Source organism: Oncorhynchus mykiss, chromosome 8, assembly GCF_013265735.2.
Source record: "Oncorhynchus mykiss isolate Arlee chromosome 8, USDA_OmykA_1.1, whole genome shotgun sequence".
NCBI classification, from domain to species: domain Eukaryota; kingdom Metazoa; phylum Chordata; class Actinopteri; order Salmoniformes; family Salmonidae; genus Oncorhynchus; species Oncorhynchus mykiss.
Window position 1 is genome coordinate 12569780 of NC_048572.1, and position 278037 is coordinate 12847816.

A 278037-nucleotide genomic window follows, 5' to 3' on the forward strand; every position below is an offset into this window, starting at 1 on the left:
AGAACTACTTCATGTCATTCAACGCTATTGTCCTTCTCATTGTCTGGCTGAAAGTACTGCAATGCATTGAGGACAGGAATGTGATTCTCTAGTCAAGAAAAATATTACTTGTGCCAAGGCAGCCAATATCAGAGCCTTAAAGGAAGAGATGCAGGCTCTTTGAGATGGATAGGAGTCTCTCCTGTCTGAGGCAATACTGATTGCTGCGCAAATGGATGTTGCAACTCAATTTAGCAAGGAACACAGCCGCCAGAGGAAAAGGAAGAGATTCCACGATGAGACCTCTCAAGAGGAGACAGCTCAGGACAGTGCAGCAACGGTGTTTCAGAACACAGTGTTTTTTACTGCTATGGACAACATCATTAGTGACTTGGACACTAGGCTCCACACCACTGCAACAATTGTAGAATCATTTTCTGCTGTTCTGAAAGTTGGGCAGATTAGTGAGGAAGTTGAAGTTGAAGTTTCATATGCTGCCACTTCCTCCCCTAACTTGTACCCTCTTGGTCTCCTGAATGCAATTTGTAAGATGCAGCTGCAAAGCATTTATGGAGAAGTGTGCATTGCTTTACGTATATTTTGCACACTGCCTGTGAATGTAGCTGGTGGCAAGAGCGCTTTCAGTAAGCTAAAACTGATAAAAAACTATTTGAGGTCCACTATGTCCCAGGACAGGCTTTGTAGTCTTGCCATGCTGTCCACTGAAAGTCAGTTTGCTAGAAAGCTGGACTTCAAAGACTTGATCAGTGACTTTGCGAGCAAGAAGGCGCTGCACCAGGCTGAGCAAGGGCCAGTGTGTCACACCCTGATCTGTTTCACCTGTCTTTGTTATTGTCTCTACCCCCCTCCAGGTGTCGCCCATCTTCCCCATTATACCCTGAGTATTTAGGCCCGTGTTCTCTGTTTGTCTGTTGCCAGTTCATCTTATTTGTCAAGCCAACCAGCCTTTTTTGTGTCAGCCTCTGCTTTTCCCCAGTCTCTCTTTTCTCGTCCTCTTGTTTTTTTTAACCTTGCCTGTCCTGACCCTGTACCCACCCGCCTGACCACCATGTCTGCCCCTGACCCTCAGCCTGCCTGCCGTCCAGTACCTTTGCCCCATCTCTAGATTACCGACCTCTGCCTGACCTGACCCTGAGCCTGCCATCCTGTACCTTTGCCTCTGTTGCTGTAATAAACATTGTTACTTTGACACGGTCTGCATCTGGGTCTTACCTTGATACCTGATCCAGTGAGAACTGTTAAATGGCATGGCTATGGATATTGGATCACTACACACATGATGCCCACAGGCTGAGAACAAGACTGAGAACAGACTAAGAACAAGATATATCTCAAAGTAATGGCTGGATTGCCATACAATTTGATGTGCACAATCAAGACCCTAAGTGGAAGAAACCTATTGATTTGATGACCACGTGACCTTTCCTCTAGCGCCACCATCAGGCCGTTTCATTTCCATTTTGTTTTCCATTTTCCATTTCCACTTTTCCAGCTGCTGATTTTCTAGTTGGTATGTATACTAAGTTCAACAATCTGCTGCTTATTGTCTAGTTGGTATGTATACTTAGTTCAACAATCTGTTGCTTATTTTCTAGTTGGTAGGTATACTAAGTTCAACAATCTGCTGCTTATTTTCTAGTTGGTATGTATACTAAGTTCAACAATCAGCTGCTGATTTTCTAGTTGGTATGTATACTAAGTTCAACAATCTGCTGCTGATTTTCTAGTTGGTATGTATACTAAGTTCAACAATCAGCTGCTTATTTTCTAGTTGGTAGGTATACTTAGTTCAACAATCTGCTGCTTATTTTCTAGTTGGTATGTATACTTAGTTCAACAATCAGCAGCTTATTTTCTAGTTGGTATGTATACTTAGTTCAACAATCTGCTGCTTATTTTCTAGTTGGTAGGTATACTAAGTTCAACAATCAGCAGCTTATTTTCTAGTTGGTAGGTATACTAAGTTCAACAATCTGCTGCTTATTTTCTAGTTGGTATGTATACTAAGTTCAACAATCAGCTGCTTATTTTCTAGTTGATATGTATACTTAGTTCAACAATCTGCTGCTTATTTTCTAGTTGGTATGTATACTAAGTTCAACAATCTGCTGCTTATTTTCTAGTTGGTATGTATACTTAGTTCAACAATCTGCTGCTTATTTTCTAGTTGGTATGTATACTAAGTTCAACAATCTGCTGCTTATTTTCTAGTTGGTAGGTATACTAAGTTCAACAATCTGCTGCTTATTTTCTAGTTGGTATGTATACTAAGTTCAACAATCTGCTGCTTATTTTCTAGTTGGTATGTATACTAAGTTCAACAATCTGCTGCTTATTTTCTAGTTGGTATGTATACTTAGTTCAACAATCTGCTGCTTATTTTCTAGTTGGTATGTATACTAAGTTCAACAATCTGCTGCTTATTTTCTAGTTGGTATGTATACTAAGTTCAACAATCTGCTGCTTATTTTCTAGTTGGTATGTATACTTAGTTCAACAATCTGCTGCTTATTGTCTAGTTGGTAGGTATACTTAGTTCAACAATCTGCTGCTTATTTTCTAGTTGGTATGTATACTAAGTTCAACAATCTGCTGCTTATTGTCTAGTTGGTAGGTATACTTAGTTCAACAATCTGCTGCTTATTTTCTAGTTGGTATGTATACTAAGTTCAACAATCTGCTGCTGATTTTCTAGTTGGTATGTATACTTAGTTCAACAATCTGCTGCTTATTTTCTAGTTGGTATGTATACTAAGTTCAACAATCTGCTGCTTATTTTCTAGTTGGTAGGTATACTAAGTTCAACAATCTGCTGCTTATTTTCTAGTTGGTAGGTATACTTAGTTCAACAATCTGCTGCTTATTGTCTAGTTGGTAGGTATACTTAGTTCAACAATCAGCTGCTTATTTTCTAGTTGGTATGTATACTTAGTTCAACAATCTGCTGCTGATTTTCTAGTTGGTATGTATACTAAGTTCAACAATCTGCTGCTTATTGTCTAGTTGGTAGGTATACTTAGTTCAACAATCTGCTGCTGATTTTCTAGTTGGTAGGTATACTTAGTTCAACAATCTGCTGCTTATTTTCTAGTTGGTAGGTATACTTAGTTCAACAATCTGCTGCTTATTTTCTAGTTGGTAGGTATACTTAGTTCAACAATCTGCTGCTTATTTTCTAGTTGGTAGGTATACTTAGTTCAACAATCTGCTGCTGATTTTCTAGTTGGTATGTATACTAAGTTCAACAATCTGCTGCTTATTGTCTAGTTGGTAGGTATACTTAGTTCAACAATCTGCTGCTGATTTTCTAGTTGGTAGGTATACTTAGTTCAACAATCTGCTGCTTATTTTCTAGTTGGTAGGTATACTTAGTTCAACAATCTGCTGCTTATTTTCTAGTTGGTATGTATACTTAGTTCAACAATCTGCTGCTTATTTTCTAGTTGGTAGGTATACTTAGTTCAACAATCTGCTGCTTATTTTCTAGTTGGTATGTATACTAAGTTCAACAATCTGCTGCTTATTTTCTAGTTGGTATGTATACTAAGTTCAACAATCTGCTGCTTATTTTCTAGTTGGTATGTATACTTAGTTCAACAATCTGCTGCTTATTTTCTAGTTGGTATGTATACTTAGTTCAACAATCTGCTGCTTATTTTCTAGTTGGTATGTATACTAAGTTCAACAATCTGCTGCTTATTTTCTAGTTGGTATGTATACTTAGTTCAACAATCTGCTGCTTATTTTCTAGTTGGTATGTATACTTAGTTCAACAATCTGCTGCTTATTTTCTAGTTGGTATGTATACTAAGTTCAACAATCAGCAGCTTATTTTCTAGTTGGTATGTATACTTAGTTCAACAATCTGCTGCTTATTGTCTAGTTGGTATGTATACTAAGTTCAACAATCAGCAGCTTATTTTCTAGTTGGTATGTATACTTAGTTCAACAATCTGCTGCTTATTTTCTAGTTGGTATGTATACTTAGTTCAACAATCTGCTGCTTATTGTCTAGTTGGTAGGTATACTTAGTTCAACAATCAGCAGCTTATTTTCTAGTTGGTATGTATACTAAGTTCAACAATCTGCTGCTTATTTTCTAGTTGGTATGTATACTAAGTTCAAAAATCTGCTCCTGATTTTATTATTTGATTTGTTATATCATTCTATAGATGATAATGTTAATTTATTTTAATTGAAGGTTAATATATATATATATTTAATTTATATTTATTTTAAGGTATTCATGAATGTTAAGAGAATTTTCAATTCAAGAATTTTCCATTTAAAATGACATTTAGATTGTAGAAGATGGCCTTTAGCACATTTCTTATAGAGGGGATCAGTCTTGTATCAAATAGTGAATTCCACTGCATGCAGAATGTTGCATGTATGTCTGCACAGTGTTATATTTTCACAGCTCACTGTCGGTAAATATCGTACAGTAAATATTGGACTACAAGAGAGTTGCAAGCCTGCAAAGATAGAGTTATCCTAGCTACTGCTTTGAATGGTCGATTGGGTTCTGGAAGTGTGTAGATACAGCAATTGCGCAGGGTTTGAGTGGCCTGTGGTGGTGGAGCCCAATGTGATATCTTTTCTTGGGGCCCAATATGATATATTTTCTTGGGGCCCAAAATCTGGCACCGCCCTATGGTATTCCTGGTCACAGCCGGTGGTGACAGTCTGGGATCGAACCCAGGTCTGTAGTGACGCCTTAGACTGCTGTGCCACCTGGGGGGCGGGTTACTTCTACCTCCAACATTGTGACCTTCCATTATAGAGCTTTGCTTAGGGTGTGGATTGAGGTCTACACAATCATATCATATCAGTTTTGTTCTTTGCGCCAATGGAAAACTATGAGCAAACCAACCGTTGTATTGAATACATGGAATTGGATTATGATGATTATGATGAATGAATCACAATGTGCTTATTTTTTACTTATTTATGACCATATTAAAGGGGCTGAGTTACTAGCCTCTGCGCTCTTCCATACTGTCTTTGGGAGGGCACATTACATCATGCCAGGTCTTTTTCACTATGCTCAACTCCATAATGTAGGTTGAGTCTCTGATGTTATTTTCCTTCCTGGGCTTTACTCGACCTTGTCTCAAGGTAGCACTAGTGGTCTGTTGACATCCCTTAAGGGGTGTGGGGGCTGTGCTTTGGCAGAGTGGGTGGGGTTAACTCCTACCTGGTTGGCTCTGTCCAGGGGTGACTTTGGATGGGGCTACAGTGTCTCCCGACCCCCGTCTCTGTCCCCAGTATCTATGCTGCAATTGCTTGTATGTGCCGCGGGGGCTAGGGTCAGTCTGTCCTATCTGGTGTACTGTGTGATCTTAGGCATGCTTCCACTAATTCCTCTCTATCTCTCTCTCTATGTCTCCCCTCCCGGAGGACCAGAGCCCTAGGACAACCTGCCTCAGGACATCCTGGCTGTGCCTGTCTCCAGTCCACCTGGTCATGCTGCTGTATCCCATTCTGCTGCTCTGATGTAGCCATCATGGTTATTATTTCACACTGCTCGAACCTTTGAACATCTTGAAAAACTATCTGGCCTTAATTGGACACACGTACTCTTAAACCTCTACGCGGTACAGCCAGAAGAGGACTGGCCACCCCACTGAGCCTGGTTCCTCTCTAGGTTTCTACCTAGGTTCTTGCGTTTTAGGGAGTTTTTCCTAGCTACTGTACTTGCTTGCTTGCTCTTTTGGGCTTTTAGGCTGGGTATATGTAAAGCACTTTGACAACTGCTGATGTAAAAACGGCTTTACAAAATACATTTGATTTATAAAAATGTGGATCTTGTGCAACATCTTGGGTTCATACTTGCGAACATTAAAACATTTTTACAGTCAAGCTTTTTCTTGACTCAAAATGCGCATCAGCTAATTAAAATCGTTGACGTAGTAAACAATTCATGTTAGCTGTTCCCATTACAGAACCTGGCACATTTAGCTTTATGCTAATCTGACTAGGTGGCAGTGATTATTTCCGGTATCTGTCACGTCTACCCCCCCCCCCCCCACCCCATTTGGCTATTTGTTAGACAACTCGTCTATAATTAGATACATGTAGCTTCTCTTTTGTCATTATAAACTCAGCAAAAAAAGAAACGTCCTCTCACTGTCAACTGCGTTTATTTTCAGCAAACTTAACGTGTAAATATTTGTATGAACATAAGATTCAACAACTGAGACATAAACTGAACAAGTTCCACAGACATGTGACTAACAGAAATTTAATAATGTGTCCCTGAACAAAGGGGGGTTCAAAATCAAAAGTAACAGTCAGTCTCTGGTGTGGCCACCAGCTGCATTCGGTACTGCAGTGCATCTCCTCCTCATTGACTGCACCAGATTTGCCAGTTCTTGCTGTGAGATGTTACCCCACTCTTCCACCAAGGCACCTGCAAGTTCCTGGACATTTCAGGGGGGAAATGACCCTAGTCCTCATCCTCCGATCCAGCAGGTCACAGACGTGCTCAATGGGATTGAGATCCAGGCTCTTCACAGGCCATGGCAGAGCACTGACATTCCTGTCTTGCAGGAAATCACGAACAGAACGAGCAGTATGGCTGGAGGCATTGTCATGCTGGAGGGTCATGTCAGGATGAGCCTGCAGGAAGAGTACCACATGAGGAGGAGGATGTCTTCCCTGTAACGCACAGCGTTGAGATTGCCTGCAATGACAACAAGCTCAGTCCGATGATGCTGTGACACACCGCCCCAGACCATGACCTGACCCTCCACATCCAAATCGATCCCGCTCCAGAGTACAGGCCTCGGTGTAACGCTCATTCCTTCAACGATAAACACGAATCTGACCATCACCCCTGGTGAGACAAAACCGCGACTCGTCAGTGAAAAGCACTTTTTGCCAGTCCTGTCTGGTCCAGCGACGGTGGGTTTGTCCCCATAGGCAATGTTGTTTCCGGTGATGTCTGTTGAGGACAACAGGCCTACAAAAGGCCTACAAGCCCTCAGTCCAGCCTCTCTCAGCCTATTGCGGACAGTCTGATCAATGATGGAGGGATTGTGCGTTCCTATATTGCAAGGTAAATCAATGTTAAAGTTTACATACTGTAGCTGGCCATATATGGATGCTACATTTTACTTTATGGGTTGGTTATGTAGGCTTCTTCTAACCCATCGCTTTCTACTACATATAATAATATGATTAAATTATATATTTACATTAAAAACCAAAGTCTATCAGAATTCCAGTACTTCCAAAAAATGTTATACCCCTTGATCTCCAAGAATAAGACTTGGAAATATGGAAGTACAGATTAGCCAAATTGTTTTACCTGAGCATGACCCCAAAACTAAGGACTTATTAGCCAGCGCTATTCTGTTGTTTAGGATGTTGTTGTCATGGAGGACTGATTGGGCTCATTGATTCGAGTTGATAAATAAATGCTGCGTTCGTGGAATGGCATGCTTTGAGCACTACTGAAAAGTGATATTTACATGTGAACAATGAATACCATATGCTGCATTTTCTATAGGCCTATTGTTAACCTTTTTGTTGGTGACACTTTGATGTCTTGATAGTATGCAGCTGTTTAAAGGGCAATTCCACAGATGAAACAATAACAAAACGGTCGCCCCTCCTGTGTTTTGGTAAAAAGCAGAGGGTTGGGCCTGGACAAATGTAACCACTCTCAGATTAATAGACAGAAAAATAGATGCAAGGATGACCATCCATGATATCAACATTATTGTTTTAACCAGGTTATGAGGCTATACAGTGTTTGTTTACAATGTTTACAAACATTGGAGTAAACACGCTTATATTTTGGGTTCTAAAGGGGTAGGACAGTTGAACTAAACTCATAAGGCATTTATAAGTTATATTCTTCAAGAATCAATGGATATATATGTGTGTATATATATATATATTTATTATTTATAAATTCAAAAGTCCAAAAATGGATGTAGCAACTACAGATTACCTCTAAGTCTATCAGAAGTGTGTGAGTTTGAGCATGTGTCCATTAGGACAATTAGATTGAGCAATAAAAGCCCCACTTATATTCCATAGGCTGGGATCCACACTGTGCAGCTGTTATTCCATAGGCTGGGATCCACACTGTGCAGCTGTTATTCCATAGGCTGGGATCCGCACTGTGCAGCTGTTATTCCATAGGCTGGGATCCACACTGTGCAGCTGTTATTCCATAGGCTGGGATCCACACTGTGCAGCTGTTATTCCATAGGCTGGGATCCGCACTGTGCAGCTGTTATTCCATAGGCTGGGATCCGCACTGTGCAGCTGTTATTCCATAGGCTGGGATCTGCACTGTGCAGCTGTTATTCCATAGGCTGGGATCCGCACTGTGCAGCTGTTATTCCATAGGCTGGGATCCGCAATGTGCAGCTGTTATTCCATAGGCTGGGATCCGCACTGTGCAGCTGTTATTCCATAGGCTGGGATCCGCACTGTGCAGCTGTTATTCCATAGGCTGGGATCCGCACTGTGCAGCTGTTATTCCATAGGCTGGGATCCGCACTGTGCAGCTGTTTTAAGAGCACCTTTTTCACTGGCTATCCACTGGTTTCAAAAACAATGATTAATAGTCAGTTTAAACTTTTTGAAGTTAACCATCATTGGGTTCAAATACACATTTAGATTTAGACAGCCATCCACAACATCCACAATCCGACTCCCTCAGGTGGAACAAACTTAAACTTGCACCTTTTTTCAATGATGATTTGAATGTCATTGAGAAAACAGAGAAGTGTCAAAGATATTTCTTCGCAAACATCCTTTCTGAATTTAAAATGAATCCTCCCGAGTGGCGCAGCGGTCTAAGGCACTACATCTCAGTGTTAGAGGCTTCACTCCCACTTCACACAGACCCTGGTTCGATTTCAGGCTGTATCACAACCGGCCGTGATTGGGAGTCCCATAGAGGGCAGCGCACAATTGGCCTAGCGTTGTTAGGGTTTGGCCGGGGTAGACCGTCGTTTAAAGTATCTGTAATCTGATTACAATATTTTTGCTGGTAACGTAACGGATTACAGTTACGGTTTTTGTAATCCCTTACATCCCTTTGTAATCCCTTACATCCCTTTGTAATCCCTTACATCCCTTTGTAATCCCTTACATCCCTTTGTAATCCCTTACATCCCTTTGTAATCCCTTACATCCCTTTGTAATCCCTTACATCCCTTTGTAATCCCTTTGTAATCCCTTTGTAATCCCTTTGTAATCCCTTACATGTAACGGATTACAGTTACCATTTTTTGTAATCTCTTACATGTATTCCTGTATGTTGCCGTAGTAGACTAAATAAACCCTTTCTCAACAGAATAATGTAATAGATCGATATAATGAATGCTTTACTCTAGATGGTATCAAACTGAGCATTGCATTCTCTCAAGATGCAGAAAGAAAGAAATCATATTTCTCCACTCTTGTTCTCAAGCCCAAATTTGGCCTACATTCGTTGTATCGTTTTACTGCATGAATTGCTTAATTCTGCAGGAGTTATTATTAAGGCTATGTGAGAGGTTATAGATCTACAGTCAGTGTCCAGATTTCAGTTTCCATTTAACACATCTTAACAGTAGTCTACAGTTCTCTTGACATGCCATAGGCCTATTTGAAGTCCCGTCTTGTGACTGTTGAATTTTCATGGCTCCAAACAATCATCACACACAACGTCGTCTTTTACCACTTCACCAAATCTTTTCCAAACATGACTTTTCTGGCCCTCCCTTATTTTCAACTCTCCTTTTGCAGCTTTTGTCTTCTTGAATTAAACTTCGATAATGTCCTTTTTGCCTCCATGGATTGACGTTAACAGTTTCAAAATCATTATTTGGCGATTGGCTGTGTAGGCTATTTGGCACGCAAACAGTTAAGCCCTAAAGTTTAGGTTTATGCACTAATGCCTTAAATAATGAAAGAAAAACCTCCATGTAGCCTGTAGATATAAATTGCAAAATAATTATACATTTATGGATTTTTTAAGGTATTTTTTCTCTTTATTCAACCCGCCTTTATTGTGTTAGTGTGTTGCAAAGGGAAGTGCAACCAAGAGAGGCATTTTGAGACTGAGAATGTTTTTTTTATGTTATATTTTTCTAGTATTCACAGCAATACACTGACCACAGCTCAAGTCAGCGTCTCGTCCAGTTTCGCCCGAAAGAAACACAATTGAACAACTTTATGGACCCCTTGGTTTTTCTGGGTCTTTGTTATTGATAGGCCTGGGGAGCGATGTTGAACAAGGCACTTAACCCCAATTGCTCCAGGGGCGCCAGACAATTGTGACCCTGACCGTGACCCCACTCCCTGCGGGTGTCTCAGGGGGAGTTGGGATATGAAGAAACACATTTCCATGACCCACTGACACTTGTACCAGTGTGTAACAGGACAAATATAAGCACCCCCCCCCCCCCCCCCCCCCCCTAAAAAAATATTTGTACTATTATTATTGAGTATGTAGTTGTGCAACAGTGTGGAGGGTAGTGTGAGTTCACTCTCCAGTCGGGATGGAATTTCCACTTTGTCACACACACAAAACACAAGATTTATCACAAGCTACACAAAACAAAAGATGTGTCAAAGGTCATCTTGATGGAAGCTGTCAGTTTACCTGTTCAAGAAATTACAATTTTGGTTAATGCTGAAATTGCTCAAATACACACAAATGATTGTTGTTCACAGTTAATGAATGTGGTCCCAGGATTCTAGAGGAGCCATCGGCTTTTGGCCTCGCCACTGGCTTGGCATGGCCTGGCCACTGGCATGTGCTTATTTGACCACTCTAGACCTGGCACACTGTAGAACCTCCAGTTGTTTACTCTCTGACCTGGTAATCTGCCCTTTGGGGCATTTTGAGTTACTTTCACCCAACCTTTTATAACCTCCTGTCCATGGATGAAATGATAAGCTATATTTTATTTGAGAAATAAGTATGAATAGGCCATGGATTAGCTGAAGGAGTTAAGCCACCAGATTGGCCAAAAGCACATTTAACCTGGGGAGCTTTGGTCTCAGCTATTGGGTTGTACAGGCTTATTGGGCTATATATCAAGATTTAGCAGTGGAAAATATTAGGAAAGCATTACCAAGATTAGTCACACTACAGCCTATGGCTTTAGAGGCATGAATTCATAGTCTGAAAGTTAATTCCATTACGGCATACACAAACTACACAGGTCTGACATGGGGTTGATTTGTTAATTCCATTACGGCATACACAAACTACACAGGTCTGACATGGGGTTTGGGTGTGTTCCAGTATTCTGTTGTCTCTCACCTGTAAAGGCCACGGTGGGGTGGTCCTCTAATCCCTCCTCCTCTTCCCCCAACAGCATCTTGTTAGAGAAAGCCGTGTTAAAGAGGACCACTGTAACAGTCGTTACCTGACCAGTCACAGCATTAGAGAAAGCCGTGTTAAAGAGGACCACTGTAACAGTCGTTACCTGACCAGTCACAGCATTAGAGAAAGCCGTGTTAAAGAGGACCACTGTAACAGTCGTTACCTGACCAGTCACAGCATTAGAGAAAGCCGTGTTAAAGAGGACCACTGTAACAGTTGTTACCTGACCAGTCACAGCATTAGAGAAAGCTGTGTTAAAGAGGACCACTGTAACAGTCGTTACCTGACCAGTCACAGCATTAGAGAAAGCCGTGTTAAAGAGGACCACTGTAACAGTCGTTACCTGACCAGTCACAGCATTAGAGAAAGCCGTGTTAAAGAGGACCACTGTAACAGTCGTTACCTGACCAGTCACAGCATTAGAGAAAGCCGTGTTAAAGAGGACCACTGTAACAGTCGTTACCTGACCAGTCACAGCATTAGAGAAAGCTGTGTTAAAGAGGACCACTGTAACAGTCGTTACCTGACCAGTCACAGCATTAGAGAAAGCTGTGTTAAAGAGGACCACTGTGACAGTCGTTACCTGACCAGTCACAGCATTAGAGAAAGCTGTGTTTAAGAGGACCACTGTAACAGTTGTTACCTGACCAGTCACAGCATTAGAGAAAGCTGTGTTAAAGAGGACCACTGTAACAGTCGTTACCTGACCAGTCACAGCATTAGAGAAAGCCGTGTTAAAGAGGACCACTGTAACAGTCGTTACCTGACCAGTCACAGCATTAGAGAAAGCTGTGTTAAAGAGGACCACTGTAACAGTCGTTACCTGACCAGTCACAGCATTAGAGAAAGCTGTGTTAAAGAGGACCACTGTAACAGTCGTTACCTGACCAGTCACAGCATTAGAGAAAGCCGTGTTAAAGAGGACCACTGTAACAGTCGTTACCTGACCAGTCACAGCATTAGAGAAAGCCGTGTTAGACCAACGGTTCTCCAACCTCTCCTCTGGGACCCCAAGCTCTTCCATGTATTTCAACTATTCCTGAATTAGCACACCTGATTCAACTAATGCCCAAGTTCCTCTTTAGTTTCATCAGATGTGCTAGTTCAGTAAAAAATAAATACAAATGTTAAATGGCTAGGGGTGCTGGAAGAGAGGTTTGGGAAACACTGTGTTAGATAGAGGGGGCAGTACATAGGAAAGAGAGAGAGATAGTTATTAATCACCTTTCTGTTTTCTGAGGAGGAGTGGACTACTGCAGAAAGACCCACCCTGGCTGCAGGCAGGAACAGGAAGAACACACACAGGAACAGGAAGTGAAGGAGAGAAAATAAGTTAGTGAGAGAGGGGATGCATCCCCCCCAAATGGCACCCTATTTCCTATATAGTGCTATACCTTTGACCAGAGCCCTGTTTAGATCTGTGTTGTGTTGAGAGAGCTCCATATAAATTGTGAAAAATTTAGCAAGAGGTTGTTTGATAATGTGTTGTTTATTCTGTATCTCCTGTTTCTCTCCTGCACATCCCCGTGACAAGGAGTGTGTGTGCTTGCACGTGTGTGTTCTAGAATGGCTTTGACCTTGCTTTCCTCAGATAAAAGAGCCACTGAATGTCCCCCCAAGGCTCTTTGAACAAGGGAGGAGAGGGAGAGCGAGAAGGAGAGATTATAAATTACACTCCCTATGATAAATATACTTTTTTAACAGCGCAATACACATAGTATTTTGTTGATTAATTGATTGATACGATAAATACTTTTTCAAGTGTATGTTAGAATGTATCTACTGTAGTAATATGATTGTAAAAGGGAAGATGCTTGTCTCATCGCATCACTCCAACATTATTGCTTTGGTCAAAGGTTTTATCAGTTCTTGGGCCCTTATCCTTTTAATCTTTGCACCATTAAAAAGAAAAACAACGACGGCCCAATGAAATAACATGTTGTCCATTTATAGGCCTCAGGGAAAACGAGGTGAACATTTCACACAGAAATCAACACAAACTTACACATATGATGTTCAGTCAAAAGATGATCAGTCCGTTTAAGTTTAGCTTCCCTGGTTTTGTACATCCTTGGTTTGTCCTATTGTCCTGTAGGCCTGAATCCAGGCTGCCTCTCGATTGGGAGCAGTGAGATAGAGAATGTGGCACCTCTGCCTGCGCCCTCCATCCAGCCTGCTGCTCTATTCATCTTGGGCTTAGCGGGTCTATCGGAGTGCCCAGTGATGTCATGAGGGAGGGGGGGGGGGGGGGTTGAGGAGTATGGAATGTGGTCCATAATAAGCCAGCCAAGCGGTGTCTGCCATCTGAGTAGAATACACCAAGCGGTGTCTGCCATCTGAGTAGAATACACCACGCGGTGTCTGCCATCTGAGTAGAATACACCACGCGGTGTCTGCCATCTGAGTAGAATACACCACGCGGTGTCTGCCATCTGAGTAGAATACACCACGCGGTGTCTGCCATCTGAGTAGAATACACCACGCGGTGTCTGCCATCTGAGTAGAATACACCACGCGGTGTCTGCCATCTGAGTAGAATACACCACGCGGTGTCTGCCATCTGAGTAGAATACACCACGCGGTGTCTGCCATCTGAGTAGAATACACCACGCGGTGTCTGCCATCTGAGTAGAATACACCACGCGGTGTCTGCCATCTGAGTAGAATACACCACGCGGTGTCTGCCATCTGAGTAGAATACACCACGCGGTGTCTGCCATCTGAGTAGAATACACCACGCGGTGTCTGCCATCTGAGTAGAATACACCACGCGGTGTCTGCCATCTGAGTAGAATACACCACGCGGTGTCTGCCATCTGAGTAGAATACACCACGCGGTGTCTGCCATCTGAGTAGAATACACCACGCGGTGTCTGCCATCTGAGTAGAATACACCACGCGGTGTCTGCCATCTGAGTAGAATACACCACGCGGTGTCTGCCATCTGAGTAGAATACACCACGCGGTGTCTGCCATCTGAGTAGAATACACCACGCGGTGTCTGCCATCTGAGTAGAATACACCACGCGGTGTCTGCCATCTGAGTAGAATACACCACGCGGTGTCTGCCATCTGAGTAGAATACACCACGCGGTGTCTGCCATCTGAGTAGAATACACCACGCGGTGTCTGCCATCTGAGTAGAATACACCACGCGGTGTCTGCCATCTGAGTAGAATACACCACGCGGTGTCTGCCATCTGAGTAGAATACACCACGCGGTGTCTGCCATCTGAGTAGAATACACCACGCGGTGTCTGCCATCTGAGTAGAATACACCACGCGGTGTCTGCCATCTGAGTAGAATACACCACGCGGTGTCTGCCATCTGAGTAGAATACACCACGCGGTGTCTGCCATCTGAGTAGAATACACCACGCGGTGTCTGCCATCTGAGTAGAATACACCAAGCGGTGTCTGCCATCTGAGTAGAATACACCACGCGGTCGGCTGCTGTGGAATGGTGTGTTTTTCAGTCTTGTAATATTCCATGTTGTACTTTTGGCTATGTAGATTGTACAGTAAGTTACTCAATTACATGTGTGATGCTCAGTGCACTGCTAAGCGGAGTAGCATGATGTACTACAGTAATCCACAATGCTCTGTACATTGCATCCAGTTTCACTAAAGGCCTTTACACTATGGAGCACAGTACAATAAGTAACCAATCTCCTGTACAATAAGTAACCCAATACTTCCGTTTATCTTGAAAGATTAGCGAGACTGTGAAAATGTAAATCGTCAAGGTTACCAAATAGAATTCAATGAACTGAATTTATCAGTCTTTCCCAAACATTCCTCTGCACATCCTGTCATTTGTTTTGCAATCGCTGTCAATCAATGCATCTTTATTGTTAATGATATAGCTCCTCATAATCCTGAAGCCTTTATGATGACCGGAACAAGGTCGTCTGATAGGAGCATGCAGATACTGGAACGTCCCCAGCTAAACATTTCCTTTGTTTTTCATTGTTACATACAGTGGGGCAAAAAACTAAACTAAAACTGACTAAATACTTTTTTGCCCCACTGTACATGTCGACAATCGTTCAGATTTGATCATTTGTGAACTTTTGCATCTTACTGAAAGTGTTAGGTTTAACAACAGGTTGTGTTGAGGAGTAATAAACTACATGTAGTTCAGCTTGGTGGTAGTTGAACTAAATTCAAATCTTGGTGTTTTTTTCAGCACATTACTTTTTGACATGTGTTGTAGCTAACTAATAAAACTACACACTACTTTTTTGCTAAATGAAATATCAAATATGGGTGAAGTGGGGAATATTTGGTTTTCTTTTCCGACATCTGTCCTGCCCAATCCTCACTGAAACATTGTTTTTGTGTTTAATAAGCTAAATTGTATTTGTCACATGCACCAAATACAACAGGTGTAGACAGTGACACGCTTACTTACAAACCCTTAACCAACAATGCAGTTTTAGAAAATACAAAAAAAAGTAAGAGATAAGTCAAACGAATAATTAAAGAGCAGCAGTAAATAACAATAGCGGGGCTATATACAGGGGGTACCAGTACAGAGTCAATGTGCGGAGGCGCCGGTGTCGAGGTAATTGAGGTAATATGTGCATGTAGGTAGAGTTATTAAAGTAACTATGCATGGATAATAACAGAGAGTAGCAGGAGAGTAGTAGAGGGTGGGGGGAGGGCAATGCAAGTAGACTGGGTAGCCATTTGATTATCTGTTCAGGAGTCTTATGACTTGGGGGTAGAAGCTGTTTAGAAGCCTCTTCGACCTAGACTTGGCGCTCTGGTACCGCTTGCCGTGTGGTAGTAGAGACAACAGTCTATGACTAGGGTGGCTGGAGTCTTTGACAATTATTAGGGCCTTCCTCTGACACCGCCTGGTATAGAGATCCTGGATGGCAGGAAGCTTGGCCCCGGTGATGTACTGGGCCATAAGCACTACTCTCTGTAGTGCCTTGCGGTCAGAGGCCGAGAAGTTGCCATACTAGGCAGTGATGCAACCCATCAAGATACTCTCAAAGTTGCAGCTGTAAAACCTTTTGAGGATCTGAGGACCCATGTCAAATAGGTTTTGTCATGCTCTCTTCAAGACTGTCTTGGTGTGCTTGGACCATGTTAGTTTGTTGGTGATGTGGACACCAATGAACTTGAAGCTCTCAACCTGCTCCACTACAGCCCGTCAATGAGGATGAAGGTGTGCTCGGTCCTCCTTTTCCTGTAGTCCACAATTATCTCCTTTGTCTTGATCATGTTGAGGGAGAGATCGTCTCATCGTTCTCGGTCATCAGGCCTACCACTGTTGTATCATCAGCAAACTTAATGATGGTGTTGGAGTCGTGCCTGGCCGTGCAGTCATGAGTGAACAGGGAGTACAGGAGGGGACTGAGCATGCACCCCTGAGGGGCCCCCGTGTTAAGGATCAGCATGGCGGATGTGTTGTCACCTACCCTGACCACCTGAGGGCAGAATGTCAGGAAGTCCAGGATCCAGTTGCAGAGGGCGGTGTTTAGTCCCAAGGTCCTTAGCTTAGTGATGAGCTTTGAGGGCACTATGGTGTTGAACGCTGAGCTGTAGTCAATGAATAGCATTCTCACATAGGTGTTCCTTTTGTCCAGGTGTGAAAAGGCAGTGTGGAGTGCAATAGTGATTGCATCTGTTGGTGCGGTATGCAAATTGGAGTGGGTCTAGGGTTTCTGGGATGATGGTGTTGATGTGAGCCATGACCAGCCTTTCAAAGCATTTCATGGCTACAGAAGTGAGTGCTACAGGTCGGCAGTCATTTAGGCAGTTTACCATAGTGTTCTTGGGCACAGGGACTATGGTGGTCTGCTTGATACATGTTGGTATTACAGACTCAGACAGGGAGAGGCTGAGGTTTAGAGAGGTTCAGTGTTACTTGCCTCGAAGCGAGCATAGACGTTATTTAGCTCATCTGGTAGGCTCGTGTCACTAGACAGCTCTCAGCTGTGCTTCCCTTTGTAGTCCGTAATAGTTTGCAAGCCCTGCCACATCCAATGAGCATCAGAGCCGGTGTAGTACTATTCGATCTTAGTCCTGTATTGACGCTTTGGAGGGCATAGGAAGATTTCTTATAAGCTTCCGGGTTAGTGTCCCGCTCCTTGAAAGCAGCAGCTCTACCTTTTAGCTCAGTGCGAATGTTGCCTGTAATCCATGGCTTCTGGTTGGGGTATGTACGTACAGTCACTGTGGGGACGACGTCCTCGAGGCACTTATTGATAAAGCCAGTGACTGAGGTGGTGTACTCTTCAATGACATCAGAAGAATCCCAGAACATATTCCAATCTGTGCTAGCAAAACAATCCTGTGGTTTAGCATCTGCTTCATCTGACCACTTTTTTATAGACCGAGTCATTGGTGCTTCCTGCTTTCATTTTTGCCTGTAAGCAGGAATCAGGAGGATAGAATTATGGTCAGAGTTGCCAAATGGAGGGTGAGGGAGAGCTTTGAACCTGTCTCTGTGTGGAGTAAAGGTGGTCTAGAATTTGTTTTCCCTCTGGTTGGACATTTAACATGCTGATAGAAATCAGGTAAAACTGATTTTAAGTTTCCCTGCATTAAAGGCCCTTGCCACTATGAGCACCGCCTCTGGATGAGCATTTTCCTATTTGCTTATGGTGGTATACAGCTCATTGAGTGCAATTTTAGTACCAGCATTGGTCTGTGGTGGTATGTAGACAGCTATGAAAAATACAGCTGAAAACTCTCTAGGTAGATAGTGTGGTCTATAGCTTATCATGAGATACTCTACCTCAGGCGAGCAAAACCTAGAGACCTCCTTAGATATTGTGCACCGGCTGTTGTTTACATTTAAGCATAGGCCCCCGTCCCATTTCTTACCAGAGGCTGCTGTTCTATAGAGTGTATAACCCGTCAGCTGTATGTTCTTACTGTCATTGTTCAGCCACGACTCGGTGAAACATAAGATATTACAGTTTTTAATGTCCCGTTGGTATTTTAAATATACTTTCAGTTCATCCCATTTATTTTCCAGCAACGTTAGCTAGCATGCCGAAAGGCAAAGGCAGATTAGCCACTTGTCACCTGATCCTCATAAGGCACCCTGATCTTTTTCAGCAAAATCTCTGTTTCCTTCTCCAGCGAACGCTGGGGATTTGGGCCTGGTCGGGTGTCTGTATTATATCCCTCCCGTCCGACTCATTGAAGAAAAACTCTTTCTCTAATCTGAGGTGAGTAATTGCAGTTCTGATGTCCAAAATATATTTTCGGTCATAAGAGACGGTAGCAGCAACATTATGTACAAAACAAGTTGAGAACAACGCGAAAAAACAAACAAAATAGCATGTTTGGTTAAGAGCCAATAAGACGGCAAGAATCCCCCCAGCGCCATCATCAGATACTCCAGAGTGACATGTTGCAATTTGTGTCTATGACATTTCAGATTTACATAGGATAATTTTTCAAAGTAGTTTGGATGTAGTGAACTACTTTTTCATAATAACTTTAGTGAAGTAAACTATATGTTTCTTTAGGATAGCTTTAGTGTGGCTTAAGTTCTTCCAGTGTGAAGTAATTGGTAGTTTGGTAAACTATGTTTTCAGAAGTAGCTTCCCCAACACTGCCAACAGGTGTTGGCTCTACTTTTGATCATGCTAGTTGAAGGGCCAGAACTCAAGTCAACTGAAGATATAACAGTACACACACAGTTATTATAACAACAACATCAACATGTGTATAAGTAATTGATAACCGTGCTTGTCTTTCACATGGGCCAATTGATCTAGAGCCATGAGATGTTAGTTTAAGGTGTTGTGCTAAATGCTTTATCTATTGATTACACAATAAAGAGGGCGAGTATTACACCTGGGTCATGTTGATGTCGTTGGCAGTTGGTTTATCAGTGAGGCGTTCATTATTGCAGGTTGAACCCACTCAACTCAACTATGATCAAAGTCTGAGAAAATGCTGAGTGAGGCATGAGGCATACAGTATACTCAGCCCTGGGGGAACATTAACCCATTCCTTCCTTTACTTTTCTCCCCCTCGTTTCTTCTCTCCTTCCTTCTTTCACTCCCTTCCTTCAAAATGGTGTCTGTTCTATGAAGCAGTAGAAGAGACCTGCCTTGAGTAAAATACAATTATTTGCATTGAATGAACAGTGTGGGTCTGTCACAAAAAAGTATAGCTTGCACACTATTTCCAGGTGCATAGAGAACATTACATGTTTTGTGGAGAATCTAAGATCTCCCGTGTTGGAGTTTATTCCATTTTATTGTAACTACCCAAAACATTTGATCTCAAAAAGTGAGACAAAACATCAAACGTGAGTGACAGAAAAAATGTATTTCAGCAGAGAGAGTTTTGAGCTAAGAGTGTCAACCTGGTATTGTGTCACTGTTGGCCACCATGTGAGCCTTCGTTCCTGGGTGAGCATCACCATCATTTTACATGTAACATTACAACATTCCCTAATCTCCCAGGGATGGGACAGGTCTTTTCTCAGTAGGACTGTGTCCCAAATGGCACCCTATTCCATATATAGTGCTCAACTAGGGGCCCTGTTCAAAAGTAGTGCACTACATAGGGAATAGAGTGCCATTTGGGACAGATCCTATACACAGTTGTCATGTGATTCGACTTCGAGGAAGGGGCTGTGTTGTGGGGGGAGGGGTGGGGCATTATGGTATAATCCATTTTGGCAGTTATTTTCTCTTTCTAATCCTTTGGTGTTGACCCTCCTATAGGGCTCCCGAGTGGTGCAATGGTCTAAGGCACTGTATCTCAGTGCTAGACGCATCAATACAGACCCTGGTTCAATTGCAGGCTGTATCACAAATGGCCATGATTGGGAGTCCCATAGGGCGGCACACAATTGGCCCAGGGGTGTCTGGGCTAGGCTGTCATTGTAAATAAGAATTTGTTCTTAACTGACTAGTTCAATAAAACTATGTAGTTGAGTGGTTAGTTCCCTACTATGCCTATCTCTCAGTCTATATCCCCCTTGCCTAGATCATTCCCATTACAGAGTATTCTTATGAGCTTGTCAATATAACTGACATTCTCAATGGTTCATCCTCATTCCCCTTCAAACTGGCTGAATCATCACTCCAAGTCAGACTGGCTGCAGACAATCATTTCTCCCAAATCCTGATTCACCCCGATCCTACACCGTGGACATTATTATTACAAATGTAGAGAGTATTTCATTACTAATAGTTTGATTTTGGTTACTTAATCTATTTATAGGAAATGATGGGTGTTTGTACTGGTAGGGCCACATTCAGGGTTGTCTGTGTGATCTGATGTCTTGAAAAAACTTCTGATTCAGAACCAACTTTCAATGACCTCAACTTGGTAGTTTCGGTACCCTTATTATTTTGTTTTTCTGTGGAGAAAGCAGACGTGAAACTGGCCTGTCAGCAGTGTATTATGTAACTATTTAACTATCTCTTGCCCTTAAAGTCGCAGTGTGCCAAGCCCATTGAACCAAACTGTAGAGGTCATCTGTACTCTGTGGGGGAGGGTTAGGGGTTAGGGGACAGCGATGGCAGCTAGCTCTCTGGAACAACAGTGGAGACTCAGGGCCTCACAGCTGCACTGACTGACCACTGGGTTCTGCCTCACAGGGCTTCACTGACTGAACACTTGGTTCTGCCTCACTGACTGACAACTGGGTTCTGCCTCACAGGGCCTCACAGCTGCACTGACTGACAACTGGGTTCTGCCTCACAGGGCCTCACAGCTGTACTGACTGACCACTGGGTTCTGCCTCACTGACTGACAACTGGGTTCTGCCTCACAGGGCCTCACAGCTGCACTGACTGACCACTGGGTTCTGCCTCACTGACTGACAACTGGGTTCTGCCTCACAGGGCCTCACAGCTGCACTGACTGACCACTGGGTTCTGCCTCACAGGGCCTCACAGCTGCACTGACTGACCAGTGGGTTCTGCCTCACAGGGCCTCACTGACTGACCACTGGGTTCTGCCTCACAGGGCCTCACTGACTGACCACTGGGTTCTGCCTCACAGACTGACCACTGGGTTCTGCCTCACAGAGCCTCACTGACTGACCACTGGGTTCTGCCTCACTGACTGACCACTGGTTTATGCCTCACAGGGCCTCACTGCAGCACTGGGTTGCTCCACCCAGCGGTCTATGGGGGAAGCATGGTAGGACTGGTCATTATGTCCGTGGAGGACCAGACCATCTGTCTCACTGGCCTTGTTCACTGGAGTCCAGCCAGGTTGTGTGATGAGTGGGTGGGGTGAGGGTTGTTTGAAAAGGGGGTTTGGGGGTGGTTGAGGGGGGGGGACACAGGGCTGAATTGAATGCTCTCTAAAAAAGGCTAGAGCAGGTGGACCAAAGCTCACAGGTTAAAATGATTCCTCCTAGCCAGCACATTTGTAAGCACAGGCTACATCATCAATGTATGCAACAAAAGCTAAACGAATAGGTAGTCAACAGAAAACTATATCTATTAAAAATCAGATCAGGGAAACATCCTCAGAAAGGTGTCTGGTCAGATTAAACCAGCAAGTCATCAGCACTAGGGTTCCCGAGTGGCGCAGTGGTCTAAGGCACTGCATCTCAGTGCTAGAGACGTCACTACAGGCCCTTGTTCGATTCCAGGCTGTATCACATCCGGTTGTGATTGGGAGTCCCATAGCGCACAATTGGCCCAGCATCGTCTGGGGCAGGCTGTCCTTGTGAATAAGAATTTGTTCTTAACTGACTTGCATAGTTAAAGAAAAAAAGATATACTCAAATGGATTGTAAGCTTTCAGCTATGGTTGATGGCCAGAGGGAACATACTATTGCTATAATTCTGTCTATAGAACATACATCCCAATTCAAGTTAATGTTCTGACAATGGCTTCTGTCAAATTGCCACCTGATCAGCTTTATTCTTTCTAGAGACTATTTCAATACATACAAAATCCCATTCTAAATGGTGTTACAGAGGAAAATACTTTAAACCCAGACAATAGAGACCTACCACATGCCGACCCCCACCTCCCTGAACCATTTGGCCACATCTTCCAATCACTATGGGTAGCAGCCTGGGACTCAAATGTAAATAAAGTGAAACAATGGTGAGTGCAGTGTTCAGTCTGGCCTGGTAAAGGCCAGGTAAATACAGGCAGAGAGGCAGCAGGACGCTGGAATGCTGTATAGACTACTAGAGGCTTTGTGTGGAATGCTCCCCCAGGGCTACTTACACAAGGCCACCTGCCTCAGGGCTGTTCACTGGGCTACAGAGCTAGGCCAGGGGCTAATATGGCATACTGCCCTGCCTGGAGATGGACGCTAATTCTCACTAACGAATGACATTTGTTCCCACTGTAGATTCCCTTTCAAACGTACTGTAGATTCACTTCCAATGTAGATTTATTGTGGAAGACAGCATTTGAAATGGCTGAGAAGCAGTATGGTTACATGTATTTTCTAAGGCCTTCAAGTGGCTTTAATAGTCTTACTTCTAGACCAGTCTGATGGATCAGTATCATTGCAGATATTAACTGAGTGTGTGACTTAAGTGTAGACTTAATGTCCAAAGAAACAGTATGTAAATAGACAGACACAAAACAGCTTAACTGTACCAAACAAGCATGTTTAATTTTCACAATGACACATTGACAGGTACTGTAATATATCAAAAACACATATCTAAAATCCAAAAAACGACAACTCAATTTGCACAGAGAGAACGAGTCTCAAAGACACTGAATGATAGTAACCAGACATTTTCAAAACAAAGGAAGGTGTCAAAATGCATTTCCCAATACAATACTTCTATACTGCATACACATTAACTTTGAGTGGATATCTGAAATGCATCCTTGAATCATCATATAAAAACGATATCTTTGTGATGTTGATAATAAATGATACTGGATGAGGAATGATCAGATTTCCTTCTATTAAAAAAAAAAAGGCCACTAAGATTACTGTCAAAATCGGCACATGAAGCCTAACAAACTCATTCACTACAAAGAAAGGAGAAGCTTAGGCCCAAGTGACATTTCGATAAAGTTATTCTTGCTATCTGAGAAAACGAGGAAGTAGGCTACTGTTTTGAAGCTCTGTGATTCAAAGAACACTTCAGTTTGGTCATGCAACGTCACAGCAGAAGGACTAGAAACTAAAAACCTTCAGGATGGATTTTGACTAGGTCCCTTCCTCAACATATTCATGAGGAATATTAGTATGAATTTCAACAACCCATCTGAATGTCCTCCAGCATAGATTTAAAACAATATAGTTGTTGACATTTTGTAGTACACATTTATTTCAGTGATAGACGCACAGGCTTGCAAGGCCGATTTGATGTTTGTCGAAGTTTGCCAATACAAGCTAGGCTAACCTACAGTACTTATTCCAACTGTACTCAGTGCCATTTAAAATCAGTTTGAAATAAAGGTGAGTTTTTTTTTAACACAGCATCTGCATTCAACTCACAACAGCCATTAAAACAGAGTCAAGGCCAGAAAAGTCATAATTAAAAGCAAAATGCACAATTTCAAAAAAAAAAAAGTCTACAGCATAGATGGTTTGTCAAATATTCAAGTGGCAGAACAATTACAAAAAATGTAATCCATCATCCAAACTAAATATTATGAAAGCATTGACAGAGAGAAATAGATCATTACTAAACTTAAATACATAAATATTTTTGTTGTAATATAATCATTTTCCATTGGGCGCCCAAGGCTAATAAAATAGAGATGTTCAAAGCCTATCCAACAGAAATGTAATAATACATAAATGAAAGGTTCAGAGATCGATTTTAAAAACCTGCGGAGTAGACAGGTGTGCGTTGCCTTGCATATGTAGTATTTGCTCTTTGTCCTTGTTGGAGTCTCCCCTTGTCCCTTCTGCCCTGCATTGAGAAGCTTTGGCACAGAGACACCATGGAGGGACAGGACCACACACACATCACAACATGGTGCTAATGAGGGGTAGGCCACACATGCAGCAGGCCAGACCAGGCTGAACCCCAGCCTGGGTGAGAGGTGAAGTCACAAGTATCATCAATGTGCTGCTCTCTGTGACACTCAGAGAGTGGGTCAGGGGTGAGGGGGTCAGGGGTGAGGAGGTAAAGGTGGCTAGGGGTAGGTTGTGGAGGTGGGGTAAAGTGGTGGGAGGGTTAGGGGCTCAGAACAGAGGGTGTCATCAAACCAGACCGCGGCGGAGCCATTTTTCAACCCGTCTCCAGCAACCGAGAGCGCTGTACAAACGACAACCCGTCGGCAAGTTTAGCCCGCACTTGAAAAGAAAACTCCTCTGACTGTCTGGTCTCTCACAGAGAAGACTCCACCTCTCGGGTGATGGCGACCTCGGGCTCCGGCTGAGGAACCACCTGGACAACTGCAGTGGCCGCCTGCTCCAGGATTGCTGCTCCCTGTGGGGTCTCGTTGATTACATCTATGGCCGAGGCCGCCAGCGCATTCCCCTCACCACTCAGGATCTTCTCCGAGCCTACCGGACCAGCACCAGCCACGCCCAGCTTGTCAGCAGCGCCACAACACAGCTTAGGTGCGCACTGTGTCCGGCAGGAGAGCTCGCAGAGGGAGGCACTTGACTCGGAGTTGATGGTAACAAACTCAGGCTGGATGGTGGTGGCGTGGATGCCCTCGTCATGGAAGAAGTCCTTGATGCGCTTGGCCACGTCCATGTAGGACGTGGGGTCGTGACACTTTATGTGCGCCGTGGCGATGATGCGTGAGCCCGCCAGCTGCCAGATGTGCAGTTCGTGGATGGCCAGCACACCGTCCAGCAAGAGCAGCCGCTCGTTGAGGCGATGCATGTCGATCTGCTTGGGCACCGTCTGCAGGAGGATCAGTGCAGACTCCTTGAGCAGTGGGTAGGTGGTGTAGAGCAAGATACCCACCATGATGATGCACAGCGTGGGGTCCAGGTACAGCACCCAGCACGGTCCCACCACGGTCCGTTGAAAGCTAGAACTGTTGCCGTCGGTGGAGTGGCTGTCGATGCATGGGTTGAAGCAGGTCTCGCCGGGCGGGCACGGCCGCCATACGAAGGTGAAGATGAGGGCGTTGACCACCACGATGACAGAGCCCAGGGCGTCGCCCAGCACGTGTAGGAAGACGCCGCGCATGTTGAGCGAGGCCTCGTCGTGGCTGTAGTCCAGCTCCTCGTAGGGAGCGCTGCCGTTCATCTGCATCTCACTGTCGTTACAAACGATCTCTGAAGGAAGAAGACAGAGACGAGGGGTTAAAGAAGTACAAGGGAGGTAAAAGCACAGCCCTGTCACAAATTCATCCTTCCTTCCTTCCTAGCTTCCTTGAGATAAGCATCGACCTATAAGTGATTAGATAGGTGAAAGCAGAGTGACCACTATCCCCAATGACAGGCAATTCAGATAGGTAGGAAGGATGCATTTTTACAGAGCCCACATATTTGAGGACAGGAGGAGGAATGTCAGAGAAAATGGTGGGGACTCTTCCAAGGGATGGAGAAAAGAAAATTGAGTTTTTTTTTTCAAAGACGAGGAATGACTAATACATAAATCGTGAATGACTCACGTGTCCAGCTGCAATTTATCAGCTGACTAGTCCAACTACTGACCCAAACAGAGCATAATGATTGATGACTGTGTCTGGGTTTTTGGAGGACATGGTTGAGGTACCGTAAGTTACGGCTGCCACAGGTGATAAACACCTTCATAGGAAGCTAAGTCGTGTTAGACGTGAAACCCATTTACTTTGACGTGGGAAAGAAAATAGGCCATAATACATCACCTGAGGCAGGCCTCCAGTTCTAGACATGAACTACAACCAGTGTGGTGGTGGAAGCCAGTAAATTAACCAACCCCAACCGACTCCTCTGCTTAACACCTCGAGGATCTTCAAATTGTCTGCAGACAAGTGAGACGGCCTAGCACTACGCTACAGCTCATACACAATGCCCAATGGCACCAGAACCAGTGCTAGACTAATAGCCTCTGGCTTGGCACACAGCGACTTAGGGGAAATTCATCGGGCTTATAGTCTGGGTGTCGGTCACTGCCGTCGATGATGTATGGCTGGGTGGCAGCGACCAGTGCACGGAGAAGGGAGAGATGGGCTCAATTTATTGAAACTGGCAGAGCCTGACAGGTCCAGGGTAGGAGGCAAATGACAGTCTCCTGGTTCTACCCTTTTCTGTATCAACAGGAAGCAAGGCACAGGGCAGCACTCAGTTCCCAAACCTTAGTATCAGCAAGAAGATGGTCAAACAGTGTTTTACCTGAAACTGGAGGATCACCAAGTCTAAATCATGATATCCTGTTAATATGATAAAACAATAGGGGACATGAATCCCTGAAGGCATGTGACAGTGACTTAAAATTATAAACAGAAAGAAAAATGGCTTATAAACACATGGGTTTTGTGAAGCCAACTTCCTGTTATGGGTGTAGCAGCACCAGTAGTGACAATAGAGATCACGTGTCTTCATAAAAAGGTCACGATTTGAATGTGTAACAGTTCAAATATTCAGAAAATTTACCCAATGCAATTGGAGTAACCGAATCAGGATGGTGGAACTCCCACCAGTTTGGTTTTGTAACAGGTCATGACTCGTCTGCCACCATGTAAAACACGTCGTACTCATTCCACGGAGGGCCAAGTGTCTGCGGGTGTTTGCTCCATCTCTTGTACTTGATTGATGAATTAAGGTCACTAATTAGTAAGGAACTCCCCTCAGCTGGTCGTATAGGTCTTACTTGAAAGGAAAAAACAAAAAGCTGCAGACACTCGGGCCCTCCGTGGAATGAGTTAGACACCCTGACCCCTGATGCAAGACATCTGCAGGCTGAGTGGGGGCTAGATTCTTCCGATAACAAAGATCAACTCAAAACAAACTTATGTTACAGTGAGGGTGAATGGTTAAGGAACCATTAGGTCTTTCACTGATGAGCTCAGAGGCAGAACCTCAGAGGTCATAATTATCCAGTTATTGCCTGATAACACAACATAAAACATTGTTTCCTAAAGTGATGAAAATAATGAATGAGTTACAAGGTCTGTCTTGCACTCTCATTAACTCTGCTAAAGGTACTTCAAAATGGGTGTGCAGAATGGACACAGCCATGGACCACGTTGTTCTGTATCAAGTCACTGCTGATACCAGTTGCTGAAGTTTATGAATATAACAGCCCTGTCCCGGTTCCTGTTCAAAACGTAAAGCGACTGGCTGGATTTCATCATGACGCTGCCAATACGGCTTTGACTGGTCTGGTAAAAATGCTGCCAATACGGCTTTGACTGGTCTGGTAAAAATGCTCCTACAGCTTACAGGGCAACAGATGATACTGATGATGCCCAAGCCAGGAGACACACATCAGCCCAGTTACACCTTTGAGATTGTAGTGGATATTGATCCATCTACAATACTACAGAAGAAACCCAGCCAAGACCATGTGAGACTGGTATCTTGATCAACAGGGCAGTTGTGTTGAATGTCTCTCCTCAAAGGCAGAAATATCAACGGGTTTTAAGGTCATTTCCATGTAAAAGGACCCATGAGGACCAACATGTGAAGTCCATATAAGCATGTCAAATTGGGTGTCAAATGAAAGCTAAGAGTCTATTTTTGAGAAATTACAACAAACATATATACAGTACCAGTCAAAAGTTTGGGCACTCTTACTCATTCAAGGGTTTTTCTTTATTTTTAGTATTCTTTACATTTTAGAATAATAGTGAAAAAATCTAAACTATGAAATAACACATATGGAATCATGTAGTAAGAAAAAAAGCATTAAACAAATCTAAGTAGCCACCCTTTGGCTTGATGACAGTGTTGCACACTCTTGGCATTCTCTCAACCAGCTTCATGAGGTAGTCACCTGGAATGCATTTCAATTAACAGGTGTGCCTGGGAAAGAAATTCCACATATTAACTTTTATATTCTTAATGCGTTTGAGCCAATCAGTTGTGCTGTGACAAGGTAGGGGTGGTATACAGAAGACAGCCCTATTTGGTAAAAGACCAAGTCCATATTATGACAAGAACAGCTCAAATAAGCAATGAGAAACAGTCCATCATTACTTTAAGACAGGAAGGTCAGTCCGGAACATTTCAAGAACTTTTCAAGTTTAACCAAGTGCAGTTGCAAAAATCAAGCGCTATGATGAAACTGGCTCTCATGAGGACCGCCACAGGAAAGGAAGACCCAAAGTTAGCTTTGCTGCAGAGGATATTTTCATGAGCGTTAACTGCACCTAAGATTGCAGCCCAAATAAATGCTTCACAGAGTTCCAAGTAACAGACACATCAACATTAACTGTTCAGAGGAGACTGCTTGAAAATCAGGCCTTCATGGCCGAATTGCTGCAAAGAAACCACTACTAAAGGACACCAATAATAAGAGACTTGCTTGGGCCAAGAAACACGAGCAATGGACATTAGACCAGTGGAAATCGGTCTTTTGTCTGATGAGTCCAAATTTTAGATTCTTGGTTTCAACCTTGGTCTTTGTTAGACGCAGAGTAGGTGCACAGATGAGCTCCACATGTGTGGCTCCCACCGTGAAGCATGGAGGAGGTGTGATGGTGACACTGATTTATTTAGAATTCAAGGCACACTCAACCAGCATGGCTACCACAGCATTCTGCAGTGATACGCCATCCCATCTGGTTTGAGCTTAGTGGGACTATCATTTGTTTTTCAACAGGACAATGACCCAAAACACACCTCCAGGCTGTGTAAGGGCAATTTGACCAAAAAGGACAGTGATGGAGTGCTGCATCAAATGGCCTGGCCTCCACAATCACCTGACCTCAACCCAATTGAGATGGTTTGGGATGAGTTGGACCGCAGAGTGAAGGAAAAGCAGCCAACAAGTGCTCAGCATATGTGGGAACTCCTTCAAGACTGTTGGAAAACCATTCCTCATGATGCTGGTTGAGAGAATGCCAAGAGTGTGCAAAGTTGTCGTCAAGGCAAAGCATGGCTACTTTGAATAAAATATGTTTTGACTTGTTTAACACTCCTGGTGATTCCATGTGTTATTGCATAGTTTGTCTTCACTATTATTCTACAATGTAGAAAATAGTAAAAATAAAGAAAAAACCTTGAATAAGTAGGTGTCCAAACTTTTGACTGGTACTGTATATACACGCACATATTTTTTTTGACAATAATTTTCCATCCTAAAAAGTATGAATAGGCTTTGATAAAAAAAGTATTAGAAACACAACAAAAACAAATGTTGAAGTAAACACCCCTGCCAACTAATAAACACATATTTAGTTTAGGATCATTTTCAGCCTTTTGTAAGTTTAAGAAACCTGACCTCGTGCCTTGAAATTCCATTGCCAAAAACCCACATATCTTCAAGATATTTTCTAATTTCTCTCACTCATGGAGGGAGGATAATGACATTTCACAGAAGTAACAAGGTAGACCTATCAATTAGTTAAATTATGAAGTGATTAAAACTAATTTGTTACCAAAATCGGTAACAGACTTCCTGAAATTGTATTGGCTACAATGGGAAATCATAGTAGTCACAAACCACAATTGGGTCGACTGTACTGTTCTCCTTTCCTCTGGCATACTGTTAGGCTTATGTTCAGATGAAATTTGGTCAGTCCGCCCTGGCCTTGATTTCAACGCCCATAGACGTCTGGACTGACCTTCATTTGGCCCAAACATGGCCGTCCATGATTGGTACAGTACATTCAATACATCAAAGACTGTAGTACAGTAAAGAAAAGTAGAGTAAAGTTCAGTACAGTACACAATAATTTACTGTACTATTCTCTACTGTTATGTGCGGAGCTTTAATGTCAACTCTTGTGAAACATAGACGTCTATGGTTGGCTCAGATTTGGTCCGGTCCAACCAAATTTGATCTTGTTTGATGACAGAGCTCAATAAAATAATAGCCAGTGTGTAGAATAATACCTAAATATAAAAACATTTGTGTACCCATTTAGTTTATACATTTGTGTACCCATTTATGATACGTCACCATGATGACAATGACATTCATATAAACAATTATGCATTTCTGTGTAGTACAGCTCAGGGACCCATGATAATATTCCATTACCGCAATTCTGTTACCGGATGTAAATCCACTTCTTCTTTTTTTTTTACCTAAGGTGTCATGTCATAGCTGACACCCCATTCATTCTGCAAACAAAGTTGAATCTGAATTTGGAGCCAATTTGCAATATCATTACATTTTGATGACAGAATATCTCAGAGACAGCCACATGTGCATTCATTTTAAAATCAAACAATACATTTGACAATGTTTTTAAGATTCTACTAGATAAGATACATTTTATTTGAATGGTAAATCTCTTGATTAACTTGGTAAATTAAGATGGCATAGGCCTACTTACAATACAGGTGAATGCATATTCAAACTTCCATTTGGGACTTATATTAGCCTACTGATCAACAACATTTGCATAGAAGCATCACTCCAGCATGTCACACCTGTATGGAAGGACATCATATAGGCACTGCCTTTAGTTTGAGAATATAAAAGGACATATATTAAATGAAAATCGGTCCACGTAAATCATGTTTTGGGATCAGGGATGATTATGAAACTATTATTTGTTGTCAATTTCCATGATCTGGATTTTATTTTAGACGTCAGGACGCATCTCTAAACAACTCCACATGAGCCCTATTATTGGTAAATTAACTAAACTATTTGCAACAGGAGTTCGATTTAGGACACTGTCAACTCATCCATTTCTCTCAATACTTCACCTATCTGTTGGAAAATGAGCTAGCACGCTGCCGATTTTCCCTGCTGGACATTCCTCGGCATTGTGCAGTACTCCTGGCTCAGACAGTGATTGGCAGCTTGCATAGCAGCATTTTTGCAATGGTCGAGAAGTGCGAACAGACTACAAAAGGTTCATATCGACCAGATATCGGCTCGACCGATTATCCGTGGTTCTCAAAAAAAAAATCTATGGTTTTTGTTTTGCATATACTTAATTGAGTCTCAGGTACAATTCCATCCTTAACAAGAACACCACAGAGATAGCTTAGTTTGGACTAAAGATCGCTACATCTACGTTATTTAGTCGGCAAAATCCCAGAAGTTTCAGTTATTTGAATAAATTCCCTGTCTGTGTGAGATTATGTGAGTGTGTGCTCCGTCTGCCCCCACTCCCCAATAAAATATCTTATTTGAAATCGATGAAACCACATAGCTAGCCAAGTACAGTGGTTACAGTATGTTGACAGTATAGCTAGCTACTGTAATTGACAAATTATTGGCATAACTTACCATGTCTACGTCTCTCGGTGTTCACGCCATTAGGGGGGCTGTTGTGGCTTCCTACCAGGTTGTTGGTCTCCTCTCCTGATGATCCATTCGGTCTTTCTGACTTGCATAGTTTACCCCGCTTGTTTTTCTTATTTCCATGAGAATGGCCTCCTCCTCCGTGGGAGTGCCCGTGTCCACCACCTGCGTGTCCGTGGAACAAGCACAGCCCGAGGAGGTTGACCAGGAGCCCGGCGGCCCCCACACCGATAACTACATGGGGTTTCTCGATTTCATGTGGGTTGGTGAATCGCTCGACGGCCTCCAATATTATGGTAAAACAGAGAGCTGTGAGGAACACTGCGTTGACCAGAGCCCCCATCACCTCAGCCCGGATCCATCCGAAGGTGTTTTTATTTGTCGATTGTGTTTTCTGAGCGAAGCGCACGGCCACCAAAGCCACAAGCAGCGCTATGACATCCGATAGCATATGAAAGGAGTCCGAAAGCATTGCTAAAGATGCAGTGATCCGACTGACGACAACCTCCACGATAAAAAAGCCAAAAGTCAATGAAAGCATGCATATTAGCCGCACACGATTAGGTTCACAAGCCATTTCTCTCCGCTGATCACTTGTTAACGTTAACTGAGTTAGCTAGCTAGCTAGCTTACGATATGCACGTACGATGTTACGGTATACTAGCTGTAACGTTAGCTACAACATGCGAGCCAATCGATAGGCATATGATGCGATTCCACCACGTCTTGTAAATATTTATACGGTCGCTAACAATTCGTCATTGTCGTACGATTACCCCCGACTCCAATTCCAGATACAGCTAAGACCGATGTTGGTTCCTCAAAAGAAGACAATTGGGAACATTCAAAGACAAGGGCATATTCCAGAAACGTTGACCGTAGACTCCGATTTGCAGACGGCTGAAACTTTGCACCCGAGCCGGTAAAGTTTCCACACGGAATAAGGGCGACTGAGGGGCACGCCCTGGTCTTTTGCTATTGGTTGTTAGGGATAAAGTAGAATTTGGTTGGACAATTTATACAACCATTTCACGTGGACGGAGCCCGTCGTTGCTATGTAGCCACGTTGAGTAATGCAAACATTTAGACGTTGCGGACTCCTCCAACATTCTGACTCATCATTTTTAGGATGGTGTGTAGCATCGGCACACGGCCCCTTGTCTTATTTCTGTGGTTAACAAAATGTTATCCATCCGAAATACATTAGGTTAGACTACGTTTCAATCACCCAACTGAAAAGATGACTAGTCCTACTAGACTATAGGTTTAAATAAAAATCGACGTATTATTTCGCAATCTGTTCAAACACTTTTGAGAGGTTAAATGTCCTGGCAATACTTCAATAGAATAAACAACTTTGAATGCATCTAGGACTGGGCCCTCACATTCACATGATTCACGTTGGTGGAAGCGCTTAACCTGCAGATTTCTCCAAAGCCACTATCTTTCAACCTTTCCAACATGAAGAGAAAATATAAGGATAAACGACGACATCATGTGGGAGATACTGATAACTACAACCCTTTAGATGCACAGTGGCCTACGTACATCACCGGGCTGTACATTTAGTTTCCCAGTCCATTGTTTGATGTGAAACAAGCCAGTCAATCACCAGATAAACTCTTTACGAGGTGTGCATGGAGATCAATGCATGCAACAGAAACCTTCCATGTAGAAAAATAGATAATGTAGATATACATTCTGCGACAGTAATCACTCTGATTACATCGGCATTAAATGTTTACAAGAGGCCATTCACTACATGTTATGTTCCCACATAATTTACATGACCAAATTTTAATGCAAACTTATTATGTAAAAATTTAAATTAAGTTTAGAAACATACATACCAAGACTTGAACTTCATGCAACTAAAATAATGTACATGATGCCAATTTGAGATGAAAAACAGGAGACAAATCAAGGGTAAAGGAACAATAAAAGCAAGGACAAAGGTCAATCAGTTGACAGTTCAACAGAAAGTAATGCCACGTTCCTGTCTTGTCAGAAACTCAGAAATGTTCGACTTGCTCGTTGTAGAAAAATTATACTGAGTTTAACCACTTGGAAAGTATCAGAATCAAACAATAAGAAGCTCTAGGCAAATAACTTATGTTAATTTTAAATCGGAAATTCTGAATTTCCGACATTATGTGAACGCAGCATGGAACTTTGCACCCGAGCTGCTTAAGTTTCCACTTTCCACACATAACTAGAGGAAAGCCCTGGTATTTTGCTATTGGTTGTTAAGAGATAAAGTACAATTTGGTTGGTCAATTTTTACAACCGTTTCACGTGGGCGGAGCCACGTTGCGTAATGCAAACGTTTCAACGTCATCGTTTGAAATGCGCGGCGAACTCATCCAAAATTCTGACTCATATTTTTAGGATAGTGTGTAGCATCTCCACACGGACCCCTTGTCTTATTTCTGTGTGGTAACAAAATAGTATAAATCCAAAATACATTAGGTTAGACTGCATGTCAAGCACTATTACAAACTGAAAAGACTTGGCCTACTAGACTATCATTATAAATAAAAATTGTGTATTTTTTCACCCTCTGTTCAAACATCTTCGAGGGTTAAAATGTCCTACTTCAATAAACTGAACTTTGAATACATCTAGGGCTGGGCCATCACATTCACGATTCACTTTGGAGGTGCTTTGAAGAGAAAAGGACATTCACATCATGTGGGAGATACTAATAACTACAAATCTTTAAATGTACAGTACATTAACAGGCTGCAAGTGCTTCCCTTTACATTGTTTCAAGTGAAGCTAGTCAATCACCAGATGAACTCTTTACTTGGTGTGAATGGAGCTCAACACATGCAACAGAAACCTTTCATTTAGAAGAGATAATGTAGGTCTACATTCTGCAACAGTAATCATTGATTACGTCTGCCTTTAAGGTTCACAAGAGGATACTCACTACTTATGCTCCCACATCATTTTCATGGCCAAACTTCTATGCAAACTGCTTATGTTTAGAAAACAAAAACATGTAAATGAAGTTTAGAAACACATTTACCAAGAACTGAACTTCATCATGCAACCAAAATAAAGTACATGATGCCACTTTGAAATGAATAGGAGAACATTCAAGGGCAAAGGAACAATAAAGCATTAAGGACAAAGGTCAATCAGTTGACAGTTATACAGAAAGTGGACCTGCCTGAAACAGACATTTGTTGAAGGTCAACAGTGCCTGTTTTTTTGCCAAACCATCCCAATATCATATTTCCAAACATTGACATATTTCCAGAACAGAAGTGTATGCGGGAGTGTACACCTATTTATACATCTTCAGATAATGTACTAACATTGCCCTTAAAATATGTTTTAATGCCACCATACAGTATGTACATAGTAGTTATAAATCACATATTCACAAATCAGAACCTGAGTGCAATTCTGTGCATCAACAACACATTTTAAATGTCAAGGTTGAAAAAACACAAACACCACTAAAAATATATCTGGCACCCAATATTTTGGCAATTTCACCATAGTATAAACCAATCACCATAATACAAATAAATTAAAGCTACATAATTTCCCAATGGACCGCTAGGTTTCAATAGCTCTGAAACTAATGTTAGTCAGGAAAACTAAAGCAGAGACCTGCTACTTCTGGGTCACACCTCAGACAACCATATATTCATCCATCCACATGACACTGATAGTCAGGCCCTAAGCAGCAGACTTTCTGTGGGCTAGCGGATGCCTAGGATCTGCCAGCTCTTGAGTTGATAGAGCCTCTCCACCTCCCCCAGGGCCTGGGCCCGCATGTTGGCTGCCTGCAGCCTCTTCTTCAGCCCAAGCTCCTGGCTCTTCACACTCTGCTTCTGATCTGGCCTCTGGTTCTCTTTGCTTTCTCCGGCAAAATGGACCTTCTTTCCAGGTGAAACGTTCTCCTCTCCCTCATCTAAAGGGCCAAGACGGCAAAGAGTTATACAATTTTATTGAACTCTACAAAAAACAGCTCAGATAAAGACCCTCCTTTGTAGAATGCCTCTGGGATTTTTCAGACTACCCAGAAATGTTAAAATTCACAACTTAACAATCAAATATGCTTCCCCCTTGTATTTAATTTAAAAACATGGTTACCCCATGGCTACTGTATATTATATTGAACTTCAATTACAAAGCAAAACAAGAATCCCTCATTTACCTCCTGGTTCCCACCCCATGTTGGTTGCAGGTTTTATTGCAGTGAAAAAAAAAATATATATATATACACATTCACAAGGTTAAAATTAATAAATACACTAAAATACAGTAAAATGCTAAAATTTCCCCAATTACAGAAGTGAACACAATGCAATGCTCAGTTCTTCTCAATGTTCAGGGGGTCCAGAGGCCTTCGCTTGACTCCCATACCCATTTCATTGGAATAGAGCAGTGGCAGGGCCTTCTGCTGTTTCACCAAGTTGTAGCTCTTCAACAAACTCTCCGCTCTAAAACCAAAAGCAAACATTGTTGGGAGTCAAAATGGATTATTCCCGCTTGCAGTTTTATAGCAAGCAATGAGATTATAACACCAAAGCAGGAAGCAAAAGTAGCATTAACACAGCTTGGAGGAGGATTAAAGCCTTAGGATTTAGTCTGACAAACAGCAGTTTGCTGCATTTCAAGTAAATTAAGTGATTCAAGAGAGCACCGTTTTACCTGGCAAGCTTCTCATTTGATAGTCTCTCACGAACACAAAGCTCCTGCTCCCGCTCTGTAGGAGGAACACATTCACCAGATTTAAATTAAACATACCTCAGGTTACAAACAAGTCAGTCTGTGTATACTCGGTAGCATAGCCAGTGACACATTGACCTCCTTTACAACCAATCATTTCAACAAGACTGACCCCAAAAACATGCACGTTCCAACATTATAGGGTCTCACTGTGACTAGGACATTATAGGGACCAGGGTTGGGGGTTGAATACATTGTCAATTCAGGACATTAATTGAAATGGACATTCACTTCCTGAATTGGCTGAGCTAAAACCAGAATTGAGCCCGACCCTGATAAGGGCAAATGAGACTCACGCTCCAGCCTCTCCTCTCGCTCCTTCAGGGCCTTCTCCCTGTGCCGCAGCACCTGCTCCTTCAGCCTCAGCGCCGCAATAGTAGGGGTGGTTGAAGACTCTGCAGGCTTTGGTTTCTCTGGATCAGCCGACCTCCTCCGGTGTCTTGCCTGCGCCCGCCTAAGTTCATCGGCGACCAGGTCCGCCAACAGGCTGCTCTGGAGAATGGACTCAACTGAGGGCCTCAGGTAGTCCTGGCAACAAGGCACAACAGTCAAATCGACAAAGCAAACTGGCAGTTTGAGTACAAGGGAGTGAGGGATTCAAATCTCTTGACGTTGAAATCGTATATCGAGCAAAATTACATGCTTGGTGATGCAGACAAACAATCATCTCAAGGATTGAGGAGTTGCTCACAAGATGCCCTGAACTTCATATGGAGATCAGTGCTGTGAAACATGTTCCAAACCTTTAAATGGAGCATTCTGGACAGGAGTGTATTCAGCTCCTCTGAATACCGGTAGGGGATTCTCCTAAACTTTCCCTCTCGGATCTTCTCTGCCAGCTCTTTTTGGTTATAAGCTGTGAAAGGAGGCCTACATGGAAGAAATGCATGCGTCAGACTTTAATCTCATCTAATGCATTGACTGGGGGATATTGAGTAAGAATATAGATGACAGGCAAGGTTACTCACGATAAGGCACAGAGTTCATACAACAAGCACCCCAAGGACCAGATATCTGATTTCTCATTGTAGGACATGCGATTTATTTGTTCCTGTAAAATATGAAAAAGTGTCCACACATTGAAAAACTGATTAGAGAAGCTGAGTATTTCTCTAAAATCACAATGAAAAGAAAATCGATACTTTTAAACCATAAATCATAGTTCGAGTCGGTATTGACAATTTCCCCACCGTGGGGGAAAACACAGGGGAGTACAGACCGCCAGCAAAAAAGGCCTCTATTTACACTTTGCTTAGGAGTGCATTTCACACTACTTTTGGATTCTAAATTGGATTGTAAGGCTCGTATGAATGTCCTGCGTAATATAATGTTTGTCATTGTAGCCAATCAACTGCATAATACTTAAAAACACTCCAAATCAGTTAAAATTCCCTTTGGCTAACTTTGCCACAACCTATATCATTGACCATTAGTATTCTAGCTCAGTGGTTCCCAACCTTTCTCGGATACTATACCATCAAATAAATTTCTCTCTGCCCAGAGTAACCCTGAAGTACCCCCTCATGTGAATTTTATCAGTAGGCCTCTGATCTCATGAATCTTCTCGTCAACCCCTTGTGGATAGGCCAAGTACCCCCAGGCGTCCTAGTAACCCGGGTTGGGAAGCACTGTTCTAGTTAACTACTGCATCAAAAATAGGTATTCTAAGATCACAATCAAATGAAATCTCACCGAATGTTCAAGCAATAATCAAAACATTGGAAGAGATTGAGAACCCATCTCCCAAAGACCGCAGTAAATCTAGGCTGTTGAAAGGGCGCAGATGGCGAACTGCAGTTATCCCCCACGGTGGCCGTTGTTCACAGGGCTACTTGTTCATGACATGAATAGCGACTTGGAGTATAGGATTCACAATTATATGATTGCCTTTGCTACGGACTCACAGGAGACATGTAGTATGGGGTCCCGACGAAAGTCTTAGCGAAACTGGTGTCATGGTTCAGGATACGTGCGAGACCAAAGTCACCAAGCTTGACATTCTGCTTGACATCCAGGAAGATATTGGCGGGCTTAAGATCTCTGTGCAGCACTGTGGCCCCACCATTGCTCCGGCGATGGCAGTCCTTCAGGGCAAGAGTGAGCTGTGCCATGACTCGCATGATGAATTCCTCCTCCAAGTAACGCCTAGACACCAGGAACACAACATACAAGTTTCATTAGTCACATGTAAGGGATACACATGGACGATGTCTAACGAAATGCTTTCTTGCAGGTTTCTTCTCAACAATGCAACAATAAATAATACAAATGCGAACATAAAGTAAATGGCTCAATAGAATAAACATTTTAGCATAAGTATAATACAGGAACACACAATTTATAGTCCAAAATACACACGTGTATGGGGGGGTATAAACTGGGCAATATAATAAGTGTCTGGTAGCAGCAGTTGTGATGTGTATGTAGCATGAATGTGTGTGTGTGTGTGTGTGTGTGTGTGTGTACAGTGCATTCGGAAAGAATTCAGACCTTGACTTCCACATTGTTATGTTACAGCCTTATTTTAAAATGAAATTGTTTTTATCCCCCCTCATCAATCTACACAATACCCCATAATGACAACGCAAACAGGTTGACATTTTTGCAAATGTATAAATAAATGAAAGAACACATTTACATAAGTATTCTGACCCTTTACTCAGTCTTTGTTGAAGTACCTTTGGCAGCGATTACAGCCACGAGTCTTCTTGGGTATGATGCTACAAGCTTGGCACGCCGAAATTTGGGGAGTTTCTCCCATTCTTCTCTGCAGATCCTTTCAAGCACTGTTAGGTTGGATGGAGAGCGTTGCTGCACTGCTCTTTGTCAGGGTTCAAGTCTGGGCCACTCAACGACATTCAGGAGACTTGTCCCGAAGCCATTATTGCATTGTCTTGGCTGTGTGCTTATGGTTGTTGTTCTGTTGGAAGGTGAACCTTTGACCCAGTTCGAGGCCCTGAGCGCTCTGGAGCAAGTTATCAAGGATCTCTGTACTTCGCTCCGTTCATCTTTCCCTCAATCCTGACTAGCCTCCCATCCCCTGCCGCTGAAAAAAATCCCCACATCATGATGCTGCCACTACCATAGGGATGGTGCCAGGTTCTCTCCAGACATGACACTTGGCATCCAGGCCAAAGGGTTTAATCTTGGTTTCATCAGACCAGAGAATCTTGTTTCTCATTGTCTGAGTCCAATGGCAAACTCCAAGCAGGCTGTCATGTGCCTTTTACTGAAGAGTGACTTCTGTCTGGCCACTCAACCATAACCATCCTACAGGGTGGCAGGTAGCCTAGTGGTTAGAGCGTTGGGCCAGTAACTGAAAGGTTGCTAGGTCGAATTCCGAGCTGACAAGGTAAGAATCTGTCGTTCTGCCCCTGAACAAGGCAGTTAACCCGCTGTTCCTAGGCCATCATTGTAAATAAGAATTTGTTCTTTAACCGACTTGCCTAGTTAAATAAAATAAATTCAAAACTCACAAAGGGTCGCAGTTCACCACCTGGTGTTAGAGTGGGATGGCCATCAGAGAGGTGTATACATGACACATGATGGACAAGGGAACCAAGGTCAGCACAAAACACACACACACACCTTTCTTTGATGCATCTGGTGATGAGGCTGGAGAGGTCACCGCCTTCACAGTGCTCCATAACGATGTACAGTGTGGTGTTGGTCCGGTCAATGATACGGTCATAATATCTCACAATGTTTGGATGCTTCAGTTCACGCAGGAGATTGACTTCGGACACCAGCATCTGCTTCTCGCTCTCAGCCATTGTGCCGTAGTCCAACTCCTTCCAAACTAGAATCTATGACGAAACCCAGACAACAGAACTAAACATGTATTGATTGGCCAAAGCTTGTTGATGTTGGGAAACATTTTAAAGATAAACATACATAGTGTAGGGTACTTGCTAGCTACCTGTTTGTTTTACGTCAAATCCTGGTTTAGCTAAATGGTTCATATGTATAGTTAGCTATATAAACACGAGCCATATCATAAAACCACACAGATCCTCACAGTTGTAGGCAAACATGGCAAATGCTTTAGTATTGCTGCAGTGGGGAGTCCTGGTGTTGTTCCCCGCTTAATGTCCAATGAGGTAAGTTCTAAAATAAAATATGTCTGTCCACTTAGGGGACACCTTTTGTCTCGTCTCAATAGCAGCTCCCAGAGGCAGACGTTACGCACTGGCTCTGGTTACCTTGACAGGTGCAATGAGAGCATGGAACGCAAACATAGCTAGCTAACGTTGGTCGAACAACGCCTTACTAAACGGCGGAAACACTTACCTTGGCATCAGATTTCCTCCGTATTTTCTGACATTTTCCGTAAGACCCTGACCCTATGGTATACAACACCTCATAATCCTCAACACGAGATGGCATTTTGTCGTGGCGAACGTTAACGTTACTAGTATATAACTAGTTAGCTAAATGCAGAATGCAATGCAAGGTAGCTAACGCAGCTATCTATCGAAAGCAATAACTACTATTCTGGACGTTTTCTTTCTTAAAATATCGTTAGCAAACGTAAATGCTGACTATATCTCTCCGATAACGTATTGATAAAATTGCTTGCTAACTACTCGTCAAAACAACGTGTTTTATGTCTATAACACAAGCGACGAAAAGGAAGCAGGGATTCCTTGCGGTGGTTTCAAATTGGTGCCTGAATTCTTCAATGTGATTGGTCCGTCTACTACATATAGAATACTCTGATTGGCTGTAATGAAGACACAAGCTGCTGGTTGCTAGGCATCTGAAACCCGCGAGATTTGGCGCGGTTGTTTAAAGGGGAATAATTATTTTGCCGACGGGAACCGTTCTGATGATACCTCAGTGACGGAAACGTTCTATCAAAGACAGTACGATTGCGTGGGAAATAGATTTGCATACCGCATTTGTCCAAATTAAAATGTAGTAATGTAATAAGTACACAGAACCCCACATGTCATGTAGGAGACGCGCTTACCCAGAGCGATTTACAGGAGAAATTACGGGGTAAGTGCCTTGCTCAAGGGCACATGGCAGATTTTTTCGCCTGGTCGGCTCGTGGATTCGAATCAGTGACCTTTCAGTTAGCGACCTTTCAGTTACTGGCCCAACCGCACTTAAACGCGAGGCTACCTGCCACTACGTGTGTATCTCACCACAAGGTGGCAGAAAAAGCTAACTCTACTTTTATCCTGCCCCATGAAACTGAAAACTGAAGGTGGCCACTGTCCATGCAAGTTAGAATAGAATAGCTTCGAGTGATTGTCTAGTACTTCCACACATCTATCTGATAACTTATCAAAGTACATTAGGTCCATCTATGCCAGTTAGAATATAATAAAACAAAATATAATAAAAGAGAATAGAATATCCAGTGTAAATAAAAAAACATTATTTTCGTGAACTCTACAATTCCGCTCAGATTCTAGTGGATATCAAGATACAGACAGCCCTGAGCACTCTTGGGTGTTTTAAAAAAAAAGTTTTTTTTACATATGCCTCATTGACTTTATAATAATTTTCTGCTGCTTAGCTTGTCATTGTGAGAACATGTGGCAGCCAGGCTGAGTTCTCTGTCTGTCCCACAGTCCCAGAGCAATGATGAATATGATTATCAGTCTGCATCATAAATCACTGTTAGACATTGTTAGCAGTTGACATCACATAGCAAGTGCCACATTTTGTGATCAACTGATCTACCCTCATCACAGAGAAAGTGATACCCTACAACACAACACTGCTCATTGATTTACTGCCTCCATTGACAGGGCGGTTGTTTGGCGATTGTTCTAAGGTTGAGTGGGCCAGCTAGGCTAGATGATAGGCACCCATGAAATCTGCAGAGCGTATTGATTACTGTGAGGTACGTTGAAACTCGAAACAGAGACCTCACACTCCATCCGGGGATATCAATACCCCTTTACCTGGGTCATATTCATTCATGCAACACCATCGCAAAACATTTTACAACAGAAAACAAAAAATTTGCATTTCTCATTGGACACGTGCAGGTATTCCTTCCGTTTCAGTCCACTTTCTTCTGTTTAGTGCCTAATGAGCATGACCCTGAACTTGTTAGTGTGAAATGATCTCATCGTTGTCATCATATCACCAAGCATCTTCCCTGTTGTGATGCACTCTGTGAAAGACAGGGGCCCATGTAGACAGGCTAGTTTGCTACAACAATATCTAATTCCAATTATACCTGTGCACTTATTAATTGCGCCAAAAAGGTCATTGCCACTAGGGCTGTTTCCATGGCGCCCTCTCATGCACACAGGGGAGGCTATCGGGAATCAAGATCCAGCAAACACGGTATCAATCCTCAGCAGCGGTGTCATGTAATTAACAAGGCCACCTGCAGAGTCCCTCTAGGGGCATACCGTGGTGACAGGCACTTTGAATTACCCCCGTGTCACTCGTCTCTCTCTCCTGCCGTCACACTGCGTCGTACACACACACACGTCAGGAGGACATGGCAGGGCTCACGGTGCAATGTAAAAGAGTCTGTCTGTCACCACAAAGGTCATTTCCTACAGAGGGGCTGTTATGGTACCAGCATCCCTCTTTCTGTAAGCAAGTCAGGAAAGTTGGGGTGCTTAATGTGAGGCTGACAACCAAAACAACAAAGACTGCCGGGGGCGACTAGGGCCCCTTGGGGGGCCACGCTAGGTGTTACCCATCTCTCTGAGGGCCAAGAGCTAGGAGGGAGAGACAGTGGAACACGTTTGAATGGCACACGATCACAACAGGGGTGTCAGTCAGTTTTCATGTCTATATCCTTTGGTCTTTTTATATACCGTGTGTGTCAATGTGTATATGCTTGTGTACTGCGTATGTGTGTTTATGTATCTGCGTGTGTGTGTGTACCGGACATGCCCCTATCCGAGGAGTTGGTGGGTCTTTGGTGTCACTGGGCATGGAAGGTGGCGGAGCTGGTGGCTGCAGCCATGTTGCTGTACTGTGACATTCATCTGCCTGCTTCCCCTCAGACTGTCCTCCATCGTAGGTCATCCTGGCCTTCCCCCCGCAGATCACCCTGGCCTTTCCCCCCGCAGATCACCCTGTCCTCCTCCCCGCAGATCACCCTGGCCCCCCCCCCCCCCCCCGCAGATCACCCTGGCCTTCCCCCCGCAGATCAGCCTGGCCTTCCCCCCGCAGATCACCCTGGCCTTCCCCCCGCAGATCACCCTGGCCTTCCCCCCCGCAGATCACCCTGTCCTCCTCCCCGCAGATCACCCTGCCCCCCCCCCCCCCCCCGCAGATCACCCTGGCCTTCCCCTGTCACTTTGCCAACTTTTAGTGTTTGCTGACTCAAGGGGAGCAGCCACGAACCACAACATTTATCAACCAGACCAGAGCAGCCGAGCATGAAGACATGGTACCCTGTGGAGCTATGCTTGTGATGCATTTAGTGTAACTGTCACTGCAGGCATTCTGGGAGCGATGCTATAGCCTAGCTTACCTGCGGCTGGGCATGGTGTAGTCTGTGTGCAGTCAAGAACATACCGGTACGTGTTTGTTTCTACACTGATGTGTTCACATTGGCTCCGGGGTGAAGTTTCCCTCAAGGGACAGATCTAGGATAAGCTTCCTCTCCCCTAATCCTAACCATCAGTGGGGGAAATGCAAAACTGAACCTAGATCAGCATCTAGGGCGGGGATCGGCAACTTTGATGAGGGAGGGGGCCACAAAAAAAAACATTATTCATCACGAGGGACCACAGTGGCTCATGGTTCTGCGTACCCACATCATATATATACATATACACAAGGGCGGCCGGCTGCCAGTTGCCCATCCCTGGTCTAGCGGCAACTTCATCCTACACCTTTCACATGTGTAAAACAGAAAATTACTAGGCCTTCAGAGATGAATATGTATGGGGTTGTTGTAAATGTAGATTATTAATATTAATTCTGTAGTCTCTGGCTTACGCTGGCCATGAAAATGCGCAGCTCTGACACGTTGTGAAGAAAGGAGATCCCTGGTCTGACTTTGGTCCTCCCTCAGTCGTTTGGTACGGAGATGACGCTCTGGTGTGAATCCCAGATTAGTCGTTTTGCAGGTCAGCAGGGTCCTTATAGTCTCTCCTGTGCATCTTTAATCCCATTTTCCAGCTCACTTCCCAGTGCCTAGGCCCTGGCTACCCATTGGCTGCCTGCAGCCATGTGGCTCTCGCAGAGACCCGGCCCCCCTCCTCCTCCCTTCCCCCATCACTCCAGCTGCTATGGCGATGACAAGCCAGGCCGCCCTTGCTCTAGTTCCTCGCTTATCATCCTATACATGATGTAACATTTTACTACATCTGCCAGTCAGGCGGCTTAGTTTAACAAGTGACCACAAGGCCTCTCATTCATGACCTCGCCCCATAGTGGTTTATGCCTACCTGGCAACAAATAAATGCAACAATCTTAGTAATTCAGTCCTGTGCCAAATGATAAGCCTAGAAGGATAAAGAAAAGTCTACAGTGACAGATACTCTGTGTAGATAGAGCAAGTGTCTGTTCAGAAGGGTGCGAAACGTGACATTTTCAGATAGAGATGTATTTTGTAGAACAGGCACGATATTCTGTCATGCAGAATTGGACATAAAATTGTAATTAATAAAGCTGACACTATCTGCATTGTTCTATAATGTGAATACACACCAGGAAGAAAGGTGGTGGCATTCACTCACTTCCTCTAATATGGGCTGTGTTCAGAATGGCACAGCATAGCAAAACGTTTTGGAATGGGAAATGAAAATCTATGAACAAATGTAGTTGTGCCTCCTCGGTTTGAAGGGTTTTCTTCCTAAGGACGACCCGTTTCAGAGCTGAAAGAGGATCTGTAATGTAAACCGTTGGGTCCCTGTGGCCAAATGACAGGTGCCACGGTTAAACAAAGAGCAGAGACCAAAAGCAAGGACAGGCTTTAGTTACCTGGAGACCGCCCTGCGGCAACGGCATCACTATCAGTGCCTATATCAATAGAAAATGAGGAAATAAGCCTGACAATAAACCTGACAGATGCAATCAGAGCACCATAAATCACTATTTATTGTGCTGGGTTTAGGTGTGGGAGACAGGGGTTTGCTTACTCATACCACTCCAAGACATAGAAAAAAATACAAATACATTGTGAAAGAGTTTGATTCACAAATGTTACGCTCTCCTGTTGTGTTATTTTTTAGTTCTTTCCTCACCTTGAGACATGGCTGAGCTGCAATTGTTTTTTTTCTTCTTCAAATTAAGGAGTGGGCCTTCATTAAAAATGCCTTATGCACCGCAGTCTAAGTTCAATCAGGTCTCAATAGCTCACAAGTATGTCACTCTCATAGAATGTGTGATATACTGTAATTCACCCTCTCTACACATTCTCAGTATATTAGTGAGATAATGGCTCCTAATAAAATGTATATAAATATATTTTTTTATTTATTTACATAAAACTCCAGAAGTTAGTGTGCCATCTGAAAAGGGGTGCGTCAGACACTTCAAAAACCAACATCAAATACTGAGTATGAGGCAGAGAGAATGAGGCAGAGAGAATGAGGCAAAGAGAATGAGGCAGAGAGAATATGAGGCAGAGAGAATATGAGGCAGAGAGAATATGAGGCAGAGAGAATATGAGGCAAAGAGAATGAGGCAAAGAGAATGAGGCAGAGAGAATGAGGCAGAGCGAATGAGGCAGAGAGAATATGAGGCAGAGAAAATATGAGGCAGAGAGAATATGAGACAGAGAGAATATGAGGCAGAGGAAAAAACAGACAAGCTATCAGGATCTTTATGACCATCACTTTTATTCCAGCACAAGTTCTTTGTGTTGTAAAATGGCTGTGTAGCTAGGAAGAAAGGGAGGAGTACAAAATGGAAAATTACAGAGTTTCTACTATCGTTTGTTAAAATTCTTAACGTTGTCATTGTTTTTCTTTCCTAAAACCATATCTAGAAAATATGATTTTCCCCTGCCTTTCTTTGGAGACAGTTAAAAAAAAGAAGAAAAAAAGATGAAGCCTTATTTTGTGTCACTCTCTCACATTGAAAAGCAATCTCACGGGACCGGCACAAAGATGACCGCTAAAAATGTACGTCCCAATTCTCAAATTGACTCCTGATCTCCCGAACCAGCCAGCCTTCTGCCTTTCATACACAGCCTGTTACTGGACAGTATTATCCACAGTTTAAGAGGTAAGTCATGACTAAAATGCATTCCGTTTGCATTCCTTAGACATCATGATTGTAGCTGTTCATCTAAAGCATAATACCTCTTAGGTGTGTTTATATAGATTTTTTGATAGAAAACCCGCCCCATGGTATTATTAAAACAACTTTTGGGAGAGAATTGGTGCATAATTGCTGGGCCGTGTCTGAATTCCCCTCCAATGTGAAGAGTGATTTCTTCCTGGATGGTCTAGTTTCAAATCAAAACATAATGCCCTACCAATAGACAGCTTCTTGGTACCCCTAAGATCTAAAAGGACTGGATAGAGATCAGTAAATTGGCAATATCTTTAATAGGCTAGGTGGGAGATTTGCCATATACTGCACACATCAATCAAGTCCTTTTAACATCTCCAAGTGGGAATCATCCAGTGCCTAGGGGGGAGGGGCCTAAGTTCCTGTCCCATTACTTCCACCAATCCAACCACTTCAGAGCTGTGATTATGTTAAGAAAGATAGAAAGGAAAGGATGCATTTCAGAAGTATTCCAACAGGGCCATATGTGTATCAATGAGCAGTGTAGGAGATGAGAGCCTGGCCGAGCCCTCTGGATTCATGAAGCGTGAATGAATAACATCCAGGTCAGAGGTCAAACCAAAGGTCAAGGAACAGGGAAGTGACTTGTCTCAAAAGCCGTTAGGTTTCTCTTCCTCATTTTTTTCTTGTTCTTTAAACATTTATGATATTTCAAAATTAAAAACAAATCAGAAATAGTACAGACCAAGAGAGAATTAACATCGGTTGCAGTCCCTCACAACATTGAATTTCTTCCTCAGCTTCGTTATGTACAAGAATAAACATACCCATGACGTAAGGACAACAGTTCAAGTCATTTAAAATTGAAATAAAATCTGACCACTAATAGTGATTTGCTGTCGAAACTCCGTTATCGTGGAGCAGCACGACATCAATTATATATATATATAAGGGGGGGGGGGGGTTATGCTGTAAATTTACAGTAACGACACCTATGAGTGTGTAAGCCAAAATCTCAAATTTAGAATGCAGAGCATTAGGGTAGCCACATCTATAAAAAATTATATTTTTATTATGTCATTCCCCACCCCATTACTTAGATATTTGTAAAACTACAGTATGGAGTCCAATGGGGGTAAATTCAGCTTCGTCCTCCTTTTTCAGTTTGGCTCGCTGAGACGTTCCTATGTGGACAGAGATCCACTCTGCTCTGTGTGTGTACGAGTGAGGACAGGGGGTGGAGAGGGTGTGAGGGGAGTTTGTTTTCAGGGTGGATCGGATCAGAGTGCTGTCCCAATGTGCCATCAGTGTTCTGTCATCAGCGTATGGGCACTGTTCCTCCTCCTCTGTGTCCTCCTCCCCCCCTTGGTTCCAGAACCAGGTACCCCCAACCACATGTTGTGGAAACAGTCCTAACCGGAGCCTGACATCGTCGCCAGCGTCCCTTTAGGCCCAGACGGAGGGCCGCTAGTGTAAACAAGAAGATTCCCCTGCAGTCAGTCAGTTCAGAATACTGTCGAAGACAGGCAGAGTAAAGTCTCCATGACTTCAACATAGATAGAGAGCGACGACGACCACAACAAATGCAATGGCCGTTGTTAAGGGGAGGGGCAATTTAAAATAAACAAACATTAACAGCTACCATTCAGGAATATTTCCTGGAGTAGAAGAGGGGGGTAGTAGGGATCTTTTTAGTGCAATGAAGGCTAGAGGAGAGGGGTTGGCATGGTAGTCTCTGATGGTACATACCACAGCCCCCCCTCTCTGTAGGGTGGGTCAACTGCAGAATCAGCAGGCCTGAAGCGAGGTCCAACTGGGGGTTGGTTCACCCGAGGGTGGGTGTTGGTTCACCCGAGGGTGGGGGTGGGTACAATGGCAGACACAATGCATACTCGCACACTGTAAAACTACACCTAAAGACCAGGAAGAGAGTCCACTTGAAAACACCCCCAGTTTCAGTCCTGAGCCCCATTCTTGATTTGAGAATGAGGCTCCATTGGAGAGACCAACTAGATTGGGGCGTTTATATCCAAGTAGTAAGTTTGTGTAAATGATTCATGTTCAGAAGTATGGGCTTCAGTCAATTGTGTGTGTGTATGTCTGTCCGTCTGTCTGTGTGTGTAGGTATTCATGTATCCAGGGGGGAAAATAGCCTCCTACATGGTCATTTTTTCTCTCAGTTTTTCCCGGTTTTTGCTAAATGTACATTCATCCATCATAGGGAGGAGAGATGGCGCCGGGGCGGGCAAGCCATCGACTGATCCAGATGTAGTGCCATTAGGGTCTGGTCCACTTTTAAACTCCATCCTCTTCAGCACACTCAGAACAAACAGCAGTAGAAGTACTGGAGGACGCTGTACCACAGGTAGCCCGAGGCAAAGGCCAGGGATTGGATGAGACAGAGCCGCACGGGGTCAAGGGTCATCGCCCGGGAGACGGCCTCCTTCTGGCCTTTCGGTGGAGGGAAGGCTCCTGTTGGGGGGGACACAGGAAGGAATACAGTCAGCGACATTGTGATCACGCCTCAATGTGGACAGTCACTTCTCTGAAATAGAGGGAGAGAGGCCAGAAAGAGAGAGCTCAGAAAGAAAGGGAGAAAGAGAGGAGGGAGAAAGAAAGCAGTGAATACCGACCTGTTTCGTAGAAGTGAGCCAGTAGATCCTCCTTCTCCACAAACCTCTGGTACAGCCAATCTGTCAAGGGCTTGGTCTCTACCGGAACCTCCTTTATGGGGTACACCCTGGGAGAGGATCAAGGGGAGAGAATTATTACATTTAATTAAATTGATTTAATATGTTCCTATATGTTTGCGTTGGCAATGTATGTGGTTACCCTTTCCATTCTGACAGAGACATAGACAGACAGAGACACAGACCGACAGAGACACAGACAGACAGACAGACAGACAGACAGACAGAGACAGAGAGAACAGTATTATTGAAGTTTTTTCTCAACGAAGGCTGGCTGCATTGATCGGTCTCCTCACTCCCTGAGCTGAGTCTATCCCAGAGAAGAGTCTATCACAGTGTGTGTGTACGTGTAGAGAGATGTGAGAATGAGCTGCAACCCAAGTTTGTTAATGGGTTTATCAGAGTGTGTGTGTAAGCAGTACAAGCCTCAGCTCTTTCAGGAGACTTCATTAACAGACAGGCTAATCACGGTGACAGGGAAACCATTCCTGCCCTGCCTTGCCCCTGACTCTACAGAGACACAGACAAACAGCAGTCCCAGCAAACAGAGAAATGCTGCAGGGCTGCCTCACCTAGCTGGTCCCAGATCTTGTTTGTGTGGTCTTGCAAACTTGGCAAGTCAGCACAAACGTCTCTGCGACCAGGCTAAACCTCACCTGCCCATACGAGAGAAACCACAAACTCGGTCACTTTATCAGGGCTAAAAACTGCTGGCTGTTGTACATTGCCGTGCCGTTTTTTCATTAGTCAGCTTCGTTGTCACAGGGCCTGTACAGAAATGGCCTGTATCACACGGCACTTCTGAGAGGATTGGATAGATCGAAACAATATGGTAGTAGCTCCACCCAGCTCTCTGATAGGCTTGTTGATCCTTTCAGATCCAAGTCTACAGTCTCTTTTTTTTAATTACTTTTTTTGTGTGGAATTTTACTCCTTTTTCTCCCCAATTTTGTGGTATCCAATTGTTAGTAGCTACTATCTTGTCTCATCGCTACAACTCCCGTACGGGCTCGGGAGAGACGAAGGTCGAAAGCCATGCGTCCTCTGAAACACAACCCAACCAAGCCGCACTGCTTCTTAACACCATCCAACCCGGAAGCCAGCCGTACCAATGTGTCGGAGGAAACACCGTGCACCTGCACTGCGCCCGGCCCGCCACGGGAGTCGCTGGTGCGCGATGAGACAAGGATATCCCTACCGGCCAAACCCTCCCTAACCCGGGCGACGCGGACCTCCCGGTCGCGGCCGGTTACGACAGAGCCTGGGCGTAAACCCAGAGTCTCTGGTGGCACAGCTGGTGCTGTGGTACAGTGCCCTTAGCCACTGCGCCACTCAGGAGGCCCTGACTTCCCTGGACATCATGCTTTCAGATACAAAAGTCAGACTCTCCCACTCATCTCCCACGACATGAATCCTTGAATATACAGCTACACAGCCCATCTACCACAATAGTACAGCAGCAGGTAGCCTAGCGGTGAGAGCATTGGGTCAGTAACTGAAAGGTCACTGGTTTGAATACCTGAGACGACAAGGTGAAAAATCTGCCGATGTGTCCTTGAGCAAGGCACTTAACCCTAACTATCTCCAGTGACGCTGTACTACTATGGCGGACCCTGTAAAACAACACATTTCACTGCACCTAACTGGTCTATGTGTAGTTTTTGTAACATCGACTGTGCGGAATAGGATTATTACATTGTGAATCAGTAACAGGGGGGTCATTAGTGCCCCCCCCCCCGTCTCACAGCCAAAACCAGGGTCCTGTTAAGTTGTGAAAAAACGTTTTGAAATAGATTGAAGGTTAATCCCAAATTGCATCCAGGTAATCAAGGGCCAGGGGGGCAGAGTGGAGGAGGATCCAGGTTAATCAAATGGTAGACTGGCATGAGATCACCCTTCTCTTATCCGTTATCTGCAGGGAAGTCGTCAGTGAGTGGGTAATAAAACTACTATACTCAACAACAATATAAACGCATCATGCAACAATGCCACAAGTTGACTGAGTTAAAGTTCAAATCAGTCAATTTAAAACAATTCATTAGGCCATAATATAGGGATTTCACATGACCGAGGAGCCAGGTCCAGCCAATCAGAATGTTTTCCCCCACAAAAGGGCTTTACAACAAACATAAATACTCCTCAGTTTCATCAGTTGTCCGGGTGGCTGGTCTCAGAAGCCGGATGTGGAGGTCCTGGGCTGGCGTGGTTACACGTGGTCTGCGGTTGTGAGGCTGGTTGGATGTACTGCCAAATTCTCATGGTAAAATTCTTATTGTCCCCAGCAAAGGTGCACCTGTAATGATTTTTGTTGTTGTTTTAAAATGTTAACATTTTTTAACCTTTATTTAACTAGGCAAGTCAGTTCAGAACAAATTCTTATTTACAATGACAGCCAACCACGGCCAAACCCGGACAACGCTGGGCCATGCCGTTTAATCAGCTTCTTGATATGCCACACCTGTCAGGTGGATGGATTAGCTTGGCAAAGGAGAAATGCTCACTAACAAGGATGTAAACAAAAGTGTGCAATGTTCTTTTGATAAATACGATTTTTGTGCATTTGGTAGAGTTCGGGGAACTTCTATTTCAGCTCAAGAATCATGGGACCAACACTTTACATGTTGCGTTTATATTTTTGTTCAGAATAGTTCCAGACAGCCTGATCTGAGAGAGAAACAACACTATTTATCTCTGTGTATGCGCGTGCCACTGTGGGTTCCTTTTTAACAGAGTGGAATCCTAATCGCCATTCCATATTTTTTTGTTTATTGGGATAGGCGGATACGAAAGAGAGAAGGAAAGATAGAAGTAGACAGAGTATTAGATCCCATGCCAACACGTATGGCATATGCACTGCAGCCTGTGATTGTAGCTGCTAGACCAGCCCCAGGCCAGAAGGATTCAGTTAGCTCTCCAACAACACCTTTACCATAGAGGCTGTATAGACTTCATACAGAGTCAACCGGGGTAGCCTGCGGGCATACTTCACCCTGCACATAAACATTTGACTGCTAACTGTGGAGCGATACATTGGTTACATGCACACAATATGATTATTGTGGATAGTCCAATTAATATAATAGTTTGTTTGAAATCTTGACATGCTTTGCAAGGACAACTTTTTCCTCTAATAATCCTGGACACATCTGAAAGCAGGCTACCTGATGGGACTGTTGATAAATGCAGAAAATAAAACATGATCACAGTGACCATATTATATTTGATTTGGACATATAAAGTTGGCATGTGAAGAAAAATCACGAGATGCTTACTTTGAGTTTTTCTGAACTCGTAAGATAGAGAGGCTACCGGTGCCGGTAAATCTGCAGATCAAATTCACCGCTGGAAAGCCCATTAAGCTGTTTACATGTCCAAATAATTAAAAAGATTGCTCAGAAAACCAGGCTTTTTAAGTAAGCAATTGAGTAATTGCTTACTTTGATTTGGACCTTATTCCGATTAAGACAAGCAGAGTAAGGCGTTTACATGAATAATGTAATACTCTGGGTACTGCCATAATCAGTTTAATATCTAATCATTAGTGTGCATGTAAACATATTGATTGCTTCCAATAGGGGTTTGGTATCTGATGCGATTGGGTCATGTTCATTAGGGCCTAACGTAGCAAAACATTTGACAACGGAAACCAAACGTTTCTAATTGGACAAGTAAAGGTAGTACCTGCTCGTTTTGGTCTGTTTCCTTCCGTTTGTGCCTAATGAACACAGTCCTGATAGAAACCATACACTGGAATTACTCAGGAGTGTTCAGCCAGCTTCACCTGCGACCTTTTACTAGTGTCGCCATGGCGATGCTAGTCCTCCAAGGAAACCAGTCCCTAAAATGTCACTTTTCATATTCATACTCCCAGTAGACTAATAATCCCCACAGCCCTCATTATACACATCACCTGATTATACAGACAGCCGGAGAGAGGAATAGGGCTGTAAAGGAGATCCGGAGAGAGGAATAGAGCTGTAAAGGAGATCCGGAGAGAGGAATAGAGCTGTAAAGGAGATCCGGAGAGAGGAATAGAGCTGTAAAGAAGAGTCGGAGAGAGGAATAGAGCTGTAAAGGAGAGCCAGAGAGAGGAATAGGGCTGTAAAGGAGAGCCGGAGAGAGGAATAGAGCTGTAAAGGTGAGCCGGAGAGAGGAATAGAGCTGTAAAGGAGAGCCGGAGAGAGGAATAGAGCTGTAAAGGTGAGCCAGAGAGAGGAATAGAGCTGTAAAGGAGATCCGGAGAGAGGAATAGGGCTGTAAAGGAGATCCGGAGAGAGGAATAGAGCTGTAAAGGAGATCCGGAGAGAGGAATAGAGCTGTAAAGGAGATCCGGAGAGAGGAATAGAGCTGTAAAGGAGAGTCGGAGAGAGGAATAGAGCTGTAAAGGAGATCCGGAGAGAGGAATAGAGCTGTAAAGGAGAGCCGGAGAGAGGAATAGAGCTGTAAAGGAGAGCCGGAGAGAGGAATAGAGCTGTAAAGGAGAGCCGGAGAGAGGAATAGAGCTGTAAAGGAGAGCCGGAGAGAGGAATAGAGCTGTAAAGGAGAGCCGGAGAGAGGAATAGAGCTGTAAAGGAGAGCCGGAGAGAGGAATAGAGCTGTAAAGGAGAGCCGGAGAGAGGAATAGAGCTGTAAAGGAGAGTCGGAGAGAGGAATAGAGCTGTAAAGGAGAGTCGGAGAGAGGAATAGAGCTGTAAAGGAGATCCGGAGAGAGGAATAGAGCTGTAAAGGAGAGCCGGACAGAGGAATAGAGCTGTAAAGGAGATCCGGAGAGAGGAATAGAGCTGTAAAGGAGAGCCGGAGAGAGGAATAGAGCTGTAAAGGAGAGCCGGAGAGAGGAATAGAGCTGTAAAGGAGAGCCGGAGAGAGGAATAGAGCTGTAAAGGAGAGCCGGAGAGAGGAATAGAGCTGTAAAGGAGAGCCGGAGAGAGGAATAGAGCTGTAAAGGAGAGCCGGAGAGAGGAATAGAGCTGTAAAGGAGAGCCGGAGAGAGGAATAGAGCTGTAAAGGAGATCCGGAGAGAGGAATAGAGCTGTAAAGGAGAGCCGGAGAGAGGAATAGAGCTGTAAAGGAGAGCCGGAGAGAGGAATAGAGCTGTAAAGGAGAGCCGGAGAGAGGAATAGGGCTGTAAAGAAGGGCAAGAGAGAGGAATAGAGCTGTAAAGGAGAGCCGGAGAGAGGAGTAGAGCTGTAAAGGTGAGCCAGAGAGAGGAATAGAGCTGTAAAGGAGAGCCGGAGAGAGGAATAGAGCTGTAAAGGAGAGCCGGAGAGAGGAATAGAGCTGTAAAGGAGAGCCGGAGTGAGGAATAGAGCTGTAAAGGAGATCCGGAGAGAGGAATAGAGCTGTAAAGGAGAGGCGGAGAGAGGAATAGAGCTGTAAAGGAGAGCCGGAGAGAGGAATAGAGCTGTAAAGGAGAGCCGGAGAGAGGAATAGAGCTGTAAAGGACAGCCGGAGAGAGGAATAGAGCTGTAAAGGAGATCCGGAGAGAGGAATAGAGCTGTAAAGGAGAGCCGGAGAGAGGAATAGAGCTGTAAAGGAGATCCGGAGAGAGGAATAGAGCTGTAAAGGAGAGCCGGAGAGAGGAATAGAGCTGTAAAGGAGATCCGGAGAGAGGAATAGAGCTGTAAAGGAGAGCCGGAGAGAGGAATAGGGCTGTAAAGAAGGGCAAGAGAGAGGAATAGAGCTGTAAAGGAGAGCCGGAGAGAGGAATAGAGCTGTAAAGGAGAGCCAGAGAGAGGAATAGAGCTGTAAAGGAGAGCCGGAGAGAGGAATAGAGCTGTAAAGAAGGGCAAGAGAGAGGAATAGAGCTGTAAAGAAGGGCAAGAGAGAGGAATAGAGCTGTAAAGGAGAGCCGGAGAGAGGAATAGAGCTGTAAAGGAGAGCCAGAGAGAGGAATAGAGCTGTAAAGGAGAGCCGGAGAGAGGAATAGAGCTGTAAAGAAGGGCAAGAGAGAGGAATAGAGCTGTAAAGGAGAGCCGGAGAGAGGAATAGAGCTGTAAAGGAGAGCCAGAGAGAGGAATAGAGCTGTAAAGGAGAGCCGGAGAGAGGAATAGAGCTGTAAAGGAGAGCCAGAGAGAGGAATAGAGCTGTAAAGGAGAGCCGGAGAGAGGAATAGGGCTGTAAAGAAGGGCAAGAGAGAGGAATAGAGCTGTAAAGGAGAGCCGGAGAGAGGAATAGAGCTGTAAAGGAGAGCCGGCGAGAGGAATAGGGCTGTAAAGAAGGGCAAGAGAGAGGAATAGAGCTGTAAAGGAGAGCCGGAGAGAGGAATAGAGCTGTAAAGGAGAGCCAGAGAGAGGAATAGAGCTGTAAAGAAGGGCAAGAGAGAGGAATAGAGCTGTAAAGAAGGGCAAGAGAGAGGAATAGAGCTGTAAAGAAGGGCAAGAGAGAGGAATAGAGCTGTAAAGAAGGGCCAGAGAGAGGAATAGAGCTGTAAAGAAGGGCAAGAGAGAGGAATAGAGCTGTAAAGAAGGGCCAGAGAGAGGAATAGAGCTGTAAAGAAGGACCAGAGAGAGGAATAGAGCTGTAAAGAAGGACCAGAGAGAGGAATAGAGCTGTAAAGGAGAGCCAGAGAGAGGAATAGAGCTGTAAAGAAGGGCAAGAGAGAGGAATAGAGCTGTAAAGAAGGACCAGAGAGAGGAATAGAGCTGTAAAGGAGAGCCAGAGAGAGGAATAGAGCTGTAAAGAAGGGCAAGAGAGAGGAATAGAGCTGTAAAGAAGGACCAGAGAGAGGAATAGAGCTGTAAAGAAGGACCAGAGAGAGGAATAGAGCTGTAAAGGAGAGCCAGAGAGAGGAATAGAGCTGTAAAGAAGGGCAAGAGAGAGGAATAGAGCTGTAAAGAAGGACCAGAGAGAGGAATAGAGCTGTAAAGGAGAGCCAGAGAGAGGAATAGAGCTGTAAAGAAGGGCAAGGGAGAGGAATAGAGATGACAGAGGGTTTTCAATACAAAAAGGCACTTTAAAAAAGTGCAGAGAACAGGAACGATTCAACTTCCCCACCAAAATCACCAACATTGATATGGCTGCAAACTGCCTTTCAAGTGCTTGTATGTGTGTGTGTGTAAGCACATGTAAGGACAAGAGGTGCCTAGCTAGCTGGTGACCAGGCAAGCATGGAGGTTATGAATTAAGTTGATTGTAGTCACGGCCCAGCAGAAAGTCCCCTAGTTGGGTTAGGAAAGAGCGTCTTGTCTCCTGCCTCTCTCATTACTGGGCCTAATGAGTCTTTAGCCTTAATTTGAGCCTGGCCCAGCAGTAGCAGAGAAAGGGGCCTCTGGGAGCCAGAGTGGGGTCTGGTGGAGGGCTGGAGTGGCCATAGTTCACACAGATCACCCGGATGTCAGCATCATAGCCCTCAGAGACCAGAGGGAGGAGGTCCGTGCCGGACTGGCTGGAGCACTGGGTCATGTTAATTCGGACCAAACTGACTGTTTTTGAACAAACACAATCTTGGATGCAGTGAACGGTGGAGTGGGCAGGAGAGCCGAAAGAGAATGCCTCTAGAATGACAGGGCTGTACAAAGTCAACCCTTGATATAAATCATAGAGATCATTGTGATGCCGTCGGAAAATAAGACTAATCAAAGTGAAAGTCATACGAAACGTATATGGTAAGCCATCCACCTTATGAGAAGCCGTCGGTGTGAGGAGGCTGGAGTCACCTACACAGCTGAGCCTAGATCGGAGAGAACTAAAGCGAAGTGCATGCCAAGTGTGCACTCCTGCCTTATTAATGTGTGTGTGTATGCACCCTCAAACACAAACACGCGCTCACACACAAACACGTTTGTTTGTACTCTAATCAGTGCAGTAATATCAAGGGAAAAGCAGCTAAGGGAACCTGAGGAGATGAACGCTGTCAGAGGAATGGACTGAACTTGGCTGGGAGTGAGTGAGTGTGTGTGAGCGAGAGAGCGAAAGAGTGTGTGTGTGTGTGTGTGTGTGTGTGTGCGATCTCCTTTAATGAATAGCTGTAGAGCGGCAACATAGTGACAGAAACAGCTTTTTTAACAGCCTTGGCTTTAGGCCTCACCATAATGCCTTAACCAGGGAGTGATCTATGCAGTCCTAGTGTAATATCTTAAAGTCTCCTGTTCAGCGCTATCCCTTTAATTCCAGGTTGACATGAGGCTATAGCGTACTTTAATGGGTTGTGGTTCCCAAATGGCCCCCCATTCCCAATATAGTGCACTACTTTTGACCAGAGCCCTGTGGATGGGAGTGGGGGAATTCCTAACAGTGCCACACCAACTGTAGGCTTCTGACTGAGGCTATTTCGCTACCTTTTAAGTAGCTGCTTTATGTTGCGTACAGCACTATCAGTGTAATGGCTGTAAAGTAGGTTCAAAGTCCTCTCTGTCTGCACAGAAGTTAGGGCGGCTCCTCCGTATTGCAGCTAGGGCGGCTCCTCCGTATTGCAGCTAGGGCGGCTCCTCCGTCCCGCAGCTAGGGCGGCCCCTCCGTACCGCAGCTAGGGCGGCCCCTCCGTACCGCAGCTAGGGCGGCCCCTCCGTACCGCAGCTAGGGCGGCCCCTCCGTACTTCCGTCTGGACAGTATGTCACATGAATAGGGGTTACTATGGAGTCACAACGTCTCAATGTCCCTACTTTGCTAATTAGCAGTGATCCATTAGTGGCACTCCAGGCACCTTGTCACCTAATTTATCAGGTGATTTACTGGACAACAGCACATTTACGTAGGTGGTGCAGGTATCCTCATGAATGGCATAAATGGGGTAGGGGGTGGTCCATTTGTTTCAGCAAGCATGCAGGGGGAGTGGTTTTCAATATTTTCCTCAAAATGTATGTTTTCACTATTTTGGGAAAGTAACACAAATAAGTGGATGGATTCTTTTTGAAGGCCTTTAGAGTCTTGTGGAGTCGTCTTTAATCAGAATGGCTGGAGAATGATAAGAATAGAAACTACAAGTGTGAACATTGTTTAACACATGTTAAAACAAAATTGGGATATTCACGTAACAAAACAAAATCCACATCACAGTGCAGTTAACACAAAACTAACAGGTCATCATCATCCTCATCCCTAACGCAACAATTGGATTTGATTGGACAACGCTGTACCGTAACGCACAAGACAAGTTGCAGGAGACAATGCTCGCGAATGAGGACCACCATATGTAATAGGACCATATTCTGCATTGTGCACACTTTAATGGTAGTTTAAAACATTAAGAAAAAATATATATTTTTGGCACATCCCTAATAGAAACTGCTGAGGGGAAGGACATGCAAATCTTACTGTACACAGCAGAGGCAGAGAGTGTGTGTGGGGGAAAGCTACAGCAACCAGCCTCTGCCTAATTAATCAAATCAAATGTTATTTGTCCCATACTTTGTAAACAACAGGTGTGGACTAATAGTGAAAAGCGTACTTACGAGTCTTTCCCAACAATGCAGAGAGAAAGACAAGAGAAATAATAGAAAAGTAAAACTCGTAATAATAAAAGTAGTAATAGATACATAATGAGTAACAATAACTTGGCTATAAACAAGGGATACCAGTACAGAGTAAAAGTGCAGGGGTACAAGGTCATTGAGGTAGATATGTACATATAAAACTTTGAATAAAGTGACACAGTAAACAGTAGCAGGAGCGTAAGTCAAAAAAGTTAGTGCAAAAATGGTCATTGCAGATAGCTAAATAAACTCAGCAAAAAAAGAAACGTCCTCTCACTGTCAACTGCGTTTATTTTCAGCAAACTTAACATGTGTAAATATTTGTATGAACATAACAAGATTCAACAACTGAGACATAAACTGAACAAGTTCCACAGACATGCAACTAACAGAAATGGAATGATGTGTCCCTGAACAAAGGGGGGGGGGGGGGGGGGTGACAGAGTCCAAATCAAAAGTAAGTCAGTATCTGTGGCCACCAGCTGCATTAAGTACTGCAGTGCATCTTCTCCTCATGGACTGCACCATATTTGCCAGTTCTTGCTGTGAGATGTCGTTCCTGTAACGCACAGCGTTGAGATTGCCTGCAATGACAACAAGCTCAGTCCGATGATGCTGTGACACGCCCCCCCAGACCATGACAGATCCTCTACATCCAAATCGATCCCGCTCCAGAGTACAGTACAGGTACTGTTTTAGTCGTCTCAGAGTACGGACATTGCAATTTATTGCCCTGGCCACATCTGCAGTCCTCATGTCTCCTTGCAGCATGCCTAAGGCACGTTCACGCAGATGAGCAGGGCCCCTGGGCGTCTTTCTTTTGGTGTTTTTCAGAGTCAGTAGAAGGGCCTCTTTTAGTGTCCTACGGTTTCATAAATGTGACCTTAATTGCCTACTGCTAGTAAGCTGCTAGTGTCTTAACGACCGTTCCACAGGTGCATGTTCATCAATTGTTTATGGTTCATTGAACAAGCATGGCAAACAGTGTTTAAACCCTTAACAATGGAGATCTGTGAAGTTATTTGGATTTTTACGAATTATCTTTGAAAGTCCTGAAAAAGTTTAGTTTGACTTAGTTTAGTTAGTCAGGGTAGCTATTTTGTTAACTATTTAGCAGTCATAGCTTGGGGGTAGAAACTTTTCATGGTACCGTTGGTTCCAGAGTGCAGTAGTACAGAGAACAATCTATGACTAGGGTGGCTGGAGTCTGACAATTTTTAGGGCCTTCCTCTGACACCGCCTGGTATAAAGGTCCTGGATGGCAAGGAGCTCGGCCCCAGTGATGTACTGGGCCGTAAGCACTACCCTCTGTGGTGCCTTGCGGTTGGATGCCAAGCAGTTGCCATACGAAGCAGTGATGCAGCCAGCTCTCAATGGTGCTGCAGTAGAACTTTGAGGATCTGAGGGCCCACACCAAATATTTTCAGCCTTCTGTGGAAAAAGAGGCATTGTCGACTGCGTTGGTGTGTTTTGACCATGACAGATCCTTAGTGATGTGGACACAGAGGAACTTGAAGCTCACGACCTGCTCCACTACAGCCCTGTCGACGTGAAAGGGGGAGTGCTCGGCCCGCCGTTTCCTGTACACAACAATCAGCTCCAACAAGCCACACTGCCAGGTCTCTGACCTCCTCCCTATAGGCCGCCTCATCGTCATCAGTGACCAGGCCTACCACCGTTGTGTCATCGGCAAACTTGATGGTGTTGGAGTTGTGCGCAACCACGTAGCCGTGGGTGAACAGAGAGTACAGGAGGGGACTAAGCACATAACCCTGAGGGGCCCCAGTGTTGAGGGTCACCGTGCATATGTGTTGTTGCCGACATGGAGGTGTCACATCAGAAAGTCCAGGATCCAGTTGCAAAGGGAAGTGTTCAGTCCCAGGGTCCTTAGCATAGTGATGAGTTTGGAGGGCAATATGGTGTTGAACGCTGAGCTGTAGTCAAATTAACAGCATTCTCACATAGGTTTTCCTTTTGTCCAGGTGGGAAAGGGCAGTGTGGAGTGCAATAGAAATTGCGTCATCTGTGGATTTGTTGGGGTGGTATGTGAATTGGAGTGGGTCCAGGATGAATGTAATGATGGTTATAATGTGAGTTATGACTTTCAAAGTATTTAATGGGTACAGATGTGAGTGCTGTGGGGAGATAGTCATTTAGACAGGTTACCATGGCGTTCTTGGGCACGGGGACAATGGTGGTCTGCTTGAAACATGTTGGTATTACAGACTGGGTCAGGGAGAGATTGAAAATGTCAGTGTAAACACTAGCCAGCTGATCAGTGCATACTTTGCGTATGCGTCCTGGTAATCTTTCTGGCCCTGCTGCCTAGTGAATATTAACCTGTTTAAATGTCTTACATCGGCTACGGAGAGCGTGATCACAGTCATCCGGAATAGCTGGTGCTCTCACGCATGGTTCAGTATTGCTTGCCTCAAAGCGAGCATAGAAGGCATTTAGCTTGTCTGATAGGCTTGTGCCACTGGGCAGCTCGCGACTGTGCTTCCCTTTGTAGTCTGTAATAGTTTGCAAGCCCTGCCACATCCAACGAGCGTCGGAGCCGGTGTAGTACGGTGTAGTACGATCTTAGTCCTGTATTGACGCATTGCCTGTTTGATGGTTCATTGGAGGGCGTAGCGTGATTTCTTACAAGCGTCCGGGTTAGAGTCCCGCTACTTGAAAGCGGCAGCTTTAGCCTTTAGCTCAGTGCAGATGTTGCCTGTAATCCATGGCCTTTGGTTGGGATATGTATGCACTAGAGTTCCACCAATTATGATTTTTCAACTCTGATACCGAAACCGATTATTGGAGGACCAAAAAAAGCTGATACCGATTTAATAAGCCAACTTTTATTTATATATTACACAGTGCATTGCGAAAGTATTCGGCCCCCTTGAACTTTGCGACCTTTTGCCACATTTCAGGCTTCAAACATAAAGATATAAAACGGTATTTTTTTGTGAAGAATCAACAACAAGTGGGACACAATCATGAAGTGGAACGACATTTATTGGATATTTCAAACTTTTTTAACAAATCAAAAACTGAAAAATTGGGCGTGCAAAATTATTCATCCCCCTTAAGTTAATACTTTGTAGCGCCACCTTTTGCTGCGATTACAGCTGTAAGTCGCTTGGGGTATGTCTCTATCAGTTTTGCACATCGAGAGACTGAAATGTTTTCCCATTCCTCCTTGCAAAACAGCTCAAGCTCAGTGAGGTTGGATGGAGAGCATTTGTGAAAAGCAGTTTTCAGTTCTTTCCACAGATTCTCGATTGGATTCAGGTCTGGACTTTGACTTGGCCATTCTAACACCTGGATATGTTTATTTTTGAACCATTCCATTGTAGATTTTGCTTTATGTTTTGGATCATTGTCTTGTTGGAAGACAAATCTCCGTCCCAGTCTCAGGTCTTTTGCAGACTCCATCAGGTTTTCTTCCAGAATGGTCCTGTATTTGGCTCCATCCATCTTCCCATCAATTTTAACCATCTTCCCTGTCCCTGCTGAAGAAAAGCAGGCCCAAACCATGATGCTGCCACCACCATGTTTGACAGTGGGGATGGTGTGTTCAGGGTGATGAGCTGTGTTGCTTTTATGCCAAACATAACGTCTTGCATTGTTACCAAAAAGTTCAATTTTGGTTTCATCTGACCAGAGCACCTTCTTCCACATGTTTGGTGTGTCTCCCAGGTGGCTTGTGGCAAACTTTAAACAACACTTTTTATGGATATCTTTAAGAAATGGCTTTCTTCTTGCCACTCTTCCATAAAGGCCAGATTTGTGCAATATACAACTGATTGTTGTCCTATGGACAGAGTCTCCCACCTCAGCTGTAGATCTCTGCAGTTCATCCAGAGTGATCATTGGCCTCTTGGCTGCATCTCTGATCAGTCTTCTCCTTGTATGAGCTGAAAGTTTAGAGGGACGGCCAGGTCTTGGTAGATTTGCAGTGGTCTGATACTCCTTCCATTTCAATATTATCGCTTGCACAGTGCTCCTTGGGATGTTTAAAGCTTGGGAAATCTTTTTGTATCCAAATCCGGCTTTAAAACTTCTTCACAACAGTATCTCGGACCTGCCTGGTGTGTTCCTTGTTCTTCATGATGCTCTCTGCGCTTTTAACGGACCTCTGAGACTATCACAGTGCAGGTGCTTTTATACGGAGACTTGATTACACACAGATGGATTGTATTTATCATCATTAGTCATTTAGGTCAACATTGGAAAATTCAGAGATCCTCACTGAACTTCTGGAGAGAGTTTGCTGCACTGAAAGTAAAGGGGCTGAATAATTTTGCACGCCCAATTTTTCAGTTTTTGATTTGTTAAAAAAGTTTGAAATATCCAATAAATGTCGTTCCACTTCATGTTGTGTCCCACTTGTTGTTGATTCTTCACAAAAAAATACAGTTTTATATCTTTATGTTTGAAGCCTGAAATGTGGCAAAAGGTCCCAAAGTTCAAGGGGGCCGAATATTTTTGCAATGCACTGTATATATATATATTTGTAATAATGATGATTACAACAATAATGAACGAACACTTATTTTAACTTAATATAATACATAAATAAAATCTATTTATTCTCAAATAAATAATGAAACATGTTCAATTTGGTTTAAACAATGCAAAAACAAAGTGTTGGAGAAGAAAGTAAAATTGCAATATGTGCCATGTAAAAAAGCTAACATTTAAGTTCCTTGCTCAGAACATGAGAACATATGAAAGCTGGTGGTTCCTTTTAACATGAGTCTTCAATATTCCCAGGTAAGAAGTTTTAGGTTGTAGTTATTGTAGCACTATTTCTCTATACCATTTGTATTTTATATACCTTTGACAATTGGATTTTCTTATAGGCACTATAGTATTGCCAGCCTAATCTTGGGAGTTGATAGGCTTGAAGTTTCCGAGAAACATAGGATATTACAGTTCTTCAGGTCTCGTTGATAGAATAGTCTCGAACGGAGCTCGTCCAGTTTGTTCTCAGGTGATTGTAAATGTGCTAATTAAACAGAGGGTGGAGGTGGATCATTTACTCTCCGCCGTAGTTTGATCAGGGCACCAGCACGTCGGCCTCTATATCGCCGTCTCTTTATTATCCTAGTGTAGGGGGATTAGGGCCTGGTCAGGGGTGAGCAGTATGTCCTGTGCCGCCGTTTTATTGAAGTAGAAATATTAATCCAAATCAAGGTCAGTGATCGCTGTTCTGAATCTGTTTACGGTCGTAGGAAACGATGGAGGTAACATTATGTACAAAAGAACAGAAGATCAGCGCACAAAACCCCAAAATAGCCTGAAAAACAACTGCTATACTTCCCATCGCCAATCTTCCTCAGAATGAATCCATAATTACAAGATCTGAACAAGAGCCATAACATGTCCTTATTATATTTTCTATGATGAAGAGGGCCAGACCAAGATATGGATCTCAACCTGGCCGAGCCCTAAAGCCCAACAACCTGGCCGAGCCCTAAAGCCCAACAACCTGGCCGAGCCCTAAAGCCCAACAACCTGGCCGAGCCCTAAAGCCCAACAACCTGGCCGAGCCCTAAAGCCCAACAACCTGGCCGAGCCCTAAAGCCCAACAACCTGGCCGAGCCATAAAGCCAACACAACGCAGCCCAGCCTTGGATAGAGACTAAGAGGGTGAGAGAGGTACAGAGATAAAGAGAGAGGTGTCAGTATAGTTGGGGTCAGTCATTACCTGTAGTGTACATGTGTGACCGTGGGGGGTCTGTAGCCAAAGATCCACGTCTGGATGTCCATGGGCCTGGCTTTGGGGTACGCTATGGTCACATCCACCACCCACTGTAGGCCTTTGGGTTTACTACCTGCACAGGCGGAGATAGAGAGAGTTAGGACATGAATGAGCATCACAGGCAGACAGTGAGGATGATATGGACAGGGGAGAGAGGCAGGAGATGAAGAGACAGAAGGGAAGAGAGAGAAAGAGGGATGACAGATTGGAGGGAGAGAGAGTAAGTGACTAAGGGGTGTGTCTGTGTGTATGTCTGTCTGTCAGAGTGGGCTGTGCATCCTTAGGCTGTGAGAGGGGACGAGAGAGGCTGAGGGGGGTTGAAACCATAAGGAGAGGAACGTCTGGCCCAGACACAGGCCGTGTATGAAAACCTTACTAGCCGTCACATCCTTGATCCTCCGTCCTTGTTTCCTTAGTTCCTCTTCAAAGCTCATTGGAGGGGAGGATCCATAGTCCCTCCCTCAGATCTACTCCTCCAATGAGCTTAGAGAAATTGAGGAAGCGAGGAGACAAGGATTTGAGGATTAAGTAAGCTTTTCAGACACAGAGCCATGGCATCACAGGGCGGACAGAGCTAGCAGGCGAGGTGGGCAGTGACATGGTCCAGGTGATTATCTGAGGATAAACCTCATCGCTCAAGCCGAGCCTCTGATCTGTGACATAAGGCTGCAATGGCCTACAAATACAGATGCAGCCTGTTTGTAGCCTTTGTGTGTGACTGTCGGAGACTGTGTGCGTGTGTGTGCGTTGGAGACTGCGTGTGTGTGCTTGTGTGCGTGTCTTGGAGACTGCGTGTGCGTGTGTGTTGGAGACTGCGTGTGCGTGTGTGTATGTGTTGGAGACTGCGTGTGCGTGTGTGTGTGTGTTGGAGACTGCGTGTGCGTGTGTGTGTGTGTTGGAGACTGCTTGCGTGTGTGTTGGAGACTGTTTGCATGTGTGCTGGAGAATGCGTGCGTGTGTGCTGGAGAATGCGTGCGTGTGTGCTGGAGAATGTGTGCGTGTGTGCTGGAGAATGCGTGCGTGTGTGCTGGAGAATGCGTGCGTGTGTGTTGGAGAGTCTCAACGTCAGTGAAGAGGTGACTCCGGGATGCTGGCCTTCTAGGCAGAGTTGCAAAGAAAAAGCCACATCTCAGACTGGCCAATAAAAAGTAAAGATTAAGATGGGCAAAAGAACAGACACTCGACAGAGGAACTCTGCTGAGAAGGCCAGCACTCCGGAGTCGCCTCTTCACTGTTGACGTTGAGGCTGGTGTTTTGCGGGTACTATTTAATGAAGCTGCCAATTGAGGACTTGCGAGGCGTCTTTCTTAAACTAGACACTATAATGTACTTGTCCTCTTGCTCAGTTGTGCACCGGGGCCTCCCAATCTTTCTATTCTGGTTAGAGTCAGTTTGCGCTGTTCTGTGAAGGGAGTAGTACACAGCGTTGTATGAGATCTTCAGTTTCTTGGCAATTTCTCGCATAGAATAGCCTTCATTTCTCAGAACAATGATAGACTGATGAGTTTCAGAAGAAAGATCTTTGTTTCTGGCCATTTTGAGCCTGTAGCTGAACCCATAAATGCTGATGCTCCAGATACTCAACGAGTCTAAAGAAGGCCAGTTTTATTGCTTTTTTAATCAGACCAACAGTTTTCAGCTGTGCTAACATCATTGCAAAAGTGTTTTCTAATGATCAATGAGCCTTTTAAAATGATAAACTTGGATTAGATAACACAACGTGCCATTGTCAATTTCCGCAGGTCTTTCAGACTAAATCACTTAACTGCACTTGGACAACTCTGCTGTTTCAAAACTTTGCTAAGATGAACACAGACATAATGAAAGCAGAGTTCTGATGCTGTTCAACAGAACATCTATTCCTGCCTGGGCAGTGTTGAACATTTTGTATCAGGCCAACAGTGTTCCAATCTCCATGATGGTAACAGGGATCTGGTTCTCGGCACAGTGAAAGCCGAGCAGCCGAGTTTGCCGCCAGATCCGAAACAGGCGTGGTGCCAAGTTATCACTACCTCCCTGTAACGCAGTGACAAACAATACTGTAATGACAGCACAGCCATTCATTTGATACCACATCGCAGTAGCCTGGATGTTGTAAACAGTTAGAGGGAGCATACACAGGGTGTCCATCTCAAATGGCACCCTATTCCCTATAGAGTGCACTACATTAGACCAGAGTCCATAGGGAGTAATGCACGAATAGAGGAAGTGGGATGCACACAGGGACAAAGGTCTCCCTGACAATGAGGCTAGTCAGGCCATGCTCTTAACCAATCAGGAGGTTCCTGGGTTAATGGACACCTGTGATTAGTCACTGAGCACGGGAAAATCCCATACACAGCTTATCAAAAACCAAAAGGCATAGCACCAAGCGAGTCATCAACTAACTGCCGCATGCGTTGTCATCCCTGTACCTTGTACAAGCGGCCATTAAGACAACAACGTTTCCCCTGCATTTCCACATCAGCCCGTTTAACAGCAGTTATCAGATTGGCGACCATGCTTTGGTTGAGTGGCTTGAATAGGCTGAACAGGCCAAGCCACCAGCGAGAAACTCGGCAGTCATTGGCTCTGGGTTTACACATTCTGTTGTTGTGCGACTGTCTTTAATTACCCCGGGTGACATAGAGGGGCCGATACACAGCGGTGGTAGAGGTGGAGCGAGCTGTGTGGCTGATACACAGCGGTGGAGGAGAAGGAGAAGGCAGCGTGCTGTGTGGCTGATACACAGCGGTGGAGGAGAAGGCAGCGAGCTGTGTGGCTGATACACAGCGGAGGTGGTGGAGAAGGCAGCGAGCTGTGTGGCTGATACACAGCGGAGGTGGTGGAGAAGGCAGCAAGCTGTGTGGCTGATACACAGCGGAGGTGGTGGAGAAGGCAGCAAGCTGTGTGGCTGATACACAGCAGAGGTGGTGGAGAAGGCAGCAAGCTGTGTGGCTGATACACAGCAGAGGTGGTGGAGAAGGCAGCAAGCTGTGTGGCTGATACACAGCAGAGGTGGTGGAGAAGGCAGCAAGCTGTGTGGCTGATACACAGCCGTGGTGGTGGAGAAGGCAGCAAGCTGTGTGGCTGATACACAGCAGAGGTGGTGGAGAAGGCAGCAAGCTGTGTGGCTGATACACAGCGGAGGTGGTGGAGAAGGCAGCAAGCTGTGTGGCTGATACACAGCAGAGGTGGTGGAGAAGGCAGCAAGCTGTGTGGCTGATACACAGCAGAGGTGGTGGAGAAGGCAGCAAGCTGTGTGGCTGATACACAGCAGAGGTGGTGGAGAAGGCAGCGAGCTGTGTGGCTGATACACAGCGGAGGTGGTGGAGAAGGCAGCAAGCTGTGTGGCTGATACACAGCAGAGGTGGTGGAGAAGGCAGCGAGCTGTGTGGCTGATACACAGCGGAGGTGGTGGAGAAGGCAGCAAGCTGTGTGGCTGATACACAGCCGTGGTGGTGGTGGAGGAGGAAGAAGCAGAGAGCTGTGTGGCTGATACACAGCCGTGGTGGAGAAGGAGGAGAAGGCAGCGAGCTGTGTGGCTGATACACAGCCGTGGTGGTGGTGGAGGAGAAGGCAGCGAGCTGTGTGGCTGATACACAGCCGTGGTGGTGGTGGAGGAGGAAGAAGCAGAGAGCTGTGTGGCTGATACACAGCGGAGGTGGTGGAGAAGGCAGCGAGCTGTGTGGCTGATACACAGCCGTGGTGGTGGTGGAGGAGGAAGAAGCAGAGAGCTGTGTGGCTGATACACAGCGGAGGTGGTGGAGAAGGCAGCGAGCTGTGTGGCTGATACACAGCCATGGTGGTGGTGGAGGAGGAAGAAGCAGAGAGCTGTGTGGCTGATACACAGCGGAGGTGGTGGAGAAGGCAGCGAGCTGTGTGGCTGATACACAGCCATGGTGGTGGTGGAGGAGAAGGCAGCGAGCTGTGTGGCTGATACACAGCCGTGGTGGTGGTGGAGGAGAAGGCAGCGAGCTGTGTGGCTGATACACAGCGGTGGTGGTGGAGAAGGCAGCGAGCTGTGTGGCTGATACACAGCCGTGGTGGTGGTGGAGGAGGAAGAAGCAGAGAGCTGTGTGGGCGATACATTAACATCAAATCCCATTTCCTCCGAGTGGCCCAATATCTGCCTGTGTGAGTCAGCAGAGTGAGGCTCTCGGCACCATCAGGGAGGGTGAGAGAGCGAGCGCGTTAACGCTGTGCCTTTCATCAGCCAGGGATACAGTCGCTAATACAAACTCACACACATATACAAACATACTACACAAACTATTCCAAACACTCTCACACACTACGTAATAATAACACGTGGTGTATATAGTGTACTTCACGAGCCCAAAGACTGTTTGCACTATAAGCGTGCAAGCAAACACAGTGCAAAACATGAATAAAACCAAAAGCATACCTTGACTTGGAAGAGTTCAAGTGTTGGAAAAGCCATAGCCAGCTAGCTAACATAGCATCCCTCTGGTTGAGCCAGGTGTTTGAGTAGGCTAAACTAGCTAGCTGCATTTGCTAGCTAAGTGAAAGTAAAAACAAAAAATACAACCAAATATAGCTAGCTCTCTCGCTTCTCCATTTTGGAAGAAATTAATTTGTTGTCCTTTTGAGTCAACTACTCACCACATTTTATGCACTGCAGTGCTAGCTAGCTGTAGCTTATGTTTTCAGCACTAGATTCATACTCTGATCCTTTGATTTGGTGGACAACATGTCAGCTCAAGTTGAAAAAGCTCTGATAGGTTATTTTTTATTTTTAGTTTAGCTTTAGGCAAGTCAGGGTAGCCTAGTGGTAGCCTAGCGTAGCCTAGCGGCAGGGTAGCCTAGTGGTTAGAGCGTTGGACTAATAACCGGAAGGTTGCAAGTTCAAACCCCCGAGCTGACAAGGTACAAATCTGTCGTTCTGCCCCTGAACAGGCCCACTGTTAACCCACTGTTCCTAGGCCGTCATTGAAAATAAGAATTTGTTCTTAACTGACTTGCCTGGTTAAATAAAGGTCAAATAAAAAATAAAAAGAACAAATTCTTATTTACAATGACGGCCTAGGAACAGTGAGTTAACTGCCTGTTCAGGGGCAGAACGACATATTTTTTACCTTGTCAGCTCGGGGATTCAATCTTTCGGTTACAAGTCCAATGCTCTTAACCACTAGGCTACCTGCCGCCCCAGGTTGGAGGACGTCCTCTGGAAGTTGTCATAATTAGTGTGTAAGTCTATGAAAGGAGGTGAAAACTATGATCATCCTAGGTTTTGTATTGAAGTCAATGTACCCAGAGCAAGACAGAAGCTAGCTGTCCTCCAGCTACACCACAGTGCTTACCCTCAAGAGTTGCTGCTGAGGCTACTGTAGACCTTTACTACAAAACAGTGTGTATTAATCAATAATTTGGTGATGTGAATATACAGTGCTTTGGAAAGTATTCAGACCCCTTGACTTTTTCCACATTTTGTTACGTTACAGCCTTATTCTAAAATGGGTTAAATAAAACAATTTCCTCAGGAACACACACAGTATCCCATAATGACACATCAAAAACATGTTTTTAGATAAATATTTTTGTTTTAACCTTATTTACATAAGTATTCCTTTGCTATGAAACTCGAAATTGAGCTCAGGTGCATCCTGTTTCCATTGATCATCCTTGAGATGTTTTTTACAACTTGATTTGAGTACACCTGCGGTAAAATAAATTGATTGTACATCATTTGGAAAGGCTCACACCTGTCTATATAAGGTTGTTGTGCAACCTTATAAGAGCAAAAACCAAGCCATGAGGTCGAAGGAATTGTCCGTAGAGCTCCGAGACAGGATTGTGTCGAGGCATAGAGCCGGGGAAGGGTACCAAAACGTTTCTGCAGCATTGAAGAGATGGCGCCGATAGAGATGGCAGCTTCGCTTCTAGTCCTTAGGAAACTGTGCAGTATTTAGTTAAAACAAATATTATTTCTTATATTGTAAGCCCAGAAAACCTTAAGTGTTATAATATACAGCCGGGAAGAACTATTGGATATCAGCGAGATGACAACTTAACAGCACAACGACCATGAATACGACTTTCCCAAAGCGGATCCTTTGTCTGCACCTCTCCCAGGGCATTTGAACTGATTCTAGAGGCCGACCCAAAACAATGCCGCCGGAGGAGAGCGGTCTTCCAGTGAGGCTTCGGATGTGTGCACACCACCCACCGCTTCCGAGAATATTACTCACTAATGTCCAGTCCCTAGTTAACAAAGTCAACGAAATCAAGGCAAGAGTTGCTTTCCAAAGAGAAATCAGGGATTGTAACATACTCTGTCTCGCCGAAACATGGCTAGCTGGGGACATACTGTCGGATTCCGAACAGCCAATGGGATTTTCAGTGCTTCGCGCCAACAGGGATAAACATATCTCCGGTAAGGAGGAGGGCGGGGGTGTATGTTTCATGATAAACGACTCATGGTATAATTGTAACAACATACAAGAACAAGTCCTTTTGTTCACTTGACCTAGAATTCCTCACAATCAAATGCCGACCGTATTATCTACAAAGGGAACTCTCTTCGGTTATCGTCACAGTCGTGTATATCCCCCTTCAAGCGGATACCAAGACAGCCATTAAGGAACTTCACTGGACTTTATGCAAGCTGGAAACAATATATCCTGAGGCTGCATTTATTGTGGATGGGAATTTTAACAAAGCTAATTTGACAACAAGGCTACCTAAATTCTATCAGCATATCGATTGCAGTACACGAGCGAGTAACATGCTCGACCATTACTACTCTAACTTCCGCGATGCATGCAAGGCCCTCCCCCGCCCACCTTTTGGCAAAACAGACCATGACTCCATCTTGTAGCTCCCCTGCTACAGGGAGAAACAAACAGGAAGTGCCCGTGGACTCCAAGCTTCAAGATTGCTTCGATCACTTGGACTGGTATATGTTCCGGGTAGCCTCCGACAATAACATTGACGTATACCCTGACTCGGTGAGCGAGTTTATTAGGAAGTGTATAGGAGATGTTGTACCCACTGACTATTAAAACCTTCGCTAAACAGAAACCGGGGATTGATGGCAGCATTTCTGCACTCACTTCTGTCATCATGAAGTGAGAGACTAGTCAAGGATCATTTGACCTCTACCTTACATCTTAGACCCACTTCAATTTGCTTACCGCCCTAATAGGTCCACAGACAATGCAATCTCCATCACACTGCCCTATCCCATCTGGAATACCTATGTAAGAATGCTTCTCATTGACTACAGCTCAGCATTCAACACCATAGTACCCTCCAAACTCATCATTAAGCCCTGGGTCTCGAACCCGCCCTGTGCAACTGGGTCCTGGACTTCCTGACGGGTCGACCCCAGATGGAGGAAACATCTCCACTCTGCTGATCCTCAACACTGGGGACCCACAAGGGTGCGTCCTCAGCCCTTCCTGTACTCCCTGTTCACCCACGACTGTGTGGCCATGCACACCTCGAACTCATTCATCAAGTTTGCAGACGACACTACAGCGGTGGGCTTGATTACCAACAATGACGAGATGGCCTACAGGGAGCTGGTGAGGGCCCTCGGAGTGTGGTGTCAGGAAAATAACCTCTCACTCAATGTCAGCAAAAAAAAAATAGATGATTGTGGACTGAGGAAACAGCAGAGAGCACCCCCCTATCCACATCGACGGGACAGCAGCGGAGATAAGGTGGAAAGTTTTAAGTTCCTCAGTGTACATATCACCGACAAAATGAAATGGTCCATGGACACAGTGTGGTGAAGAAGACACAACAGCGCCTCTTCAACCTCAGGAGGCTGAACAAAATGTGGCTTGTCACCAAAAACCCTCACTAACTTTTACAGGTACACAAATGAGAGCATCCTGTCAGGCTGTATCACCGCCTGTATGGCAACTACACCTCCCACAACCGCAGGGCTCTCCAGAAGGTGGTGTAGTCTGCACAACACATCACCGGGGCAAACTATCTGCCCTCCAGGACACCTACAGCACCCGATGTCACAGGAAGGCAAAACAGATAATCAAGGACAATAACCACCCAAGCCACTGCCTGTTCACCCCACTTCCATCAGAAGGTGAGGTCAGTACAGGTGCATCAACGCTGGGGACGAGAGACTGAAAAAGAGCTTCTATCAAGGACATCAGACTGTTAAACAGACCTGCGCCAGAGTGCTCAGGGCCTCAGATCGGGGCCCTGAGATTCCCCTTCCAACAGGACAACGACCCTAAGCACACAGCCAAGACAATGCAGGAGTGACTTCGGGACAAGTCTCTGAATGCCGTCGAGTGGCCCAGCCAGACCCCGAACTTGAACCCGATCGAACATCTCTGGAGAGACCTGAAAATAGCTGTGCAGAGAAGCTCCCCATCCAACCTGACAGAGCTTGAGAGGATCTGCAGAGAAGAATGGGAGAAACTCCCCCAAAACAGGTGTGCCAAGCTTGTAGCGTCATACTCAAGACTTGAGGCTTTAATCGCTGCCAAAGATGCTTCAATAAAGTACTGAGTAAAGGGTCTGAATATAATTTTTTATAAATTAGGAAAAATGTCTAAAAACCTGTTTTTGCTTTGTCATTGTGTGTAGATTGATGAAGAAAAAAATAATTTAATCAATTTTAAAATTAGACAAAATGAATAAGACCGAACACAATGTGGAAAAAGTCAAGGGATCCGCATACTTACCTAAAGCACTGTATTTAGTATAGTTTTATCTAAAAAGGATAACCTCCACTTCCTCCTCTGAGGAGCCTCCACTGACAGTGTACAAAACATTAGGAACACTTTCCTAATATTGAGTTGCACCACCGTTTTGCACTCTGAACAGGTCATGGCCTCTGCAAGAGGTCGAACGCATTGCGCAGGGATGCTGGCCCATGTTGATGTCCTTTGGGTGGTGGACCATTCTTGATATGCACAGGAAAATGTTGAGCATAAAAAAAACCCAGAGAGTTGCAGTTCTTGCCAAAATAAAACCGGTGCGCCTGGCACCTACTACCATACCCGGTCAAAAGCACTTAAATCTTTGTCTTGCCCATTCACACTCAGTTGTCTCAAGGTTTACAATCATTATTTTACCTCTCTCCTCCCCTTCAGCTACACCAATTGAAGTGGATTTAACAAGTGACATCAATAAGGAATTACAGCTTTCTCCTGATCAGTCGGTCATGGAAAGAGCAGGTGTTCCTAATGTTTTGTACCCTCAGTGTTAAAACTATGATGAGAGAGAGTCTCAATGAATACAACAAAGAGCTGCTGTTTTTATGAGTAAGTTTATGTACAAGTTCATATTCAGCACCAGGGCCATGCACAGACCTCCAACTGGGACCGTTCCCCATGGACATTTATCCTGCCCCCACCCCCAATGGACATTTATCATTGATACCTTTGTAAATATGTATACATTATTATTTGTATTACTGTTCTTTAACCTCATTCCCCCACCCCCCTACTGCACCCTTGATGGACATTCCTTCAGGGACATTCTACACCCCCCCCCCCCTCCAATTGACATTGTACGGACGCAACACAAAATGGCGATCCTGCGTATTTGCGTCAAGTTTATAATGGCAAAGGTACATAAAGATGACGGAATTCAGAAACGACGCCATTGTTTTAGCACTATGCAGAGTTTTAAAACTATGGTGCACTAACAAATCAGCACAATCTACTCTGTTGTTGCGCGGGGCTGCACAATGCAACGATGCAGAATGGCCACGTTGTGTAGCTAATTGTAGTTCTTGGTTGCATATACTGTATAGGGTATAAATCAGGCTTTAATCATCAAGCCCTTAGCATCCTCCATCATCATTGGGGTGGCAGGGTAGCCTAGTGTTTAGAGCGTTGGACTAGTAACAGGAAGGTCGCAAGTTCAAATCCCCGAGCTGACAAGGTACAAATCTGTCGTTCTGCCCCTGAACAGGCAGTTAACCCACTGTTCCTAGGCCGTCATTGAAAATAAGAATTTGTTCTTAACTGACTTGCCTAGTTAAATAAAGGTAAATAAATAAAAATCATCACTTTTTCCAACTATTAAATGACATGATTCTTTATTGGAATTTTTGTTTTACCTAAGAAGCATGTACTTCCATGCAATAGACCTGGATGTATTTGATAGCTCAACTGTAAGTGCTGAGTCTCTTATTGCAGGCCACTGGAGTTAGCTGCATTAGCAACCCCCATGGTGGCCAGACCCCTTAGCCACGTGCACTCAATACTGCTGGCCCCAAAACTACTTTACAATCACTAGAAATGCATTTTGGGTTTTGATCTTAAGCCAGGGAATTCCAATGTGCGTGCGTATGCCTGTTTGTGTGACGGGGGATTCTTGTGTGTGTGTGTGTGTGTGTGTGTGTGTGTGTCTGTGTGTGTGTGTGTGTGTGTGTGCTTCAGTGATGGTGTTTGTTAGGCTTGGGTGGTATTCCGGGGTATTTGGAAAAAGCCACGGGATGGTTTATCAATACCATTAACACTATTTCCTTTAAGTATTTTAATATTTGTAGCTACTGTACTTAAATATCTGCAGTCAACTTGTGCAATAAAAAACATTGCTATCTTCATTTCACCTATCATGAAGGTTATGGCAGTCCCCAGTCACATGGTGTTTTTTTGTTGCTTTTTTACAATTATTTATTACAAAAAACACAAGGAAGGGGTAACATACATGTATTAGAACACGAAGGACAAACAATACAGCATCAAGACACTATCAAACATGTATCAGTCTTTCCGCAACAGAGCCATCCTTATGTGTGAGGGTGCGTGTGCATGATAGTGATATGAAATACGTCACAGTTTCCTTTTTCATGATCACAATCTTGTGAATCCCGGAACCCTCCAAGATGCCTCCACAGCTGTCCCTCAACCATTCGAGACCCCTCCCACAGTCCCCCTCCCCCAGAAAAATAAAAAATAAAATTAATTCCATTCCCCACCCCCAAGAACCCCCCAATGCACCAACAACCAAGAGAAAAAAGGAAAAGACAAGAAAACAGCAAACAATGCAAAAAAACAAACAAACAAAGGACATCAAGGACAACTGAAATCAGAACAGCAATGCCCACTTTATATGTTTGTGTGCATGTCTGGCACTATTAAATGTATGTGTGTGTTCTTGTATGTGCTTAGTGAAGAGAGAACACGTGGTGTTTGTTTACAAGCACACAAAGAAGAGAAACCGGAGCCTTGTGAGTCACTCACTATTGTACAGAATACACCAGGTGATCTAATTACAGTATGGAATTCACAACTAAATGTTCTCCAGCTAGATATCATCTAACTATTAAGTTAACTGTCTAAAATGTGCTAAATGCCCTGCAGTTGTGCATTCGATTTGCTAATTTAGTAGCTAGTTAGCCATCTAGCTAAGTGGTTAGCTTCTTCCATTTAGTTAGCGTTCTCTATGGGATTTTACATGTACTTGTTAGCATTGCTAACCTTCGGATTGCAGAGTATCAGTGGCATTTAAAAACAGCCCCTTGTGTTCACTGCCGGTATTACCGAATATCCCAGTATGGCACAAGGTCGGTATGAAGGTATGACAATCTGGATACAGCCCAAGCCTCGTGTTTGTGTGCGCCTGTCTGTGTATGCGTGTGTATGTGTGTTTGTGCTCACGCCTGTGTGTACGGGTGTATGCAGCCTGGGTGAGGGGGGGTAAAATAAACATGTCATTTTCAGAGCATTTTCTTAATTGCGGAGACATCCTCCCACACAATCAGTGTATTTAGGCCTGGTCCCCAGAAAGAGAAATTACTCTACCGATAACTGTCGCTGGGGGTCCAGGGAACCTCAGTTGCAATTTCTGGCTCCTTCATGTGTGACACTGTCTGTGTTTCGTCACCCCCATCCATACAGCCCACGCCCCCCCATTTAAAACAGTATTCTCAGAGGGCACTACAACAGAGAAGTGATGATTTGATGCGAGTATTCCGTCAACAGGCAGCAAGCTCAATACAAAACTCCCATTTGATCAAGATCTGCACCACACATTCTATGTATAGGAAGAGTGACAATATTTACAGGAACAGTATGGTAGTTTGAAAGAATAACTGTCAATGTTTATCAAAGAGGCTACCAGTGAAATAAATTAGTTTTGGGAGTTGGATGTGTAGTTTACTGACAGTGTGACAAGATTTGCCCCAGGGAGGTATTTTGAAAGAGTTATTTTACTTGAAAACTAGGCCTACTCAAAACATGTTTTTATTAATCCACTTTTTTGGATGGAATCAAAAGCTTACGATAAATTGTTGAGTCTCATGCCAAAATCGCATGTCTGATTACTACTTCAATACCCACAATCTCCTTCTCTCCCCCCCATTTGGAAAGTATAGAACTAGGGCGTGTTATACTCTGGGAACCACAGGCATGGTTGATAACTGACCGGGAGAGTCAAAGAGCAAGAAGAAGAGCATGTGTGTGTGTGTGCGTGTGTGTGTGTGTGTGTGTGTAGGGAGCTTCTTTCTTAACTGTGTTAACGCGTGTCTCAACGGATGGTGATGCGTCCTGACAACATCTTTTCCAGGAATCGGTGACTATCTGGAATCAGGTAAAATACCCTTTAAACCAGGGTAGGGTCGATTCGAATGGAAGTCAGTTAATTCAGGAGGTCAACTGAACTTCCAATTCAATCATTGAAAAAAAAGGCACCAATGTTCAATGAATTCTCAATAAACTGAAAATGAGAAGCTGTTTATGTTAAAATTATAATCGCTTAATAATTTAAATTGACACAAACCCTGCTTCAAACACAGGAGACCTTTGCTTGGTGAGCCCTGGAGGCTGACCTGATCCTAGATGACTATAATAGGTGAACAGATGGTTCTGTCTGTACCCGTTCTCGATAGTCTGACAGGATTAGAGAGAAGGGGGGGGGTCAGAGTCCTCTCAGACCTCAGGTGACTAGGAATTTGGATGCAGGGTAAGGTGAAACGGAAGAGCGTGTGTGTGTGTGTGTAGGGAGCTTCTTTCTTGACTGTGTTAACGTGTGTCTCAATGTGTGTGTGCCAATGTGTGTAAGAGAAGTGACAATAGTAAAAGAGAGTTTATGTATGTACATGGTGTGTGTGATCCATTAGCTCCCCCTCCCTGCCCTTTGTGTGTGTGTGTGTTGGTTACCCACCTGACTGGCTGGGGTGCATTGTGCTAGCCTCCTTCCCCAGGATGCCGTTCTCCTGCTGCGGTCCTAGGGTCTTCAGGATCACCTGGGTGGCACCTAGCCGCGGCAGCGTCACGTGCGTCAGGGGCGGTAGTGAGTTCTTCTTGGCAAACGCCTGGCTGGTTTCCCGTCGCTTGCGCAGGAAGCCGCCCTCCGGGAAGAGCACGATCCACTTCCTGTCGCGGCTGCGGTAGTACCGGTCCAGGTGGTCCTTTAGGTAGATCAGCTGCTTGTCCCGGTACGCTTTACCCTGCGGGGTAAACAGGAACACAAAACAGGGGTGTCATGAGGGCGCTAATCAGGGCTGTCTGCACGAGGGACAAAGTTTAAATATGCAGAAAATGTAAAGGGTCCGCACACTAAATTATTTTGCAAAAAGCTTCCGCTTTAATTTGTTTTATTCTTTATTACTGTGGTAGTGTACAGTAGTGGCCAAAGGTTTTGAGAATGACACAAATATTAATTTCCACAAAGTTTGCTGCTTCAGTGTCTAGATATTTTTGTCAGATGTTACTATGGAATACTAAAGTATAATTACAAGCATTTCATAAGTGTCAAAGGCTTATATTGACAATTACATTAAGTTGATGCAGAGTCTATATTTGCAGTTTTGACCCTTCATTTTCAAGACCTCTGCAATCCACCCTGGCATGCTGTCAATTAACTTCTGGGCCACATCTACACACAATACCCCATAATGATGAAGCAAAAACAAGTTTAGAAATTGCCGCTAATTTATTACAAATAAAACATTAAATGGCAGCCCATTCTTGTTTAATCAATGCTTGGAGTTTGTCAGAATTTGTTTGTCCATCCGCCTCTTGAGGATTGACCACAAGTTCTCAATGGGATTAAGGTCTGAGGAGTTTCCTGGCCATGGACCGAAATATCGATGTTTTGTTCCCCCAGCCACTTAGTTATCACTTTTGCCTTATGGCAAGGTGCTCCATCATGCTGGAAAAGGCATTGTTTGTCACCAAACTGTTCCTGGATGGTTTGGAGAAGTTGCTCTCAGAGGATGTGTTGGTACCATTCTTTATTCATGGCTGTGTTCTTATGCAAAATTGTGAGTGAGCCCACTCACTTGGCTGAGAAGCAACCCTACCTACACATGAATTGTCTCTGCCTGGCCAGTTCCCCTCTCTCCACTGGGATTCTCTGCCTCTAACCCTATTACAGGGGCTGAGTCACTGGCTTACTGGTGCTCTTCCATGCCGTCCCTAGGAGGGGTGTGTCACTTGAGTGGGTTGAGTCATTGACGTGATCTTCCTGTCTGGGTTGTGGGCTATACTCGGCCTCGTCTCAGGATGGTAAATTGGTGGTTGAAGATATCCCTCTAGTGGTGTGGGGCTGTGCTTTGGCAAAGTGGGTGGGGTTATATCCTGCCTGTTTGGCCCTGTCCGAGAGTATCGTCAGATGGGGCCACAGTGTCTCCCGACCCCTCCTGTCTCAGCCTCCAGTATTTATGCTGCAGTAGTTTGTGTCGGGGGGCTAGGGTCAGTATGTTATATCTGGAGCATTTCTCCTGTCTTATCCGGTGTCCTGTGTGAATTTAAGTACGCTCTCTCTAATTCTTTCTCTCTCAGAGGACCTGAGCCCTAGGACCATACCTCGGGACTACCTGGCATGATGACTCCTTGCTGTCCCCAGTCCACCTGGCCGTGCTGCTGCTCCAGTTTCAACTGTTCTGCCTGCAGCTATGGAACCCTGACCTGTTCACCGGACGTGTTACCTTTCCCAGACCTGCTGTTTTCAACTCTCTAGAGACAGCAGGAGCGGTAGAGATACTCTGAATGATCGGCTATGACAAGACAACTGACATTTACTCCTGAGGTGCTGACCTGTTGCACCCTCGACAACCACTGTGATTATTATTATTTGACCATGCTGGTCATTTATGAACATTTGAACATCTTGGCCATGTTCCATTATAATCTCCACCCGGCACAGCCAGAAGAGGACTGGCCTCCCCTCATAGCCTGGCTCCTCTCTACGTTTCTTCCTAGGGAGTTTTTCCTAGCCACTGTGCTTCTACGCCTGCATTGCTTGTGGTTTAGGGTTTTAGGCTGGGTTTCTGTACGGCACTCTGTGACATCAGCTGATGTAAGAAGGGCTTTAGAAATACATTTGATTTGACAGAGTGATCTCCAGCCTTGTCCTCAACACTCACACCTGTGTTAACGAGAGAATCACTGACATGTCAGCTGGTCCTTTTGTGGCAGGACTGAAATGCAGTGGAAATGGATTTTGGGGATTCAGTTCATTTGCATGGCAAAGAGGGACATTGCAATTAATTGCAATTCAGCTGATCATTCATAACATTCTGGAGTATATGCAAATTGCCATCATACAAACTGAGGCAGCAAAGTTTGTGAAAATTAATATTTATGTAATTCAAAACTTTTGGCCATGACTGTACAGAGAGGGAAAACATTTCAAGACGTATTACAGCAGAAAACTAAAATCTTATTGGACAAGTCCAGGTAGTCCCTGGGTGTTTCAAATATTTTTGAAATATTTTTTGATTGCCAGTTAGGCCAGGTTCAGAGGCAGTTTAACAGGCATCAACACACTGAGGCTGGATTCATGTGCAGGTATTGATTGGGTTTCTGTATTTGTGTGATTAGTACATGTGGTATGTTATACAATAGAGTTATACATGTTGGTCAAGTTATGTACGTTATGGCATTTGTAGTGTCGGCATGTGCCTTCATGTTCGACTCAATTTCTCAACCCGTAATAATCTAAACCCCAAAACTTCATACACAACCTTAAAAATACTTTTGGACAGCTGAAGCAAGCACACAATTTTTTCTTCAGGACAATTACCTTTTCTAGTTTGCATGTGTCGGCATTTGCCTTCATATTTGTATGAGAGAATGTAAGTGAGTCCATGTAGAGCTCCCGATACTTGGTACAATATGCAGTAACATCATTCTAGAACCTTGGCTGCCATGTTATGTGTGTTAGGTGATTTGTGTGTGTCAGCATTCATGCTAGTGTGAGTGCCATGTGGCGCAGTCCAAGTAAAGAGCATAGTATGTAGTAATACATCATACCAGATCCATATATTTTCACAAGATATATATGGCTCTGCATCACACTGTCTACTGTTGTGTTATGTATGTTGTACAATTTGTCTTTTCATGCTTGTGTGCGTGCGATGCATGCCAGTCCGGTCAGTCCAGCCTAAGTAAAGAGCGTGGTGCCAACAGTGCAGATGTTCAGTGTGTGAGGTATTTGGAGGGAAGAATGCGAGCCACGTGACAGGAAGGCCAGAGGAGATTGGAGCTGCTGGGCCAGCATGCAACTGGCACTGTAACTGAATCAGCGCTCTCTCCCTCTCTACAGCACCAGTCCTCCTGTCCGTCTGTCTCAGTCTGTGTCCACATCTCCCCGTCGGTCTGTCTGTTCTCCCAGTCTGATAAGATTGGGAAGTGCCAGGGACCTCATGATACGATCACAATACTTAGGTGCCGTATATAGCGATTCTCACATTTCTACATGTATTGAGATTCAATACTGCCATTTAATGTGCCAAACATATTGCTCACTATACATCTGCTGCAGAGAGACAAGAGATAACATGATATAATTAGTTTTGGTCAGTCATGGAAATAAGTGCTGAAAAAATGCTGGCTTTATTTAAAAAGAAGATAGAGAAGGTTGAAAATATCAGAGTTTTGGCGCATTTACTTTGATTATTTTTACAACTCAAAGTATCGATACATCATCCAAAATAATATTGCGATATGTAACTATCCACCACCCCCCATCGCCACTGTCCGTCTGTCTCCGTCCATCTGTCTGCTTGCCTCTCTGTCTTCTCTTTCCGTCTGTCGGTTCGTCCCCCAGGCAGAACACTGCTCTCTGTTCTTTTGTCTTCCAGCTGCTCCCACACTGCAGGCTGGGTCACTCCAGGACAGGGGGCTAGACTACTGTACAGTACCGTAACACTGCTCTACTGTCCACTGGGCCTGTCTGGCTGTTCCCTGTTAGGAGGTGGAGGCTGTAGCCGTTTCCTGCCTGGCTGTTCCCTGTTAGAAGAGGAGGCTGAAGCAGTTTCCTTCCTGCTGCGCTGATATACTGCTCAGTTGGAGTGCATGGGTAATGAGTGTGTGTTTGGTAGATAATAAAGTAGGTTAAGTGTGTGTGTGGTAGGTAATAAAGTAGGTAAAGTGTGTGTGTGGTAGGTAATAAAGTAGGTAAAGTGTGTGTGTGGTAGGTAATAAAGTAGGTAAAGTGTGTGTGTGGTAGGTAATAAAGTAGGTAAAGTGTGTGTGTGGTAGGTAATAAAGTAGGTAAAGTGTGTATGTGGTAGGTAATAAAGTAGGTAAAGTGTGTGTGTGGTAGGTAATAAAGTAGGTAAAGTGTGTATGTGGTAGGTAATAAAGTAGGTAAAGTGTGTATGTGGTAGGTAATAAAGTGTATGTGTGTGGTAGGTAATAAAGTGTATGTGTGTGGTAGGTAATAAAGTAGGTAAAGTGTGTGTGTGGTAGGTAATAAAGTGTATGTGTGTGGTAGGTAATAAAGTGTATGTGTGTGGTAGGTAATAAAGTGTATGTGTGTGGTAGGTAATAAAGTGTGTGTGTGGTAGGTAATAAAGTAGGTAAAGTGTGTATGTGGTAGGTAATAAAGTGTGTGTGTGGTAGGTAATAAAGTGTATGTGTGTGGTAGGTAATAAAGTGTATGTGTGTGGTAGGTAATAAAGTGTGTGTGTGTGGTAGGTAATAAAGTGTGTGTGTGTGGTAGGTAATAAAGTGTGTGTGTGTGGTAGGTAATAAAGTGTGTGTGTGTTGTAGGTAAAGTGTGTGTGTGGTAGGTAATAAAGTAGGTAAAGTGTGTGTGTGGTAGGTAATAAAGTAGATAAAGTGTGTATGTGGTAGGTAATAAAGTGTATGTGTGTGGTAGGTAATAAAGTGTATGTGAGTGTGGTAGGTAATAAAGTGTATGTGTGTGGTAGGTAATAAAGTGTATGTGTGTGGTAGGTAATAAAGTGTATGTGTGTGGTAGGTAATAAAGTGTATGTGTGTGGTAGGTAATAAAGTAGGTAAAGTGTGTATGTGGTAGGTAATAAAGTGTGTGTGTGGTAGGTAATAAAGTGTATGTGTGTGGTAGGTAATAAAGTGTATGTGTGTGGTAGGTAATAAAGTAGGTAAAGTGTGTATGTGGTAGGTAATAAAGTGTGTGTGTGGTAGGTAATAAAATGTATGTGTGTGGTAGGTAATAAAGTAGGTAAAGTGTGTGTGTGGTAGGTAATAAAGTAGGTAAAGTGTGTATGTGGTAGGTAATAAAGTGTGTGTGTGGTAGGTAATAAAATGTATGTGTGTGGTAGGTAATAAAGTAGGTAAAGTGTGTGTGTGGTAGGTAATAAAGTGTATGTGTGTGGTAGGTAATAAAGTGTATGTGTGTGGTAGGTAATAAAGTGTATGTGTGTGGTAGGTAATAAAGTGTATGTGTGTGGTAGGTAATAAAGTGTATGTGTGTGGTAGGTAATAAAGTGTGTGTGTGTGGTAGGTAATAAAGTGTGTGTGTGTGGTAGGTAATAAAGTGTGTGTGTGTGGTAGGTAATTAAGTGTGTGTGTGTGGTAGGTAATAAAGTGTGTGTGTGTGGTAGGTAATAAAGTGTGTGTGTGTGGTAGGTAATAAAGTGTGTGTGTGGTAGGTAATAAAGTGTGTGTGTGTTGTAGGTAATAACGTGTGTGTGTGTGGTAGGTAATAAAGTGTGTGTGTGTGGTAGGTAATAAAGTGTGTGTGTGGTAGGTAATAAAGTGTGTGTGTGGTAGGTAATAAAGTAGGTAAAGTGTATGTGGTAGGTAATAAAGTGTATGTGTGTGGTAGGTAATAAAGTGTGTGTGTGGTAGGTAATAAAGTGTGTGTGTGTGTGTGTGTGTGTGTGTGTGTGTGTGTGTGTGTGTGTGTGTGTGTGTGGTAGGTAATAAAGTAGGTAAAGTGTGTGGTAGGTAAAAGGACAAATACAAACATTGGTGAAAATATAAAAACACATTTTTAGGCATTTTCTGATTTTTTAAAATTGAGACGATGACAGTGTGGAAAGATGGATAGAGGTTGCTTGAGGGCAGAAGGCCAGATTCAAACCTATGCCGACACTGTAGATGTGTGTGCCGGACGTTGAGGCATTAACCTTCCGCTAGATCAGCCAGACCACATAAAACAATATCTGATCACAAGAGCAGTTAGGTAGTTATCAGCTGAGCAAAAGCCAGCCAGATGGATAGAGGTCTCTGAGAGTATGTCTGTCTCACCTGTCTGATGAAGAAGTCCCCATGGATTAGAGACACCAGGCCGAAGTTAGTGTACTTGAACACATGGTCCATCAACCACATCATCTTCCTCACCACCTAAAGGACAGAATGGAACAGACTGTGGTCACACACACACTCTATAGCCATAGGTCTGGACACACACACACAAACAGTCTACGTAGCCAGAGATGCGTCTGTGCGCACACACAAAAACACAATCTATATAGTCATAGGTATGAAGACAGTCTACGTAACCCTGCTGATCAGCTTTGGCCCATTCTGCCATTTTGGTCACTAACTTCTTTCAGCACTAAGAGGATAACTGGGCTGAGGAAGCACGTGATGAGGTGGATCATGTCATCATGTTGGTGCACCACAGCTTAAAACAGGCCCTGCTCTCCACCTACTCCAGAAAAACCCTAACCCTCAAAACTGCCACAATTCACCCCCTCTTCATTCCCCAAACCAAGTGCTCATCCATATGATGGCAGTGGGTTGCGTGTAAGGTTGGCAATCGTCCTCAACAAAGAACTGTCTTATCCTGGAGAGAAGAGAGGACAGGAGCACCAGCCCCCTCCTCAGTCCCCCCTGGCTCTACCCACCACAGAGGGGGTTTATCAGTAAGGCAGCCCTGTGACGTTACACAGTATGACGTCTGCCTGGCCTGGCCTGCAGAAACCACAGGCATTTCCAGGCAGCTCTATAGCATTGATCTTTAAGTTGTACTGATAGAAATGTAGTTTATTAGATGTGGGCTAGTTTATTAGCCTAGGTCCTATACTGCACAGTAAGTATGGGCATTAGTGTCATGCTGGGCGTGGCAATGAATGAACACAGAGTTGTTGGCAAAAAGAACAAACCAACTGGATCACAAGAATGGAGGTTCAACCTTACGGGTCTTTGCCAACAATGGAGAGAGAAAGAAGATAGCGAAATAGTAGAAAAGTAAAACACGTAATAATACATTCACAATGAGTAACGATAACTTGGCTATATACATGGGGTACCAGTACCGAGTCGATGTGCAGGGGTATGAGATAATTGAGGAAGATATGTACAATGCATTTGGAAGTATTCAGACCCCGTCACCTTTTCCACATTGTTACATTACAGCCTTACAGCCCCCCCCCCAACAGTACCACATAATGACAAAGCAAAAACAAGTTGAGAAATGTTTATAAATGTATTAAACACAAAAATCACATTTACATAAGCATTCAGACCCTTTACTCAGTACTTTGTTGAAGCTCCTTTGCCAGCGATTACAGCCTAGTGTCTTCTTGTGTATGACACTACAAGCTTGGCACGTGTATTTGGTGGAGTTTCTTGCATTCTTCTCTGCAGATCCTCTCAAGCGCTGTCAGGTTGGATGGGGAGCATTGCTGCACTGCTATTTTCAGGTCTCTCCAGAGATGCTCGATCGGGTTCAAGTCCGGGCTCTGGCTGGGCCACTGAAGGACTTTGAGATTATTCCCGAAGCCACTCCTGCGTTGTCTTGGCTGTGTGCTTAGGGTCGTTGACCTATTGCGCTCTGGAGCAGGTTTTCATCAAGGAGCTCTCTGTATTTTGCTCCATTCATCTATCCCTCGATGCCGACTAGTCTCCCAGTCCCTTCCGCTGAAAAACAGCCCCATGGCATGCTGCTGCCACCACGCGTCACCATAGGAATGGTATTGGCCAGGTGATGAGCGGTGCCTGGTTTCCTCTAGGTGAGACGCTTGGCGTTCAGGCCAAAGAGTTCAATCAGATCAGAGAACCTTGCTTCTCATAGTCAGATTCCTTTAGGTGCCTTTTGGCAAACTCCAAGCGGGATATCAAGTGCTTTTACTGAGGAGTGGCTTCCGTCTGGCCAGTCTACCATAAAGGACTGATTGGTGGAGTGCTGCAAAGATGGTTGTCCTTCTGAAAGGTTCTCCTCTGTCGACAGAAGAATTCTGGAGCTCTGTCAAAGTGACCATCGGTTTCTTGGTCACCTCCCTGACCCAGGCCCTTCACCGATTGCGCAGTTTAGCTGGGCGGTCAGCTTTTCCTAGAGTCTTGGTGATTCCAACTTCTTCCATTTAAGAATGATGGAGCCCAGTGTGTTCTTGGGGACCTTCAATGCTGCACAATATTTGTGGTACCCTTCCCCAGATTTGTGCCTCGACACAATCTCGGAGCTCCACGGAGAATTCCTTCGACCTCATATGCACTGTCAACTATGGGACCTTATATAGACAGATGTGTGCCTTTCCAAATCATGTCCAATCAATTGAATTTACCACGGGTGGACTCCAATCAAGTTGTAGGAACATCTCAAGGATGATCAATGATCAATGGAAACGTACAGTATCGTTCAAAAGCTTGGGGTCACTTCAAAATGTCCTTGTTTTTGAAAGAACATTTTTTTTATTTTTTAAATGGTCCATTCAAATAACAAATTGATTGGAAATACAGTGTAGACATTGTTAATGTTGTAAACGACAATTGTGGCTGGAAACAAATTTCTTATGGAATATCTACATAGGCATACAGAGGCCCATTATCAGCAACCATCACGTTCCAATGGCACCTTGTGTTAGCTAATCCAAGTTTATCATTTTAAAAAGGCTAATTTACCATTAGAAAACCCTTTTGCAATAATGTTAGCATAGCTGAAAACTGTGGTGCTGATTAAAAAAAGCAATAAAACTGGCCTTCTTTAGACTAGTTGAGTATCTGGAGCATCAGCATTTGTGGGTTCGTTTACAGGCTCAAAATGGCCAGAAACAAAGACCTTCTGAAACTCGTAAGTCTATTCCATTCGAAATGGAGGCTATTCAATGCAATAAATTGCCAAGAAACTGAAGATCTCAGACAACGCTGTGTACTACTCAATTCACAGAACAGAGCAAACTGGCTCAAACCAGAATAGAAAGAGTGGGAGGCCCCAGTGCACAACTGAGCAAGAGGACATGTACATACGAGTGTCTAGTTTGAGAAACAGATGCCTCACAAGTCCTCAACTGGTAGCTTCATTAAATAGTACCCGCAAAACACCAGTCTCAACGTCATCCAATGAAGAGGCGACTCCAGGATGCTGGCCTTCTCAGCAGAGTTCACGTGTCTGTGTTCCTTTGCCCATCTTAATATTTTATTTTTATTGGCCAGTCTGAGATAAAGGTTCCCTTTATAGCGCACTACTTTTGACCTGGGCCCATAGGGAATCCCATAGGGCTCTGGTCAGAAGTAGTGCACTATATAGGGAACAAGGTGCTATTTGGGACACTGTCAGTGAGTTTGGGACAGAGCCACTGGCTGAGGGACTGGGTTCTCGCATCCCATCACAAGACATGCCAATCATTTCAGGTTAAACTGGAGGGAGGCTGAGAATCAGATACTTGCTGGCTAGCCAGAGTACAGTATCAGCCAGCAGCGCTTCGAGTAGAGCTGTTGCAGTCAACATGTAGATGTGTGTGTGTGTGTGTGTGTGTGTGAATGTGCGGATGACCCTGTGTGTGCGTGTGTGCACGGTTTCCGTTAGGAAAATGTGGTGTCAGATATTTGACTACATTTTGTTGAGAAATTTAGCGGACCCATATACATTGGCTGCGTAACCTTATTAGGGCGTCCACCCATGGTGCTCAGAATGACAGAAATCACATTTAGATTATGACAATTCATCTTAAAAAAGGTCCCACAGTCATCCTATTTCCCAAGTAAAAATTGCCTTTGAATGACCAAACCATCATTCGTAATATTTTTATGTAATTAAAATGCTCAGAATTTCTCAGAATCTCTAAGTACCAGGAAGCATAAAAGAACAGGCGGTGAGCGTATATTCATGAACTCGCCTTGACTAACAGCTCTTTGAAACACCTTTGTGGTCGTTTCCAGGTGACAAGGTAAGCAATGGGCAACATGTCGTTGGTGACCTGGGTCCGGTTTGCCAAAAGCATCTTAATTGGAACTACCCATCCCGGATTCGGGAGAATTGTCATCAACTACACTAATTATCATAGCGCAACGGTCAAAAAATATTACTAGAAAATATTCATATTCATGAAATCACAAGTGAAATATAGTGAAACACAGCTTAGCCTTTTGTTAATCACCCTGTCATCTCAGATTTAGAAATTATTCTTTACAGCCAAAGCAAGACAAGCGTTTGTGTAAGTTTATCGATAGCCTAGCATAGCATTATGTCCAGCTAGCAGCAGGAAGCTTGGTCACGAAAATCAGAAAAGCAATCAAATTAATCGTTTACCTTTGATGATCTTCAGATGTTTTCACTCACGAGACTCCCAGTTAGACAGCAAATGTTCCTTTTGTTCCATAAAGATTATTTTTATACCCAAAATACCTCAGTTTGTTGGTCACGTTATGTTGAGAAATCCACCGGAAATAGCAGTCATGACAACGCCGGAAAAAAATCCAAATTATATCCATAATATCGACAGAAACATGGCAAACGTTTTTTTTATAATCAATCCTCAAGGTGTTTTTCAAATATCTATTCGATAATATATCAACCGGGACAACTGGCTTTTCAGTAGGAGCGAGAGGAAAAATGACACCCTCTGTCTTTTACGCAAGAATCACTCCGAGAGCCCTCAGCTGGCCACTTACGCAATGTAGTCGTTTACGCTTATTCTTCAACATAAAGGCGCGAAACTACGTCAAAATGCTGTAGACACCCTAGGGAATACGTAGAAAAAGGAATCTCGTCGATATCTCTTTCAATGGCCAATAGGGGTGCATAGGAACACAACGGTTTAAAAATAAGAGGCACTTTCTGATTGGATTTTCCTCAGGGTTTCGCCTGCAATATCAGTTCTGTTATACTCACAGACAATATTTTGACAGTTATGGAAACTTTAGTGTTTTCTATCCTAAGCTGTCAATTATATGCATATTCTAGCATCTGGTCCTGAGAAATAGTCTGTTTACTTTGGGAACGTTATTCTCCCAAAAATAAAAATAGTGCCCCCTAGTTTCAAGAGGTTAAGTCTAAGTTCCTCATTAGAACCTTGTTAGGAGCATTGTTAAATCTCGGAGCTGTTTCCCAAAACCACCGTTAAAGTTGCAATATGTAACTTTTTGGGAGACCTGACCAAAATTACATAGAAATGTGAGTTATAGATCTGTTACGCGTCGAAAGCAAGAAGCGGTAGCATCTTTTACCCTCAGATTTGTACACCAGCTTAAAATACAATATTTTGGGTTATTGATGATACAATGAATCTCTACACAATGCAAACTAGTAGGATTTTAGCAACCAGGAAATGGCTGAGTGATTTCTGCACATTACACCTTTGACGTTGCTTTTGAAAACGCTCGTAATCTAACGTCTGCTTCAGACCACTCGTAGAACTGCTAAATGCGTCGTTAGGTGTTTTTTTGCCCTCCCTCATCACTTAATACATAGATCTCTGCCATAACATAGAATCACATGGTTAATCCGTCTCGCTGTGACTGCGATGTCAGAACAGTGGACTACAAATACAAAAGTTGCCAATGTATTTGTAATTGATAAAAACAAGTATAAAAAGATGCTTAAAATAAAAAACTAAATGACTGCATTAAAATAAACAGCAAGCTATAGGCCTATTTCAATCATATTGCAATATATTTCATGTTCAATCAAATGATGTCACGCCCTGACCATAGTTTACTTTGTATTTTCTATGTTTTGATTGGTCAGGGTGTGATCTGAGTGGGCATTCTATGTTTCATGTCTTGTTTGTCTATTTCTATGTTCAGCCTGATATGGTTCTCAGTCAGAGGCAGGTGTTCGTCATTGTCTCTGATTGGGAACCATATTTAGGTAGCCTGGGGTTCACTGTGTGTTTGTGGGTGATTGTTCCTGTCCTTAGTGTTAGTTTGCACCAGTTTAGGCTGTTTCGGTTTTCATTACATTTATTATTTTGCACTGTTTGTATTTAGATTCGTGTTGCTATAGTCACAATAAACATGGATCGTAATCTACACGCCGCATTTTGGTCCGACTCTCCTTCTCATAAAGAAAACCGTTACAAATGAGCTCTATTTTGATACTTGTAGGCTAGTCTGTAATTTGTCTCAATGCATTTCATGATGTGTAGCCTAATGATGTGTCAAATCAGGGATAATGCATTTTTATAGGGTAAGCGTTAGAATAAGCCGCCTCAATATTAGCAGCCATATGTTGTAATATCTCTGAGCCGATCCGTCGTCAGTATTTTGAAATCAATTTAATGGCGGGGGTTCCTACTAAGCTAACATATGGAATTGTGGTCATACCATGGAATATTTAGATATTGTAGGACCCCTTAAGGTATTACATTTTTTTGGGTGAAACACATAATTTGGCCTTACAGCTAATAGTCCATGGAAACGTTTGCTTCAAACATGGATAAACAGATCGTACAAAAAAAATTATCAAAAGTTGGTTCTGTGTCTGTCCTAAATCTGAGAGATATGAAAGATCAAGTATTTAACCCTTTATTTTAGGGACTAAACTATCTCCACATACAGAGCATTCGGAAAGTATTCAGACCCCTTGACTTTTTCCACATTGTTACGTTACTGTCTTATTCTAAAAATTATTAAATCGTTTTTTCTCCCCTCATCAATCTACACACTATACCCCATAATGACAAAGTAAAAACAGGTTATATGCATTTTTTTCAAAAAAAGTAGTAATATCACATTTACATAAGTATTCAGACCCTTTACTCAGTACTTTGTTGAAGCACCTTTGGCAGTGATTAGAGCCTTGAGGCTTCTTGGGTATGACTTTACAAGCATGGCACACCTGTATTGTGGGGTTTCTAAAATTCTTCACTGCAGATCCTCTCAAGCTCTGTCAGGTTGGATGGGGAGCGTTGCTGCACTGCTATTTCAGGACAAATATTTCAATCTTGTTTCTCATGGTCTGAGAGTCCTTAAGGTGCCTTTAGGCAAACTCCAAGTGGGCTGTCATGTGCCTTGTAGTGAGGAGTTGCTTCCGTCTGGCCACTACCATAAAGGCCTGATTGGTGGAGTGCTCCAGAAATGGTTGTCATTCTGGAAGGTTCTCCAATCTCCACAGGAACTTTGGAGCTTTGCCAGAGTGACCATTGGTTTCTTGGTCACCTCTCTGACCTTTCTCCTTCGATTGCTCAGTTTGGCCAGGCGGCCAGCTCTAGGAAGAGTCTTGGTAATCCACTGTGTTCTTGGTGACTGTCAATGCTGCAGACATTTTTTGGTTCCCTTTCCCAGATCTGTTCCTCGACACAATCCTGTCTCGGAGCTCTACGGACAATTCCTTTGACCTCATGGCTTGGTTTTTGCTCTGACATGCACTGTCAAGTGTGGGACCTTATATAGACAGGGACCTCATATTTGTGCCTTTTCAAATCATGTCCAATCAATTAAAATGTACCACAGGTGGACTGCAATCAAGTTGTAGAAACATGAAGGACGAGCAATCGAAACAGGATGCACTTGAGCTCAATGCAGAGTCTCATAGCAAAGGGTCTGAATAGTTATGGAAATAAGGTATCTGTTTTTAACTTAGAATAAATGTGAAAACATTTCTAACAACCTGTGTTCGTGAGAGTCTCATCTTTTCATAGAGGGGTTATTAAAGGAGGGGTTTGTCGGTTCAGATGCTACAGGCGTTTTCGTGAGAAGACCGATTTACGGGATGTCTCATGGTCTGTCTGACAAACACCGCTCTAGCTCTGCAACCATTCACCGCAGATGGGGAAGGGCGACATTTGCGGATGCAGTGGAGTGAGACACAGCCCATGCAACAACAACAAAAAATATCTCTAGCCTATACTGACGAAATTATGGCAATTGTTTTGTTATGCTAATTAGATGTCCTTGGTGGCGCTGACATCGACTCTAGGGGGTTAAGGAAAGATTTGAATGGCAAAAGCTGAACCGAGAGCAAAGCTCCCTTACTTTCGATCCTATCAGCTCCAACAACGCACTTAGCGACTGTTCTCTCTGTATAGGCCTGACAAGGAGTATACAATAAGTGTACTGGACAATTTATTGGTGCCTCTGCATTATCATTATTAATGACAAGAGTTGTATTTATCAGACATTTAATTGATCATTTACAATAGGCCAATATAGCCAAGAAATGTGTCAACATGAACACTCATGAGAAATAAAGGTGAGAAACAATGGTGAGACATTTGACATAAATGATTAAAGCCATAAGCCTAATATAGGCACCCGGCCACCCTACAGTGTGCAGGACCCCATTGATTCGCACAATTTAACACTCATCTCCAATCCGAATGCTTGATTTTTACATTTTTTAAACAAAATGTGACATCATGTAAAATTAATTACTTAGGGTTTAGGAAATGCAACCAACTACAGAGATTGATAGGGAGGAGAGCGGGAGAGGAGGGTGACCCATATACCCCGCTTCAATCAAGCAGGCTTCAGTCACACTCAAGATTGTAGCACGAGACAAATCAAGATATGGCCTCCTAGTCAGGCCTCTCACATTGGGTTTACAGGGGTCCTGGGATGGATAGCACACACAGCTTCCCCACATACAGAGCTGGATCAAGGGTGACCTCATTGAAGAGGACATCCAGGAGCCTGTCTACCTAGCCTGCAATGTTTTTTAAAACAGAAATGTTTGTTAAATGGGTAGTGAATTTTATTTTATTTACCGTTGTAGGTTATGATGCTATCAATTTGTGATGCAGAGATCTACTCATTCCACAATGTGTTTTTGAAGTACTCAATTTGAAATATTTGGTCCTGCCCTTTTTTTTGTAAAAGTTTTCAATGTTTGCAATTTGAATGTGTGTGTGCGCCCGAAATGCTCAAATGACTTGAAATGAATAACTATCCCTTACAATATGTTGGGTCTCTTCACAGCATATCCCTTCTTTTCCTAGTGAAAGCTGATTATGTATCACAGCATTCCTGCTGTGGTGGTTGCCTGGGAAGCTGTGCAGTCAGTAGAGGTTGAATTTTCTAAAATGTCTATCATTACAGCTTGATGATAGTGGAAAGACAAAAAGGTGATGGAAATCATTAGCCCCAATCTACATCAACTGTACGACAAAAACAAAACAATGGAATGTCAGAATATGATTTTCAGAGGTAAATTACAAATACCATACACGCCACGCCACAGCTCCTTTTGCAGCCAACATTCCTTCATGTCAGCTGTGTGCTGGCAGTTCTCAGAGGGCTTGAAGATGTATGTTGAAGAAATGTTGAATGTTGGATGTTGAAGAAAAAACATTGGTGTGTTACAGAAAATATACCATTCACAAGTCAAAACAGCCAGTGTTACAGCCACAGCATCAGACTAAAACTCTGATACTTACATTATGGTCAGCGCTTGCAAGATCCATTTCAATGATGGCAAAGCATCCGTCTTCAGGATTAGCTTCCTGGCAAGACCCATCAAATGTTCTCCCCAACTGATAGTGCAACTTCGCTCGGCATATTCACTTCACACACGTGACATCATCATACTTTTTGGTGCCGCCTGTTATCCAAAATGAAAGTGTAGCCACTGCTGTCGGATGTGTTCATTCTTCAGATAATAGCATAACATTAAATTAAACACTATGGCATCCAGTCACAACAGTGTACCTTTTCTGCCGTGCTAGTTGGTAGCCTGCTAGCTAACAGTAGAAAAGGGGTTAGTTACCAGTATAGTTCTGCCACATTCCGTTTGAGCCATCGTACAGTTTGTAAACAAAGCTTGAGTGAAGTGAGTTTGTGTTTATACACCTTTATACCACCTACCGTTAACCAATCATTTCAATGCGCAGCTCTACAGAGCACTCCACATTGTTACAACATTTGGGAGGCGCATGGCGTCGCTGTATGGAGCTCGATCATCCCTCTGCAAGCCTCGAGTCCACGCAATTGCTTCACACGCTCCATATGGAGCCTCCGGACCACATTATTGGATCAAGCATAAATCAGCTTTTACTCTGAGGTCCTGAGCCTGCTGGTTTTGTGTTCTACCTGATAATGAATTGTCCCTGATTAGAGGGGAACAATGAAAAAAGCAGTGAAATTGGCTTCGAGGTGCAGAGTTGAGTTTGAGGGCTATAGATCGATAAGACCAGTCAAATACATTTACTGTGGCTGGTATTTCCATTAAATAAAAATGTGCCTAAAAAGCATTATTTTGCTATGGGATTTATTAATCTCCTGGACAATTAGCCAGCGGCAATATTATTGCCAAATGTCGGCTAACGGAAACCCTGGTTGAAAATGCTCTTTTTGTTACAAGTTTTAACAGAACGATGCATAATGCACATTGAATCAAACTAATTTCTTGTAGAAGGCATTATAGAAAACTAACAGGTCTCAAACTATATATTAAGCATAAGCCCACATGCTAGTGAGTAGCCAGCTAATATTTAGATTTTATGTTTTGCCAAGTGCGATCTATTTGCTAGCTAACAAGGTAGAACAGTTGAATTGTTATGAACACACCCTTCTGTCCATCTCCAACTGTTTGAACAGCATGCTAGCCTGTCCACGTATTGAAATCAAGTGACCTACCTTATTTCTCAGAATGAGTTGCCAATTCCATATATAAAATTGTGTTTTATTCTTATTGCACATTTATAAAAATACAGCTAGTATAATAGTATTTTTGGCTAACATGCTGCTAGCGGTACCGTGACAAACTGAGCATACATTTTCCAGAATCAATGTGAATTGATACTGCCATTTTAGTAGTGTCTGTTCCGCTCTCAATGTGAGGAGTTGAGACATAAAAATTGTATTGTTAGAAAAGTTAACTTCTCTATTACAGTAAAATAATGTCTCAATGCGTTTCAGTGTCCATATGAACAATTCTGTTGGATCAAAACTGAAATGCAAATAGAGAGCTGAAGAAATAATCATTCTTCCTTATTGCTGTGAGTAGCAGTGGGAGGGGCTTGGTGTTTGTAAATATTAAGATGCACACAGTCTACAGTCATTGAACACAGGATCTGACACCAAAAACACAACGAGAGCAAGCGGACATAAAATGCTAATAAAATGTAAAAAAAAAAGAAAAAAAAAATGGATTTGTGCAATACAGGCATTCTGAAGATCACGCCCAAAAAATTAATGTATTTAATTAAATATCGCACAGGCCCAGCCCTAAATTGAGCCATAAAATTGCATTGAAATTGCTTAGGAACTATGCACACTTTGGAGAGGTGTGGCCACTTGGAGACACCAGTTAGTCCTCTCACTCAAACTCTTGTCATTTTTTTGTCTTATGTTGCACCTACCCCACATTTTCCAGGAATAGTATTATGTTACTGAATGTATCCAGGGTATTAATATTTTATCTTTAACAAATTCAGCAAAAAGTACAGTAAATGTAAAATGCACATTAAATCAACAGTGTAATGTTTGGATTCAGTCTTATCAGGTGAACTGTTGGGTACACACCTTTGGTCTAATACATGCCCCCTTGCAATTGCTGCCATGGTTATGCATATATTTTTCATACTTCTTTTGTAAGAAACATTTCAATTTAGCCCTATCCAGTTAGGTCAATTCCCATGAGTGTAAATGGGTTAAACAACTTCAATTAGCAAATTTGACATTCCTAAGACAAAGAAATACCACTGGATTTGAACTCCAGGCTCAGGTCTTTGGTCATTATCGCTTCTGTCCTTTTACCTTAATTATTTACTTTCACACAGTAGAACTTTGGTGAAATATGTCATTTTGGTTAAATATGCAAGTCACAAATGACAATATCTTATCTTTGTCAAACACATTCCAGGTAGTGTGTGTCACTGTGGATACTGGATAGTCAGTTAGTCCTGCTGATACAATGGCTAATTATTAATATCATTCATCTGATACTGATAAGTAATATTATGCAATAATGTTGTGGTGCAGAATAGCTATCTCCCTTGGAGAATAGAACTGCTTCAGTGAATATTCCAACCCACACACAATCATCAGCCCACCTTGAGCAGTATATTAAGCAGGATATCACACCCAGACCATAGCCCTGAGTGCGCTGTGCAGCTCCCCCGTGATCAGCCCACAGAGAGAAGCACGAGATTGAACTTCACTTAACTTTATAGAGCAGTGATGACCAACCCGGTCAATCTCCAAACATTTCTGTAAAAACCCAACGATAAAGACTTGTGTTCCTATTTGTTTTTTTTATTTTTTTTAATTTCAGCTCAGGCTGTTGGCAGTAGGTGCACCCAATTCAGCTGCCCTGCGTGCCAGGTAGGTGAACTGTTGCCAGTTTGAACCATTTCATCTGTCTGAAGGTCCAAACTCTGCCTTCCCGGCAGGTCCAGAGAGCAAATCAAGTGCACTATAAGGCTTACCACTGGTCTGCAGTAACGTAGCAGGCATAAAAGATTGCTACAGCAAAGTTGATACTGTCAGTGCGACACGAGTTTCCCAATCAGCTGGAAGAAGGTGTCCCTTTTTGGTCATTGTCAGTGGAGGAAAGGGAGAGCAGAGGGAGGATGAAAGGCAGACCCTCAGTCTGCTGCTCTCTCCTTCCACTGAGACTGACCATCAGATGCCAGGCACCATCAGTCCAGTAATATAAAAATAAAAAGCTAATTATTTCAAATGTATGCTCACTCAGCTGTGCCTCAAGTAACACAGCAAAGGATCTATTACCAGTGTGATCATATAGCCTACCTCACTGTTTTAGAGTTTGCCCTGTTAACACCAACATTTCCCTTTTCTGTGGCACTTGTGATTGAATCAACACAATATTAGCCATTTTCAATGCAATGAACTATGCAAGAGATTTTGCTGCAGGCAGAACACATCGGAGTAGGACTCTATTGCAATGACATGCACTACTCAGCCGATACTCAGCAAACACAATCAGAGCTGGAGTAGGCCTACATGCAAATAGACCATTGCCATACATTGATCTGTGCCATTTACTTTCAACTGGACTGGAATTACAGCGTGAGTAGATGAGCTTGTTTTGAGATCAAAGCGAGAGCTGCATGTATCCACGAATGCACATTTTGTTCATATGTTTTGCTAGTTAGTGAGTTATTAGCCCACTTATAGATTATTTGTAGTCAGCAATAGGGGAGTCATTGCTTCCTACAAGAGCACAACACTTGTACATTCCTAGGCATCTTTGAAAAGCGAGTCAGGCAAAGAGCTTTTTTTTGTCTTAAAGAGGCCGTGTTGTATTCTGAAACAAGCTTGAATATGCAAAGTAGTCAATAGGCAGAGGGTAGCATCATTTGTCTAATTCTCTGTAATAATATTATGGGAATAATAATGCATTTATTTTGTAAAGTGGTTTCTTGCATCAACATTTTCAGTCACCTCTTAGTGTGAAGGACAAGTGATTAAATGGGTTCATGTCAAGCCCTACATGTTTCTACCGAAAGTCTCCTGGAATGTACGCCTACATTGGACACCACACACAGGCTGCTACTGTATGCTGAATGATACAACAGTTATTAATGTTAAAATGTTAAGGGATTTATTTTCTCCATTGTTTTTGATGGTAGGCCATTTTGGTAGGCCTACATTATGATCAAATAGCCACAGTAGCCCTCTATGGCCACTGTTAAAATGGAAAATTACAAGTGGGTACAGCCTCAGTTCACAGTAAACAAGCGCTGGAAGTTGCACCGAATTTTCAATGTCCCGTTTTGCGCTCAGTAAACCTGACATTTTTCAGTGCAGGATTTAAAAATATTTCTTAAAGGGAAAGTTGGTCCCCAGACACACAATCATCCAACCACATTCCAGACATCCAAGTCAAGTGCCCCTAAGTGGGTTGAAAGAGTTCAATTCAAGACATTTTCTATAGAGAAATAGTCCTACCTCTTACATTTAAGGACATGTTTAACTGTCACTTCTAGATCTGTTAGTTTCATCCCTGAATTCACTTGAAGTGATTTGTAGTCTAGGACAGGGTTTCCCAAACTCAGTCCTGGGGCCCTGTTTAGATTTCGCCCTAGCACTACACAGCTGACTTAAATAACCAACTCATCATCAAGCTTTCATTATTTGAATCAGCTGTGTAGTGCTTGGGCAAAAGCACCCGGGGGGGGGGGGGGTCACGAGGACAGAGTTTGGGAAACCCTGGTCTAGGAGGCTACATTTTAATGCCAACTATGGAGGTGTCCATTACCGTGCCCTTGTCCTGCAGGCACATCATGAGGGTGCACACGTCCCCTGTGGCTTGGTGGTTGACGATGACCATGGCTTCCTCTTCAGAAAGGGGCCTTACATCGTCGCCCCATTCCATCACTGGAGAAGACGCAACACAAATGAAGTTAGTGGACACATCACAGTGACTGCACTTCACATCACTTCAGATGATTCATAGCTAGGCCTACATCCTATCAAACATCTAACAGCAAATCACAACTTGTAGACCTACATTTTTTATTTTACCCCCCTTTTTCTCCCCAATTTCGTGGTATCCAATTGTTAGTAATTACTATCATCACTACAACGATCATCGCTACAATTGTTAGTAATTACTCTCATCGCTACAACTCCCGTACAGGCTCGGGAGAGACAAAGGTCGAAAGCCATGCGTCCTCCGAAACACAACCCAACCAAGCCGCACTGCTTCTTAACACAGCAATCATCCAACCCGGAAGCCAGCCACACCAATGTGTTGGAGGAAACACTGTGCACCTGGCGACCTCGGTTAGCGTGCACTGCGCCCAGCCCGCCACAGGAGTCGCTGGTGCACGATGAGACAAGGTTATCCCTACCGGCCAAACCCTCCCGAACAACGCTAGGCCAATTGTGCGTCGTCCCACGGACCTCCCGGTCGTGGCCGGCTGTGACAGAGCCTGGGCGCGAACCCAGAGTCTCTGGTGGCACAGCTAGCTCTGCGATGCAGTGCCCTAGACTACTGCGCCACACGGGAGGCCCGGGCCTACATTTTAGTACAAAATGGATAAGAGTTGTCTTCTCAAGCTGGGAAAAGACCAGTTCAAATTAGACTATGTGTCATCACATTATCCAAAAATAGCTTTTCCTTGTGAAAGGCCCAGTGTCAGAGTGATAAGCCCTATGTTGCGCTGAAAGAACACACAACCATAACACGACATTGGAAAGCAACTGAACACTAAAGAGGTACACTTGACATTTAGCAAATTCTATACTAATCTTGGAGAGAATGTTTCGCCATTAAGTCAATGCCTAAAAACACCACATCACTTTGGTTTCAAAATGGACATGGGCCAGTCTTTAGCATTGATGCTCATTAAAGTAGAACTTTCTTGGACTCCATTCTACCCTGGCTGATTTACATTGGCACACTATTCAAGAGATAGAGTGCTTAATTGAGTCTAACATGGTGGGTGACAACAATAGGCCTTCCACATAATAAACAAACAAGCTTCATTTGTTATTTAACTCAATTGGACAAGGGTGAGTATTAATAACAGTAGAGCGACCCCTCTGGAGACCTGGGGGAGACTTTTAGGGTATCGCTAAAGAGCTAAAGCCACAGAGTTGGACAAATCAATGGAAGATTGTGAGTGAATCCCCATGGTTCTGGGAGGCTCTTGCTGACTGAGGGCCTGTGTAATGCTAATGCTAGCGAGCCCAGGGGTGCCTAGCTAGAATGTACTGTTCTGTGGGAAGGCTAAGTTGGTGGAGCGTGCCGAGTTACATTTTCAAGGGATTACTGGCCAAATGAGTCCCAAGAAGTGGACTAGAACAGAATATGGCTTAGCTATGGCATGCAAGACCAACAAAACATTTTAAATTATAATAAACCACTCACTGGTAGCTGGGTTAGCATTGTAGAGCAAATGTGAATAGAAAACATAAATATACACTTTTGATTGCCCACACAATGTGGAAATTTGCCTTCGTGGCATCATTGCCAGCAAACAGTATAAAACACTGATGGCATAATAAACATGAAGTCTGTAAGAGTCAGAGATCGTCCCTTTTAGTCTTCACGATGACAAGACAGAAAATGTTTGGCCAACGGTAAGATCTCTTTAGGCCGTTGCTAGGCGATATGATATCTGATCTATATGCAGCAGCCCTGAGGAAACCTTTCATCGAGTGTTCCATTCTCACATCATAATGATGAATACCCACTGAAAACATTATTAACGGTCAAGTTAGCACAGTCCTACAATTATATGCTTGAGTTACCCTGTTGAAAAAGGGCACAAGTGATCGCTCACTCCTGAAACGAATTGTAGGATATGGTGTTTATCAAGTGTCAAATCAATAGATTCTTGGCAGATTTCCAAATGCAATATTAACATGAAGACAACAGCTAACGGGTATAAGATACACAGACATATGAAATCCAACCCTACTACTGTTTAAATAGCATTATGTACAGCCTAGGCTAACCATAACAGTATCACCAAAAAGACAAAAGAAAGGATGAGAGTTGTGAGTCCTGTACATTTGGCAGCACACTCAACAAAGTGTACAGGACCTGGTCGCAGGCTGGTTTCATGGTAGGAATAATGACAAGCAAAATAGAAGCAACTCTTTGTCACCACCATCAAATTCTACTCAGCATATGGGCTGCTTGGTAGTTGTTACACAGAAAACTAAGCTAGCCCATCGATCACAATTCATGCCAAATTCAGGCGAACATGCTTCGTCCATGCCTCATCCCATTCAGATACCATGTTGACTTGGATTGCAAAAACAATTACGGTAATCTTAAATGAACTGACTGAGAAATGGGAATGATCTGACACATTGACAAGTTGAACGTGTGGGAGTGCCATCCAAAAGAAAACATGTTCGGCTTGCTACTTTGTCAAGCCTGGTGAATTTCAATGATACAAAGTGCTCTGCCGAGACAAAGGCCTCGTTCAACACGGCTTCTGTGGAGATGTTTCACTCCTCATTGATTGTCTCAATCAAGAGGGTTTTGTTGGGGGGGAATTAGCCCTTTGAGTGCCCATAACACAGCAAGGTCAGGACCCATTCCCTGAAGAGGGGCAAGGATGCATCAGAAAAGGAGCCTGATGGAAAGAGAAAGGCCCGATTAGAAACCATTGTTATTCACCAGAGATTTGGGGCTCTCAAGTGGTAGTGATTCACAATGTCGAACAGTGCTCAAATGACATTGCCAAGTTTTCCAAATGATGGAGATAAGACAGTGTCTCTCACATGACTTTAGACCCATCTCCACATTTAGGGAGCATCACATCTCAGATATCAAATGAAAAAACGTAAGTGTAAAAGTGTCACTGTGGCTTCTGTGCTGGTAGTTAGGCCTATTTACATGTCAGGCTACTGCTTGCCTTTCCGTTTGTCATTTTCATATTCAAATACACATACAACTGTTCCATTGTGCATATAACTGAGCATGTGACATCACAGAGGGAAATTCACTTCTTGGTCCAACAGCCACTGTTGCAGGTAGACAAAAATAATAATATACCAGCCACTTAAATATTATTACCCTAGAAATTACAAATAACAGATGAGCATGCTTTGTAATGTTTCTAAAACAAGAAATATATTACGAGTAAGAATAAGTAAATGTGGTATATAATTCAATTCAATACAAATTACATGACCGGAGTATTTTAAACAATGTATCTTAATGTAATTTAGATACAATAGATGTAAAGCAGATGAACAGTTCTACAAATGAACATCAAGAATCAGCAAAGCGTCTGCCCTGCCACAAAATGCTGATTGATACAGCTTAGGCTAGTTATAATTAAAGTTCAGGGCGCTATGCTGAAAGTTTTTACTAGGAGTACATAAGTTGAAATTTAGGAGCACAATGACTGTGTTAATGATCAGAAATAACTCAAAGTTAATGAATGAAAGACTTTTGGATTGTTCCACACTAAATCAAGCACAATGTAGCCCCAAATATTTGAGTCATTAGTAGGGATAAAAATGTTCTGCTACCCCTTTAAGGTGTGGGCCGTTACCAGCTAACGGGGCACTCCATGTCTGTCAGATACGACAATCTCCATGTCTCTTCAATAGCAGCAGACAATTGCAGAAAACTTAAACTAATATTTAAAAACAACAGTGTGTGAACAAAACAATGTAACTGGCCAAGAAACACAGGGACTAAGTCACACTTTAGTAGCGTTTCGGGTTGAACAGACCCAACTTCTACATTTGTGTTTTGGATCAAATTAAAAAAATATATATATATAACAATCACAAATGCTCTGTGACCACCTGCCAATGTCGCTGGTGAAATAGACATTTTGGCCAATGCCAAAAATCTACCGGCATTTGGCGGGTGTTAATTACCCATCCTGTGTGACATCTTCAACATCTTTTGTCAATATCAAAATCAGCCCGATATCAGCTCAATAGCAGTCAGGTTTATCTAGTCTACTTATCATGCAAACAAAAACATTTTCAATGAGTATAGGAGGGAAAAGCAACTTATTTGCCAGCCTCGATTCATTCCCACCTCAGGAAAGACATCCTAATCCCCATTAGAATAGAAATCGAGAGCAAGCAGTATGACACAATGACAGGGCCCCAAGTCCCCCAGAAGGGTTGATGAAGGTCACGTAGCCATGCCTCCATCATTGAACAGCAGGCAGCCTAGTGGTTAGAGCGTTGGACTAGTAACCGAAAGGTTGCAAGATCGAATCCCTGAGCTGACAATGTAAAAAATATGTCCTTCTGGCCCTGAACAAGGCAATTAACCCACTGTTCCTATGCCGTCATTGTAAATAAGAATTTGTTCTTAACTGACTTGCCTAGTTAAATAAAGGTAAATAAAAATCAAGTGCTGATGTCCTGTGTGGAGTAAGAGGAATAGGTGATATTTGAGAGACAGATCTACAACAGGGCTGTCATGGATCATTCATTAGGGAAATTGTCTGAGAAACAGCCCGGCAGCATGATAGTTGAGTAAAAAGGAACATTTTTATTCCGTTAACGGGGGTCACTGACCCCGTCACACCCCCCTTTCCTCTAGCTCTCTCAGGGAGAGTGGTGATTTCGCAAGACACTCAACCCTCCTCTCCAGTATATTAACATGTGCGCATGCTCATCTCTCAGTGAGGCTACAGAAGGCAGAAGAGGCATCATTATACAATTTCCTGTGACTCACTTCCTGTGTCAGGGTATTTAGAAGTATGCAGTCAGTATCACTTAAAAATAGAAATAGCCCATGACGGAAAAAAATATTGGAAAATCAAATGACTGCTTTGACTTACAAATGCTCTTTCGCTCACGCATTAAAAATAAATTAATGTAATTGCTTGATGCCTTTACCCCTAAGGTGATAATTTTTCAATCGTTTGTATGAATTAACATGGGGGCTATCAGACATAATTTGTGCAAAGTAGAGCGGGTCAATGTTCATAGTTACAGGACAGGACAATGCAGCCAATTCTTGGGATGAATAAATAGGACTAGAGACCAAAATCAGGTCAGGATCACCACGGCCTGCTACAGATTAAATACGGCCAATAGTCACCAGCCCAGGAATACCAAGGCAATTATTGTAAAATCCACATTTCTAACGGTTTCAATTTCAACCTAATACAGGCTACTCGAGCTTGCTTGTTCACAACATTACAATTCATCTATTGGGATAAAATATTGTCTAACAGATTTGTCAAATGAATATGCAGAAATAAAAAGCAGCATGGCCAAATTACGTTGAACGGGAAGACTTTCACAATACTACAGAACAACAACGTGACCAAATAACAGGTCAACATTTCTAATCATGAGTCAGTCTCAAGGCACATAGTATATGATCTTCCAGCATTCCATTCTAGTGGGATAAAAAAATATATATATATATAAAAAAAGAAGCAATAATTCACTGCATGCCACCGTTCTGAGGCTGAAATCTGATCATACACCCTCAGCTAAGATCATTTTAAGTCTTTAGAGCAAATGTTATCTTGAAATCTTTTCCACTGGACCAGCCAGTCATTGGCTGCGCTGTTAGTGGAAAACTAATCCCACCCGTCTCAGCCTACAGGGGCAACCTTGTGCACTTCAGTTAAAATAACAACCCAATGTCTATATGCCAAGACAAATTAGCTATCTAAATTGCCATAAACGTATTATGCTTTTTGACCTGTCCCCAAATTAATATAATTAGTTCAGAGTTTTTGATATTTTAACCTGCGTGTTCTGATCGTATCTGGTGTGGGTGAACAAAATCAACTTGTGGAAGACCGCATACGGTCTGGTCAGTATGTCATTCACAAGTGACAGGCTAATATTGCCACCCATCAGACTTTTCTTGATTTAATCTAGTCTTTACATCTACTAAATAATATGTGTGAAATGTGTTTTGATTTAGAAAGGCTCATTATCATGCATCTGTCTGGAAACGGGCAGAGGGAAAAAATACATGTCATCTATGTACTTAAATAGTTTGTCTCACGCGTCGTATTGCTAGCAGCATTGTAGTCAAATAAAGATTGTTATACTAGCTAGCCTGTTATAAATGTGCAATAAGCATAAAACAATTACATAAGATATTGGCAACTCATCGGAACAAAATGGACAGGCTAGCATGTGGTTCAAAACAGTTGGAGACTGGGTACTAACTAGCACGTGGCCTTGTGCTTGAGACCGGTGTTCATTTTCTAGAATACCTGCTACATTATTAGTGAATGTGCATTATGCATGGTTCTGGTCAAATTTGTAACAAAAGGACCTGAATGCCAGATCAGTGATTATAGCAACAACAAAAAAAGCAGGTTAAACTATTTTGATATAATACTAAAAATTACACGTGAGTCAGTCGTATGGTTGTGGAAGGAATATATTCAGCCTCGGTATGAATTCATTAAATAATGGCTGACTGTTTTAAATGCAGTGGATTTGACCTTAAAATTGTACAACAAAGTTTATTAAGAGAAAGCATTAAAATGATATACATATACACAAACACAGTCAAAAGTTTGGACACACCTACTCATTCATGGGTTTTCCTACATAATAATAGTGAAGAAATCAACACTTTGAAATAACATATGGAATCATGTAGTTACCAAAATGTTAAATCAAAATATGTTATGAGATTCTTCAAAGTAGACACCCTTTGCCTTGATGACAGCTTTGCACACTCTTGACATTCTCTCAACCAGCTTCATGAGGAATGCTCCTAAGTAGATGCAGCGGTCTAAGGCACTGCATCTCAGTGCTAGAGGCATCACTACAGACACCCTGGTATGTATCACAACCGGACGTGATTGGGAGTCCCATAGGTGAGCGCAAAATTGGCCCAGCGCCGTCTGGGCTTGGCCGGTGTAGGTCATCATTGTAAATAAGAATTGCCTAGTTGCCTAGTTAAACTCAACCCAAACCATCTCAATTCAGTTGAGGTCGGGTGATTGTGGAGGCCAGGTCATCTGATGCAGCACTCCATCACTCTCCTTCTTGGTCAAATAGCCCTTACACAGCCTGGAGGTGTGATGGGTCATTGTCCTGTTTAAAAACAAAATGATAGTCCCACTAAGTGCAAGCCAGATGGGATGGCGTATCGCAGCAGAATACTGTGAGACCATGCTGGTTATGTGTGCCTTGAACTCTAAATAAATCACTGAGTGTCACCAGCAAAGCACAGCCACACCATCACACCTCCTCCATGTTTCCTGGTGGGAACCACAAGAGGAGATCTGTTCACCAACTTTGCGTCTCACAAAGACACGGCGGTTGGAAGCAAAAATCACAAATTTGGACTCAGACTAAAATGACAGATTTCCACCGGTCTAATGTCCATTGCGTGTGTTTCTAGGCCCAAGCAAGTCTCTTCTTCTTGTTGGTGTCCTTTAGTAGTGGTTTCTTAGCAGCAATTTGACCATGAAGGCCTGATTCAAACAGTCTCCTCTGAAGAGTTGATGTTGAGATGTGTCTGTTGCTTGAACTCTGTGAAGCATTTATTTGGGCGGAAATATTAGGTACAGTTATTCTAATTAACTTATCCTCTGCAGCGGAGGTAACTCTGGGTCTTCCTGTCCTGTGGCGGTCCTCATGAGAGCCAGTTTCATCATAGCGCTTATTTTTTGCAACTGCACTTGAATAAACTTTCAAAATTTCATATTGACTGACCAGGTCTTAAATGGACTGTCGTTTCTCTTTGCTTATTTGATCTGATCTTGCCATAGTAAGGACTTGGGTCTTTTAGCAAATAGGGCCATATTCTGTATGCCACCCCTTTATTGTCACAACACAATTGATTGGCTCAAACACATTAAGGAAAGAAATTCCACAAATTTACTTTTAACAAGGCACACCTGTCAATTGAAATGCATTCCAGGTGACGACCTCATGAAGCTGGTTGAGAGAATGTGCAAAGCTGTAATCAAGACAAAAGGTTGGCTACTTTTAAACAAATCAAAATATATTTTATATTTGAGATTCTTCACACTTCTTTGGTTACTAAATGATTCCATGTGTCATGTCATAGTTTTGATGTCTTCGCTATTATTCTACAATGCAGAAAATAGTAACAAATAAGGAAAAACCCTTGAATGAGTAGGTGTCAACTTTTGACTGGTTCTTTCTGTGTGCGCACACACCACACACACACCACACAGAGAGAGAAAGAACCAGTCAGTTTGAAAAAAATCCAGATGAATTTTAGGCCACATCACCGGGCCCTTACCTGGGCACCTGTCTCTGTCTACTACGGCAGGGGCTCCCAAACTTTCTCACCCAGGCCCCCCTTCTAGCATTGGGGAACATCCCGTGCCATGTTGATTTCCGCATATTAACATGGGGGCTATCAGACAGAATTTTTGCAAAGTAGAGCGGGTCAATGTTCATAGTTACAGGACAGGACAATGCAGCCAATTCTTGGGTTGAATAAATAGGACTAGAGACCAAAATCAGGTCAGGATCACCACGTCCTGCTACAGATTAAATACGGCCAATTGTCACCAGCCTAGGTATGCCCATGCAGAGTTCATGTAAAATCATAATAAAAGTTTCTAAACAAATGGGTTTTAATTTCAGCCTAATACAGGCTACTAGAGCTTGCTTGTTTACAACATTACAATTCATCTATTGGGACAATAATAAATGGCTGACAACAGGTCAGATTTGTCAAATGAATATGCAAAAATAAAAAGCGGCATGGCCACACTACGTTCAACGGGGAAACTTCCACGATACTACGGAACAACCAATGTGACCAAAGAACAGAAAGTCAACATTTCTGATCATGAGTCAGTCTCAAGGCACATAGTATATGATCTTCCAGCATTCTATGCTAGCGGAATAAAAAAATAAAAAAAGAACAAAAAAAAAGAACTATGATCACTGCCACCGTTCTGATAATACTATATATTTTTCCACTGGACCAGCCAGTGGCAACATAATCCCCTCCTGCCGGCCTACCGGGGTACCCGTCTCGGCCTACTGGGACAGGGGTTCCCTAACTTTCTCACTCAGGCCATCCTTCCAGCAATGGGGAACATCCTGCGCCATGTGTATTTCTATGGGCACAAAAACTGTGTATTCTACCATCACAACTTTCAAGAATAAGTTGAAAGCTGGACGGGTGGTGTGACAGGGGGTGCTTAGTGGGGTGGGGTGACAGGGAGTGCTTAGTGGGGTGGGGTGACAGGGAGTGCTTAGTGGGGTGGGGTGACAGGGAGTGCTTAGTGGGGTGGGGTGACAGGGAGTGCTTAGTGGGGTGGGGTGACAGGGAGTGCTTAGTGGGGTGGGGTGACAGGGAGTGTTTAGTGGGGTGGGGTGACAGGGAGTGTTTAGTGGGGTGGGGTGACAGGGAGTGTTTAGTGGGGTGGGGTGACAGGGAGTGTTTAGTGGGGTGGGGTGACAGGGTGCAGAGGAAGTCATATGACAGGTCGTATTTCCCCCTTGTTTTTTTTTAAGGTAAAAATATACATGTAATTTTAAACAAGGTTACTTTTAATAGCGACTAGCATCTGTCATATAATCTGAGCCTTGAGAAAAGTTGTCTTCAGGCCTGGAGGGAAGGCAAAGTCATTCCGCTACCAAAGAGTGGTAAAGTGGCCTTTACTGGTTCTAACAGCAGGCCTATCAGCTTGGGTTAGGGTTAGCAAACTGTTGGAAAAAATTGTGTTAGACCAAATACAATACTATTTATACATAAACAAACTTAGACTTTTAGCATGCTTATAGAGAAGGACACTTAACATGTGACTGATGATTGGTTAAAATACATTTAGAATAATAAGATTGTGGGAGCTGTACTGTTAGATTTCAGTGCGAAAACGTGTTAAAGCTTTTCAACTTCTGCCATATTGTGGCTTCAGAGCCATCTAATAGAACTAACGATTTTCTTGAATAGAAGCTTCTTGTCAAACATGTTAAATGTGGCGTGCTGCAGAGCAGCTCTCTCGGCCCTCTTCTCTTTTCTATTTTTACTATTGACCTGCCATTGGCATTAAACAAAGCATGTGTCCCAATGTATGGTGATGATTCAACCATATATGCATCAGCAACAGAGCTAATGAAGTCATTGAACCCTTTAAAGAATGCAGTCTGTTTTGGAATGGGTGGCCAGTAATAAACAGGTCCAGATCATCTAAAACTGGTAATGAATGTTGTGGCTGTTAAACAAGGTGAGACTAAACTACTTGGTGTTGCCTTAGATTGTAAACTGTCATGGTCAAAACATATTAATTCAATGGTTGTAAAGAAGGGGAGAGGTCTGTCCGTAATAAAGAGATGCACACTCCAAAAAGCAAGTACTGCATGCTCTAGTTTAGTCTCATCTTGATTATTGCCCAGTTGTGTGGCCGAGTGCTGTAAGGACAGACCTAGTTAAGTTGCAGCTGGACCAGGAATGATCGGCACGTCTAGCTCTTTTTTTATAATCAAAGGGCTAATATAAATACGATGCATGCCATTCTCTCGGCTATGAATAGAGACCGGCTGCATCACTTATTTTTAGAAAAGTGTAGAAAATTCCAAATGGTTTGCATTCAACTTACGCAAAGCTCTGACACACACTTACCGCACCAGACATGCCACCAGGGGTCTTTTCACAGTTCCCAAAACAAAAAATTCAAGAAACCGTACAGTATTATATAGAGCCCTTATTGCATGGAACTCCCATTTCATATTGCTCAAATGAACAGCAAACCTGGTTTAAAAAAAAAAAAAACTCACGACAACACATCTCCCCTATTTGACCTACATAGTTTGTGTGTATGTATTGATATGTAGGCTACGTGTAACATTTTTAAATTGATGTAGTTCTGTCCCTGAGCGGTTGTCTATTAATGGTCTGTATTATGTGTTTCATGTTGTGTGGACCCGAGGAAGATCCTAATATAGAGCATTTCTCCTTCGCCAAGATAATCCATCCACCTAACAACTGTGACATATAAAGAAGCTGATTAAACAGCATGATCATTACACAGGTGCACAATGTGCTGGGGACAACAAAAGGCCACTAAAATGTGCAGTTTTGTCACAACACCATGCCACAAATGTCTCAAGTTGAGGGAGCGTGCAATTGGCATGCAAAATGCAGGAACGTCAACCAGAGTGGTTGCCAGAGAATCTAATGTTAGTTTCTCTACCATCAGCCGCCTCCGTCACTTTAGAGAATTTGGCATTATGTCCACCGGTTTCACAACGGCAGACCACGTGAATAGATCTGTTCACAATTTCTGGAAGATGAAAAAAAATCTGTTCGTCAGCGGCCTGCATACTCAGACATGTTACCCATTGAGTATGTTTGGGATTCTCTGGATCAAAGTGCACAACAGTGTGTTCCAGGTCCAGCCAATATTCAGCAACTTCGCACAGCCTTTTAAGAGTTGGAACACACTCCACAGGCCTCAATCAACAGCCTGATCAGCTCTATGCAAAGGAGATGACGTTCTGTTGCATGAGGGAAATGGTGGTCACAACAGATACGGACTGGTTTTCTGATCCACGACCTTAACTATGATAAGCAACAGATGCATATCTGTATTGCCAGTCATGGGAAATCCATAGATTAGGGCCTAATTTATATATTTAACATTGACTGATTTCCTTATACGAACTGTAAGGCAGTAAAATGTTAGAAATGTTGCGTTTATATTTTAATTCAGTATAATTGTTTTGATTACTCAGGTGCACTTGATCTGAAATTAGGTTTTGGTTAAAGAACTGAACATTAAGAATCAAAAATATGCAAAAGTAGAGAAAATTAGAGGGGCAAATATTTTCACTGCACTGTATTTCAAGTTTAGCCAACTGGATCTACAGTGCATTCAGAAAGTATTTAGTCACCTTGACTCTATCCACATTGTTACGTTACAGCCTTATTCTAAAATGTGTTAAAACATTTCCCCCCCTCATCAATCTACATAATACATTGCAAATTATTAAAGTATTATAAAAAAAAAACTTGTCATATTTACATAAGTATTCAGACAATTTACTCAGTACTTTGTTGAAGCATCTTTGGCAGCGATTACAGCCTCAAGTCTTCTTGGTTATGACGCTACAATCTTGGCACACCTGTATTTGGGGAGTTCATCCCATTATTTCCTGCAGATCCTCTCAAACTCTGTCAGATTGCAGTGATGCTCCCCATACACAGCTATTTTCAGGTCTCTGGAGATGTTTGATAGGTTCAAGTCCGGCCTCTGGCTGGGCCACTCAAGGACATGCAGAGACTTAGTTGTGTACTTAGGGTCACTGTCCTGTTGGAAGGTGAACCTTCGCCACAGTCAGATAACCTGCTCCAGAGTGCTCAGGACTTCATCAAGGATCTCTGTACTCTGTTCATCTTTCCCTCTATCCTCTATCCTGACTAGTCTGGGTTGGCACCCCCCCCAAGGACATCCCGACCTCCCGGTCGCGGCCGGTTACGACAGAGCCTGGGCGCGAACCCAGAGACTCTGAGGCACAGCTGGCGCTGCAGTACAACGCCTTTAGCCACTGCGCCACCCGGGAGGCCCCAATATGCGCACTCAACTATATAAACCGGTGTGTGCCTTTCCAAATCATGACCAATCAATTGAATTTAACACAGGTGGACTCCAATCAAGTTGTAGAAACATCAAGGATGATAAATGGAAACAGGATGCACCTGAGCTCAATTGAGTCAAATAGCCTAGGGTCTGAATACTTATGTAAATAAGGTGTTTATCTTAAATACATTTGCAAAAATGCTGTGGCATTGTGTAGATTGATGAGGATTTTTTAAAATTGAAATTCATTGCACTGTATTTGCTAGCTAACAAGGAGAACAGTTGAATTGTTATAAACACACCCTTCTGTCCATCTCCAACTGTTTAAACAGCATGCTAGCCTGTCCATTAATGAAAATAGCAAGTTGAACCTCTTTTCAGAAAAGAAGAAGTGATCTCATCTTTGACAGGGAAAACCTGCCCTAGAGCTATCATACATAGCTACTGGATCTCCGCCCAGTCAGTGCTGAGCAAATAAACCCTCCTCTTGCCTCATCTCTCCCATTAATGGAGTTCCTGTTTTTAACAGAGTTAGCTGATTGAGTGAGGGAGGAGAAGAGCATAAACTGTGGTTTTGGAGTTTATTTGGTTTCCTAGGAACGCCGAGACTCCCATGAAGATAAAAACAAACCCTCCTCCACAGTGAGTCAGGAAGTCTTTACTCCCAATCTGCTCCAAACTCTTGCAGATCCAATGCTTGAAACCAACCCATTTAGACTTTTATTGGAGAAAATGGAATATCAGCTTTCACTGAGAATGCAGATGGACTTAGCCTCATAATTAAGTCCAACATTTAAGCAAAGACCTAGATACAATGTCATTGTAATGAATCATTTTATGTGGCATAATTAATCTTTAACTATTGGGCTTTAAAAGATGACACAATCTGAAAGATGTCCTGCTTTTCAAATGGTTTCTGAAGCTAGGTTTCCAGCCAATTGGCAGATTTACCATTCGAATATTATATAACCCGCATAAAGAAAATATTTTCCCACCAGTGTTGTTTCCACAGATAAAAATCACTGCTTGATGACAACGCACAGTGCACTCTTTCATATTAAATTTTCAAGTACCAAAAAAAATGCTTTGCACACTCTTGGCATTCCCTCAACAAGCTTATTGAAAAATGCTCCAACAATCTTGGAGTTCCCACATATGCTGAGCACTTGTTGGCTGCTTTTCCATTAATCTGCGGTCCAACTTAGCACAAACAATATCAATTGGGTTGAGGTCAGGTGATTGTGGAGGCCAGGTCATCTGATGCAGCACTCCATCAGTCTCCTTATTGGTCAAATAGCCCTTACACAGCCTGGAGGTGTGTTTTGGGTCACTATCCTGTTGAAAAACAAATGACAGTGGGACTAAGTGCAAACCAGGTGGGATGGCATATCGCTGCAGAATGCGGTGGTAGCCATGCTGGTTATGTGTGCCTTGAAATCTAAATAAATCACAGACAGTGTCACCAGCAAAGCACCGCCCACACATCACACCTCCTCCATGCTTCACGGTGGGAACCACACATGCAGAGATCATCTGTTCACCTACTCTCAAATGACAGATTTCCACCAGTCTAATGTCCATTGCTTGTGTTTCTTGTCCTAAGCAAGTCCGTTGTTTTTATTGGTGTCGTTTAGTAGTGGTTTCTTTGCAGCAATTTGACCATGAAGGCCTGATTCACACAGTCTCCCCTGAACAGTTGATGTTGAGATGTGTCTGTTACTTGAACTCTGTGAAGCATTTATTTGGGCTACAATCTGAGGTGCAGTTAACTCTAATGAACTTACCCTCTGCAGCAGAGGTAAATCCGGGTCTTCCTTTCCTGTGGCGGTCCTCATGAGAGCCAGTTTCATCATAGCGCTTGATGGTTTTTGCGACTGCGCTTTCAAAGTGCTTGACATTTTCCGGATTGACTGACCTTCATGTCTTAAAGTAATGGTCTGTCATTTCTCTTAGCCCTATTTTGTAAAAGACCCAAGTCCTTACTACGGCAGGAACAGACCAAATAAGCTATCTTCTGTATGCCACCCCTTTGTCGCAACACAACTGATTGGCGCAAACGCATTAAGGAAAGAAATTCCACAAATGTACTTAACAAGGCACACCTGTTAATTGAAATGCATTCCAGGTGGCTACCTCATGAAGCTGGTTGAGAGAATGCCAAGTGTGCGCAAAAGTGTAATCAAGACAAAGGGTGGCTACTTTGAAGAATCTCTTTGAAGAATATTTTTTGGGTTACTACATGATTCCATGTGTTATTTCATAGTTTTGATGTCTTCACTACTATTCTACAATGTAGAATAGTGAAAATATAAAACGCCTGGAATGAGTAGGTGTCTGAACTTTAGACTGGTACTGTAACGTACATAAGTATTCAGAACCTTTGCTATGAGACTAGAAATTGAGCTCAGGTGCATCCTGTTTCTACGATCATCCTTGAGATGCATCTACAACTTGGAGTCCACGTGTAGTAAATTCAATTGATCAGACATGATTTGAAAAATACACACCTGTCTATATAAGTTCCCACAGTTGACAGTACATGTCAGAGCAAAAACCAAGCCATAAGGTCGAAGGAATTGTCCCATAGAGCTTCGAGACAGGATTGTGTAGAGGCACAGATCTGGGGAAGGGTACCAAAACATTTCCGCAGAATTGAAGTCCGAGAACACAGTGGCCTCTATCAATCTTAAATGGAAGAAGTTTGGAACCACCAAGACTATTCCTAGAACTGGCTGCCCGGCCAAACTGAGCAATCGGGGGAGAAGGGCCTTGGTCAGGGAGGAAAACCAAGAACCTAAATGGTCACTAACAGAGCTCCAGAGTTCCTCTGTGTAGATGAACCTTCCAGAAGTACAACCATCTCAGCAGCACTCCACCAATCAGGCCTTTATGGAGTGGCCAGACGGATGCCACTCCTCAGTAAAAAAAGGCACACGACAGCCCACTTGGAGTTTGCCAAAAGGCACCTAAAGGACTCTCCGACCATGGGAAACTAGATTCCCTGTTCTGATGAAACCAAGATTGAACTCTTTGGCCTGAAGGCCAAGCGTCACGTCTGGAGGAAACCTGGCACCATCTCTACAGTGAAGCATGGTGGTGGCAGCATCATTCTGTGGGGATGTTCTTCAGCGGTAGGGACTGGGAGACTAGTAAAGATCGAGAGAAAGATGAACAGAGAAAAGTACAGAGAGGTCCTTGATGAAAACCTGCTCCAGAGCGCTCAGGACCTCAGACTGTGGCGAAGGTTCACCTTCCAACACGACAACGACCCAAACACAGCAAAGACAATGCAGGAGTGGCTTCGGGAGAAGTCTCTAAATGTCCTTGAGCAGCCCAGCCAGAGCCCAGACTTGAACCCGATCAAACATATCTGGAGAGACCAGAAAATAGCTGTGCAGCGTTGCTCCCCATCCAACCTGACAGAGCTTCCGAGGATCTGCAGAGAAGAAAATGGGAGAAATGCAACAAAACCAGGTGTGCCAAGCTTGTAGCGCCATACCCAATAAGACTCGAAGCTGTAGTCATCGCAGCCAACGGTGCTTCAACAAAGTACTGAGTAAAGGGTCTGAATACTTGTGTAAATGCGATACATTTTTTAAAATAAATTAGCACAAAAACTGTTTTTGCTTTGTCATTATGGAGTATTGTGATGTCATTATGGGGTATTGTGATGTCATTATGGGGTATTGTGTGTAGATTGATGAGGAAAACAAACAATTAATTCAATTTTAGAATAAAGGTGTAACGTAACAATTTGGTGGGTGTTTATATTTATCCTGTTTCACACGTACGAGTGTGATCATTTTTTATTTTGTTTTGCATATCCCAACTCCCCCACCGAAACACCCTCGGACGGTGGGACCATGACCAGGGTCAGCCATGATCAGTCGCTAGCCTGGAGCAATTAGGGTTAAATGACAGATTATTATATATATTTTACATTGTCGGTTTGGATATTCTAACAGTCAACATTTTGGTTACTGGCTCAACGCAATAACTGCTAGGCAACCTGCCACATTTCCGCAGCCCTCAGTGGCAGTGCTGAAATACAAACTCAGTATTGTGGTTCAGTGTCAGCATTGAAGCTTTCTCAACAGTCTAAGAATGCCGACCATAATGGAGAGAAGAGGGAGGAGGATGACAAGTTGGATGGCTGATGGGAATACCACCAGTGTGATATATACAGTGCCGTCAGGAAGTATTTATACAGACTTATTTCACAACCAGAATTTAAAATGTATTAAATTGTTTTCTCCCCCCCACCCAGCTACACACAATACCCCATAATGACAACGTTATTGTGGAACATTTGCCTATTATTATTTTTTAAATTCTTCCAGCTCTGTCAAATTGATTGTTGATCATTGCTAGACAACCATTTTCAGGTCTGGCCATGGATTCAAGTAGATTTAAGTCCAAACTGTAGCTCGGCCACTCAGGAACATTCCCCGATTTCTTGGTAAGCAACTCCAGTGTAGATTTGGCATTTTGTTTTAAGATATAGTCCTGCTTTAAGGTGAATTCCTCTCCCAGTGTCTGGGATTTTGCAGGTGCTTAGCTCAAAATCGGTTTCATTTTTATCCTTTAAAACTCCCCGGTCCTTAACGATTACAAGCACACCCATAACATGATGCAGCCACCACTGTACTTGAAAATATGGAGAGTGGTCCTCAGTAATGAGTTGTATCGATTTGCCACAAACATAACACTTCATATTCTGGACAAAAAGTTAAATTACTTACGTTTTTTGCAGTATTACTTTAGTGAGTCATACTGTATCTTTGTAGTGACTGGATGCATTGAGACACCATCCAAAGTATAATTAATTACTTCACCATGCTCAAAGGGATATTCAATGTCTGCTTCTTATTTTCACCCCTAGGTGCCCTTCTTTGCAAGGCATTGGAAGAACTCCCTGGTCTTTGTGGTTGAACCTGTGTTTGAAATTCACTGCTCGATTGAGGGACCTTACAGAAAGTTGTGTGTGGGGAAAAACACCTTGTGGATTGATTATAAAAAACGTTTGCCATGTTTCTGTCAATATTATGGCTCTAATTTGGAATATTTTTTGGCGTTGTCGTGACCACAGTTTCCGGTGGATTTCTCAATCAAACGTGAAGTACAAACGGAGGTATTTCGGCTATAATAATAATAATAATAATCATCTTTATGGGACAAAATGAACATTTGCTGTCTAGCTGGGAGTCTCGTGAGTGAAAACATCCAAAGCTCATCAAAGGTAAACGATTTAATTGGATTGCTTTTCTGATTTGTGACCAAGTTGCCTGCTGCTAGCTAGGAATAATGCCATGCTAGGCTATCTATAAACTTACACAAATGCTTGTCTTGCTTTGGCTGTAAAGCATAATTTCTAAATCTGAGATGACAGGGTAATTAACAAAAGGCTAAGTTGTTTTTCAATATATTTCACTTGTGATTTCATGAATATGAATATTTTCTAGTAATATTTTTTGTCCGTTGCGTTATGCTAATTAGTGTCAGTTAATGACAATTCTCCCGGATCCGGGAGAGGGAGTTCCAAGTTAACTCAAGACATTTCATTGGTTATTTTTAAATTAGTAAAAATAAATTCCACTGACATTACAGTGACAAACTCAATTTAATCCATTTTAAATTTCAGCCTGTAAGACCATTTTTAAAAAGTCAAGGGGTGTGAATACTTTGAAGGCACTGTAGGCTATTGAAAATGTATTGTGGTTGGGAGAGTGGTAAAAATATACAGGTCCAGATCTTAGACACACTGCACCACAACGGATAATTTCAAAATTATATATAAAATTGCTACCGCCCTCACTTTTCTCCCAAACACAGTACTCTCCCGAAATTCTCCTTTAACCAGGCATGGATAAGTGACAGTAATTATGTTGACAAGGACTTGAGTGGCTGCAGCAATGAGTCACGCAAGATACTACGACTCATGGCAGCTTTAGCAGTCATTTACCTGTTCCTTAAAGTAACAGACCTGTAAGTAACTACTGACCTTGTGTAAACATTTGTCATATGTGGAGGATGGGGCATGAAGAAGTCAGGAAAACCCCCGTTGTGCATAGGCAGTCCGGTCAGACTCCAACAAGGACAAGGTACTATCCCAGCAGTTCAGCAAGCTCTTAGCTTACCTGCCTTGGTACAGGGGTAACCTCATCTGCAATATGCTCATCAAGGTCCCATTACACAAGTTGCAAAAACAAGCCCAGGTGTTCTAGAAGCAGACACCTATGTATTATTTATCTGCAGGCCATGTTCATTACTTTGTAAAGATTTTGCTCTCAGAGAGCAACGTGGCTCCCAGACACCCAATTGAAAGGAGGGAACGAGTAAAGAGTAGAGGTCGACTGATTATGATTAACACGATTCGATTATTGGAGGACAAAAAAAGCTGATACTGATTAAATCGGCCGATTTTTTTAATGTATTTGTAATAATGACAATTACAGCAATACTGAATGAACTTATTTTAACTTAATATAATACATAAATAAAATCAATTTAGCCTCAAATAAATAATGAAACATGTTCAATTTGTTTTAAATAATGCAAAAACAAAGTGTTGGAGAAGAAAGTAAAAGTGCAATATGTACCATGTAAGAAAGCTAACTTTTAAGTTCCTTGCTCAGAACATGAGAACATATGAAAGCTGGTGGTTCCTTTTAACAAGAGTCTTCAATATTCCCAGGTAAGAAGTTTTAGGTTGTAGTTATTATAGAAATATTTCTCTCTATACCATTTGTATTTCATTAACCTTTGACTATTGGATGTTCTTATAGGCACTTTAGTATTGCCAGTATAACAGTATAGCTTCAGTCCCTCTCCTCGCCCCTTCCTGGGCTCGAACCAGGAACACAACGACAACAGCCACCCTCGAAGCAGCGTTACCCATGCAGAGCAAGGGGAATAACTACTCCAAGTCTCAGAGCGAGTGACGTTTGAAACGCTATTAGAGCGCACCCCGCTAACTAGCTAGCCATTTCACATCGGTTACACCAGCCTAATCTCGGGGGTTGATAGGCTTGAAGTCATAAACAGCAGAGCTGCTGGCAAAACGCACAAAAGTGCTGTTTGAATGAATGCTTATGAGCCTGCGGGTGCCTACCATCGCTCAGTCAGACTGCTCTATCAAATCATAGACTTAATAATAACATAACACACAGAAATGCGAGTCTTAGGTAATTAATATGGTCGAATCCGGAAACTATCATCTCGAAAACAAGACGTTTATTCTTTCAGTGAAATAAGGAACCGTTACGTATTTTATCTAACGGGTGGCATCCATAAGTCTAAATATTCATGTTACAATGCACAACCTTCAATGTTATGTCATAATTCCGTAAAATTCTGGCAAATTAGTTTGCAATGAGCCAGGCCGCCCAAACTGTTGAATATACCGACTCTGCGTGCAATGAACACAAGAGAAGTGACAATTTCGCCTGGTTAATATTGCCTGCTAACCTGGATTTCATTTTCGCTAAATATGCAGGTTTAAAAATATATACTTCTGTGTATTGATTTTAAGAAAGGCATTGGTGTTTATGGTTAGGTACACATTGGAGCAATGACAGTACTTTTTCGCGAATGCGCACGGCATCGATTATATGCAACGCAGGACACGCTAGATAAACTAGTAATATCATCAACCATGTGTAGTTCTAACTAGTGATTATGATTAAGTTTAATGCTAGCTAGCAACTTACCGTGGCTTCTTACTGCATTCGCGTAACAGGCGGGCTTCTCGTGAGGCAGGTGGTTAGAGCGTTGGATTAGTTAACCGCAAGGTTGCAAGATTGAATCCCTGAGCTGACAAGGTAAAAATCTGTCGTTCTGCCCCTGAACAAGGCAGTTAACCTTGTGTAGGGGGCAGTATTTTGGTTTTTGGCTAAAGAACCGTACCCATTTGAAATGGCCTATTTCTCAGCCCCAGGAACTAGAATATGCATATAAATTGTCAGATTAAGATAGAAAACACTAAAGTTTCCAAAACTGTAAAAATATTGTCTGAGTATAACAGAACTGATATTGCTGGCGAAAGCCTGAGGAAAATCCAATCAGGAAGTGCCTCTTATTTTGAAACCTCTTTGTTCCTATGCATGCCTATCCTCCATTTAAAAGGGATATCAACCAGATTCCTTTTTCTATGGCTTCCCTAAAGGTGTCAGTCTTGACAGTTTCAGGCTTTTATTTTGAAAACTGAGCGTAAGTGGATAGGTGGGGGCTCAGAGTGAGTTTTGCGCAACTGAATAAAGCAACCATTGTTTCTCCCGCTGTTATTGAAAAACCTACACACTCGGTTGATATATTATCGAATATATATTTTAAAAACATGAGGATTGATTATAAAAAACATGACATGTTTGTGGACTTTATGGATATTATTTGGAATATATATATATATATATATGTCTGCGTTGTTGTGACCGCTCTTTCTTGTGGATTTCTGAACATAACGCGACAAACAAACAAACGGAGGTATTTTGGGTAAAAAAAAAAAAATCTTTATGGAACAAAATAAACATTTGTTGTGTAACTGGGAGTCGCGTGAGTGAAAACATCCGAAGATCAAAGGTAAACGATTAATTTGATTGCTTTTCTGATTTGTGACCTAGCCCACTGTTCCTAGGCCATCATTGAAAATAAGAATGTGTTAACTGACTTGCCTAGTTAAATAAAGATTAAATAAAAAGGTGAAAAAAAAAAAAATACAAATTATATATATTTTTAAATCGGCGTCCAAAATTACCGATTGTTATGAAAACTTGAAATAGGCCCTAATTAAATCGGCCATTCCGATTAATCGGTCGACCTCTAGTAAAGAGTGGGGAGTTTCTCCCATTCTTATCTACATATCCTCTAAAGCTCTGTCAGGTTGGATGGAGAGCGCGCTGCACACCTATTTTCAGGTCTCTCCAAAGATTTTTATTTATTTTACCTTTATTTAACCAGGTAGGCAAGTTGAGAACAAGTTCTCATTTACAATTGCGACCTGGACAAGATAAAGCAAAGCAGTTCGACAGATACAACGACAGAGTTACACATGGAGTAAAACAAACATACAGTCAATAATACAGTATAAACAAGTCTATATACAATGTGAGCAAATGAGGTGAGAAGGGAGGTAAAGGCAAAAAAGGCCATGGTGGCAAAGTAAATACAATATAGCAAGTAAAACACTGGAATGGTAGTTTTGCAATGGAAGAATGTGCAAAGTAGAAATAAAAATAATGGGGTGCAAAGGAGCAAAATTAATTAATTAATTAAATACAGTTGGGAAAGAGGTAGTTGTTTGGGCTAAATTATAGGTGGGCTATGTACAGGTGCAGTAATCTGTGAGCTGCTCTGACAGTTGGTACTTAAAGCTAGTGAGGGAGATAAGTGTTTCCAATTTCAGAGATTTTTGTAGTTCATTCCAGTCATTGGCAGCAGAGAACTGGAAGGAGAGGCGGCCAAAGAAAGAATTGGTTTTGGGGGTGACTAGAGAGATATACCTGCTGGAGCGTGTGCTACAGGTGGGAGATGCTATGGTGACCAGCGAGCCGAGATAAGGGGGGACTTTACCTAGCAGGGTCTTGTAGATGACATGGAGCCAGTGGGTTTGGCGACGAGTATGAAGCGAGGGCCAGCCAACGAGAGCGTACAGGTCGCAATGGTGGGTAGTATATGGGGCTTTGGTGACAAAACGGATTGCACTGTGATAGACTGCATCCAATTTGTTGAGTAGGATATTGGAGGCTATTTTGTAAATGACATCGCCAAAGTCAAGGATTGGTAGGATGGTCAGTTTTACAAGGGTATGTTTGGCAGCATGAGTGAAGGATGCTTTGTTTTGCGAAAAAGGAAGCCAATTCTAGATTTAACTTTGGATTGGAGATGTTTGATATGGGTCTGGAAGGAGAGTTTACAGTCTAACCAGACACCTAAGTATTTGTAGTTGTCCACGTATTCTAAGTCAGAGCCGTCCAGAGTAGTGATGTTGGACGGGCGGGTAGGGGCAGGTAGCGATCGGTTGAAGAGCATGCATTTAGTTTTACTTGTATTTAAGAGCAATTGGAGGCCACGGAAGGAGAGTTGTATGGCATTGAAGCTTGCCTGGAGGGTTGTTAACACAGTGTCCAAAGAAGGGCCGGAAGTATACAGAATGGTGTTGTCTGCGTAGAGGTGGATCAGAGACTCACCAGCAGCAAGAGCGACCTCATTGATGTATACAGAGAAGAGAGTCGGTCCAAGAATTGAACCCTGTGGCACCCCCATAGAGACTGCCAGAGGTCCGGACAGCAGACCCTCCAATTTGACACACTGAACTCTATCAGAGAAGTAGTTGGTGAACCAGGCGAGGCAATCATTTGAGAAACCAAGGCTGTCGAGTCTGCCGATGAGAATGTGGTGATTGACAGAGTCGAAAGCCTTGGCCAGATCAATGAATACGGCTGCACAGTAATGTTTCTTATCGATGGCGGTTAAGATATCGTTTAGGACCTTGAGCGTGGCTGAGGTGCACCCATGACCAGCTCTGAAACCAGATTGCATAGCAGAGAAGGTATGGTGAGATTCGAAATGGTCGGTAATCTGTTTGTTGACTTGGCTTTCGAAGACCTTAGAAAGGCATGGTAGGATAGATATAGGTCTATAGCAGTTCGGGTCAAGAGTGTCCCCCCCTTTGAAGATGTTTGATCAGGTTGATGAGGAAAACAAAAATGTAATCAATTTTTTTTTATACAAGGCTGTAACGTTAAAAAAAAGTACTGGAAAAAGTAGTCTGAATACATTCTGAATGCACTATATAGCAAAGTTATTACACAAGCTGTACTATACAGACTTCCATACTATTTGAGCATGTGATAAGACAGGAAGCAGCAGTGTAGTCTGCAACAAAAATTGTGTGTATAATTATTGCCTTCATACCCCTTTACTTATTCCACATTTTGTTGCATTTACAGCCCAAACTCAATGGATTAAATTGCCTCTTCTTCCACACACACATACACACTATCCCATAATGACAAAGTGAAAACATGCTTAGAAATGTTTGCAATTTTATTGAAACCAAAATATAGAAAGCTCTACTACATAAGTATTCACACGCCTTTGCTATGACACTCCAACTTGAGCTCAGAGGCATCCAATTTCCTTTGATCATCCTTAAGATGTCACTACAACCTGATTCAAGTCCACCTGTGGCCAATTCAATTGTTCAGAAAAACACACCTGTCTATATAAAAAGGTGCCACAGTTGACAGTGCATGTCAGAGCAGAAACTATACAAAGGTTCTGTCCGTAGATCTGAGATAGAATTGTGAAGAGGCATATAGCTGGGGGGAGGACATAAAACAATTTCTAGTGTTGAAAGTTTTCAAGAGCACAGTAGTCTCCATCATTGGGAAATTGAAAAAAATATGGAACAGACTGAGCAACCAGTCAAGAAGGACCTTGGTCAGGGAGGTGACCAAGCACCCAATGACCACTCTGACAGAACTACAGCGTTCCTTGGCTGAGATGGGAAAAAGGTCTCCACAGCACTTCACCAATTTGGTCTTCATGGGAGAGTGGCCAGATGGAAGCCCCTCTTGAGATAAAGGCACATGACAGCACACTTGGAGTTTACAAAAAGGCACGTGAAAGACAGAGCATAAGGGAAAAGATTATGTGGTGTGAGAAAATTGTTACTATTTTTGCCTGAATGCAAAAGCATTATGTATGGAGAAACACAGGCACAGCTCGTCATGGTGGCAGCATCATGCTATGGGGATGCTTTTCAGCTGTAGGGACTGGAAGACAGGTAATGATAGAGAGAACAATTAGTGGAGCCAAATAAGGGCAAATCCTTAATGAGAACCTGATTCAGAGTGCAAACCTCAGACTGGAACGAAGATTTACGTTCCAACAGGACAATGACCCCAAGCATACAGCCTAAGCAACACTGATATGGGTTTAGAACAAGAATGTTAAAGTCCTTGAGTGGCCCAGCCAAAGCCCAGACTAGAATCCCATTGAAAATCAGTAGAAAGATTTGAAGACTGCTGTTCACTGCCACTCCCCTTTTAACTTAACAGAGCTTGAGAAAATATCCACAAGGAGGAATGGGAGAAAATCCAGATGTGCAAAGCTGATACAGACATACCCAAGATGACTCAAAGCTATCATTGCAGCAAGAAGTGCTTCTACAAAATATTGACTCAGGGGTGTGAATACTTATGTAAACTCAGCAATAAAATAAACGTCCCTTTTTCAGGACCCTGTCTTTCAAAGATAATTCGTAAAAATCCAAATAACTTCACAGATCTGCATTGTAAAGGGTTTAACTTCACTAGGGTAGGGGGCACTATTTTCACCTCCGGGTGAAAAGCATGCCCAAAGTAAACTTCCTGCTACTCAGGCCCAGAAGCTAGGATATGCATATAATTGGTAGATTTGGATAGGAAACACTAAAGTTTCCAAAACTGTTGAAATAATGCCTGAGTATAACAGAACTGATTTGGCAGGTGAAAACCTGAGAAAAAATCCATCCAGGAAGTGGGATTTTTTAAATGTTTGTAGTTTTCTATTGAATGCCATTACAGTATTCATTGACTTAGGAATCAAATTGCACTTCCTATGGCTTCCACTAGATGTCAGCCTTTAGAAATTGTTTCAGGCTTGTATTCTGAAAAATGAGGGAGTAAGACCACTCTGAATGAGTGGACCCTACAGTGTCCCAGAGATTATTCATGCGCACGACCGAGAGCGCGCCTTTGTTTACCTTTTATATTGACTACGTTATTGTCCGGTTGAAATATCAATAATTTAGGATAAAAACAACCTGAGGATTGATTATAAACATAATTTGACATGTTTCTACGAAACACAGTGAGGTTAAACACGGTTTCCCATGCTTGTTCAATGAACCATAAACAATGAATGAACACGCACCTGTGGAACGGTCGTTAAGACACTAACAGCTTACAGACGGTAGGCAATTAAGGTCACAGTTATAAAAACATAGCATAGTAAAGAGGCCTTTCTACTGACTCTGAAAAACACCAAAAGAAAGATGCCCAGGGTCCCTGCTCATCTGCGTGAACGTGCCTTAGGCATGCTGCAAGGAGGCATGAGGACTGAAGATGTGACCAGGGCAATAAATTGCAGTGTCCGTTCTGTGAGACGCTTAAGACAGCGCTACAGGGAGACAGGACGGACAGCTGATCGTCCTCGCAGTGGCAGACCACGTGTAACACCTGCACAGGATCGGTACATCTGAACATGCGGGACAGGATGGCAACAACTTCCCGAGTTACAACAGGAACGCACAATCCCTTTATCAGTGCTCAGACTGTCCGTAATAGGCTGAGAGAGGTTGGACTGAGGGCTTGTAGGCCTGTTGTAAGGCAGGTCCACACCAGACATCACCCGCAACATCGCCTATGGGCACAAACCCACAGTCAATGGATCAGACAGGACTGGCAAAAAGTGCTCGTCACTGACAGGTTGCGATTTTGTCTCACCAGGGGTGATGGTCTGATTCGCGTTTATCATCGAAGGAATGAGAGTTACACCAAGGCCTGTACTCTGGAGCGGGATCGATTTGGAGGTGGAGGGTCCGTCATGGTCTGGGGCAATGTGTCACAACATCATTGGACTGAGCTTGTTGTCATTGCAGGCAATCTCAATGCTGTGCATTACAGGGAAGACGTACCCCTCCCTCATGTAGTACCCTTCCTGCAGGCTCATCCTGACATGACCCTCCTGCATGACAACACCACCAGCCATACTGCTCATGATTTCCTGCAAGACAAGAATGTCAGTGTTCTGCCATGGCCAGCGAAGAGCCCGGATCTCAATCCCATTGAGCACGTCTGTGACCTGCTGGATCGGAGGGTGAGGGCTATGGCCATTCCCCCTAGAAATGTCCGGGAACTTGCAGGGGCCTTGGTGGAAGAGTGGGGTAACATCTCACAGCAAGAACTGGCAAATCTGGTGCAGTCCATGAGGAGTAGATGCACTGCATTATTTAATGCAGCTGGTGGCCACACCAGATACGGAATGTTACTTTTGATTTTGACCTCCCCTTTGTTCATTATTATTTCATTTCTGTTAGTCACAGGTCTGTGGAACTTGTTAAGTTTATGTCTCGGTTGTTGAATCTTGTTATGTTCATACAAATATTTACACATGTTAAGTTTGCTGAAAATAAACGCAATTGACAGTGAGGACATTTCTTTTTTTGCTTTGTTTAAATGAGATATCTATTTCCTTTTCAGGAAATTGGCAAAAATGTTTAAAAAAAACATGTTTTCACTTTGTCATTATTGGGTAGTGTGTGTAAATGGCTGATAAAAAATATATTTAATCCATTTTGAATTCAGTCTAACAAAATGTGGAATAAGTCAAAGGGTATGAATACTTTCTGAAGTCACTGTAGGTTAAACATTTACAAGTAGGTGTACATGACAAATACAAGGGGGGTGACCTGTTCAACATGAACTTCCTAGTTCCTACAGACAGTAGATATTGGTCTTGCACTTGAGATACAACAATCCTGAAAGGGGATCAGGTAATCATTGAAAAAGGTTGTTGCCTTCAATAACTTGATTACAATGATCCCACCACACCAGTCTGAACAATGTAGGCTAATGACCAATAGTGCGTGTCCACCATACCCCTTGCATCCCCTTGCATTCTATCCCCAGTTTCAAACAACTCTGAGCCAAGGAAAAGCATGTTGTGTGGCAGCTTACCTGTATAGCCTGCAACCCAGCCCCAAAGTGACACCATTGCCAACATCCATTTGAACATTATTCCTTCAATGTGCCAGAAATAGCGACTGTCCATTATTCTCAGAGGTTGAAGAAGAATGCAGTAGAGGCAATACGAAGGGATTGCTACACAGTTATTGATGAACACAAAGATGAAACGAAGGAAGGCGTTCAAGAGTACCCAGCCCAGTTTGCGGGCGCCTTCTAGAAGCTGTGCCATACTGGTACACACTCCTGTAGAAAGAGGGAGAAAACCAGTAAGCTAGCTAGTAAATACATTTCAGACTGGTGCATTTCTAATGTGTGTAAAAACTTGACATTGACAAGTAAACATGGCTAGCTAAGACTATCACACTGTAAGCTAGCTAATAAATGTAGTTGGCTACAAATATTGTAGTAACATTTACTACAATATTACTACTAGTTACTAGTTACTACAATTTAATATTGTAGTAACATTTAGTAACATTTAGACACCTGAAAAGGGAAGCAGTCTTTCTAGAGGCTCATAATCACATTTTAAACAGGTGTAGACCTTACAGTGAAATGCTTACTTACATGCCCTGAAACAACAATACAGTAAAGAAAAATAAATAAGTGCTAAGGAAGTATTCACTAAAATAAACTGATTTATATATTATATATATATATATATAACACTGCATATCTATCTATCTATCTATATATATATATATATATAGAAAGATAAATGATTAAAGATCAACAATAAAATAACATCAGCGAGGCTGTATAGGGGAGGGGGAGGGGGGGGGGGGGGGGGGGGGGGGGGTCAATGCAAATAGTCCGGGTAGTTATTTGATTAGATGTTCAGTAGTCTTATGGCTTGAAGCTGTTTAGAAGCCTCTTGGAACTAGACTCGGCACTCCGGTACTGCTTGCCGTGTGGTAGCAGAGAGAACAGTCTATGACTGGGGTGTCTGGAGACTGACCATTTTTAGGGCCTTCCTCTGACACCGCCTGGTATAGAGGTCCTGTATGGCAGGAAGCTTGGCCCCAGTGATGTACTGGGCCGTACGCACTATCCTCTGAATTCAGGTACCAGCAATCGGTTTTATATACACATGATTCTACGTTACATAGTTAATATCATTGAGCAGGACTCTGGGCGGATACCGCCGGGTTCAAATCACATCACTAGTCCAAATCTTGGGAGACCAGCCAAAAGTGTTCTTTGCATTGAATGAATGAACCTACAACACCGTTTTCTGCGTCCAGTGATTTCCGTAACTAGCTAGTTAGATATTGAGATATAAATACTATTAATAATAACAATAAATGAGTAATTACATTAACGATAGCTAACTTTGTGTTGGAATCTTTACCCAGGAAAGAAAGTCAATCAGTTCGTTAGCTAATTTTTGCCCAGGTGCTCTGACTGAAGCAAGCGGCAAACTTATCCACAAAAACTAGTTAGCCAGCTAGTAACGTTAGACCAGTAGTTTATGTAACTAACTAGTTATAGGTACAACGGTTTTTACAACGCTGCATGAATAACCGTGTTTCGGCTAATGTTACCTGGCTAGCTAACTAATAAGCCAACGCCGCCGTGACTCACAACATGCTATGTCATTTCAATTGGTTTTAAGTACATTTTGTACAAATTCCGTGCCAATCATGTCTTACTAGTTAACATTAGCTAGTAAATCAAATCACGGGTAGAGGTTTGTCAGCTAGTTAGCTAAACATCCATGTTCTTATCATCATACTCACCCAATCTTACTATCACTTCGTCCAAATGCCGGACGATAAAACCAGCCAGCTAACGTTAGAGATAGCTGGCTTAAAATGGATGAATACCAAGTCACATGTATTTAGTTAACATGTTAGATCCTTCAACGTTGAGTAATACATCATCCTGTCTATGTGCCGTTCAGACTCCCGTCACCGATAGCTCGCCGCTATCCATGTACTGTAACGTCTTCTTTAGCGTTGCTGGGTTGTTCTCAATCAATGGCACTAGAATAATTCCATCGATGCAACATCAGTTAGCTAACTAACGTTAGTAGATCGCAAGCAGGATAGCCAGGCATCAGCTCCAGCTACATCCCTTGCGTCTCTTTTAATCCAAATGCAACAATCCCTTGATGAAAGAGCCATATAACACGCCTTTATTGTTTTAATGCAAAGGCGGCCGCGTTTCAGTTCGTACATCGGGTGATGTTGAATAGATTCTGCCGTCTGCTCCTCTAGCTTGTAAAATCCGTTCGATTATATCTAGCTATTTATGCACTGCAGCGGCCACCAGAGGAGAAGCTCTGTCGTTCTTCTTCTTCGGGAATAATGTTGGCGGATCGCATCCAATTTAAACTGCATCCCCCTGCCACCTACTGTACTGGAGTGTGAGGCCATTCACGGCCTATATACATTTATTTGTGTTAAGGTACAATACAATTTGAGAAAGGGAAAATTTCCATTGCCAACTATTAGCCCTTTAAAATTAAACCATATTTATATAACAAAGAAACACCCCATTCCACTATTTATCTCCTCTAATCCTTCTCCAGACCTAAGGTCTGGGAGGACAGAACACTACCAATCAACACCCTCTGCAACTGTACTGCAGTAAAACCTCGCAATCCCAAGTATTTGCCGCTGCCACCATAACCTCTATTTTCTGTGACTTTCGATCCATTTCTGCCGTGCAATTGACAACCATAGCTATGAATGCCAAGAAACCTACCTTACTAAAGCACATATTCTTCCCATCACTCTCTGCCTACTCACAGGAATCATCTCAGGATCCCTCACCCTGTAACCATCTTCCTCTACCTCCCTCTTCATTGCTTCAGCATACAACACTTTCTGTTACTCTGACAACAACCTCAACCTGCCTTTCTCTCACCGGACACCTCTGATCTCCAGCCCCATGGGCACTCCCACAACTTTCTCCACCGAAACTACATATTCCTTCGTCTCATGCCCTCCTGCATACTTCTCATATCTAGGACTCTCCCTCCTACATACTGCTGCGAGAATCTGTGTTATGGGACTTTCTCCTCCAATGGGTTTTGAGAAGGAGACGAGGGGAGAGAGGACGTGAGGAGTATGCAACTGAGATCTTCCCTATGGCGACGACGCTGACCAAAACCTTGGATTTGAGCAAGTGCCGACTGTCCCCACCGATCACCAAATGATTTTGAACCAGAGATGATGAACAGTGTTATTTTTTTTTTCTTCAAATAAATAGCATCAGTGCCTACATCAGTCCATCACTGAAGCTATTGTGGAATAAAATGAACTGTACCTAACTGAAAAAAACATACATTTCTGAAGGACATGTAACAATAACAGAAGGGGCTGCATACAAGTCAAATTGATCAAGAGACAGTAGTCCATCCATACTTGTACCAAATATCATTATTACCGTTCAATGATTTTGTTTTGCCACCGTCGAACATTATTCTACAATAGTCACTGACCGCCCCCTGCTGGTCTTGTGAAGAACAGCGCCGAGTAAAGGGATGGAAGGTGGAAATGGTTTAGAATACTTTCACTGGCAGTCAAGGGCACCTTATGCTGAGGCGGCCCTGCCCATGGATAATTTAATGTAATGGCTAAATGCTGCATTCTCTTCACTAAACTACAGATGGAGTAAGTAGCTTTGCTGAACATTTATATTTCCACTTTACAAGTCCTTTATTGAAAGCTAATAAAGGCACAAATATATATTAAGTGATGTAGAATATTAATATTGTGATCTTGCAGACATTGATTTAGCTTCGATCTAACTTCATTAAATAAGCACCATTCACCACAAATACGCCTGATTAGCCTGTTCTCTGGGCAGCCGAACGAGCAGAGCAGAGACTGTGCGTTATGTAGAGAATCCCACACATGCGCAGAAGCTTTGGCTCTAGCGGTTGGGAAGAGGGTTCCAGACAACTCGGATCCGCAGCCAATCCGTATAATATAATGGGCATTTGTCCTACTTCCCCCACGTGACAACAATTAAATTACACTCGCACAAAGACTCACATTGCGGAGTTTGTGGTAAAATGTGGTCTTTAACAATTGGAAAATGTATAGAATATTAGTAAACAGTCACCTGAAATTCTGCCAGACAAGCAACCTCCTGGGGGGGCTGAACTATAACGTTCCATAGCTTTGTCTCCCTTCCTCCATTCTGTGACCACTAACCTAAAAGAAATGGATAAGTGAAAGCAACCATGAGTAGGTGAATGCTCACCAAACCGTTGCCTCTATTTCTTCAGTCCAGTCATTTCAGAGAAGGAAAGGGAAGGAAACAAACCAAGACCTTCGGGACAAGGCAATGGGTTAGAGGGGTTTTACGAGGGTATCACTGGAAGTGGGCATGTACACTACTCCTCTGGGGGGGGCCGGCTTGGGCCTAGCCTGCTGTGCCTGCTGCTGTTGGTGGTGGTGGCAGAGCTGCTGGGAGTAAAGGTCCTCCAGGGACTTGACCGACACAGTGATTTTGGGCCGTCTTCCACTCCATGCAGATCTCGTCCACCACTGAGGCCTCCACGTTGACCGTGTGGCTGCCCAGGATGGAAAAGATGAGCAGGAACTGGGTGCTGAAGTAGTCGTTGTGGGGCTCCACCCGCGGCTCAATTTCATTGGTCTTGCTGACCAGTGGAATCTAACAGGAAATTAAATATGCTGGCGGTTACATACGTTGCCATTGTTGTATTAATGAAGCTGAACCATTGGGAGTTGTACTATTTTTTCTTTAAATTAAGATAAACGTTCTAAAACCATAGTAGCTAGAGGCATTGTAACAGTGTAGGAGTACAGCCTCAACAACTTATAACATCAGCCCATTACGGTATACTGTATATAACCATTGCAATAATCATTACTAGGGCAGGGGGTGGGATAGCTGCAGAGTCACCTAGTATTCCAGCCCACCAGTCTTGGTCTGGAGAGCGGAGCTGACGTTGAGGTAGACAGACTGAATCTTGCCGAACAATCCGGGGGTGGAGCCATGCTGCACCACGCCCTCCACCTTCAGAGGCAGCTGTTGGTTGTTCTGCACCGGGATTGGCTCGGTTGGGGTCCGAGGAGATGGGGAGAGAGCAAGCTGGAAAAGCAAAACATTTACAATAAGTCTGGATCAATTTCAATAAATAGTTTAGATGCAAATACCACTTCTAAAAGGTAATTCCATATATGATATACATTTTACAGTGTACCAAATACCAATGCATCAAACGGCCCCTAAAGCAAGAAATGAGCTACAGTAGTGTATTCCCAAAAGTATTTCCATTGCTTTAGTTAGTTCCCTTAAAATACTGGTTGACTGGAGGTTCTGGAAGAAGTACCTCTGGAAGGACAGTGCAACATTAAGCAGAGATATGACCGCGTCACATCAAATGACTGCACACTGACTATAAGCAGGTGGCCAGTCACTGACCGTCAGGGAGGTGATGCCCTTCTGGTAAGAGCGCAGGGCCTCTGCGATGGCCGCCATAGCTACACTGTAGTCTCTGTCCTCCAGGCCGCTAAGACACAGCACGGCCTGGGAGAACTTCTTCAGACCGTTGAGCCAGAAGTAGAAATGCTCCGAGGCCACATGCGTCTGCAGGCTCTGGTACAGCTTGGTGGAGAACTCATGGCAACCCTACAGAGAACAGAGAGGGCCAGACAGGACAGAACAGACACATCAGGACAGTAGGGTGGAAATGCTGCTACACTGATATCTAAGGCATCGGCATCAGTGACTAATGACTAAGGCTTGAATACTAACTTGAGATCTGCGCATTGTAACTTGAGTTTTCACGGAAGTCTGCCAATGACATCAATGCATAATTTATGCGAGTGTCAAGTTAAGCATGCACATTTAGGATTCCACCGTAAATGAGGGCAACAAAGATCTTATCTATAAATACAGTATAGGTCTAGTCTTTCCTCTTTACTTTACTTACTTCACCGAGAGAGGACTACAAGAGCCTCCTTGACATCACTATATTAGGTTAATTTGACAGGGACAATAATTAACATTCCTGTAAATGTCCAGATTGAATGAGTCTTGACTTCCCACAGACTAGAAACTCACCATGCGCGAGGTCTGCCAACCGATGGCCATGTTCTCCAGCTGCTGCTTGATCACCGTCTTCACCTCCGCCGACAGGGACGACTGGCTAGCCACAAACACCACAGTCGCCAGGGAAAGGTGACACATGCCAGATGTCAGTATCTTGTAGGTGAGATTCATGATTGGAGAACAGCTTTGGAAACAACTTGAATAGACTTCACACGCAGAATTTATCAGAGACCATTATGACAGAACAAATCAGTGCTCACTCCTTAGCTTCCTATTAACCCTTTACACTCGTGGGAATTTGCCTTAAATGAAATGTTTCAATTTCAATAAACTTTTATGACTCAAAGAAGAGTCTTCAACTATAAGGTGTTTTTTTGAGCTCTCCTAGCTGTGTCGTTGAGGAACTAGAGCAAGCGCACTTGTAGTTGTTTTGTTTGCATCCCTGCCATCACACAATTACTGTTGTTGTTTACGAATCCAAAAACTGTCCATTATAAAATCGCAATCTAGGTCAGGTAGGCATTATTTGAAAGCTTTTTATATTGCCAACATAACTAGCTAAGTTCTAAAATACAATATTACAGTGTTAGGCTTTAAAAATGCAATTCAGGAAAACCGGAATTTCGGTGCGCATAGAAAGGAGTCATAAGTACGTTCATGTGTGTGTGCCGCCACTAATTTTCTTCACAGTAGACAAACATAGGCTCATTCTATTGAAAACAACCCAGGGTATGACAGTATGTCATCTTGTAACTGTACATCAAATATAGGCTCATTCTATTGAAAACAACCCAGGGTATGACAGTATGTCATCTTGTAACCCTCCATCAACATAGTGATCATAAACGTTGACACTGTATATTACATGACTTTTATAATAAGGAAATGTGAAGTGCATATTTGGACTCACGGGTGTTTGGCTTGCTTGTATGACATCAAAGCAGTATTTATTATAATCCTCAATATCTCATCTATTAAAATATATCAAGTCGTCTTGATTTACAACATTTCCCTCACTCAGACAACAAAACGTGCAGAAGTTGCCCAATTTGCATTTTTTTTCTAATTCAATTTCAATACTACACTTTTACTTGTCCCCTTAGGGCAATAACACTTAATATTAATGCTTTGTGTATCTCTCAGCAGGAGCACCTGCAGCTTGTCGGTGAACGAGTGAATGGCCACCCGGTAGAAGTCCACCAGATCCCCCAGCATGCCCTATCCCAGCACGGGCAGCTGGGTGGCGATGGCCGCCCGGGCGTGGCATATCAGCACGTGTGAGGGGTCGAAGGCCGAGTGCAGCTGGCACAGCAGGAACGCCACAGCCGATTGGCTGAGGTGGGGGCGACTCTTCAGCAGCTGGACCAATGAGGTTTTTTTACAGATTTTATTGTAAACTATTGATAAACTAATAGCTAATCAACTACAGTTTACATGGCACTTTACACGACTACCTAGGAGGCCAAGCATCTTTTCCCCTCACTGTACAAGTACTGTATAGACACTTGGACCAGGGTGCTATCCACCTTGAGCGTGGCCTGAGTTCTGGGGTGGTCGCCCTGACTGCAGAGCACCAGCAGAGACTCCACCCCCATCACGGTGTCCTGCTCCAGATGCATCATGTCTGGGGAGGGAAAGCAGGACAATACCGTTAATATAGATACCACTTTCATCCCTAAATAACACAGGCCAGGCAGCAACAACCATTACAAAAAAAAAACATTTTCTTGGCAAAGAACAAAACACTGCAGTTAATTAAATGGATGACTCTTACTTTATTACCGACAAGCCCTAATACTGTACTGGTATCTGTGAAGGTCTGTGAAGACCTTGGAGTGCTTGTCGGTGAACGAGTGAATGGCCACCCGGTAGAAGTCCACCAGATCCCCCAGCATGCCCTATCCCAGCACGGGCAGCTGGGTGGCGATGGCCGCCCGGGCGTGGCATATCAGCACGTGTGAGGGGTCGAAGGCCGAGTGCAGCTGGCACAGCAGGAACGCCACAGCCGATTGGCTGAGGTGGGGGCGACTCTTCAGCAGCTGGACCAATGAGTTTTTTTTACAGATTTTATTGTAAACTATTGATAAACTAATAGCTAATCAACTACAGTTTACATGGCACTTTACACGACTACCTAGGAGGCCAAGCATCTTTTCCCCTCACTGTACAAGTACTGTATAGACACTTGGACCAGGGTGCTATCCACCTTGAGCGTGGCCTGAGTTCTGGGGTGGTCGCCCTGACTGCAGAGCACCAGCAGAGACTCCACCCCCATCACGGTGTCCTGCTCCAGATGCATCATGTCTGGGGAGGGAAAGCAGGACAATACCGTTAATATAGATACCACTTTCATCCCTAAATAACACAGGCCAGGCAGCAACAACCATTACAAAAAAAAAACATTTTCTTGGCAAAGAACAAAACACTGCAGTTAATTAAATGGATGACTCTTACTTTATTACCGACAAGCCCTAATACTGTACTGGTATCTGTGAAGGTCTGTGAAGACCTTGGAGTGCACCAAACCCATTTTAACATGAATTAGTCCACTACTGGAAGTTTTTCTTATGTAGAACCTATTTTGGATGGCTGTGAAGTGTGAAGACCTGTGATGGTCCGGTAGCTAATTAAAGATGAGTGAGAGGACATCTCCTCCTACTACCCTATACACACACCTTTCTCTGGAACAGAGAAAACACTCAGGTAGGGTCTTATGTCCCACACATACCTGCAAATTCCCTACTCCATAATCCAACAGCGAGTGGTAAATTATCTTTCATTGGTTATTATGAGGATAATCCATGTTTTCATAATACTGTGTTAATTTATTTTCCTTGAAATGCATTACCTTGCTTACATACTGTAGCTATTCTGAAACTGACTTTCATGTAAATCATTTTAAAAAAACGATTTACTACATATTCAACAAGGTATTCAAAAACCTTCACAGAGTAGGAGTTATTACCTAACAAAACTGATCCTTTACCAGCACACCTACTCGAAGACTCTTTGTGATTACCAGCCCTGCTGTTTTGGGGCTTTGTGACATTCAGTCAATTACTTACGTTGGGTTCAAAACTTTCCAAAACATTCCTTCTTTCTGTTCCTCAGGTGATGCTTTCACCCCTCCTCGGCTCACTGACCTTGTTAAGCTAGCGCAGGAATGCTGTTTCTCTGCCCATGGAGTCACTGTGCCCGCCAACATCGCCATTTCCTATCCAGAGATAGGTGGCCTTTTTAGCCAGGAGCTTCAAGTCCTGGATGGCCAGTCTCTTGACTGCATTCCTAGGGTCCTCTTTCATGTACTGGAGAAACAGCTGTAACTTCAGATAGACAGAGAGAACATATAGAACATATATTTATTTATACATTAAACATTATTCAAAGCCTCCTACTGATCTCACAGAAACTTAATCTAAGGAAAAGAGTTTAGATTTTCTAGCCTGGGTGGGTGCCACAGCATGTTCTCCACTTTTGCTAAGCTATGCTGTCTTGGGACTTCAAGTGCATATAATAAACAGGTCAGTTGTCACTCAAATTCTGTACTTGGACATCTGTTTGTCTGTCTGTTTCGAAATAGATGTACTCTGTCTGCTGCGGTGGTAGGCATCATGCCAAATAGCATTCAGCTGCCAAAAACTGTCTGTGTTGCGTACCAATGGGATTCTAATATCCATTATTGTCCAGGGGAGAGGCTATGAGGACTATTCTTACCAGCATCCCCATTGACAGGCCGACTAGCCAAAATCTGAAACGGAGCCTGACCTCAACGCTAATCTTCACCAAACCCTAAACCTAATTTTAACCAATTTGAAAATGTTATATCTGTTTACACGTCAGCCACGCCCCTTAGTTTCCCTCCGTTGCTACAGCTACCCATTTGGGGATGTCGATGAGCGAGGAGGCGGCCAGCTGGGTGAAGGTGTGCAGGGTGACAATGACCATGGGTGTGTAGGGGTAGGAAGTGACCAGCTGCTGAAGCAGCTCCCGGCTGCTGGAGGCCAGGCTGCTGGAGGCCAGGCTGCTGGAGGCCAGGCTGCTAGAGGCCAGGCTGGCAATGTGGTGCATGTGCTGCAGAATAGGGATTAGCTTCAGTTTCAGGTCCACCGGGGACCTGAAACCAGAGCTGTGGAGGAACAAGAGCATAGTGAAACATAGCATGGGCCAACGGGAGATCACAAGGGGTCATGTTCAGTTGGCATGAAATGGAAGAAAACGCTCAGAAACCAGGAGGTACTATCTGAACTTGTCCAATGGAACGTTTCAACAGGACTCTGTTTCAAAAACTTTGTAAATAACAAGGTGCCAACAAACAATGCATACAAAGTTGTATAGCGGCAGAAGAAGATATTGGGTAGTAGGGAGTAGGCTATTTAATTACGTTTTTTACTGACCACGTTTATTCTAAAAATGTCTGTCCTCACTCTGGTAGCCTATGGACAAACATTACAAATTAGCTACGTGGTGAGTTGATGCCTATTCGGCAGCTAGTGAATTGATCATGCTACTTTGTATGCATTGTTTGTTGGCAACCTTGTTATTTACAACGTTTTTGGAACAGATTTCTGTTGGAACGTTCCACAAATTATACCCACCCAGTCAAGAGGTCTGAATACTTTCCGAAGGCACTGAATGCAATATTTCGGAATCAATTGTCTGAATTGTGAGACTAATGATGACCATCTTGCAAATCTGAAACACATCTACTGTGTGGAATGTGGACTAAACCACCCTCATAATAATCAAGCTCTAATGGAAAGACAAAGAGAGCAACATGCCATGACACCCGAGCATGATTGCTCTGGTCACAGGGTCGTTGCTGTGGACCGAGAGGTAAAGTCAAATTCAGGTTGGATAGTCGACGGATATTTGTCTGTAGTTTTCCATACGTCCACCAACAGCAGTTACGGACCGTCAACATAGTGACAAATGTAATTTTTCAAATTTCAATAGCTCTTTATTAACCATTACTCCTAAAACTTTCAAACCTGGTTGTAGCTAACCCGATGGCAGACACACACATTGCACACACTTTTTTTTGTCTATTTACATCTCACACCATTTAAAATTATTTATTTACATTTCTGAAATTCAATAGCGTCTTGTTCATGTGACCCATACACCTCAAACATGGTTCATAATGTACACTCTGTGGGCCAACACATTGCACACCCTTTTGTTTGGCGATTTGCATCTCATGAGATTTTATGAGAATTTTTTAAAGATTCAAATTTCAATAGCTCCTTAGTCTTATGACCTACAACCCTCAAACTACTTTCAGAAAATCCACTGAGTAGCCATGTAGCACAACCTTTTGTTTGTCCATTTTTATCTCACACGTTTTAACATTAATTTTTAATGTTTCGAATTCCAACAGCTTGTGTGACCTACCTACAACCCTCAAACTATTGTCAGAATATCCCCTGACAAGCCTGATATATTGCACACCCTTTTGTTTGTCCATTTTAATCTCACGCAATTTTACATACTTTTTTCAAACTTTCTCATTTCAATAGCTCCTTGGTCATGTGACCTACTGACCTCAAACAAGGATCAGAATGTCCACTGACTACCCTTCTATATTGCACACCCTTTTGTTTGTCCATTTTCATCTCACAAGATTTTACATTAATTGCCTGCTCTGCTCCCCTGAAGGACAGTGTCATTCACACACCTATTCATTTGGGCCTTCTCCCTTGGGGATTCCTGAACTCCAGGTAGGCCCCATTGACCTGGTGACCTCCGACTCCAGGCCTATACTTCCAGACCGCCTGCGCTATCCCTGGGCCTGAGACCTACTCTCCCTACCCGGTCAACACCCCTCTTACTGGGCATCACCGAGTCTCAGCCATCTCGATAACCTTGTCCACAAGCGGAACCGGGGCATCCACACTTAAGCACCCCTCCCCGGACTGGGAGTGTCTGAATGTAGCTAGCTAGTTTTAGTTTGTTTATCACTGTGACGAATAGCAAACAAGCTATCTTGTCATTTTAATTGTAGTAGCTAGCTTAGCAAGCTAGTTGCTTGATGACTGGTTAACTGTACACACCTTTGTCCAACTCCATGAAAGCTGAATTTGTATCAAATGATTGTTCCCCATAACCAGCCTCTGACAAGAATGGACGTGCAGTTAAAAGCGACATTGCTTATATTTTAGACTTCACGTGAAATAACTTTATATTCACTTCAACGGTATAAACTTGAAACTCATTCCGCACAAAGGTAGAAAGTGACGTAGTACAGGAAGTATAAGCTTTCCAACCAATCAGCGAGTGTGATGTAGGTTTCGCGGGGGATTCGTGTTATATTTATGTTACTTAACAACAATATATATATATGTGTATGTTACTTCAGTTCGCGCGAATGGGGAGCCACGAACTGATGACCACCGCACAGAAATCCATCTAAAAAAAATCGAAATATTAGAAAAATCGGCTAGCTTCAGCTAAGTTACATAAATGCTTTTTCGCTCCATTGTCGACAGAGGAGTCCGTAGACGGAGGTGCAATGGTAACAATGTCAACTTATAGTGATCCAGACAGTATTCAGTCTGGTTTGACTCTTATTAACGTTAACTAGCTATAACTTTAGTTAGCCTAAGTAAGCTAGCGGTCCACTTCAGCGTTGTTGGCTACTAGGCTGGCCATTGTGTGTCGACTATAGCTAGATCAATCTACTCAGTCGATTGTTAACTCGTTCATTTAAAAAAAAACAATAATATCCTGATCATGTTACTATCTTATTTATACTCGATGGCATATTTTCATTTAATAGATGTGTCTTGTTAATTGTTGTTGTGGGAAGTACTGGTGGCTAGCTCTATAACTAATGACTAACGTGCATAAGCTAAGGACCTACTCAGGCCGGACGGGGTTTAGAGTGGCTCTCCATACAGTATTACACTGCATGTTCCTGAGTGGCTATTTGTTTATTTCCCAACAGACCTCAACCCAAAATACAATTTGTCCTCTCTGCTGGACGGCTACCAGTGTGCCCGTCATGATGAACACATCACATACGGGAATCCGGGGGTCGCCTTCGCTACAGGTAATACAATAAATATTGTACTCAGTCTTTGAGGGGCGACAACCATTAATCACTGTCCTGATTTCGTAATTTATTTATTTGTTTTTACTGCTTATTTTCCTGTCGATTTCAGCCCCGGGGCTGCAGGGCGTCCTTGCAGTGGCCAGTGAGGAGGGAGTCCTGAGGCTGTACAACACAGAGAACCGACAGAGTCCACTGCTGAAAGGTATGTTATGCCTGAGTGACAGAATCGCAGCTGTTTGAATCACCAGTCTAGCTTGTTTTTTTGTTGGACCATGAAACATCATCAGAGGCCAATTGAGGTACAAACTTAATGTATTCTATTCCACAGAATGGTTGGCACATGATAATGCTATCTGTGACCTTGCTTGGGTGCCAGGGGAGGCTAGCTTGGTGAGTAGACGTTTTTCCTGTTTGTTTCACACAGTGATCAGACTAGTATTTTTTTTATAGACATTTTGTAGGACACATGATAAAATAATGTTTGTATTTACCATCAGGTGACCGCGTCAGGTGATCAGATGGCCAAGCTGTGGGATGTGACATCAGGGGAGCTCCTTGGTAGCTTCAAGGGGCACCAGTGCAGCCTCAAGTCTGTTGCATTCACACAGCAGGAGAAAGGTACATTTCTAATCAATTCAATATAACTTTATTGCCCCAGAGTGGCAGCACATGATACATTGTAGACATTCTTCCTGAATGCAGAGACACTGCTTGCTCCATCGAGTGTATGGTCTTTCAGACTGTACATGTGTACAGCCATGCCACAAATATTTGATTAGTCGTAGGCATCATCACTGACCACTGACAGCTCAGCTACTGAAAACAAAGCTCTTCTTAAACGACTGCTGCAGAGTTTCTGTTTTACCCCAGGAGACCCCATGCTTTTTAGGCCAAATACACACTTAGTTTTTTGTGTCCGGACACTTCTTCATGAGTAACCATGGTAACCGTCCACTCTGGCTACTCTCTTCTCCCACAGCTGTGTTCTGTACTGGGGGCCGAGATGGGAATATTATGGTCTGGGACACAAGGTGCAGCAAAAAAGGTAAAGCCAGATATAAAAGTGATTACGCTTTTCTTTAGTGTAAACGATGTTTGAGTTTTTCAGTGAGTAATCTTGAAACCCGGAACTAAAATCTTGGGTTATTGCATCAGATCCTTGATTAAGTTCCGCTGGGACACGTGTTAGAAAATATACTATAACGTGGAGCAATAGCAGGCCGGTAGCTCCACTCCCCTCTCTCTGCAAGTTGGCCAAATGTCCCCTTTCCGAAATTCGAAAAGAGGTGTACACCTGTCCAAATGATCAGTTACAAAAAAATCTGTGCACCGGTACAACGTACCTTGTTAGTCATCGCATCCTACAGTTTGTTGGCAGACGCTACTATACCAGTTATGTTATGTAGTCTGTCCAAAAGAGATTATTCGGTGAGTAATGGAGTTTGTTTTTCCCTCAGATGGCTTCTACAGGCCTGTAAAGCAGATCACTGGAGCTCACAATAAGATGGACAGAAACACACCCTCTAAGACAAAGAAGAAACGCCCCGGCACACGCGGCATGGACCCCTCTGTGGTGAGTGGTAATACCCTAATACCCTTAACTGACTCGGTGTCAGCTTTGTTTTTAATGTTGAATAGGGGATTGGGATAACTGATTGTCTCCATCTCTCTTGTAGGACTCCCAGCAGAGTGTCACGGTGGTTCTGTTCCAGGATGAACACACACTCATCTCCTCAGGTGCTGTTGATGGGTAAGAATAATCTAATAACACAGGACCATATTCATTGAGACACACCGTAACATAATGTTTTACAACGGGAAATTAAAGCAAGCATTTCGTATTAGATAAATTCAGATGGTACCACCCTGTTTCCTTGCTTTTTTTGCAAACTGAACATGACCAGATGACTGTCGTAAGGATGTATGTGACGCCTGCATCACGCAGAAAGATTCTGACATGAATTGTGACGTATTTATCCTCCTAAACAGGATAATCAAGATGTGGGACCTCCGGAAAAACTACACAGCGTACCACCATGACCCCATCCCACTCCAGGCGTACCCTTACCCAGGGACTAGCACACGGAAGCTAGGTGGGTTTTCTCAAACATGGCTATGGCCCAATTTGAATTCTTCAAAATTGCATCTTCCCTATGTTGAATTAGACTAATAATTTGTCAGACCTCACTGGATTGGTAAAAGGTCTTTGGTGTCTGGAACTCCTACTTTCACCTAGTCAACAGTATCAGATCAGTGATTACTTCAAGGAATGAAGGAAACATTTTACAAGTATTCAAATAGGGCCTAGGTTGAGTCCATTTTTGGGGTTTCCCAGTGTAGAACCTAGCCTATGTTGTTTGTGTGACAGGTTACTCAGGGCTGGTGTTGGACTCCACTGGCTCCAACCTGTTCTCCAACTGCACTGACAACAACATCTACATGTTCAATGTCAGCGGGCTGAAAACCAATCCAGGTAAACAAATGATCCATACAAAGCTCATTCTATGTCATTCTGTTTCTATGGCTACATCCATCAGAAGCATGTCTGCATTCAGCCCATGACTTTGTTTTATAGCAAGTTAGTTACCACCCATTCACATTCAGCTCGCCAATGTTTCATTCTGCCAGTACCACTTTTTACCACCAGATGGGGCTGCACACTACTTCTGTTCAGTTGAGGCTATTTGATGTATGGGAAGCTGTCTGTCAGTTTGGCAAAAATGCCATACTTTGGGAAGATTAATTTTATTAAATAGCTAGTTGTACAGCATGGGGTTGCCAACCTTTTCAAAATATTGTGTGTAATTCCCCTTTTATTCCAGATGTGGCTGTTTTAATTGCACATTTAGCAAGTGAGGAATGTGCTGTCTAATGTGCCGGTCTAGCGTTGGTTCTGTACTGCTCATTTAATGGCAAAGTTAGAAAATAATAGATAAGGATATACCTCTGCCAGGTAAGCCTACTTTTCAGTTAACATTTTAATTGAGAAGATTTTGGGGATAGTATTTCTGTCAACCCACAAGATGGTTGTCACATGCACTGGCTGGCTACGCATGGACAAACACGCGCACCACACAGACAGACAGGGACAATACTACTGGAAATTAATTATTGTGTTAAGTTTGGCTTTTTAAACCAATATTGACAAACTAAGTGTGGGATAATGTCAATGTTGCGTTGATTAGATATTAGCTGGGAACTAATGGTGTCTGATATTTGTGAGATTTATTTATGACAGTTTGTGGTGGAACACCTGAAAATTGCATGTACTTTCAGAATTGTTTGGTGACCATCGACCTGTTGGAGACCCCTGTTGTACAGCATGACCACTGTTGTACAGCCACATAATGAATTTGTCTACTGTCATTCATGTGCCTGACACTTATCATAATAAATCGTCTTTACAATAGCCCAGAGGTTGTTGAATGGCTGAGTGGGTACCTCCGTGTACAAGAGACTGTCTGACTGAAAGATGAGAAATAACTCAGTGTTGTTAATGAGTCATCAAAGTCTGGGTTGTGTTCATTGGGACATGCAACAGAAAACAATTCAGGTTTCAATGGAAAGAGAAAATTAGCCGTTCTTATTGGACAAGTCCAGGTAGTCCTCCCTGTTTCACTCAATTCCCCTTTGGTGCTTTAATGAACTGATCGTGTGTATGTATTGATATTTAGTTCTGTCCTTGATGTTCTTGTCTATTAATGTTCTGTATTATTTCATGTTTTGTGTGGACCCCAGGAAGAGTAGCTGCTGCTTTTGCAACGGCTAATAGGAATCCTAATACAGTGCCTTGCGAAAGTATTCGGCCCCCTTGAACTTTGCGACCTTTTGCCACATTTCAGGCTTCAAACATAAAGATATAAAACTGTACTTTTTGTGAAGAATCAACAACAAGTGGGACACAATCATGAAGTGGAACGACATTTATTGGATATTTCAAACTTTTTGAACAAATCAAAAACTGAAAATTGGGCGTGCAAAATTATTCAGCCCCCTTAAGTTAATACTTTGTAGCGCCACCTTTTGCTGCGATAACAGCTGTAAGTCGCTTGGGGTATGTCTCTATCAGTTTTGCACATCGAGAGAATTATTTTTTTTTCCCATTCCTCCTTGCAAAACAGCGCGAGCTCAATGAGGTTGGATGGAGAGCATTTGTGAACAGCAGTTTTCAGTTCTTTCCACAGATTCTCGATTGGATTCAGGTCTGGACTTTGACTTGGCCATTCTAACACCTGGATATGTTTATTTTTGAACCATTCCATTGTAGATTTTGCTTTATGTTTTGGATCATTGTCTTGTTGGAAGACAAATCTCCGTCCCAGTCTCAGGTCTTTTGCAGTCTCCATCAGGTTTTCTTCCAGAATGGTCCTGAATTTGGCTCCATCCATCTTCCCATCAATTTTAACCATCTACCCTGTCCCTGCTGAAGAAAAGCAGGCCCAAACCATGATGCTGCCACCACCATGTTTGACAGTGGGGATGGTGTGTTCAGTGTGATGAGCTGTGTTGCTTTTACGCCAAACATAACGGTTTGCATTGTTGCCAAAAAGTTCAATTTTGGTTTCATCTGACCAGAGCACCTTCTTCCACATGTTTGGTGTGTCTCCCAGGTGGCTTGTGGCAAACTTTAAACAACACTTTTAATGGATATCTTTAAGAAATGGCTTTCTTCTTGCCACTCTACCATAAAGGCCAGATTTGTGCAATATCCGCCTCATTGTTGTCCTATGGACAGAGTCTCCCACCTCAGCTGTAGATCTCTGCAGTTCATCCAGAGTGATCATGGGCCTCTTGGCTGCATCTCTGATCAGTCTTCTCCTTGTATGAGCTGAAAGTTTAGAGGGACGGCCAGGTCTTGGTAGATTTGCAGTGGTCTGATACTCCTTCCATTTCAATATTATCGCTTGCACAGTGCTCCTTGGGATGTTTAAAGCTTGGGAAATATTTTTGTATCCAAATCCGACTTTAAACTTCTTCACAACAGTATCTCGGACCTGCCTGGTGTGTTCCTTGTTCTTCATGATGCTCTCTGCGCTTTTAACGGGCCTCTGAGACTATCACAGTGCAGGTGCATTTATACGGAGACTTGATTACACACAGGTGGATTGTATTTATCATCATTAGTCATTTAGGTCAACATTGGATCATTCAGAGATCCTCACTGAACTTCTGGAGAGAGTTTGCTGCACTGAAAGTAAAGGGGCTGAATAATTTTGCACGCCCAATTTTTCAGTTTTTGATTTGTTAAAAAAGTTTGAAATATCCAATAAATGTCGTTCCACTTCATGATTGTGTCCCACTTGTTGTTGATTCTTCACAAAAAAATACAGTTTTATATCTTTATGTTTGAAGCCTGAAATGTGGCAAAAGGTCGCAAAGTTCAAGGGGGCCGAATACTTTCGCAAGGCACTGTAAATACCAAATACGGCCCTGGTATTGTTTGCAACCACTATTCCTTAGGAATTAGCCAAGAATGTGGCCCAGGGGGCTTTGACCTACCATGTGACCAGTCTCTTGACCAATCAAGAAGTAATATATGGAGAGCCTCTTCAGGATCCTATTTGTTGACCACTTTGTGTATTCGCACTGTGTACTCTGAACAACTGAAATGTTCTGCTGGTTTCAATGTCTAGTTCTGTGCAGGTTATTCCTGATGTTCATACATGTCTTTCTATTGCAGTGGCAGTCTTCGGTGGTCACCTCAACTCCTCGTTTTACGTGAAGTCCACTGTTAGCCCCGACAACCAGTTCCTGGCTAGTGGCTCAAGTGACCATCATGCGTACATCTGGAAGGTGAGCTGCCATTTTGATTTGACCAATCCAGTGAAAACCTTTGAAAGGCAGACTGATAGACAATGGCTGACAAATCAACATGCTTTGACTATTCTATCCATGCATTTATTAGTGTCTTACCAACTTATATTCCGATTTCAGATCTCCGACCCAAAACACCCTCCCATGATGCTTCAGGGCCACAGCCAGCAAGTGACCTCCATAGCATGGTGCCCCACAGATTTCACAAAGGTGAGATCTAAGATTTTGTCAATGTTCACATAGCCAGCGTGATTTCAGATGAGTTTGAGAATACTCATCCTACAGCGGCCAGGAAAGATACCCTTTAAGCTGCCTTTATATCCGTTCTGTGTCCCTGGAGAAAATGTTTTGTTTGATCTGCTCATTCTAAATATTATTATTTTGCCATAAAACAGAACTGTGGTAGTTGAAGTGGTCTGGAGGTGGAGGTGCAGGTTGGTAGCCTGGGTAGACCAGACTAAAAGCAGTGTTCACCATTGAAACAATGAGTGCAGCATTCAGTCTGGTTTAACCAGGCTAGGAGAAGTGCAAGTTGGGGCCCTGTGTAATGTCATGTTCTGTCTTGGCAGATTGCTTCCTGCTCTGATGACAACACCATACGGATCTGGCGTCTGGACCGGGGTACAGATGGAGGAAAGTCTTCTGTCGGAGAGGCCAATCTGGTGGGCTGGGCATGTCCTAAACCTGCCACCACCATGCCCAGTCCAAGTGAGTACCACTACTGCTGCTATCTATCAGTAGAGAGGGGGTCCATTAAATGTTTTACATTCCAGTCAATTAAAGAATTGGATAGTACATGGTTCATCTTTACTAAAATGGCCTGATTGGCAGTATCTAAAATTCCATATCCATTGCGGTGGTTACCATCCGCAAATGCTTTTACTGGTCTGTATAGCCTGTATATTTCCAAGCATAACAAAGATGACCATTTCCAATGATTCTTGAACAAGCTGAACTCTTGATTGAAACTAAAACTCTGTTTCTCTCTCAGTGCCTTTGAACGACACCCCAGCCAAGATTCCCCGGCCAAGGCATCTGGGGGCCCTGGCCTCCCCCCAGCCTGCTGCCTGTGCCCCCAGAGGAGCAGACCTGCCTCTCGCCTCAAGCACCACCGCCGCCTCCCCCCTTCAGACCCAGGGCGCCAGGGCCACCCTCATACGCCAGAAAACGCCCTCCATCAGCAACTGGTTTGCCCGGACTCCCGGGGAACAGATCTCCCCTCCACTCCGCAAGGTGCTTAGCCCCTGTCCCATCCCTACCCTTTCCTCGGAGAGGACGGCCAAGCGCCGGCTGGAGAATGGTGACAGTGGGGCGGCAGGGGGCTGTGAAGGTTCAGGGGAGTGTGACTGCATCACAGGGCTCCACCCTGCAGCCAAGAGGAGCCGGGGACTAGCAGGAGTGTGCTGCCCTAGCAAGGAGCCACCTCATGCGGCCACAGATAGGAGCGAGGCTTGGGGAAAAGCAGACCTCCAGGTGGAAGACCAGAGGCCTGTCCCAGCCACACAGGCTGACAAGGAGAAGAGCTCTCCAAAAGGGGCAGACTGGTTGTCAGCAATGAGCCAGAAGCTGAGGAAAGGTGTGGGAAAACCCAGCAGCACTCCCAGAAGCACCAGTGCCCCCAAGAGGCAAGATGGCAGGATACCGACCTCACCAGTATACACAAGATCCTAAAATTACAAGTTGACCAGAAATGTATGAAGTCTATTGATGTTCTTAACAGGATTTGCGCCATCTCTTGGACGTGTTTTTCATAATGTGATAACACATGGTGTTCCCAATGTAGAAAATACATTGATGTCTCTTACTGCATAACCAGGAACCTGTTATCATTTACCTTTCTGCTGTTCCTTCCTTCTCCCAGGCAATGTCCTCTCCCTCCTGGGCAATGCGCTCACTGAAATCCATTAAGAAAATATCTTCCTAGTTCCAGCGAAGGACTCGGGAGTGATCAGCTTGGAATGAAATGGTTTTCTCCATGCTGATTCAGAGAGATAATATTTATATTTGTAATAAAATAGATATTTCCTATATTTGTATTTTAATTTGGATCACTGTTTAACATAGAAAAATATTTTTAAAGATATGAGGGTTGATTCTTAACCTTAATATACCCAATATTGCACCCTTTTGAGGATCCTTACAATGAGTTGTCCACTCAACATAGAAGACAAACTTACAAGAGATTCCTGTTCTCACGTTTTTATTTTGTACATTCACTCTGTATACAATGATCCGCTTCCCCTCCGCCAATCCTAACCTTAACCATTAAATGTGTCTAGGGGCAACTTCACCCTACACCATTCATGTCTGCACAAGTTTGAATTCCAGTCTTGGTTCCCCATTCTGAATAATTAGCTGTGTCACTACCATATCACACTATAAGTCATGAGTATTCACAAAGGCCATGAGACTAAAATTACCATTAGTAAAGTCTGTCAGATTACCCTACAACATATTTAGATGATAATGCAGCAAGCAAGTCCCTAGACATGACAATACTTACAAAAGTACATTAAAACCAAACTTTGGGTGAGTTAGTAGTGTTGTTAGTACTACATTATAACAGTTCACAGCCCATGCAATGCTGTTCAAAGGTTTCTGACACTGGTCTCCAACCTGTTTTTCCAGTATACTTTCCACTTCTGTTGTTGTAACTTGACATGTGTTTGCACTGTGTTAATCCTGTCTTCACATACACACATTTTTACTGAAAGGAGACTAAGAATGCATGATAGTTTGTAGTCCTGTCAACCTGCAACATTCTTTTGTGTCTGTCTGAAACATGGATGTCTGGTGTCTGAGCTAGTGCCTCCATGAGAACATTTTCTTCTGCTCTCTGCATGTGATCACATGTGCAAAGGTTAGCATGCTACTAGTGCTGGGGGCTTACAGAGGATCACATGATTGTGGGGTCAAACAATCTTTTTAACCTCACACCACACTGTTGGATCTCTGCTGCAAATATAGGTGACATTAATTGGATGTTAATGGATAAATATAGTAAGTGATGTAATTGCCTGGCCTCAAAAGAAGCACTCGTCTGAAATGACAATGTTGACATGTTTTGTTTATATGGACACCGTATCCTGCCTATTTATAAACGTTTCCAGTTGCCAATTTACTGGTATTTGTTTTCTGATCATATTGTCACATGGTTTAGAGCCCAGTCTTCAATTGGTTTAAAAAAAAAGGCATGAGCATGCCTGTTTCAACATTTTGGTTGGACACTGCAGTTGTCTGTCAAAGACGTAAACTTTTGTCACTAAATGCAACCCGACAACGATGTACTCATAAAGCTGTTAATGGTTGCACTGAGTTTGCAGTGTGGCGGATTTTTACATGGAATTGTGTAATCTAATAAATCGAAAAAGTTATTGACGTCCGAGCACAAGTAAAAAGTGATTATCGGTGTGTTCAGTGCAACTCGATATTTCCGACTAAATGGACACGGGAAAGTACTGAACATGACTCCATTGGCGCCGTGGTTCTTCCGATATACGAACGTTGCTGAGTAGTTCGAGGTTGCCAGACTTCATTCGTCCAGACTGTTTTTTCATTTTGACAAAGCCAACTGCTGCTAGAAGACACGGAATACAATATTTATTTTTCTTGTGGGAAATAGTATGAATTTCATCATGACAGTTCGCTTTAAATTGTAAATGTTCATATTATCTAGTTAACGGTACGTTTTAACGAAGCAGCTAGCCAGATAGCTAACGTTAGCCAAGCAGCCAGCTGGCTAGCATTAGCATTTTTTGTCTGTCATTTAAAAAGCTAGCACTGACAGCTAGTCTTATGCTAGTTAGCATAGGTGTTCTCTCTGAAGTAGCTAACGTTAGCCGGTTAGCTATACAAATGACAATTATAGCAACAGGTTGCTATATTGCAGAAATTACAATTTAAATATACCCAGCAATTTAGTTAAGCAGTGTTTCTGCTGTCAGTCTATTAGCTAACGTCTACCTAGATACGTTTTCTCAAATCTGTCATGAGTTGGCTGGCTTGTTGATACGCGTAGCGTTAGCTAACGCTAGCTAGTTTTCTAAACAGCTCGCTGGACTCAACAAGCGGGACGAAAATGCGGGCTTTACATGGAAACTGATTAACTAGCAAGCTTCAGTGGATCAAACAAGCAGAAGGTGTTTTTCAAAGTTTGATGCTTACGCCATTTCAAGTTGCAGAAGATTTTGATGCTCCTGAACTGGGAGACATAGACCACTTGTGGGAAACCCTAAATCTATCGTTGGTGCACATGTCCAAAAATACTTTTACGATACAGTTGATGCTTCAAAATGTCGGCTATCTCTGCGTCTGAGAAAGTGGACGGGTTCACGCGAAAATCAATGAGGAAGGCCCAGAAACAGAAGAAATCTCAAGGGTCGTCCCAGTTCCGAACTCAAACTTTTACCGAGCTTTCACCCTTGCCGCAGCTCAAAGGTAAGAAAATAAAAAATGCTGCCTGAAATAGTCTCAAGTGAAAGGGTAGCGGTGTTGACACTTCCCGTTTACTCTAGCAAACGTGATCAATACCTGACGTAGTCGGACATTAACTATTTTCTACCAATCTGTACAGTCAGATGGTCTGTACAGAGATAAAAATGTGTTGGTCAATGAAACGCGGAAGCTTTGGGTAGCTAATGACAGTTGCATTTTCAGCCTCTGTTCTTTGGCACCTAGCTGTGATGTATGCTCACAGGGAGGACTGAAGTGCAATCCTGGCAAAGTAGACTACTTCGAGAGATTGATCTAATTGCTGATACTTTTGTGTATATTGTGCACTGCCTACGTTTTAGCTGGTGTGAAATCCCCGTCACTGCCTGTCAATTTCTCCACTCAGAAATAGCACCATTGTTATTTATGCATGGTAATGGCTCTTTTGACAGCTATATATTTTGTACAGTGCTACTAGTCACGACGCATCTGGATAGTTGTTGGTTATTTTCCTGTACAAGACATAAGGCCAGACACATGCATTTATTTATGTTTTGAATCCATGAAAACTACAGAGCCCTCTAAACATCGGCCTACTACATTAACTTTATATTGTTTGTTTTGGTAAGGAGAAGCCTGCATATGAATGAAATGTTGCTTTCTGAGAATTTCATCCTAGCTGGAGAGTGATATTTTGTACACCTTGGCAGCCAGTAGAACTGTAATGTAGCCTATCTGATCTATACTGAACAAAAATATAAAACCAACATGTAAAACCAACATGTAAAGTGTTGGTCCCATGTTTCATGACCTGAAATAAAATATCCCAAAAATGTTCCATGTGTACAAAAAGCGTATTTCTCTAAAATGTTGTGCACAAATTTGTTTACATCACTGTTAGTGAGCCTCTCCTTTGCCAAGATAATCCATCCACCTGACAGGTGTGGCATCTCAAGAAGATGATTAAACGGCATGATCACCTTGAACTGGGGACAATAAAAGGCCGCTCTATTGTTGTCACACAACAATGCCACAGATGCCTCAAGTTTTGAGGGAGTGTACAATTGGCATGCTGACTGGCAGTAATGTCCACCAGAGCTGTTCAATTCTCTACCATAAGCCGGCATCAGTGTTGTCTTAGAGAATTTGGCAGTACATCCAACCAGCATCACAACCACAAACCAAGTATAACCAAGCCAGCCCAGGACCTCCACATCCGGCTTCTTCACCTGCGGGATTGTCTGAGACTAGCCACCCGGACAGCTGATGAAACTGTAGGTTTGCACAACTGTCAGAAACCGTCTCAGGGAAGCTCATCTGCGTGCTCGTCGTCCTCACCAGGGTCTTGACTTGACTGCAGTTCGAATTCGTAACCAACTTCAGTGGGCTCACCTTCGATGGCCACTGGCACACTGTAGAAATGTGCTCTTCACGGATTAATCCCAGTTTCAACTGTACTGAGCCGATAGCAGACAACGTGTGTGGCGGCAAGCGGTTTGCTCATGTCAACTTTGTGAACAGAGTGCCCTATGGTGGCGGTCGGGTTATGGTATCGATGGCAATTTTAATGCACAGATTCCGTGACAAGATCCTGAGGCCCATTGTTTGTCATTCATCTGCCGCCATCACCTCGTGTTTCAGCATGATAATGCATGGCCCCATGTCGCAAGGATCTGTACACCACTCCTGGAAGCTGAAAATGTCCCAGTTCTTCCATGGCCTGCATACTCACCAGACATGTCACGCATTGAGCATGTTTGGGTTGCTCTGGATCGACATGTACAACAGGGTGTTCCAGTTCCCGCAAATATCCAGCAACTTCGCACAGCTATTGAAGCAGACTGAGACAACATTCCACAGGCAACTCTGTGAAGGAGCTGTCAATACTGACCGGTTTTCTGATCCACACCCCTAGCTTTTTTAAGATGTCTGACCAACAAATACATATCTGTATTCCCAGTCCTGTTAAATCCAAGATTAAGGTCAAATTAATTTATTTCAATTGACTGATTTCCTTATATGAACAAAAATATGTTGTGTTTATTTATGTTCAGTGTAGTTTCTGTCCTGGGCCTTGAATGTAGTGGCAGATTGCTAAGTTACAGGTAGCCTTTGTTTTACTCAGAGGTTCTTCAATATGGAGACTTGACATAGAACAGTGACAATGAAGAATGTTCACCTTACCTCATATAGTGCAACATTGCAAGTTAGTTTCACTGGAGGGAATGGAAATTGTATGCTGCCAGTGCATTGTTACTGTTAAATCTGAATCTGTTGCTATGCCCTGCAATTTTTTGTTTTATAGGACATTTCAAGCTGGATACTATAACAGTTGCCTCAAAATGAACATTTCCAAGGTCAAATTCCTCAATCCAAACCGTTTTCAGACACAGTGAAACCTGTAGCTAGGGATTACATTGCTTCATGCTCAGCAGTATTATTAGGATTGAGAGAGCGGTTCAGAATCCAAAACCGCTTGGCACTTAAGTGCATACCTCTTTTTATTCTTCATTCAGCAATTATGCCAAATTCATTCCTGGCTACACATACTGAATCTCAATGACACGTGTGAATTGAGCACCAGTGTTGAACTTCTCTTAGTCAATCCACACTTTGCATGATCAAGAGCTTGGTTATTATCTGATGAACTCCTAGTGTGTGTGTGTGTGAGAGAGGGAGACAGTCTGCTATATCTGGGGCCCTGTATGGGGCAGTGAAGATGGGACTGAAAGCCTCACACTGTAGCCTAAATGAGGTGATTGTGGTGTGCGTTTTAAAAAGCAGGGTAGCCACCCAAGTATCAGGATCCAGCCTGGGTAGTAATTGTTCGTTCAACCATCATGAATTATTCCTGATGGGAGAATTGACTAGATAATCCAAACCAGGTCATTTGTACAGTTCATTAAAGGAAGTTGATCCCTCCACTCCCCAAATGCAGCTACAAGGCATCTGTGTTACAATGACAATTTTATCTTTAATGTTTATGCAGAGTAATTTATTGAGCCCCAATAGAGAATTATGTGTCGCTGAAGCCTTTCTGGGAGAGAAATGTCAATGTATTCAGGAATATGAAAGAAGAGTCCATATTGGAAACTCAAGAGTCATGGTATGAGACTGCTGAAACTTAATTTGCTAAAGCAAAACCTCTTACTGACTTCAACAGTCAAGTTCAGACAAGTTAGCCTGCCAACATGTTGAAATGATGAGGGGGAAAAGTGCAGACACTGAACCTTGGGCCTACATGGCATTGACTAGGCTAATGCTGCTTATGGATTGAGGGAATGTTTGACTTGTTTATTTGTGACTTTTCACCTTTTTGTTTGGTTAGAAACGTAATGTGCCATTCTACACTACTCTGAATAAAGTCATTGATGGATATTACAGATTTTATTTTACCTTTTATTTAACTAGGCAAGTCAGTTAAGAACAAATTCTTATTTTCAATGACGGCCTGTTCAGGGGCAGAACGACAGATTGGTACCTTGTCAGCTCGGGGGTTTGAACTTGCAACCTTCCGGTTACTAGTCCAACGCTCTAACCACTAGGCTACCCTGCCGCCCCGTGTGTCACAAGCGGCCCCACACCTGCAGGACCAGAAGGACTGGTGCCGAGGTAGAGAGCCTAGGGGGCTTCGGGCTTCCCTCGGTGGGGTGGTTTCCCACCTGCGCGCCCCCCCATGACCCATGACCTGCAGCAGCAAGCTTCCTCTCCTGATCTTTAAACTCAGAGAGGGAGGGGGGTGGGTATGGAGCACATAACAGATGATCTTTCTCCTCTGTTTGAATGTAAATTGACTACTAATGCCGATTTAGAAATAAAGTTGATCCGTAAAGTTCTCAATTAGTCTATTTTATTAGTGTTTAGTAGCTAGTACTAACATGGTTAACTAGCTAGTATGTGGTTTCATGGCCCTTTCGATTCTGCGAGATAGTTGTAGTCAACCATAACCTCCTAGGCTACTCTTGTCTGAATGGGTGGCATTTTATTAATGATGTCGCCGACTGGTTCAGCTCTGGGCGATAATGCTGGAGTGACTCGCACCCCTTGAATGGAGGATTGTGTAGGGGAGGGGGTTGGTATGTGGGTGGAGTGTTTTGTCGGGGGCAGTATTCCAGGCCAGTGACGTGTTACTGCTTGTATGCATTGAGAACCTTTTTGAGACTCAGAAAACTCCCGACATGAACTCTGAGGGAGTACAGGATGAACAAAGTGGGAGATAATCAGATGTGCACCATGTTGCATAAGGACAAAGAGGTGGGGTTTGGGCATCGGGGCAGTTAAAGTACAAAGAAATGTGTGACGTGTTTTCAGCATTTCTGACAGAATGACCTGCAGAATGAATAGCTGTGCAAGAATGCATGTCTATTTGAGTGACGTGACAGTAATTAGGCACAGTGGTTGGGGGTGATGAGGGGAGCTAACTGGACTTCTTGGTGAGGTTATGATCGCCATGACAGGGATGCTCGTGTGTCATCAGACAGGATTCTGATTCACCCCACCAGCTCTCTCGCTCTCCCTCTCTCCTTCCCTATTTCTCTGGAGCAGAGACCTCATCCTACCGCTCTTGTTTTGGCTAACCTAATCTGTCTGTTCTTCTGATCCCCATCTGTATGCCAGTGAGAGTAATCAGAGAGGTAGCCTAATGTTGTCTTGAGTGAAATGGGTTGCACAGTGGACGAGTTGCTCACCTCTTGTGTAGTGTGGCTAGGCTCTGATGTGTTGATTTGAGCGCTGGTTGTTATGGCAAATTTGGGACAACTTATTTGTGGTTATCGCCGTGTGTGGTTGTTTGACTCTGCTCAGGTGTGGGCCCCACACAGAGGTTTACGCCTCGCTCATTTGATTCATGACTGGTTTCGTCAGTGGTTCCCAGGAATGCTTCCTGCCTACTCCCCAGAGGACTCACTCTGGTTCCCCTGTTGTTCCCAATCAGCTACAGGTCGATTTGCTATGTCATTCACGTTTAAGTGTTCCCTGGGTATTAAGATGGTTAGGTGAAGGCCTGAACTGTTTTCATTTCTGTTAAATCCATATCCCTGACAGGGAGCGATGTGGTTGAGTACCTCCAGTTTGACATAATTGGCTTAGCTGTGTCTGCACAACACTGATAGGGGAACGACAGCTTTGGTTTCATATTTAATGCCTCCATCCTCACATCACCTCTGTGTAAAAGTCATTTTACACAAATAATTAGCAATTTTATTAATGTTGTGAAAAGTGTTTTCCTCTGGTATAGTCCTCAATAAGCCCACACAACATGGGCATATTTCCCAAAAAATAAACAGCTTGGCATTGCTCATATTTCTTGACGCATTCTAATAGGCTACCCGACATAACTTAATGGCATTATTACAGTTTAACCCACAATCTATGCATCATGACAATAGCCTAAATGTGAGTTTTCTCAGCTTCAAGTTCCTTGGTATCCACATCAACAAACTAACATTGCCCAAGCACACCATGACAGTCACGAAGCGGGCACGACAAAACCTATTCCCCCTTTGGAGACTGAAAATATTTGGCATGGGTCCTCAGATCCTCAAAAGGTTCTACAGCTGCACCATCGAGAGCATCCTGACTGGTTGCATCACTGCTTGGTATGGCAACTGCTTGGCCTTCGACCGCAAGGCACTACAGAGGGTAGTGCGAACGGCCCAGTACATCACTGGGGCCAAGCTTCCTGCCATACAGGACCTCTATACCATGCAGTGTCAGAGGAAGGTCCTAAAAATTGTCAAGGACTCCAGCAACCTTAGTCATAGACTGTTCTCTGCTACTGCATGGCAAGCGGTACCGGAGCACCAAATCTAGGTCTAAGATCTACCCCCAAGCCATAAGACTCCTGAACATCTAGTTAAATAACTACCCGGACTACTTGCATTGCCCCTCCCCTCTCCACACCACACTGTTGTCATCTATGCATAGTCATTTTAATTAACTTGACCAAAATGTACATACTTCCTCAACTAACCGGTGCCCCTGCACATTGACTCTGTACCGGCACCCCCTTGTGTGTGTGTCTGTCTAATATATATATATATATATATATATATATATATATATATATATATATATATATATATATATATAAATTTTTACTGCTGCTCTTGCAGTACTTGTTACTTTTATATCTTATTCTTATCTGTATTTTTCTTAAACTGCACTGTCGGTTAGGGGCTCGTAAGAAGCATTTCACTGTAATACCTGTATTCGGGACATGTGACTAATATAACATTTTATTTGATTCATGCTATGTTTGCGCTCCTTCCCAATCTAAAGTAATTGGTCAGTTTGGGTAAGTACCTGTGTGCAGGAATGAGAGAGGGGCTGTGGAACCTGTTGTACATAAACTAAATGGCTTTACTACACAATGTTTGGCCAGCTATAATGCATGAATCACAGTATAGCAGGCTGGGGAAGTACTGCAGCTGTAGATATTCTGATCTTTCATCCTGCAGTAGAGATTCTGGAGTGTTTATAGCCCCATGTTGTGTGATAAGACACTGAAATGACGACTCACTGGGAGACCATCATTGTTGCCATGGCAGCCAGAAGCCCTGCAATGTATTTCTCAAAGCATGCTAGACCAATTTTTTTTTGTTGATTTTCTTGAAGATAGCCGGCTTCATTTAAAGTCAGACTTCAGCGGCGTTCTAAAGCTGGATTCTGATCAAACCCTTGCCATTCTGGAGCAATTCAAACACTGATAAGTTAGGTCGATGGCTAAGTCTGTGTCCTGCTTTGTTAAATGCACAAAGTTGCCATTGACAACTCCTGACTAATAGATTGATAGGCTTTGTCAAATGACTCACTTGTTTCCACTGTTTGTGCTAAAACAGGGTTTCCCAAACTCTGTCCTGGGACCTCTCCTGTGTGCATGTTTTTTCCCCCCCTAGCACTATACAGTTTATTCAGATAATGAAAGCTTGATGATGAGTTGGTTATTTGAATCAGCTGTGTAGTGCTAGGGCAAAAAACAAAACTTTGTTTACATATCAAGAGGTTTCGGCGAGCTGTTTTGATTTGGCTCAATGGATGAGTTGGTCTCTTTTTATTCATATGCAAACTGACTCATTTGCAATGGATGCTTGTCAAGTGGTAAAAATGAGTGTAGTCTAGTTGTTTGCCATTTGTTCATGTTTTTCAAAAGAAGGCAAACGAGCGGAGGACATGCTCTCTGTCAACCACAACCAGACACTTTGGAGATCACTTACATCAAGTTTAACCTATTGTTAGCCCATCACAGCCTGAGTGCGATGGCTGGCACTTATGTGTGCAGATTAGGAAGTGCACTCTGCAAGAGCAAAAAGCAAAAAGCAGCCTTGGGTCTTGGCTGCAACAGTGTGTAACTACAGGGTTACAAGATCAAATCCCCTGGTTGATGATTATGTAATACCAGAGCATTACAAATAGAAAACTTATACTAGTACTAAATGTAACATGATGTAAAAACAACAATAAAATGTAACATTATGTTATTACAACATATAGGCCAGACTGAACAATGTGAAACATGTATTTTTATTTTTTCTTAGGTGATTTAGTTGTGTGGGACAAGATTTAGTATGCAGTGTAGTGTTATACCTCTTCATGAGGTCAGACATGTAAGCACAGCCCCCTCGGTTAGTCTGGCTGACAGACGTCTTTCTTGAAACCCAGTACAGAGCTCTACAGTGCGACCATTTTACTGGCATATGCGCCTAAAAATAGATGTGGACGATCTGTAAAAGTCAAGTATGAGCACGTGCGAGTTGATTTATAGCAAAGAAAATGCTGCCATAGCTATTTTCAAAGTATTTCTGACGTTTTGTCTCATAGCTGTTAGCTAATCGCATAAAGAACTAGGAACTCAAAATAAATGGAATCTTTCAGCACGGGCACTGTTGCGCGTGGTATCCTTCTCTCACCGCAACGGAGCTGAGCGCACTGAAGTGCTGAAAGATATGTTTTGAGGATAGATGTTGGTCGAATTTACCCAATACTCTACTAAAGGGTGACTTTTTCCTTGTGTTTCTTGGCCATTTACGTCGTTTTGTTCACAATCTTGGTTGTTTTTCAATGTTAGTTTGACCTTGCTCAACTGCTAGGGAAGAGATATCGGAGAATCTAATTTCTCTGACAGACAGGAGTGCCTCGTTACCACGGTAACGGCCCACCCCTTAAAAGGACAGCTGATCATTGTTCTCATGTTCAAGAACTTTGTCATTTCTTATCATGAAAACACTCTAACTCAAATACTTTCGTTGTGTGCCTAAATTTATTTTAGGAGCACATGCTCCATGTAACGCTTTGATCACACCGACAGCGTCATTGCATGCAGCATCATTTGGATTTGTATACAACAAAAGTTCAACATGTACCTTCTGCTGCCATTTCTGTCAAGCCATCTACACATATAGTTTGACGCATATGTTTGATAAATCCAACAAATGCACCACACCGAATGCACTGCAAATGCCTTTGCAACGCAATGCTGCAAGACAAATGCAGCGTTTCATTGGAAATGAATATAATTCTGGTGTATCAAAATGCAATGATGCTGTCGGTGTGATCGAAGCGTAAGAAATATCAGCATAGACACCTGCGCTACAGATTCCTGGCTGACAGGTGGGGATTAACACTTTCGGCACAGTTGTTGAGGCTAAAATCAACCTCATGAGAATGATTGTAATGCCTTCCAGGTGTGTGTGTATATGTATGTATGTATGTATATTCTATATATTTTTTTAAAAACTAATTTTGAACTTCAGGACCGTGTAAAAGCCCTGGCTTTGTGCGTTGGCGACCGTCTACTCTTAGCTGAGTGCCCAGTCCCTTATGGACGCCAGGGTTTTTATTTATGGTGTGTTGTGTGTTTGTTATAAGAAATCAGACTGTGGGGAACTTGCCGAGAGTGCATTGGTTGTATGTGGACACTTTGTGTGCACTGACTCACTCTCCAGTGCATTCTAGTGCAGAATAAGTCATGCTTAGCAATTACATTGAGTGTCTGAAGGGAGCAGTCTTCATTAAAACGTAGACAGATTTCCAGAGTATATACAATATTGCCTGATCTCACCTGCAGCTGAGCCTTTTTTACACCACAGTCTCATTAGGCCTATTACATGATCAGCTACACTGTCATTTAATCATTTTCAAATATTCTAGTATAGTGTTATTTCCTTGTTATAAACCTATCGATCCCTTGGGATTTTTTGCTAATTGTTCTTGCTGTGTTTAACACGTGTTCATTGTCAAAGAGTAGTCGGCAACAGGCCCACTAGGCCTCCTGTTTTTGTTGCAACACACTCTTTTTAATCGTCTCTTTGACTGCTCTTTTCTGTTTTTGTCACATGCTCAGCCGGCATCATTCGGAGTGAACCCTAAAGAAGCCTTTGCGACTGGTGTGTGAAGCAGACCTGACTGACCAGTCTTCCCCCAACCGGTTTAGCAACTGCAGTGAATTGTTGCGGTATCAATCGACGTGCATTAATGCCCACAGACTAGACTACAGTAGGCTGTAGGCTGTAGTGTCACTCCCTCATTTTGACTCGCTTCACATGTTCATGCACTTTCTGTTTGCAATGGACCCCTACGTCGTTGCCATTTTACACTGGGCCAGTCAGATCTAGGCCACTTTTTTTCAAAGCTTGACAGTGACATGAGAACCACATGTCGGTTTCTTTTGATCTAATCCCCCTGTGCTGTCATACCCATATTTAATTTATTCTCCATTGCATAAGGTCGTCTGACCCCTCCACTCAGAGGTTGCTGTCTATTTTTACAGTGTGAGAGGGTGGGAATATTCCGTAAAAGTGAATCGGCTGAATAACTAAATAAAGTTCAGGACTTGACCTATCAATATGTAAGCTAATAGGGAGGAGTAACGAGGTCCTGTGAAAGCTGCACCATGGCTATCTAGAATGGAAACTGGCAACAAGTCCCGTTGGCACTAATCTACAATTTATAGCTTAATTTACAGTACACGGTTCTGATAACCTGGCAGTTGACTGAGCAAATCGTTAGGGCAAGTGTCGCTGCACTATTGTCTGCAAGCAGGCTTAAAGTGTAAACCCTGTTCTCTTTTGCATCTCTTTCAGATTGATGTGGCGTAGCAGTGTAACCTACATTCTGTAATGTAGAATGTGTGCCTTGTGTGATTGGGAATATGATCATAAAGCACAGGCCTTATCAGGAGCCAGCGCTAGTGAAGCAGTGTCTTGTGTCCAGCGGTGGGGAAAGTACTCAATTGTCATACTTGAGTAAAAGTAAAGATACCTTTTTTAATAGAAAATGACTCAAGTAAAAGTGAGTCACCCAGTAAAATACTACTTGAGTAAAAGTCTAAAAGTATTTGGTTTTAAATATACCTAAGTATCAAAAGTAAAAGTATAAACCATTTCGAATTCCTTATATTAAGCAAACCATCCGGGGCACACTAAACATTTGTGTTTAGTGAGTCCACCAGATCAGAGGCAGTAGAGATGACCAAGGATGTTCTTTGGTAAGTGTGTGAATTGGACCATTTTCCTGTCAATGTAACGAGTACTTTTGGGTGTCAGGGGAAATACAGTGGGGCAAAAAAGTATTTAGTCAGCCACCAATTGTGCAAGTTCTCCCACTTAAAAAGATGAGAGGCCTGTAATTTTCATCATAGGTACACTTCCACTATGACAGACAAAATGAGACGGAAAAAAATCCTGAAAATCACATTGTAGGATTTTTAATGAATTTATTTGCAAATTATGGTGGAAAATAACAAAAGTTTATCTCAATACTTTGTTAAATACCCTTTGTTGGCAATGACAGAGGTCAAGTCTTCACAAGGTTTTCACACACTGTTGCTGGTATTTTGGCCCATTCCTCCATGCAGATCTCCTCTAGAGTAGTGATGTTTTGGGGCTGTTGCTGGGCAACACTGACTTTCATCTCCCTCCAAAGATTTTCTATGGGGTTGAGATCTGGAGATTGGCTAGGCCACTCCAGGACCTTGAAATGCTTCTTACGAAGCCACTCCTTCGTTGCCCGGGCGGTGTGTTTGGGATCATTGTCATGCTGAAAGACCCAGCCATGTTTCATCTTCAATGCCCTTGCTGATGGAAGGAGGTTTACACTCAAAATCTCACGATACATGGCCCCATTCATTCTTTCCTTTACACGGATCAGTCGTCCTGGTCCCTTTGCAGAAAAACAGCCTCAAAGCATAATGTTTCCACCCCCATGCTTCACAGTAGGTATGGTGTGGATGCAACTCGGCATTCTTTGTTCTCCCAACACGACGAGTTGAGTTTTTACCAAAAAGTTATATTTTGGTTTCATCTGACCATATGACATTCTCCCAATCTTCTTCTGGATCATCCAAATGCTCTCTAGCAAACTTCAGACGGGCCTGGACATGTACTGGCTTAAGCAGGGGGACACGTCTGGCACTGCAGGATTTGAGTCCCTGGCGGCGTAGTGTGTTACTGATAGTAGGCTTTGTTACTTTGGTCCCAGCTCTTTGCAGGTCATTCACTAGGTCCCCCCGTGTGGTTCTGGGATTTTTGCTCACCGTTCTTGTGATAATTTTGACCCCACGGGGTGAGATCTTGCGTGGAGCCCCAGATCGAGGGATATTATCAGTGGTCTTGTATGTCTTCCATTTCCTAATAATTACTCCCACAGTTGATTCCTTCAAACCAAGCTGCTTACCTATTGCAGATTCAGTCTTCCCAGCCTGGTGCAGGTCTACAATTTTGTTTCTGGTGTCCTTTGACAGCTCTTTGGTCTTGGCCATAGTGGAGTTTGGAGTGTGACTGTTTGAGGTTGTGGACAGGTGTCTTTTATACTGATTACAAGTTCAAACAGGTGCCATTAATACAGTTACAGGTCTGTGAGAGCCAGAAATTTTGCTTGTTTTATAGGTGACCAAATACTTATTTTCCACCATAATTTGCAAATAAATTAATAAAAAATCCTACAATGTGATTTTCTGGATTTTTTTTTTCTCATTTTGTCTGTCATAGATGAAGTGTACCTATGATGAAAATTACAGGCCTCATCTTTTTAAGTGGAAGAACTTGCACAAATGGTGGCTGACTAAATACCTTTTTTGTCCCACTGTATATGGTGTAAAAAGTACATTATTTTCTATGGGAATGTAGTGAAGTAAAAGTTGGCAAAATTTTAAAAGGAAAGTACAGATACCCCCCCCCCCCCCCCCCCAAAAAAATATCTAGTATATTTACTTAAGTACTTTACACCACCGATTATGTCTCAGGTTTTTGTTAAAAGTTAGGCCAAATGTAAAAGGAGTTTCTTGAACTGTGGAAACCGTTGCCGCTGAAAATTAGTCCAATTTTTTGGGACCTTTTCTAAGGTAATAAATGGTGTGCTCAAGTGTGATACCGAGGTCTGGTTTTTTTTTTATCTGCAAAATGCCCCTTGGTGCTAGGTTCACAACGTGGCATTTTCATTTACCTGAGTGAAGTCTCGCTCAAGCAAACTACAAGAGACATCCTCTTGCATTGGCACCTTTGTCATAACACTGTCCCCCGAGGCCTTCTTTTTCAATTCCAATTTTCACATCAAGCCAGTTTGCCTTGTAGCATCATGGACATCCATCAGCCACTGGTTGTTTTTCCATGTTCCAATTTTTTTTTAAACTAAGTCATGTGATCGTTTGTTGTGCTTGCTGAAATTGTCCTGACACCTTAGCTGTCAGTCTCAATTGAATCTTGGGTTCACCCATAACAGGATATTCAGGTTTCTCCCATGGCTGCAGGTGTTTTTTGTTGTTTGTTTTTGCCTGTCAACCAACAAGATTGTAATAGCATCTCATGTGATGAGTAGTCTCTCCAACTTGACCTGAAGTCATGCAATAATGATGATGATGATAATAGCCATATTTATATTCTATGACCGTCAGCCTCTCAATGTGTGTTTTTGTCTCATAACTGTTTCTCTCTCTGTCTGATCATAATCATAGGACTGTGTCACAGCATTGGCATAATCACAATCATAATTGGGTGGATGTTATGGAATAGGTTAGATAGGTAAGGTCTTAGGAGTGTGATTAGACACTACCACTACCAAGTCCACACTCCATCCCCAGGGGGCAGCATCAACCGGGTTAGGTAATATGCTCAGCCAGGAAGCCTTAATTACTCAGGTGTGGACAATTGGGAGGATCATTAGTCCTGGAGAGAGAGGAGGCCAGATTCCTCTCAGCCCAAGTTTCTTTGTGTTAGTTCATCTCTTTGGTTGGGCATGCCTTTTGTAGTTTATTTTGTCGCCTTGAACATATGAATAATCTGACGGGACTCTGTGAGTTTGCAGTCTCCTGGGTACATGTACACACAACACGGTCCTCTTACGCTGATTTCTTACACAGATGCACGTCTTAAAACGTGTTGCAGACCAGTTAGCTAAGCATAAGATCTCTAGACTTTGCAAGCGTATATCAATATTAGTAGTTTAGTTATTTGGTTTCTTAACTGTTCTACTATCAAATGATGTTCAGTAGATACAGTGCAAACGGCAAGCTGCTCTCATTTCTGTACTCTTGAGTAGAGGTCGACCGATTTTAATTCTGTCCGATTTTCAAGTCATAAGTCATAACAATCGGTAATCTGCATTTTTGGATGCCGACTATGTCCGATTACATTGCACTCCACGAGGAGACTGTGTGGCAGGCTGACCACCTGTTATGCAAGTGCAGCAAGGAGCCAAGATTAGTTGCTAGCTAACATTAAACGTATCTTATAAAAAACAGTCAATCTTAACATAATCACTAGTTAACTACACATGGTTGATGATATTACTAGTTTATCTAGCTTGTCCTCCGTTGCATATAATCCATGCGGTGCCTGTTAATATATCATCGACTCACAGCCTACTTCGCCAAACAGGTGATGATTTTACAAGCGCATTCGTGGAAAAAACACTGTCGTTGCACCTGTTTTATGACTTCAAGCCTATCTACTCCCGAGATTAGGCTGGCCGTACTATAGTGCCTATAAGAACATCCAATACTCAAAGGTATATGAAATACAAATGGTATAGAGAGAAATAGTCCTATAATAACTACAACCTAAAACTTCTTACCTGGGAATATTGAAGACTCATGTTAAAAGGAACCACCAGCTTTCATATGTTCTGAGCAAGGAACTTAAACGTTAGCCTTTTTACATGGCACACATTGCACTTTCACTTTCTTCTCCAACACTGTTTTTGCATTATTTAAACCAAATTGAACGTTTCATATTTATTTTAGACTAAATTGATTTTTATTTGTATTATATTAAGTTAAAATATATATATATATTTTTTTTAAATGTTCATGTTCATTCAAGCACATTTTGTTGTTGCTTGACCACGAGACACTTGCATTCAGTTTGCCTGGTCAATGCAAAAATGTTGATGACAACGATGTTTCTTAATATAAATCCACAAGCGTTCTAGAATTACACTGTTTGAGTTTGTCTTTTTTTAAATAAAAATTCAGCTAAATTGTGTTAGCTGCTAATGCTAGTTAGCAAATGTAGCTCGCTAATACAGCCTGATAACAGTGCTGGTGTAGGCCTAACAGTATCTTCTAAATCAAAGAGGATTATGGTAATAATACCCCCAAATATAAAAAATACTATCAAGAGCTGATGTCACCTTCCAGCTCTTACTGAAACCTACCATGAAATCACCCACTGAGCACCAACAGACACTGCTTGTCCATCGACTTTGAAATATGGTCAGTCCACCCTGGCCTTGATGTTAACGTCCACAGACGGACTGGAGTGAACCAAATTTGAACCTATCATGGACGTACAGTCGGAAGTTTACATAAATCTTAGCCAAATACATTTAAACTCAGTTTTTCACAATTCCCGACATAGTAAAAATTCCATCGTAGGTCAGTTAGGATCACCACTTTATTTTAAAAATGTGAAATGTCAGAATAATAGAGAATTATTTATTTAGGCTTTTAATTATTTCATCACATTCCACTCAATTTTTGTATTTGGTAGCATTGCCTTAAAAATTGTTAAACTTGGGTCAAATGTTTCGGGTAGCCTTCCACAAGCTTCCCACAATAAGTTGGGTGAATTTTGGCCCATTCCTCCTGACAGAGCTGGTGTAACTGAGTCAGGTTTGTAGGCCTCCTTGCTCGCACACGCTTTTTCAGTTCTGCACACACATTTTCAATAGGATTGAGGTCAGTGCTTTGTGATGGCCACTCCAATACCTTGACTTTGTTTTCCTTAAGCCATTTTTCCACAACTTTGGAAGTATGCTTGGACCCATTTGCGACCAAGTTTTAACTTCCTGACTGATGTCTTGATGTAGTTTCACTATATCCACATAATTTTCCTGCCTCATGATGCCATCTATTTTGTGAAGTGCACCGGTCCCTCCTGCAGCAAAGCACCCCCACAACATGATGCTGCCGCCCCCGTGCTTCACGGTTGGGATGGTGTTCTTCGGCTTGCAAGCCTCCCCCTTTTCCTCCAAACATAACAATGGTCATTATGGCCAAACAGTTCAATTATTGTTTCATCAGACCAGAGGACATTTCTCCAAAAAGTATGATCTTTGTCCCCATGTGCAGTTGCAAACTGTAGTCTGGTTTTATGTCGGTTTTGGAGCAGTGGCTTCTTCCTTGCAGAGTGGCCTTTCAGGTTATGTCGATACAGGACTTGCTTTACTGTGGATATAGATTATTTTGTACCTGTTTCACAAGGTCAAGGATATTGACCTCATCCCGTCAGTAGAGGATGCCTGGTTGTTCTTTAAAAGGGCTTTCCTCACCATCTTAAATAAGCATGCCCCTTTCAATTAAAACAAATCTAAGAACAGATATACCCTTTGGTTCACTCCAGACTTGACTGCCCTTGACCAGCACAAAAACATCCTGTGGCATACTGCACTAGCATCGAATCGTCCCCGCGATATGAAACAGTTCAGGGAAGTCAGGAACCAATAAACACAGTCAGTTAGGAAAGCAAAGGCTAACTTTTTCAAACAGAAATTTGCATCCTGCAGCACTAATTAAAAATTGTTTTTGGACATTTTTCTTAAAAAATGAAAAGCAGGAATGTCTTGACTCAATAAGTATTCAACCCTTTTTGTTATGGCAAGCCTAAATAAGTTGAGTCAATTTGCTTAATAAGTCACTTAAGTTAGACTCGCTCTGTGTGCAATTATAGTGTTTAACATTATTTTTTTTTGAGTACATCCTCTCTACCCGCCACATACATTTATCTGTAAGGTCCCTCATATGAGCAGTGAATTTCAAACACAAATTCAACCACATAGACTAGGGAGGTTTTCCAATGCTTCGTAAAGAAGGGCACCTATTAGTTGATGGGTAAAACAACAAAGCAGACATTGAATATCCCTTTGATCATTGTGAATGTATCAATTACACTTTGGATGGTGCATCAATAAAGTGGCGCAGCAGTCTAAGGCACTGCATCTGAGTGCTAGAGGCGTCACTACAGACCCTGGTTCGAATCCAGGCTGTATCAAAGCCGGCCGTGATTGTGCGCCGCCCTATGGGACTCCCAATTGGCCCAGCGTCATCCGGGTTAGGGTTATTTGCTGGGGTATGCCGTCATTGTAAATAAGAATTGGTTCTTAACTGACTTGCCAAGTTAAATAAAATAAAATACAGGGGTCCTTCCTAACTCAGTTGCTGGAGAGGAAGGAAACCGCTCAGGGATTTCAATGAGGCCAATGGCGACTTGAAAACATTTAGAGTTTAATGGCTGTGATAGGTAACTGAGGATGGATCAACAACATTGTAGTTACCTCACAATACTAACCTAATTGACAGTGAAAAAAAGATTTTAAAACGTGCATCCTGTTTGAAACAAAGCACTAAAGTAATACTTCAAAGAAAGCGTGGCAAAACAATTCACTTCTTGACCTACATTCAATTTGTTATGTTTGGGACAAATCCAATACATTACAGTACCACTTTCCATATTTTCAAGCGTAGTGGTGGCTGTATCAGGGGCGACAGCGTAGCCTAGTGGTTAGAGCGTTGGACTAGTAACTGAAAGGTTGCAATATCAAATCCCCTAGCTGACGTTCTGCCCCTGAACAAGGCAGTTAACCCACTGTTCCTAGGCCGTCATTGAAAATAAGAATTAGTTCTTAACTGACTTGCCTAGTTAAATAAAGGTAAAATAATATAAATAAAACATCGTTAAGGACTGGTTTTTCAGAATAAAAAGAAATGGAAAATCCTAGAGGAAAACCTGGTTGTTTGTTTTTCACCAGACACTGGGATATTCATTCATTCATTCATTCATTCATTCACATTTCAGCAGGACAATAACCTGAAAACACAAGGCCAAATCTACACTGGAGTTCCTTACTAAGAAGACAGTGAATGTTCCTGAGTGGCTGAGTTAGATTTTCAAGCAGATTTAAGTCAAAACTAAGTCAAAACTATATTAAGTCAAAACTATGGCAAGACCTAAAAATGGTTAGCAATGTCTAGCAATGTTCAACAACCAATTTGACAGAGCTTGAAGAATTTTGAAAAGAATGGCTAAATGTTGCACAATCCAGGTGTGGAAATGTACCCAGAAAGGGGATTATAACATTGATTCAGGGGGTTGAATACTTATCAAGATATATTAGTGTTTTACTTTTCATACATTTTCTTTTTTTTTTTTTTTACAAATGTTAGAATTTGTCTTCCACTTCGACATGAAAGAGTATTTTGTGTAGATCATTAACAGAAATTCAAATCCCACTTTGTAACATAACAAAATGTGGAAAAAGTCAAGAAGTGTGAATACTTTCTGAAGGCACTGTACATTTAGTACAGGAGGGGACTGAACACACCATTGTGGGGCTCGTGTGTTGAGGAGGTAATGTTGCATAACATCACCAGATGGGGGCTTGACGGACCAATTTTCTTCTGTGGCATCACGCAATAGGAAATAATTGTATCTGCCTTCATAAAGTAATTCACAGTGCTTTCTTTAGACTGGAATATTTTATTAAGATGGTAGGCTATTCAAGAAATACATAGTTTCATCTGACATGTCCAAGCAGGAATGCATGATTCTAGATATTTTGATGTGCAACCTAATCCAGTGATTGTCATTAATTGTGGATTGACAATAGTGTATTGTTATATTTTACTGTTAAAATACAGCTGAATTTTGTTCAATAGAGATGACTTTGCCTACGTCTTTATGTGCAATAATGTTACAGACAAATTTATTATGTGACTAACTCGCCATATGAGAAAGTAAACTCAAAACACATTAGCTGGATCGGTCATGCTAAATATGCATTCATCTACTGGTAAATTGAATGTCCTACAATCCTTATGCACTTGCAATGGCCAATGCAAAATTGGGCATTTTGCAAACGCTTTGTCTCTTAAAGCCATATCTACTATCTCGGTTGTGAAATAGTTGCTATTGAGCTCAATATTAGATGAGACATACAAATTATACCAAAAAAACTGCGAAAAACCGTAGTTGCATTCAAACCCATGCATTTCCCACAATTTTGATTTTGAAATGCTATACAATCTGAAGCCTTTTTTGACTCCCAAAATGCACATCAAGTGGCTCGCTCATCATAGCAGCAGGCCCTAGTGAGACAGGCCTAGGCAGACACTTTCATTACAAGAATCATAAGGATGATGCACTTTACTGTTTGACCAAATCATGGTTTTAGTCACCCCCCAAAAAACGGACACTTTTTAGTGAAGTGGCCATGTAGTGAATATTCAGCTCGCACTGATGCAACCAATAGAAAATGTAACTCCCACAGAAAAGTCAAAAGGTCGCAAAATACAACTAAATGGTCGCAGTCTGAAGCCCTGCCCCTTGACATACTGTAGCTATATTGTTATCAAAGTTCTGTCATAAGTAGTGGTCTGACGTTGCAGCAAGCTAACTAGCTAGCATTTTCCAATCTGTTATTACCTGAGCGTATATACTGGAATGATGCGCTTTCAGATGTCTCTTGAGGTTGGTAGTTTTTTTTTTTTCCTGTCTACTTGTGGGTGCTAACGCTGTCTTCTCGCGATGAAATGTTGCATTTGGGCCTCCCAAGTGTTGCAGCGGTCTAAGACACTACAGATCCGGGTTCGATCCCGGGGTGTGTCGCAGCCGGCAGTGACCGGGAGACCCATGAGGCGACACACAATTGGCCCAGCGTCGTCCGGGTTAGGGGAGGGTTTGGCCGGCTGGGATGTCCTTGTCCCATCACGCTCTAGTGACTCCTGTGGCGGGCCGGGCGCATGCACGCTGACATGGTCACCAGTTGTACATGTTTCCTCCGACACATTGTGGCCTGCTTCCGGGTTAAGCGAGCAGTGTGTCAAGAAGCAGTGCGGCTTGGCAGGGTCGTGTTTCGGAGGGCGCATGGCTCTTGACCTTTGCCTCTCCCGAGTCCGTACACATACATGTTATTCAATCATTGCACTCACACTGCTCGCGAGCGTCTGCGTAGCCAGGTGCAAAAATAGAACTTGGTTCTATTTGTGACGCTTGACACGCTGGAAGTCCTGCCTCTCCCATCTCCTCATTGGTTTTTAAGAGCATATACCCACGTGGGTGATTGCAAGATTAACTGAGGTCCACACTCCATTCCAGTTGTTGGTGGTAATACACCTTAAAGTTGGTTGCCAACCACCATATCAAATCAAATGAAGAAGCCTGAAGGAGGAGCGATTACTAGAAACTAACTCCGTTTACCCTTTTATCTGTGGATTAATTGTTGGAGTAGAGGACCTTGTGTATGCATTTCAAGTAAAATAACAACCCAATGTTTATATCCCAGGACAAATTAGCTAGCAACAGTAAGCTAGCTAGCTATTGCCATGAATGTTTAATGCTTTTCCACCTGTCCCCAAATTAATATAGTTGATTCTGAATTAGTTTTGATATTTCCTCATGCGTGTCCTGATCGTGTCTGGTGTGGGTGGACAAAATCGACATGCGCGCGATGGCGTACGCACAGTCTGGTCCGCATGTAAGAATCGATCTGTAGTCGGCACTGATATCACAACACCACAATTTCCACAACATGTTTTACTCCAGTGTCAGCTCGTGGATCCTCTTATTTGCTGTTGTACCCCAGGTTTTGTTCTGCTGTGGAGAGGCCAGCATTTCACTCCAAATGACTCAGAGCCACCCTCATGCACAGAGACTGCGAAAGCAGATAGCACTATAAAAGAGGCCCATAAAGCTTTCAGCAGGTCCTTAAATAACCATCTACAGTTTTGTGACAGTCACTAGAAATAGACGCCTTACATTGCACCCTCAGCAAGGCCAGTGCAGTATCTGGTTGCTAGGTGACGGTAATGCGGAGCAGGTTTGCTGTTGCTCCTGTGATATGCTGCTGTGCTCCAGTGTCAGTGTTTCTCAATAGGAGAGAACATAAAAAGGGCATCAGGCCTGCTGCATCTCCTGTAAGAAGTGTGAGCCTAGACAATTTTGTGCGTATGGGCCTAGGCTAAGGCTGTGGCGGTCATGAAGATTTGTCAGCTGGTTATTGACTGTTAATTAACAAACATGTTTAGCATCTCTAGGCCTCCGCAAACAAGCCGCTGATGCATGCCTTTTAGAACAGCTACATTTTAAAGAATTCTAATCGATTTAATATACACCATCACAATAAATGCATTATTATTATTTTAGGTAGGTCTAAAGAAACATGATATGGAGAACTTATTTCAGAAGAAACGCATACGGGTTGGCCTACTGTATGTTATCTGGCTATGCACCATACCATAGGCTGGAAGCTAGTCATTTAGCAGACTAAAATATATGCTTTTATCTCCTGTCATTACGTTATGATTTTGTAAGAATAAAATAATTGAACTTTGAAAATGGCGATGTTGATCATTTGAAACAACCCTAAATCTAGCATATAGGACCTATTTGATAATAGGTGATATTCTGCCCAAACTATGTATGCCATGGGCTCTCCAACCCTGTTCCTGCAGCTACCCCGTGTTTATTTTGGGAAACCAAGTGAAATCTTTTTGGGAACATTGATAGTAACATGTTTTCACAACAAAACATATTTCAACTGTTGATAGCCCCTATCTCTGCGTGCTCAAGAAAGAAATGAAGGAAAGAGGAGGACATGGAAATGCATGGTGGTGAGATATTCTGTAGCTAAAGGTAATATCAGCTTAGTAATTATAAAAAATATTTTAAAAATCCCTATTACTAGGCTATTCAAATGCAAATTGGCGATAATTGTAGGCTAACACTGTAAGACGCCCTGCACAATCAATGAACCAACCGCATCGCCTAGGCCTTTACGTTCTCTCCTAGACTCATGGATAGAACGTTTGGAGCATAGCATTAAGGTAACCATTCCATCCCGTATGCATAATTAATACAGTCCACACTCAAAGGCGATAACTAGAATGTGTTTAATTCTGGAGTATATGCTAGACCAATTATGTACCAAGACATCTTAAATCTGTAAAAATATCTATCTGCCGTTCATAATATCCAATAGGCTATGTAGGCCTATTGTATAGGCAGTCATTTTTGTTTTTTTAGGGCGTGGGTGGGCTCATGGAACATATGCACGTGCACAATTTCTAATATGCGTATGAGTGTTCTACATGCAACATCTGAAATGCTTTGAAATAATCAGCACCTTCCACAGTGCCTTTGGAAAGTACTCGAACCCCTTGACTTTTCCCAACTTTCTTACGTTACAGCATTTATTCTAAAATGATTTGAAAAAAATTGAAAATCCTCAGCAGTCTACACACTACCCCATAATGACAGTGAAAACAGGTTTTTAGACATTTTTGCAAATATAAAAAATAAAACCCTTTTATTTACACAAGTATTCATACCCTTTGAGACTGAGACTTGCGTTTGACTTCAGTTGCATTCTGTTGTTGAGGGGGGTGGAAATGATTTGATACATTTTAGAATAAGGCTGTAATGTAACCATGTGGAAAAAGCCAAGGGGTCTGAATACTTTCCAAAAGCACTGTCCATTTTGTTGTTTGGCTTTGAAACAAAATCCACCATGACAATGTTTTCCACTCCGTTTCAACTTCCTGTTGAACTTTTTTCTTCAAATTGATTATCACAGTAAGGTACTTTTAAAAGCATGATACTGTTTTAATAAGTGCTTGTGATTTTGCTATTTCATTTGCATTGATGTCAAAGTGGTTTGAGAGACAATAGAGCACTGAGTACTAGGCCATTAGCAGGTTGGGTACTACCAACGCATGTCCAGAGCGCATAAAATGAGATTACCGTGACTCAACGGTCACGTGGAATTTGATTGCGGTCATGATGGTGTGGCGATAGTCACCGCAACAGCCATAGGTCTACCATTTTAAAGCAACAGTCCTCTGTAGGCTACATGTAGGTAATGTGTTTGTCCTTTGTCATTGCATTCCCTTAAAAAGCCTCCGGTTTGTGCGCTGTCATTCAACTGCAAGGAGGTTTTTGGGTCCTACTTATCATATGTAGGATGAGTAGGACCCATGGGACCTAAATGAGAAAAAGGCCATTAGCTAGATTGCAATGGAAGCTGTAGATGGGGATTGACTCCTTTTGTCACAGTGAGTCCAGGTCATGTTGCCATTACTGAGAGATACTAAAGAGCTTAAGGCCTATAATCCTGGGGCTCCTCCAGCCTCAGGTGCTGGCTGTCTCCCAGACCTGGATCACTGAAAACAGTCTTTAACGTGCCTCTCGCTCCAGAGGTAAACAAACAGACGCTCCCATACTTTACTGTATGTAAGCAGACAGTCATTCTCTCTCCATACTCTCCTCCTCTACCTTATCACGGTATGTTTTCTCTCAAACACACACCTCACTTTGTCTTTCTCTGTCAACAGGTCGGAGTACATTCTGTGTCTGTGTTTGGTTATGAAACGACACACAAATACAATGAAACGACACACAAATACAATAGACAGAGCAAGATCAATTTGCCAATACGATCTCTCCATGCCATCAGCTATGCAAAGGTCTGTTACAAAACAAAGGCTTTTTGCATGTAGTGCTCACCAATCAGTCACAATGGGAACACCAGTTAATTGGCGTGAACCTGTTCATCTATTATGTGTGTACATCTGTTGTGCATATAGGCTAGTAAACCGGTATTGCAGGGTAACTGCCAACATCGTGACATTACAATTGCTAATGGGTAATCTCATTCCACCTTATAAGGAGGATTTCACTTTTTCCCACATGCGATTAAGGATATCCTTTGTTCTTGTAGACAATTTCTCTTGAAGGAAAACCCATGGTGGTCCATTTGCTGTAAGAGGAAGATGGTAGGGCTTTATCTTTAAATCTCCCCAAACCTCTGCCCCGTTGTCTTCACCAGCATTCTAATCCCCAGCTCTATGGCCATAGGCCTAGTTTAATCATGTTTCTCCTGGTGGAAATATTTCCTTTCTCTCTTCTAAAGCCCTCCTAGGAATGTGTGCAACAAAGCATATTTTTTTTTGAGAGAGAGAGATGTCAAAAATAGCTGCGGATGGGGAGACTTATCTCCATGTCAGGCTGTATCTTCCAGTCTCAGCCAACTCTGCTGCTCCCAGAAGGTTAGAGATGATTCCCTCCATCGCGATCAGGGAGGGAGGTTTCTATTTGGAGGCAATCTGGGTCTCCTCCTTTTAGATTGCTTACAGAGAACATGTACACTACTGTCAAATCAAACTTTATTGGTCGCTTACACATGTTTAGCAGATGTAATTGTGGGTGTAGCGAAATACATGTGTTCCTAGCTCCAACAATGTAGTAATATCTAACAATGCACACAATCTAAAAAGTAAAATAATGGAATTAAGAAATATTAGGACGAGCAATGTTGGAGTCCAGAGTATAAATATAAAGTGCATTCAGTGTGCAGACCCCTTGACGTTTTCCACATTTTCTTACATTACAGCCTTATTCTAAAATTGATTCAATTGGGTTTTTTTCACCTCAATCTACACACAATACCCCATAATGACAATGCAAAAAGTTATTTGTTTTTTTGAAATGTTTGCGTATTTATAAAAAAATAAATATAACATTTACATAAGTATTCAGACCCTTTACTCAGTACTTTGTTGAAGCACCTTTGGCAGCGATTACAGCCTTGAGTCTTGGGTTTGACGTGACAAGCTTGCACACCTGTATTTTGGGGAGTTTCTCCCATTCTTCTATGCAGATCCTCTCAAGCTCTGTCAGGTTGGATGGGATGTGTCACTGCACAGCTATTTTTAGGTCTCTCCAGAGATGTTCGATCGGGTTCAAGTCCAGACTCTGGCTGGGCCACTCAAGGACATTGAGACTTGTCTTGGTTGTGTGCTTAGGGTCATTGTCCTGTTGGACGGTGAACCTTCGCCCCAGCCTGAGGTCCTGAGCGCTCTGGAGCAGGTTTTCATCAATGATCTCTATTTTGCTCTGTTTGTTTTTCCCTAGTCTCCTAGTCCCTGCCACTAAAAAACATCCCCACAGCATGATGCTGCCACCACCATGCTTCACTGTATGGATGGTGCCAGGTTTCCTCCAGACGTGACTCTTGGCATTCAGGCTAAAGAGTTCAATCTTGGTTTCGTCAGACCAGAGAATCTTGTTTCTCATGGTCTGAGAGTCTTTAGGTGTCTTTTGGCAAACTTCAAGCGTAAATTCCAGTCACTGATTTAATAACATTTGCTCTTGTATTTCAATTTTGAAAAATATAATAACATAATGTAGTGGACACAACTAGCCATTAATGTCCCTTAACACTCAAATACAGATTCAATGGCTGTAGCATAGTATATTCGACTGAATGATTAGCTAATAACTATTTGAGAAATTATGAATAATAAGCATATGCTTTTACCTGATAATAGACTACTAATGATAATATAACAACTTCAAATACTGAGCTGGTAACTTTAAGTAGCCTAGGTAAACTTAGCTGACTTTCAATTGAGGGAATTCAGAGACATTTTTACAACTCATTGAAAATAAATACATGGTCAAATGTTACCAAACACGATAATAATAGGCCTGCATTACGGTAGGCAGCTAATTGTTAAATTACACTTTCCATCCATCCTTGGAAGGCCACTGTCTCTGCGCTGATCGCCTGTGAGTGAGACAACGCTAGCTAGCCAATGGGAGCGTAGTAGAACGTCCCTCTGAGTAACGGGGCGTGGTTTAGGCTTATCTGTGTTGGGGGAAAGAACGATGCTGTTCTGAGGGCAAAAGGGGATGTGCAACTCAAAACAACGTTTTGTACCAGAGTATGTCAGCGGTGCGAGGAACAGAGCGTGCCCAATTTGACTGGAGCACAGAGCGAGATTTTCCAAAGGCTGGAGTGTTGGTCTTCTCGCCTGCTCCAGTAGAGCTCACTTCAGGAGCTATTGCTCCTTTAGCTACTGTCATGGAGTTCGCTAAATATTTTCATTAAGAAACTGATACAACACAGGTGCAAAATCCAGGTGACTTAGAAAGATGAGGATAAAATGCAAGAGGACTGCGGTGATGTGGTGTCCACAACTAAAGAATCATCATGGAATCTGAAAATACATGTATTCCGAGAGCATGATGGTGTACTTTTACTCTGTGCCCATGCTAAAAGAAAGGACCGAGGTGGGTAGATAACTGTGTCATTGTAGCAAAGTATTTATAAACAAAAAATCTGATCTCTTAAACCTTTCGTTCATTATTGTTCTATTATCAATACAATAGGCCATAATTGATTTTTGTCCCAATGGGTCTGGCATATTACCACGTTCAAGGCGCTTTCTGTTTTGACCTATAGAAAAATCAAAACACATCTCTGCCCAGCCTGGCAAGAGTGGCCAAAAGGGTGTTTAGCATCCCCAGTGGCTCTGCAAGTGTGGAGAGGATATTCTCTGCAGATGGCTTGCTCTCCAGGGAGCATTGCACCACAGACTGGCCAAACTCATGTTTCTAAAAAATGAATTCAAAGGCACTAATAGGTCATTTTTGGTTTAATTTGTATTTAATTCTAAGTAAGTCTATATGCGCATATAATGATTTAATACAACAAAATGTTTAAACGCTTAGTGCGTTATGTCCCTACCAGCTTTTTGTGTTACAGAAGGCTGCAAATCAAATTTATTTGTCACATACACATGGTTAGCAGATGTTAATGCGAGTGTAGCGAAATGCTTGTGCTTCTAGTTTCAACAATGCAGTAATAACCAACGAGTAATCTAACTAACAATTTCACAACTACTACCTTATACACACAAGTGTAAAGGGATAAAGAATATGTACATAAAGATATATGAATGAGTGATGGCAGAGCGGCATAGGCAAGATGCAGTAGATGGTATCGAGTACAGTATATACATATGAGATGAGTATGTAAACAAAGTGGCATAGTTTAAAGTGGCTAGTGATACATGTATTACATAAAGATGCAGTAGATGATAGAGTACAGTATATACGTATACATATGAGATGAATAATGTAGGGTATGTAAACATTATATTAAGTAGCATTGTTTAAAGTGGCTAGTGATATATTTCCCATCAATTCCCATTATTAAAGTGGCTGGAGTTGAGTCAGTGTGTTGGCAGCAGCCACTCAATGTTAGTGGTGGCTGTTTAACAGTCTGATGGCCTTGAGATAGAAGCTGTTTTTCAGTCTCGGTCCCAGCTTTGATGCACCTGTACTGACCTCGCCTTCTGGATGATAGCGGGGTGAACAGGCAGTGGCTCGGGTGGTTGTTGTCCTTGATTATCTTTATGGCCTTCCTGTCACATCGGGTGGTATAGGTGTCCTGGTGCTTCACAATATTTGTGTATGCTATAGCGTTGAAATAATATAGCCTAAATAATACATTTTTGTTCCTTAGTCTCCCTGTTTGGCTCATGATCTATTTAGAGTTTATATGCTGTATTTAATATGAAATGGTGTGTTCACCTTTTCATGTTTATTCAAATACTTTCATTCAAATCATATGGTTTTGTTTCAATACTTCAAAACCAAATGGTATGTCCAGGTAGTCACAAAAATGGATGGGTGTTGGTTAAATTGTGGTTTTAATGAATGGAGGGAATTTAGAGCTGTAGTTTTTTTGTGAGCGAGGAGCGGTTTTTAGCAGAGGGTTTGGAAAGGACGTGGGACACCAGGTAAGCTACATGCGCTTGGAGCAGAATATCCAACTGCTCAACTCCACTCACGTACGCAGTAGTGTATGTATGTATGTATGTATGTATGTATGTATGTATGTATGTATGTATTTTAAGGTGACAGTGTAATTTTTTTATTTCACCTTTATCATTTGGCTGGCTAATTAGTAATCCAAAATTCAATGACTGTCACACCCCTACTATACCAGGATTGATTTGCTATGGCACAGGCACAGTAAGCCTAGTTATGATGATAACTAGAGTACTGTAACTAATGTATAGGGTCAAAACTAAATCCTGGCTCCAGTTCGGACAAATCAAAGGGAGAGAAGAATAAAAACAATGTTTAACTTGGTAGTCTCTCTGTTGGCCATGTCAAGGTAGGACGGTGCGACTAGAAGTAAGACAACACTCCTAGAGATGCACAAGGAGTAGTGAACTTTTCCACTCTTTCTCTAAGTGCACCTAAATCACACAATGCCAGAGGTGCTCAGGGGGGCTGTGGTTTTGAATATAACTGCGTGCCTTACCCCAGCACATTAGCCAGGGAATGCACTCCTTCACCTAACTCTTACAGATCTAAATCAGATGTTGTTTACAAGGTAAGGATGGAAACCACCAGGCAACAGCACTTACCTCACACATCCCATAAAGGCTGGAACCCAGAGCTCCCCTGCCCTAAGCAAAGAATTCCAGTCTCAGACAGGCCCTACGCTACAGCCTGCAGTAGACTCTTACTGTTGCTCACAGAGGAGGAATGTAAGCTGTGTGTCTGAGCGAGCAGCAGCAGTGGATAAGGATCCACGGTATGCAGGAAAAAAGAGGACGAAAAAATGTCTGTTACGTAAGACTCGCTAACCCAGAACACAATGACGCCTGATGCATTATGGTACAATCCACTCAGCCTTTGCCTGCCTGCTCCAGTTTGGCTTCAGACAGAGGACTTCCCAGAGTATAGAACCCAATTCTCTCAAAAGCACGACATTATGGGGTATTGGAGAACTGCTCTTTCTGCTATGTGACGAGACCTGAAGCCCTTCAGCAAACCACGACAAACCGAAATGCATGAAGTGTGTAATAGCCCTAAAGCCAGGTGTGCCTAACCTTCCCTGTGCTTCTCTCATAGCGTGATATTTCCAGATTACCCATTTCCGGAGTCCATACAGTTAGCCAAATGCATGCTTACTGCTAACTTTAGTCTCCCAAGGCTTTTGATCTAAATTTAATCAAATGTTATTTGTCACAAGCATACTGTGAAATGTTTAAATACAAGCCCTTTCCCAACAATGCAGAGTTAAAAAGTAAGACATTTAGAAAATATTAGATGTCTGCTAATGATGCTTTCCACTGCAACAGCCAAACGACCAGACCCTGTTGGAGTCCTGTCAGTCCTTCCACGGGCACAGTTTCAGTAGGTTCGAAACCGCGGAGGGAATTCCTGTGGAATGTTCTGGTGCTGCCACCTGTACATTCCCTCCATGTCATGATGTAATTCAGAAATGTGTCACCTCTCAATGAAAGACTGCCCCCACTGCCCCATCTTGCTTTCTCTACGGTGTCATGGTAAACCTCCCCTCCTTGCTTGTACCAGCTCTATCCCTCCAACATTTTATGGAATATGTGTTCAAGTTTTCATGTTAGTTTGTTTAGGACTATGTTTGTACAGTATGTAAATTAGGTTTGTGTGTGTGTTCATGTACGCACAAATATACACACTGCACACACGTTACTCAACACTATACACACTATACACAGTGACTGAAATGTCTAAGTGTTCAAAGAGCTGCAGTTAGTTTCAGAATGGGTGGCAAGGAATAAGTTATTCCTAAATATTTCAAAAACTAAAAGCATTGTATTTGGGACAAATCATTCACTAAACCTCAACTAAATCTTGTAATGAATAATGTGGAAATTGAGCAAGTTGCGGTGTCTAAACTGCTTGGAGTAACCCTGGATTGTAAACTGTCATGGTTAAAACATATTGATATGACAGTAGCTAAAATGGAGAGAAGTCTGTCCATAATAAAGCTCTGCTCTGCCTTCTTAACAGCACTATCAACAAGGCAGGCCTTACAGGCACACAGCTCTGACACCCATGCATACCCCACAAGACATGCCACCAGAGGTCTCTTCACAGTCCCCAAGTCCAGAACAGACTATTGGAGGCACACAGTACTACATAGAGCCATGACTACATGGAACTCTATTCCACATCATGTAACTCATGCAAGATTTTTTTTTTAAAGCACCATATGGAACAACGGGGACTGTGAAGCAACACAAACAGGCACAGACACATACATACAAACGCACGATAACATACACACTATGCACACATGGATTTTGTGTTGTAGATATGTGGTAGTAGAGTAAGGAACTGAGGGCACACACTTAGTGTGTTGTGAAATCTGTTGTGTGAACCAATCCCACTTCCTTATTTGCTGGACCACAGGAAGAGCTAATGGGGTTGTGTGAAACGCTTTGCCTAGTTTGCTGTGTACAGTACAGACAGAGCTTTGTAACGTACATGGGAATCCATCTAGGCCCTTACAGTAAGGCCACGCTAATTATGAAATAACACATGCTGGAATTCGCCTGGCTTCATAGAGAAGGTTGCTTTTAGACCCTAATGCAGGGTTCCCCACCTGGCAGGCCGCGGGTGGTCTCATTTGGCCCCACAAGTTTTATGAGCAAAAAAAAAAAGGTTATTTTTTTTGTTAGACATAGGACTGTAAAAACACCAGGAAATCAGCTCCAAGTGATTTTCATTTAAGAAATCTGTACCTGTGTGTTCCCACCAAAAGAGAGGCGTGAGCATATTCAAATGTAAGCATGGTTTGAAATTGTTTTATTCAAACATATGTATTTTATTTATTTAACCTTTAACTAGGCAAGTCCTTTAAGAACAAATTCTTATTTACAATGACGACCTACGAAGAGGCAAAAGGCCTCCTGTGGGGACGGGATAAAAAAAAATATATAGGACAAAAAAAAACATCACGACGAGACACCACAACACTACATAAAGAGAGACCTAAAACAACATGGCAGCAGCACAACATGGTACAAACATTGTTGGGCGCAGACAACACCACAAAGGGCAAAAAGGTGGAGACAACAACACATCATGCGAAGCAGCCACAAGTGTCAGTAAGTGTCCATGATTGAGTCTTTGATTGTAGAGATGGATGGATATTTGCAGCTCGTTCCAGTCGCTAACTGCAGCAAACTGAAAAAAGGAATGACCCAGGGATGTGTGTGCTTTGGGGACCTTTAGCAGAATTGTGACTGACAGAACAGGTGTTGTATGTGGAGGATGAGGGCTGCAGTAGGTATTTCAGATAGGGGGGAGTAAGGCCTTAGAAGGTTTTATAAACTGGATCTTGCATCGGGTATACAGAGATGACCAGTTTATAGATTGCAATGATGTGTGCACCTATAAGGAGCATTGGTGGCAAATCTGATGGCCGAATGATAAAGAACATCTAGCCGCTCGAGAGCACCGTTACCTGGCAATCTATAAATAACATCTCCGTAATCTAGCATGGTCATCTGGTCATGGTCATCTGAATTGGGGTTCTTTTGGCACCTGGGGTGAAAGGAGCGATTATGATAGAGGAAACAAAGGCTAGATTTAGCTTTAGCCTGCAGCTTGGATATGTGCTGAGAGAAGGACAGTGTACCGTCTAGCCATAATCCCAAGTAATTGTATGAGGTGACTGACTACCTGAAGCTCTAAACCCTTAGCAGTAGTGATCACACCGGTGGTGAGGGGAATTCTTCTTACTGAACCACACTAACTTTATATTTGAGGTGTTCAGAGCAAGGTTAAGGGCAGAGAAAGCTTGTTGAACACTAAGAAAGCCTTGCTGGAGAGCGTTAAACACAGAATCTGGGGAGGGGCCAGCTGAGTGTGACTATCATCTCAAATAAAAATGTATTGGTCACATACACGTGTTTAGCAGATGTTATTGCGAGTGTAGCGAAACACTGGTCCATATAAATGGATGAGAGCTTCCTACTGCCTGAGTTATGTTGTTGATGTAAATTGAGACGAGCGTGGGGCCTACGATCGAGCCTTGGGGTCCTCCCTTGGTGACAGGCAGTGACTGAGACAGCAGATGTTCTGACTTTATACACTGCTCTCTTTGAGAGAGGTAGTTAGAAAACCAGGCCAAAGACCCCTCAGAGACACCAATGCACTACCCACAAGAATGGAATGGTCTACTGTATCAAAAGCTTTAGCCAAGTCAATAAAAATAGCAGCACCTTGCTTAGAATCAAGGGCAATGGTGACATAATTTAGGACCTTTTTAAGGTTGCAGTGACACATCCATTACCTATTCGGAAACCAGATTGCGTACCATAGAGAATACCATAGACAGACATAAAGAAACTCAGTCAGTTGATTATTGACAAGTTTTTCCAACACTTTTAATAAACAGTTAGGATCAGCTTGATCTCCCCCTTTTAAATAAAGGATGCACCGTGGCTGCCTTCCAAGCAATGGAAACCTCCCCAGAGAGGAGAGAGGCTCTGCGATGATAGGGGTTGCAACCTTAAAGAAGAAAGGATCTAACCCAGATGTTTTTTGAGGGTCAAATTTAAGGAGCTCCTTAAGCACCTCAGACTGTGACCGCGTGCAGGGAGAAACTGTGTAGCGGGGCAGGGGGGGAAAGGGAGGAGCATCGGGGTTAGTCGCATTAGAAGGGCTGGGAGATGTTGCCCATCCAACATTTCCCAACAATGCATGGCTGAGTGAAATGGGAATCCTGACTTAATGAGGTGGTGATTTTAAAGAGCTCAGCCATGTGCTCATGGTCAGTAACAACCACATCATCAACATTAAGGGACATGGGTAGCCGTGAGGAGGAGGGTTTATTCTCCAGGTCTTTAACCGTTTTCCAGAACTTCTTGGGGTTAGACCTACAGAGAGAGAACTGCTCCTTAAATTAATGTAACTAACTTTGGCCTTCCGGATAGCCTGAGTGCACACTTATTTATCATTTGCCTAAACGACAGCCAGTCAACCTGAGTATTTGTGTGGTGGGCCTTTCGCCAAATGGTGTTCTTGATCAAATCAAATACATTTTTATTTTTCACATGCACCGAATGCAACCGCTGTAGATCTTACAGTGAAATGCTTACTTCTTGAGGTGGAGTAACTCTGCCAGATCACAGTTGAACCAGAGGCTGAACCTGTTTTTGAAATTCAAATGTTCTTTATGGGGGTGTGTTTGTTAACAATACCACTGAAAATATGTTTTTTAAGGTCCAAGAGGGTATCAAGCTGATTCTATACCAATTTACAGAGGCCAGGTCATGAAGGAAGGCTTGCTCATTAAAGTTTTCCAGCAAGCGTCTGTGACATCAGGACCGGACATTTAACTGAGCAGCCCATACGAACAGTCTGTAAAACGGTGATCACTAAGGTCATTACAGAAAACTGATGCCTACCAGGATTATTTGTGAGGATTAGGCGAGTAGCCTTTTCTGTATGTCTGGAGTCCTACCTTGTGGGATTGATAATGATCTGAGAAGGATTTATTGTTTTAGGACTTGGTCAGGTGGTTTAGCATGTCCCAGTTTAGGTCACCTAGCAGGACAAATTCAGATTTAGTTTAAGGGTCCAGGAGAGAGTTTTGGGCAGGTAGGGTACAAGCTGGTGCTGATGGTGGACGATAACACCCAGCAACAGTCAAAGAGCTATTTGAAAGTGTAATGCTTAAAACCAGCAAATCCACAGACTTGGTGGAGACAACCGAGCACTGAAGGTGTTCCTTGGTAAAGATTGCCACTCCACTACCTTTTGGAAGATCTGTCTCTCCGAAAAAGGTTCTAACCAGAAAGATTAACGTAAGGGTTAACACTCGTTTGTTCATTCTTTCTGTTTGGGCTTCTTCCGGTCAATTTACGGTCTGCAAATTATTTGTAATTTAGTTCCAGCTCCCCGACCATCCATTCAACAAAATCATCTTCCTGTGGCTGAATCTAGTAGATCAGTTATTCCCAAACTGGGGTACACAATGCCATCGGGGGTACGCCCCAAAAAAAGGGATTCACTTTTAAAATATTTTTTCCAACGTGGCCATACATTTGGGTGAGGATTTTTTTCTCTTTCTCTCCTTAGTAGCCTCGTTTTCACTGCCAAAAATGTAATTAAACCATCCAGTGTTCAGCGAAATAACAACATGATTTCAAATACAGGTAGCCTAGTCTAATAATTAACATCCAATCACATTAACCATTCTCTCGCGGGAATTCCACTAACGGTCCGTATGTAGCCAAACATAGCTGCTGCTCATTCAGTTTGCTCGAAAATTGATAAATGGTTTTTAAAAAGTAAGGCCTGCATCCATGGAGACACATACCAGCTCTACTGATAGTACTGCTACTACCAGCAGTACAACACCTGCACAACGCAAGTTGTTCTGCTTCAACGCGCACATCCAATGCTAGCATCAGTAATTCTACATTTGTTGTTAGCCCAGCTAGCATGGACACTGACAGTTGTGAATCTGATGCAGCCAAAGAGCTACTGCCCACTTACCCGGGAAAGCGCCGAACAACAGACAGGGACGTTGGACCATCAGAGGCACAAATATGATGAGAACTGCATTGATTTGGGGTTCACTTATATTGGGAGTAATGCCTTTCCTCAGCCACAGTGTGTTATAGTACTTTTGTATATATCTCACAACGCGTTGAAACCTTCACTCTTGCGCAGACATTTAGAAACCAAACATGCCAATTTGGAAAACAAGCCACAGAGGTTTTTTGAGTGAGAATTAAGACTCGTTTTGAGTAGTAAGACATGTATAAAAGCAACAGATACTATTAATAAGAAGTGGCTAGAAGCATATTATATGGTGAGCTACCGAATAGCTAGGACAGGCAGGCCCATACTATTGTGGAGGACTTAATTCTTCCTGCTGCCGCGGATATGGCTGGGACAATGCTGGGGGAAAAGGACAAAAAGAACTGTACAGACAATGCATTTCACGACACATCAGTGACATGGCAGGAATCGTTTTGAAACAATTACTGCTTCGCATACAAGCCAGTGAATTCTATGCTTTACAGCTGGATGAGTAAACTGATGTGGCGGGCCTGGCACAGCTCCTGGTATATGTCCGTTGCTTTTATGGGGGGTCGATTTAAGGAAGAAATCCTCTTCTGAAACCAGGACAACAGGAGAGGATATTTTAAAGTACTGGACAGCTTTGTGACATCAAATGGACTTTGGTGGTCAAGATGTGTTGGTATCTGTACTGATGGCGCGAAAGCCATGACAGGGAGACATAGTGGAGTGGTGACATGGGTGCAAGCAGTTGCTCCCGACGCCACTTGGGTACACTGCAGCATCCACCGAGAGGCTCTTGCATTCCAAGGGAATGCCTGACAGTTTGAAAGACGTTTTGGACACGACAGTAAAAATGTCTAACTTTGTTAAAGCAAGGCCCCTGAACTTGTGTATTTTCTGCGCTATGCAATGATATGGGTAGTGACCATGTAACGCTTTTACAACATACAGAATTGCGCTGATTATGAAGGGGCAAAGTATTGACGTTTTTTTGACCATGATATTCACTTGTCTGACCGCTTGCATGACATGTGGGACGGTAGCGTCCCACCTCGCCAACAGCCAGTGAAATTGCAGGGCACCAAATTCAAAACAACAGAAATCCCATAATTAAAATTCCTCAAACACCATTTTACACCATTTTAAAAATAAACTTGTAAATCCAGCCACAGTGTCCGATTTCAAAAAGGCTTCACGACGAAAGCCCACCAAACGATTATGTTAGGTCAGCACCTCGTCGCAGAAAAACACAGCCATTTTCCAGCCAAAGAGAGGAGTCACAAAAAGCCGAAATAGAGAGAAAATTAATCACTAACCTTTGATCTTCATCAGATGACACTCAAAGGACTTCATGTTACACAATACATGTATGTTTTGTTCGATAAAGTTCATATTTATATCCAAAAATCTCAGTTTACATTGTCGCGTTATGTTCAGTAGTTCCAAAACATCCAGTGATTTTGCAGAGAGCCACATCAATTTACAGAAATACTCATAATAAACATTGCTAAAAGACACGTGTTATGCATGGAATTTTAGATCCACTTCTCCATAATGCAACCACTGTGTCAGATTAAAAAAAAACTTAACGGAAAAAGCACACCATGCAATAATCTGAGTACAGCGCTCAGACACAAAAACAAGCCATACAGATATCTGCCATTTGTGGAGTCAACAGAAGTCAGAAATAGCATTATAAATATTCACTTACCTTTGATCTTCATCAGAATAAACTCCCAGGAATCCCAGTTCCACAATAAATGTTTATCGAACAAAAAAGTCCATAATTTATGTCCAAATACCTGCTTTTTGTTTGTGCGTTTAGCCCAGTAATCCAAAGGCGCGAGCACTAGGTCCAGACAAAGTCAAAAGGTTCCGTTACAGTTCGTAGAAACATGTCAAACGATGTATAGAATCAATCTTTAGGATGTTTTTAACGTAAATCTTCAATAATGTTCCAACCAGAGAATTCCTTTGTCTTCAGAAATGCAATGGAACGCAGCTAACTCTCACGGGAGCGTGAGAGACTGAGCTCATGGCACTCTGCCAGACACCTGGTTGAAACAGCTCTCATTCCCTCCTCCTTAACAGTAGAAGCCTCAAACAAGGTTCTAAAGACTGTTGACATCTAGTGGAAGCATTAGGAAGTGCAATATGACTCCATAGACACTGTATATTCAATAGGCAATGACTTGAAACTTGAAAAATTACAAACCTCAGATTTCCCACTTCCTGGTTGGATTTTCTTTTCTCAGGTTTTTGCATGTCATGAGTTCTGTTATACTCAGACATCATTCAAATAGTTTTAGAAACGTCAGAGTGTTTTCTATCTAAATCTACTTACTATATGCATATTCTAGCTTTTAGCAGGCAGTTTACTCTGGGCACCTTTTTATCCAAGATACTCAATACTGCCCCCCAGTCCTAAAGAAGTTAAGAAGTTCTGTCTGCATTAACAAGGACAACACACAGGTCTTTCCAGCATTGTATGATTTTTTTTTTGGTGTGCAAATGAACTCAAGCGTACGGACCATGTCAAATGTGATATAGCGAAGCACCTGAGTGAGTTGGGTGCGCAACTTTCCCTGAAACGGATGACAAATAACTGTATTCGTTATCCCTTTCATGCCCTGCCTCCAGTCCACTTACCGATATCTGAACAAGAGAGCCTCATTGAAATTGCAACAAGCAGTTCTGTGTGAATTTAATTTAATCAGAAGCAACTGCCAGATTTCTGGATAGGGCTGCACGCAGAGTTTCTTGCCTTGGCAAATCGCGCTGTTAAGACATTGGTGCCCTTTGCAACCACGTACCTATGTGAGAGTGGATTCTCTGCCCTCACTAGCATGAACACTAAATACAGGCACAGACTCTGTATGGAAAATGATTTAAGACTGAGACTCTCCAATACAACCGAACATTGCAGAATTATGAGCATCCTTTCAAGCTAGTTAATCCCAATTTTCGATGATCAAATAAAGTTGTGTATGTAAGTTGGCTAAATAAAGACCAAAATTATTGAAATAATATTTGAGCCCTGGTCTTATAAGAGCTCTTTGTCACAACCCGACTCGTGGGAAAGGGTTGTGGGCACCAGCCTTTTGTTTTTTTTTTCTGTGATTTTAGCGAAAGCTCAGGAAGTGTCAAAGTCAAGAAAGCAAGACTTTCCCCTGTGAACAGGAGGATTAAAGATGTCATATCTCCCGTGTGAGCATCAGAAATTAAAGGAAATTGCCCTGTAGATCTTGTGCGTCACCACAGCCAGCATAGTTAATGTTTAACGAGCCGTTGGCATAGTGGAGTTGGCAAGGCCTTTCACACAGGTACATGTTATGGCTAAGGCCCTGTGTTTTGTGCAATCATGTGACATAGCAAGATTTTATCCTGTGTTTTAAGCCAGAAATAAGAATTACATCAAAAATGAAAGCAATTGTCTGAGGATGGTGCTGGACCATCTGACATAAAAACAAAAGGAGACCGTTTGACGAAAAAGCTTTAAAGGTAGACTCAGTGAAATGACGTTGCCACGAGCAGATATTGAGATGCAAGAACTTTGCTCTCACGCAGTCGCACTGTATCTGTGCAGTGTGGTAGCCAAAGCACCAAAACAGCGGAGAAGTTAAGCCTCACACTTCAACGCTCTTAGTTGTTGCGGAAATTTACCAACTATGCTGCTTACTTTCTGCATACAAGTCAAAATCCAGGCATGTCACTTGACTGCACAAAACTCAGGACCCTAGTTATGTGCCTTTCTTAGTTTTCAGGCCTCGTGAAACATCTGGCATTTAAAAAAATAAAAAATGCCTTTATTAAAATGACAACAGAACAGTTTTAAAGGTAAACACTGCTTGTTTGAGCTAAAACACTCACCTGTTTTTGTCATAAGAGAGCAGCTATAGGCCTAGATGTAAGTATTATTTTTTGCTTTGTTAGTGCCTGAGATTGCTTTATTGACTTTGTTGCCTAACCTGTGCTGGTAAAAGTCAAATGCCAACCCACTTGTTTCTACAGTGTCCTCCTGAATTATTGGCACCCTAGGTAAATACAAAAAAGGCAGTGAAAAACTGTAATCATTGTTTGTCAGCTTGATCTTACTCAACATATCATATGAATCTAACCTTTAATTGAGTTAAACACATTTTTTTTGTTGAACAATTCTATCAAGAAAGTATTTTATTCAAAAACATGCATGCCAGTTATTGGCACCCCTAAAAATTCTTATGAACAAAATCAAATTGATGTATATTCCGATTTTATGATTTGTTAATTTTAAAGTTAATCTGAGTCTTTGGGAACTCCATGACTTCCTGTTTCACTGGGGTATAAATATGAGGTGGTACACACAGGCTAAACTCTCTTTGTCATCCTTCAACATGGGAAAGGATAGAGAACATACAAATTAAATGAGACAAAAGGTTGCTGACCTTCACAAATCAGGCAATGGCTATTGAAAAGGTAGCTACACGCCTGAAAATACCCATCTCCACTATTAGGGCAGTAATTAAGAAATGTAAAACTGGAGCTGTAATGAACCTGCCTGGAAGAGGACGCAAGTGTATTTTGCCCCCACGGACAGTGAGAAGGATGGTTCAAGTGGCAAAAAAATCTCTAAGGATCACAGTTGGAGAATTGCAGAAGTAGGTTACATCTTGGGGTCACCAAGTCTCAAACTACAATTAGGTGCCATGACCAAGTTATTTGAAAGGGTTGCCAGAAGAAAGCCTCTGCTATCACCAAACCACAAACATAAGCGCCTGGAGTTTGCTAAATGTCATTGGAACTTTGATTGGAACCAGGTTCTATGGTCTGATGAGACTAAAATGTCGTTTTTTTTGCATCAAACACTAGAGTTGGGTTTGGTGTAAAAAAGAAGCATGGTCATTCAGAAAATATCCTAATTCCCACTGTGAATGAAGTATGGTGGTGGATCTGTGATGTTGTGAGCCTGTTATACATCCAAAGGCCCTGGGACCCTTGTTAGGATACATGGCATCATGGACTCCCAAGTACCAGGAGATTTTAGGTCAAAACCTGTCTGCCTCTGCCAGTAGGCTAAAACTGGGTCGTCGTTGGATCTTCCTGCAGGACAACGATCCAAAGCATACCTCCAAATCTACACAAATGGTTCGCTGACCATAGACGTTTCGCAATGGCCATCCCAGTCCCCTGACCGAAACACCATTTGAAAACCTATGCGGTGAGCTGAATAGGAGAGTCCTAAAGTGAGGACCAAGGACTGAAGGTTCTGGAGTGTTGCTGTATGGAGGAATGGTCTCAAATCCCTGGTCTTCTCCCACCTCATCAAACATGTATAGGAGACGACTCAGACCTGTTGTCTTGGCATCTTTTTTGTTCATATTTACCTCGGGTGCCAATAATTCAGGAGGGCACTATCTACTAGAGATAGCATTTCTCTGCACCTGCGATAACATCTGCAAAACTGTACGCGACCAATAAACTTTTTGATTTGAGTTTGAGTGTTCTTTGAACTCACGTGATAGGGAATTATAGGTCATAAAATATCCCGGGGTCAGTTGCCACAGTGAAGTGATTTTACTTTGTCAGTTTTGATACAATAACATTTCCACATGTAAGGAAAATAATGATACAGTAGCTTAGTGGCCATCTGAAAGAAAGGGAAAAAATAAAAATGTTGCTTAATGGGTGGGAAAAGGAAAGACCTTCCAGACGAAAGGCAGTTTCCATTATGACAAGCATATCCTGTTCAGCAATGCCTCTCTTCCTCTCGCTCTGTTCTCGAGCCCATCATCCACAACAAAGTTTGAGTGCTCTCTGACCAAACATACTGCACATTATGTGGTTCAGCAAGCCCGTCACTAACTGAGGTCTCTAAGTGAGTTAGGATGTTGTCAACATGGCCCTCTCTATTAGAGCCCGACCAATCTATCAATTCACCGATATTATAGGCCGATATTGGCCTTTTACCTCTATATCGGTATGGGACGATAATTCAACCAATATGTTTATTCATCCTATTTATTACACATCTCATGCTTATCTGAACACTTGCGGACATTCTCATGATATCATTGTCACAATGTATTAAATCAACATTTGAAGCATAGTTATTGAACAATTTCTCTCTTGGATGGCAAATTCTGAAAATTCACTGGAAAAATTACACTTTAATTTCCCCGCTGTAAAACAGTATATCACAGATATATCGGTATCTGCAAGTTTTGTCCCCAAAGAAATCTGTATCGGACAAAAAACAAGATTAACTTGGGCTCTAGTCACTATTCATTATTGAATTACAGCATTGAACCACAAACACTATGGACATTTCATTACTGTATTACAGCATAGAACAACCACACATTCTTCCCTGAGTCGAAATACTGTATGTGTCCAGGAGAGAGTTGGAGCTTTAGGTAGCCCTGATTTTTAGATGGTGGTCAGTCAGTCGGGGATGGTACTACCAGAGATATTAAGGAAAGAATGAGATAGGAATCCCATTTGGCAATGAATGTATAACACCCAACCCAGCAGACTGTCGACCAATCGCGTTCACGTTGTCATGCTGCGTTACACAGTTGCTAAACTAATCATCACGCAATCCCTTCACAAATTTAAGTGTCACTATTCCAAAGCTATACAATATTACAGATAACAAGTTAATTATCTCACCTAAGAAAATATTTCTAATTTGTACTTCCTGTTCACTAAATGCATGCTAATGTTGGGTTTTTGAGCTAGTGCACAATTGACTTCGATCCACTCCTTGGAGAGCTGTCCTTGTCCCAGAATCGCCGGGAATGCTCCGCATGGCTCATTGACGACGCATGGACAATGTACACAATGGGCATTAATACGAGTTTCCCATCTCCTCAAAAGTGTCTCTGGTACTATGCCTATCATTCTTTTTCAAGGCTTCTTCATCCTGATACCGTATCAGTTAAGAGCCATAACCCTCTGCTAGGCTAGGCTAGCCCAACACTGTTGTACTATACTGTTCTGTCACGTCGTTTCTGGGTGGCTGCAATAAGTGCTGTTTGTAGCCTGGCAGGGATCAGGTTTGACAGCTCTAATAACCCTGCACACACTCACCGTCTAATCCATAAATGGCTTTATGATAAAAGCTAGAGTGACTGGGCTGGCTCTATTGAGTTTTATGTCAAATGCCCGTTGATTGGAACAACACTGACTACCTCCAACTACCAAGGTTAAGGGCTTGTAAGTAAGCATTTCACTGTAATGTCTACCTACACCGGTTGTATTCAGCGCATGTGACAAATAAAATTTGATTTGAAATTGTGATTTTTTAAAAATCGTATCTGGATCCTTGCCTGTGTTTAATGTAAATTATAGTCCTCACATCTGTTTTCACAGGCTGTGTAAGCATTTGGCCTATTATGATTTGAGGTACAGTATGCGTTGTATGGAGTGTTTACTAAAAACCTACTAAAATGTTCCATTAGGATTACTCTCAACTGCACCTATTGTATCACTGTTCTGTGACTATACACATAAGCCAAGTACCTGTAAACTTGTCATTCAGCAAATGTCTGTTTGGCCTTGCACTGAGGATGTGAATTGAGCCCTCTGTATACTGTATAGTTTGGCTCTGTTTCAGTCAGTTTTGACATCCAATCTGCCCATGAATTTTCATAAAGTTTTGTACTTTTCTCGTCGTGACGGGTCTTTCCCTAAGTTACATTCAGTTGGGCTGCCTTGGCAACAGTTACCTGCAGTTTGTGGGTAATGTTGTTTAGGCTACAAACCAGGCAAGCTTTAGTTGACATCAATACCGTGCAATGGTTGTACAGTCGCCCCATTTAGGAGTCTTAAGGCTAAATGACAATGTGGACTAAAAGTTGTTTCCATGTCATCTCTGGTTCCAGATGCACCCTCCACAGAGCAGCAGGAGCTGTTCACCCAGAAGCTCCAGCAGTGCTGCATGCTGTTTGACTTCATGGACTCTGTCACCGACCTGAAGAGCAAGGAGATCAAGCGGGCCACGCTCAACGAGCTGGTGGACTACGTCTCCACCAACAGGGGCATCCTGGTAGAGGCAGCCTATCCGGAGATCTCAAATATGGTGAGTGGGCTCCTTACACTAACAGCCTTTTCACGCTACTGAGTAAAACCGAGCTGAGACTAGCTGTACGGTGATAGCCTATTTACGCATCCTCCATAGTTGCTGAAATGGACAATGTGAAGAAAATATCCAGACCAGCACAGAACAGTTTGTGTTAGTACAATAGTGTGAAAATGGTATACCAGAAAACCATTTTGTTTTGTCACGGTGAAACAATTAAGCATCCTGTCCCTAACATAGAAGTTTCATCAAGCAACATTGGGAGATATTCTACTCCGGAGACCGGATTTTATACTCCGAACTCCGACATTGTTTGTCCTATAATTTCTACATTTCTTATTTCCATAATTTTACTTTTTAGATGTGTCTGTTGTTGTGTATTGTTAGATATTACTACACTGTTGGAGCATTCCACTACATCCGCAATAACCTCTGCTAAATATGTGTATGCAACAATACATTTTGATTGGAATCTTTATCCTGGATAGAATGCTTCTACAAAGGAGCGAAAGTGGTCATTTAAAACATGAACTTCAATTGTAATCAGGGTTTGAACGAAGAAGAAAAAGTACTGGGGCCTCACGAGTGGCGCAGAGGTCTAAGGCACTGCATTGCTGTGAGGTGTTGCTACAGACCCGGGTTCATTCCCACAACCGGCCGGGGAAGGGAGTCCCATAGGACGGCGCATAATTGGCCCAGTGTCATCCGGATTATGAGAGGGTTTGGCCGGGGGGGGCTTTACTTGGCTCAACGCACCCATAGCGACTCCCTGTGGTGGGCCGGATGCCTGCATGCTGACCCCAGTCGCCAGTTGAATGGTGTTTCCTCCTCCGCGGCTGGCTTCCAGGTTAAACTGGCGGGTGTTAAGGAGCGCAGTTAGACAGGTCATGTTTCGGAGGACAAATGACTCCACCTTTTCTTCTCCTCAGCCCGTTGGGGAGTTGCAGCGATGAGACAAGACTGAAATTGGGGATAAAAAGTGGGTCAAATGCAAAATAATAAATAAATATACATTTAGAAAAAGGACTGATTTTGCTCATGGCTTGGTTATCAAAACAACTTTCCATACTCACAAAAAGCTTATTTCTATACAATGTTGTGCACAAATTTGTTTACATCACTATTAGTGAGCATTTCTCCTTCACCAAGATAATCCATCCACATGACAAGTGTGGCATATCAAGAAGCAGATTAAACAGAATGATCATTACACAGGTGCACCTTGTGCTGGGCACAATTAAAGGCCACTCAAAAATGTGCAGTTTTGTCGCACAACACAATGTCTCAAGTTTTGAGGGAGTGTGCAATTGGCCAGCTGACTTGCAGGATTGTCCACCAGAGCAGTTGCCGGAGAATTGAATGTTCATTTCTCAACCATAACCTGCCTTCAACGTCGTTTCAGAGAATTTGGCCATACGTCTTATGGAAGCTCGTCAGCCTTACCGGGGTTTTGACCTGATTGCAGTTTGACTGTTGTCACCGACTTCAGTGGGAAAATGCTCACCTTCGATGGCCACTGGCACACTGGAGAAGTGTGCTCTTCACAGATTAATCACAGTTTCAACTGTACCAGGCAGATAGCAGACTGTGTGGGCGAGCAGTTTGCTGATGTCAATGATGTGAACAGAGTGCCCCATGGTGGCGGAGGGTTATGGTATGGGCAGACATAAGCTACGGACAACAAACACAATTTTATTTTATCAATAGCAATCTGAAGGAACGTGTATAACGTGGCAAGATCCTGAGGCCCATTGTCGTGCTGTTCATCCGCCGCCATCACCTAATGTTTCAGCATGATAATGCACGGCCCCATGTCGCGAGGATCTGCACACAATTCCTGAAAGATGAAAATGTCCCAGTTCTTCCATGGCCTGCATACTCAACAGACATGTCACCCATTGAGCATATTTGGGATGCTCTGGATTGACGCGTACGACAGTGTGTTCCAGTTCCCGCCAATATCCAGCAACTTCACACAGCCATTGAACCACACAGCCATTGAGGAGTGAGACAACATTCCACAGGCCACAATCAATAGCCTGATCATCTCTATGCGATGATGTGTTGCGCTGCACGAGGCAAATGGTCACAACAGATACTGACTAGTTTTCTGATCCACGCCCCTATCCTTTTTTTTAAGGTATCTGTGGCCAACAGATACACATCTGTATTCCCAGTCATGTGTAAACCATAGGATAGGGCTTAATTAATTTTTTTCAATCGAATTGTTTAGTTTAGCTTGAATAGAAACAGCTGTCATTCTTCGAGATGTGAAATGAAAGGGCCTTAGGATATAACCTTGTTGCGCACTGTACACAGTTGCTATTCTCTGAGCAACCTGGGAGAGAGGCAGTGCTCCCAAAGCCCTCACACACCTTCAGCTCCAGTCAGACCCAAAGATTACCCAGACCTCTTAATCACCTCGCTCATCCTTTTGCCCTTGTCTCAACCCTCACCGCTAGCCATGGTGCCAGACCAGACAGGGAAGGACGACCCAAAACCTCCCCAGTCAGTTTCCAGCACTCCTTCAGTTCAGCACTAGATCATCAGGATTCAGGAAGCAACTAGCTGTCTCTTCTCCATGCCACCTTGAACTACTGTCTCTGTCATCCACTGCTTTCCTCTACTACGCAGTATATTTATTGCATTTATTCATTGATCTTGATATATCAATCAAATGTATTTATAAAGCCCTTTTTACATCAGAAGATGTCACGAAGTGCTATACAGAAACCCAGCCTAAAACCCCCAAACGGTAAGCAATGCAGATGTAGAAGCACCGTGGCTAAGAAAAACTCCCTTGAAAGGCAGGAACCTAGAGAGGAACCAAGCTCTGATGGGTGGCCAGTCCTCTTCTGGCTGTACCAGGTGGAGATTATAAGAGTATATGGCCATTAAGGCCAGATTGTTCTTCAAGATGACCAGTAGAGTCAAATAATAATCACAGTGGTTGTCAAGGGTGCAACAGGTCAGTACCTCAAGAGTAAATGTCAGTTGTCTTTACATAGCCAAGCATTCAGATGTCGAGACAGTAGGTGTGGTAGAGCGAGAGAGTCGTTTAACAGCAGGTCCGGGACAAGGTAGCACGTCCAGTGAACAGGTCAGGGTTCCATAGCTGCAGGCAGAACAGTTGAAACTGGAGCAGCAGCACGCCCAGGTGGACTGAGGACAGCCAGGAGTCATCAGGCCAGGTAGTCCTGAGGCATATATCACATTTTAAGGGTGTGTCAGACAAAGTAATTGTTTATCCAGATGTCATTTTATGGGATTTCTATCTAGGAAGATCAGCCCTGCATTACCTGACATTTGGCATGTACCATTGCTCCAGGCAGCCACATTATACATTAGCATGTCTACTTATTCTCAGCTTACTGAGAAAACGCTCTCCCCGGTTTTAGCTTGTCGTCTAGCTGGCTAGGTTTAGTTTATTTACCAACCCATACCAGTGATAAACGTAGCCGTGTTATCGACAAATGGCAGTACACAAACAAAATCAAGCTCACTTATTTTGCTAGCTAGAAAGAAGTAGCCACAAATTCATTCAAGCATTTCAGTTTAGCTCACACTCGGCAGTAGCCCCCACAAACACCTTAAAAACTTGCCCTATACAGTAACGGTGAACTCCTTCGTGGACAAAACTACTCTTTCCCATAGTACAAGCCTATCTATAGTATGACAGCATCAGCAGTTAGCTACCAACAGCTGGTAGACATGTTTACATTTGGTTCGTTTTATCAGCGTCATTTAGATGAAGACATGCGCTAAATACGTTATAGCTAGCTACTGTTAGCATAGAGATACCAAGCTATCTCTTTCACTTACCCGATTGAGTTCCATGCTCTCTTAAGCCCATGATAATGCTCGGTCTCTGCTGGTGCTGCTGGCTGTTTGACATGCTTTAGAAGCCACAGTAATGGTAGGGACAGCATCCACTTTGAGAAGGAACTTCTTGCTGAAGCCCTAATTCCATTGTTGATAGCCATGGAAGTTCTAAAATGTGTCCCTCGGTAGATTCAATTTACCCGCTTCATTCTCATATCCCACTTTTTTTTTTACTTTTGTCATTCATCGTGACTGATTTGGCAAAAAACCTCACACAAACTTTTTGAACAACTTTGTATTATAACAATTGATTTAAGAGTTTGTAATTTGGGAATGTTTTCTTGGTATTCTAAGTTACTATTATATGCATTGAGAAATAAGTGCTACACTTCCTTTAACCTCACTGGTAGAGCTTTCACATGTAGTTTGATTATTTCGATGACATGCGTATGACGGAATCAGTGAGAATTGGCCAAATGTAGCGTTCAGTTGTGCTTAAACCACCTCTTTCACAGGTAATGTGTATGTAACGGGAAGCATCCTGTTAAACTGTGGAGTGTGGTTGAGTAGCTCTGTCTTTTTCTGTAATAGGTAGTCACTCTTGAACACAAAGAAGCCTGGCCAGCCTCAGTGACTCACTCACACAGCGTTTACAGTGCCACGGATACGGACTCACTCTGCGGCGCTGCCAGGGGAACCGCTGATTACACACGGGGATAGGTTATCATCAGCACATCCTTAGCTATCGCGGCAAGATACTTGTGTGTCATAGGTAATCGTGTAGGCATCCTTCCTAGGAGGACCTATAGATTTTGATGTAGCAAATCAATAAACATACACATCCAGGGACCGCTGCTTGATTATACTGCTGGATAGGTTGTTGAGTTGCCTGTCTTGAGTGTTGATTGCTCTCTACCTATAGAGTAGCCTCACAACTGGGCATGTTAGGAGGAGCAGGGCCTCTGAATAGGGTTAGTCATTAAAGTTGCTCTCACCAACAGCACCACATCTATCAGTGCTATTTATCTGGAGGCCGAGGGCTGCCCTGAGCGAGAGGAGGAACCATGGTGGACAGATGGGCAAGGGCGTCCTCAGGATTCTCCATTCTCTGCATCCCATGATAATGAAGTGGTGGGTGTTGAAGTGCAGTGCATTATGCCTGAGCCACAGCGACCGCTTTGATCATTGAGGCAATGGAGAGTACAAACAGGTAGATCATAAATGTAACCATGGATCTCGCTGAAAAAAGCATCTGCCCCTGGGTGCTGATAGATGAATGGTTTAGCCTCTAGTTGCCCACTCTGTTAGACACACGAGAAGTGTAATATGAAAGACAAATCTTTACAGCTGCACAGCTGTCTCGGTTCAAGGTGAAGAATGTTTGATTGACTTCATATTGTGTAGGCCTATGATTTTGCCGCCGCCTTTTGTCAGCGATGAGGATGGGAGGACCGAGGGCTTACGCTGAGATACTTTCAGAGCTCTGATTTACATTGAATTCCGTGAACTCTGGCATTTATGGTATGATAGGTCCATTAAACTACATCTATAACTGGATGATTCATCTCTATCCACACCTTCTCTATCCTTTTCCTGCGCCCTTTTACTCTTTTGTACAGCACCCTTTACTTTATTTCACTCTCTCAAATACACACCACACACACAGTACAGATTTAGCTTGGTCCCCCGCAGATACCACTGAGTGGGGCGTTGCTGTGTCACACACACAGTTCCTCAATGACCCCACACAGAGCTTAAACCCTTCTGGTGCCATTAGTGCATTTCACTTAGTTATCGACCCCAACCCTGGCTAGAGACACACCCCGCTTCACTTTCTCTCTTATTTGCTCTCTCTACCATACACGCTCCAGTTCCCTCTCCTTAATTTCTTTCCTTGTGTTCCCAATCTCCCACTGTGCATTTTGACATGTTTGATATGTGTGCTGTGAAATAATAATAGTCATGTCCATCTAGGGGGTAGCCAAAGTACATTCATGGTATGACACCCTATTTTCAGACTAACACAATCATATATGAAGGAAAAAAAATATGCAGGTATTTCTTCTGGAAATTGAAACGGGGCTGATGTTACAGTAAATAAATTATTATACAGCATAACATTACAGCAAGAATGGCTTAATGCTGCTACAGCAGCACAGCAAGAATGAGCTAATAGTGCTACAGAACAGAGCTAATAGTGCTACAGAACAGAGCTAATAGTGCAACAGAACAGAGCTAATAGTGCAACAGAACAGAGCTAATAGTGCTACAGAACAGAGCTAATAGTGCTACAGAACAGAGCTAATAGTGCAACAGAACAGAGCTAATAGTGCAACAGAACAGAGCTAATAGTGCTACAGAACAGAGCTAATAGTGCTACAGAACAGAGCTAATAGTGCAACAGAACAGAGCTAATAGTGCTACAGAACAGAGCTAATAGTGCTACAGAGCTAATAGTGCTACAGAGCTAATAGTGCTACAGAACAGAGCTAATAGTGCTACAGAACAGAGCTAATAGTGCTACGGAACAGAGCTAATAGTGCTACGGAACAAAGCTAATAGTGCTACGGAACAGAGCTAATAGTGCAACGGAACAGAGCTAATAGTGCAACGGAACAGAGCTAATAGTGCTACAGAACAGAGCTAATAGTGCAACGGAACAGTAGTGCAACGGAACAGAGCTAATAGTGCTACGGAACAGAGCTAATAGTGCAACGGAACAGAGCTAATAGTGCAACGGAACAGAGCTAATAGTGCAAAGTGCTACGGAACAGAGCTAATAGTGCTACGGAACAGAGCTAATAGTGCTACGGAACAGAGCTAATAGTGCAACGGAACAGAGCTAATAGTGCAACAGAACAGAGCTAATAGTGCAACAGAACAGAGCTAATAGTGCAACAGAACAGAGCTAATAGTGCTACAGAACAGAGCTAATAGTGCTACAGAACAGAGCTAATAGTGCAACAGAACAGAGCTAATAGTGCAACAGAACAGAGCTAATAGTGCAACAGAACAGAGCTAATAGTGCTACAGAACAGAGCTAATAGTGCTACAGAACAGAGCTAATAGTGCTACAGAACAGAGCTAATAGTGCTACAGAACAGAGCTAATAGTGCTACAGAACAGAGCTAATAGTGCTAGTATTTGTGTGTGTGTGTGTGTCGCAGTGGTTGTTCAGCCCGGGCAGTTGTCTTGAGGTATTTGGCGTCAGGGCGGGATGAGTATCACACTGTTACTTTATTTCCCGCCTGGCAGCCCTCCCTGGAATGTGGCCCATGTGACACCACCAGCAGCCAATCAGTTGCGTTATACCAAGGCTAGAGAAAAAATTCCCATTTCTTTCACTGGCTTGTTTGGGATCAGCTGGGCATGTTCAACACAGGGTGGTGAAGAGAATGCACCCAAAGCAGTGATATGAAGCGGTGTTAGCTACTCTCATCTAACACATGAAATCACATCATACACAGATTACATCAGTTAAGGGAGAACCATATAGTTTAGAAAAAGAGTTGAACAATCTGTCCTAGTTTTACTAGCCTCGGATCTGTGTCCCCCACTCCCCACAAACCGAAGCAGAATTTGATTGTTCAATGCAAGGTTATTGTCCAATGTGTATTTTTCTTTCTTTCCGTCTGTTAGTTTACTCAGTTTGGTGTTGGGTGTCCCTAATTGAGGCTGTCGGTTAAGGTCCGGTCCTCCTTGAACACCTTAGAGGTGACTGGAGCGTCGTAGCTGCAGATAAAAGGCTTTGTCACCGGCTGTAGTGGGTTGTCTGGCGTCTTATCCCGTATCCATGGCCGAGCGGCCCCACACCTAATGAGATCTGGCCAGCTTAAACCCTGAATGGAACTACACAGAGACTGTGGAGCGGGGCAGGGCTGCACCTGTAGACCATCCAGGGACCCAGAGAGGTGTTATTGAGCTAGAGTAGGTTCCTTGAAGTGACGGACAGGAAATTCAATACCACCCTGAATACCACTACAAGGCCTGTCTTCAAGACGACTCTCTTAGGCACAGCACTACAGTGTCATCAGATTGAGCAGCTTTCATTCTAAATGAGACATGAACTTGGGTCAAGGAAAGGCGAAGCACATACATAGTTATTCCCGAAGTAGCTAAACAATTCAAAAGTAATTCCAGTACATACTTCCAACAATTTTCCATCTCCTCCCCCATGCTTTTGTTCAACACACTATCTGTGTGTAAGTGGCAGGGATGTGTGACTGGCTGCTTATTTGTACACCAGTGGGACTCTGTCTATAGTCTGGATCATTAGTCTCCCCCATTCCCCTCCTCCCTCCCTCTTCCCAATGTCTCTTTTTCTCTTCTTCTCCTGATGGTCTCTGTCTATTTTCCTGAATAAAAATATCTGTTTCCAACACACACACTGTCTCTCTCTAACATCCACCCACCTCCTCCACCAAGGCAGTGAGATGCAAGACGGTGTCCAACAGCACCCCGTTGCTTTAGAAACCTCGGCCAGTGAAAGGAACACTCTAAAGCGTTCTTTACACCAAGGAGATCAAAGCGACCCAAGCTGTTAGTTAGCTCCAGCTAATTACATATGGCGCCATCTTTGTAGTGTGGGTACCGTGCACTCTCGGAGCCTGTCGCAGAAGTGGGCTCTGCCTGTCATGAAAATGAAATGGTATAACAGCACTTATGTGTTTAGCGTTGCACATTGTTCAATGGCTGCTGCCAGTGCCATCCAAATAAGGATATTTCATTCAATGTATGGTTCAGTGTGCTCAGTATGTTCAATGTTATCCAGCCACCTCTGCGGAAGGCCAATTTTATAGTCAATTAAACTCTAAGGAAATGGTATAGTAAGTAGCAGCAAGCTGTTCGTTATCTCAAAAGTTGCATTACTGTCAGCTGAAGAATGTTTTACTCCTTCGTCACCCCTTTAGAGCTGTGTGGCTTGTCAAACTGACAATAGGTAATTGGGTGTTGTCATACACACACACACACACACACACACTGTGCAGAATGGTAGCACTCTTGCCAGCCTCTCCGTCGCCGTGTGTCACTCTCCAATTCCTCCAAGGCTAAAAATACACCTCTGCTGCAGTGATCGTGGTGGTGATGACCTGCCTCCAAACCGAGTCTCCAGCACAGAATTGTAATGGGGAGATGTGGCTGATGCAGAATCCTTTAATGGATTTATCTTTGCCCCCCTCTGTTTTGATTATATTATTCTCTACCCTTCGCCACGGTAGATGTATTGAAACATGCTTAGTCATAATCAAGTAAAAGGAAGTTGTCCTCTGTAAATTACTGCCAGCTGTGTTTATGCAGCACAGCATGAATATGATTTGCTCTGCCGGGTCACGATAGTTTTCAAAACCCAGACCCTCAATCTTTTTTTTAATGTTTTAATAAGAGTTCACATTCTAATTAAACAAACAGACAATAAATACACGGCTCCACTCAGTGTTCTAGAATGCAGGAAAATGCGGGTCAGTTCAAGACAGTGCTATGTGAATACTTCGTTTTCTTTACCCTGTGTCATTATAATCACATGCAACAATCATTTGTAGTCTGAATGATATTATAGCCGTAATATGCTTGTAGCCTACTCGACATTGTTGATGAAATACAAACACAATAGGAGCGTTGGTAAAATGACACGCTTGCCACGCGCATCTGATTCATTCATTAGGAATAGGATTCGTTTAATTTCATTATTTTACATTTTTAATTGTAACCACAATGTAACAAATAATTCAACTGTGGTTCAAACTTTAGCAAACAAGCTAGTGTGAAAACGTCAGCAAAACAAACATTGTCAACATGAATGTGCGCCTACTTCCTCATCTCCCTCCTTTGCGCTCTATTTTCTCCTTGTCAAAAAGGTTGCGTGCCCGAGCAAAGTAAACATTTCAGGACTCCGGTGCCCCTATTTTTAAAATTGTCATTAGTCTCTCTAGGTGATCAGTGCCTATGCAGGAGCATTTCTTGGGTCAGAATTTGGTTCTGGCAACTGAATCCCCTTTCAGCTCAAACACGGGACATGAGTAGGACCACAGCACGCTGTGAGCTGAGCGTGTGCTGGGAACACGTTCCAAATGCCACTGACTGAGACTCCCGCCACATGCACCCTCCCCACAGACCGGCAGATAGAGTACCAGTGGTTTGGAGGGTTGATGAGACATTTTGGATAATTTCAGCGAGTCTATTAAAATATTAAAAGCTGGAACTTATGTCATGGTCCATACACAATACAATGTTACTGTATGTCATGGTCCATACACAATACAATGTTATGTCATGGTCCATACACAATACAATGTTATGTCATGGTCCATACACAATACAATGTTATGTCATGGTCCATACACAATACAATGTTATGTCATGGTCCATACACAATACAATGTTATGTCATGGTCCATACACAATACAATGTTATGTCATGGTCCATACACAATACAATGTTATGTCATGGTCCATACACAATACAATGTTATGTCATGGTCCATACACAATACAATGTTATGTCATGGTCCATACACAATACAATGTTATGTCATGGTCCATACACAATACAATGTTATGTCATGGTCCATACACAATACAATGTTATGTCATGGTCCATACACAATACAATGTTATGTCATGGTCCATACACAATACAATGTTATGTCATGGTCCATACACAATACAATGTTATGTCATGGTCCATACACAATACAATGTTATGTCATGGTCCATACACAATACAATGTTATGTCATGGTCCATACACAATACAATGTTATGTCATGGTCCATACACAATACAATGTTATGTCATGGTCCATACACAATACAATGTTATGTCATGGTCCATACACAATACAATGTTATGTCATGGTCCATACACAATACAATGTTATGTCATGGTCCATACACAATACAATGTTATGTCATGGTCCATACACAATACAATGTTATGTCATGGTCCATACACAATACAATGTTATGTCATGGTCCATACACAATACAATGTTATGTCATGGTCCATACACAATACAATGTTATGTCATGGTCCATACACAATACAATGTTATGTCATGGTCCATACACAATACAATGTTATGTCATGGTCCATACGCAATACAATGTTATGTCATGGTCCATACGCAATACAATGTTATGTCATGGTCCATACGCAATACAATGTTATGTCATGGTCCATACGCAATACAATGTTATGTCATGGTCCATACGCAATACAATGTTATGTCATGGTCCATACGCAATACAATGTTATGTCATGGTCCATACGCAATACAATGTTATGTCATGGTCCATACGCAATACAATGTTATGTCATGGTCCATACGCAATACAATGTTATGTCATGGTCCATACGCAATACAATGTTATGTCATGGTCCATACACAATACAATGTTATGTCATGGTCCATACACAATACAATGTTATGTCATGGTCCATACACAATACAATGTTATGTCATGGTCCATACACAATACAATGTTATGTCATGGTCCATACACAATACAATGTTATGTCATGGTCCATACACAATACAATGTTATGTCATGGTCCATACACAATACAATGTTATGTCATGGTCCATACACAATACAATGTTATGTCATGGTCCATACACAATACAATGTTATGTCATGGTCCATACACAATACAATGTTATGTCATGGTCCATACACAATACAATGTTATGTCATGGTCCATACACTTACGTTTTCAGAATGCAACACATTTTTTGTTATTTTTGTTGTTGTGCGGAACATAATTCTAAGTTTTGCTTTAGCTAGGCTACATCTCCATGCACTGTTAGAAATGTAGCACTCGTCACTCATTTCTATGTAAACAGCCCACAGGCCTCGCAAATTCTCTCTAACACACAGACACATATACATGCGTTTGATATACATACACACACACACACACACACTACTCCGGATTGTAGGGATTAGGTTACCTCTGCGAACAGTCGTTAAATCATACAATGGTTTTACTCTTCCTACAGTGCCTTCAGAAACTATTCACAACTGGGTTTTTTTCACAATTTGTTCTTTCAAAATGGGATTCAAATGGATTTAATTGTTTTTTAAAAAGGGGGGGGGGGGGGGGGGGGGGTCAATGATCTACATAAAATACACACAAAAAAATCAGAGTCCATTCAACTTATGTGACTTGTTAAGCATTTCTGAACTTATCATAAGCTTGTCATAACAAAGGGGTTGAATACTTATTGACTGAAGACATTTCAGCTTTTCATTTTTAATTCGTTTGCAAACATTTCTAAAACATAATTACACTTTGACATTATTGGGGTATAGTGTGTAGACCAGTGACACATGTCAATTAAATCCATTTTAAATGTGAATACTTTCTGAAGGCTCTAAGTAATCTCTTTTATTTGTGGTACCTAACTTTGAATGCAGAATTTAAACCGTTCAGGCCTTCTTTATATGTTGGACATTTTTCAGCGGACTGAACAATACAATAAAACTGTTTCCATGCATCCTAGAGTACATTCGATTAGGCCTGTCCGTAGTTTCTAGTTTTCCAACAGAAACTTGTCTTTCAGTCCCAAGATTTTGAGGAGTGCCGCATCTCCCTCTTCTCTCCTTCAACCCTCCCTGTATGTTTGGATTGTTCTGTGGCTGTGTTCATGATAAAGCACCCGCACAGCAGATATCAGCCTACTTATCATCCCTCACTCAGCATATTAGTGGAGTAAACTGCTACTGTTCTCTGGGTATTAATACAATGATGATAGGAGACTTGCAGCTTTCATCTCCCTATATGCAAGGGAAATCTCCCTCTGTTTCCCAGCTGCAGTGCAAGCGGTACACATCTACATTGGGAAAAAGATGTGTAGCTGAAATTGTAATTCATTTTCTGTCTTTGTTTTGATTATAAGTTGGTATAACCTATTGATATGCAACCTGGTCACTCACTACTAATTTCCTAGATTTCTTAATTTCTCTATAAAGGCCTAGTGGGCTAGTTATTCTGCAATGTATTTTACACCATGTCTGTTCTGGTAGTGCTACCATAATGCTGTGTTGATTGCTGAATTGATGTGAAACACTTAAAGGCCATCCTCAATGGGGAAAAGTAATCTTGTCCTAGCGTGGGGAAGGACATCTAGAGGCCTGCACAGGCATGAATTTTAACCTGACGTTCAGACCCTACCCATGCCCCTGACGTTCAGGCCCTACCCTACCCCGGCCCTATTGCTTCTGCCAGATTTAAGGCCCTGGCCGAAATCAGAAATAACTTCTTCCATTAGTAAATTCATTAGCTGCTCCTATGCCTGTCATTGCTCCCTATGCACAGCTCGCTCTGCATGCGCTCTGCCCATGACGCTCGGAGTCTGAGTATCCATAGCAACGGCTCTGCTTGGGCTGCTCTGCTCAATGAGGAGACAAAACTCAGACAAAACTCAAGTAACATTCTTTTCTTTTAAATAATCTCTCCTGTTTTATATTTGATGAGGTTGAAGCACTTCTGACACAATGTTGTGATCTTAGTCAGATATGACTACTGTGCAGCACAGCACAAGCAAATGGCTCAACTTCAATATGTTAGTGATCAAATTAGTGATACCCGAGCCCTGCCCATACCCTAGTTATTGATTTTTTAAAAATTAAACGGGCCCTACCCGATGTATAATCTAAGGTGCTGTATCACATCCGGCCGTGATTGGGAGTCCCATAGGGTGGCTCACAATTGGCCCAGCACCGTCTTGGTTTGGCCGGGGTAGGCCGTCATTGTAAATAAGAATTTGCTCTTAACTGACTTGTCTAGTTAAATAAAGGTCAAATAAATGTAAAAAATTGAGGTGGGGTAGCAGAGCTCTAAGGGCATCCCGTTCTGATGTCCTGGGAACACCCATCATCCCAGGCATTAAAATGCATTGATTGAATTATGTTTGAATTATGAGTTACACCTACCATTACAAATGTCTCCAAACGAGAACTTTCTCACCAGAAGTTGTGATGATTAAGAAGCTAGGCCTTTCTGTTTTTTGGGGGGGGTTTTAACCCCCTTTTCGTGGTATCCAATTGTTAGTTGTTACTATCTTGTCTCATCACTACAACTCCCGTACGGGCTCGGGAGAGACGAAGGACGAAAGCCATGCGTCCTCCGAAACACAACCCAACCAAGCCGCACTGCTTCTTTAACACAGCGCGCATCCAACCCGGAAGCCAGCCGCACCAATGTGCCGGAGGAAACACCGTGCACCTGGCGACCTGGTTTGCGTGCACTGTGGCCGGCCCACCACAGGAGTCGTTGGTGCACGATGAGACAAGGATATCCCTACCGGCCAAACCCTCCCTAACCCGGACGACGTTAGGCCAATTGTGCGCCGCCCCACGGACCTCCCGGTCGCGGCCGGCTGCGACAGAGCCTGGGCGTGAACTCAGTGCCCTATACCACTGCGCCACCCGAGAGGCCTTTATCTTAATTTCTCTGACTAAATATAGGACACTTTTGAATCTCCTGATGTGGTCATATTACTGGAAAACTGTTTAAATAAGTCCGGGATAAGGAAGCTAGGACTATCATGAGGCTTTTAAGGAAGTCGACAGCAGCTAGGCATTTGGCTATAAAGTTTTCCCTCAGGACATCAGCAAATCCACATTGTGTAACTTTTTAATGTAGCCTAGTATTCTTAGACTTCAGTCTGATTGTTACAGCGGGCCAAACTGCATAGGACATGAAATGCCTTAGGAAATATCATTCTGGTTATTCTTTCATGATGTATTGTATGAGTGGAAACCTAATGAATAATAAACAGTGTATTGTCATACCTCTTGTCTTGTAATATGTCTTGTGACCACCTGTTTAATCTTTGAATTTCATGTAGCTCTCCAAACCTAAGGTCGAAGTTGACTATGTCCAGTGGGTAAAAGTTTGCCGTTTGTCCATGTGCTTTTGCGTCAGTTTATTTTGTTGCAGTTTTAGTGTGTTCATGAAATGCCCTTTTGTTCACAGATCTGCACCAACATATTCCGGACTCTTCCGCCGAGTGAGAACCCTGATTTTGACCCAGAGGAGGACGAGCCTACTCTCGAGGCCTCATGGCCACACATACAGGTAAAACCACGTCACTTCAACTTGACCTCATTTTAACTCTACTTTTTTTAAAATTTTTAACACGTGTTATATCTGGTATTATGCGCTATATGTATATTTCATTTGGCTCAGATTTAGTTCGTTGACTTTCCCCAGCTTGTCTACGAGTTCCTCCTGCGATTCTTGGAGAACCCAGACTTTCAGCCCAGCATCGCCAAGCGCTACATTGATCAGAAGTTTGTGCTGCAGGTAAGCGTCGCAATCTGATGTCACCTGTCAATGACCCTTATCCCCTCAGATTTCAGACCATTGTCAGTCAAATGGCCACGTGACATCGTCATCAGCAGGGGTGTGTGTATTCCCTAGGAGGCAAACGGGCCAAGACATTGAACTTGTCCAATAAGAAAGTCTTGTTTTCTGTTCTTAACGTTGTCAGTTGCATACACCCCCGGTTTGACAGTGTTGTTCAAAGCTATTGTATTAATTACCAAATATTGTAGAGACTTTAATTTTCTGTTGTTTACTGATGTCACTGTCGGTTCTCTGTGGATCAAAAAGGGCCAAACTAAGTGAAGTCAAGAAGACAGACCTGGCAGCCTTACAAGCCTCAGACTGCCTGCTTAACATCTTCTCTTCAAAAGACTCCAGTACAATACATCAAACACCAACCTTGTTTGAATAATCATTTGGTAGATGAATCTGTTTTGTTAGTGGTCATTTTGATTTGGCTTTGAACAAAAGTGGCACTGATGTGCAATTCCGTTTTGCGCTCCAGAGCAGAAAGGTCAGAGTATGACCGACCGAAAACAATGAACATGTTTGATTGATTATCTCTCCTGGCAGTTATCAAAGCCTGTTTTTTTTCAACATTACATCCTGTGAAAGTTAGTTTGGAGCATAACATTTTACAAAGAGTACATTTCTTCAGTGTTAGTCTCAGTATTTAGCCTAGCTTCTCAAGGGCACATATGCCCTGATCCCAGATTGCCCGAGTATGTCTCAATGGTATTTCACCATCTTAACGTCCCACCTTGGGTCGTATTCATTCGGCACCAAAAGGTAGAAAACAGACTGAAACTGGAAGAGAACCTGACATTTCCGTTACAAAACGTTTTGCTGCGGTGTGCCCTAATGAATACGACCCCGTCTCACCCTTGCTGGAGCTCTTCAGCGGTAACCTGCTGGGGCTGTGCCGTGCGTATTTATCGAGCCGTCCTCCTCTCCCTAGAGCGAGGGAATAAACGGGGACTAACGCTATGGCCTGGAATGTTGGCTGAGCTGCAGCATCCGAGGTGCTCTGGCTGAGTTTCCATGATGCGAGTGGTGGAGGGGTGTCATGGGGAAGCTTTAAATAGCACCCTATTGTTTACTCTGTTGGAAGGGAAAAGGGGACTGTGGTCGGAAAGAGGCTGGTGAAGGGGTCGGGCTAAGGGGGGACAGAGAGGACAGGCCCTGTTTTTTTTTTCTGTGGTTTTATTCTCAGTGCTCGCTCCTGTTTCTCTATGACTGTTGGAGACAGACCTTGACATGGGAGAGGGACTGTACAATCAGTTCACATGGGAACGTTAGTGTATTTATAGCCAAATGTATTTCATTTCATCAGGTTGAACTGTCAGGACATATTTTATGCATAGTTATTTATTAGGGAAATTGCACTCTCTGTGAATGTAGTAGTCTTTGAAATTGTGTAGTACGTGCAGAGGGGAAGGAAGTACAGCCCTGTCATTACCAGAGTTACGGAAGTGTTGTCACCATAGATCGGCTTCCTGTCGCTCTGCTGATGCTGGACAAAAAACTCCTCTTAAAACATCCACATGAAAGCCTTAGGTGTCGTACTCTCCCAAATATTCAATCAGTTTGAAGATATTAAAGCATCATTTTAAATGTTTCCAGGTGATGTACATATTGCGGCGGGAACTGGTTTTTCTCCCAGTTACTGAATGCCCACTAAAGAATGGAATACATACAATTGTACCATGATATTTGATTAGAAAGCTTTCTTTCAAAGTGTTTTGATATTTAACAAGGAAGCCTTTGAGTCCAGATCTTATGTAGCCTATGTTTCTTGTCTCTGGATGTGTCACAGATAGTCATCATGCAGAGCTCATTGTGTGGTTAGTGGCTGCTGCTGTGGTATGATCAGAATGCTTGTGTCTTCACTGTCAGCTATGTGCTTGTCAGGGCAGGGGGACTGGGAGAGGGCCTGGTGGGACAACATGGCAGGGGAAACACTCATCGCATTCTGTTTTGGCTGGCTGGCTGGCTGGCTGGCTGGCTGGCTGAAGGCAGTGAGGAGTTATTCTCACCAGCCCCGCCCATATCCTGAAACTGAACAAACCCTTTGCTGTTGAACAAGGCTTCTAGTGACTTGAAAAGATGCTTTGCTAGAACTGAACCGAAACCTTTTGTGAGTCATGCATTCAAATTACAGTGACACTCTCTCTGTTCCCTTGTTCCTCGCTTTTTACTTTCTGTTTGAACCTATATCTGTCTCTGTATACTGTGTATGTCTGCGCAAGCACAAAATGTTGTACCCTTAAGTAGTGTTAAACAGTATTGCCTCTGCTTCCTGTATATAATACAGGTTAGGCTACTGACTATAGAAAGAGGCTGTTTGCACAAGTCTAATCCCAATCATTAGACATATGCTGTGAATCCATTAAGCCCTGTGTTGTCAAAACAACAATACTTAGTGACAGAGGTCTCTCGACCTCCGTACGTTCTCTCTATGTTCTCCCCCTCCTAATGCACGGTTAGCCTGTCCAGGCAGAGCTCTCTGTGAGGGGTCTGGCTGTGACGGTCTCAAATGGCACCTTGTTCCCTATAGGGAATCCCATAGGGCTCTGGTGGAAGGTAGTGCACTGAATAGGGTATAGGGTGTTATTTCCGATGCAGCCCGCGTCTCCGATTGAACTATTCTCATCCACGTGGGATTATTATTAAATAGCGCCGTCACGTCATTGGCACGCAGCGAAAGGAAGAGCGCTCCAGGGGGGCTGTTTTTACCTTTGAGCACAGACTGAGGCTTAGCCGGGGCAGAGAGGAAGAGCGAGGAAGTGCTGGAGGTCACAACCTCCCCGTGGATACACCCCAATTATTTACGTAGCTACTCCAGACCCACTTCCTCTCTTCCTCCCTCTCTGACTTCTCAATCAACATACTGCACACAACTACAGTGTAGACTGTACACGCATTATAACAAGCCCATATTAAAAGTCTGTCTGTCTAGAGCTCAAATGCATGCATGCACACGTGCATAGTGTGTACACAGTGCACAACAGGGGGTGCGACAATTGCTTTTCTGTCACGTAGTGTCAAGCTCACCTGACACCTGAAAGGCATTGACATGCATTGTTTCTTTTAGCTTCTCTCAGAGAGCTGCACATAAACAGGCAGGATGAGGATTGGCCATTTTGTTTATGCACCATTCTCCTTCCATCCCGGTCTCAGTGGGTGTCTGGGTTTTGTAAAAATAGAGACCTGTTGTTCTGCTTCCCTATCGATAAAACTGGAGCTACTTTCTCTGAGGTTTAGCAGAATGTCGCTCTTTGTTTTGCTGCTTTTATCTGCAGCAGGAAGTAGCCTTAGACCTGCAGAGAAAATAACTACTTTGAGTGTAGCTTTTAGAAACCTATTGGCTTCTTCTGAAAAATAGTAATTTCAGTTCAACCGTGACTCATCAGTAATGACCCTTTTGCAGAGAAAATTGACATTGTTGGAGGTTGGATGTGGCAACAGCTCTGGTGGAGATTCCTGCAGTCAGCATGCCAATTGCACACTCCCTCAACTTGAGACATCTGTGGGATTGTGTTGTGTGACAAAACTGAACATTTTAGAGTGGCCTTTTATTGTCCACAGCACAAGGTGCATCTGTGTAATTATCATGCTGTTTTAATCAGCTTCTTGATATGTCACACCTGTCAAGTGGCAAAGGAAAAATGCTCACTAACAGGGATTTAAACAGATTTGTGAACAACATTTTTGTGCATATGGAACATTTCTGAAATATTTCCGCTCATGAGACATGGGATCAACACTTTACATGTTGCGTTTTTGTTCAGTATATAATGTGATTTAAGATTATCTCCAGCTCAGGGCTCCAGCTATGCAATTTGTTTGCTAACTCGCTAGCTTGCAAGATCAAACTTCTTGGTTATAGCAGAGACAATCAACCCCTGCTGGATCAAGATTCCTGCTCCCTAAATTGTTTTCTGCGTCCAAAAAACATCCCTTGTGTGGACTGCCGGTAATATCGTATACCCCTTTATGGTACAGGAACACTGCCGGTAATATTGTATACCCCGGTATGGTACAGGAACAGTATGAAGGTATGACCATTTGAATACCACCCAGCCCTACAGAACACAAACCCGGTCAGAGCTGTTCTACATCTATAATGTCTCGTTAGCTAGGTGGTTAGACTGTGTTGGCTTAGCTTGTTAGCACCAATAGTGTAACAGCCCTCTACTTTCAGGATATTTTCATCATCAGTGAAACGTATCGACTGACTGACTGATGACGAACGTACAGTACTGTGTCCCTCTGGGAGCTTTGTCTCTGAGACATCATAGGCTCTTCTTCGATGACCCTGTAGAACAGAACAATTCGCTCCGCTCCTAGACCCCAGTGCTACTGTAACATAACAGACACAGCAGAGGTCAAGTTCAGGACAAAATGCATTAGCCTCTGGGTGAAATCCCACTGGTCGGGTCTTGATGATCACTGATGGTGATTGAATATTGACCCTGGCCCCGGGCCCCCTGCATGGCTGAATCATAGTCTTGTCCGGGCCACGTTCCAACACTACCAAGCAACATCCTTATCTATGGCCTATTTCTTTGTCCTCACTGATTTGAGCGGACTTGATGGATGCAGGCTAGGTAGCATTGCAAGAATAAAGGTGAAAACAGCAGTTAGCTGTAAATTAGCTTCCTCCATTTGGAGTGATGACACAAGGTCATACAATAGGTCAAAGGATATTAAGAGTATTGGGAAGCAGCTTAGTATCATCTGTGTGTCTGCAACAGAGGAGTCTGCTGCCTCGGTGCCAAGCTGGGGGAGCAGGGCTGGACTGTAATGGAGGAGGCTGCTGCCTTGGTGCCAGACTGAGGGAGGAGGGCGGGACTGGAACGGGGGCACTACTCTGCTGGAATAGCAACCCTGTCATTGTGGTCCTGGCAACCTCATAAAATGACGAAACCCACATTTTAGGAACTGGCCGACATCAGCACTAGCTAGGCTATTCCTCTGGGCTCAGTGGCATGTTCCACACCGCTCCTCTCCTTTAAACAGTAACGTTACAGTACTGATCACTGATACCAAAATCGCTCCTCTCCTTTAAACAGTAGCTAACATTACAGTACAAAGGACTGATCCTAAACCGCTCAATTCCTTTAAACAGCTATTTCCCCGCCCACACGATGCCATACACGTGGTTTGCGGATGTGAGGCCGGTTGGATGTACTGCCAAATTTTCTAAAACAACATTAGAGGCAGCTTATGGTAGAGAAATTAACATTAAATTATCTGGCAACCGCTCTTGTGGACATTCCTGCAGTCAGCATGCCAATTGCACACTCCCTCAACTTGAGACATCTGTGGCATTGTTGTGTGACAAAACTGCACATTTTAGAATGGTCTTTCATTGTCCCGAGCACAAGGTGCACCTGTGTAATGATCATACTTCTTGATGTGCCGCACCTGTCAGGTAGCTGGATTATCTTGACAAAGGAGAAATGCTCACTAACAGGGACGTAAACAAATTTGTGCTCAAAATTTGAGAGAAAAGCTTTTTGTGCGATTGGAAAATTTCTAGGTATAGGTACACTTCAACTATGACAGACAAAATAAAATAAAATAAATCCAGAAAATCACATTAGGATTTTTTTTATGGTGGATTATGGTGGAAAATAAGTATTTGGTCACCTACAAACAAGCAAGATTTCTGGCTCTCACAGACCTGCAACTTCTTCTTTAAGAGGCTCCTCTGTCCTCCACTTGTTACCTGTATTAATGGCACCTGTTTGAACTTATCAGTATAAAAGACACCTGTCCACAACCTCAAACAGTCACACTCCAAACTCCACTATGGCCAAGACCAAAGAGCTGTCAAAGGACACCAGAAACAAAATTGTAGACCTGCACCAGGCGGGGAAGACTGAATCTGCAATAGGTAAGCAGCTTTGTTTGAAGAAATCAACTGTGGGAGCAATTATTAGGAAATGGAAGACATACAAGACCACTGATAATCTCCCTCGATCTGGGGCTCCACGTAAGATCTCACCCCGTGGGGTCAAAATGATCACAAGAACGCGAGCAAAAATCTCAGAACCACACGGGGGGGACCTAGTGAATGACCTGCAGAGAGCTGGGACCAAAGTAACAAAGCCTACCATCAGTAACACACTACGCCGCCAGGGACTCAAATCCTGCAGTGCCAGACGTGTCACCCTGCTTAAGCCAGTACATGTCCAGGCCCGTCTGAAGTTTGCTAGAGAGCATTTGGATGATCCAGAAGAAGATTGGGAGAATGTCATATGGTCAGATGAAACCAAAATATAACTTTTTGGTAAAAGAATGCTGAGTTGCATCCAAAGAATACCATACCTACTGTGAAGCATGGGGGTGGAAACCTCATGCTTTGGGGCTGTTTTTCTGCAAAGGGACCAGGACGACTGATCCGTGTAAAGGAAAGAATGAATGGGGCCATGTATCGTGATATTTTGAGTGAAAACCTCCTTCCATCAGCAAGGGCATTGAAGATGAAACATGGCTGGGTCTTTCAGCATGACAATGATCCCAAACACACCGCCCGGGCAACGAAGGAGTGGCTTCATAAGAAGCATTTCAAGGTCCTGGAGTGGCCTAGCCAGTCTCCAGATCTCAACCCCATAAATCTTTGGAGGGAGTTGAAAGTCCGTGTTGCCCAGCAACAGCCCCAAAACATCACTGCTCTAGAGGAGATCTGCATGGAGGAATGGGCCAAAATACCAGCAACAGTGTGTGAAAACCTTGTCAAATGTTTTCTGTAAGTCTTCACCTCTCATTGCCAACAAAGGGTATATAACAAAGTATTGAGAAACTTTTGTTATTGACCAAATACTTATTTTCCACCATCATTTGCAAATAAATTCATTAAAAATCCTACAATGTGATTTTCTGGATTTTTTTTCTCATTTTGTCTGTCATAGTTGAAGTGTACCTATGATGAAAATTACAGGCCTCTCATCTTTTTAAGTGGGAGAACTTGCACAGTTGGTGGCTGACTAAATACTTTTTTGCCCCACTGTCCGACCGCATTCAACATTCAACATTTATGTATTTTGTATTATTTTTTAAACTTTTGGCACCATAGAGAATTACATAAGAAAGTAATCAAGACGACTAGCTTGATTAAGCTTCCGCCATGTATATCTCACTAGATCAGGGTATTTAAGCCTCCAAAAATCCACTAATTCCAATATATCCATGACATTCATGATTTCCTTAAGTACCTGAGGGTGATAGTGTGATGTCCTTTATGGGTCCATAGAGGTATTTAAAAGCATAGTATAATCTCCCACCATAATAATAGACTTGTGTTGCTTGTAAGGTTGATAAATTGTTATATATATTTTCAAAGAAGTGTGGATCATCATTATTTATTTATTATAGGTTAAGAAGCCGTGGTCCAATAACATTTAAAATCATCTACCTTGAGGATCTGTTTGGACAATTTGCACAATTTAATTAATATTACTGTTAATTAATATTGTCACCTCTTTTGCGTTTCTTTGCCCATGGGAGAAATATATTTCGCCCCCTGTCCTTTTTCCACAAAACTTCATCTAAAATTGTTGAATGAGTTTCCTGTAAACCAATAGATTATACATTCCTTCTCTTTTAGCCAGGTAAATACTGATAGTATTTTCTTATCTGCTAATCAAATTTATTTTTATATATAGCCCTTCGTACATCAGCTGATATCTCAAAGTGCTGTACAGAAACCCAGCCTAAAACCCCAAACAGCAAGCAATGCAGGTGAAGAAGCACGGTGGCTAGGAAAAACTCCCTAGAAAGGCCAAAACCTAGGAAGAAACCTAGAGAGGAACCAGGCTATGTGGGGTGGCCAGTCCTCTTCTGGCTGTGCCGGGTGGAGATTATAACAAAACATGGTCAAGATGTTCAAATGTTCATAAATGACCAGCATGGTCGAATAATAATAAGGCAGAATAGTTGAAACTGGAGCAGCAGCACAGTCAGGTGGACTGGGGACAGCAAGGAGTCATCATGTCAGGTATTCCTGGGGCATGGTCCTAGGGCTCAGGTCCTCCGAGAGAAAGAAAGAGAGAATTAGAGAGAGCATATGTGGGATGGCCAGTCCTCTTCTGGCTGTGCCGGGTGGAGATTATAACAAAACATGGTCAAGATGTTCAAATGTTCATAAATGACCAGCATGGTCGAATAATAATAAGGCAGAATAGTTGAAACTGGAGCAGCAGCACAGTCAGGTGGACTGGGGACAGCAAGGAGTCATCATGTCAGGTAGTCCTGGGGCATGGTCCTAGGGCTCAGGTCCTCCGAGAGAGAGAAAGAGAGAAGGAGAGAATTAGAGAACGCACACTTAGATTCACACAGGACACCGAATAGGACAGGAGAAGTACTCCAGATATAACAAACTGACCCTAGCCCCCCGACACATAAACTACTGCAGCTAAGACACTACAATTATAACTGGCTATACTTATTTCACTAATTACCATAATGAGACAAGTTTCAATTCCATTTATCATAATATATGTTTGTAAACGTACCATGATGATTGTCTATATAGCTGTACCATGATAATTGCATTGCTACTATGTAAACCTCCAATTGGTCCCAACAATTCCACCTACTAAAACCCCTCATCCCGAGTTGGGTTGTCATCCCAGTGACCGGTAGACCACCCATGATCCCATGGCCCCCGAGAGACCAGGACCCCTCCTTCGAAAAGAGCACAGTGCCACCCACAGAGCATAAGCAGATCAACCGATAAAACTCGCTGGCCATGGCAGAACACTGACATTCCTGTCTTGCAGGAAATCACGCACAGAACGAGCAGTATGGCTGGTGGCATTGTCATGCTGGAGGGTCATGTCAGGATGAGCCTGCAGGAAGGGTACCGCATGAGGGAGGAGGATGTCTTCCCTGTAACGCACAGTGTTGAGATTTCTTGCATTGACAACGAGCTCAGTGATGATGCTGTGACACATCGCCCCAGACCATGACAGACCCTCCACCTCCAAATTGATCCCGCTCCAGAGTACAGGCCTCGATGTAACGCTCATTCCTTCGATGATAAACGCGAATCACACCATCACCCCTGGTGAGACAAAACCGCGACTCGTCAGTGAAGAGCACTTTTTGCCAGTCCTGTCTGATCCAGCGACGGTGCGTTTGTCCCGATAGGCGACGTTGTTGCCGGTGATGTCTGGTGAGGACCTGCCTTACAACAGGCCTACAAGCCCTCAGCCTCAACTCAGCCTAATGTGGACAGTCTGATCACTGATGAAGGGAATGTGCATTCCTGGTGTAACTCGGTCAGTTGTTGCAATCCTGTACCAGTCCCGCAGGTGGGGTGTTGGGATGTCCGGATCCTGTGCAGGTGTTACACGTGGTCTGCCACTGCGAGGACGATCACCTGTCCGCCCTGTCTCTCTGTCTTAGGCGTCTCACAGTACCGACATTGCAATTTATTGCTCTGGCCACATCTGCAGTCCTCATGCCTCCTTGCAGGCTGACTACACTGCTCACATCGCGTGCATTTAGAAATCTATGTTATTCAATTATTGCACCCACACTGCTTGATTCACACTGACCGTTTTATGTGTGGATTAATTGTCGGAGTAGAGGACCTTGTGCATTTCAGGTAAAATAATAACTCAATGTTTATATCACAGGACAAATTAGCTAGTAACAACAAGCTAGCTAAATGGGACAAATTAGCTAGCAATTGCAAGCTAAATTTCCATAAATGTTTAATGCTTTTCTACCTGTCCCCAAATTAATGTCATTGGTTCAGAGTTTGTTTTGATGTTTTAACCTGCGTGTCGTGATCGCGTTTGGTATGGGGGGGACAAAATACCTTTATGCACTATGGCGCATCCGCGCAGACGGTTTGTGTTCTGTGTTAGGCACGTTCACGCAGATGAGTAGGGACCCTGGACATCTTTTGGTGTTTTTCAGGGTCAGTAGAAAGGTCTCTCTAGTGTCCTAAATTTTCATAACCGTGACCTTAATTGCCTACCGTCTGCTGTTAGTGTCTTAACAACCGTTCCACGGGTGCATATTCATGTGAAACAGTGTTTTGAACCCTTTACAATGAATATCTGTGAAGATATTAGGATTTTTATGAATTATCTTTGAAAGACAGGGTCCTGAAAAGGGGACATTTATTTTTCTGCAGAGTTTATTTGTAATAATGTAGATAGTTTATGCAAAGGATTGTTACCTCTTACCAGTATTGTCATTACAAAAGTTACATTTTATTATTTTAGCCAACAATTATTGTGATTCATCCTATATTGTCCCTCACATCTTTACAGCAGTTGTGGGATACACACACACACTCAACCCCTTTCTCCCACAAACAACCATATGCTCAACAGTTGCACCATCCCAGAGCCCAACTCGAGAAAGGTCTTGATTTACGAACGCATATACTGTTGCAGCTGAATGAGAAGGCCTGCAAAATTGATAAAAAACGGCCAGAAATGGGGAGATTTGGTTAACCATTGTCACATCCTAGGTGATGGAGGTCAGATATACCCCTTTCCCCTGAAACACCCACACATGTTCCCCCATAGTGACCATATTCTCAAGCATCTCTGTGCAGTCAGACCTTTGATTTTGTGCCACCACATGGCCACAATAAAATGCCCCCTCTCTGAATGTTCGAGTGTGACCCCCTCCCCATGGGTTACTGCAGCTAGTGTTGCCAGCATTGTCACTGCCTGGGTGGGGGCACCCCACCGGAATCCCCACCGGCTAGATACAAGGTTCTCATTAGCAGCTTTTGAGAATTTCCTTGTATATTATGCTCTCCCATCAAGGGGCTTTTTTGCTATCTATTTGTACTGTTTGTTTCTCTAGTTCATTTTTTAAGATGAACTCTTTTGACATAAATAGTTTTTGTTTTCAAGATTAGTATTGAATTGCATGGGGTCTAAAGGCACATGTGACATACAATATGGAAATAATCTGTTGTACCTATGTAGGAAAACATTTGTTGTAAATGATTTTGTCTTGGTTAAAACAATTTGTCATCCGGTAGACTTTAATTAAATTTCCAATTTTCTCGCCCTATAAGAGTAATGTGTTTGCCAATTATTTGATGGTCCGACCTCATTCTGTCCTCTATCAGCACTATTTAAACGTTTGTTGCCAGCGAAAATTAAAGGCAATCAAGACGACTAGCTTGATTGAACCTGCTCCATGTAGATCTCACTAGGTCAGGGTATTTAAGCCTCCATATGTCATGTCCACTAGTTCCAATATATCCATAATATTTGTAATTTCCTTAAGCGCGTGAGGGTGATAGTTTGTAGTGTGATTTACTTTACGGTCCATTGAGGTACTTGAAACCGTATTATAATCTCCCACTATAATAATTGAGTCATGTATTGCCTGTAAGCTCGATAAATTATTATATGTATTTCTAAAGAAGCGTGGATCATCATTATTTGGAACATGTAGATAAATTAGCAACATCTCTTTATAGTCCAATAGCATATGTAAAAGGATCTGCCTTCCTTTCGTAACGTTGTCAGGTAACTCATCTATTGACAATTTTGTTAAGAGGGCCTGGGTATGGCTTTGCTCTAGGTGGTTTTTGCACCGCGCCTGTAAAATAGAATTGAGTTGAAACACCACTGTTACCATAGAGAGAGACACAGCCCAGTCAGAAACAAAACTTTCGATTCTAGGTTTGAAATGCTTTGAAATGACACTGGGAAGCAAAGGAAATAACTTTTTGCTCTTGCTCTCTCTCCCCCCCCCCCCCCCTCTTCTTTGACCTTGGCAGCTCCTGGAACTGTTTGACAGCGAGGACCCCCGGGAGAGGGACTTCCTGAAGACAGTCCTGCATCGGATCTACGGGAAGTTCCTGGGGTTGCGGGCTTTCATCAGGAAGCAGATCAACAACATCTTCTTGCGGTGAGTGAATAGTGAAGTGCCCCTCTCTCTTGTTCACAGGAGTAAACAGTGGGAACCACACAGGTATCCGTCAAACTGAGTTCAATCCCCCCCCCCCCCCCCCCCCCGCAGCTCGGCACCTAAAAAGTCCATGGTCGTATTCATTAGGGCTTATCGTAGCAAAACGTTTTCAACTGGAATAGAAAATTAGCGTTTCTCGTTGGACGAGATCATGATTAACCTCAACCTTCCCTGTGTTCCTGGGAGCCCATTCCTGTCAGTTGACTTCCCCTCTTCTTTCTGTCTATTCCCTGGCTGAGAAGGGGAACTGTCCAGCTTTCTGTCTATTCCCTGGCTGAGAAGGGGAACTGTCCAGCTTTCTGTCTATTCCCTGGCTGAGAAGGGGAACTGTCCAGCTTTCCGTCTATTCCCTGGCTGAGAAGGGGAAACTGTCCAGCTTTCCGTCTATTCCCTGGCTGAGAAGGGGAACTGTCCAGCTTTCCGTCTATTCCCTGGCTGAGAAGGGGAACTGTCCAGATTTCCCTCTATGCCCTGGCTGAGAAGGGGAACTGTCCTACTTTCTGTCAATGCCCTGGTTGAGAAGGGAAACTGTCCTGCTGTGATCGTTTCCCTGGCAGGCTTTCCTAACCAGGTTCTTTCAGGCAGCAGCTTGGGGACACCTGGTAGATAGATGGGACATGATCAAGCCTACGTCAGAGCCACAGTACAACTGGTGTCAGTGGCTGAGCACATTTCACAGGTTTTACACATGCTATGATTCGACTCTGAACATCGATGTTAGCAGAGGGGGCCATCCTCATGCACTGTCTCTATCCCTCTCTCTCTGCTCCGTTGTGTCCTATCAGAGCCAAATGCTCCGCTACTCAGTGTGTAGTCATTTGTAGTTTGATTGTGATGGTGTGTTTGTGTTTTGGTAGGTTCATCTACGAGACTGATCACTTCAACGGAGTGGCCGAACTCCTGGAGATACTGGGGAGGTGAGTCCAGAGGTGGTGTGGTGGGACGCTGGGGAGGTGGTGGGACGCTGCGGAGGTGAGTCCAGAGGTGGTGTGGTGGGATGCTGGGGAGGTGGTTGAGACGCTGGGGAAGTGTTGGGACGCTGGGGGGAGGTGGTGGGACGCTGGGGGGAGGTGGTGGGATGCTGGGGGGAGGTGGTGTGGTGGGACGCTGGGGGGAGGTGGTGTGGTGGGATGCTGGGGAGGTGGTGTGGTGGGAGTTCAAGCATGCATCAACTGCATCAACATATATTGTTATCAAGCACCGTTGACTCTAGTGGCACAGCGAGCTCAAGGAACTAGGACATGCAACCATTTACACTCGTATGCCAGAATATCTCCATTTGAGCTAATATACTCACCACTACATCAGTAGGTCCCTTTAGTGTTGCTACAGGCTTTTCTGCTGTTAGCTCCCCATCCCCACAGAATTCTGGGAAACCCAGTCACACTGCTGACCTCTGCCTTTTCCACTTTTTGAGCTAAAGGACGCAAGTGGCTCTTCCTGTTTAGTTTTATTTGTAGAAAGTGTTCTTTTGTTCCAGCAGTGAAATGTCTCTCTGGCTCTAGCTATGAATAGTCATCTCTGCTTCTCAGACCGCCTACCCTGCTCTCTGTGTCCTCAGCTATTCTGGATATGGGGGGGGGGGGTTCTGTTGGCTGCATCATCCATACTGTGTGTGTGTGTGTGTGTGTGTCGTGCATGTGTGTTTGCAAATGCTTGCTTCTCAAGGCAGTGATTGATTGAAGTGTTGTTTTTGTCTATCTGCAGCATCATCAATGGCTTTGCACTGCCATTGAAGGCGGAACACAAGCAGTTCCTGATGAAGGTGCTCATCCCCATGCATACCGCCAAAGGACTGGCCCTGTTCCACGCACAGGTAACCAAATGTGTAACTGATGCTCAATTAAGTTATGAATCCATACGTGTTAAGAGAAGAGGTAGAACTAGGATTGGAACTGGAATGAGCATCTCCACCCTCTCTTTGAAAACTACGTGCCGAATGTCCCATCCACTTCCAAAATTCAAAATATGCTAAATCATGATTTGTCCAAAGCACCGGAACTAATGCTGTTGGTTATCTCACGCGGCCCGTCATATCACGACAGATCTATGGTACCATTTATGTTTACGTGGTCTGTCTACGAGAGATTACCAAATTCCTAATACCAGATTAATAAATAACCCATTTTAAAGGGGTTGATTAGAAATACTCACGCTCACTAGACAACAACTCTTCTCTTTTTAGCAGCTATCTAAATCTGAGAAATGTACCTGGCATAATGTGGGTTTTAAAAGGAATTCTAGGTATAAGTTCATACAATATTATCATATGGTAATTAGCCTAGCTACCCATTTTGTTCTGTCAGGTCAGGCTTTGTGAACAGTAGATGACCTAGATACTAGCATAACTCTCATGAGCTGAAGTGAACTGCGCTCTGAAAAAAAGCCTTGGATAACAGTGCCATCTAGTGGCCGTAGAATGAACTTGAAAGCTCTGATAGTATTGTGTACAGGACATACCACATTGGGAACGTACCACATTTCTGTTAACAGTAAGTAAATAATATCACTACCTGTTCTGTTTCCTTTTAGCTGGCCTACTGTGTCGTCCAGTTCCTGGAGAAGGACCCCACCCTCACAGAGCCGGTACTCTAACCAACTAACATTCGTCACGTTGTCCTACCGTCGGGACACTAGGTCCTGCTCTCCCTTGGAGCTGTAGGAATGTTGTTGTGTGCTAGGAATCTGTGCACCTTTCATGTAGGGGACAAACAATGTTAGCTTTCTCAAACAAGTTTGAGTCCAAAATCATGAATAGTTCATATGGTACCTAGCTAAATGGCATGTAAAATGCTGCAGCACTATCGACCTATGTACAGTACTGTAGGTTTGTTGACTAAAGACAAAGACAAAAAAAACTAAAGGTATTTCCTTGGAACTTAGTGTCATCTGTTCAATCCTCAGGTGATTCGGGGGCTGTTGAAGTTTTGGCCCAAAACCTGTAGCCAGAAGGAGGTATGTCTGTCTGTCATGACTGGTAGATGACACCGAACACGCTAACAGATGCTGTACCTTGTATACCATAAGTGTGGTTCTGAACAGTTTACCTGGTTCTCTTGAACATATGACTTCCTCATGTGTCTGTTGTTTCCCACCTGTCCTAGGTGATGTACCTGGGGGAAATGGAGGAGATCCTGGATGTCATTGAGCCCACCCAGTTCAAGAAGATCCAAGAGCCCCTGTTCAAGCAGATCTCCAGATGTGTGGCCAACCCCCACTTCCAGGTACAGTCTTGACTTCCTTGACCTTCAACTTACTTTTAGCTCCTAGTGGAGCAAATGGTATCAATAAAAGTGCGTCTCCAGCGAACCCTGATCTGGGACGTTTTCCTGAGTTTGTTTCAGGTGGTTCCTCATACAGTACATTAAGGCTATTTCTGCTCCTCCATTTACTGCTACATGTACTTTTTTCCCTTTCATTTTTCATAATGACCTCCTCAAGGAGCTTTCCTGCACTTCTCTAAATGGGTTTTCAATCTGGCAGTGGAGCTGTGAAAATGGCTGCCCTATACGTAACATGTTCCTGTCATTTACTGCCAGCCCGTCTCATTTCTTGTTGATCCCAACAGGTAGCGGAGAGAGCCCTCTACTTCTGGAACAACGAGTACATCCTGAGCCTGATTGAGGAGAACATCGACAAGATTCTGCCTATCATGTTTGGTAGCCTGTACAGAATCTCCAAAGAACACTGGAACCCGTATGTATGCCACTCTCCGGTTCTCAACTCATTTTTTATTTGACCTTTTATTTAACTTGGCAAGTCAGTTAAGAACAAATTCTTTGCCCCTCAGGGTAAAGCATTAACAAGCAACGCCATGCTTAATACTGAACTCTCTTACCTATAGTTGGCGTAGAGGTTGGGGTCTTATGTTATCCCTCTCTAACGAACTATGTACGTATGACAAAATGGTCATGTCTCCAGATATCAATGTCATGTGTCCTCCAACATCCTGTCACTGAAATACCAAAGGAATGTTTTTCCAGTTATTTAATCTCAACATTGCTACTGTAGGATTGACTGAGAGCCGGTAAATATCCTCTGGATGTATTTAAGTCAGATGCCATTGTCCCCTGTGTGTTTCCAGGACGATTGTAGCTCTGGTCTACAACGTGCTGAAGACCCTGATGGAGATGAACAGCACACTATTTGACGAGCTGACAGCCTCTTACAAATCAGACAGACAGCGGTGAGTGAGTGAGCTCCAGCTCTTATATTCATTCTTGTTCTGCAGCCCGAACAAAGTGTTCACAAACTATTACAATAACTAGTCAGGTATAATTTATGAAGCGTGGAAACAAAGCTGCATGGTACAACACACTGGATTACATAAATTCTGTTAGCTAGCCTTTTTCAAGGACAGTCGGGTCTGACAGCGTCTTGTGTGTGTCGTGTGTCCGTGCGTGACGTGTGTCCGTGCGTGACGTGTGTCCGTGCGTGACGTGTGTCCGTGCGTGACGTGTGTCCGTGCGTGACGTTGCGTCCGTGCGCCCGTAACGTGCTTGTGTCTCTCCAGGGAGAAGAAGAAGGAGCAGGAGAGGGAGGAGCTGTGGAAGAAGCTGGATGAGCTGAAGCTGAGCGACGCTGCGGCTCTGGTGCAGAACAACAGCCACGGGCTCCAGAACAACAACAGCAACAACAACAATCACCAAGAAAACCAGGAGAAGGGCACCGCTGTCATTGCAACGGACCATGAAGACCCTGTCGTCGCCATGGATACCGCAGAGAATGTCAAGGGCGTCAAGACTGCCAAATGACACAGGACTCCATTTTGTACTCTGTAACGGTTTCCAGGCCGTCTGAGAACTGTCAGGGAGGGGCTTGGGGGTGATGGGGAGGAGGGGCTTGGGGGTGACGCGGAGGAGGGGCTTGGGGGTGACAGGGAGGAGGGGCTTGAGAAACTAGCCACACAAAAAAAAAAGAGATAAACCTCATCAGTATGTTAAATCTATATACAGTAAAACTACTTCAAATGCCAGAAATTCTCCTTTGGCAGAAAACGTATATTTCAACTTAAGACTATTTTGGGATGTTACAGTGTGACCACAGTATATTGGTAAACTTTTTTTGTCTGATCAAAGAATTTATCCTTTCACATTTAGTTTCTTAACTGAGAAAAGTTTTTTTTTGGGGGGGGGGGGGTGATATTCAATGTATGAAAATATAGGAGGGGGAGAAAATGACTTGAAAATAACCTTTCTGATTGTGCTGCACTTCGAGAAGCTAAATGGCTATTTTAAGATGTCTATTTTGTATGTGCTTTCATCACTGCTGCCAACATAGGGGTGCAAACTGTAAGGAAGAGGGGGTCGGGGGTGAGCTTTGGAGGGTGGGTGGGTGGGTGGGGGGCTATGGAGAGAGGACTGTGTTAATAGTCTCTACATAGGAGACCTGAGTGAATGTCACTATCATGAGGTCTTGTGTTTTCGGGTGTTTGGTATATGTATCTGAATACATGAAGCTTAATGTTATAGCCGTTATTATAGCACATTCAAGAACTGCAGCCATACAACCTATTTACAGTAAGTATTTGAAATGAGTTTAGTTTAGAGAAAAGAACGATGAAACGGGCACAGATTTAAGTAAGTATAACATATTTTTCCAGTCTGAATAGAGAATTGATTAATAGATAATGCCGATGTAGAAAAAGGTAATGAAATGAGCCATATATTTTTTTCCCAGAGTATTGTTAAAGGCAGAGATGTGGATTTTTGAAGCCAGATGGTGGCAGATTGCCGATAGTCTGGTTTCTGCAGATTTAAACGTGGCTGGATGAAGTGTGTGCGTATGTGGGTCAGGGGTGTTTGCTTTAACGTGTCTGTTCTCTATTGTAGGTCCAGTCTTTTCTGATGCCTTTTCTGTCAGAGTGTACCATTCCAATCTCTGTGACATGCAACTGTGTGGGGAACCTGTTTTGTAATAACTGACCTTATCTAGGTTTTAAATAAAAAATAAAGTCTACCATATGTTTCTACTCTAAAACCACAGGACTATGGCTCTTTCTTTCGTATTGAGTAGCAGCGACACGTTGTCACCAGATGGCGGCAGAATTTAATATTAATCTTCTGTGGGAATTGTAGTACGCCTATTTGAAAACCTATCTATCAAAAGTTAAATATAGGCCTTGATTCTATCAGATCAAGCGTTGACCCTCATTGGCAGACATCCACGTAGCAGATGTTTTGGAGGTGTAACCGGTATGAACTGACCAGTAGGTGAGTGGCTGCCCGTCCTGATTGGTCCGTGCTATCCGGACCGGGATCCTTGGTACATCCATACCCTAACCCTAACCATTGTACATTTCAACTTCAATGCGGTAGGGACGTCCCAAGGATTCCAGATAGCATTTCCATATTATCCCTACAGCGTTAAATATAAAGCGGCGATAGAAAGTGTAGGCTAATGCATGTTGTCATGTTAATTTGGATGGGGGATTTATTGCTTCATTATAATTGATGCGTAGACAATAGACAAATATACATTGAAGTGATTGAACTTGTAACACGGCTGAACGTTGCATCCAATGGCAGTGCATAGAGCTAGATAGAGGAATTGTCTTTGTATCTGTTTCATTACTGCAGTGGTTCACAACTCCGGGCCTCAAGTATCCCCAACGATACACATTTTTATTGTAGTTCTGGAACAGCACACCTGATTAAACTTGTCAACTAATCATCAGGCCCTCAATGAGTTAAATCAGGCACGTTTGTCTGGGTCTACAACAAAAATCTGTGCTGTTGGGGGTACTCGAGGACCGGAATTTGGAACCACTGCATTATAGCCTCTGTGACAGCATGGGCAGCACCATTTAGGCTATGCCATTTTGAAGTACTCAATTTTCTTGACAATTGGCTGATCCATCCTGATGACCCTTTGGACATGACACCAAAAGGGTCACCAGGAGGGATCAGCCAATGAAGTTGGAAGTCTCACCCAGTTGACCACATTAAAATGGTGGAAGCCCTCAATGGCACTGCCCATGCTAATACTGCCTTTTGTCCAATAGGGGCCTCTATCATTCTCTATGCGCGGATCTGATAGAATCTTGCCATTATTTTTTTTCAAAGTATTCAAACCCAGCACAGGTTTAACATTTGATTGCCTTAAAGTTTCCTTTAAAAATCTATTAACTTTGGATTTTTCCCCTCTGATCTTCTACATAACCGCCACATTTAAAATGAAAATACTTTTTAAATGTCTTGGGGCATTCAAGTTTTATTTAGAAAAAGTTGAGACGAGCAAGCAAATATTTGTTTTTAAATGTAGTATACCCTCTTATTAAAATACTATAGCAACCTTAGTTCAACACCAATCAAGAGATTTTAGCCTCTTAGCTCAGGCACACTCTGAGGAAGTTGTGTATTTCTTTGCTGGAAGCTTGAGGGCATTATTTTTTGCTAAATTAGAAAAGTGTGAAGGGGCATTTCATTAAATGTATACCTTATGGCCTTACAAATTGAAATCTGGGATGTCTTGATGGCAACAGTATCCTCAGTGGTTGGGATGTAATCTATAACAATTCATTATTTTTTTTTGTTTTTAGAGTGAAGAATTAAAGGGGCAATCCAGAGTTGAAACCATAACAAAGCACTCTCCCGCCACTTTTTTTTGGTAAAAAGCAGAGTGTTCAAATCAATATCAAATCAAATGTTATTAGTCACATGTGCCGAATACAGGGAAATGCTTACTTACGAGCCCCTAGCCAACAATGCAGTTTTTAAAAAATAATTAAAAAATATATATATAATAGAATAAGAAATAAAAGTAACAAGTAATTAAAGAGCAGGTTGCGGCTGGAGAAATGTAACTACTCTCAAATTCATAGACATCTATGGATGCAAGGACTGACCATCAAAATTATAGTTTTATCCATGTTTTGAGGCTATACTGTGTTTTATTTACAAACATTGGAGATGAAAAGCTTATATTTTGGGTTCTGAAGGGAGACGACACTTGAACTAAGCTCATGAGGCAAAACCTCTTCAGGATTTAATACTTTTTTTTCAATTTTCAGCTAAAATGACACACCTAAATCTAACAGCCTGTAGCTCAGGACCTGAAGCAAGGATATGCATGTTCGTGATACCATTTGAAAGGAAATACTTTGAAGTTTGTGGAAATGTTACTTTAATGTAGGAGAATATAACACATTAGATCTGGTAAAAAAGAATACAAAGAAAAAACATGTTTTCTATGTAATTTTTTGTTCCATCTTTGAAATGCAGGAGAAAGGCCATAATATGACTTAGGAGTCTTGACGCAATTTAGATTTTGGCCACTACATGGCAGCAGTGTATGTGCAACATTTTAGACTGATCTAATAAACCATTGCATTACTGTTCAAAATGTGCTATCAAGTCTGCCAAAATGTGCCTAATTGGTTTATTGGTACTTTTAAGTACATAACTGTGCACTCTCCTCAAACAATAGCATGGTATTATTTCACTGTAATAGCTACTGTAAATTGGACAGTACAGTTAGATTAACAATAATTTAAGCTTTCTGCCCATATAAGACATGTCTGTGTCCTGGGAAATGTTCTTGTTACTTACAACGTCATGCTAATCGCATTAGCGCACGTTAGCTCAATAACATACAGTGCCTTCAAAAAGTATTCACACCCCTTCATTTTGTCCATATTTTTTTGTTACAGCTTGAATTGAAATGAATTAAATGTAGATTTTTTTGGGGGTCACTGGCCTACACACAATACCCCATAATGTCACAGTGGAATGATGTTTTTCAAAATGAAATAAAAAATGAAAAGCTGAAATGTATTGAGTCATGTTAAAATATACAACTAAAATGTTTGCATTTGTGTTCCTTTCTGGTTTGAGTACCCACAAACAATATACAGTATAACAACACAGTCTTAGTCTTTACACTGAAATAGGTTCTGATAGTAGTGTTTTGAATATGTCATCAGTGTGATCTCTGTTGTCACTAAGTTAGATTAATTTGATGTGTGTGTCTGTCTCATTAGTATGCAGAGTTCTATTTTGAGCAGGGAATACATGATTTGCATTGCTGTGTTTCATTTTGCAAGATGTCTGTGGGGTTTGGGGAAATTAGCTGTTTTGTGTTTCGATTTTTGAGTAGAGAAAAGCTGTAATCACGTCAGACCAACAAATATTTGTAACATCATCCACAAAAGAGTCACAGCAAAATATTTTGTATGATCTCTTATACACTATTTGGGGCCCATACACTATTTTAGGCCCAGCTGTTGGGGGAAACAGGTCACAAACAGGTCACAAAAGTATCTATATCCACAGTAAAACGAGTCCTATATCGACATAACTTGAAAGGCCACTCAGCAAGGAAGAAGCCACTGCTCCAAAACCGCCATTAAACAGCCAGACTACGTTTTGCAACTGCACGTAGGGACAAAGATGGTACTTTTTGGAGAAATGTCCTCTGGTCTGATGAAACTAAAATATAACTGTTTGCCATAATGACCATTGTTATGTTTGGAGGAAAAAGGGGGAGGCTTGCAAGCCAAAGAACATCCTCCCAACCGTGAAGTACGGGGGTGGAAGCATCATGTTGTGGGGGTGCTTTGCTGCAGGAGGGACTGATACACTTCACAAAATCAATGGCATCATGAGGGAGAAAAATTATGTGGATATATTGAAGCAACATCTCAAGACATCAGTCAGGAAGTTAAAGCTTGGTCTTCCAAATGGACAATGACCCCAAGCATACTTCCAAAATTGTGGAAAAATGGGCTTAAGGACAACAAAGTCAAGGTATTGGAGTGGCCATCACAAGGCCCTGACCTCAATCCTATAGAACATTTGTGGGCAGAACTGAAAAAAGCTTGTGCAAGCAAGGAGGCCTACCAACCAGACTCAGTTACACCAGCTCTGTCAGGAGGAATGGGCCAAAATTCACCCAATTTATTGTGGGAAGCTTGTGGAAGGCTACCCAAAACGTTTGACCCAAGTTAAACAATTTAAAGGCAATGCTACCAAATACTAATTAAGTGTATGTACATTTTTGACCCACTGGGAATGTGATGAAAGAAATAAAAGCTGAAATAAATCATCCTCTGTCACGCCCTGACCTTAGTTATCTTTGTTTTTTTTATTATTTTGGTTAGGTCAGGGTGTGACATGGGTGGTTGGTTTTGTTTTTGTATTGTCTATGTGTAGTTGCATGTCAGCACTCGTGTTATAGCTTCACGTTCGTTTTGTTATTTTGTTAGTTTGTTTAGTGTTCTTCGTTTAAATGAAGAAGAATGTATTCATATCACGCTGCGCCTTGGTCTCCTCGTTATGACGAACCTGATATTCTCTCTACTATTATTCTGACATTTCACATTCTTAAAATAAAGTGGTGATCCTAACTGACTTAAAACAGGGAATTTTAACTAGGATTAAACGTCAGGAATTGGGAAAAACTGAGTTTAAATGTAGTTCCCTAAGGTGTATGTAAACTTCCGACTTCAACTGTAGCTGATATGGCTGACTTGCTTAAACAAATATGTTTTCTACTGACAATTGAGATGTACAAACTGTGGCATAAAGGGACGAAAAGCGGATATGAGGCGATCCGTAATTTAAATTAAGACATTAATGAGCGAGCTAAGACGGACATAGTCAATATAACTATTTGTTAAGCACTTGGAAATGTACAGCAACAGGATTCAGAACATGGGCCGTTCTTACAGTATTCTCCTTGCACACCAAGTCAGGACATATAAACAGACAATGAAAGCTCTTTTATTTTTATTTTACAAATATTAGAATTTGTTTAGATCGTTGACAAAATATTACAATTAAATGTGTGAATACCTTCTGAAGGGGCTGTATGTCCAAAAATTGATGTCGCAACTCCAGATTTACCCTTTTTTACACCCAAAAATGCTTATTATAAAGTGTAAAAGGGGTAAAGGAGCTAATTTGTTGTGGTAGGATGTTTATCAATTACATTTCTTGCCAAAAAGTGAAATAAAGTCTGAATCTGAACATGATTGATAAGCACACAGCAATTATTTATATACACGGGAAAAGTTTTCAAGTCTTCATATTAAGATAATTGGATAAAGTGCGTGCTGTGCACCTGAGTAATGGGTCTACCATTCCAGTGTTTAATTGCTATATTGTAATTACTTCGCCACCATGGCCTATTTATTGCCTTACCTCCCTTATCTTACCTCATTTTCACACACTGTATATAGACATTTCTACTGTATTACTGACTGTATGTTTGTTTATTTCATGTGTAACTCTGTGTTGTTGTATGTGCCGAAATGCTTTGCTTTATCTTGGCCAGGTCGCAATGAGAACTTGTTCTCAACTAGCCTACCTGGTTAAATAAAGGTGAAATATTTTTTAGATATATATATATATAAAATAATGAGTCACACACAAAATAGTCTGTCTTTAGCTAGAAGGTACAGTGTATCTATAGCTGTATGATTCAACACAGAGAATAAAGGCACCGTATAGAGCAGTCCAAGGTATATGGTCAGTCTGCTGCAACCTGCAGAGCATTTTGTATTATTCTGTATGTAAATCCGACGACCTCCATTTAGTATGATATGTTACGCTTCGTATGATATGTATTAATTTGTAGATGTCCATCATCCATTCTGTATGATATGTTACGAATGACAATTTGTATGATATCTTGCAAAATATATATGTAAGAATTCCAATTTGTTGTGGCTAACGTTAGCTAGGTGGCTAGCTGGTTACGGTTAGGGGAAGCTTTAGCTAAAAGGGTATAGGTTAGGGTAAGGGATAGCTAACATGCTAAGTAGTTACAAAGTAGCTAAAAGTAAGTGAAAAGTTGCTAATTAGCTAAAATGCTAAAGTTGTCACTGATGAGATTCAAACACGCAACCTTTCGTGTTGTACGCCCACCCATCCACCCAGCCTTAAGTATATCACACTAATATGATGGTCCCGGTTTTACATTTACTATGAGACCAGGCTGCAACTCCACAGGCTTCAGAGAAAACATCTGTCTGAGTTTGACCAAATAATCCCATCATTATTGGTCTCTTCAGAGATAGCGACTAGAAGAGAATACACATGATAACTGATGGCGCGAGCGTAGGACATTTCACTTTATGCTAAACACGAGATGACTGACACGAACATGTGATCCAATGCCACGAATATTTGCTTTTGCTGGCTTTTAAATGTTGAGTCGGATTCAAAAGTGAGGTGATCTTCCTTTTCCTGAATTTGTATCCAAAATGATCTCCCTGAATTTGTCAGAACGCACAGATGTGTGTGGGAACCGGACTGTCTCTATTTTCTCCTCCAAACTCGCACCTGGTGCTGATATAGGTGTGGGATTTACAATCCTGTCAATCGGTGAGTTGGACTTCGTTATTATCACTTTCATATCTGATCATCTAGAAAAAATGTATCCTAGAATATAGACACGCTGATGTTGATGCCTAGTTGATTGAGATTTATAGCACATGTTATAAAAAAATATATATTTTCGTGGTCAGGCTCTTCCTACAAATTAGACTTTAGAAGGAACCGTGCGCAATACATGATATTAACGACTTTGTGGACAATAGTAAATCATACAGATTTATGTGTAAAATATTTGAAATGTTTGTTTCACAGACTTTATTCATATTTTAAAATATTTAATGTAGCTTATTTGTGGTATGTGAGTAATCCACAGTACTATGTATAGCCACCTACATACAGTATTCGGGAAGGATTCAGACCCATTGACTTTTTTAACATTTTGTTACGTTACTGCCTTACTCTAAAATGTATTAAATTGTTTTTTTTTTTCTCTTATCAATCTACACACAATACCCCATAATGACAAAACAAAAACAGGTTGATTTTTTTTTGTGTGCAAATGTATTTAAAAAATACTGAAATATCACATTTATTCAGACCCTTTATTAAATACTTTGTTGAGAAGCATTGGCAGCGATTACAGCCTCGAGTCTTCTTGGGTATGAAGCTACAACTTGGCACACCTGTATTTGGGGAGTTTCTCCAATTCTTCTCTGCAGATCCTCTCAAGCTCTGTCATGTTGGATATGGAGGGACAACCCTCCCTATCCCGCGTTGTCTTGGCTGTGTGCTTAGGGTCGTTGTCCTGTTGGAAGCTAAACCTTCGCCCCAGTCTGAAGTCCTGAGTGCTCTGGAGCAGGATCTCATCAAAGATCTTTCTGTACTTTGCTCAGTTCATCATCCCTCGATCCTGATTATTTATGTATTTCTTAATTCAATTATTTCACTTTTAGATTAGTGTGTATTGTGAATTGTTAGATACTACTGCACTATTGGAGCTAGGAACACAGGCATTTAGCTACACCCTCAATAACATCTGCTAAATATGTGTATGTGACCAATAAAATATGATTTGATTTGATTTTGACTAGTCTCCCAGTCCCTGCCACTTGGTATTCAGGCCAAAGAGTTCAATCTTGGTTTCATTAGACCAGAGAATCTTGTTTCTCGTGGTCTGAGAGTCCTTCAGGTGCCTTTTGGCAAACTCCAAGCGGGCTGTCATGTGTCTTTTACTACGGAGTTGCTTCCGTCTGTCCACTCTACCATAAAGGCCTGATTGGTGGAGTGCTGCAGAGATGGTTGGCCTTCTGGAAGGTTCTCCCATCTCCACAGAGGAACTCTGGAGCTCTGTCAGAGTGACCATCGGGTTCTTGGTCACCTCCCTGACCAAGGCCCTTCTCCCCTGATTGCTCAGTTTGGCCGGGTGGCCAGCTATGGGAAGAGTCTTGGTGGTTCCAAACTTCTTCCATTTAAGAATGATGGAGCTCTACTCTACTATGCGGACAACTACAAATACCTCAGTGTCTGGTTAGACTGTAAACTCTCCTTCCAGACTCATATTAAGCATCTCCAATCCAAAATTAAATCATAGAATTGGCTTCCTATTTTGCAACAAAGCATCCTTCACTCATGCTGCCAAATATACTCTTTTAAAACTGACTGTCCTACCGATCCTTGACTTCGGCGATGTCATTTACAAATTAGCCTCCAGCACTCTACTCAACAAATTGGATGCATTCTATTACAGTGCCATCCGTTTCATCACCAAAGCCCCATACACTACCCACCACTTGCGAACTGTATGCTCTCGTTGGCTGGCCCTCGCTTTATATTCGTCGCCAAACCCACTGGCTCCAGGTCATCTATAAATCCTTGCTAGGTAAAGCCCCGCCTTATCTCAGCTCACTGGTCACCTTAGCAGCACCCACTCGTAGCACATGCTCCAGCAGGTATATTTCACTGGTCACCCCCAAAGCCAATTCATGCTTGGGCCGCCTTTCCTTCCAGTTCTCAGCTGCCAACGACTGGAACGAATTGCAAAAATCACTGAAGCTGGAGACTCATATCTCCCTCACTAACTTTAAGCATCAGCTATCAGAGCAGCTTACAGATCATTGCACCTGTACATAGCCCATCTGTAAATAGCCCATCCAACTACCTCATCCCCATATTGTTATTTATTATATTTTTTATATTTTTCTCCTTTGCACCCCAGTATCTCTACATGCGCATTCATCTTCTGCACATCGATCACTCCAGTGTTTATTTGCGAAATTGTAATTATTTTGCCGCTACGGCCTATTTATTGCCTTACCTCCCTACTCTTCTACATTTGCACACACTGTACATTGAGTTTTCTATTGTGTTATTAACTGTACGTTTGTTTATGTGTAACTCTGTGTTGTTGTTTTTGTCACACTGCTTTGCTTTATCTTGGCCAGGTCGCAGTTGTAAATGAGAACTTGTTCTCAACTGGTTTACCTGGTTAAATAAAGGTAAAATAAATAAAATAAAATACTGTCTCGGAGCTATACGGACAATTCGTTCGACTCCATGGCTTGGTTTTTGCTCTGACATGCACTTTCAACTGTGGGACCTTATATAGACAGGTGTGTGCCTTTCCAAATCACGTTCAATCAATTGAATTTACCACTGGTGGACTCCAATGAAGTTGTAGAAACATCTCAAGGATGATCAATGGAAACAGGATGCACCTGAGCTCAATTTTGAGTATCATAGCAAAGGGTCTGAATATTTATGTAAATTAGCTATTTCTGTTTTCTATTTTGAATAAATTAGCAAAAATGTTGAAACCTGTTTTTGCTTTGTCATTATGGGATATTGTGTGTAGATTGATGAGAAAAATAATCATATTTAATGTATTTTAGAATAAGGCTGTAACGTAACAAAATGTGGATAAGTCAAGGGTCTGAATACTTTGCACTCTATATCACTACAATCTACACTTTATAGAAATATAAATATTTTATGGTATATGGACTTAACATGATAGCACAAAGTCATCTGGGACCAGGCTAGGCTGATTTTCGTAATCTTTTCATCATCCTTTCATTTGTCTCTGTGTCAGCCACAGGAGGTTGGTGGCACCTTATTTGGGGAGGACGATCTCATGGCAATGGCTGGAGCGGAATACGTGGTTTCCATTTGTTTGATTCCATTCCATTCGCTCTGTTCCAGCCATTATTATGAGCTGTCCTCCCCTCAGCAGCCTCCACTGGTGTCAGGGGTGTTATTTGTACCTCTATTTGAATATCTGACAGTTTGTGATTTCTGTTTCTACAATAAGACTATCAAAGTTTTCTTCTTTTAGAGTTCAGTAGTTCATGTGTTTGTTGTACGGGCCTACTTCATTTCAGTATTGCGGACACATGTTATTGCAGACATAGGTTATTATTTTGAGTCACCCGAATGCCTTATTGCCTGGAACAGCTGCTATGTCAGGAAATCCATCACTCTCTATCCACGGTGACTCGTGGCTCAGTGGTTCCTTAGTGGTGTATTCCCTCTGTGTCCAGCAGAATTATTTCTCACACCTCCTCTGTGATGTTTACATATTGAGTGAACACACTACAGGGGGTTAGCTGTGATTGCCAGCCAAACACCTTAACAGTAGAACGGTCATCCGGTGACTGGTATCTGTCTTACAGGAACATGATACTGTAGGTCTTATACTGTATAATGTCAGGTGTAATACTTAAGGAAGTGTTGGTTTAACATTTCAGGCAGGTTATATTCAGGATCCATTCTGATCACTGCTTGAGGAAACTTTATTTTCGAAGATACCTGTGGTTATTACACCAGATCTTACAGTATATATTCAGACTACCATGAGAAATTACAATGTCAGAATGTATCAGAATGTCAGAATGTACACAACAAATGACACAATAGGAAATACACAAGAAAATGCAAAAATCATTCATGAAAAACAATCCAACGACAGACCATATCAATCATCACTCTCTTCTCCCATCTCTATAGAGATTCTTTGTTTCCCCTTTCTTGTCTCTCTTCCAACCAGTGCTTCTGTCCGTCCTCGGCAACGGCCTGGTGCTGGTCATCTCCTACCGACGGAGGAAGAAGATGGTTGGTTCAGAGCTCCTCTGCGTCAACCTGGCCGTGGTGGATTTCCTATGTTGCATCTGTTTCTACCCGCTGTCCATTCTGTCATCGTTTAATCATGCCTGGCTGGGGCACCACGTCACGTGCGTCTACTACGGACTGGGCTGCTACATATTCGGCCTGTGCGGCATGTTCACCATCGCCGCCATCAGCGTGATCCGTTATCTGAAAACATTCTATAACCTGGTCTATGGTGAGTAGTAGAGCCCAGTCTATTTGGGGGGGTCGCGGCCTGGTCTATGGTGAGTAGAGCCTAGTCTTTTTTGGGGGGGGGGGGGGGGCAGCCTGGTCTATGGTGAGTAGAGCCCAGTCTATTTGGGGGGGGGGGCAGCCTGGTCTATGGTGAGTAGAGCCTAGTCTATTTGGGGGGGGGGGGGCAGCCTGGTCTATGGTGAGTAGAGCCTAGTCTATCTGGGGGGGGGGGGGGGGGGGCAGGCTGGTCTATGGTGAGTAGAGCCCAGTCTATTTGGAGGGGGGGCGGCCTGGTCTATGGTGAGTAGAGCCTAGTTTATTGGGGGGGGGGGGACAGCCTGGTCTATGGTGAGTAGAGCCTAGTCTATTTGGAGTAGGGCAGCCTGGTCTATGGTGAGTAGAGCCTAGTCTATTTGGGGGGAGGCAGCCTGGTTTATGGTGAGTAGAGCCTAGTCTATCTGGGGGGGGGCAGCCTGGTCTATGGTGAGTAGAGCCTAGTCTATCTGGGGGGGGGGGGGGGCAGCCAGGTCTATTGTGAGTAGAGCCTAGTCTATTTTTTGGGGGGCAGCCTGGTCTATGGTGAGTAGGGCCTAGTCTATTTGGAGGGGGGGGGGGGCGCCTGGTCTATGGTGAGTAAAGCCTAGTCTATTTGGGGGGGGGCAGCCTGGTTTATGGTGAGTAGAGCCTAGTCTATTTGGGGGGAGGCAGCCTGGTTTATGGTGAGTAGAGCCTAGTCTATCTGGGGGGGGGGGGGGGCAAGCTGGTCTATGGTGAGTAGAGCCCAGTCTATTTGGAGGGGGGGCGGCCTGGTCTATGGTGAGTAGAGCCTAGTTTATTGGGGGGGGGGGGGACAGCCTGGTCTATGGTGAGTAGAGCCTAGTCTATTTGGAGTAGGGCAGCCTGGTCTATGGTGAGTAGAGCCTAGTCTATTTGGGGGGAGGCAGCCTGGTTTATGGTGAGTAGAGCCTAGTCTATCTGGGGGGGGGCAGCCTGGTCTATGGTGAGTAGAGCCTAGTCTATCTGGGGGGGGGGGGGGGGGGCAGCCAGGTCTATTGTGAGTAGAGCCTAGTCTATTTTTTGGGGGGCAGCCTGGTCTATGGTGAGTAGGGCCTAGTCTATTTGGAGGGGGGGGGGGGGGCCTGGTCTATGGTGAGTAAAGCCTAGTCTATTTGGGGGGGGGGGCAGCCTGGTTTATGGTGAGTAGAGCCTAGTCTATTTGGGGGGAGGCAGCCTGGTTTATGGTGAGTAGAGCCTAGTCTATCTGGGGGGGGGGGGGGGGGGCAGGCTGGTCTATGGTGAGTAGAGCCCAGTCTATTTGGAGGGGGGGCGGCCTGGTCTATGGTGAGCAGAGCCTAGTTTATTGGGGGGGGGGGGCAGCCTGGTCTATGGTGAGTAGAGCCTAGTCTATTTGGAGTAGGGCAGCCTGGTCTATGTTGAGTAGAGCCTAGTCTATTTGGGGGGAGGCAGCCTGGTTTATGGTGAGTAGAGCCTAGTCTATCTGGGGAGGGGCAGCCTGGTCTATGGGGGGTAGAGCCTAGTCAATTTTTTTATGGGGGGGGCGGCCTGGTCTATGGTGAGTAGAGCCTAGTCAATTTTTTTATGGGGGGGGCGGCCTGGTCTATGGTGAGTAGAGCCAGTCTATTTGGAGGGGGGGGGGGGCAGCCTGATCTATGGTGAGTAGAGCCTAGTCTATCTGGGGGGGGCGGCCTGGTCTATGGTGAGTAGAGCCTAGTCTATCTGGGGGGGCGCCTGGTCTATGGTGAGTAGAGCCAGTCTATTTGGAGGGGGAGGGGGGGGGCAGCCTGGTCTATGGTGAGTAGAGCCTAGTCTATTGGGGGGGGCAGCCTGGTTTATGGTGAGTAGAGCCTAGTCAATCTGGGGGGAGGGGGCAGCCTGGTCTATGGTGAGTAGAGCCTAGCCTATCTGGGGGGGTCGCGGCCTGGTCTATGGTGAGTAGAGCCTAGTCTATAGGGGGGGTGGGGGGGGGGGGAGCCTGGTCTATGGTGAGTAGAGCCTAGTCTATTTTTTATGGGGGGGCAGCCTGGTCTATGGTGAGTAGAGCCAGTCTATTTGGAGGGGGGGGGGGGGGGCAGGCTGGTCTATGGTGAGTAGAGCCTAGTTTATTTGGGGGGGGGGGGGGACAACCTGGTCTATGGTGAGTAGAGCCTAGTCTATTTGGAGGGGGGGCAGCGTGGTCTATGGTGAGTAGAGCCTAGTCTATCTGGGGGGGGAGGGGCAGCCTGGTCTATTGTGAGTATAGCCTAGTCTATTTTTTGGGGGGCAGCCTGGTCTATGGTGAGTAGGGCCTAGTCTATTTGGAGGGGGGGGGGGGGGGGGCGCCTGGTCTATGGTGAGTAAAGCCTAGTCTATTTGGGGGGGGCAGCCTGGTTTATGGTGAGTAGAGCCTAGTCTATTTGGGGGGAGGCAGCCTGGTTTATGGTGAGTAGAGCCTAGTCTATCTGGGGGGGGGGGGGCAGGCTGGTCTATGGTGAGTAGAGCCCAGTCTATTTGGAGGGGGGGCGGCCTGGTCTATGGTGAGTAGAGCCTAGTTTATTGGGGGGGGGGGGACAGCCTGGTCTATGGTGAGTAGAGCCTAGTCTATTTGGAGTAGGGCAGCCTGGTCTATGGTGAGTAGAGCCTAGTCTATTTGGGGGGAGGCAGCCTGGTTTATGGTGAGTAGAGCCTAGTCTATCTGGGGGGGGCAGCCTGGTCTATGGTGAGTAGAGCCTAGTCTATTTTTTTTGGGGGGGGGGGGGGGGGGGGGGGGGGCAGCCTGGTCTATGGTGAGTAGATTCTAGTCTATTTGGAGTAGGGCAGCCTGGTCTATGGGGAGTAGAGCCTAGTCTATTTGGAGGGGGGGGGGGGGGGGGTATTCTGGTCTATGGTGAATGAAGCCTAGTCTATTTGGGGGGTGGGGGGGGTGGGGGGGTGGGGGGGGGGGGGGGGGGGGGGGGGGGCTGGTCAATGGTGAGTAGAGCCTTGTCTATTTGGATGGGGGGGCAGGCTGGAGTACCAGATAGTGGGGTTTGCATGTTTGGGACTATTCTATTGGTTTTGTTGTAACAGGTAAGGTCAGTATTACATTTACATTTAGTAATTTAGCAGATGCTATTATCCAGAGCGACTTATAGGAGTAATTAGGGTCAAGTTCCTTCCACAAGGGCACATCGGCAGATTTTCACTTTGTCCTGTCGGGGTTTTTGAACCAGCGAACTCTAGAAATATTTCACCAGGCTAAGTGAATGCTAGACTCCCTACAAGCTTACCCAACCTAGCTGCTGCACACTACACAAAGTACAGATACCCCCAAAACGACTTAAGTAATAATACTTCAAAGTACTATTAAGTCATTTATACAAACGCTCCCAGCTGCTGCACAATGCACAAACAAAGTACAGATACCCCTAAAAATGACTTTAGTAGTACTTTAAAGTATTTTTACTTAAGTAATTTACAAAACTGCTCCCATCTGCTGCACACTACACAAACAACCACTGACTCAGTGTGACTTTAAGTGAACAACAACATGAATCGAAATAGCTGATATCATCTTGATATGAAAATCACACTCAGGACCATGAAGCAAATAGTGTCTGTGTTGTTCTGTGTTGTGTTATCTGTAAGCGGTGTGCGTGTATGCGCATATGTAGTGTATATGTGTGTGTGTGCACGTGTGTGTGTGTGTGTGCACGTGTGTGTGTGTGTGTGTGTCATCCTACTCCCGAAGGCACTGCATCTCAGCGAACCCTGGTTCGATTCCAGGCTGTATCACAACGGTCCGTGATTGGGAGTCCCTTAGGGCGCGCATAATTGACCCAGCGTTGTTCTGGTTAGGGTTTGGCCAGGGGTCGTTGCGGTCGTTGTAAATAATAATTTTTCTTAACTGATTTGCCTCGTTAAATACATGTAATATAAAATGTTAAATATAAATCCTGTTTGTGTCCATTGGGGTCTTTCCAGGAAGTCTCCAGGGACTAATATACAGTACCTTCAGACAGTATCCATACCACTTGACTTTTTTCACATTTTGTTCTGTTACAAAGTGAGATTAAAATGGATTTGTCATTTTTTTGTCAACGATCTACAAAAAATACTCTGTAATGTCAAAGTGGAAAGAAAAATCTAACATTTGTTAAACAAAAAATATGAAAAATAAAACACTAATATATCTTGATTTGTATTCAACCTCCTGAGTCAATGTTACAGTCACCTTTGACAGTGATTACAGCTGTGAGTCTTTCTGGGTAAGTCTCTAAGAGCTTTCTACACCCGGATTGTGAAACATTTGCCCATTATTATTTGACCAATTCTTCAAGCTGTGTCAAATTGGTTGTTGATCATTGCTAGAGAACCATTTCCAGGTCTTGCCATAGATTTTCAAGTAGATTCAAGTCAAACTGTAACTCGCCACTCAGGAACATTCACTGTCTTCTTGGTAAGCAACTCCAGTGTAGATTTGGCCTTGTGTTTTAGGTTATTGTCCTGCTGAAAGGTGAATTCATCTCCCAGTGTCTGGTGGAAAGCAGACTGAACCAGGTTATGTCAGCTATTATGCCATATTATGACATGGTTATTACCGTGTCATAACGTGTTATGCCGCTGGATGTCAAGTAAAGTGTAACCATATTATAATATATGACAATATGACATCATCATACAAAACGGGCAACGTCCTGCTTACAGACATCAACAACGACAAACTTAAAATCTGCAAAGACTACCGCTACTACCACTACTGTTGTTGATGATGATGATGATATTATCAGTAAACAGAAAATCACCGCTCTGTAAGTTTTTTCTCTGTGGTCTATTTATAGGCTGTATTTATAATGTGTTGCATACACACTTATAGTTAGTTATACAAGCTTGATCTCTTTCTTGTTGTAGCAACAACAACTCACCATCCCTAGGGGGGCTATAACAGAATGCCTGCTGCCCTGTTCTGTCCCTTTGCTCTGATCTGAAAGACATTAAAGACAATATGGGCACAATTCCACCTAGCCTATCACAGGGCAAGGTGGAGGTGCTGTAATAATACAATACCTTGGAAAACTAAATGAAGGGCCAATGAGAGGGGGCTAAGGATCGATTTGGATTTGAGCGTCTCCTGTCTCGCTCTCACTTTGTGTTTGTGTGTGTATGTGTGCGTGTCTGTCTGTCCGTCCGTCTGTAAGTCCGTCCGTCCGTCTGTGAGCCCAGTGGCTCCTCAGTGGCACAGCAGTCTAAGGTACTGCATCTCAGTGCAAGAAGCGTCACTGCAGTCCGTGGTTTACATCCAGCTGTGATTGGAAGTAACCATTTGGCGGCGCATAATTGGCCTGGCGGCGCACAATTGGCCCGGCGTCGTCCGGGTTTTGCTGTGGTAGGCCATCATTGTAATAAGAATTTGTTTTTAGCTGTCTTGCCTAGTTAAATAATGATTACATAAAAATAAAAATAAATCTCTCTCTCGCTCTCTTGCACCTCTCTCTCTCTCTCACTCTCTCACACACACCTCTCTATTTTTCTTTCTCCCTCTCTCTCTTTGTCTCTCCAATTAACTAGTAGCAGGGCTTTCCGCTCTCCTGTGTTAATTGTAAGAGACGAGTAGGGTGCTCAGCCCTGAGTACTGGGATCAGGTGTGGATTAGGACAGGAGATGAGGGGAATAATGCCACGGGACAGGTTAGTCATCAGTCAGTCTTCTCATCCCAGTCGGGAGCCTGTGAGATCGATTGATGTTCTCTAATTACCATCTATGTGTCAGATCAATGGAGACCACATAGCATTTATTTTAGAGAAATGGCCTTATTTGCCCATGGACTTTACATTTATGTGCCATAACTGCAATATTTTTAAGCCAATATTCTATAAGACAGGTATTCAAGGTATTCAAGCAGTAGAGAATTCGAGGTGCGGTACTCAGTACTGGTGTGTTCTGGCCCACATCAAGCACTGATTAATCACTGAATCATCCAAACACAATGACAATCCCAGATGTCACACTCCCTTTAAGAATATAACCAGGCGATGGGATGTCTCTTTCCTTGCAGCAGTCTGGCTGGATGGTGCCAACATCCGGCTGGTGTGCTGTGCCTCGTGGCTAATCGCCGCCGTCTGGTCCTCCTTCCCCTTGTTCGGCTGGGGCGAGTACGTCCCCGAGCCCTACGGCCTGTCCTGTACCATCGCCTGGCACAGCTACCACACCTCCTTTAAAGACGCCTTCTACGTCATCTGTTCCTTCTCTTGTTTCATGCTGGTGCCCGTCCTGCTCATCGTGATGTCCCAGATCCAGATCCTCTATAAAGTCTATCATTTCACCTACGCCTTGTCAGCCCGGGGGATCCGGACCAACCTGCGCCATGCCGAAAAACGTCTCTCCATGGTGAGAAGGGTTTTATGTCCTGCTGAAAGAGGAACCACGGCAATGTGCCTGAACCTCTCTGACTTAGTGAAGGACTGTCTGTCACAGTGCATACGTCTTTCACTCAGGGAGAGCGGATGTAGAGCTCACTGCAGCACTAGATAGAACTTTTACCTTCTGTCACAGTGAACATAGTATCTTTATATTTGGTAGGTTTTCACATACAGTGCCAGTCAAAAGTTTGGACACATCTACTCATTCCAGGGTTTTTCTTTATTTTTACTATTTTCTACATTGTAGAATAATAGTGAAGACATTAAATCTAGAAATAACACATGTAGTAACCAAAAAAAGTGTTAAACAGATCTGTTCATCCTGTCGTATGCCCTGGCATTATACAGTCTGGATGACCTCTTATGTCATATGTTATTACATGCTATGTAAGAGTCTACATACCAGCTGTTATAACAGGGTGTTATATCATTTATCCTCTGTGTCACATTATTACATTGAAATGAATGACGTGCGTCATAACCATGTAATATTTCCTTATAGAGTGTGGACATACACCTTATGTATCACAAAACAAAGGACACGTTATAAGAAAACACAACACAAAATAGAAAGCCCAATTATGGGCAAAAGAGCAGATTGAAAAAAAATCTGAATTGGGCTGCCTGTGTCAATGCAGCCCAATGCACGTATGCCATTTTTGGGCTGCATTTTGCTCAGTAAAGTCAGTACAGAAGTCAGTACTAGTGGTGTCATTAGGTAGGCTTGAATTAGCTCCATATACAGAAGCCAACTCTAATGTTGAAAGAGTTGGCCTTAGTACATACTGTTGATTTGAATCTACCCAATGATACCAGTTATTGTATGAGAGTTTACGAGATATAGTTGGATTTAGGCCTCCCAAGAGGCGCAGCGGTGTACGGTACTGCATCGCAGCGCTAGAGGCGTCACTACAGACCTGGGTTCGATCCCAGGCTGTGTCGCAGCCGGGGGTGACCAGGAGAACCATGAGGCGATGCACAATTGGCCCAGCATCGTCTGGGTTAGGGGAGGGTTTGGCCGGCTGGGATGTCCTTGTCCCATCGCGCTCTAGTAACTCCTTGTGGCAGGCCGGGAGCATGCACACTGACTTTGGTCGCCAGCTGTACAGTGTTTCCTCCAACACATTGGTGCGGCTGGCTTCTGGGTTAAGTGATCAGTGTGTCAAGAAGCAGTGCTGCTTGGCGGGGTCGTGTTTCGGAGGACGCATGGCCCTCGACCTTCGCCTCTCCCGAGTTTGTATGGGAGTTGCAACGATGGGACAAGACTGTAACTACCATTTGGGGGTAAAAAGTTAAATTTAGCAAATAATGTATGGATTTGGGTCTAGATATTGGACACAACATAATGTCTCTGTCGTCCCCCTCAGATGTTCTTCTGCATCAGCCTTGGCTTTGTGACGGCCTGGGCTCCCTACGCCGTTGTCTCCTTCCTCTTCATCTTCCACAAGGACAACAGGTACATGGCGCCTGGGGGCTTCGTGTTCCCCGCACTGTTCGCCAAGAGCTCCCACATCTACAACCCCTTCATCTACTTCTACTTCAACAAGGCCTTCCGTCAGGAGCTGCACTTCCTGTTGCGCTCCTTCTGTCCCCGGTTAGCCAGGAACCGTGTGGGGGTCCGCTCTGCCATAGGCCAGGAGGGACTCCCCGGGGGGCCACATCCCATCCAGATCCAGCTCCAGGAGCTGGGGATGTCTGGAGGGGGAGTCCTAGGGGAGGAATAGCAGCAAGGACACGGGGAGCACACTTTGGGGCGATCTCCTGCTGAGTGTCCAAGATCAGAGTGACCCCCTCGGCTGTGGACCATAGACCTGTCCAGTGCTTGACTTGGGCAGGAGCTCACCGGAGCTGAGCACCGGCACATCAAATGTTCTACTGCTTGAGCTCCTGTTCCTCTTATAGAATATGAACTCAAAAGTATTGTGGAGTTCTTGAACCTAAATATGAACAGTATTGGCACCCAAAATGAGAACCTGCACCTAAGTCAAGTCAAGCACTGGCACCTGTCTAATAGTTCCTTCCCATCCCCACCTGAACACTGATTGGATGATGAGAAAGAGAGGGGAGTGGACTCTGCAATAGGTTTGCTATAAGTTGAAAAGTGAATCGGGGTTGGTGCTCCTGAGACTGAGGCTGAATCACAAATCAGACCCTTCCCCTCATCCCTCAGCCCTCCATTTGCGCGTTCACACGTGCCTCCACAATATGCACAAGTGTCTGACAGCTAAGGGAGTGAAAAGGATTGAAGGTGTAAGGGCTTATTAGCCACTTTAACTGAGCCAGCAAGTTACATGTTGCGTTTATATGTTTGTTCACTATATATGCCATGTGCATTTTGTTTGTGTCTGATTTCGAGATTTGACACATGTAACAAATTAAATATCTCCCAAATTAAATGTTAGACTGTTACTGTAAAATGACAAGGGGAATTTGTTGATTTGAATTTCATGCTTGTTTTGTTATTTAAATGAGGAACATGAATTCCATAATTTAAGTAATGAGTGTGTCCTGAAGTTGATGGGTTTATTTGATCCCCTTGCCACTTAAAGTCACCCTCAAAGTTTTGTCAGCAGCACATTACATTGGAGGGCCCTCCCAGTGAGTTGGTAGGGGGGAAGGGGCTGGTTTGGGATTCCCTGTGAGACTTCTGAGAGCAGTACAGGAAGTACACGGGAAGTACGTTGATCCTTCCGCAGAAGCAGTGACAGGGTGCTACCATAGGAGGGCCAGTGAGACCAGAGACAAAGAGCTGAGGCCACAGAACCAGGAAGAGGCCAGCAAAGACTCCCAGCCAATAGGAAGAGCTCAGCATAATGTTATGGTAACACACAGACAGCACTGGACTAGAGTACAAGATGAGAACAAGGAGGAAAAACATTTTTGTCTTGTAAAAACTCAAATTCGCCAAATCTTAATAGCATTTCAGGCCTAAGTGGATTTATAAGAATACCTAAATTGTAATGAAAACAACATGAAATCAATGGTTTATGTATTAATCTTGCCCACCAGCTGGCTCGCTTTCTCTGTCTATATGGGGTAGCAAATGAGTTTGAGGACGAGGTCATGTACTGTTTGTATTGTCAGTCGTGTAGGGTAAACACAAATAATTGCAGTTTACACACTTTTGGGGGGGTGGACAGTTTACCCACCTTTTGAGGAAAATGCTTTGAAAGTATTGGGAGCTTAACCTTTTTTCACTGCCACAGGTAATCAAAGCTTACCCACCTATTTATTTTACCTCTAGGCTACATCACTGGTATAGGTGATGACGCTTTTAAATGACTGGGCTAAATTATGCATAAAAAACTCAGTGTGTTCCCTATGGATTTTAATTGTCTGTTAATACCTTCATCTTCACCTTCAAGATTCCATAAGATTTGTACTTGTGCTTGGATGCACACAGTACATGGATCTACAGTGCCTTCAGAAAGTATTCACACCCCTTGACTTTTTCCACATTTTGTTGCTAAAGCCTGAATTTATAATGGCTAAAATGTAGATTTTGTGTCACTGGTCTACACATAATACTGCATAATGTCAAAGTGGAATTGTGTTTTTAGTCATTTTTTACAAATTATTTAAAAATCTAAAGCTGAAATAATTATTTTGTTATAGCAAGACTAAATAATTTCAGAAGTAAAAATGTGCTAAACAAGTCAGATAATAAGTTGCATGGACTAGTGGTTTTTGAACGACTACCTAATCTCTGTACTCCATGCAATGATCTGTAAGGTTCCTCATTTGAGCAGTACATTTCCAGCACAGATTCGACGACAATGAAGAGGGAGGTTTTCCAATGCCTTGCAAAGAAGGGCACCTATTGGTAGACAAAGAGATATGGCGTCCTTCCTAACTCAGTTGACGGAGAGAAAGGAAACCGCTCAGGGATTTCACCATGAGGCCAATGGTAACTTTAAAACAGTTTTTATGACAAAAATAAAAGGAATAGAGCTAAGCACAGGCAAAATCCCAGAGGAAAACCTGGTTCAGTCTGCTTTCAACAGACACCGGGAGACAAATCCACCTTTTAGCAGGACAATAACCTAAAATGCAAAGCCAATTATACACTGTTACTTACTAAGACAACATTGAGTGGTCTAATATACAGTTTTGACTTAAATCTGCTTGATTTAATCTATGGCAAGACCTGAAACTGGGTGTCTAGCAATGATCAACCAACAACTTGACAGAGCATGAATAATTTTTTTAATAATAATGGGCAAATATTGTACAATCCAGGTTTGCAAAGCTCTTAGAGACTTATCCAGAAAGACGTGCAGCTGTAATTGCTACCGAAGGTGATTCTAACATGTATTGAAAACATTACAGAGTATTTTGTGTAGATCATTGACAGAAAATTAAAACTAAATCCATATTAATCCCACTTTGTAACAGAACAAAATGTGGGAAAAGGCACATTTTGAATACTGTCTGAAGACATTGTACATGTTGTACCTATCTACATGTTGTACCTATCTACATGTTGTACCTATCTACATGTTGTACCTATCTACATGATTGCACTGACAGGATCAATTGGAAGGATGATTTTCACACATTGTGGTTATGGGTCAAAATCAATCTTCTCTTCATTTGATTGATTTTACCATCATTTCACCGTATTATCCAGACGAGCGGTGCTTTCAAATGTGTTGCCTTGTTCTATCCGTATCATCTATTGAGTTATCATAGGGGTTTTTACAATGTGATGCTTGACTGCTTTGTCAATCACTTCAGTTAAAAAAAGCCTAGTTCGAAAGCATTGACTGTAGGCATCTTGTTTGGATGTTGACATACATTTAAATATATATATATAAAAGCTTTGTAAGGTATGTTTGTGTCACACGTTCTTAGATGTCCAAGGGCTTACATAACATTATTAAGATAGGCTTTTACACATGATTTGCTGCATATTTCAGTACAATATTCAATATTTGCTGTTAGTTACTGTTAATGGTCATTTTCAATTGATAATATACACATATTGATTGTTAAATAATATAATTTATAAATGCTTTATGAGCTTAGTAGTAGCTTGGTAGAATTGTCCTATCAGAACTCAGAAATCTAAGTTTGTATTACTCCACTGTTAATGTTGTTGTCATTTGAGTGTAAACCTACCATGTAGCCTACAGCTTCCTGTTTAAAACATATAATGGACGGTCATGTCCTTGGATACATTGCATAATTTAGCGCCAGATGTCAGATGTTTGTTGTTTGGATGTTTATGTTTCAGAATTTTTATTGGATTCTGGTTTGTTCCGCTACTATGTATGATATTTCTGAATACATTAGGAAATCTGTCACTCAGTCCACTGATTATTATCATTTGTAATGAATTAAATGATATCATACCATAAGTTGCAGTCTATCTCTGTTAGAATGTGTTCTGCATTAAATGACTTATTATGACATTATAAATGCTTATATATGATTATCACATGCCATAATGAATTATACCTTTCAGATTTAAGTACGGTGCAACCAATATATATATATTTAATGTGCTGTGAATATCCAAAAAAGAAAACACTGAATTACACCCTAACACAACAATATTCATAGTTAAAAAATAATAATTAAAGGCAATTAGTTAAGGCAATTTTCTCTCTTAATATGTATTCTGTAGGTATTCTGATATGATGTCAATGTTTAAATACCATAAATGTTCTCTTCCCTTCTTATTATACAGCCCAAACGAGGGACTGGTTCCATTAGAGATACTGGACCACTAATGGACACTGGAAAAAATTAAAACAATGATTAGATATGGGTAGAATAGTTGCATTTAATCAGTCTTAATAACCCTTCTACTAACCCTCTGAGACTGCCTCATCTCATGCATTTTAATGAACGGGCAAGAGACATACAGTACATACTCTATCTGTGATTATACCCTCCTCAATCAATGCTCTCTCCAACACTGTGTTCTAACATGCAGAGCTCTTTCCGACACCGTGCTCTAACATGCAGAGCTCTTTCCGACACGGTGCTATAACATGCAGAGCTCTTTCCGACACCGTGCTCTAACATGCAGAGCTCTTTCCGACACGGTGCTCTAACATGCAGTGCTCTCTCCGACACCGTGCTCTAACATGCAGAGCTCTTTCCGACACGGTGCTCTAACATGCAGTGCTCTCTCCGACACCGTGCTCTAACATGCAGTGCTCTCTCCGACACCGTGCTCTAACATGCAGAGCTCTTTCCGACACGGTGCTATAACATGCAGTGCTCTCTCCGACACCGTGCTCTAACATGCAGAGCTCTCTCCGACACCGTGCTCTAACATGCAGAGCTCTCTCCGACACGGTGCTATAACATGCAGAGCTCTTTCCGACACGGTGCTCTAACATGCAGAGCTCTTTCCGACACGGTGCTCTAACATGCAGTGCTCTCTCCGACACCGTGCTCTAACATGCAGAGCTCTCTCCGACACCGTGCTCTAACATGCAGAGCTCTCTCCGACACGGTGCTATAACATGCAGAGCTCTTTCCGACACGGTGCTCTAACATGCAGAGCTCTTTCCGACACGGTGCTCTAACATGCAGTGCTCTCTCCGACACCGTGCTCTAACATGCAGAGCTCTCTCCGACACGGTGCTATAACATGCAGAGCTCTTTCCGACACGGTGCTCTAACATGCAGTGCTCTCTCCGACACGGTGCTCTAACATGCAGTGCTCTCTCCGACACCGTGCTCTAACATGCAGAGCTCTCTCCGACACGGTGCTATAACATGCAGAGCTCTTTCCGACACGGTGCTCTAACATGCAGAGCTCTTTCCGACACGGTGCTCTAACATGCAGTGCTCTCTCCGACACCGTGCTCTAACATGCAGAGCTCTCTCCGACACGGTGCTATAACATGCAGAGCTCTTTCCGACACGGTGCTCTAACATGCAGAGCTCTCTCCGACACCGTGCTCTAACATGCAGAGCTCTCTCCGACACGGTGCTATAACATGCAGAGCTCTTTCCGACACGGTGCTCTAACATGCAGTGCTCTCTCCGACACCGTGCTCTAACATGCAGAGCTCTTTCCGACACGGTGCTCTAACATGCAGAGCTCTCTCCGACACGGTGCTATAACATGCAGAGCTCTAACATGCAGAGCTCTTTCCGACACGGTGCTCTAACATGCAGAGCTCTCTCCGACACGGTGCTCTAACATGCAGAGCTCTCTCCGACACGGTGCTATAACATGCAGTGCTCTAACATGTAGTGCTCTCTCCGGCACCGTGTTCTAACATGCAGTGCTCTCTCCGACACCGTGTTCTAACATGCAGTGATCTCTCCGACACCGTGTTCTAACATGCAGTGCTCTCTCCGACACCGTGTTCTAACATGCAGAGCTCTCTCCGACACCGTGTTCTAACATGCAGTGATCTCTCCGACACCGTGTTCTAACATGCAGTGATCTCTCTGACACGGTGCTCTAACATGCAGTGCTCTCTCCGACACCGTGTTCTAACATGCAGAGCTCTCTCCGACACCGTGTTCTAACATGCAGTGCTCTAACATGCAGTGCTCTAACATGCAGTGCTCTAACATGCAGTGCTCTAACATGCGGTGCTCTCTCCGACACCGTGCTCTAACATGCAGTGCTCTCTCCGACACCTTGCTCTAACATGCAGTGCTCTCTCCGACACCGTGCTCTAACATGCAGCGCTCTCTCCGACACCGTGCTCTAACATGCAGTGCTCTCTCCGACACCGTGCTCTAACATGCAGTGCTCTCTCCGACACCGTGCTCCAACTTGCAGTGCTCTCTCCGACACCGTGCTCTAACATGCAGTGCTCTCTCCGACACCGTGCTCCAACATGCAGTGCTCTCTACGACACCGTGCTCCAACTTGCAGTGCTCTCTCCTACACCGTGGTCTAACATGCATTGCTCTAACATGCAGTGCTCTCTCCGACACCGTGCTCTAACATGAGTCAAATATATGTGACCAACTCATGGATATTTTTCTGGAGGATATGTCCCACACACTGGTGTGCACACACACACACACACACACACATTATCCCCCCACCCATTTCATCCCATTCACTGTGAAATTGTAATGCATCAAATACCATTTCTCAGTAGCCACTTAAAACGGATTGAAGTTACTTTTCAGCTTTAAACACATTGATTTTGGACAGAGGATGCATTTAAAGCTACCGAAGGTGATTCTAACATGTATTGACTCAGGGGGTTGAAGAATTGAACCACAGGAAGTTTCTCAGGGCATTCTTGTCTTGTTGATTTGAGTGACCTGGGCCAGAAAAGGTTCACGCTGTTTACACAAAAAAATCATTGTCCGAAAAGCAAGTCACATGCCCAACATACAAATACATATATATATATATATATATATATATATATATATATATATATATATATATACACACAGTGGGGCAAAAAAGTGTTTAGTCAGCCACCAATTGTGCAAGTTCTCCCACTTAAAAAGATGAGAGAGGCCTGTAATTTTCATCATAGATACACTTCAACTATGACAGACAGAATGAGGAAAACAAATCCAGAAAATCACATTGTAGGATTTTTAATGAATTTATTTGCAAATTATGGTGGAAAATAAGTATTTGGTCACCTACAAACAAGCAAGATTTCTGGCTCTCACAGACCTGTAACTTCTTCTTTAAGAGGCTCCTCTGTCCTCCACTCGTTACCTGTATTAATAGCACCTGTTTGAACTTGTTATCAGTATAAAAGACACCTGTCCACAACCTCAAACAGTCACACTCCAAACTCCACTATGGCCAAGACCAAAGAGCTGTCAAAGGACACCAGAAACAAAATTGTAGACCTACACCAGGCTGGGAAGACTGAATCTGCAATAGGTAAGCAGCTTGGTTTGAAGAAATCAACTGTGGGAGTAATTATTAGGAAATGGAAGACATACAAGACCACTGATAATCTCCCTCGATCTGGGGCTCCAAGTGAAGTTCTCACCCCGTGGGGTCAAAATGATCACAAGAACGGTGAGCAAAAATCCCAGAACCACACGGGGGGACCTAGTGAATGACCTGCAGAGAGCTGGGACCAAAGTAACAAAGCCTACCATCAGTAACACACTATGCCGCCAGGGACTCAAATCCTGTGGTGCCAGACGTGTCCCCCTGCTTAAGCCAGTACATGTCCAGGCCCGTCTGAAGTTTGCTAGAGAGCATTTGGATGATCCAGAAGAAGATTGGGAGAATGTCATATGGTCAGATGAAACCAAAATATAACTTTTTGGAAAAACTCAACTCGTCGTGTTTGGAGGACAAAGAATGCTGAGTTGCATCCAAAGAACACCATACCTACTGTGAAGCATGGGGGTGGAAACATCATGCTTTGGGGAAGTTTTTCTGCAAAGGGACCAGGACGACTGATCCGTGTAAAGGAAAGAATGAATGGGGCCATGTATCGTGAGATTTTGAGTGAAAACCTCCTTCCATCAGCAAGGGCATTGAAGATGAAACGTGGCTGGGTCTTTCAGCATGACAATGATCCCAAACACACCGCCCGGGCAATGAAGGAGTGGCTTCGTAAGAAACATTTCAAGGTCCTGGAGTGGCCTAGCCAGTCTCCAGATCTCAACCCCATAGAAAATCTTTGGAGGGAGTTGAAAGTCTGTGTTGCCCAGCAACAGCCCCAAAACATCACTGCTCTAGAGGAGATCTGCATGGAGGAATGGGCCAAAATACCAGCAACAGTGTGTGAAAACCTTGTGAAGACAGAAAACGTTTGACCTCTGTCATTGCCAACAAAGGGTATATAACAAAGTATTGAGATAAACTTTTGTTATTGACCAAATACTTATTTTCCACCATAATTTGCAAATAAATTCATTAAAAATCCTACAATGTGATTTTCTGGATTTTTTTTCTCATTTTGTCTGTCATAGTTGAAATGTACCTATGATGAAAATTACAGGCCTCTCATCTTTTTAAGTGGAAGAACTTGCACAATTGGTGGCCTGTTTGTGTCGTGAGTAGACTCCACATTCACATTTAAAGGGGCAATCTGCAGTTGCTACATCCATTTTTGGACTTACTCAATTAATAATATGTACCCATTGATTCTTGATGAATATAACTTAAATGCCTCATGAGTTTAGTTCAACTGTCATACCCCGTTAGAACCCAAATATAAGCTTGTTTTACTCCAATGTTTGTAAACAAAGTAAATGTGAACAAATACTGTACAGCCTCAAAACCAGTGGCAGTCAGCGCTGTTTAGTGCTTTTTTTATGACCATGGCCTTATTTCTATTACAGCATATTGGATGACTCTCATTCATATTCCATTCACCCAACTCAATGTAACATCAATAGGTTTAGGCTACTACATGATACTCACATTTTCCCTATACCCATCATGAGGTTGCTACAACCTAGCCTATGAATGAAAGTTTACAATGTAGGTGTGTACAAGTCGAGAGACAAATGGAAGTAATCAAGGTGACAGACACGTTCAATACCGCCTTACACACTCTTGCCTACATCTAGCTGATGTAGGGTGTAATCTTTAGTCCAACAGCTGCAAATTAGAATTTCTATTGGACAAATTCATGGATGTTTATCACAGTTTCTTTCCGTTTGCTTCTGTTTATGAACCGTTTTTCAACAAAATCGGTGGAATGAACACACCCCTGATCACACTCACACATTGTTCACTTTCATAGCAGCCACATAAAAACAGCATGATTACTTTGATTGTTGCGTAATTCCTTCACGCATCTACACTCTCTCCTCCTCTCACCTTTTCCCTTTGCTTGTGGACTTCACTGCACAACACATCAGCTGTCTGTGACCTGGCGAAAAAAGCTTTACAAGCCAAACCTTCAAACCAAAGCCACTACACACAGCCTACATCGCTTTCACCACCATTAGCTATCATCATAGTCAACATACTGTAGCTAGTAGAACTAACGAGTTAGTAAAACCGCTACAATCATACAGTATAGTGTACAGTCAGCAGGCAGTTTAGCAGTTAAACTGGCGGGCCCTGGTTGCCGAAATTAATAAAACCTAAAGCTTACCTTGATTTGGAAGAGTTCCAGTGTTGAATAGCCAGCTAGCTAACATAGCATCCCTCTCTGTTTGAGTAGGCTAAACCAGTTAGCTGCATTTGCTAACTAACAAAGTCAAAGTCAAAGTGAAAAAATACAAAGAAATACCGCTAGCTCTCGCTTTCTCTTGCTTCCCCTTATTTTTTAAAGAAATTAATTTGTTCTAAATGATTCAACTATTGTTTTTCTCTCTCTTTGAGTCAAATGAATCAAGATTCATTCTCTAATCCTTTGATTGGGTGGACAACATGTCAATTCATGCTGAAAGAGCTCTAATAGGTTGGAGGACAATTGTCATAATTACTATGTAAGTCTATGGAAGGGGTGAGAGCCATGAGCCTCCTGGGTCTGTGTTGAAGTCAATGTACCCAGAGGAGAACGGAAACTACCTGTCCTGCGACTACACCATGGTGCTACCCTACAGAGTGCTGTTGAGGCTACTGTATACCTTTATTGCAAAACAGTGTGTTTTAATAAATTATTTGGTTACGTTAATATATTTAATATAGTTTTATCTATAAAGGATAACTTTTTTAATATTTACGCTCTGTCTATGAATTTGAGATTGGTTACATTTCTCCAGCCCCATCCCTCAGCGTTTTAACAGCTGATTGACCCTTTAAATACCTTCTGATATTCTCAACACTATATCCTATTTCCATTGATCACTGGAAGGAAAATGACTTTGGTTACCTAGCTGGAAATAAATTGTCTGTGCAACCCAAGTCCATCTCCATGGAATCAACCTCAAGACTCCTCAAAACAATAGCCAATATCCTCTTCAAACTGACTATTGAGGTAATGAATGACTAGTCAGACATATTAGATTGAAATCAATCAAGTCAAGAGTATGCAATTTATTATACCCCAGGTCTTGGAATCAGAGTGCAACAAGTCCAGGAACAGAGAATAATGAGATGTAGGTTAGAGGTGAGGATATTTACCTCTTGTTTTACAAACCTAACAATATCCCCATAGTTGGTGCGAGGGCTTGAGAATGATGTGAGGGTGCAGGTGGGAGGAAACCCCTTCATATACTTTTAAATCACTGTCACACTCCAAACACATCCAGACCTGAGAGAGTTGAGGTGTGCGTGTGCATGCATGTATTTGTTCATGTGTGTGTGTGAGCCCCCTCTTTTCTGAGGTATTGTTGGGCCTGGTTGTCATGGCGGTGCCCTGCTCGTTATACTTGAAAAGGGGGAGAGTGCTTTGGTGGGATGCCTGGCGATCTCATTACTGCAGGAAGCCTGTCTGAGTGGAGCCGGAGGGATGGAGAGATGGAGGGATGGAGGAGGGGGACAGTGGGGACAGCGGGCCCAGATTAAGCAGAACCCCAATTCCTATTTTGTCCAGAGGGCCTCCATTGTTCTAAACCTTCATTAGCACCAGCTGAAGAAGCCGGTCAGAAGGACCTGGTGCCCCATTCTGTTCCTGCACTCCTACTGTGTACTGTAGAGCCCCTGTGGTCTGCTCCCGCAAGTCCCTCCACTGTTCCCCTGCACTCCGCTCCACATACAGACCAGACACGGACAGGGATATAGAGACACGGACAGGGATACAGGGAGACGGACAGGGATACATGGACATGGAAGCTCCAAAAACACGAACACTGGAAGATCTTGGGATCGCACCGATGAGGAGGGGAAGCTATGATGAAGCTAAGGCTTTAAGACTATGTCCTGTGAGTATTAACCAACTATAGTAAGCCTTTATGGTACAATTTCTGAGTTGTGCAGACTGAGGGTATTGCCATGGCAAGGGTCAAATCATAATGGTTTCAGGGGTGTTGCCATGTGATTGCTGTAGGGTTGCAAAGCTACCGGTAATTTGCCAAAGTTACCTGAATCTTCAGTCATTTTGGTAATTAACAGGTAATCTATGGCAATCTATGGTAACTTTGATCATTTATACACAAATAGCTTGTAAAAAAATAATACAATATATTAAAATATATATTTTTTAATATTTGTCCATACTGCCCTACCAAGCAAAAAGGCAGTAACTGCTCATTTGGTGAAAAATGAGTTAATGTAATTTTTGCTACATTAAATACGTGCTTAATCATGTGAGCAAATACAGCATCCTTTTGCATCTGCACACATCGACAACAGACACCCTCGAAGCTTCGTTACCTATCGCTCCACAAAAGCTGCAGCCCTTGCAGAGCGACTTCAAGGTCGCGAAGCGAGTGACGTCAACCATCTGAAATTCCATTAGCGTGCACCGCTAATTAGCCAGACATTTCACACCGGTTACAGGGGCATTACAATGTTTTAAGCAAGAAAAACCTGGGTTTTGTACACAAAAAACAAATTAATGTTCTAATTTTTAAACAATAATAAAAGTTTTCTCCCCACTGAACATGACCCTGGACTGAGTATGGACACATTCCTATCACAAAACAGACAGAATCCTACACTATAGTTCACTCATCAAATCAAATCAAATCAAGTTTATTTATATAGCCCTTCGTACATCAGATGATATCTCAAAGTGCTGTACAGAAACCCAGCCTAAAATACCAAACAGCAAGCAATGCAGGTGTAGAAGCACGGTGGATAGGAAGAACTCCCTAGAAAGGCCAAAACCTAGGAAGAAACCTAGAGAGGACCCAGGCTATGAGGGGTGGCCAGTCCTCTTCTGGCTGTGCCGGGTGGAGATTATAACAGAACATGGCCAAGATGTTAAAATGTTCATAAATGACCAGCATGGTCAAATAATAATAATCACAGTAGTTGTCGAGGGTGCAGCAAGTCAGCACCTCAGGAGTTGTCAGTTGGCTTTTCATAGCCGATCATTAAGAGTATCTCTATCACTCCTGCTGTCTCTAGAGATTTGAAAACAGCAGGTTTGGGACAGGTAGCACGTCCGGTGAACAGGTCAGGATTCCATAGCCACAGGCAGAACAACCCAGACAGGAAGATCACATCAGTGACTCAACCCACTCAAGTGACGCACCCATCCTAGGGATGGCATGAAAGAGCACCAGTAAGCCAGTGACTCAGCCCCTGTAATAGCATTAGAGGCAGAGAATTCCAGTGGAAAGAGGGGAACCGGCCAGGCAAAGACAGCAAGGGCGGTTCGTTGCTCCAGAGCCTTTCCGTTCACCTTCACACTCCTGGACCAGACTACACTCAATCATATGACACACTGAAGAGATGAGTCTTCAGTAAAGACTTAAAGGTTGAGACCAAGTCTGCGTCTCTCACATGGGTAGGCAGACCATTCCATAAAAATTGAGCTCTATAGGAGAAAGCCCTGCTCCAGCTGTTTGCTTAGAAATTCTAGGGACAATTAGGAGGCCTGCGTCTTGTGACCGTAGCGTACATGTAGGTATGTACGGCAGGACCAAATCAGAGAGATAGGTAGGAGCAAGCCCATGTAATGCTTTGTAGGTTAGCAGTAAAACCTTGAAATCAGCCCTTGCCTTAACAGGAAGCCAGTGTAGGGAGGCTAACACTGGAATAATATGATCCAATTTTTTGGTTCTAGTCAGGATTCTAGCAGCCGTATTTAGCACTAACTGAAGTTTATTTAGTGCTTTATCTGGGTACCCGGAAAGTAGAGCATTGCAGTAGTCTAATCTACAAGTAACAAAAGCATCGATTAATTTTTCTGCATAATTTTTGGACAGAAAGTTTCTGATTTTTGCAATGTTACGTAGATGGAAAAAAGCTGTCCTTGAAACAGTCTTGATATGTTAGTCAGAAGAGAGATCAGGGTCCAGAGTAACGCCGAGGTCCGTCACAGTTTTATTTGAGACGACTGTACAACCATTAAGATTAATTCATACGGACAAACACTTTACATTGGTCATGTAAGAGCTGGAAGGAGATCATATTTTACCTTCAATCAACTTCATTCACAAACCACTGGTTCCTAATTAATTTCCCAATTGAATTATCGTGAAGACAGGATGCACTGAACAAAAAGCAGCAATCATGAGTGGGCAGAATCACAACACGACTTTGACCTTTGATCCAATCAATATACAGTTGAATTCGGAAGTTTACATACACTTAGGTTGGAGTCATTAAAACTAGTTTTTCAACCACTCCACAAATGTCTTGTTAACAAACTATAGTTTTGGCAAGTCGGTTAGGACATCTACTTTGTGCACGACACAAGGAATTTTTTGTTTTTGTTTACAGAGATATTATTTCACTTATAATTCATTGTATCACAATTCCAGTGGGTCAGAAGTGTAAGCTGACTGTGCCTTTCAACAGCTTGGAAAATTCCAGAAAATTATGTAATGGCTTTAGAAGCTTCTGATAAGCTAATTTACATAATTTGAGTCAATTGGAGGTGTAGCTGTGGATGTATTTCAAGGCCTACCTTCAAACTCAGTGCCTCTTTGCTTGACATCATGGGAAAATCAAAAGAAATCAGCAAAGACCTCAGATTTTTTTTTTTTTTAGACCTCCTCAAGTCTGGTTCATCGTTGGGAGCAATTTCCAAAAGCCTGAAGGTACCACATTCCAAAAAAAATTACACACCTTTATTTAATCTTTATTTAACTAGGCAAGTCAGTTAAGAACACATTCTTATTTTCAATGACGGCCTAGGAACAGTGGGTTAACTGCCTCGTTCAGGGGCAGAAAGACAGATTTTCACCTGTCTTGGATCCCAGCTCGTGGGATCCAATCTTGCAACCTTAGAGTTAACTAGTCCAACGCAATAATGACCTGCCTCTCTCTCTCGTTGCACTCCACAAGGAGACTGCCTGTTACGCGAATGCAGTAAGCCAAGGTAAGTTGCTAGCTAGCATTGAACTTATAAAAAACAATCAATCATAATCACTAGTTAACTACACATGGTTGATGATATTACTAGATATTATCTAGGGTGTCCTGTGTTGCATATAATCTGACTGAGCATACAAGCATACAAGTATCTAAGCATCTGACTGAGCGGTGGTGGGCAGAAGCAGGCGCGTAAACATGAATTCAAACAGCACTTTTGTGCGTTTTGCCAGCAGCTCTTCCTTGTGCTTCAAGCATTGCACTGTTTTTGACTTCATACCTATCAACTCCCGAGATGAGGCTGGTGTGGCCGAAGTGAAATGGCTGGCTAGTTAGCGCGCGCTAATAGCGTTTCAAACGTCACTCGCTCTGAGCCTGTGGTTGTTTCCCTTGCTCTGCATGGGTAACGCTGCTTCGATGTGGTGGCTGTTGTCGTTGTGTTGCTGGTTCGAGCCCAGGGAGGAGCGAGGAGAGGGACGGAAGCTATACTGTTACACTGGCAATACTAAAGTGCCTATAAGAACATCCAATAGTCAAAGGTTAATGAAATACAAATGGTATAGAGGGAAATAGTCCTATAATAACTACAACCTTACCTGGGAATATTGAAGACTCATGTTTATTAAAAGGAACCACCAGCTTTCATTTGTTCTCATGTTCTGAGCAAGGAACTGAAACGTTAGCTTTCTTACATAGCACTTATTGCACTTTCACGTTCTTCTCCAACACTTTGTTTTTGCATTATTTAAACCAAATTGAACATGTTTCATTATCTACTTGAGGCTAAATTGATTTAATTTATGTATTATATTAATTAAAATAAGTGTTAATTCAGTATTGTTGTAATTGTCATTATTACAAATACATTTTTTTTTAAATCAGCCGATTAATCGGTATCGGCTTTTATGGCCCAACAATAATCGGTATCGGCGTTTAAAAATCATAATCGGTCGATCTCTAATATCGACATCACCTGAAAGGCTGCTCAGCAAGGAAGAGGCCACTGCTCCAAAATCGGCATAAAAAAGCCAGACTACGGTTTGCAACTGCACATGGGGACGAAGATCGTACATTTTGGAGAAACTTAAGGACAACAAAGTCAAGGTATTGGAGTGGCCATCACAAAGCCCTGACCTCAATCACATATAAAATTTGTGGACAGAACTGAAAAAGCGTGTCCGAGCAAGGAGGCCTACAAATCTAACTCAGTTACACCAACTCTGTTAGGAGGAATCTGACAAAATTCACCCAACGTATTGTGGTAAGCTTGTGGAAGGCTACCCGAAACGTTTGACCCAAGTTAATGCTACCAAATACTAATTGAGTGTATGTAAACTTCTGACCAACTGGGAATGTGATGAAAGAAATAAACCTGAAATAAATAATTATCTCTACTATTATTCTGACATTTGACATTCTTAAAATAAAGTGGTGATCTAACAAACCTAATACAGGGAATTTTTACTGGGATTAAATGTCAGGAATTGTGAAAAACTGAGTTTAAATGTATTTGGCTAAGGTGTATGTAAACTTCCGACTTCAACTGTAGGTGCAGGTGGGACAGAACCCAACATGTTGTACCAGTGACGAGATCCATTCCACGCTGGTCTGACCAATCGGAAGCCATGCTCCAAGATTGTTTTGATCACGCCGACCCCGGAATATGTTCCGGTCAGCCTCAGAGACCGACATTGATCTATACGCCGACTCGGTGAGTGCATTTATAAATAAGTGCATTAGAGATGTCGTACCCACTGTGGCTATTAAAACCTACCCTAACCTGAAACTGTGGATGGATGGCGGTATTTGCGAAAAACTGAAAGCTAGATCCACCGCATTTAACCATAGAAACAGGTCTGGTGATATGGCTGAATATAAACCGTGTAGTTATTCCCTCCGCAAGGCAATCAAACAAGAGAAATGCCGGTACAGGGACAAAATGGAGGCGCAATTCAACGGCTCAGACACAAGAAGTATGTGGCAGGATCTACAGGAAATCACAGGAAGGCCAAAATATCATCAAGGACAACAACCACCCGAGCCACTGCCTGTTCACCCCGCTATCATCCAGAAGGCGAGGTCAGAACAGGTGCATCAAAACTGGGACCGAGAGATTGAGAAACAGCTTCTATCTAAAGACCATCAGACTGCTAAACAGCAATCACTAACTCAGAGAGGCTGCTGCCTACACTGAGACCCAATCACTGGACACTTTAACGATTGTCCATTTGGAAGACCCATTTCCGACCAATGACCCCAAGCATACTTCCAAAGTTGTGGCAAAATGGCTTAAGGACAACGAAGTCAAGGTATTGGAGTGGCCATCACAAAGCCCTGACCTCAATCCTGTAGAACATTTGTGGGCAGAACTGAAAAAGCGTGGGCGAACAAGGAGGCCTAAAACCTGACTCAGTTACACCAGCTCTGTCAGGAGGAATGGGCCAAAATTCACCCAACTTATTGTGGGAAGCTTGTGAAAGGCTACCCGAAACGTTTGACCCAAATTAAACAATTTAAAGGCTACCAAATACTAATTGAGTGTATGTAAACTTCTGATCCACTGGGAATGTGATGAAAGAAATTAATGCTGAAATAAATAATTCTCTCTACTATTATTCTGACATTTTACATTCTTAAAATATAGTGGTGATCCTAACTGACATAAAATAGGGAATTTTTACTAGGATTAAATGTCAGAAATTGTGAAAAACTGAGTTTAAATGTATTTGTCTAAGGTGCATACAAACTTCTGACTTCAACTGTAGGTTGATTTTCAACCAGTAATATATGATTCAAGACTGAGTGATTTAATGAATTAATGATTTAAACAATCAATCAAGTGATCAATCAAGTGATACTCAACCCATTAAGCAACCAACCAATCCCTGCAAATTTGCACATCTTGCTGCAAACTAATTGCTCTTACCATGAGCTGCCTCTGCACACGCTCGTTCTTCTCGGCCTCTGTGAGGCGCTCCTCTTCCAGGCGGTGGTCGTTGAAGCCCTCGTTCTGCAGGTCGGTACTGTACGTGCTGTTGTTCTCGCTGTTGTTCTGCTCCTCCACCATCAAAAAGTCCTGGTTGTCCACAAACATGGGCACTTCCACGAACATGGGGGGAGGGGGCGCCTGAGTGGGGGCCGTCATCACCATTTGCAGCTCCTCCTTGGTCTTCAGCAGGTCGTCCTGGGCCTCCTGAGCCTGGGGGGGTGGGGTGGGAGGACAGGGAGAGAGAGAGGGTTATTACTACAGAACACTGTGGAATGCCCCACATTACAATGCAACCTGTTCTCATCTTGAGCCACAGCAAAAAGTGATTCCATGTCAACGGTAGAGTAACTACAGTTACTTGACTGTGTGACATAGGCTTAGACTCAATCAGATCAAGCGTTAACCGGCGACAGCCGACACCTGCATAGCTGATATATTGGCATTGTCGGAGGTGTAACTACGTTGGTGCTGTCAAATCGGTGAGCAGCTGACCTTGTTCAATGTCATGAAGCCACAGCTGTCCCACTCTCGTTAGAAGTTCAGAGCGAGAAAATGTAGGCTATCAAGAAATATTAGCGCTCAAATTGAAAAATCATTTAACAAAGTAATTAGGATTTCTATCAGCCTAACGGAGGTGTAGATTACATCTCACATTCCAGTGTTCAAACTTGTAAACAAGGCTGCATGGGATTTATGTTAATGCACTCCATGCAGCCAATGGCAATATCCGCTTTAGGTATAGTGCAGGGAGCCGCTTGTGGATTTAACAGCTCTAATGCAGTTTCACCTCCGACACCGGCTAAAGCGGATCTGATTTAATAGAACCCTGATCGTGTGTGTGCGTGTAATAAATGGATCACTAGTCACTTTAAACATTACCACTTTAATCATGTTTACATATCTTACATTACTCATATCACATGTACTGTATATACTGTATTGAGACCCAATCACTGGACACTTTAATAAATGGATCACTAGTCACTTTAAACAATGCCACTTTAAACAATGCCACTTTAATATTGTTTACATATCTTACATTACTCATATCACATGTATATACTGTATTTTATACCATCTACTGCACTTTGCCTATGCCGCTCGGTCATCGCTCATCCATATACTATTATATGCACATATTCTCATTCACCCCTTTAGATTTGTGTGTGTTAGGTAGTTGTTGGGTAATTGTTAAATTACTTGTTAGATTTGTGTATATCAGGTAGTTGTTGGGAATTGTTACATGGTACATGTGCCAGCTAGTCTGCTGCTCTTATGTAGCCTTCCTGGAAAAGAGGGCACCTCTTTAGGGCAAGGTGCAAGCGGGTGAGAGGGAAAAGTGCGCTTTGTTCTTCTTGCCTTGGGGTTGGAAGTTTACTTCCTTAACTTCTCATAGAGAGTGTCTATCCAGCATTTTCCTTTCTTTCTCCTCTGTCGACCCATGACCCAGTTGCAAATCAAATCAAATGTTATTTGTCACATACACATGTTTAGCAGATGTTATTGCGGGTGTAGCAAAATGCTTGTGTTTCTAGCTCCAACAGTGCAGTAATATCTAATAATTCACAGCAATACACACAATACACACAACCTAAAAGTAAAATAATGGAATTAAGGAATATATAGATATTAGGTTGAGCAATGTCGGAGTGGCATAGACTAAATACAGTAGAATAGAATAGAGTATATACATATGAGATGAGTAAAGCAAAAATATTTAAACGTTATCATATCACATTTCTGTGAGGTATGTTTGTGGGGAGCGGCAATCAGAGCAGGGCAGCATTTAAAAAACCACAAGGGAGGCCCCTTACACTTCAATGTTGTGATGCAAAAATTCTAGCAACATGCATAGCGCATAGAATTACGAATGTATTGTCAGATGTTATTCAACCCTAATCATTTTTTTCCATGGACAATGCATTGGAGATAATACAGTGCCATGTGAAAGTATTCGTCCCCCTTGAACTTTGCGACCTTTTGCCACATTTCAGGCTTCAAACATAGAGATATAAAACTGTATTTTTTTGTGAAGAATCAACAACAAGTGGGACACAATCATGAAGTGGAACGACATTTATTGGATATTTCAAACTTTTTTAACATATCAAAAACTGAAAAATTGGGCGTGCAAAATTACTCAGCCCCCTTAAGTTAATACTTTGTAGCGCCACCTTTTGCTGCGATTACAGCTGTAAGTCGCTTGGGGTATGTCTCTATCAGTTTTGCACATCGAGAGACTGACATTTTTTCCCATTCCTCCTTGCAAAACAGCTCGAGCTCAGTGAGGTTGGATGGAGAGCATTTGTGAACAGCAGTTTTCAGTTCTTTCCACAGATTCTCGATTGGATTCAGGTCTGGACTTTGACTTGGCCATTCTAACACCTGGATATGTTTATTTTTGAACCATTCCATTGTAGATTTTGCTTTATGTTTTGGATCATTGTCTTGTTGGAAGACAAATCTCCGTCCCAGTCTCAGGTCTTTTGCAGACTCCATCAGGTTTTCTTCCAGAATGGTCCTGTATTTGGCTCCATCCATCTTCCCATCAATTTTAACCATCTTCCCTGTCCCTGCTGAAGAAAAGCAGGCCCAAACCATGATGCTGCCACCACCATGTTTGACAGTGGGGATGGTGTGTTCAGCTGTGTTGCTTTTACGCCAAACATAACGTTTTGCATTGTTGCCAAAAAGTTCAATTTTGGTTTCATCTGACCAGAGCACCTTCTTCCACATGTTTGGTGTGTCTCCCAGATGGCTTGTGGCAAACTTTAAACAACACTTTTTATGGATATCTTTAAGAAATGGCTTTCTTCTTGCCACACTTCCATAAAGGCCAGATTTGTGCAATATACGACTGATTGTTGTCCTATGGACAGACTCTCCCACCTCAGCTGTAGATCTCTGCAGTTCATCCAGAGTGATCATGGGCCTCTTGGCTGCATCTCTGATCAGTCTTCTCCTTGTATGAGCTGAAAGTTTAGAGGGACGGCCAGGTCTTGGTAGATTTGCAGTGGTCTGATACTCCTTCCATTTCAATATTATCGCATGCACAGTGCTCCTTGGGATGTTTAAAGCTTGGGAAATATTTTTGTATCCAAATCCGGCTTTAAACTTCTTCACAACAGTATCTCGGACCTGCCTGGTGTGTTCCTTGTTCTTCATGATGCTCTCTGCGCTTTTAACTGACCTCTGAGACTATCACAGTGCAGGTGCATTTATACGGAGACTTGATTACACACAGGTGGATTGTATTCATCATAATTAGTCATTTAGGTCAACATTGGATCATTCAGAGATCCTCACTGAATTTCTGGAGAGAGTTTGCTGCACTGAAAGTAAAGGGGCTGAATAATTTTGCACGCCCAATTTTTCAGTTTTTGATTTGTTAAAAAAGTTTGAAATATCCAATAAATGTCGTTCCACTTCATGATTGTGTCCCACTTGTTGTTGATTCTTCACAAAAAAATACAGTTTTATATCTTTATGTTTGAAGCCTGAAATGTGGCAAAAGGTTGCAAAGTTCAAGGGGGCCGAATACTTTCGCAAGGCACTGTATGTCATAAACATATGCTTCTAAATCACGTCATTGACGTGTGAAAAAACTCATTGCTTATTCTATATTCAATAACATCAAAATATTTCTTCACAAGAAAACAAGAACTAAGCATAATTCAAAGGGACCTGTCATTTACCTAATAATTGCTAATTTGCAACTGTTCACATCACTTCACAGCCTACATTCAGTACATGACATAAAAATAAACAGAGTTCAGCCTTCCCCCTGCTCTGAACACATGTTGAATGGTGTTACTATGACTCATAATGACACCTCAGTAGCTGTAAAGGGGGCTGCAATGCCCACTCTCTATGGTAACTGTGGACACAGATGTCATGTAGGGGAATTTTCCACAAGCTCTAGCAAACATTTTCTGAACCCACTCAAAACTCCCTCATCAGCCCATCAAAATTAGTGTGACTCTGAGGACACATAGACAGTGGAGGGGTGATTGACATTTAAACAAGGAAACAGACAAACAAATGGCGAAGATGGTAAACGTGATATTTACTTGATTGATTTTATTAGTTTTAATCAACCACAGTAAATATCAAAAGGACAGAGGGGGATAATCTAATAGATAACCCCAATAATAACTGACTGTCCATCCGGCAACACTCAATATCAAATCCTTGAACATAATGTTATCTTCCCAGCATGTGGTTCAAGGGATTACTGATAAAAGTCAATATGGCTCCATTTACACAGGCAGTCCAATTCTGATATTTTTCCACTTATAGGTCTTTTGATCAATCAGATCAGCTTTCTACAATAATTGGGGGAAAAGATCAGAATTGGGCTACCTATGTAAATGCAGCCTGTAAGGTTTATCAGGCTCACATTATTGCAGTACTATTGGGTGAGAACTCATCTATGGTGTCTCATATTGAATGATACTGTATGTCTTAGGTGATACTGTATCAAGAACAATCTATTTTAAGTATTTACTACAGATTTTGTGAACATCTTTAAACTAAAAATGATCAGTTTATAAAATATAAAATACTACAGATGCACAATCGAGAGCATCCTGTCGGGCTGTATCACCTCCTGGTACGGCAACTGCTCCGCCCACAACCGTAAGGCTCTCCAGAGGGTAGTGAGGTCTGCACAACGCATCACCGGGGGCAAACTACCTGCCCTTCAGGACACCTACACCACCCGATGACACAGGAAGGCCATAAAGATCATCAAGGACAACAACCACCCGAGCCACTGCCTGTTCACCCCGCTATCATCCAGAAGGCGAGGTCAGTACAGATGCATCAAAGCTGGGACCGAGAGACTGAAAAACAGCTTCTATCTCAAGGCCATCAGACTGTTAAACAGCCACCACTAACATTGAGTGGCTGCTGCCAACACACTGACTCAACTCCAGCCACTTTAATAATGGGAATTGATGGGAAATGATGTAAAATATATCACTAGCCACTTTAAACAATGCTACCTAATATAATGTTTACATACCCTACATTATTCATCTCATATGTATACGTATATACTGTACTCTATATCATCTACTGCATCTTTATGTAATACATGTATCACTAGCCACTTTAACTATGCCACTTTGTTTACATACTCATCTCATATGTATATACTGTACTCAATACCATCTACTGTATTTTGGCTTATGCCGTTCTGTACCATCACTCATTCATAAATCTTTATGTACATATTCTTTATCCCCTTACACTTGTGTCTATAAGGTAGTAGTTTTGGAATTGTTAGCTAGATTACTTGTTGGTTATTGCTGCATTGTCGGAACTAGAAGCACAAGCATTTCGCTACACTCGCATTAACATCTGCTAACCATGTGTATGTGACAAATAAAATTAGATTTGATTTGATTTGTATAAACTCTTTTATAAATTGTCTCATTTTGAATGATACTGTATGTCTTAGGTGATACTGTATCAAGAACAAATTCAACCAATCTATTTTAAGTAAAAATAAAAATTATCAGTTTATAAAATACGTATAAACCCTTTTATAAATAATTTAACGAATAGTGTCTTGAAGATTTATATGGTTTCATCCAGTGGAATAAATCCCTCCTTATGACCTGGATGGAATTATGTGATCATTCCTTAACCAATACGAAGTCCCACCCAGTTTACTACTTTAAAATTATGAAAGTCCTTAATGGTGCTGCCCGTGCTAAAATAGGCTTTTGGGCACTAGAGTTGTCTATCTAAGTCTATGGTCTGATCATTATTCCAGACTTTGATCAGCCCATGCAGTTGGGTTGATACCCAGACCACCCAGTCACAGACAGAGAGGTGGGGGAGTCCACTCCAACCACACAATATAACTTCCATCAGAGACGTCACACCGCTCACTCCCACAAGTTCAACACACAACAAGCAAGCGAACCCTGAGCTACAGTGAGGGGGCGGAGGGTTCTAGTTTCACTACAGCGGGTGGGTGTCTTTGAAGTAGAACATTTTATAAATGGTCATTTGATCTTTAAAGTAACTGTCCAGTTGAAATCACCCTTTTTAAAAGTGAATATTCGGTTAACTAATACTCAAATAATGTTGTTGGTTCATCCTATACTCATATTTTTTGGCCAAAGAATAAATTGAAGAAAAAGCACTTCAAAAAGCCCACCTCAAACTTATATCTCAAACAGACCTTTTCAAAACTGCTTGATATTTCCTCTGAGGATGATGTCATCCTCCTGATGTAACGATTCTCTTCTTGTGAAGTAGAGGTGGACCAAAGCGCAGCGTGGTGGTTGTTCATTGTATTTATTGACGACACTATACATGAACAAACTAACGGAAAAAAACAAGAAACGTGAGAACTCAAAACAGCCCTGTCTGGTGCAAACACAAAAACAGGAACAATCACCCACAAACACACAGTGAAACCCAGGCTACCTAAATATGGTTCCCAATCAGAGACAATGACGAACACCTGCCTCTGATTGAGAACCATATCAGGCCGAACATAGAACTAGACCAAAACATAGAAAAACAAACATAGACTGCCCACCCAACTCACGCCCTGACCATACTAAATAAATACAAAAACAAAGGAAATAGAGGTCAGAACGTGACAGTACCCCCCCCCAAAGGTGCGGACTCCGGCCGCAAAACCTTGACCTATAGGGGAGGGTCTGGGTGGGCGTCTGTCCGCGGTGGCGGCTCTGGCGCGGGACGCGGACCCCACTTCGCCATTGTCTCAGTCCGCCTTATTGTCCGCCTCCGTGGCTTACTCACCATGCCCACCCCTCTCAATGACCCCACTGGACAGAGGGGCTGCTTGGGACAGAGGGGCAGCTTCTCGGGACAGAGGGACAGCTGCTCGGGACAGAGGGACAGCTGCTCGGGACAGAGGGACAGCTGCTCGGGACAGAGGGACAGCTGCTCGGGACAGAGGGACAGCTGCTCGGGACAGAGGGACAGCTGCTCCGGGCGGAGGGGCTCTAGCGGCCCCTGGCTGACTGGCGGCCCCTGGCTGACTGGCGGCACTGGCGGCCCCTGGTTGACTGGCGGCGCTGGGCTGACTGGCGGCACTGGTGGCCCCTGGTTGACTGGCGGCACTGGCGGCCCCTGGCTGACTGGCGGCACTGGCGGCCCCTGGCTGACTGGCGGCACTGGCGGCCCCTGGCTGACTGGCGGCACTGGCGGCCCCTGGCTGACGGGCGGCATTGGCGGCTCCTGGCAGACGGGCGGCACTGGCGGCGCTGGGCAGACGGGCGGCACTGGCGGCGCTGGGCAGACGGGCGGCACTGGCGGCGCTGGGCAGACGGGCGGCACTGGCGGCGCTGGGCAGACGGGCGGCGCTGGGCAGACGGGCGGCGCTGGCGGCGCTGGCGGCGCTGGGCAGACGGGAAGCTCCGATGGCGCCGGGCAGACGCGAAGCTCTGGCAGAGGCGCCGGGCAGACGGGAAGCTCCGGCAGAGGCGCCGGACAGGCGGGAGGCTCCGGCAGAGGCGCCGGACAGGCGGGAGGCTCCGGCAGAGGCGCCGGACAGGCGGGAGGCTCCGGCAGAGGCGCCGGACAGGCGGGAGGCTCCGGCAGCGGCGCCGGACAGGCGGGAGGCTCCGGCAGCGGCGCCGGACAGGCGGGAGGCTCCGGCAGCGGCGCCGGACAGGCGGGAGGCTCCGGCAGAGGCGCCGGACAGGCGGGAGGCTCCGGCAGAGGCGCCGGACAGACGGGAGGCTCCGGCAGAGGCGCCGGACAGGCGGGAGGCTCCGGCAGCGCTGGAGAGGAGGAAGGCTCTGGACGGATGGGCCGGAGAGACAGCCTGGTACGGGGAGCTGCCACCGGAGGGCTGGGGTGTGGAGGTGGTGACGGATAGACCGGGCCGTGCAGGCGCACTGGAGCTCTTGAGCACCGAGCCTGCCCAACCTTACCCGGTTGAATGGTCCCGGTCGCCCTGCCAGTGCGGCGAGGTGGAATAGCCCGCACTGGGCTATGCAGGCGAACCGGGGACACCGTGCGCAAGGCTGGTGCCATGTAAGCCGGCCCAAGGAGACGCACTGGAGACCAGATGCGTAGAGCCGGCTTCATGGCACTTGGCTCGATGCCCACTCTAGCCCGGCCGATACGCGGAGCTGGAATGTACCGCACCGGGCTGTGCACCCGCACTGGGGACACCGTGCGCTCCACAGCATAACACGGTGCCTGCCCGGTCTCTCTAGCCCACCGGTAACCACAGGAAGTTGGCTCAGGTCTCCTACCTGGCGTAGCCATACTCCCTGTTAGCCCCCCCCCAATACATTTTTGGGGCTGACTCCCGGGCTTCCATCCACGACGCCGCGCTGCCTCCTCATACCAGCGCCTCTCCGCTTTCGCCGCCTCCCGTTCTTCCTTGGGGCGGCGATACTCTCCTGGCTGAGCCCAAGGTCCTTTACCGTCTAATTCGTCCTCCCATGTCCATACCTCCTCGCGCTGCTCCTGCTGCTGCTTTCTCCTTTGCCCATTACCACACCGCTTGGTCCTGTTGTGGTGGGTGATTCTGTAACGATTCTCTTCTTGTGAAGTAGAGGTGGACCAAAGCGCAGCGTGGTGGTTGTTCATTGTATTTATTGACGACACTATACATGAACAAACTAACGGAAAAAAACAAGAAACGTGAGAACTCAAAACAGCCCTGTCTGGTGCAAACACAAAAACAGGAACAATCACCCACAAACACACAGTGAAACCCAGGCTACCTAAATATGGTTCCCAATCAGAGACAATGACGAACACCTGCCTCTGATTGAGAACCATATCAGGCCGAACATAGAACTAGACCAAAACATAGAAAAACAAACATAGACTGCCCACCCAACTCACGCCCTGACCATACTAAATAAATACAAAAACAAAGGAAATAGAGGTCAGAACGTGACACCTGAGGAGAATGAGCTGGCCAATCAGCTGTGTATTCGCATTAATATTTTCAATGACCGGTATAAGGCCCACAACCTTCTGTTATTGGGGTATGCCCACACCATTTCAACCCCAAAAAAATTGCTTTTGACATATTTCTATAAAATAACATTTGGGAAGGAAAACTATTTCACTCGTATTGTAATTATGTATAGGTCATATTTCATTGAAATTTGGAAACACTGGACAGTTACTTTAAGCATATACTCTACTGATAATGTTGAAATATGTTATGAACTGTAGTTAAGTCGTGTAGGCACTGTGTTTAGTGGTAAGGCCAAGTAGGTCAGAGACGATAAGCTAACATGGGAGAGTCCCTCTGTGATATCAATTTGAATAGCAGTCCAAAACACACACGTTGAAAGAGGGAAATCGTCAAATGACATAAGTTCCACATACTTATGAGACTTCACATTGTATTCTATGTCCCTAATGCTATTTATTTCATGTTTATAAGAATATCACTATAACGAAATCAGGGCTTAAACAGCCAAAGGTTGGTCTTCATAGACACTCAAAGCATGGGAATGACACAATGAACAGTGAATGTTTTTGTTTATACAGGGAAACATGTAATAAATTAGATTAAAAAAGACGACAAACATAACAAAACATGAAAATTGCATGTAACATCCTCTTTCTTATTCACAACTGTGGGAGGCAAGAAAAAGTCCTGAAGGTCAGAGGGAAACTGAGGGTGTGTGTGAGAGAGAGAGAGAGAGAGAGAGAGAGAGAGAGAGACAGAGAGAGAGAGAGAGAGAGAGAGAGAGAGAGAGAGAGAATGTGCCTTCCTTTTTCGTCTATATCCCAATCTATCTAAATAAAGCATTAAAATACTGTCTTTGTACTTTAATAAAAAGATAAAATAATAAAACCGTTCTGAAAAGCTTATCTAGCATTGATCCAAGGGTAGCGTAGGCCCTGAGTGTTGGAATGACTGACCTTCTACTTTGAAATAAAGGCTTTACTGTAACACCCCCCACAAACTGTAACCTCCTACTTTGAAATAAAGGCTTTACTGTAACACCCCCCACAAACTATAACCTCCTACTTTGAAAGTGTAACATGTTCGCTGGGAGTCGGGAAGCAAGTCCAGGGAGGTTATTTAATAAATAAATGAACATAGAACAAAACAAGAGACACAGGTAGTGTACAGACATGAACACTGGAACAGAAACAATAACGCCTGGGAAAAGAACCAAAGGGAGTGACATCAGGCAGGTGATGGAGCCCAGGTGAGTCTGATGAGTGGCTGGTGCGCATAACGATGGTGATAGGTGTGTGTAATAATGAGCAGCCTGGTGACCTCGAGTGCCGGAGAGGGAGTATATGTGACAGAAATGAAGGTGTTACTGTAACACCCCTACAAACCAAACTATGACATTTCATGAAAATATTATGAAGAAAGAATAACAAAATGATTTGAAATGCTCATGAGGCAAAATGTTCATGAGGCAAAATGTTCATGAGGCAAAGTGTTCATGAGGCAAAATGTTCATGAGGCAAAGTGTTCATGAGGCAAAGTGTTCATGAGGCAAAGTGTTCATGAGGCAAAATGTTCATGAGGCAAAATATTAATGAGGCAAAATGTTCATGAGGCAAAATATTAATGAGGCAAAGTTGAAAACTGGCCCTCAGTTATGTCCAAGACTGATATGTGTCTTGATGAATGGGTACAAGTGGGATGGAAGGCTGATCACACACACAGGCACGCACGATTCCGCCATGGTTTTGACCCCCCACTCTCTCTGCCCTCTCTACCCTAGGGAGGAGACTCAGTGCTTTGTGTCTGTGCCCCTTCGTCCTTGGTCTCAGCAGTGAGAATGCAGAGCTGGTCTTGGATGCTTGTGTTCAGATCACAGAGGGAATGAAGACCAGAGAGAGACAACTCTTCCTCTTCAGTGACGTGATCGTCATCTCTAAGCTGAAGTAATATATAGAACGTAATAAGCACTCACACACCGACACATACACACAGACACACCGACACAGATACACTCACACACACCAACACAGATACACTCACACACACCGACACAGATACACTCAGAGACACCGACACAGATACACACACCAACACAGATACACTCAGACACACCGACACAGATACACTCACACACACCGACACAGATTGGGCCAGACACACCGGCACTGATGGACCCAGACACACCGACACTGATTGGCCCAGACACACCGACACAGATTGGCCCAGACACACCGACACAGATGGACCCAGACACACCGACACAAATGGACCCAGACACACCGACACTGATGGACCCAGACACACCGACACAGATGGACCCAGACACACCGACACAGATGGACCCAGACACACCGACACAAATGGACCCAGACACACCGACACTGATTGGCCCAGACACACCGACACAGATTGGCCCAGACACACCGAGACAGATGGACCCAGACACACCGACACAAATGGACCCAGACACACCGACACTGATGGACCCAGACACACCGACACAGATGGACCCAGACACACCGACACAGATGGACCCAGACACACAGATGGACCCAGACACACCGACACAGATGGACCCAGACACACCGACACAGATGGACCCAGACACACAGATGGACCCAGACACACCGACACAGATGGACCCAGACACACACTAATACGTACACATACAGTCCACAGAGCAGCACACAGACACACACCATATACTATAGATGGTCTTATTCTTTTAGTTTTCTCTTTAAAGTTTTGTCTTCAGAGAACAGAACTGATTAACTGCCCAATAACACCCTGTCAATATAGAATTTGTGCTCATTCTTGTTGATACAGCACTTCTTCTCTCGTCAGTAAACTTTCCAAATGTTGACAAAACAAAATGTGCTAGACAAGGTGGAATCTTTATGCGTAGATACAATGTCAGTGGAAAGCTTTTATGTGCAAATATTCATATAATAACCATCATATTGAAGTAAACTTGGAGTCACATGATGATGTGGTGTGTGGTCCTCCCACTACTACTCATCAGGAAACCATGCAGTTTATTAGGCTACAGATGAAATAAGTTATGATGAACTTCACAGGGTGGTGAAAGTGCAAGGAGATGAGGTTCCAATAAATATTGAGGGTCTGATTCTGGTGACATGATGATCGATGCTTGGCTGCTGTTTGACAAATAAAAATAATCTTGCTGTTCTGTCTATAATAGTCTCATCATGTAGGCTATACCAGCACTGTATCTGTGAGCTGTTAGCTAGAGCGAACGTGCCAAGACCAGAGTGGGCACACTCGCTATATACTATATATTGTTTTTGTGAGAAAATGTGATGGAAACCCAGTTAACTTGTATTTGTTATTTGGTACATCAGAATTTAACTAGACAAAATGTATTTTTTATGTGCACTATTTCTTCACGCACAGCCTTTTACCCGCTGTAACATCTGAGTCCAACTCACACCCAAACACTTAGATCTCGGAATGCAGCCCACTTTCCAGCTCACGCTCCAGATCCCAATCACCGGAATTTGAATCACCTGTTCACACACCTGTATGTCATCCTCCCACACTTTTTACTTCAGGTCCTTGCACCTCATTACTGTGAGGTATTGTTTGTTTTGAGGCACACTTTTTTGGAGCGCTGGTTTTCCCCCATCCTTCTCGCTGCCTGTGTTTGATAGTTTTTGCCTGCATCACCCACAGCGCCTTTTGCCTATTCCATTCATGTACCTTAGCCTATCGGATTTCCTGTTATTTACCTATTGCTTGATCTCACGGACGATGTTACTAGCATTTTCCCTGACTGTACTGTTGCCATTTTTGGACCCCCTGTGTATGGACCCAGCTACCTGCCTCCTCCTATGGTCCCTTTAATTAAACACCTGCTGCGCTCTGCGCTTGAAACCAGCTCTCTGTCTCCCTCGTGTTCATTACACCCGCAACAAGGAAAAATCTCATGTAGGAAAATGCACATAATGTTTTTATGCGGATTTTAGCATATTCGCATGAAAATCTGTCGCCAATTGGATAAAAACAGACAGTGGTTTGTATTTTCCTTCAAATTTAGAGGCAACGGCAGAAACTGTCTGTGTGTGCTTTGTCTACCACTTTGTGTAGCGTTTAGTGATGATTCAGATGTAATGGTCGATGGAAAGGCTTTCCCTAAAACCTTCTCAATTACATTTTTGAATACAAAGTAGCCTATACCTAAAGTATCTGGCGGAATTATATCACGAATAACTGGATAAAAATTGGGAAAAACTGAAACCTGGAATAACAAAACAGAATTTGGGGAAAAAAACAAAATGGAATCAGGCAAATAATGAGTCCTGAGTCTGAAAGGTGAAGTTAATGTAACAGCATAGTAGGAAGGTTTACAGTCAGGTAGGCTGAAAGGTGAAGTTAATGTAACAGCGTAGTAGGAAGGTTTACAGTAAGGTAGGCTGAAAGGTGAAGTTAATGTAACAGCATAGTAGGAAGGTTTACAGTCAGGTAGGCTGAAAGGTGAAGTTAATGTAACAGCGTAGCCGGAAGGTTAACAGTAAGGTAGGCTGAAAGGTGAAGTTAGTGTAACAGTGTAGCAGGAAGGTTTACGGTAGGGGAGTCTGAAAGGTGAAGTTAGTGTAACAGTGTAGCAGGAAGGTTTACGGTAGGGGAGTCTGAAAGGTGAAGTTAGTGTAACAGTGTAGCAGGAAGGTTTACGGTAGGGGAGTCTGAAAGGTGAAGTTAGTGTAACAGCGTAGCAGGAGGGTTTACAGTAAGGGAGTCTGAAAGGTGAAGTTAATGTAACAGCATAATAGGAAGGTTTACAGTAAGGTAGGCTGAAAGGTGAAGTTAATGTAACAGCGTAGCAGGAGGGTTTACAGTAGGGGAGTCTGAAAGGTGAAGTTAATGTAACAGCATAATAGGAAGGTTTACAGTAAGGTAGGCTGAAAGGTGAAGTTAATGTAACAGCATAATAGGAAGGTTTACAGTAAGGTAGGCTGAAAGGTGAAGTTAATGTAACAGCGTAGCAGGAGGGTTTACAGTAGGGGAGTCTGAAAGGTGAAGTTAGTGTAACAGCGCAGCAGGAGGGTATATGCTCGGGGAGTCCGGGGAATTCTCTTTCCTAACAGCTTTTCTATTATAGTAAACAGTAAAGTCATCGTTGGCTGGCTAAATACAAAGCAGAAAGCAGGGTGATTTCCTCTAAGAGTTATATTAGCCCAAACAGGAAATGGATATGACTGGAGGAACTTTCATTTTCCCTCTCATCTGTCTTCTCCTTTTTCAATGTGATATAAATATCTAAGATAATATTTGACATCTCTACCTCTGAAGTTTTACCCCACTACATTAAAATAAATAAATAGACAGTGCACATTTAGGTCAGAGTTTCTCTTATTATGAGATATTGACAGTAGTAAGCTCGTAGGTTAAACAATACAGTATGAAAGTAGATTAGTGTAATCTACATTTAGATTGTAAAACTTGATGCTAACCAAGATAAAATATTCAGAATGTTCTCTGTTTCAACGAAAACAGTGGACGCATTCTTCACGTCTCAAGTGGGAGTTGAATCAATCACTCTGGTCCATTGTGTAGGCAGGTCTTCCTTTCACTCTACTGTACTTTGCTTCCCTCTTTTCCAGCAGAGGCACCACGAGAAGCTCAGTACATTTGTGACGAATGCAGATGTCTTCTTCTGAATACAGTGCCTTCATTTTGTTACAGCCGGGAATTTAAAATGTATTAAATGTAGATTTTGTGTCACTGATCTACAAACAATAACCCATAATGTCAATGTGGAATTATGTTTTTAGAAAGTGTTACTAGTTAATTCAAATTAAAAGCTGATATGTCTTAAGTCAAGTATTCAACCCCTTTGTTATGGCAATCCTAAATAGGTTCAGGAGTAAAAATGTGCTTAAAAAGTCACATAGTAAGATGCATGGAACTCACTCTATGTGCAATAATAATGTTGAACATTATTTTTGAATGACTACCTCATCTCTATACCACACACATACAATCTGTAAGGGCCCTCAGTCGAGCAGTGAATTTCAAACAGATTCAACCGCAAAGACCATGGAGGTTTTCCAATGCCTTGCAAAGAAGGGCTCTGATTGGTAGATAAACAATACATTTAAAAAAACTGACATTGAATATCCTTTTGAGCATGGTGTATTCTTTACACTTTGGATGGTGTGTCAATACACCCAGTCACTACAAAGATATAGGCATCTTTCCTAACTCAGTTGCTGGAGAGGAAGGAAACCACTCTGAGAGGATTTCACCATGAGGCCAATGGTGACTTTAAAACAGTTAAAGAGGTTAATGGCTGGTATAGGAGAAAACAGAGGATGGATCAACAACATTGTAGTTACTCCACAATACTAATCTAAATGACAAAGTGTAAGGAAGAAGCCAGTTCAGAATAAAAAATATTCCAAAACATTCATCCTGTTTGCAACAAGGCACTGAAGTAAAACTGCAATAAATGTGGCAAAGAAATGAACTTTATGTCCTGAAATTTGAAGAATACATTAAGTATGCGTGCTATATACAGAGTCAATTCCAATACCATATGTACAATGTGCAGGGATACTGGAGTGATAGAGGTAGATATGTATAGGGGTAAAGTGACTAGGAATCAGGATTTAAGACAAACATAGCAGCAGCTTGTATGTAAGTGGGTGTGCATGGAGTCAGTATACAGTGCCTTGCGAAAGTATTCGGCCCTCTTGAACTTTGCGACCTTTTGCCACATTTCAGGCTTCAAACATAAAGATATAAAACTGTATTTTTTTGTGAAGAATCAACAACAAGTGGGACACAATCATGAAGTGGAACGACATTTATTGGATATTTCAAACTTTTTTAACAATCAAAAACTGAAAAGTTGGGCGTGCAAAATTATTCAGCCCCCTTAAGTTAATACTTTGTAGCGCCACCTTTTGCTGCGATTACAGCTGTAAGTCGCTTGGGGTATGTCTCTATCAGTTTTGCACATCGAGAGACTGACATTTTTTTCCCATTCCTCCTTTGCAAAACAGCTCGAGCTCAGTGAGGTTGGATGGAGAGCATTTGTGAACAGCAGTTTTCAGTTCTTTCCACAGATTCTCGATTGGATTCAGGTCTGGACTTTGACTTGGCCATTCTAACACCTGGATATGTTTATTTTTGAACCATTCCATTGTAGATTTTGCTTTATGTTTTGGATCATTGTCTTGTTGGAAGACAAATCTCCGTCCCAGTCTCAGGTCTTTTGCACTCCATCAGGTTTTCTTCCAGAATGGTCCTGTATTTGGCTCCATCCATCTTCCCATCAATTTTAACCATCTTCCCTGTCCCTGCTGAAGAAAAGCAGGCCCAAACCATGATGCTGCCACCATCATGTTTGACAGTGGGGATGGTGTGTTCAGGGTGATGAGCTGTGTTGCTTTTACGCCAAACATAACGTTTTGCATTGTTGCCAAAAAGTTCAATTTTGGTTTCATCTGACCAGAGCACCTTCTTCCACATGTTTGGTGTGTCTCCCAGGTGGCTTGTGGCAAACTTTAAACAACACTTTTTATGGATATCTTTAAGAAATGGCTTTCTTCTTGCCACTCTTCCATAAAGGCCAGATTTGTGCAATATACGACTGATTGTTGTCCTATGGACAGAGTCTCCCACCTCAGCTGTAGATCTCTGCAGTTCATCCAGAGTGATCATGGGCCTCTTGGCTGCATCTCTGATCAGTCTTCTCCTTGTATGAGCTGAAAGTTTAGAGGGACGGCCAGGTCTTGGTAGATTTGCAGTGGTCTGATACTCCTTCCATTTCAATATTATCGCTTGCACAGTGCTCCTTGGGATGTTTAAAGCTTGGGAAATCTTTTTGTATCCAAATCCGGCTTTAAACTTCTTCACAACAGTATCTCGGACCTGCCTGGTGTGTTCCTTGTTCTTCATGATGCTCTCTGCGCTTTTAACGGACCTCTGAGACTATCACAGTGCAGGTGCATTTATACGGAGACTTGATTACACACAGGTGGATTGTATTTATCATCATTAGTCATTTAGGTCAACATTGGATCATTCAGAGATCCTCACTGAACTTCTGGAGAGAGTTTGCTGCACTGAAAGTAAAGGGGCTGAATAATTTTGCACGCCCAATTTTTCCGTTTTTGACTTGTTAAAAAAGTTTGAAATATCCAATAAATGTCGTTCCACTTCATGATTGTGTCCCACTTGTTGTTGATTCTTCACAAAAAAATACAGTTTTATATCTTTATGTTTGAAGCCTGAAATGTGGCAAAAGGTCGCAAAGTTCAAGGGGGCCGAATACTTTCGCAAGGCACTGTAAATGTACTGTATGTGCATGTTAGGTGTGAGTGAGCAGATGATGGAGTGAGTGTGAGTGTGTAGGCCCTGTGAGTGTGTAGGGCCCTGTGAGTGTGAGTATGTAGGGCCCTGTGAGTGTGTAGGCCCTGTGAGTGTGTAGAGCCATGTGAGTGTGAGTATGTAGGGCCCTGTGAGTGTGTAGGGCCCTGTGAGTATGTAGGGCCCTGTGAGTATGTAGGGCCCTGTGAGTATGTAGGGCCCTGTGAGTGTGTAGGGCCCTGTGAGTGTTAGTATGTAGGGCCCTGTGAGTGTGTAGGCCCTGTGAGTGTGTAGAGCCATGTGAGTGTGAGTATGTAGGGCCCTGTGAGTGTGTAGGGCCCTGTGAGTATGTAGGGCCCTGTGAGTATGTAGGGCCCTGTGAGTGTGTAGGGCCCTGTGAGTGTGTAGGCCCTGTGAGTGTGTAGGGCCCTGTGAGTGTGAGTATGTAGGGCCCTGTGAGTGTGTAGGCCCTGTGAGTGTGTAGAGCCATGTGAGTGTGAGTATGTAGGGCCCTGTGAGTGTGTAGGCCCTGTGAGTGTGTAGGGCCCTGTGAGTGTGAGTATGTAGGGCCCTGTGAGTGTGTAGGCCCTGTGAGTGTGTAGAGCCATGTGAGTGTGAGTATGTAGGGCCCTGTGAGTGTGTAGGCCCTGTGAGTGTGTAGGGCCCTGTGAGTGTATGTAGGGCCCTGTGAGTGTGTAGGCCCTGTGAGTGTGAGTATGTAGGGCCCTGTGAGTGTGCAAAAATAAAAGGGCAATAAGGATACAAGGTTAACTCGGATAGTCCGTATAGCTATTAAGTTAGCTATTTAGCAGTCTTATTGCTTGGTGATAGAAGCTGTTCAAGAGCCTGTTGGTGCCAGACTTGATCCACCGGTACCACTTGCCGTTCGGAAGCAGAGAGAAGTCTTTAACAATTTTCCGGGCCTTCCTACCACACTGCCTGATATAGAGGTCCTGGATGGCTGGGAGCTTGGCCCTAGTGATGTACTGGGCTGTCTGCATCACCCTCTCTAGCGCCATACGATTGAGGGCGGTTCTATTGCCATACCAGGCAGTGATGCAGACAGTCAAAATGCTCTCAATAGTACAGTCGCGCCTTCACAACTGTGCGTGTGTTAGGACCATTTTAAGTCTCTAGTGAGGAACTTGAAGCTGTCGACCTTCTCCGCTGCGGCCTGTCGATGTAGATGGAGGTGTGCTCGTCCACCCGTTTCCTCTAGTCCACAATCAGCTCCTTGGTCTTACTGAAGTTCAGGGAGGTTGTTGTTCCGGCACCACACTCCAGGTCACTGACCTCTTCCCTGACCTCTAATGTTCCTGAGTGGCCTACTTGCAGTTTTGACTTATATCAGCTTGAAAATCCATGGCAAGACCTGAAAATGGTTGTCTAGCAATTGTCAACAACCAACTTGACAGAGCTTGAAGAATTTTAAAAATAACCATGTGCAAATATTGTAAAATCCAGGTGTGGAAAGCTCTTAGAGCCTTACCCAGAAA

At 43.1% G+C, this 278037-nt stretch overlaps 7 protein-coding genes across 9 annotated transcripts; 3 read left to right on the forward strand and 4 right to left on the reverse strand.

The window, feature by feature from the left end:
- Nucleotides 1-22902: 22902 nt before the first annotated feature.
- On the reverse strand, nucleotides 22903-32239 carry slc30a1a (solute carrier family 30 member 1a). Its single transcript, NM_001124528.1, is given in 2 exon segments — nucleotides 22903-25517; nucleotides 31579-32239. Coding segments are annotated over 2 exon segments (1500 nt in total). The 5' UTR covers nucleotides 32171-32239; the 3' UTR covers nucleotides 22903-24609.
- Nucleotides 32240-34916: 2677 nt separating this feature from the next.
- On the reverse strand, nucleotides 34917-41036 carry nek2 (NIMA-related kinase 2). The gene is made up of 9 exons (XM_021611564.2): nucleotides 40633-41036; nucleotides 39931-40148; nucleotides 38247-38487; nucleotides 37311-37393; nucleotides 37086-37212; nucleotides 36639-36870; nucleotides 36265-36319; nucleotides 35977-36053; nucleotides 34917-35521 (listed from the first exon to the last, which is right to left on the reverse strand). Exons 1-9 carry the CDS (start codon nucleotides 40726-40728, stop codon nucleotides 35310-35312), a joined length of 1341 nt encoding a protein of 446 aa, XP_021467239.1. The 5' UTR covers nucleotides 40729-41036; the 3' UTR covers nucleotides 34917-35309.
- A 5063-nt stretch (nucleotides 41037-46099) lies between these two features.
- lpgat1 (lysophosphatidylglycerol acyltransferase 1) lies at nucleotides 46100-127544 on the reverse strand. Its single transcript, XM_036984801.1, has 8 exons — nucleotides 127053-127544; nucleotides 125305-125556; nucleotides 97849-97967; nucleotides 83772-83867; nucleotides 77470-77755; nucleotides 64321-64447; nucleotides 49149-49255; nucleotides 46100-48987 (listed from the first exon to the last, which is right to left on the reverse strand). Exons 2-8 carry the CDS (start codon nucleotides 125540-125542, stop codon nucleotides 48836-48838), a joined length of 1125 nt encoding a protein of 374 aa, XP_036840696.1. The 5' UTR covers nucleotides 125543-125556; nucleotides 127053-127544; the 3' UTR covers nucleotides 46100-48835.
- A 182-nt stretch (nucleotides 127545-127726) lies between these two features.
- On the reverse strand, nucleotides 127727-137620 carry ints7 (integrator complex subunit 7). The gene is given in 11 exon segments (XM_036986823.1): nucleotides 127727-129783; nucleotides 129785-129942; nucleotides 130195-130383; nucleotides 130717-130923; nucleotides 131359-131577; nucleotides 132577-132705; nucleotides 132852-132950; nucleotides 133257-133385; nucleotides 133532-133650; nucleotides 134504-134669; nucleotides 135223-137620. Coding segments are annotated over 11 exon segments (1866 nt in total). The 5' UTR covers nucleotides 135508-137620; the 3' UTR covers nucleotides 127727-129617.
- dtl (denticleless E3 ubiquitin protein ligase homolog (Drosophila)) lies at nucleotides 137610-146239 on the forward strand. Of its 3 annotated transcripts, XM_021611567.2 has the most exons (15): nucleotides 137610-137857; nucleotides 138290-138394; nucleotides 138507-138599; nucleotides 138726-138787; nucleotides 138895-139015; nucleotides 139377-139442; nucleotides 139855-139970; nucleotides 140074-140147; nucleotides 140387-140490; nucleotides 140766-140870; nucleotides 144078-144190; nucleotides 144332-144421; nucleotides 144781-144919; nucleotides 145203-145903; nucleotides 146073-146239. In XM_021611567.2, exons 1-14 carry the CDS (start codon nucleotides 137806-137808, stop codon nucleotides 145880-145882), a joined length of 1920 nt encoding a protein of 639 aa, XP_021467242.2. In that variant the 5' UTR covers nucleotides 137610-137805; the 3' UTR covers nucleotides 145883-145903; nucleotides 146073-146239. The 3 variants fall into 3 exon arrangements, with proteins under 3 accessions (XP_021467242.2, XP_021467241.2, XP_036840694.1); XM_021611566.2 differs by having other exon boundaries at nucleotides 145203-146239; XM_036984799.1 differs by lacking the exon at nucleotides 140766-140870 and having other exon boundaries at nucleotides 145203-146239.
- Nucleotides 146240-146514: 275 nt separating this feature from the next.
- Nucleotides 146515-223449, forward strand: ppp2r5a (protein phosphatase 2, regulatory subunit B', alpha isoform). Its single transcript, XM_036984800.1, has 13 exons — nucleotides 146515-148648; nucleotides 190158-190354; nucleotides 205156-205257; nucleotides 205393-205485; nucleotides 217280-217410; nucleotides 218328-218387; nucleotides 219178-219286; nucleotides 220003-220056; nucleotides 220375-220425; nucleotides 220575-220694; nucleotides 221039-221166; nucleotides 221555-221656; nucleotides 221984-223449. The coding sequence occupies exons 1-13, from the start codon at nucleotides 148504-148506 to the stop codon at nucleotides 222222-222224; spliced, it is 1533 nt and encodes a 510-aa protein (XP_036840695.1). The 5' UTR covers nucleotides 146515-148503; the 3' UTR covers nucleotides 222225-223449.
- Nucleotides 223450-229570: 6121 nt separating this feature from the next.
- Nucleotides 229571-243671, forward strand: opn8c (opsin 8, group member c). Its single transcript, XM_036986837.1, has 4 exons — nucleotides 229571-229796; nucleotides 233791-234084; nucleotides 240115-240446; nucleotides 241846-243671. The coding sequence occupies exons 1-4, from the start codon at nucleotides 229676-229678 to the stop codon at nucleotides 242200-242202; spliced, it is 1104 nt and encodes a 367-aa protein (XP_036842732.1). The 5' UTR covers nucleotides 229571-229675; the 3' UTR covers nucleotides 242203-243671.
- Nucleotides 243672-278037: the final 34366 nt, after the last annotated feature.

Excerpts from the sequence above, each read along its gene's own strand:
- opn8c (XM_036986837.1), top strand. The coding sequence starts at position 229,676 with ATGATCTCCCTGAATTTGTCAGAACGCACAGATGTGTGTGGGAACCGG. Across the intron at positions 229,797-233,790 it reads ATTTACAATCCTGTCAATCG|TGCTTCTGTCCGTCCTCGGC; the intron begins GTGAGTTGGACT and ends TCTTCCAACCAG. Across the intron at positions 234,085-240,114 it reads ATTCTATAACCTGGTCTATG|CAGTCTGGCTGGATGGTGCC; the intron begins GTGAGTAGTAGA and ends CTTTCCTTGCAG.
- lpgat1 (XM_036984801.1), bottom strand. The coding sequence starts at position 125,542 with ATGGCACAGCTTCTAGAAGGCGCCCGCAAACTGGGCTGGGTACTCTTG. Across the intron at positions 97,968-125,304 it reads CTGGGTTGCAGGCTATACAG|TGATGGAATGGGGCGACGAT; the intron begins GTAAGCTGCCAC and ends CGTCTTCTCCAG. Across the intron at positions 64,448-77,469 it reads AATGCACCCCAGCCAGTCAG|GTAGTAAACCCAAAGGCCTA; the intron begins GTGGGTAACCAA and ends CCGCCTGTGCAG.
- ppp2r5a (XM_036984800.1), top strand. The coding sequence starts at position 148,504 with ATGTCGGCTATCTCTGCGTCTGAGAAAGTGGACGGGTTCACGCGAAAA. Across the intron at positions 190,355-205,155 it reads ATCCGGAGATCTCAAATATG|ATCTGCACCAACATATTCCG; the intron begins GTGAGTGGGCTC and ends TTTTGTTCACAG. Across the intron at positions 221,167-221,554 it reads TCCAAAGAACACTGGAACCC|GACGATTGTAGCTCTGGTCT; the intron begins GTATGTATGCCA and ends GTGTGTTTCCAG.
- dtl (XM_021611566.2), top strand. The coding sequence starts at position 137,806 with ATGCTTTTTCGCTCCATTGTCGACAGAGGAGTCCGTAGACGGAGGTGC. Across the intron at positions 138,788-138,894 it reads TGCCAGGGGAGGCTAGCTTG|GTGACCGCGTCAGGTGATCA; the intron begins GTGAGTAGACGT and ends ATTTACCATCAG. Across the intron at positions 140,871-144,077 it reads CGGGCTGAAAACCAATCCAG|TGGCAGTCTTCGGTGGTCAC; the intron begins GTAAACAAATGA and ends TTTCTATTGCAG.
- nek2 (XM_021611564.2), bottom strand. The coding sequence starts at position 40,728 with ATGCCATCTCGTGTTGAGGATTATGAGGTGTTGTATACCATAGGGTCA. Across the intron at positions 40,149-40,632 it reads GGAGGAAATCTGATGCCAAG|ATTCTAGTTTGGAAGGAGTT; the intron begins GTAAGTGTTTCC and ends GTTTCGTCATAG. Across the intron at positions 35,522-35,976 it reads GCTCTATTCCAATGAAATGG|ATGAGGGAGAGGAGAACGTT; the intron begins GTATGGGAGTCA and ends TTGGCCCTTTAG.